General features: G+C 42.8%; 5 protein-coding genes and 5 long non-coding RNA genes across 31 annotated transcripts in view; 3 read left to right on the top strand and 7 right to left on the bottom strand.

Annotated features, from left to right (window-relative positions):
- LOC113006456 (uncharacterized) overlaps window positions 1–6,055 on the bottom strand; it is an 87,410-nt gene extending 81,355 nt beyond the window's left edge. For all 3 annotated transcript variants that reach the window (XM_080296759.1, XM_080296762.1, XM_080296761.1), the window contains exon 1: window positions 5,348–6,055. The gene's annotated coding sequence lies outside the window, so the exon portion shown is untranslated. The remainder of the gene's footprint in view (window positions 1–5,347) is intronic.
- LOC113017310 (protein NLRC3-like) overlaps window positions 1–9,194 on the bottom strand; it is a 38,916-nt gene extending 29,722 nt beyond the window's left edge. The window contains exon 1 of the mRNA XM_080294500.1: window positions 9,045–9,194. Coding sequence (XP_080150626.1) covers window positions 9,045–9,194 — 150 coding nt within the window. The remainder of the gene's footprint in view (window positions 1–9,044) is intronic.
- A 1,331-nt stretch (window positions 9,195–10,525) lies between these two features.
- Window positions 10,526–13,587, top strand: LOC145424089 (uncharacterized). Its single transcript, XR_013905045.1, has 2 exons — window positions 10,526–13,114; window positions 13,255–13,587. It is a non-coding gene; the product is annotated as an uncharacterized LOC145424089 (long non-coding RNA).
- Window positions 13,588–18,488: 4,901 nt separating this feature from the next.
- Window positions 18,489–97,529, bottom strand: LOC145423735 (NACHT, LRR and PYD domains-containing protein 12-like). Of its 2 annotated transcripts, XM_080296492.1 has the most exons (11): window positions 95,421–97,529; window positions 92,401–92,574; window positions 88,461–88,637; window positions 39,180–39,356; window positions 36,323–36,499; window positions 34,168–34,344; window positions 31,668–31,844; window positions 29,393–29,566; window positions 25,207–25,380; window positions 19,473–19,519; window positions 18,489–19,324 (listed from the first exon to the last, which is right to left on the bottom strand). In XM_080296492.1, the coding sequence occupies exons 1-11, from the start codon at window positions 96,512–96,514 to the stop codon at window positions 18,789–18,791; spliced, it is 3,084 nt and encodes a 1,027-aa protein (XP_080152618.1). In that variant the 5' UTR covers window positions 96,515–97,529; the 3' UTR covers window positions 18,489–18,788. The 2 variants fall into 2 exon arrangements, with proteins under 2 accessions (XP_080152618.1, XP_080152620.1); XM_080296494.1 differs by lacking the exons at window positions 88,461–88,637; window positions 92,401–92,574; window positions 95,421–97,529 and adding exons at window positions 40,287–40,460; window positions 43,399–45,500.
- Window positions 46,633–51,358, bottom strand: LOC145423836 (uncharacterized). Of its 4 annotated transcripts, none has more exons than XM_080296755.1 (6): window positions 51,257–51,325; window positions 48,300–48,420; window positions 48,114–48,215; window positions 47,707–47,805; window positions 47,538–47,636; window positions 46,633–46,848 (listed from the first exon to the last, which is right to left on the bottom strand). In XM_080296755.1, exons 2-6 carry the CDS (start codon window positions 48,386–48,388, stop codon window positions 46,656–46,658), a joined length of 582 nt encoding a protein of 193 aa, XP_080152881.1. In that variant the 5' UTR covers window positions 48,389–48,420; window positions 51,257–51,325; the 3' UTR covers window positions 46,633–46,655. The 4 variants fall into 4 exon arrangements, with proteins under 4 accessions (XP_080152881.1, XP_080152880.1, XP_080152884.1 ...); XM_080296754.1 differs by lacking the exon at window positions 51,257–51,325 and adding an exon at window positions 49,250–50,029; XM_080296758.1 differs by lacking the exon at window positions 48,114–48,215 and having other exon boundaries at window positions 51,257–51,358.
- Window positions 97,530–98,654: 1,125 nt separating the features above from the next.
- On the bottom strand, window positions 98,655–102,187 carry LOC145424049 (uncharacterized). The gene is made up of 2 exons (XR_013905002.1): window positions 100,924–102,187; window positions 98,655–99,255 (listed from the first exon to the last, which is right to left on the bottom strand). It is a non-coding gene; the product is annotated as an uncharacterized LOC145424049 (long non-coding RNA).
- Window positions 102,188–116,778: 14,591 nt separating this feature from the next.
- LOC145423722 (uncharacterized) lies at window positions 116,779–119,010 on the top strand. The gene is made up of 2 exons (XR_013904764.1): window positions 116,779–117,260; window positions 117,886–119,010. It is a non-coding gene; the product is annotated as an uncharacterized LOC145423722 (long non-coding RNA).
- Window positions 119,011–131,157: 12,147 nt separating this feature from the next.
- Window positions 131,158–287,408, top strand: ank2b (ankyrin 2b, neuronal). 16 transcript variants are annotated; one of them, XM_080296455.1, is made up of 51 exons: window positions 188,434–188,596; window positions 214,695–214,796; window positions 219,081–219,179; window positions 220,081–220,179; window positions 220,316–220,414; window positions 221,960–222,145; window positions 224,347–224,370; window positions 226,050–226,148; window positions 227,660–227,758; window positions 228,577–228,675; window positions 229,109–229,306; window positions 229,408–229,506; window positions 231,295–231,393; window positions 231,513–231,611; window positions 231,712–231,909; window positions 234,480–234,578; window positions 234,907–235,005; window positions 235,440–235,637; window positions 235,933–236,031; window positions 236,132–236,230; window positions 236,301–236,399; window positions 236,474–236,572; window positions 237,868–237,940; window positions 241,367–241,508; window positions 243,485–243,572; window positions 245,167–245,270; window positions 245,487–245,525; window positions 246,795–247,019; window positions 247,980–248,078; window positions 249,038–249,192; window positions 249,276–249,487; window positions 249,718–249,922; window positions 250,006–250,102; window positions 250,170–250,398; window positions 250,593–250,718; window positions 250,840–250,962; window positions 254,624–254,656; window positions 254,870–254,891; window positions 256,817–258,382; window positions 258,779–258,925; window positions 259,349–261,343; window positions 261,808–261,885; window positions 262,019–262,150; window positions 262,267–262,404; window positions 262,624–262,858; window positions 263,213–263,273; window positions 283,281–283,364; window positions 283,455–283,619; window positions 284,169–284,357; window positions 284,513–284,604; window positions 285,381–287,408. In XM_080296455.1, the coding sequence occupies exons 1-51, from the start codon at window positions 188,573–188,575 to the stop codon at window positions 285,574–285,576; spliced, it is 9,465 nt and encodes a 3,154-aa protein (XP_080152581.1). In that variant the 5' UTR covers window positions 188,434–188,572; the 3' UTR covers window positions 285,577–287,408. The 16 variants fall into 16 exon arrangements, with proteins under 16 accessions (XP_080152570.1, XP_080152566.1, XP_080152581.1 ...); XM_080296465.1 differs by lacking the exon at window positions 258,779–258,925 and having other exon boundaries at window positions 259,352–261,343; XM_080296461.1 differs by lacking the exon at window positions 258,779–258,925.
- LOC113016815 (uncharacterized) lies at window positions 154,939–156,235 on the bottom strand. Its single transcript, XR_003271311.2, has 2 exons — window positions 155,852–156,235; window positions 154,939–155,319 (listed from the first exon to the last, which is right to left on the bottom strand). It is a non-coding gene; the product is annotated as an uncharacterized LOC113016815 (long non-coding RNA).
- On the bottom strand, window positions 275,221–282,505 carry LOC145423718 (uncharacterized). Its single transcript, XR_013904763.1, has 2 exons — window positions 277,356–282,505; window positions 275,221–277,324 (listed from the first exon to the last, which is right to left on the bottom strand). It is a non-coding gene; the product is annotated as an uncharacterized LOC145423718 (long non-coding RNA).
- Window positions 287,409–288,358: the final 950 nt, after the last annotated feature.

Below are 288,358 nucleotides of genomic sequence, written 5' to 3'. Positions count from 1 at the left end.
ATTTTGATGCAACTATTCCATACCTTTGAATACTTATCAGGCTATAAAATTAATGTATCCAAAACACAAATTCTATCATTCAATTATATACCCTCCCAAAAGATCAGAGACGAATACAAATTAAATTGGCACTCGAACAACATGAAATATTTGGGCGTAACCTTGACAAAATCATTATCAGATATGGCGGACATAAACTATAATCAGGTGGAGGGCAACATTAGAAAAGATCTAGAACGGTGGTCGGCAACCCCTACAAACTTCTACTCAAGAATCCAAATAATAAAGATGAATGTTCTCCCAAGACTGTTATACATGTTTCAGTCACTCCCACTTCCTATATCTCAAAAAAAATTCAAAATATGGGACAAGATGATATCAAGGTTTATTTGGGGTGGGAAGAAGCCCAGAATAAGACTAACAACACTGCAACTCCCGAAGCGCAAGGGAGGGATGGCCTTGCCGAACCTAAGGGAATACTTCTATGCAGCCCAACTCAGACCACTTGCTGGTTGGTGTAGACCAGAATATGAGGCAAGATGGAAGGAAATTGAGAAAGAAATCGAGGGAAACAACATTCAGATTTTTATCTCTGACAAACATTTAATGACAAAGAATAAAAGTGGAATGAATCAAATTGTGAAATTTACATTAGACATATGGCACACAGTAATAGAAAAATGTCAGTTAAAAGAACAATTATTTATACTCAGATGGTTTAGACATGATAAAAATTTCAAGGCAGGACAACTGGACCAAACATTCAAACAGTGGGAACTAAAAGGGATTACAGCAGTTTGTACCCTTATGAAAAACGGAGGACTAATGAGTTTCCAACAACTAAAAAACAAATACAAATTGGAAAATAGAGATTTCTTTAGATATTTGCAAGTTAGGGACTACTACGCAAAACAAATAAAATCTGACTGGCTTGGGAAACCACTGGGGGTTGTCGGAAAAGTAAAAGATTGCTATGAACATAAACAATTTAAAACTATTTCCACCTTCTATAGGTCATTAGAAGAAAATAGACAAGATTCAACACTCTATATTAAAAAGAAATGGGAAGTTGAACTGACCATAAAAATAACAGAGAAAGAATGGCTCAATATGTGTGAATTGCAACACAGTACAACTAATTCGCTGTTGTGGAGGGAATTTTGTTGGAAAAATTTGACACGTTTTTTCATTACACCCAAAATAAAAAGCAAACTGACCTCAAGTTTACAAAATTGTTGGAGATTGTGTGGAGAAATGGAAGCGGATCATTCTCATGTATTCTGGAAATGCATTAAAATTAAAAAGTATTGGGAAGACTTAAAAATGAATATGGATAATATTTTGAGTTATACATTCCCAAATACTTGCCAAGTGATGTATCTAGGAAACATAAAAGAATACATACAAAAAGAGGACGTGTATTTAGTCAAAATAATTCTGGCCGCAACAAAAAAAGCAATTACAAAGAAGTGGTTACATCCAGATCCTCCCACCCAGCGGGATTGGATCAGTATTGTAGAGGATATCTCAGAGATGGAAAAAATAACACTCAACATTAGACTGATGGGAGGTAAATACGACAGACTATGGAGGAAGTGGAAAACATTCAGAAGTGACACAAATGAAATAACATAATAGGTTTTCTTTTTTTTTCTGCAATGTGATAAATGGAGAAAGATATGTAAACTCCAGACTCTATGTTTGTTTATATGTATGTCTGTTTGTTATTTTCTTTACTGTATGTCCACAATGATAAAATAACCTAATAAAAATCAAAGTAAAAAAAAAAAAAAAGATTTTGGTCGATCCGGTGGGTTTTCCAGCTTTGTGTTCTGGCTGTTTGCTTTTGTTTTGTGCGTGTTTATTATATCTGAAAACGGGAAAAAGATAAAATGTCAAAAATCTGCTTCCATAATATAAATATCATTAAATAACTTTAGAAAAACTTCCACTTGACTCTTTACATGTAATGTTGTAAAAATATATATTTTATTGTTTAATTAATCTGAAAATGTTAGTCTGCCAAATGTGCAGCATCTGAATTTCTTTATTCTCTTTAGCTGATAGTTGGTGGGGCCCAGGTAGACTGTACAACTGCATCTCTACCAGTTTCTCTGCACTCCAGCCTCCTCTGTTCCATGTGAAGGGATTTCTCTTAAGGCAGGAGAAATTATCTCCACGAAAAGGAACAGGTTCGGCCATCGCACACTAGAACAAATTCTCTTTTTAAATAAAAATGGAAAAGGGTTACCGTCAATGCATCATGTTTTTCATTTGCAAGTTCATAAGCATTTTCCATTTCACAATCAATTCTACCCCCCAGGTCAAAAATATGTCTGGGAAAATTTCCCTAATATAATATTATTTATAAATACACCTGTCTAGCGATTAATTGCATACCTGCATGGAGGCAAGACCTCACAGCAGAAGCATACTCCATAATGTGTTATTATATGTATATATTATATGTAACGTGGTATTTTTCAATTATTGTATTTACCAACATCAAGAAGTCACAAGCAAAGAAAGACCACACCATGGTGCATGTTTAAACAAGGAGAGTTTACTGGTCAAAACTATTTATTAAACAAATAAAAAACATTTTTTTAACCACCAAAAAATACACGTTCAAAGCAACACAGCGGCGGCCCAATATCAGACAGAACTCCACTCTGTAGAGTGAGCAGTCATTATGAAGCAGTTGGTTTTCTTTTGAGGATTCAAGCTGCTCTTCATATTTTTGGCCACCAGATGTCACCAGAGAGGACTGTGTTGAAAAGCTTCGAGTAATGAACCGTTTTTAAATACAAGCTTCAGAAAGCTTCATTTAGCCATCACTACAAGAAGGCAAAGGGGTTAAATTAAAGAGTTTTATTAAAGTAGCTCAACTAAAAGAGACGGACAAGCCGCTATCACCATTTAAGAAAACAAACAAAACTCAGGCGTTGGTCAATAAAGTAAAATGTAAGCCAGAAAGAAAGAGAGCAGCTCACTAGCTGTAACCACTCACATGGCACTCTGGCCCAGAGCTCACCTTTCCCTGGGATTAAATACTTTTGATTACATTAGAGTCAGCTGTGTAAAAGGGAGAGCTGGCACCTCAGGCAGAAGCCATTGAAGGACACTCCCACACCTTCAGGAGGAGGGCCTGCTAGGGCCGTAACACATTTCTGTTTTTCCACTGAGCAGGTTCAGCTTTTATTAAAAGAAATATGTTTGTGTCTTTCTCTAAATTCTTAATTATCAGTAATGTTCCCTGAGAAATCAACATTTCTTGGTTCTGATACAAGAATGTCGTTTTCATGGCCGCCATTCACGTGACCCAAAGTGTTTGTAATCTCTGGAGAACCGAGGTTTTACTGGTGCTCCTGAATGCAGCATAAGAAGGAATTTTCCACTAAGTTTCATGTGACATGAACACAGACGGATGACGTGTCTGTGTCAGTCTTTTTCTTTTGAAACAAACTTTATTGAGACCTATGAACAGTCCAACACCCATGAATGAAATTTAGAGGATTCAAAGAAATATTGATAAAAGTTCTCGGAGCTGCTGTGCAAATATTTTTAACTCACTATGGAAACTACTGGTTTCAAACTTTAAGCTTTTTTGCTCAAGCAGTTGTACAGAAATAATATTAAACTATAACAGTACTGATATACAGTGATCCCCTCAAAAATAAACACAGAGATATAAAACTTCTGTCCATTCTGCCATTAAAACGGTAAAATAGATCCACTGATCTGATTTTTTTACTGTTTATGAAGAATAAGCAAATATATTATAAGATGATGAGAGGTGAGAAAAAAATGCTCAGAATCACTCGTTTGTATTCAAATGTCAAAGTTCGTGTTCATCTGTTCCTCTCCTACACGTCACTATAAAGTTTAATCTTCTAAAAGTCAGAGTTTGAGTTCATATTCACTGCAGTTTAGTACAATATCTACATGTTAACGTTTGTTTGTGCTAAACTGTTCATTTGTTCCGTTTCATAATAAAATATAGATATAAACATCTGTAACATCTGCACTTTAATATCTGGTATTTTGTACAGACAGAAGACAAAAGGTTTACTTTAGTATTAAAATATGAGTCCCGTACAAATCAAATATGTATATAAAACTTAAAACTGATTTTTTTCAAACTTTTTTCCTCACCAGGAAAAAAGAAAAACTTTTTTCACGTCAAAGCTCAACATCTGACTTACTATTAATATAAAAACCGTGACTGAAGCATCTTTAAATGTTCCGATTTATTAACAGTGTTTTAAACTTAATACAGTAACGTTTGTTCAGTCTGAGAAATGTAAAACATGTTTTATCCTCCATCTTTGTTTCAGTGTGAACAGTCTGAGCGGACAGTTCGTGATGTTTTTAACAGAGGCCGACCTGCTGAATCAAATTTGTTTTAAAAAGTCCTCTGCTGTCCCTCCACCTGCTGCCTCTGAACACAAAGGGTGGGAACTTTAAATTAACACTGTGGCAGATATGTAACCATCTTTAAATGATCTCACTGACTTACAGACAAATGAAGGAAGACGTCTGTGGTGGCTGAAACCTCCACCCAAAACATATCCACAGACAGCAAGGTTGTTGTAGTTTTGTAATTTTTAATTAGTTTTTATTTCCATTTCTTTTTCACTTTGTGTTTTTAATTCTGTTTAGTTTCAGTTAGTTTCCACGGTGAGTTTGCTTGTTTCAGTTTATATTTGATTTTTTATTTATTATATATTTACGGGGTCAGAGGCTGGACTGACGTAGATTAATGTAGATTTTATGATAAAAACTGAACTTTTTGCAAGCAGTGACTCAGTCTTTTTTTTTTAGCCAAACTAACAACACTAACACGCCATTTCCTGTAAAATGTTAATCAGTTTTCCAAAATCATTTCATTGATCATTCTCAACAATTTAGTTAATTTAGTTCAGTTTCGTGTGTTTTGTAACACTTCTTCCTGTTGGAGAGGAGCCAACAGTTTGTGACGCAGTATTTTTAAGACCGACATGTTGAACCTGTATCTAACACACATCTATAGGAAGTATTCATTTACAAAGTGCGCTCTCTGTCTCCTGCTGTGCGTGTAAATAAAAACCTCCGGAGCTCAGCGGCTCTCCGGTTGAGCTCAGGTCACATTCAGTGTGTTTAGTCTGATTCCCGGACTCTGATCACACAAGGCCAGAAAATGGCAGAGACACTCGGCCTTGTTGGAAAACGTTACACACTGACTTTAATGGAGAGACCGGAAATACAAACACACACAGTTTGTTGTGTGAAGAAATCAAACACGAGCTGAACAAACAGTAAAGTTCCTAAAGACAAACTGTTAAAGGAGGAAACAAAGCAAACTTACAGTTTCTTCACACACCAACAACAAGCTCCACTCCACACCTGGACACTAAACACGGACACACAGGTGAGCTGCTTCCTGGAAGGAGGCGGGACTTCACCTGAAACTCAGCACAGGTGGGAGGGGCTCAGCTCTGTGTGTGCTGATGTGTTAACTTTAAAAATATGCCGTCTGACTGCTCAGACTGAGTCAGAGTAAAGTTCACATGCTGACGTGTGGAGACATGAAACCTTGTTGTAGCTGCAGGTGTGAACACACTGATCCCAGATCAGCTCTGCTGTATTTGTAACATGAACATTTCTGCTGCAAAGCTTCAAATGTTCAGCATGTTTCTCTGTTTCCAGTCTATAGATCCAGTCACACTTTCTACCTTCACCTGTGCAGTAAAGACTGAGAGCAGAGCTGAAACCAAGCGTCCAATCAGTGAGCAGCATCAACACCTGAGCTTCATTCAGACTCTGTTATTGAAGATGTTGTTGGTACAAAGTTCATCTGCTGCTCACATGAATCCATGAAAGATTTATTTCACTGAATGTTTCTTCAAAGCTCATTTCAACCTGTTGAAGTCATGAATGAAAGTGCAGACTGAGAGTGGATCACATGATGTTTGAGGTGTGTCATGTGACATGTTCAGTATTGTCACACATGTCTAGATTGTCCCTGATATCATAACTGCTCAAACACTGATGATTATATTTGAAGAATTATTCCTGATGGCTAGTGATGTGCGGATCGATCCTGAAATATCGATTCCTCCGATACCAATCATTTATGTTCTAGAATCGATTCTCACATTAAAATATCGATATTTTAGTAATTTAGAGTAAATTTGTAGTTTATCATTAACAGGAACACAGTGGAAAGAAACTATAACATTCGGATTGCCTACATTCAAAGGAACTACTTCCTCTTCCACCTTTCATAGTCATGTGCGAAATACGGCTGTATAAATGTCTCGCAGCCCCTTGGCGTGCGCACTCACAACAATGGCTGAGCGTAATTGTGCGGATGTATTTTACCTCCACAAACAGCTGAGCCGTGGTTTGCAATAAATGTGGCAAAAAAAGTGAGGTGTTGTGGCCATACTTGCCAACCTTGAGACCTCAGAATTAGGGAGACATTCAAAAGGGCTGTTTGGGCGGATAAATATATTTTACAGTGTTTATTTATCGGATAAAATACGTTAAATGTCACCGTTATTATTGGCCGGCCCGGAAACAGCGGGGGTGTCCAAATTCAGAGGCTGCTTCCACCTGAGGACCGGCCTTCGCGGTCTAAAGAAAGCCGGGTAGTACGTCACGAGCTCCCTCGGTGGAGTGAAACTCTGCCGTCTGCTCCTTGCTGTCTAAAATATAACCGGACACTGACGTAAACTCTTCTGTTTAATCAGTTTTCTGTTTGACGTTTATTCAGCTGTGTGAAAACCCCGGAGGAACCCTCCCGAGGGAATAATAAAGTTTAATTTAATCTAATCTAATAACTTTAATCTCAGCCAAACCGATTTACTCACGAACAAATAAAACACTGAAAAAGCCAAACAAGAACATTTTTAAGTTATCAAAGTGACTTGTACATCATGTTTAACCCGAGTGGTGAAAGACCGCGGGGGTTTGAAGACGATGTGTCGGTCGGCTCAGATATTTGAAGTTTACACAGCTACATTCTCACCTGAAAATATGTTAAAAGTTTTTTTGCGACCCAGAAAGAGAAATAAGAGTGATATTAAAACTAAGTTGCTGCCGTCATTGTTGGAAACTGGAATTGGCTGGGCCGCGCTATGAATTCTGCGATATGGTTTTTCAACTTTGTTGTCCGGGTGGAAAATCTGGAGAAAGGTGGGATTCTCCCGGAAAAATCGGGAGGGTTGGCATGTATGGTTGTGGCAACATCACTAACCTTGTCAAACACCTCAGAGTAAATCATATCACAAAATATGACGAGCGTATGTTGAGGCGAACTGAAGAGGAGGAGAGGGACAGGTGCTGCTAGGGTGAGAGTCTCTCACGGAGTCCTTTAGTCCTCCAGGCAGGCAAGGTGTTCAAATAGCACACAACTTTAGTTTTTTTATTTCTATATGATGAACTCTGCATTATTAAGTGATAAGAAGAAGGTATTCTGATGTCCTGTAATCATTATGACGCTATAATTTGAGATACAATAAATAAAATCCGTTTTGTACAAAGTATCGGTATCGGATCAGTATCGTCGATACCACCCTGAATATTACTTGGTATCGGATCGGAAAGGAAATCAGTGGTATCGCACATCACTAGTGAACACACTGATCCCAGATCAGCTCTGCTGTATTTGTAACATGAACATTTCTGCTGCAAAGCTTCAAATGTTCAGCATGTTTCTCTGTTTCCAGTCTATAGATCCAGTCACACTTTCTACCTTCACCTGTGCAGTAAAGACTGAGAGCAGAGCTGAAACCAAGCGTCCAATCAGGGAGCAGCATCAACACCTGAGCTTCATTCAGACTCTGTTATTGAAGATGTTGTTGGTACAAAGTTCATCTGCTGCTCACATGAATCCATGAAAGATTTATTTCACTGAATGTTTCTTCAAAGCTCATTTCAACCTGTTGAAGTCATGAATGAAAGTGCAGACTGAGAGTGGATCACATGATGTTTGAGGTGTGTCATGTGACATGTTCAGTATTGTCACACATGTCTAGATTGTCCCTGATATCATAACTGCTCAAACACTGATGATTATATTTGAAGAATTATTCCTGATGGCAGCAAAGTTTGAATGGAGCTCTCTGTCTGTGCTGATTTGTCGCCCTCTGGAGGTCAAAGCACAAACTGCATGATGTCACTGTAACCACCACAGAGACAGGAAGTGTTTTTATGACTGAAACACTGAAATGATGCTAACGGCTGTCGTTAGGCTCACTGACAGCAGTGCTGATGTGTTCATGTCAAACACTGGCTCAGGTCAGACTCCTTCATCCTTCTCCAGCGTGAGGCCGCCCTCAGACCCACAGGAGCTCTGACCTTTGACCTCCTGACCCTAACCATTTTAGTCTTCTTGCATCTTTAAATGCAAATCCATCCAAACTGTAGCCGAGCAAAAGAAGCTGGAAGCTGTTCTATGAATGATGTTGTTGAAGGAGCTTGGAAAGAAAAGCGTCTGGACTTCTTTAAGTTGCTTGAAGAGGGACATGGACGTCTTAACGCCCACTCACATCCTGGGACATTTGATCACAGGAAATCACATGATAGCGTGGGGCTAGATCTCACAATGGGTTCACCCAAAACCTTGGCTGATTGAGACCCACACCCGTTCTCACACCGTGGCTCGTGTGATTAGGTAGAGGATCAACAGGGGCTCCGTGTCCCTGAATTTAAACTGAATCTAAACACACCGTGCACAATGCCAAGTTAGATAATGGTTAAAAGAACAAGATAAGAATAAATAAAAAGATAAAATAAGGATAAAAAAATAACTTAAAAAAATAAAATAAAAAGATAAATAACTGCAAATAAGTACAAATAAGTAAGTGAAGACACGTGTGGTCTGCAGATGTCGATGTACATGGATGTACATGGAGTTTAATGTGCAAAATGAACTTAGTGTGCAAAGTGACCTGATGTGCAAACTGCAGTTTGAGGTCGGTCAGCTGTTCAGGAGTCTGATAGCAGTGGGGAAGATGGAGTTGTTGAGTCTGGATGTTCTACATTTCACACTTCTGAACCTTCGTCTCGAGGGCAGAGGTGTGTCTCTCCTCTGGACTCTGTGATGGTAGCTGCTCTGCAGAGAGGGCAGCGGGGTCCTGATGATCTTCTCCACAGTTGTTATCACTCTCTGCAGGCGTTTGCGGTTTGCAGTAGTGCTGCCGTACCATGCAGTGATGCAGCTGTCAGGCTGCTCTCCACAGTGCAGCTGTAGAACCTGCTGAGGATCTTGGCCAACATACCAAATTTCCTCAGCCTCCTCAGGAAATACAGCAGCTGCTGAGCCTTCTTGACCAGCTGTGTGAGTTTGAGTCCCTCACTGACTCAAACTCCTTCAGTGACACTTGCAGCCTTGCAGATTAGTTTGCTGATCCTGATGCATCTCTGGAGCTGATGCTGTCCCCCAGCAGACAACAACAACATAGATGCTCTCACTAGTCCACTTTACCCTCTAATCACATCTCTGACATCTGCAGGTTGCTCCATAGAGACTCTTGTGCAATGCCAGGTGTTTGTGTTTGTCTGTAGGTACACATTAGATATGACCATAGACGCGCACACACAAGTGAACACAGCAGCACAGATGGTTTCCACCTGCTTCCCTCTTTCTTCACACAACTGTGAGGATGATGAAGAGGTTTCAGGACGAGGTGGTCAGCAAGCACAGGATAAAGCAGGGCCATGAAACTCTCTGGTGCAGCAGATGTTTAATCAGACTCAGCTTTAGGCTTCTTTTCCCACCTGGCAGCAAAGTAACAGCTTCACTAATGTGAACAGTCACAATGTTAAACGTTTCTATATCTTCATATATTTTTATCTGTTGATGCTGCAGAATAAAGTCTGTTAACAGAGTGCAGGATGTGTAGAGCAGGTCCAGCTCTGCCTTTACTGTGTCCACTTTCATCAGCCCCTGTGAAGTGACACAGAGTGCATGTGTGTCTGTCAGCTGTTGTTTGTTGTGAAGGATGGAACAAATGAACACACACTTTTAGAGAAATCTGAAAAAGCAACACGTGCTTGGGCTCCTTCTGTGCTCGTCTTCATTAATGCTGATCTTTCTTTCCTGTTTGTTCTTTGGCACAAGCTTCAGTCTTTTCTCCCAGGGCTCCTTCACACTTAGAAACACACCTACATTCATTTATACACAAACATCATGAAACAAAGGCTTTGTAAAAGAGGACATGAGATCCTCTCTGAACAGCACATTCATATCAAACACAGGACTGAACAGGATATACTGAGTCTGTGCTGTTTTCATTGTTACTTGCTGAGTATTTTTCCAGTGTTTGAAATGTGACTCAAGTCTGATTCTTCTACTGTGTGTGAACTCTAAGCAGCTGCATTAAACAGCTGCTTTTCAAACCAGGCTCAATCCTATGACTCTGTGAATGTAAACTTTTGTCACCTGCATGAATAACAATCCTTGATCTAGTCAGGACTGCAGTGCTCCTGTGATCCCAGCTTATAGATGGAGGCTAGCATGAGAGGCCCAGCAGCTAAAGCAGCACACCTGGGTCTCCCAGCCTATTAAAAGCAGCCCTTTGCTTCACCTGCTTCACTAAACATTATTATTATTATTTAAGCAGAGTGGTGTGATTGATGTAGGCATTGCTGTGTGACAGGAGGACTTTTCTTGAAACAGCTCGTGTGACGTGAGCTGACGTAAAAACAGTGATGTTAGCTTGATTCTCTTGGCTAAAACTATTTTAAAAAGAGGGTCAATCATGCAAATCTGCCAATAGAAGCCAAAGTTACAGCCCCTCAGAGTTTAAAGAGAAAAGGCCCGTTTCCAACACTCGGTTGTGCAAAGGGAAACAGGCCCACAGTGCCTGAGTGTGTGGGTAATTCTTCAAATAATATTCAAAAGCAAACATTTTTAAGCATGTAAATAAAATTCAATCATTTCTGCTCTTCAATACCTAAGAAATGAAAACTGGCAGATGGTCCCAAAATGTGAAACGCCTGGCTATCTGTGCATTTAGTGCTGCAAGTTTTCACTGTTTACCTTCAGAAGCATAAATCTCTGCACAGATAATGTTCATATGTGGATTCCTGGTTTTCTGCAGTTAATTGTGACCCAAAGCGTATTTTTAAAGTGGTTCCAGGCAATAAAGTCTAAAAATAAATACATCTACTTCCTTTTTCTGTGTTCCAGCCTCAGTGACTCTGACACAGTGCTGTAATATTTACACCTCTGATGAAAACAGAGTTTGTAGTTGCAGAAATACTCGACTCATTTTGGGCATTTACGAGCAGGAACCTCAGAAAGCCCCTCGCTGCTTCACTGGTTAAGAAGCAAAGCAAACATTAGTTCACAGTGATGTTAATTAAGGCCCAAAGTTTAGGAACGAACGTCAGCACTTCACTAATGAATGTAATGCTGATTCATGTGCTTGTTTTGTAATGTGCATGTTGTGCGTTGCTATTTCCCATATTCTTTGGCACTGATAGATGAAGAGTCTCAGGCAGGACCGAGGCTGCCAGCTGCTGACAGTGAGCAGGGAGAGAGCAGCAGAAGCTGGGCAAGAGCAGGGCACCTTCAGCCCCCTTCATCAGTCAGAAATCATTTGGGTGTCTGTGTGAAATGTCTGATTTTTAAAATCTTTTTGTAGACATATTTATTAAATGTTTAACAATTATATAGAAGAAAGACAATGTAAAGAACAAAACATGACAAAACAAAAATGAGTTGAAGTTATGAACTGTTTCTGAGAGACAAATAACACCAGGATCCTTTTTGTGTAGCTGACAGCTGGTAACTGTGCAGGGGCGGGTCTAGCAAAGTGTTGCCAGGGGGGCAGGTAGGGCATTAACAGGGAGAGGGGGGCACAAAGAAATACTTTTCTTTCTTGTTCTCATTTAAAATGTCTCACTTTTAATAAATAATTATCTGAATCTTACAACAAACGTTTCCATCTGATGTAAAATGTATAGAAATCCATTATTGTACATAGTCATTTTTTAGGGTCCCATCATAATTTCTTCAGAAGTAAGTACTGCATATGATGCCAGTGTTTCCCACATTTTCTAGATTCTGCACCAGTACTGTGTGTAAAATGCATCAAAAAGTCCGTTTGATTCTTTCTCACCTGTCTTTCTGTCTCCTTTCACTTTTTAAAGGTTGCCATGTTAGAAAACATATTTTGCCCTGCCGTGCTGTTTATTGATGTGGCAAATGAAAGGTTTATGAAAACATATCTAAATCTGTCATCAGTAATCAGCAATGATCATGTCTCACCTCTAGTCTCTGTCTTAATGTCAGGTTTCCACCGTGTGTTGTAGATGTTCAGGAGGTTAACTCGACCAACAGTCTACTTCCTGTTTAGAATACCAGGACAGGGAGGATGGTGCAGGTTTAAGTTTATTAGACTGATGCATGTATACCAACAAGACAGCGTCCATCACTGTGACAACAGCGTTTGTTTTCATTCAAAGGCTTTATGGCTTTTCCTTTAATACCTGGGGGGCCGGTCTCCAGTCAAAATGCCCGGGACCATTTTTTGTCCCAGTCCAGCCCTGGTGTCAGATCTGCATGCAGTGTCAATGAGACGATCAACAACAGATCAGACAAAACACTCAGGCGGACACTCCTCTGTAGAAGGAAACATGGAAAGTGTGAGGTAATCAGTGCACAACATCACTTTGTATTTCAGGCTGTTTTTATATAGAACTTCAGCACCAATGTAAAAGTTCTGGTTTTAGGAAGATGAAGAACATTTTCAGGAAGGATGCCGTCTGCAAGCAGAGCTGCTTGAACCTCAGCGCTGAGGTCCAGACTACTTCCTGTGAAGCCACGTGATGTAAATCTGCTGCTGTAACTTCACAGTTTACTGAAGCTAAATGCAACGTTACCATATAATCTGTTTTCAACAAAGGTTTCACTCCGTCCGGTGTTGATGGAATGATTCAGGCCGTACTCGTCAGGCTTCCCGTCGACCACACGCATTTCAGTCACAAACCCCGTGACTGACAACAAGGGAAACAGCAGAAGAAAAGATGTGAAAAATACTGGATGATGATGATGGAGGATTAACCGCGGTGGCTAAACTGTTTCCTGTCTTTGTGGGCGTACTCACAGGGAAGTTTCCAGGCACGTCAGTCTTGGTGGCTAAAGTCTCCATTTTCCAACATGTATCGCTACAGGTGCAAAGACACAACATTAATCATCAGTGTAAATATTTTAATGCTGTCCAAACGGTGTTTGCTTTGTCTGTCCTCTCGCGCTCACAGAGGAAACGAGGACGCCACCTTCAACCCATCTTCAGTTGGCTCAACCATGGCCGGACTTCCTGTTGGCTTTGTGACAGCAAACCACTTGAAATGAGAGCAAACTGCAGTCAAGCACCACTTACAGCAACCTGTGGACACGCAAATGGAAAGCACTGAGAATCATACAGAAGCATAAGAGCTGTTTATTGTAACACGTGTGTGTGTGTGTGTGTGTGTGTGTGTGTGTGTGTGTGTGTGTGTGTGTGTGTGTGTGTGCACATTAATAACACACTGATGTATGTTAGTTTGATTTATGCTATATCTGAGAAAACAATTGCAGAATTTTACATCAAAGTTTCCAAAGCTGATGTTTTGTTGTTCACACTGTTTTATATTCATATAGTTTGTTGTTTTTAAATCAGTGGACAAAATAAATATTATCACACAAAATCCAGGGTGAAACATAACCAAATAACCTAAATGGTGAAGTCATTATAGAAGTACATGTTGCAAAGGTCAGCCTCCTGTATAGACTGCTAAACTGTCTGGGGGGGCCCTGCCTGTCCTCGTTGGATAAGCTCCACCCCTTTTCCATAAGACGGAGACATTTGTATGAAAATAGATGGGCAGTAAAATAAAAAATAAAAAATATTATGGATGACTCTGTAAATCAAAGTCGGCCTGAGGCAGAAGCAGAAACCATGAGGAGCACAGCACCACTCCCAGAAGGGCACGAAGTGAAGCCATAGCTGCTGAAGAGTGAAGACGTGATGATGGAGGAGATCACAGATGAAGATCTGCTGCCTGCTGACTCTTTATATAGAAGAGTGAGACTATCTCCCCACCAGCAGCTGCACTTATACAAACCCCAGGTGCTGGGATGGCTTTGAACATGTGACATTTTCTGCAAACACACAGTTTCATAACCACAAAGATTATTCCTGCAGCGGCAGAATCGTATCCACTGTGTGAGAGGTGAACGTCAGACAGTTCTTAGAAAATGTAGTTTCTCTTTAAGCTTTTAACGTCTCTTTTACCCCCATTTGTCTAAAACTACTTGACAGCCCTTCATGTCAGAGGTTTATTATCTGTGCAGGATGGAGCACATGGTCTCAGTCAGGCTGGACACGATCACTCCTACAGGAAGTAAATGTGATTTTATTTCACCTGTGAAATGATGAAAAACAGCAGAATAGCTCACGCTAACAAACGGGTGTTGAAATGTTTCATTTTCTGCTGTTTCACAGGTCAAAAAGGGCGTCGAAGCAAACTGAAGCTGAGCTGCTGCTGCTGTTGTAGTCAATAGTTGTGTTTGTAACAGCTCATGAACATGAATCGTTCCACATTACTTTGAAATCATTGTAAACTAAACTGGAATAAATGAGTGTTTATATATAGTTTTGTCTCAGCTGTTCATACACAGTGTTTCAGTTCTTATCAGAGTCCCACCGTCTCACTGTGGTGAACCTTTAGCTCTGTTGGAAGCGTGTTGTTAGACCAGGTTTCCCTCATTTAAAAATAATCTCTCATTAGAAATGGACATGATGTCTAAGACATAGAAATGCTTATTATGGGTTCACTTGATGTCACTGAAAAGATGCACATGGGTAATGTGCAGGCCGTCCAGCTCCGAGGTTTATCTCCTCACCTCGAGTCTGCGACACTCTCTCCGTGTCCTCTCAGATAAGGGCGCGCACATTTCTGCACGATCTTCTAAATTACAAAGAGCGATTCACAAAACAGAAGCTCACAAAACACTCATCACAAACCAAAAATGGCTCCACTGAGCGTCAAACTGTCACCAGAATTACTGATAATCTAAAGACTCACAGAACTCATTTTGTCTCATTGTGTCTTAGTTTGAGACATAAGTGCATGATCATAATACTGTGTAGTTAGATGAGACAGAGCTGATGCTTGCTCTTAATTATCCTCTTCATGTTTCCCGAGCCTCAGCAGTGGAAGCTACCATGGATAGAAAGACTATGACTCATCTTAAATCTCAAATCTTTGTCTCCAAAGAGCTGCTGATGTGTCCGATATGATCCACAAGCTTAAACTAGGATTATAAGTGTGTGCAGTGATGTGTGTGAAACCTCTGAGGACTCACACGTGTGTGCTTCAGCCCACACACACATATGAAGCACTGCGACCTCACACAGAAGTGTTTTACACATCCAGCCTGAATCCTGATCATTTCTACAGTTTATTAAGTTCAGCTTCACCTGAACATCAGTGATGAAGCTGCTCTGACTCCATCACAGCTCACAGCTGTTGGAATGAGTCAAACAATGAAGAAGGTTCAGAAACAGCTGATGATTTTACAGAAACATGATGCAAACATGAAAATGGACACATGATTTTTTTATTAACAGACACTGTTTATGTTTCACTGTGCATGACGTCATCAACACTGACACCAGGGGGCGCTCATCACCAGCCTGAGGAAGTGTGATAATGGAGGGAGACGCAGTGTTGTGTGTACTGCAGTCGGACAGAAGGAAAAACTTCCTCCTGAAAACATTTTCATCCTTCCCAAAATATAATACAATAAAACACAGGGTCTTACATAAAATTAGTGATGCAGTTGTGCACTGAGCACCTTTCCAATGTTCCTTCCTCAGATGAGTCCAGCTGCTGAACACATTAACATCTGTATGTAAATGTAGCCGAGAACCAACCTGAGCACTGCTGGGAAAATACAAAGGCAACCATCAAAGTGCTGTATTATCTTATTTATTCTGAATGTTGACTTAGATCCACACCACGATTTATGAAACTATAGAACTAAAATAACAACAATCGTCTGCTTCTTTAAAATTTCTTTCATTACATCAAACCAGTGAAAACTGAAAAAAACAAAGAGCTGTTAGCATGTTTAGACCAACTTTGAGACAGAGACTGTAAAGTTCTGCACTTTAAATCCTGCCTGTGTTCCTGCAAATGATTCACACTGAAAGTATCTTAGTTTAGTATTGAGTGAGCCACAAAGCAGCCTGATAGCTTTAAAACAGGAAAAGTAAATGAAATTGACAGTTTCAGTGTAGCTGGATCTATTATTGGGGGGTCATGACCCCCGTAACCCCGCCTGGTCCTGAGGTCAAATCCACCATCTTTGTTTCAGAGCTTCATGTTCTCCCGTGTTTGTGTGCGTCCTCTCCGGTACTCCGGCTTCCTCCCACAGTCCAAACACATGCAGTTAGTGGGGTCAGGTTAGCTGTGAGTGGTTGTGTCTCTGTGTTATTCCACCTTAATCAATGACTTCCTGTTAGCATGAAGTGCTTCTGTAGGACTGATGTCATTTTCATGGTTGGATCATTTAAATGAAGCTGGACTCAGATGCAGTAAATAAGCTGATTGATCATTAATGAATAAAGCTGGTCAAACACATCACGTTCATGTGATTGTGTGTTGTAGTATTGATCCCAATGCTGGTATCAGTCCTGGATCAATAACACTGGATGGATGCGTTCAGCATGGAGCCCTGAGCTGTGTTACAGACAAACATGGAAACTGACAGGTCTGTGTCATTCACAGTCTGTAACACTTCTAAACAACAGAGGCTGACCCAAGTGCCTCAGAGCCAGGCACGCTCACATCACAGCTCTCTAAATAAGCCAGTTTCAAAATAAGAGCTGAAAGCTGTGTTTGCTTGTGTTAGCTTATTATTGTGGAGACTAACATTCAGTGATCATGTGTTCAGACTCATAATGATTACTCTCAGAAATCCTGATCTTTGTATTTACTGTGTGTTGGATCAATAACTGAGATTCATGGTATCACACAGCTGTGCTGCTGCTGATGTCAGCACATCTGGAACAATACGAGGTATCTGCTACCAGACTGAGCAGGACGTGAGACCTGTGGACTGTTTAAAGCTGTCCCTCCACAGCTCACTCAGACCTGATCCACACCTCAGTGATATTCTCTGACTTCCTCAGTAGAGACAGAAACCATTCAGATCTGGGACCATCAGCTGACTGATGATGTCACACAGACTGTGTTTTTCAGGAACAGTGATTCTGATGTGAGCCTGCTAGCTGACAGCAGACCTGATGAAAGCACATGTTCACATCTGTCAGGACAGACTGGACTCTTTGACTGCACCTTGGTTCTCCTCAGAGGTCTGTACAGGAGCATGTCCACCCCCACTGAAGATCTCAGTCACTGTGAAACATAGAAAGCTGCTTGTGTGGCCTCTGCCTCACATGTAGATACAGCTACAGGTTTCTCTGTCAGTCAGACTGAAACAGTGTCCTGATGCTGCATCATTCAGCTCTGTGCCCCAGTCAGCATCACTGGGAGCTACCAGTGTTTCTGCCCTTTTCCTGTAACACTACACTCAGCACAGGCTCAGCTGGTATCCAGTGTTGGACTTTGGCTTCAGCTGCTGTGATAGATCCTCTAACATAGATCAGCTCTGCTACATGTTGTTAGATAAGTGCAGCTGCTGTCATGTCCTGATGTTTCTCTGGCTCAGCAGCTTCTCCATCAGAGGTTCACATGGAGCTGATCCAGTATCTCCAGTAACTGTGTTCTGTGCCTCACTGGTTCATCCTTCTGTCTGTGTGACGTCAGTCAGATGGTGAAGTTAAACTCTGTAATCTTCACTGTGTCACAGAGTTCAGTGAGTCCCGTTATTCACAGTATCAATCAGATCATCAGAGAACAGCTGATCAGCAATCAGTGGTGCCAACAGCGCCTCCTGTGGTGAGAGGATGCAATAATGCAATGTAGCATTTTTCCACTCAACACTTGCAGTCATGGAAACTGTCTGTTGGATCTGTGTGACGTTGCTTTCTTGGTCAGAGTTCCTCACAAATGTCCAGATGATTCTTCTAATGAGGCGTCGACCATGTTTGCAGCTCTTTGGAAGAAAACGTCGCCCTTTGCCATCCTTACTTTTCTTTGACTTCTTCAAATGCAGCTGAACTCCAGCTGGTATTTTCTTGGACTTTGCAGCTGTTTCTGGTCATCAGTTCATTCCTGCAAACCTCTGAAGCTGAACAACAATGATGCTGCATTGCTGGCTGATCCCAAAAGGTTGATTCTGTTCATCTGGACGTTTTCAGAAACGTTTGCTCACTGATCAGGTGACTTCTTCAGTCTCAGCTGACTGCAGCTTTACAAGCTTACAAACAGCACATTTGCACAATGACTGAAAGCAGCAGCACCTGATATATATGATACTAATATAATACATATACATATATAATCCATACTAATGATGAAGGAACTGAGCTCACAGTCCATTGTTCATTCAGTGAACTACTCAGTTTATTTTGGGCCTCAGAAATGCTCACTCTGTTTGTACATCACTGTCAGCAATAGACTCATTCTGCTGTGTGGACAGGAACACATGTGACATCACTTCCTGTTTGTTTGTGACTGAAGAAGTTTACAAGGAATCATTTAGAAGAGTTTCAAACATCAACTGATTGAATCCATGAATCTGAAAACGTGTTTGTGAGTGAAAGAGACAGACATGTACAGACTGAACTATCTGTTCAACAGTCAGAGTGTTTCTGTAACAGGAGACACTCTTTACACTCCACTCAGCACAGGGACACTGAGGAACCAGGAGACCAGACATAAAACCCAGGATAAAGAGTTTGAGTGAATGTGGTGTTGAAGGTGTGGAGGTGGATCAGAGTGTCAGAGGAGACTCTGTAGAAGGACAGAGTGCCAGCAGGACAGTCCACATACACTGCTGCTCTGTTAGAGACAGAGGAGGAGGAGGAGGAGGAGGAGATGAGTGTTTTTATTCTATTGTGCCAGACAGACTGAGGACCATCATCATAGCAGAACAGACTCCAGGACTGATCATTCCATCCAAACAAACAGTCACTGCCTCCTTTCCTTCTGATGCTTCTGTAACTCACTGATATACAAACGCTTCCTCTCCACTCGACCTCCCAGTAACAGCGACCAGTCAGACCATTTCTACACAGCAGCTGAAGATAATAATCAAATCTGTCTGGATGATCAGGATATGACTGAACCTCCTCCACACGTGTCACCTTCCTGTTGTTGTCAGACAGTTGGAGCTTTGTGTGCACTGTGTTTGTGTCGATTGTGAGTTGACAGGAATCTGATGGAGAGAACAAACACAATCCAGCTGCAGTTATTGATCCATCATCTGTTCATTGATTGACACTTTGATGATGACTCCTGACATGATGAAGATGGTTGAATGTGTGCTGCTTTGTTTTCATGAATCCCATTAAAAACACACTTACACTTCCTCAGACCTGGTCTCAACCATCGGACTCCAGCAGGCTCCACCCTGAAAGGAGGAGGGGGGTCAGAGCAGCACAGTCAGCATGCACACATGGACATTACATGGCTCTCACACACACACTGTTACACACTGAGCTCAAAGCTCGGCTCCACTGTTTTATTCAAAGAAATCTACATTTATTTATCAGCACATTTAAAAACAGCTTGAGCCAAAGTGCTGCACAGAGTAGAGAGAAAATAGGAAACATACACAGTAATGACTATAAAGACTGGTCAGGATTGAAAGCTACAGAGTACAAATGTGTTTCCAACCGGCTTTTAAAAATGTCCAGTGTTGGTGACGACCTGATGTGAAGGGCGACTGTTCCAGAGTTTGGCTGCAGCCATCGATAAAGCTCACCTCTGTTTTTACGTCTAGTTCTGGTCAGAAGCTGCTTATCTGCAGACCTGAGGGCTCCACTTGGATTCTTTTGTTAAAGAGAGATAAGATGGAGCCAATCCATTCACAGATTTAAAGACAACCAGATCTGGAAGTGGATTCTACCACGTACTGGTAACCAGTGGAAAAAGCTGGTGATGGGTCGTCTAGCACAGACCCACCGCTGGAACCAGACAATTGATGAGGGAGAGAACTGTGACAGCGCCGTTCCTTCACTTGACCTCAGTCGCTCTCGTCTGCTCCCTCGTAACACTGCTCTTTATTGAGCTTACATGAATATGCACAAGTTCATTATGACGTCTTACACAGGTATGAACAAAGAGTACCAGTCTGTGCATAGTGTGTGTGTGTGTGTGTGTGTGTGTGTGTCTGTGCGTGTGTGTGTGTGTGTGTGTGTGTCTGTGTGTGTGCGTGTGTGTCTGTGTGTGTCTGTGTTCCAGATGTGACCCTGTGACCCCAAAGCTGGTGCTAAGAGTCCAGCGGTCCCCCTAACAAAGGGCTCTTATACTTAACCAGACACAGAGCAGGTGTCCTCCTACACCAGGGGTCTCAAACTCGCGGCCCGCGGGCCAATTGCGGCCCGCAGGACGATAGTTTTTGGCCCCACCTTAATATGAAAATGTAATGTTAGTTTGATAATGTATGACACTTCACAGTGTTGTGGGCGGAGCTGAATTAACCCACCAATCAGGGTGGGATATGGATCTCAGGGGACACCAGCCGGGCTTGATGCAAGCAGGGAAACATTTCTCAATGAGTCAAAGTTCCAGCAGCGTTGCCCTGGAGTGTTTCTTTCTTTCCTGTGCCTGGCTGGCTTCCTCCTTTCTATTGGGCAAACGCCGACATTCGCCCCAGCGCGCTGCGTTCACAACACTTCAAAAAAAGTTGTTTTTTTAAGTTGCTGCCCAGCGGGACATTATACGTATATAGATTTATACACACGTCAGTGGGATTTAAAGTTATTTTTCCACAGAGAGAGATCTCATATTAACTCTCACAGTGATGCGTAGGCGGCGGGATAAAAGAAAAGTCATGAACTCAATGCAGCCCAATTTAGTCTGCAGTCACATAGCGACACCTGTTCATCGGCAACAACAGTCCCCGGTAACCCGGACTAATTATAGGGTCGCACCGTAATTTGTGGCTCCATGTTTTTATTTGCATCACTGCGTTTGCATTGCAGCAAACATGAACATTACATATATTTCAATATAATGTAAAAGCAGTCAAAACAACTAACACCAGAAACAGCTGATGTTATTTGTTATATGTCACGGTGTCATTTCCGCTTCTTTCTCCTGTAACAACAGCCCGGCGCCGTGAGCAGTCGCCTTTTTTGCGCTCGCTATCCCTGCACTTTCTACCATCTGCAAACGCCACGGTGTTCGTGTCGTCATGAAAGACATGAACATCGAGCGTAAAAACAAAGGAGACTGCTACCGGCTTTTTATCTGCCGATCGCCGTGCTACGGTTGCAAGAAAAAGAAGCAGAAATGACGTTCTCTACGCGTTGAGACGTTCCCCGTCCGTCGGCTAAACGCTTGATTGAAACTTCAATGCGACAGTGACACCAAGTAGAATTATAAATGTCACATAGCCCCAAACATGTCTTTTTCAAAGCCTGCGGTGAAGAGAAAGGTTGGTGATGAGCACCGACAATTTCAGGAAAAGTGGGAAATGCAATATTTCTTTGTTGAGCACAGGGGCACCCCGACCTGTCTTATTTGCACAGAGAAAGTTGCGCTGCACAAGGAATACAATTTGAAACGTCATTACACAACTAGACATGCTGAGCTGGATGCAAAATACCAGGGAGACGAGAGAGCGAACCGGGTTGCCAGTCTTAAAACAGATCTACTGAGGCAGCAAGATTTCTCCAAGAAAGCAACCAAAGAGAATAATGCAGCAGTCGGAGCCACGTGGTTAGTGAGATGATTGCTAAAGCAGGGAAGCCATTCACAGAAGGTGCATTTGTCTAAAAGTGCATATTGCAGGCTGCAAATATAGTCTGTCCGGGAAAGAAAGGTCAGTTTAGCAACATCAGCCTTTCTGCCAACACCGCAGCAGATCGCATTTCTGACCTGTCAAGTGACATTTATGACCAACTGTGTGAGAAAGCCAAATGTTTCAGTGTATACTCAGTCGCTCTTGATGAGACCACAGACATCACCGACACTGCCCACCTCCCAATGTATGTCCGTGGTGTTGATGACAGCTTTGAAGTGATGGAGGAGCTGCTCACAGTAATTCCAATGCATGGCCAGACCACCGCTCAGCAGATATTTACAAGCTGTGTGATGCCATTGAGAATGTTGGTTTGCCATGGAAGAGGTTTGTTGGAATAACAACAGATGGAGCGCCATCAATGACAGGGAGGAAACATGGACTGGTGGCACAAAACAAACTGGAAGAGGAAGGCGTGGAGGAGGCCATTGCTCTGCACTGCATCATCCATCAGCAGGTCCTTTGCAGCAAATGCCTGAAGTTTGACAATGTGATGTCTATTGTTGTGAAATGCATCAACCAAATCAGATCCAGGGGCTTAAAGCACCGAAGGTTCTGTGCTTTTTTAGAGGAAATGGAGTCAGAATATGGGGATGTGCTCGACTTCACTGAGGTACGTTGGCTCAGCAGGGGAAATGTATTAAAGAGACTTTTTGAGTTGAGAGCAGAAGTGAAGCCTTCATGGAGAAGGATGGAGTTAGTGTTCCTGTGCTAACTGATCCCAAATGGCTCATGGACTCAGCTTTTCTTGTTGATATGACACATGAGCTTAATGTACTGAACAAGACGTTACAAGGCCAGGGGCAACTTGTCAGTGCTGCCTATGACAACGTGAGAGCATTCTCCACAAAACTGGCGCTCTGGAAAGCTCAGCTCTCTCAGACAAACCTTTGCCATTTCCCAGCATGCAAGGCACTCGTGGATGCAGGCACACCATTCAGTGCTGACGAGTATGTTGATGTCATTTTGAGGCTACAGGAGGAATTTGATCACAGATTTGCTGACTTCAAGACACACAGAGCCACCTTTCACATTTTTGCGGACCCCTTCTCCTTTGATGTGCAAGATGCCCCTTCTGTGCTTCAAATGGAGCTCATTGAGCTGCAGTGCAACTCTGAACTCAAAGCAAAGTTCAGGGAGGTGAGTGGAAAAGCAGACAAGCTTGGACAATTTTTGAGAGACTTGAGCCCTAGTTTCCCTCGGCTTTCCCGAATGTTCAAGCGGACCATGTGCCTTTTTGGTAGCACATACTTGTGCCAAAAGCTCTTCTCCACTTTGAACTTCAATAAGTCCAAGTACAGGTCCAGACTTACGGATGATCATCTTCAAGACATACTGAGGGTCGCAACTGCTTCCTCCCTCAGGCCAAATCTGGCTCGGCTATGCGAGAGGAAACGCTGCCAGGTCTCTAGCAGCAAGGAGTAGGCAAGAGAAGCCATGTTCAGAAGAACAGTTCATTTTCTCCAGTGTTCCATTCATGTTCAGAAGAAGGTTATAGAACTGTTAATACAGACATTTCAATCTAAATACAGCAGATATAGAAGACTGAAAGAAACACACAAGTTCACTGACTAAAAATATCTTATTATTGTTTTATTTATGTATTACAGATTGATTTATTTTCTTATTAATTCTTAATTTGTTTATTTTTCATATTTTGTGTTAAAAAAAATAAATAAAGAGATTTGAGAAGATTGGAATTTTTTAACCATGCCTTTCTTGTGGAAAACCTAATGCGGCCCAGCCTCACCCAGACTCTGCCTGCAGCGGCCCCCAGCTAAATTGAGTTTGAGACCCCTGTCCTACACCATAAATCAGTAAGAGAGGGTATGACCTCTCTCATGGCCCCAAGTGGTGTGTGCATGCCAGAGCACTCTGGAAGGCACACAGAGTCTTTACAGACTACTAAGGATCAAACCTCTATCATCATGCAACCGATTATAAAACTCTAAGCATATATGAGTAAATATTTCTAAGCATAAATGACAATCAACAATATAAACCTTACAGCTGGTTTTAATAACAGAATTCATTTGTTTCTCAAATGAGAAAGAGCTATCGAGAAACACTCCTAAATCTTTAGTTCTGAACTTTTCCAGTGGGCCAAGGTCAACATTATTAGATAATGCTAATTCTTTTCCCTTACATTATAACAATGTGAGGAGTTAATGCTAAGTATACTGCCATTAGCGGCTAATTCAAATTAGGGGTGAATAATTATTAGTAGCTAATGCTAATATCGTTTTCTCTTCCCTTTTAACAATGTGAACAACTAGTGCTAGGTAGGCTGATGCTAGCAGCTAATGCTAATTTGACGTGAATTAGCATTATATTAGTGAGGAGTTAATGCTAAGTAGGCTGCCATTAGTGGCTAATGCTAATTTTAGATGAAAAAGCATTAGCAGCTAATGCTCATATTGTTTTCCTTTGCTTTGTAAGAATGACAGCAGCTAATGATACGAAGTCTACCATTATTAACTATTGTTAATTTGATGTAAATTAGCATTATCTGATAATGGTAACCCTTTTCCCCTGCATTATAACGATGTCAGGAGTTAATGCTAACTAGGCTGCCATTAGGGGCTAACTCTAATTAGGTGAATAATTATTAGCAGCTAATGCTAATATTGTTTTCCCTTCCCTTTTAACAATGTGAGCAGCTAATTCTAATTTGATGTGAATTAGCATTATATTAGTGAGCAGTTAATGCTAAGTAGGCTGCCATTATTAACTAATGCTACTTTGACGTGAATTAGCATTATGTGCTAATGCTAATACTGTTTTCCCTTTCTTTATACAACTTGAGCAGCTATTGCTAAGTAGGCCACTTTGCTCTGCTAAGGATTTGTGTGACCATGATGGAAACTCTAATGCTGCTAAGCTAATGCTGTTTATGGGCCCTGTTAGAATCAATATTTCATTCTGATTCTGTTGTTTGAGAACAATAACAGAAAATGTGCACTTGAGAACAAATTTATTGTGAATTCAGCTGTGAATGTACAGTTTGTCATTATTTAAGCTTCCATTTCCAAATGTTAGCTGACACTTTATTAGGTACACTGGTATCTATATCAGGTACACCTGTGACCTAAATGTTCCTGCAAACAGACTCCTTGGAGACCCCTACATAAATATCCATGAACTATCCAGCTAGACTAGTGTGTCTGTCCCTGAAAATATTCCTGCATGTGTGATTGTTCATGTGTCATCTGCAGGAAACAAACAGGAAGTGAGTGAAAGACACAGGAAATGTTTCCAGCTCTTCCTCCTCTATCAGACATTGTTCATACCTGAGAGTGTCCAGTCTCCAGCCTGGATTCTTCAGTCCAGCCGAGAGCAGCTTCATTCCTGAGTAACCTGGATGATTGTAGCTCAGGTCCAGCTCTCTCAGATGGGAGGGGTTGGAGCTCAGAGCTGAGGCCAGAGAAGTACAGCCTTCCTCTGTGATCAGACAGCCTGACAGACTGCAGACACACAAAACAACAATCAATCTGTCAACAATCGTTTTCTCTTTGTCACAATAACATCTATCCATCCATACATCCATTCAGTGTAACTTTATTTATAAGTGACAATACCCAACAGACAACAACAGTCATCTGAAGCTGTTTAACAGTGTAAGGTAACCGCCTCCACTGTGAGCAGCACTTGGTGATGGTGGGAAGAAGAACTCCCTTTGACACAAAGATCCTCCCAGTGAAAACAGGCTCCAGCATCAGGAGTGAAAAGAGGGGAGAAGAAAGCAGAGCATCATGGGAAGTCCACCAACAGCCTGAGCCTATAGCAGCATAACTAAGGGATGGTTCAGGGTCACCTGATCCAGCTCGAACTATAAGTTTTATCAAAAAGGAAAGTTTGAAGCTGATCTTCAAAGTAGAGAGGGTGTCTGTCTCCTGAACTCAAACTGGGAGCTGCTGCCACACCCAGTCCAACATAGCCAGGCTTTCTTTGCTGCTTTGATAAAACCTCAAATCCCAGTCAGAGATGATGAGCATCATCACAGTGATGATCATTTCTCTGTAACCCAGGCTTCCTGCTTCAGGATCTGTGCACGCTCACAGAACAAGGAGACCTTTAAACATCATTTCACTAACTGGATGGACTGAGCTCAGCCTACAGATGAACTGGTGCCAGAGATCATAAAGAACATCAAACAGTCAAATTCAACACTTTAATGGAAATATGAGATTAATGCTGCAGACAATCATGAAGCTGCTGAATTCATGAACATCAAGAATGCAGCGAGTGGTAAAATAAAGATTTGACCTCAGTGTGCTCAGTGTTCCTGTCTATTCCTAACATATTCCTAACATGATAGCTGCACTTTAGAGCTCTAAAACTGGAACTGACACATATTTAAACTCCACATGTTACTCAGTACATTCAGTTCTGACACTCGCCCACAGTCCAACAAAGGAAACATGGAGATCACATCAGTTTGTCACCAAAGTCTAATTATTAGGGCAACTTAACCTGTTATTATCTCGTTAACTCATTAACTGATTAACGTCAGCAATTATTTTAATCACAGTTTTTAAAATCATGATTATTGTGAAAGTGCTCACTGGCTCTGAATATAAAAGCCATGGGTCACAGGAGGGATGTTGATCAGTGCTGGCTTGAAATGGGCGTCATTATGCATCTCAGCCAATGGGAGCATTGAGGGTGGGCCTAATACTACTGCAGCGCTCACATGACCCAGGACAGAAAGAAAGGGGCGGGGACAGAAACATGGAGACAGGTACAGATCTTTGACATGTTCATTTTAAACTGTTCCAGGAGGCAGTGTTGATACAACTAAAGTTATCTGTTGTTGAAGAAGTCGGTCTGAGGAACGTTCTTAGGATCAACAAATGACGGCATGTATGAGCCTCAAGACGCAGCATCACAAGAAGAACACATGAGCTGTAGAAAAAGGAGAGACTACGAAAGCCACGGCGTTACAACGTGAACATGCTTGATCAGAGTGTGATTGTGAACAGGAGGAAGACTCAGCTGAGAACAGTGTGGTGGATACAGAGCAGAGCCCACCATCAGTACAGAGGCCTGTCCATTAGAGTGCTGCTCCAACATGCAGCACATGTACTTGGCCACAGCTGCAACATCTGTACCTGTGAAAGCTTCTTCTCTGTTGCTGCTCATATTGTGCAGAAGAAGAGAGTTTCTTTATCATCAGAAAATGTCAATGAGCTTGTGAGTCTTAGCAGCTGGCTCGGTGCAGAGGAGGAAGAACATGTCAGTCAGAGGAAGATAAATGCAGTTCATGTTGTCAACTCAACCTGGACTGTTGAAAGAGTTTTTCTTTGTCTGGTTTCTGACTGAGATTCTCCAAAGGAAATCCAGCACAAACACACACTTCACACACTCAAAGTCCTGCACAGTAAATGAGCTGATGAGCGTTTGTGCTGCTGCCTGATAACAGAACAATAGTTCTGCTGCTTCCTGTTCTGGAAACACACATTTATAAATGTTCACTTGCTGTTGATCAAAGGTATGTTGGTGGCTCTGGACGCTGAGGGAACTTTGTAAAAAACTAGATTAAAGTCTGACTCCATCCTCCATTTAAATAACTCACAGCAACAACTGAATAGCTTTGCCTTTGTGTAGCTGACACTTCATTTTAATGTCCTTCTATTCTGGTTCATCTGGTCTCAGTTTCTATAAGCACACAGGTTTCATCAGGGACTCTATGACCTCAGTGATCTTTGCTGGGCCTTAATGCTCTGAACAAAGCTGCACATCACAAGACTAAATAGAAATGAATCAGTCTTTCATTCTCGCTGCTGTTTGACTTCAGCTCTCAATGTCCCACCATAACCCATGGAAAGAATTACTGTCCATCCAGGCTGCTGAACATGAAGCTGAAGAAGGTGGAGTATTGTGAGGGCTGATGGAGATGATGATGAGGAATCCAGGAGCAGTGGGTGGATGGCAGCATCAGCATGAAGGATCAGCGTGAGAACACATCATCATCCACAAAGGAAACCAGTCTGAGTGTCTGACGCTCTTGTTAGAAAGACGCAGTCCCAGCAGTTAGCTTGTCTGCTAGTTAGCTGAGAGCTAGCTCACTTGTACATTGAATACCAAACTGTGTAAACCAGGGGTGTCAAACATATGGCCCGTGGGCCAAATCCAGGCCTTGAGATAATTTCATATGTCAAATATTGATGAATTTTCAGGCTTGCTGATAATCAATGTGAGCACGGCTGAGGTTTTATTCTGATGAGCAAACCATGTGGCCAATCACTTTAAGAGACAGACTGGGATCATACCATTATGTGAAAGAGGACATGTCCCATAGACAGCAAGGGTAGTGGTAGAGACCAGTACACAGAGAAATGGGAGCTGTACTGAAATGCAAGCGTGTCAGGAAAGAGTGAAAAGGCAAAATGAGCAGCATCTGGCTGCATTTCAGTGATATTGGAGACCACAAAGCTGAGTGCAACATTTATACAGGAGATATACAGGAGACGCTGAGAGTAGAACTGATAAAATTAGGAGCTGGCTAAAGTGAGACCCATTTTTATTTCCACCCATTTTCCATTGTGGAGGACAAAAGGTTTCAAACTGGTCCAGGTCTTAAACCTCACGTGTTCTTCCTAATAGCAGTAAATGGATAAAAATAAGGCTTTTATGAAAACACTGAATACAACTTGCTGCCTTTAAAAAGACTAAATGTACAGTTCAGTATTGAATACTACATAAAATAAACTATATATAAAGTGTGTCTGAATGGCAGAGATGCAGAAATATGTGCATGTAGCACAGAGCCACGGCTCAGTGTCTGAATGAGTCTCACAGACCTGAATGTGCTGTTGAAGCCATTTATAATTATAACGTAATTCTTTACTCGTTTGATCTGCTCCTTACCACAAGCCACCAGACGTGGAAGGTTTTGGACTTTTAACTATATTTTCTGAAGTTTTACAACTTTTCTTACTGTTAAAAACCTCGTTATGGCCATTCATGCTGTACAAAGTAATTAGACATGTGTGGTATCTACAGAAACGTCAGAATCTCAGCTAAAAGTTCACAAAACCATCTCAACAACCACCAAACAGCTGAAACAGCAGGTGAACAGATTACACAAAAAAGATGTAAACACAAATCCCCCTGATCATCTGTTTTTTAAACATGAAGCGTAGTTTTGGACGTTCATTTACTGCTGGTTCAGTGAATTTTGGTTGGACAGTGATGAAACCTGCAGCCTCAGAATCTGTGAGAAGTCTGCTTTCAGCACGCAACAGCATTGTTGTGTTGTGTGCTGTGGATCCACCTCTGCAAACTCATCACTGTTTCACCATCATGTTTCCACTTAGACAATAACAAAGGAAGCAGTTCCCAGGAACTACTTCTTGTCTTGTTAACATATGAGTATGTTGCCCTTCAAAACACCTCCACTTCTCCTCTTATTAGAGGACTGCCTTATTATTAATCTGCTAATTCTGTCAGTTGATGAAAGAAAAATGATCTCACCTGAGAGTTTCCAGTGTACAGCGTGGACTCTTCAGTCCTTCAGACAGAAGCTTCACGCCTGAATCCTTCAGGTTAATGTTACTCAGGTCCAGCTGTCTCAGATTAGAGGTCTGAGAGCTGAGACCTGAGGCCAGAGCTTCACAGCTTCTCTCTGACAGGTCACAGTGACTCAGTCTGAAAAATAACAGATAAACAATTACAAAAATAAAACACTTATGTTGAAGTGTAATGAGATACTATTATATTTAGCAATATTTCATCTTGTTTTGTCAGGAAACTGAGCACTGATGCAGAGCAACATGTGGAGAGAATCAGAGGAGAAGAAGTGAAGAGAGAACAGCAGTAAAACAACACTGAATTGTTCAGTGTGCTTTTGATATCAACAGAATGTGTCAAACTTCTTTATTTTGTATTTGTTTTAGTAGAATTGATGATTATCACTTAGATAACAACCACAGGCCAGGTCTAAATTGCACTTTGGTGACAGTTACACCCAGAAATATTTCAGAAACGTGGACAATTTGTGCTCCATTGTATTCAGTATTGAACAAACTAAGTACCGATGACCACTTAATATTTTTGATATTTTATTTGAGTTGTTCCACCTGATCTGTGTTAACTAGAATAAACATTTAAAAGCTAAAGCTATGATCACATATTTACTTACAGAGCTTTGTTGGAGGCTTTGACCACTGGCAGCAGCCTCAGAAGAGCCTTTTTAAAGGCTCATGTTCTCACTTAGATCATCGATTTCTACTTACACTTCTTTCTGGGAAAAATGGAGATTACTTTGAAAACAGGAACTATTTTCCCCAAAAATCAGCCCTGGATAAGTAAATCACTCAAACATGTTCTCAGGCAGAAGAAGCTGTCTTGTTATGAGGGAGAGAAGAAAAAGTTCGAGGCACAGAAACTTGTTGAAAGAGAGATAAAGCAGCTAAAATCAGGTCTAAAAGTAAAGCAGAGCATAGGTTGAATAAAGGACACTCAAGGCTGACTCGGAAAGGAATGAAGTCCATGTTGGGGATGCAGAACAAGGAGCAAAGATGAATGTGATGCTGAATCAGCAGAAGACTTGGACTCATTTGATTCCAGCTTTGATATCATTGATTTCAATGAAGAGCTTTGTGATTGTAGCAAAGGGCTGGTAGCTCTGAGAGTCCCACTGATGAGGCGTTTGTGAAGGTTCGCAGTCATCTAAAGAGCTTAGAAAAAAAGGCATCTGGACTTCTTTAAGTTTTTGAAGACGTTTCACCTTTCACCTCTCATCCAAGAAGCTTCTTTATTTCTAGGGTCAAATGGTGGAGAGTCCCAGATTAGCCTGTGTACAAACAGACTTCAGCCATATGAGAGTGAGTGTGAGTGAATGAGAGCACACACAGGACACTCTGATCTCTGAATGTGTGTGACGCAGTGAAAAAGAGGATTGTACTGGATATACTGTGACTGACAAACAGAGTTTAAAGAGAAAGGTGTTTGGATTAAAATGGATTATGCTAAAGTGAACGTGCTAATGAAATCTGAACTGACTGAAATGTGAAGTGAAGATAATTCAGATGTAAAAGAGAGAGAAACTGATAATAAGGTGGGGCTGGAGATCAGTGAACGGGATGTAAACACCTGATTGGTTGAGTAGATATCAGATCAACAGTTTCACAGTTTTCCCTGTGGATTATAACTTTAAGAAGATGTGACATTCATCAAGGAATCCTGCTCTCTGGATTATTTCCATCAACACTGAGCTGGAACACATCTACAGTGCTGGAAGTGCCCGTCTCACCACCAACCTCTCTGTGCACATTCACTTTTCAACCCTTTGTGAGACACTAAAGGTGTAAATCTGAGTATTTATCTATGTTAGTGTGAACACCTCTAATAGGTTGGTTTAGTCTTTCCAAGTCATATCTTCCCTTAGATCTGCGGTCCAGGCTCCTAAAATCATCCTAGTTTAACAAGCACTACAATCTAGAGGAGAGCTGCACTAACAGGTGTGACTGATGAGATCTGACCTGCAAGGATACTCATGTTTATGTATATCAGGACAAGCAGGGAAGACCTGGACATCAACTCTGTCAGGCTGCCTGAGTCCTCTCACCCACATCAGCTCAGAACTCTGCATTATCTACTGAGTCAGACTCAGAGGATCAGGGATCAGAAGTTCTACAAAGAGTAGAACCAGACTTCCTGTATAGAGGTGTGTGGGCCTACTGATCCACAGTGTCAGCACAACTTTCACATCATATTCATCTCAGCACTAGTAAAACATGTGACTGACCTCAGAGTTTCAAGTCCACATCCTGGACTCTCCAGGAAACCACACAGATGCTTCACTCCTGGATCCTGCAGGTTGTTGTTGTTACTCAGGTCCAGCTCTCTCAGATGGGAGGGGTTGGACTTCAGTGCTGCTGGCAGATAATCACAGCTGATCTCTGACAAACCACAGCACCACAATCTGTATAAAGAATGAAAGATGTAAGTTTATTAGGCAAAGTGCTTGAAATCATTCAGTGTTTCATCATCTGTTCAGAGCTGAAGAAGGTTCAGAATGTAGAAGTTTAGAAAATGGAAACTCCAAACAGCTGAAGCCAACAGGAAGCAGCTTCAAACAAACAAGAGAAAAAAATGAATTTTTCACATTGAAGTTGTACATTTATCATAAAGTTGTCAAGTTTTGCCGTGTGAAATAAAAAAAAACTGAACAGGAATCCTCAGAGTTGAACCCTCTGCATAGAGGTTCAGGTTCCTCTTCAGGTCCCAAAGTGCAGAACAACAAGGTTTCAAACAGCTTCGTTCCAGCAGCATCAGCCACAGAAATGCAGAGATAATTCTTTGGATCTCTTGGTTGTGTTGTATGATGCTGTGTTTGCATATCTGGTGTCTGTGTTGCTTTGTGAGGACGGATCATTTACTGCAGCTCCAGATAAACAGAGCTGGACCTGAACCTGGTAGCTTCACTTAGAAGACACTTGTGACGGGAACGTGTGAGAAGTTTTGAGCAGACAAGTGTTGATTTTGAGTCTGGGACGAGCTCTCCACAGTCTTTGTGGAGATCCACATTCTGCGTACTGCCTGTGAGAAGCTGCAGACATTTCTCCTCCAAATCCACTGAGCAGCTGCTCATGGTGGTATTAGCTTCATGTGTGCGTGTTAGCATTAAGCCTCGGTGACACTCTGCTGTGGACACGGTCACAGCTGGACGCGTGATGGACGAGTCGTCCTTCCTGTTAAACTTCTTTGAGGTGAGCTTGAAGCTGCTGCTTGGGGCGCATGCACAGCTGGTTATTGTACTGGAAATGTTCTGCAGACGAGTCCATGAGCTAACAACAAAGCTCAGTGTGGACGACGCTGTGCACGCTCCAATGCTGATTGGTTAGAAAGTGGGCGGGAACAGGGAAGAGAGCGACAGCAGTGTTCAGCACAAACACGAAGGATCAAAGAAGAAGAACATGACAAGCTCAGATGGAGGCTGCAGTGGACACTTTTCATTGTTTTAACATTCGCTTTCACTTCAGCTTCACCAACAGCAGCACAAGCAGAGCAGCCCACTGACTGCGTGGCCGGGACGGCGCCCCCTGGTGCATGTAAACCACTACAACATGTAGACGGCCGTCTGCTGCTCATTTCTTTGCCACCATCACAGGAGCTCTTTATCATGTTCTACACTCTCATTGGTTCTTTGTGTGCTTGTTTTTTACAACAGTAGTCATTGTGATTGTTCAAAGAAGACAGTCAGCTGTGACTAAATGTAGCTCCTACAGCAGTGATTGGAATAACTACTGAAGCTAATCCAGTATCAAAGCTCAGGAATCAGCAGCTCCCACCTCGTTTTCTTTGAACAACTATTTTTAGCTGCTGTGTTTTTGTGTTTCTGCGGACCTCAGACATCCTGCTGCTCTGGAGAACTGAAGCTCTAAAGGCTTCAGCCTTTATCTCCAAGAAACAAAGCTGATCATGGAGACCCAGCAGGTCAGCTGATCTGTGGACAGCACCAGCATCTTTAAGTAAGTCTGAGAGGTGAGCAGTCTTTGGAAGCCTTTACTGTCTGATAGTCTCAGAGCAGGATTTGGATCATTATTTGGCTTTTCTTCTATTATTATGTTTAGTTTCTGCTTCACAGATATTCTCTGAGATGTTCTCTGAAATGTTTCCCACTGTTGGACAAACTTTCACAGTTTCTTCATAAAGGAGATCTCCTGTGCAGTCCATCTGTGATAATAAGTTAAACACTGAATTATGATTCATATCTGAATGTACTGACTGTTAATTATTGATGAGAACATAATCAGTAAATATAAATATGTTTGAGTTTGGCTTTGATGAATCAGAATAAAAGTAATAAAATAATGATTTTAGAGACAGGCCTAACTCAGGCCAGCTGACAGCCTGTGTACAAACAGACTTCAGCCATGTGAGAGTGAGTGTGAGTGAATGAGAGCACACACAGGACACTCTGATCTCTGAATGTGTGTGACGCAGTGAAAAAGAGGATTGTACTGGATATACTGTGACTGACAAACAGAGTTTAAAGAGAAAGGTGTTTGGATTAAAATGGATTATGCTAAAGTGAACGTGCTAATGAAATCTGAACTGACTGAAATGTGAAGTGAAGATTATTCATTATTTACTGAGTCAGATTCAGAGGATCAGGGATCAGAAGTTCTACAAAGAGTAGAACCAGACTTCCTGTATAGAGGTGTGTGGGCCTACTGATCCACAGTGTCAGCACAACTTTCACATCATATTCATCTCGGCACAACTAAAACATGCTGACTGACCTCAGAGTTTCAAGTCCACATCCTGGACTCTCCAGGAAACCACACAGATGCTTCACTCCAGAATCCTGCAGGTTGTTATTGTGACTCAGGTCCAGCTCTCTCAGATGGGAGGGGTTGGACTTCAGTGCTGCTGCCAGATAATCACAGCTGATCTCTGACAAACCACAGCCAAACAATCTGTATAAAGAATGAAAGATGTAAGTTTATTAGACAAAGTGTGAGCTTGAAATCATTCAGTGTTTCATCATCTGTTCAGAGCTGAAGAAGGTTCAGAATGTAGAAGTTTAGAAAATGGAAACTCCAAACAGCTGAAGCCAACAGGAAGCAGCTTCAAACAAACACAACAAGAGAAAAAACTCTGAATGTTTCACATTAAAGTCGTACATTTCTCATAAAAACAGGAAAAAGACTTGAAAAAGTCGTGTTTTTCCTTCCAAGAACAACAAGGCTTCACTTTTAAAGGTGAAGTGTGAAAGAAATGGACATATTTGAAGTCCAACACCTTTTTCCAGTCACATTATTAAAGCAGACAAACTACAAGCTCATTTTCATTCCAACAAGTCATCTTCTGACCTGGACTAACAACACTGGTCTCTATGTGCAGCTGGCTGTGAGACCAGTGCTCAGGGAGCGTCTACAAAGTGCAACACTGAAAGAACATCACACACTCATTTGAGGAAATATGATGAAATGTTGTGTATTAGCAGCAAGTTATTGAATCATTTTCCCCAGAAACCAAACAAAATGATTGACAAACATGTTTTTACAAACTCAGTGTTGGACTTGGATCAGCAGGATAAGCTGATGTTTAAAGGCATTTGAGTTTCGCTGTATGAGAGTCCAGTTATTACTCAATATTTATGGATGATGTTCTTTCAGTGTTGCACTTTGTAGACGCTCCCTGAGCCTCACAGCCAGCTGCACATGGACCAGCTGACATTACCCAGCATTAGAGGCGGCTGTAAAAAAAAGGATTTTCCTATTTAAATGGTTTTAATTTGAATAAAGCTCCCAAAAGTATTTTAACAAGCAGCAAACAGATAAAACAGTAAATGAGAGCAGCTAAACACACAAAGATGGAAACACAGAGCGTGGATCGTTCACTCGACGGCACGTACACGGACACGCCGTCGGGGCTGAAAGTGGACAGCTCACAGATCCTGAAGCTGCAGGTTTCATCTGTCTCCAACCAAAACTGAGTGAAGCAGCAGCAGAAGAAGATCCAATCTACGCTTTACGTTTGATGAACATCGTCATGAATTCTCTCTGACTTTGACGTTTACTTCCTGCACAGCTCTCTCTCTCTCTCTCAGTGTACTTCAAGAACAGTTTACCTTCAAAAATCTGTTTCCTGCATTACTCACTGCTTATTACGCACCAGTCTGCTGTTGTGTTCACTGCTGTCGGCCTCCGAAAACAAAGCCTCATTTCTGCTTCAATACTGAAGAAATGTAAACCTTTTAAAATGATGACAGATTTCAAACTCTCAGCTGTGTCTGTAATCAAACCTCTGTAACTTTGCTTCACTTCAGCAGCATCAGGTCATGTTCACATGTTGATTCATGGTTTGCTTCAGTTTTTGATCGACTGCAGAAGATTTTGAAGGTTATCTGCTATAAAAAGCCAGAACAGGAAAATCTGCTTCATGTGTTTCTGTTTGATCCTCAGTGACTTTGACACTAAGGCCTCTGCTGTGATGATCACACCTCTGATCAAGTCTCACAGTGTCAGCTTTGTTTTTATACATATGGATATGTGCTGATAAATGATCAGAATTATAATATTTCCCACTGTCTGCTGTGTGCCGTGACCTTTGACCTGCTAAAGACAGTCAGCTGTGGATTATTCATTGTTGTGTCTGATACTTAGAACTGTGAGGAAGAAGCTACACAGTTAATCAGGGTCCCCTCTCTCTGAATCAGGAAAGGTGGGCAGGCCGCGTGTGGGCCGCGGGCCATACGTTGAGTCTCACTGTTTGAAATGTGAACATTGTTCTGCTGCAGTCAATGGACTAAACCAGAGAAGAAGAAAACAGACTTTACCATGAAGATCCTCAGTGTGGATCAGTATAATATCAGCCTGATGTCTGCAGTTTAGTGTCAGCACAACTTTCACATCATATTCATCTCAGCACAACTAAAACATGCTGACTGACCCCAGAGTTTCAAGTCCACATCCTGGACTCTCCAGGAAACCACACAGATGCTTCACTCCTGAATCCTGCAGCTTGTTGTTGTTACTCAGGTCCAGCACTCTGGGATGGGAGGGGTTGGACTTCAGTGCTGCTGGCAGATAATCACAGCTGATCTCTGACAAACCACAGCTCTCCAATCTGTATAAAGAATGAAAGATGTAAGTTTATTAGACAAAGTGTGAGCTTGAAATCATTCAGTGTTTCATCATCTGTTCAGAGCTGAAGAAGGTTCTGTGAGATTATTCTGAATCATATGTTATCTTATATCTGTAGTTAAAGTAGTTGAATTATGTTAACTGCTGTAGGTCATATAATATCCTTTAGTCTAGATTGTGTGCTGTGTATGTAGCTTAGTTTCCATTATATTTTTGGGTTAAACGAATGTGACCACTTTTGGATTTGTTAGACAGGCGTGCATTACCCTGTACCCTTGATCTGCTGTGAATGTGTTACACTGTTTCTTGACATTTCATACTGCTGAATCATGAAGAGACTGTTGTGTGCAGAGGACCTTGTGCTGATAATAGAAGAGACAGACCACATTCCATACCCCCACCTTTACAGAGAGCAGAAAGACAGGGAGCCGAGTTCATAACTTAGGCGCCGTAACAGAGAAAGAATGTGAATGTTTAGGCTTTTACAACTAGGTGGGGGCCACTAGAGGCTATAAGAAGCTGAGTAACCCGTCACCATTTTGAGATTTGCTGTGACCCTCTTCATGCATGTCCCCCCATCCGGATGGCTTATGCTCATAAGTGTTGGATTGTATGGAAATAAAGGATTGTTGATTGAGCATTTATACACCGAGTATTGTCCTTCCTTCAGCACAAAATTTCAAAGAATTGGGAGATCTTAACAGTTCAGAATGTAGAAGTTTAGAAAATGGAAACTCCAAACAGCTGAAGCCAACAGGAAGCAGCTTCAAACAAACACAACAAGAGAAAAAACTCTGAATGTTTCACATTAAAGTCGTACATTTCTCATAAAAACAGGACAAAGACTTGAAAAAGTCGTGTTTTTCCTTCCAAGAACAACAAGGCTTCACTTTTAAAGGTGAAGTGTGAAAGAAATGGACATATTTGAAGTCCAACACCTTTTTCCAGTCACATTATTAAAGCAGACAAACTACAAGCTCATTTTCATTCCAACAAGTCATCTTCTGACCTGGACTAACAACACTGGTCTCTATGTGCAGCTGGCTGTGAGACCAGTGCTCAGGGAGCGTCTACAAAGTGCAACACTGAAAGAACATCACACACTCATTTGAGGAAATATGATGAAATGTTGTGTATTAGCAGCAAGTTATTGAATCATTTTCCCCAGAAACCAAACAAAATGATTGACAAACATGTTTTTACAAACTCAGCGTTGGACTTGGATCAGCAGGATAAGCTGATGTTTAAAGGCATTTGAGTCTCGCTGTATGAGAGTCCAGTTATTACTCAATATTTATGGATGATGTTCTTTCAGTGTTGCACTTTGTAGACGCTCCCTGAGCCTCACAGCCAGCTGCACATGGACCAGCTGACATTACCCAGCATTAGAGGCGGCTGTAAAAAAAAGGATTTTCCTATTTAAATGGTTTTAATTTGAATAAAGCGATGTTGATTCATTCAATCCTGAATCGATTTTTCATATAAATGTATTTTGCCAGAATCTCAGGTTAAAGCTCCCAAAAGTATTTTAACAAGCAGCAAACAGATAAAACAGTAAATGAGAGCAGCTAAACACACAAAGATGGAAACACAGAGCGTGGATCGTTCACTCGACGGCACGTACACGGACACGCCGCCGGGGCTGAAAGTGGACAGCTCACAGATCCTGAAGCTGCAGGTTTCATCTGTCTCCAACCAAAACTGAGTGAAGCAGCAGCAGAAGAAGATCCAAACTCTGCTTTACGTTTGATGAACATCGTCATGAATTCTCTCTGACTTTGACGTTTACTTCCTGCACAGCTCTCTCTCTCTCTCTCAGTGTACTTCAAGAACAGTTTACCTTCAAAAATCTGTTTCCTGCATTACTCACTGCTTATTACGCACCAGTCTGCTGTTGTGTTCACTGCTGTCGGCCTCTGAAAACAAAGCCTCATTTCTGCTGTTCAATACTGAAGAAATTTAAACCTTTTAAAATGATGACAGATTTCAAACTCTCAGCTGTGTCTGTAATCAAACCTCTGTAACTTTGCTTCACTTCAGCAGCATCAGCTCATGTTCACATGTTGATTCATGGTTTGCTTCAGTTTTTGATCGACTGCAGAAGATTTTGAAGGTTATCTGCTATAAAAAGCCAGAAGAGGAAAATCTGCTTCATGTGTTTCTGTTTGATCCTCAGTGACTTTGACACAAAGGCCTCTGCTGTGATGATCACACCTCTGATCAAGTCTCACAGTGTCAGCTTTGTTTTTATACATATGGATATGTGCTGATAAATGATCAGAATTATAATATTTCCCACTGTCTGCTGTGTGCCGTGACCTTTGACCTGCTAAAGACAGTCAGCTGTGGATTATTCATTGTTGTGTCTGATACTTAGAACTGTGAGGAAGAAGCTACACAGTTAATCAGGGTCCCCTCTCTCTGAATCAGGAAAGGTGGGCAGGCCGCGTGTGGGCCGCGGGCCATACGTTGAGTCTCACTGTTTGAAATGTGAACATTGTTCTGCTGCAGTCAATGGACTAAACCAGAGAAGAAGAAAACAGACTTTACCATGAAGATCCTCAGTGTGGATCAGTATAATATCAGCCTGATGTCTGCAGTTTAGTGTCAGCACAACTTTCACATCATATTCATCTCAGCACAACTAAAACATGCTGACTGACCTCAGAGTTTCAAGTCCACATCCTGGACTCTCCAGGAAACCACACAGATGCTTCACTCCTGGATCCTGCAGCTTGTTATTGTGACTCAGGTCCAGCTCTCTCAGATGGGAGGGGTTGGACTTCAGTGCTGCTGGCAGATAATCACAGCTGATCTCTGACAAACCACAGCTCTCCAATCTGTATAAAGAATGAAAGATGTAAGTTTATTAGACAAAGTGTGAGCTTAAAATCATTCAGTGTTTCATCATCTGTTCAGAGCTGAAGAAGGTTCAGAATGTAGAAGTTTAGAAAATGGAAACTCCAAACAGCTGAAGCCAACAGGAAGCAGCTTCAAACAAACACAACAAGAGAAAAAACTCTGAATGTTCCACGTTAAAGTCGTACATTTATCATAAAAACAGGACAAAGACTTGAAAAAGTCGTGTTTTTCCTTCCAGGAACCACAAGGCTTCACTTTTAAAGGTGAAGTGTGAAAGAAATGGACATATTTGAAGTCCAACACCTTTTTCCAGTCACATTATTAAAGCAGACAAACTACAAGCTCATTTTCATTCCAACAAGTCATCTTCTGACCCTTTATTATTATTGTTATTATTCAATATTTATGGAGGATGTTTTTAAATTGGGCTCAAATATGTGACAGACATTTCATCCCATGTCAGTTTGGCCTCATCCTGGGCCGGATTATCCAGCACACACTCTGACCACAGGCCCAGGGGCCACGCACAGCTGGGCTCCATCCAAGAGACAGGAAACAAACCAACACAATAATAAAAAGCACCATGTGATCTTCTTACATCTTCAAGACAAACATGAGCATATTTGTTTCCTGATAAAATGATGTGACAGGTAGAAGTGGTGGTGTTACAGCCTTTCTCCCCTCTGCTGCCGAGGCTGTTAGTCTCTCCCAAACTCAGCTACAGGACTTCCAAATGAATGAAAGCAGCAGAAGTGGCTTTACAAATGAAACCACAGTGACAGACAGCAATTAAGAATCTCCTAAACAATCCAAAGATAAGAAAAGTTCACCTGCCAATTCTATAAAGCTTGGTTGTTTATACAATAATATCATTTAATGATCAGCAGTGGGGATGTTTGGATCCTGACCTGAGAGTTTCCAGTGTACAATGTGGACTCTGCAGTGCAGCAGACAGAAGCTTCACCCCTGAATCCCGCAGGTCATTGTTACTCAGGTCCAGCTCTTTCAGACTAGAGGACTGGGAGTTGAGAACTGAGGACAGAGCATCACAGCTTCTCTCTGAGAGGTTACAGCCACTCAGTCTGGAAGAAAACAAACAAACAATTAAATCAGTCAAATGAAACATTTTTAACGCCAGCATGCAATACAATTATTGGTTAACTAAATAGCTTCATTAAAACACAACTCTTCTTCTATAGCAGCACTTACTCCTTGTAAGCTCCACCTGCTCCACCTTCTGAGTCAGTTGTTCACACCAAAGAAAGCCACCATCATCTCATGCGGCTAACATACCGGCGCCAGCTGTGGTCTCAAGGCTGGAGCTGAACATAACAAATCTCACCCTGATAACAGACGGTGTTTAGACTGTTCCTTCCCATCCTAAGCATGCTTATCCCCTCCCGGTGCAGACGGTGGGTCGAGGGGACCAGCGCAAATGCTGCAGGCCCGGGTGCGCTGTCTACACCGGGCCTGCAGCATTTGCGCTGGTCCCCTCGACCCACCGTTTCTGTTCTCAAACTGATCTCCCTGTTGGAGCTCAGTCTGGGAGGAATTATTTTTTCTCCTCCTCTTTCCTGATGTTGTGCATTTTCCGCTGTTCAGTTCCGGGTCGCTGCACCTGACCTGTCTCCCCAATGTGATGTTTGTGTATTGTATGTACGGTTGGAAAGCTCAGTATCCTAATTGCCCCTTGAAAATAAATACAGTGTTCTGAATCTGAATCTGAAAAGATTACAGAAGACGAATCAGGGCCCTGTTTCAGGAAGCCGGTTTAGTGGAAAAACTGAGTAAGTATACCCTGAGTTAACGAAAACTCTGGGTTTTCGGTTTCACAAAGCGAGTTTAGATTAATCCTGAGTGAGTTACTATGACGACACACTCCGTGAAGCTAACCTGCCCCCTAGCAGGTTTACTACAACTAACCCTGACTGTCTCCGCCCCTTTGTCGGAAACCTGACAGTAGGAAGTGTCGGACATGGCGTGCCACTTCCTTGAAGAGCCAGTAGATCGTGAAGCCCAAATTCTCCGCAGAGCTCTCCGCCGGGAGAGAGTGATTAGAGCGCGTTTGGAAATTTTATCATTTCCTGATGATTTTCTGTGTGAACGTTACCGTTTCTCAGCACAGTCTATAATTTATTTGAATAACATCCTCAGGCCTAATATTGCTCATGTGACACATCGCGGACATCCTCTCAGTTCTGTACATATTATTTGTATTGCACTTTGGTTTTTTGCAAACGGGAGCTTTCTGTATAATATTGATGACGCTGAGCACGTTTCCAAGGCTACCGTCTGTCGGGCAGTCAGGAATGTTACAGTTGCACTGAAACGTCTCCTGTACTCGTCTGTGGTGTTCCCCGGTCACAGACCCACAAGATTTATCAAAGAGGGATGCCACAAAATTGCAGGTATCAGGATGAACAAAACTTAATTCATGATGTGGTGATACTTGAACTACTACTTAAATTGTACATTTATTTTCAGGGTTCCCAGGCGTGATTGGCTGTATAGATGGCACTCACATTCCAATCATTGCTCCTTCAGTAAATGAAGGAGACTATGTGAACAGGAAGTCTTTCCACAGCATTAATGTACAGGTACATAGTTCCCTGTAGCATTTCAAACTAACAAATTATTTCATTATAGTAATGGATGCTAATTTGTGTTCTCTGCACTGTGAAGATCATATGTGATGCTGCCAACGTTATCACAAATGTGGAAGCCAAGTGGCCAGGCTCTGTGAGTGGTGGTGGTGGAGGACCCCCACCTGTTTTTCGGGCCTCCGCTTTTTTTCTGTTGGCTATAACAGGTCACATTTGAGCATACAGAGTAAGCAGATATGTACTTGTAATGTGCTCAGATAATTTCAATAAGTGCTTACAGAAAGAAAATTAATGTAGCCTCTAACTGCAATTGATTTACATAGGACAAACAGACCAAGCACTATGGCTCATAATACAATTACACCTTACCTGTTTGGACTATATTTTTATATTTCATTTTTACTTGCTGCCAGGAACGTTTGGGGCCTGTTGGGTTGCACCTGCGCTCACATCACATCACAAAATAAAATGTATAAAATAAAAAATGAAATATAATAAATAACGTGTTAAATGGGTGGAAATCCCTAGATCAATGTTTAAATTAACACTCACGCATTGACTCTGTCGGCTATGTTTTGGCATGCTCCCTTTCTTTTGCAGCTGAGGCTGTGTTACTTTTTTCCCGCAAAATTTGCATGTTATCGGCATATGCTGCCATCAGAATTTCGGCGTCAAGCGCTGTAAAATACATTGACCGCGCCTTCTTTCCCTTCGTCTCCATGGTGACTCGCTTAATCTGTGCTCCACTAATCAGGGCTTTATGTATCCTCGTGCGCGCGCTTAACTTGGGGTTAAAGCAACTCCGCGTTGACTGAACTAATTGTTATCAGCCTTTCTGAAACCGAATATTCCGAGTTGGACAGTTCGGGGTTACTCAACCCTGAGTATCGTTTTTCACTCTGAGTTTTCTAAACCGGCTTCCTGAAATAGGTCCCCGGCCAACAACAACAAAGAAACAACAAACACACTGTGGAAGACCGAAGCAGAGTTTAGTTTAAAGTGGAACTAAGGATGTTTCTCTGGCTGCCAGGATTCACTGAGTAATTCAAATGCTTTCTTTAATGCAGGACCCACCATACATGTAAAAGCAAGTGTTTCACCAACATTTGTGACTAAAAATAGACCTGCAGTAGAAATGTATCTAGGAGCATGCATGTGAATATAAAGTATCACAACATCAGGCACATGCAGCCTAAGTGTTTAAACAAAGACTGATAACATAACAGCAGCAGTGATGATCAGAGTTTATGGTGAATCCAGCGTCTCGAGTTCTGGAGGCATCGAAGAGGTCACAGTTGTATTGGAGAAATCCCAAAACTTTAGGATACAAATTCATACAAAGACAGAAAGCCTGGTGAAATAAATTACTGACACAGTTGGATGTTAAAAGTAAAGACATGAGTACAAATGTACTCACAGAGCTTTGTTGGAGGCTTTGACCACTGGCAGCAGCCTCAGAAGAGCCTCCTCTGAAGCAGAGTATTTCTTCAGGTCAAACACATCCAGATCTTCTTCTGATGACAGTAAGATGAAGACCAGAGCTGACCACTGAGCAGGAGACAGTTCATCTGTGGAGAGACTTCCTGATCTCAGGGACTGTTGGATCTCCTCCACTAGAGAACGATCATTCAGTTCATTCAGACAGTGGATCAGATTGATGCTTTTCTCTGCAGACAGATTCTCACTGAGCTTCTTCTTGATGTACTGGACTGTTTCCTGATTGGTCTGTGAGCTACTTCCTGTTTGTGTCATCAGACCTCGTAGGAGAGTCTGATTGGTCTGCAGTGAAAGACCCAGGAGGAAGCGGAGGAACAAGTCCAGGTGTCCATTTGGACTCTGCAAGGCCTTGTTCACAGCACTCTGGTGGAGAGATTGAAGTTTTGGTTTGTTAAATAATTTAGATTTCTTGGAGGTTGTTTGTTGTTGTTCCAGCAGATTGAGTCCAGAGTTGCTGAAGGTCAGATGGACATGAAGAGCAGCCAGAAACTCCTGAACACTCAGATGGATGAAGCAGAACACCTTGTCCTGGTACAGTCCTCTCTCCTCTTTAAAGATCTGTGTGAACACTCCTGAGTACACTGAGGCTGCTCTGATATCGATGCCACACTCTGTCAGGTCTGATTCATAGAAGATCAGGTTTCCTTTCTGCAGCTGATCAAAAGCCAGTTTTCCCAGAGATTTAATCATCTTCCTGTTCTTTTTATTCCAGTGTGGATCTGTCTCAGCTCCTCCATCATACTTGACCTTCTTCACTTTGGCCTGAACCACCAGGAAGTGGATGTACATCTCAGTCAGGGTCTTGGGCAGCTGTCCTCTCTCTCTGGTTTCCAGCACATCCTCCAGAACTGTAGCAGTGATCCAGCAGAAGACTGGGATGTGGCACATGATGTGGAGGCTTCGTGATGTCTTGATGTGGGAGATGATCCTGCTGGCCTGCTCCTCATCTCTGAATCTCTTCCTGAAGTACTCCTCCTTCTGTGGGTCAGTGAACCCTCTGACCTCTGTCACCATGCCAACACAGTCAGGAGGGATCTGATTGGCTGCGGCAGGTCGTGTGGTTATCCAGAGGCGAGCAGAGGGAAGCAGTTTCCCCCTGATGAGGTTTATCAGCAGCACATCCACTGAGGTGGACTTTCTAGGGTCAGTTAGGATTGTAGTTTTGTGGAAGTCCAGAGGAAGTCGACACTCATCCAGACCATCAAAGATGAACACAACCTGGAAGTCTTCAAAGCTGCAGATTCCTGCTTCTTTGGTTTCAGTAAAGAAGTGATGAACAAGTCCCACCAAGCTGAACTTTTCCTCTTTCAGCACATTCAGCTCTCTGAAAGTGAATGGAAATATGAACTGGATGTCCTGGTTGGCTTTGTCTTCAGCCCAGTCCAGGCTGTATTTCTGTGTTAAGACTGTTTTCCCAATGCCAGCCACTCCCTTTGTCAGCACTGTTCTGATTGGTTCATCTCTTCCAGGTGAGGCTTTAAAGATGTCTTCTTGTCTGATGGTTGTTTCTGGTCTGTGTGGTTTCCTGGATGCTGTTTCAATCTGTCTGACCTCATGTTCATCATTGACCTCTGCAGTCCCTCCCTCTGTGATGTAGAGCTCTGTGTAGATCTGATTCAGGAGGGTTGGGTTTCCTGCTTTAGCGATGCCCTCAAACACACACTGGAACTTCTTCTTCAGGGTGGATTTAAGGTTACGATGACAAACTGGAGCTTGAAGCTCTGAATGAGAAGAAAAATAAACACTCAATTCCAAAAAGAACTAATCTTTAAAACATGTTGCTCCATCTTCCATCTCTGGAAAATGTTCATTTATCCAGCAGCTTAAATCTTTAGATAAATCCTCTTACTGCTCTGCAGACGGTCAGCCAGCTCCTCCTGCTTCATTCTCCTCAGGAAGTCCACTGTGATCTTCACAAACGCCTCTCTGCTGCTGCTCCTCTGACTCTCTAAGCATTCTGGGTAATCTGGACTCAGAACCTTCTGGATCTTCTTCAGCTCGTTCTTCACAAAAGTGATGATGTTGTCCTCCAGCAGCTGGAACAGAATATTTATGAATGAGCCAATCAGACTGAAATCATGGAGCCAAACATCAGATCCATGTTGGACACACTGACGATCCACTGGTCTACAAAGAGCAGCATGGAGATGACTGTGAACAGAACAGATGTAACAGTAGTTGTTGTACATGTACAGACCATAAATATGGAGTCCAGCTGTGTTTGATGCTGCTGGGCAGACTGACCACTGGGAACCTCTGAGCTCTGCTGGTCCACTCTGTGGAGGAACCATGAAGGATTAGATCAACACAGGATAAAGATCCAGGAGTTTCTGCTCAAATAACTTCATCTGAATCAAGTCTGTCAAGTTTTAAACTCTCAGATTGTGAACATATCAGTAATTTTCAGTCTGTTTTCATGGACGTCCTTTCAGTGGTGATGTCAGGGATGATTTTGAAGAAGCTCATCAAACTGAACCATCAGCAGATCACTGCTCCAAAACCAGAACATGATCCGAGTCTCCCTCCACCACCAGAACACCAGCTTTACTAACGTGGTAGATCAGTGTAGTACAGATCAATAACTGATGAGTCATTTGATCAAAATCACTGAGTGCTTCACGTCTGACCCTCTGATGCTTCTGTAGACATTTTGCATATTTAATGAATGTCTGACAGTTTTACATTCATTCTATGAACACAGTGGAAATGTTGTGTTATAGTCTCCATGTTGTTTCCAGCATCATAAATTCTTAAGTTCAGAAAATTAGATTCTTTCTTCACAGCTGAAAAACAACAACATTTATTCTCTATTGAAATCTGCATCGTCCACTCCAAAGGTCACAATCTGAAGGTAACATCTGGTTTTGTTCCCTGTGGTTAACTCTGAGCATCAGTATGGTGGGATTTATCCACTACATCCACACCACTGTGGTTCAGTGTTGTCCTGATGGAGTAACAGCAGCCAGTATGATCCAGGCTTTAGCTGCTGGGTCTCTGTGTGACCTCTCAGACTGTTTAACAGATCAGACACAAAGAGAATCAGAGCAGCTCTGTTCTTTAAAGACAAACATGAACCCACTCAGGTCACACTTTCCCCACAGATATGAGCATCACTGTCCTCAAACAGCAAATGACCAAGTCGAACATTTGGATCTTTTCTCTTTCATTGTTTTCTTTTTAATGAATCTTTGTAACAATCTGAGGATGTTTCAGGTCATATTTATCCAGGAAACACAAACATGTAAAGGAGTCATCACAGCTCTCTGACCTCGTTGCTCCAGGTTCACCACTGAAGTTTAGAGGGAAATCTTTGGACTGGTCACTCCTCACAGACGGACAGCTGGACCCTGCAGACTGTGACCTCTGACCTCTGCAGACACAAACATGATTGAAGCAGCTGTGATCACACAGACTGCAGATAATGCAGCTGTTTCCTGTCAGTAACATCCTCTTAGATTAGAGTTCAGCTTTTTACAGGAAAACAAATGTCCCTGAATGCAACAGTGAGACACAGTCTGCCTGTGTGGCTGTGATAGCTGCCGTTAGGAGCGCTCATGTGTTTGCAGTTAGACGAGGAGATGTTACCATCATGGACATGTTAACAAATCCTGCAGCATCACGTGGCACAAACACTTTGTGTTCCTGTCTCACACGACGAGCCTTTGTCTAATGCTCTCTGAACACTTTTCTGAAGAGGAGCTGCACAAACCTTTGTTTGCTTTCTAGAGCAGCGTCTCATCCTCACAGAGCACAGCTGGCACGCTTGTTACCGTTAGCTTAGCCACCAGGCTAAAGTCAAACTACCCACTGCTAGCAGCTGTTTCTATCATAGTTTAGGATCGAGATGTGTGAGGTCGAAATTTACACCTGTGATTAAAATAAATAGTTAAAAACAGCCAATTGTGTGTCTATAATAATAATGTGTCTTAAACCAGATAAAATGACAGTTATAGCTGAGCCTGTGTGTCCTTGGAGACACTACTGCTACAGAGATGCATTTTAGAAACCAGGAAACATCAAATCATTTAAATCAGAGAGTTCATCTTACTAGCAGCTCACCTCTCTGCAGCAGAGACTTTAAAATCAATGCAGCCATCTTTAGACCAGTCACTCTTTAAGGACACAGAGCTGGGTCCAGGTTTGAGTCTCTGATGGATCCTGAAAAAAGTTGTAAATCTTCAGTTAAATTCTCATCACATATCAGCTGATATTATTGGTGTTAGCTTACCTTTTCTCAGCTGACTGTCTTTGCTCAAATCTCTTAAGGGCATCTTTGACTCGGTTACTTTCATTGGACACAGAACTGGGTGGAGGTCCAGGCTGGTTCCTGTGAAAAACCATCATGGACATTTAAACAATTCATGCAGCATCACGTGGCACAAACACTTTGTGTTCCTGTCATCTGCAAGCAACAGGAAGTTCATTAATAAAAGCGGGATGGAGACGCGACTGTGTGTCCAAATGTGTCTTAAACCAGATGAAATGACAGTTACAGCTGAGCCTGTGTGTCTTTTGTGTCCATCTCTGTAGGAGAGCAGTGTCCTTTGAGACACTGCTCTCCTACAGAGATGCATTTTAGAAACCAGGAAACATCAAATCATTTAAATCAGAGAGTTCATGTTACTAACAGCTCACCTCTCTGCAGCAGACACAGGCTGGACTTTAAAATGAATGGGAAGATCTTTAGACCCGTCACTCTGTAAGGACACAGAGCTGGGTGGAGGTCCAGGCTGGTTCCTGTGAATAATGATGGAGCAGTGATGTGAGTGCTGAGCTGTGACATGGAGAAGAGTCATGGACAGTTAGAGATGGTCATCTCACCTCTGAGCTTTGGTCTGGCTCTCATGTTCCCCACACAGAGTGCTTTTAGAGGGAGGGGCTCCCTCCTCTCTGTCCTCACACTGATCCATGCTGCTCAATTCAGCTCACACACACTTTCTACCTGCAGAGGAAACACAAATCATTCATGTGCACATCAGCTGAAATCCTCCTTTCATCATGTGTGCTGTCCAAATATCAGCTGCTTCTTTCCTGCTTCATCTCAGTGTCAGCTGGATGCAGTCAGACAGCAGTGTGAGGCAGAGGAAGCTGCCATCAGCTGCTCTGCTATCAGTCCACTAGATGGAGCCTGAAGCACACACGATGCATTCACTGACACACACTGATTCACTGCTAATGAGAAGCTTCTTCCATCCAGTAATTCATCATCCATCAGCTCTGCTGCTGCTCTCAGTCCTGGACTCTGATCACAAACTAAAAGCAGCTTTTTAACTCGTGTCTGTAAGAACTCTTAGTGTTAGCTTAGTGTTAGCTTAGTGTTAGCTTAGCGTTAGCTTAGTGTTAGCATGCTGTGTGCTAGCTTAGCGTCAGAGCTCTGCAGGTGTCTCCTGTGTAAATATTAATCACAGTGACAGTAAAGGAGGTAAAGGGCTGTGACGTCATCACGTACGCTGCGTCCTCTGTGGGCTCTGAGTGAACTCAAAGTACAAACTACAAGTACACAAACACGAACGTAGCTCAGAGTGGCGGACACACTCGGCCTCGTTGGTCCAGCTGTGAGTCCGTTACCGTGAACTATGGAGCGGCAGATTTGTGCTGAACTAAGCTGCACACAGCTGATGTTAGCCAGGAAACATTACACACTGACTTTAATGGAGAGACCGGAAATACAAACACACACAGTTTGTTGTGTGAAGAAATCAAACACGAGCTGAACAAACAGTAAAGTTCCTAAAGACAAACTGTTAAAGGAGGAAACAAAGCAAACTTACAGTTTCTTCACACACCAACAACAAGCTCCACTCCACACCTGGACACTAAACACGGACACACAGGTGAGCTGCTTCCTGGAAGGAGGCGGGGCTCCACCTGAAACTCAGCACAGGTGGGAGGGGCTCAGCTCTGTGTGTGCTGATGTGTTAACTTTAAAAATATGCCGTCTGACTGCTCAGACTGAGTCAGAGTAAAGTTCACATGCTGACGTGTGGAGACATGAAACCTTGTTGTAGCTGCAGGTGTGAACACACTGATCCCAGATCAGCTCTGCTGTATTTGTAACATGAACATTTCTGCTGCAAAGCTTCAAATGTTCAGCATGTTTCTCTGTTTCCAGTCTATAGATCCAGTCACACTTTCTACCTTCACCTGTGCAGTAAAGACTGAGAGCAGAGCTGAAACCAAGCGTCCAATCAGTGAGCAGCATCAACACCTGAGCTTCATTCAGACTCTGTTATTGAAGATGTTGTTGGTACAAAGTTCATCTGCTGCTCACATGAATCCATGAAAGATTTATTTCACTGAATGTTTCTTCAAAGCTCATTTCAACCTGTTGAAGTCATGAATGAAAGTGCAGACTGAGAGTGGATCACATGATGTTTGAGGTGTGTCATGTGACATGTTCAGTATTGTCACACATGTCTAGATTGTCCCTGATATCATAACTGCTCAAACACTGATGATTATATTTGAAGAATTATTCCTGATGGCAGCAAAGTTTGAATGGAGCTCTCTGTCTGTGCTGATTTGTCGCCCTCTGGAGGTCAAAGCACAAACTGCATGATGTCACTGTAACCACCACAGTGACAGGAAGTGTTTTTATGACTGAAACACTGAAATGATGCTAACGGCTGTCGTTAGGCTCAATGACAGCAGTGCTGATGTGTTCATGTCAAACACTGGCTCAGGTCAGACTCCTTCATCCTTCTCCAGCGTGACTGTATCCTTCTGCAGGCGTTTGCGGTTTGCAGTAGTGCTGCCGTACCATGCAGTGATGCAGCTGGTCAGGGTGCTCTCCAAAGTGCAGCTGTAGAACCTGCTGAGGATCTTGGCCAACATACCAAATTTCCTCAGCCTCCTCAGGAAATACAGCAGCTGCTGAGCCTTCTTGACCAGCTGTGTGGTGTTCAGTGTCCAGGTGAGGTCCTCACTGATGTGGACGCCCAGGTACTGCTGCTCACCCTCTCCACTTCACGCTCCCGGGTAAACAGCGGCTGGTGAGGCCTCTTCTTCTTCCTCGTGTCCACTATCATCTCCTTTGTCTTATCAGTGTTGAGGGTGAGGTTGTTGTCCTCACACCGTGACACCAGACCAGCCTCCTCTCTCCTATAAGCCACGTCGTCCTCTCCAGTGATGCGACCGATCGCTGCAGTGTCATCCGTGAACTTCAAAATGATGTTGTCTTTGTTGGAGGTGACACAGTAATGAGTGACCAGGGTGTAGAGGATGGGGCTGAGGACGCAACCCTGTGGGACGCCAGTGTTTGTCTGCCAGTCAAACAGTCCTGTAGCCAGTCACAGAGGGTGGAGGGTGCAGGACGAGTGTTGCCAGTCACAGAGGGTGGAGGGTGCAGGACGAGTGTAGCCAGTCACAGAGGGTGGAGGGTGCAGGTCGAGTGTAGCCAGTCACAGAGGGTGGTGTACAGGTCGGGTGTAGCCAGTCACAGAGGGTGGAGGGTGCAGGTCGAGCGTTGCCAGTCACAGAGGGTGTGTATTTGTGTATTTGAGTTTGACACCCCTGGTGTAATGTATGTATGGTCCGAAGGGTAAGATGGCGCTGGCATGGCATCAATCAATCAATTAGCTTTGGTAAATTATGAACAGGCATCAGCGCGGTCACCTATACTGTCCTTTAGTGCTGGAGCAGCAGGAACACCAGTTAATCTGAAACCTGTTTTTCTCTCTAAACCAAAGTGACAGCAGACTGAGTCAAAGACAGAAACCTTATTTAAACACCAAATATTCACTTCCTGATCCAGGATTCAAAGAGGATGTTGAACTTACTCAGCTTCTTCCAATGAACGTCTTCACTCTGCAGCTCTCTGCTGTCTGGACCAGGTCTGTGTAGAAACATCCTCTGCTTCTTCTCCGTCATCAGTCCTCTGTGTCTGCAGGCTGAAGTCACACTAAACACTTCACACCAGCAAAGACTCTGAAGCTCACAGGTCAAAGGTCAGCTGCTGCACCTTATGTGATATTAATTTGATCAATAATTAACCTGCAGCAGGTTTCTGCTCCAACACTCTAAACAACCCTGAGAACGAATAAGATAATGTGGGTGTGTCTGCAAGCTTCAATAGATAAGCATTAAACACTTCACACCAGCAATGAGTCTGAAGCTCTCAGGTCAACGGTCAGCTGCTGCACTGTATATAACAATTCAACAGTAGACAGTGTATTGGAATTTCTTTTATTTATGTATTAATCACATTATTTTATTGTATGATGCCTTGGTGCCACTGGATTTTAACATGTCTCACACTCATACAGTTAGACAGATGGTGGGGGTCTAGTAAGGAAGTTGGGGGAAGCAGACGACTCCACAGGAAGAGTCTTTTGTCTCTTCGAGGACTCTGGGAGGTAGCAAGAGAGTGTGAAGCTTAAGGTGTGAAACAGCTGTGTACTGCCTTTTGTTTCTGAAGGAGGTGTTTAAGTGACAGCCATGCTAGGCTGGTGAGACTCTGCTGCCTGTCTGCCCTGCGATCATGCAGGCTCTTCACAAGCTGGGTTTTTCTTTGTGTTTGATTAAAGAATGTTAGCTACCGCTCACCGCTCATCTTCAGGCTTTGTTTAATGGAAAACTTCCACAACAACAGCCTGACTGTGGGCGTCTCTGCAGCCATAAACAGTTTAAACATTAAACACTGAACCACAAAAGAGGCTTAACTGAGTGGCTGAGCTGAGCTTCAGTCAATGCTGGGTTGTTGGGGGACACAGTCAGTAACTGCAGCACTCCAAGGCGAATCTGTTCTCAAAGTGTTGGTCACCAAGGACCACAGGAAGGATTCAGTGCATGGGAGCTCTGGGAAATCGACAAGGAAGAAATAAGACACCGTGGACTGTTTGCACTGCTTGTTCTTTATTTGACTGTAAATAAACTCATTGTTGCCAACTCAGAAGGTCCTGCAATTGGGTCCTGCTTTCCAAAACATGACAACATGACAACAGTCATGACAAAGAGGTATGGTTGTGGTCTGAAATTTAAACTCATCGGCATGAATGGGCATGAATATCGTAGTAATTTGGAGTTTTTAATGATTTCTTTACATTTTTCTTTTTCCAGGGTGGAATGATTATACCCCATCTTTAATGAATTTAAAAAGAAGAAACAAAATTAAGCAGCTGAAGGTTGTAGAAATGGAAAGTTACAATGGTCCAAAATAACTACAATATTAGGCTAGAAAATGACAGTGTGAAGTTTCTGTAACACTAAATTAAATAAGTTTGTGAAATGAAACAAATCTACATACTAAAGTTACACAAAAGTCTTCCAGCCTAAATGACCACATACATGTCATTTGGCCTTACTCTCTGAATATTTAGGACCTTCACTGGGACAAACATTAATCTAGTTTTAATACTGAAGACATGGTTAATATTATGTAACAGCAGTGTTAGAAAAACGTTGACTACGTTTCCTCATCTCTGCTTCTGTCATAACTAACCTGACCACTTAGTAGTAATTAGCATTAGGTGTCTCTGTAGTTTACCAGTGTTGGCTACCATGCAGTAGCACATTTAGGAAAATGACTCAAAGAAGGTAGGTTATTAAATCTGTACAAGCGGGTTTAGTTGTACGAGAAAGTTACCTAACAGATCACTTTTAGTGTCAACTTCCCATTATGTACTTTTTTTGTCCTTGGGGTTTTCCACAGTTTCAACAGCTTCATTCACAACCAAATTTACAAGTTAGTGATCTTCTTCAGCCCTTGGTTACACAATGGTGCACATTTAAATGCCTTACAGACACCAATAATCTCTGGTATACAGTCATGTGAAACTATTTCTATTACTGGACATCATGTCACCTTCGTGTGCATGTGTGCATGCCTATGTTCCTCCTACACTGATAAAAATGAAATTGCCGTCTATAAAAACAAAGGTGCTCTGTACTCCACTGCTCTGCTGGGGCCTTACTCTGTGAAGCAGCCATGTTTTCTCTTGATACGCTGGCTTCTTCTTCTTCCCTCTGTCCAAAAACACATGTGATAAGTTAACTGGCTATTCTAAGTTGCCTGTGGTTGTGAATGTGAGTACGAATGGTTATCTCTGTGTTTGCCCTGTGATAGACTGGTGACCTGTCCATGGTTTTCCCAAACTTTTCCCCTGGATGGAGAAATATTAACACTTTATATTAAGAATGCAAATCATATAGTCAAGTCATGCTGAAGTCATGCATGACTGCTTATGACTGCATGAATTAATGGCAAACATATCAAGAATTCCTATTGGTATTCTTAACAAAATGTCCGGTCACTGCTGGGATAAGGAGGTTGTCTGTTGAAAGTGACCTGGGTGAACTGAAATGTTCAGTCCTTTGGAATCTTTGGACTCCAAGATTCTTTCAATCAAAGCTATTGTGTTTTTCTGAAAGCTGCAGACTGTAAAACAATGGAGTCTTGGCACACCCGATTCATAAGAGCGATTTTTTCTAATCTGTTTGTGCACTTTATTCAGACTCAGAGTTAACATAAGTGCTATTGCTGCGGAAAACGTGTGAAGGGATTTTCCTTTCCAAACACATTCTGTCAATAAAGATCTAACAGAATCAATCATGGCATCGTTAATGATAAAATGTTCTCAAATATTTGCAGTGATTTAAGTTAAAAATAAATACATTATGGAGGCATCCTTGTCAGATGCCCTGGGGCGCACTTACATAAGCGAGGCTGCCATATCGTGCCATCGGCCCTTCTGGCCAACACCGGTAGGTGAAGTGTCTCGCCCAAGGACACAACAACCGAGACTGTCCGAGCCGGGCTCGAACCGGCAACCTTCCGATTACAAGACGAACTGCCAACTCTTGAGCCACGATCGCCTCGTGTTTAATTTGGCCACCAGAGGGGAGTAAAACATAATTACAAGATATTCTGCTACTGGGCATATATCTATATTGGTCATTTCATCAAGTCCCATCTAGTATATAATGTTAAAAACTGTAAATAAGATGGAATTCACAGCTGGAAATTGTAAATTATTTCTGAGCAGTAGAATATTAAAATTATCGATATAAATTAAGAAGCTGTAATTTGAAAATGCTGAGAATTTTGACTTAGACTTTTTGACCACATGAGAACTAAAATGAACAAGAAATATATAATTATTACAACTAAAACGTAAAAATGATTCATGATGTATCAGGATTTTGCCTCTATATGATCTTATGACCTGTACACTAAATTTGGATTTGACCTAGCTAGTAACAGGAAATTTGCAACACTGAAAGCATGGTTACATGTTTTAAGCTGCAGCTCACAAAGCTCAGCTGCTGCCCCCAGTTATGAGTTTAAATAAATCGTTAATCATGATCTTTTCCCTCTCAGCACTTTCACTTGGCCTTGGGCTGTTTTGACTGAGCTACACAGTATGTTTCAAATGCTGTAAATAACCAAAGTCTTGAACTGGGAGTGATTTGGTTGTATTATTGGTGATATATTTCCATGTAGATGAATGAAGACAGATTCATTCTTACCTTTTCCAAATGACTGTGAGGTCCAGCACGTCTGTGCTTTTCTGCCTCTTCCTGCGATCACCCCAGTGATTTTCCCTCGGTCTGAAATCTCACCTGATCTTTTGTAATTGTGAGTCATCTGGCAGCGAACCACTCTTACTAGACTGTATCACATCATCTCAACAAGAACTGAGACGTGTTAAGTAGTTAAGTTTCATGCAGATCGTATACAGGGAGTGAAGAATTATTAGGCAAATGAGTATTTTGTCCACATCATCCTCTTCATGCATGTTGTCTTACTCCAAGCTGTATAGGCTCGAAAGCCTACTACCAATTAAGCATATTAGGTGATGTGCATCTCTGTAATGAGAAGGGGTGTGGTCTAATGACATCAACACCCTATATCAGGTGTGCATAATTATTAGGCAACGTCCTTTCCTTTGGCAAAATGGGTCAAAAGAAGGACTTGACAGGCTCAGAAAAGTCAAAAATAGTGAGATATCTTGCAGAGGGATGCAGCAGTCTCAAAATTGCAAAGCTTCTGAAGCGTGATCATCGAACAATCAAGCGTTTCATTCAAAATAGTCAACAGGGTCGCAAGAAGCGTGTGGAAAAACCAAGGCGCAAAATAACTGCCCATGAACTGAGAAAAGTCAAGCGTGCAGCTGCCAAGATGCCACTTGCCACCAGTTTGGCCATATTTCAGAGCTGCAACATCACTGGAGTGCCCAAAAGCACAAGGTGTGCAATACTCAGAGACATGGCCAAGGTAAGAAAGGCTGAAAGACGACCACCACTGAACAAGACACACAAGCTGAAACGTCAAGACTGGGCCAAGAAATATCCCAAGACTGGTTTTTCTAAGGTTTTATGGACTGATGAAATGAGAGTGAGTCTTGATGGGCCAGATGGATGGGCCCGTGGCTGGATTGGTAAAGGGCAGAGAGCTCCAGTCCGACTCAGACGCCAGCAAGGTGGAGGTGGAGTACTGGTTTGGGCTGGTATCATCAAAGATGAGCTTGTGGGGCCTTTTCGGGTTGAGGATGGAGTCAAGCTCAACTCCCAGTCCTACTGCCAGTTTCTGGAAGACACCTTCTTCAAGCAGTGGTACAGGAAGAAGTCTGCATCCTTCAAGAAAAACATGATTTCCATGCAGGACAATGCTCCATCACACGCATCCAAGTACTCCACAGCATGGCTGCAAGAAAGGGTATAAAAGAAGAAAAACTAATGACATGGCCTCCTTGTTCACCTGATCTGAACCCCATTGAGAACCTGTGGTCCATCATCAAATGTGAGATTTACAAGGAGGGAAAACAGTACACCTCTCTGAACAGTGTCTGGGAGGCTGTGGTTGCTGCTGCACGCAATGTTGATGGTGAACAGATCAAAACACTGACAGAATCCATGGATGGCAGGCTTTTGAGTGTCCTTGCAAAGAAAGGTGGCTATATTGGTCGCTGATTTGTTTTTGTTTTGTTTTTGAATGTCAGAAATGTATATTTGTGAATGTGGAGATGTTATATTGGTGTCACTGGTAAAAATAAATCATTGAAATGGGTATATATTTGTTTTTTGTTAAGTTGCCTAATAATTCTGCACAGTAATAGTCACCTGCACACACAGATATCCCCCTAAAATAGCTAAAACTAAAAACAAACTAAAAACTACTTCCACAAACATTCAGCTTTGATATTAATGAGTTTTTTGGGTTCATTGAGAACATGGTTGTTGTTCAATAATAAAATTATTCCTGAAAAATACAACTTGCCTAATAATTCTGCACTCCCTGTATGATTTAATTATGTTCATTTCAGAAACATGTTTTCTTCAAACTCCTGTAAATGTAACAGGCATCCAGTTTCTCTTTTTTGAGTGAGTGATTAAGAACAAACAGATGTTTCTATATGGAAACACTCTGATTGTTCTTCAGTCCATCGTCTGATTAACCTGACGTTCATATTTCTGAGTGGAACTAAATGATTCCTCCATCATTTCTGTTCTCTCTGTATTCAAGTGCAACATTTGGACTTCTGTTGCTTCTGTTTGATAACTTTAAGTATTAAAAAACAAACCCAGTCTTCCACATGTCACTTTACACCTGATCCCAGTGATATTTCATTCATTTCTGATAAAGTCCAATGGTGTTCATTTATCTGTGCTTAGAGAATCAAAGGCAAACAGTGTTCTGTAAACTTCATTTATAACTTTAATTCTGTGCCAGTAGCTCCTTAATATGACTTTAGTTTGATCAACCTGCAGCAGGTTTCTGCTCAGACTCTGCCACACACACATGTTCTGACCCTGCTGATTCCTGCAGGTCATTTAAAGGAGAGCAGCCTGTGAGTTTAAAGAAAAAAGAACATTTCGGGTCAGATTTACTAACGTCTGCAGCAGCGCAAAGACTTCTTTAGATGGTAAAAAGCTGATGGATTTACTGACGAGGCTCAGAGTCAGTTTGGGACTTAAAGCTGTGGACACGAGGATTTTTGTGTCCTTATGTGTTTGTAAGAGTTTCACTTTCAGGAGGAGAAGATTTAAACGAGTCACACAAATGTGAACTACAATGTCTGTGACACACAATTTATGCAAACTGCATGAAATCTGACCTGAAGAAATCCAGTCTTCTGCCTGTTGTGGTTGTGACAGCTGCTCGTAGGAGAGTTTGTTTGTAGGAGGTGGAGATGTTCTCAGATCAAGTGCTTAATCGTCTCTTTGTGTAGACGCTAAAAGCTGTGAGCCAAAACTCTCTGCTCTGAAACTCTTCACTCAGTCCTCACGCTGAGAGTTTAGAGGCTGAACTTCTTGTTCCTCCATAACACTTTTCATGAAACAGCAGAAATGAGCTTGTGTTTCTCAGCAGTGCGCACACAGAGAACCGATCCTCTCTGCTCAGTCTGAACAAATCAAAGTGAAACGTCAGTGAAAACACAGCTGCTGATCAAACTGTGTCAGATTAATGCCTCAATGTTTCACTGTGAGGTTAAAAAATACATAAAAACGATTTAAAGAAGTAGGAGGCAGATTTTCACAATAAGAGCACTTTGTTTTTAATTCAGTTAATGTCAAACTGTCATCAACACCTCTGTGTTGTCTCCGTCTCTGAGCAGATTCAGGCATTACTCAAATAATAAAGGCTTTCTTTCACTATTATACTTTTCATTAGTCTCCAGGTTGATGATTATAAACAGAATTATTAAAGTTTTTATCATTTCAGGCTGAAAATCAACATGAATTTGGTTTTAATCAAAGAAGCTCCTTTAATGTGTGTCATTAAAATCCTCACACAGACTTAAAAAGGCGACATTAACATTAAAATAAATGAAAGAAGCTTCAGCTGAGAGCTTCATGCAGTCATCATCAGCAGCTCATAGCAGTCACAGCTCTTTATTACGCAGCTTTGCAGGAATTAAAGTGGCTGAAGTGTCAGAGTTTGTGTGAGAAGCTGCTTCATGGACAGCTGTACACACGTCTTTATTATTTCTTCATAAATCAAACACACAGGTTTGTCTGCAGATGATTTAAAGTGTGTCGTTGTGCAGTTAAACCTGTTTGTGTGACGCCCTGACCTCCTGTGAATGAAACAGCCAATCAGATCCATCAGAGAGAGAGCAGGAAGTGTTGTGTGTTTGTGACAGAACAAGGAAACAGTGATGATGATGAACATAAAGATCCTCTGATGTTTCCTGTTACAGTAACGCTTGTTCATCTGTTGCTCTCCTACACTTTCCTATAAATAAAGGAGAAAAAGTCCGTTTAGTTTCATTTCCTACAGCTCAGAGTTACACTTCACATTCCTGCTGTCACATCAAAAAGCTTCACTTTGGTCCAACATCTACATGTTAACATGAAACACAGACAGACTCAGAACATCTGGAACATCTGCACTTTGACCCAAACTGTTATAGCAGGATATTTTCTGCATATTTCTTATGTTGGACCTGTTTGAACTGTAAACGACCTGTAATCATCTGTAAATGGTGTGAGACACACTGAGGCCACCTACAGGGCAGCTGGGGAACAGCAGGGATCTGAAATCATACGAGACGTTAGTGAGTGAGAAGAACAAACGGACTTAAGATGGCTCGAAGTGATCAAAGTTGGTCTAAAACAGAAGATAAATCCACTGATTCTTTGTAAAGTTCATCTGCTGCTCACATGAATCCATGAAAGATTTATTTCACTGAATGTTTCTTCAAAGCTCATTTCAACCTGTTGAAGTCATGAATGAAAGTGCAGACTGAGAGTGGATCACATGATGTTTGAGGTGTGTCATGTGACATGTTCAGTATTGTCACACATGTCTAGATTGTCCCTGATATCATAACTGCTCAAACACTGATGATTATATTTGAAGAATTATTCCTGATGGCAGCAAAGTTTGAATGGAGCTCTCTGTCTGTGCTGATTTGTCGCCCTCTGGAGGTCAAAGCACAAACCTACAGGGCAGCTGGGGAACAGCAGGGATCTGAAATCATACGAGACGTTAGTGAGTGAGAAGAACAAACGGACTTAAGATGGCTCGAAGTGATCAAAGTTGATCTAAAACAGAAGATAAATTCAAAGCAGCATCTATTCCTATTGTGTTTAGGCCAGAGATGCTCTTCAAACAGCTGACAGACATGACCACATTACAAGAACATGGTGTGAGTCCGATTTGATATTCCAGTCAACGCTGAGAGACCTTAACCAGGAAGTCAGAGGTCAGCTGATGCTGCGAGCAGGAAGTGAACCAAGGGAAAGGTCCACTCTACTCAATCTCAAAGAAAATATGCTGGTATTTGTTGATGTTGATGGTACAATAAAAATATATAATATAATAAATAATAAAATATCATGTGATGATGAGATGTGTTGTTGGTGTTTGTATTTTCTGTAAATGTCTTTTTTAATGTAAATGCTTTGTTCCAGACGGACAGGGAATCAGTTGCTGTACGATGACATCATCTTGATGTTGACGAGGAGGGCGAGAAAAACTAGTTTAGTCCTGCAGATGGCGATCTTGCACCGTGTTCAGAGAGCCGACACTTTGATGGTGCTGCTCTACTCAGCTTACTTTAGCCTGGGTTGGACTCTATATGAGCAGCTTCCACTCTGGTTTCACTCTTAAACACACTTGTTTGATTTCACTTGTAAAAGTTGAAGAATAAATATTTTATTACAAAATTATTTGTTGATGCATTTTTTTAGGGTCAAATATCTTGTTTGATTTGAGGAATGAACTGTTAGGGTGGAAAAAGTGAATCAGGTTAAAATAGTGGTGCTTTATATCAGTGAAGATGTATAATGTAATTTAAAATGTTGATGATGGGTTGTAGTGGGCTTGTACTTACAAAACTGCCTCATTTTATTGGAACGATCCACAGTTGCATCCATTCACGGATGACATCTGACATCATTTGACATCTGGTCTGAACACGTTTGTACACAAGATGCCTCAGTTCTGGATGTTTCCACAGACTCCTCTGTGCACCTAAAGAAAAGGTCAAGGGTCAGCAGCACATGTAGTTGGGACAATTCTTCAGTCGCACAAACTACACAATGATTTTCCTCCAATGACGACTTTTCACTTGCAGAAATGGTCCTGTGTGATTTCCAGGCTGTGATATAAAAACTAGTTCCTAATGGCAGCGACTCACTCAGTAAACATGTGTTTCCTTCACCAACCTCACACACAGATCCAATAAGATCAGGAAGTGGGCAGTATAGTACAATATGTGTTATTCTGTGCTGCACTGCCCAAACTAAAGATCTGCTGAAGTGTTGGAAATGATCCAGATGTTTATTTTGGACGATACAGCAGAAGATCAGACATGAAAGTGGAGATAACACAGAAGACCTGCAGCAAAGGTCAGAGGTCAGACTGGGCCCTGGATTCAACAATGAGCCAATGATCATCAAGCAGTGACTAAAGCAGAGCCCTGACGTTCTGACATTCATCACACAGTCAGAACAAATGTCTGCTGATGACTTCATCTCATGAAACGACTGATAGATGTCAGTTCATTGATCAGCTGAGCTGCTGATCTTCATCGTCACAGAAACATTCAGCTTGTTTCAATCAGTAAATAACTCCCACTACTCCCAGTTTGAACTGTTCCCACTCAAAATGCTGTGAGAACAATGATCATTGTAGAACTTCACAAACATCACGTGTTGTTTTCCACATGTAAGATCAGCAAACACACAGAAACTTCCTGTTGCCACACACGGCCTCTAAAATCTCTTCCACGCTTTCTGTCTGAAGTCCACTCTCTGTGTCGGATCCACAGGAAACAACAAGATCTTATTAACATGGTTTTCAATGTGTCTCCTTCCAAAAAGTCCAACCAATGAACAAATGTGTGTATTTGTGGAGGCCGAACAAAAGCATGACACATTCCTCTGTTTCTATAAACTGGAGTCAAACACAAACATGAAGAGTTTCACTGACAGACTCCAAAATGCCCCCACAGTGGATCAAAGGGAAATCCTACAGTGTGGCCAGAGACTCTTAATGGCTCCAACATCAACACATCCACAATGTTGGATCCAGTTCTGCCTCACAGAGTTACTAAGACACACCCTCTGCAGCATCACAACAGCTCCACCTGCTTCACCTGCCTCCTCAGCATCTGTACACCTGAAGAGAAAAGAAAGGCTCCAACAGCTCAAATCTACAAAGGATTCATGAAGTTTCATCCAACAATAACATGTTTGCCTTCCACAGTGTGCTGTTAGACACCACTGTACCTCTGCCATTTCAAAAAGAGCAGCTTGGGAACATTTTGGCTCCAAACACTTTGTGTTTAAGTTCTTTGTTTTCTTTGTGAAGCCGACAACATCTGGAGCTTTGTGACTCATAGAAACATCATTTTGTTCTTTAGATGACAGCAGATTGGGACTGAATAATCAATCACTATCAAACCAATAAAGACAAACATGCTGATTTTACAGGAACTTTGTTGGAGAAGCTGCAAAGACATGAAACTGGTGGAGATCCCAAACCAGTTGATAGTGCTGGTTATTCCAAATAAAGCTGTTTCCCTTTGAGATGAAATGACTTTGTGTCCTGATATATAATAAAGATGTTGTTGTTTTTGAGCCCCTGTATTAAAAGTAGTTTAAAGTCAGCTTGAGTTTGATGTCTTTATGTCAAAGCTGCTCATGATGTTGAGCTGCTGATGGAATAAAAACAATATAAAAGCATGTAGTCCAGACTTAAATGCAGCCTGTTGTTAGCTGAGGTCCACACACAGTGTTTGACAGTGTAAAGTGTGTGAAAGGGCTGCTGGTGGAGCTCACTAGGATGAGCAGGTGACCACGAGGTGGAGAGCAGCTGGCCTGGCTTTGACCCGGGCCACGCCCCCTTTCTCTCTGCTTTGCTGTCACTTATCTTCACTGCTCTGTCCAATAAAGCTGAAAAAGGCCCCGAATCAAAGAAATCTGCTGCAGCCTCTGAAACGTCTTCTGTTTCCTTCCCGACGGCTTTTTCACCGTCAGCCCATCAGACAGTCCAGCAGCATTTATGATGATGTCATGATGTTGAAGAGGCTGCTACGGTGGCCTCCCATGACCCCCAGCCTCATCACAGCTGAGATGCAGACATTTGAAAACATTCAGCAGACAACTGAATAACAGTCCAACACAACAGTCTGTGTGCAGACACACACTGACCTTTCATATAGTCAAACACAGCTGGTTGAGTCATTTCTCTGTGAGTCTAAAGTGAATCTAGTATTTGAAAGTCCACTTCCTGTATTTGTTGTTGAAGACTTCTTCAGCTTCTTCTCAAGGACATCAGCTGCTTGTTTGGCAGCAGAGGCAGTTAAGAAGCTTCCTGAAAAACACTGAACAGTGAGTTCACTGTGGCATATGACAGATTCAGCTTTCTGTGTGCAAATGTGTCTGTGTCGACCTTTCAAATGCTGTTGAATCCAAAACATCAGCGGCTCCTCGGCTGCTCACTTCATGCACTTCTGTCTGTGTGACAGTCCAATGACATCACAGCTGTTTCCAGCCCCAGTGTCTCAGGACTGGACACCTTTAAACATGTCGAGGATCAAACAGCGTCCAGCTAAACACACATGAAACTATCAGAGCTGACAATCATTCCAATAACATCTAATGGTTCATGTATGTAGACACAGGACTACAAGGAAATGGCTCTCAGCATCTGGCTGTGGGAACACATGAGTCCCTGTTTGTGTTCAGATTGTGTGCATGTTTTAGACGTGTGTCACATGTAGAAACACAACAATCCCACAATGACACACAGATGTGTTTGACACAGCTGTGCAGCTGTAAGTTGTTTCTAATGATTCATTGAAGCTCTTCTAACATTCTGGAGACGATCAGTACATGAATCTGTTCAACACGACAACAATTTGACTTCAGTGTGAACGTTTGCATTAAATAACCTTCTTCATCCAGCTGACAGCATCTTCATCCTATGATGTGAACAGTTCCTCCTGTTGATGACAAACCTCTGACAGGATCTGCTTGAGGAGCTTTTTCATGTGCAGCTCTCTGAGCTCAGGGCTGAGCTGCTGTTTCATCTTTAAGAGCTGCTGCCTCCTCGCCGGACTTGTTCTCCTCTTCTTCTCCTAATGACACCATTTCTGCTTCATATAAAATTCAATAAAGATGTTGACATGTATCTGTAGCAACAACATCATTGAATCTAGAACAACTGGAGCCAAACCAGTGGCTCTGCTGGGATCACTGGTGAGCCAACACTTCCTTGTTGATGCAGATTTCAGGGCTTCCTTTTGCTCCTCCGTTATAACTGTTCTCTCTTCTCAACACATGATGACACAAAGGAATCAGCAGTGACAAAGATGATGCTGAAGAGAAGCACACACTTCACACATATAACAGAGCAGTGCAGTTACACACACCTCTGCTCGACATCAGGCCTCAAACAAAGACACAAAACACTAACTTGACTCTAAACAGAAGAAACGAGCAGCTGTTTCTGTTCTGTGCTTATTTATATTTGACACACATGCTTCTCTTTGTGCAAACACACATCGCACTATAAGGGTAACCTCGCACACAATGATTGGACAGCACAGTGATGATGCTGGGAGATCCTATACGCAGCAACACAGAAACACTGAGAACTTTAAACAATGATGGAAAGTGTTATAAATGACTTGTTGGCCTCTGATCTGTCACAAACAGCTGAAACGTGTCTCTCATGAGTCACATGAAGGTTTTTGACAGAAAGGACAAAAAGTAGCTGCAGTCAGTTTGTGTCATTTTTATATTTATTCATCTGGGAGAAAAATCTGAGGGACATTAAAATGTGTTTTCAACAGAGACAAGAACATGAATATAACAGAACAGGTAAATGAACATGTTTCAAGTAAACAGCTGGACTGATCAGGTCCAAACACAGAGTGATAAACTTGTCAAACAGCTGTCATATCTTTATATAGAAGCTCTTTATAAATGCTGCTCACTGCAGTCTGTTTACTAATAATGTCAAAGTGTTAGAAACACAGAAACATCAGAATGGTCTTTGTTCACAGAAACCTGTCTGGGATCCTTTGTTGTTCTTTTGATGCAGAGTTACATTATAAATATAAAGAGTTATTTCAGAGTCTCATCAGTTTTCCTGCATGTCTTTATTTAACACATCAGCAGGGCTGAAGCTCTCATGTTAAACACACACTGATCTATGGACACGTTCATGTGTTTCTAACAGAACCAGGCTGTTATCAGCCTGCACTAACATTATGTCACACACACTGAATGTAACAGTGACAGTTTACATCATCACACAATCAGCTGTGATTGTTTCACTGTCATCAAACGAGTCAACAGGAAGTAGAATCAATAGAAACCAATCATTTACTGACAGCATGTCTGATGGAAATAAGTGCAGATTATGTATGAAGTCTAACTGCACACAGTAACTGTGTTACAATAAGGACTTAACAGCGCCCTCTGCTGGAGTGTTTCAGTACTGCGTTAACTAGAATACACCACCTCCTCCTCACACCACCTGCTACAGCTCTACTCTTCTATGACTACAGTCATCCACAGCACTGATGTGAGGTCACATGGTTCATATGTAAGGAGCACAGCTGACCTCAGGTCAGTTTAATGACTGTGAGCAGCAGCTGTGTTATTGTCACTGTGACAGGGAGACACTCTCAGACACAGCGCTCATGTCAGCTTGTTCTCATGCAGGAGGATCAGGAGCTCCATGTTTGTCTTTCTGTTTGAATCATGATGTGTTTGTGCCATCAGAGTCTGTCATGAGTACTCAGGGTTTCACAGCAGCTCTTCTGGATGCTGACGAGGACTCCAACCTCATGTTTCACCTCTCTGAGCTTCTGATGTCTGTGAACACTCGTGTTTCTTCTCTGGGCTCATCTGGACAAAAACACCTTTCTGTGTTTGGCTGCAGCCTCATTCTGACTGACAGGAAGTGTGTTATCCATGAGCTGCACTTCTGTGAGGAAGTTTCCTGCTGTGTTTCCTGTCTGTGGACAAACACGAGTGTTCCAGCTGAGGACTTGGTTCCTTCCACCTGTCCATACAGGACATCACGCTGTCTGCAGCTCTGTAAATGCAGCTCCAGGTCCTTCCACGTGCTGCTCTGTATTTGTGCAGTTTGTAGTGTGTCCTGGGAAACGTAGCACACATGGTGTTCTTCTGCTGTTTCCTCCTTTCACTGAGTGTGAAACACTGACGCTGTGCTGTTGTTCACAGAGGGGAGCTGATTCTAGCTGCAGCTGGACTCTGTCATCTAACTGAATGTGTTGGTGCTGATCACGGGGCTCTGAGGGGGGAGCAGCAGGAGGACTCTGGATGCTGACGTCAGTGTATCTGTGGAAGCTCCCACAGCGTGTCTGTCATTCAATATTGTGCTGTATATTGTATCTATGCAAAGATGAACAGACTGTGTGTTCACTGGTCTCTGTGCTGCAGCTCTGATGTCATCATCACTCCCTCCTCCACCCTCAGCAGTCCCAGCATGCTGCTGTGGTGCACCCCACCCTCACTCTACACCTGAGCCACAGACCACACCCTCCACCTCAATATACACCACAGTTTTCTCTGCTGTGGAAATGAGATCAGGAGGAAATCATCATTATTATTATTTAATAAACGCTCACATTAATGTGGGCTTATTTGTTTCATATTAGAAACATTAGTTGAGTGTTTTTAGTATAAAATGGTCAAAGTCCCTCTTTTTGCTCCTCCCCTCACCTGTGGATGGGCGGTGCTGTTACCGTGGTGACAGCTTGGATGTGTTTCAGTCCTGCCTGGTTATCACTGCAGGAATCTTTCACATTTATTACAGGTAATAACTCTGATTTTTCTGTGTATTATGAACCAAATGTATCCTGATACACACAGAGATGGATGAGCAGAGGTCACATGATGAAAGAACAAACATGGAGTCTGATTTATTTAGATATTTATTGATGAATGCAAACAAACCTGACACTGAACCATCGTCCAGCAGAACAAACCTGATCACATGACCTGCTGACCCAAACAGTGCAAAGCTCCATGGCAACAACAACAAACAGCCTCACATATGTTAACAGAGGCTGTTAGAAGCACAGAGTCTTTACAGTCTTTCTCCTGTTTGGACACAGATCTCTGCACATCTTCATCACAGTTACTCACAGACGTGCAGAGTGTGTGGATATCAAAGCTAAGTTTCCACCATGTTTGTAGTCTGTACTGGGACTCATGGAGCATCTCTCTATGAGCACTCAGTGCTTTAAACAGTGAGTCCCAGTATAACCAGCAGCCTTCACACCACACATCACACAGACATGGAAACTTCAAACCTCAGACTGAAGACACCATCAGAAATAAACAGATTGTGATGAAGATGAAGAACTGCAACAGTTTGCTGTGGTTTCTTCTGTTCCTGTCAGAAATAAGAGTCTGGCAGCACTTTGCTCTCCTTCCACATGTTTAAGGAGGAAGTGAAGAAGAGCGAGTGAGTCGTCTTCCTCTGTGGGCCCAACATCAGGCAGCAGCCACGTATTTTTAAAAACCCAGCACACTGCTTCAGAAACACTGAGTCAGGTGACCAGAGTCATGTGATCAGTGAGGTCTTCACTCAGGACGTCACTGCTTCAGGACCTGATTCAGAGGTTTATAAGGACGTGGATCATTGGTGCTGATGTTGTGTGAGAGCTGGTGAACCATGGGGAACATAAATAACAACCAGGCCATCAGCAGTTCTACCCCCAGCTCTAACACCTACATAACACACTATACATATAGTTATTGTTAAGGTTCAAATATTGAGGAAGGAGAGTACAAACAACCAGGTCCAGAAGAGCTTGGTCAAACAATTGATTTTAATGAACACAGGCGTGGGGGGACCAGCGCCGTACGCAGACAGCGCTGATCTCCGACTAATCAAAGCATGAACAGATATTTTATACCATCGGGGTTTGAATTTAATGACGCCCCTTCAACGTCACACAGATACATACATACATACGTCAAATCAAAACCACAATGACTTTTAACACAGTTTGAAAAGAACATTATCTCTATCTTCATGGCAGATGTTTCCTGTCAACCTTTTGACTGCCGCTTCTCCAAAACCACAGACCATGCTCTGCAGTAAGATACCACTTCTGCACGCTCGCAGTTGCAAGCAAACATGATTAACCTCTCACCTATAACTGAATGTATCTACTATGTGTGTGTGTGTGTGTCACGACCTCACTTGGCACTCTGTGTCACCTCTCACCTACTAACGCTCGCAGTCAAACAGAGGCCACTCTCACATGTGTCAGCAGTTTACTAAAACTATATATGTAGTATATTGAATAAATGTTTTAATCAAGAACCTCTACTAGAAGCTTAATAAAAGAATATAAAAGTATAAAAGATAATAATGAACAACCTGGTTATTCAAATAGCATCATCCAAACAGCTCCTCAGAATCAGCTGCACTTACACTCTGCTTTTAGTTTCACTTTTGCAAAAGCACGCTCTGCAAACCTGCAGTTTCCTGTCAAGACTTTGCACAGAGTGGACTCAGAATCAACAGAATCAGCCCATACACACTTAAGATTATAACAAGCATTCAAAAGCATTTAAGATCATAGATTCAACTCAACAGTTTAAAGTGGTTATAACTGCACCTGTAGTAAAGGCTAATTGGGTACCAAAATGTTTCAACATCTGAATGCAATATCAATGCTGTAGATTATATTATTAATGCAATGGTAATGATGATGATTATTAACAGTAGCAACAAAATAATTTCCCTGATCTCCACATTATATAGGTTATAGTATGTTATATATAAACGTAGCTGAAGCAGTTTCATTTGTAGCTTCACGCTGCACTTCACATGTTTGTCCACCAGATGGCAGCACAGAGGCCTGTGTTGGAAAGCTTTGAGTAATGAAGCGTTTTCAATCCAAGCTTCAGAAAGCTTCATGTGGTCATCAAGGAAGCAACCAGGAAATATCTGCTGTGTGTAAAAACAGCAACACAAGAATCCAGGATGAAGACAAGAAACTCGAAGCTCACAAAACAGGTGGAGCTAATTTTGTGACGTGTTTCTGTAAAAACACCACAGAAGTGAATCATCAAAGTTTCCATGTGAGCTGATGATGCTGCTGCAGAGTTTCTGTGAACCTCCTGTGACCCCGCCTCCTCATACAGAGACATCTGATTGCTCTTCAAACTGCATCACGTGGACACATGTGATTGTGTGTTGTAGTATTGATCCCAATGCTGGTATCAGTCCTGGATCAATAACACTGGATGGATGCGTTCAGCATGGAGCCCCTGAGCTGTGTTACAGACAAACATGGAAACTGACAGGTCTGTGTCATTCACAGTCTGTAACACTTCTAAACAACAGAGGCTGACCCAAGTGCCTCAGAGCCAGGCACGCTCACATCACAGCTCTCTAAATAAGCCAGTTTCAAAATAAGAGCTGAAAGCTGTGTTTGCTTGTGTTAGCTTATTATTGTGGAGACTAACATTCAGTGATCATGTGTTCAGACTCATAATGATTACTCTCAGAAATCCTCATCTTTGTATTTACTGTGTGTTGGATCAATAACTGAGATTCATGGTATCACACAGCTGTGCTGCTGCTGATGTCAGCACATCTGGAACAATACGAGGTATCTGCTACCAGACTGAGCAGGACGTGAGACCTGTGGACTGTTTAAAGCTGTCCCTCCACAGCTCACTCAGACCTGATCCACACCTCAGTGATATTCTCTGACTTCCTCAGTAGAGACAGAAACCATTCAGATCTGGGACCATCAGCTGACTGATGATGTCACACAGACTGTGTTTTTCAGGAACAGTGATTCTGATGTCAGCCTGCTAGCTGACAGCAGACCTGATGAAAGCACATGTTCACATCTGTGAGGACAGACTGGACTCTTTGACTGCACCTTGGTTCTCCTCAGAGGTCTGTACAGGAGCATGTCCACCCCCACTGAAGATCTCAGTCACTGTGAAACATAGAAAGCTGCTTGTGTGGCCTCTGCCTCACATGTAGATACAGCTACAGGTTTCTCTGTCAGTCAGACTGAAACAGTGTCCTGATGCTGCATCATTCAGCTCTGTGCCCCAGTCAGCATCACTGGGAGCTACCAGTGTTTCTGCCCTTTTCCTGTAACACTACACTCAGCACAGGCTCAGCTGGTATCCAGTGTTGGACTTTGGCTTCAGCTGCTGTGATAGATCCTCTAACATAGATCAGCTCTGCTACATGTTGTTAGATAAGTGCAGCTGCTGTCATGTCCTGATGTTTCTCTGGCTCAGCAGCTTCTCCATCAGAGGTTCACATGGAGCTGATCCAGTATCTCCAGTAACTGTGTTCTGTGCCTCACTGGTTCATCCTTCTGTCTGTGTGACGTCAGTCAGATGGTGAAGTTAAACTCTGTAATCTTCACTGTGTCACAGAGTTCAGTGAGTCCCGTTATTCACAGTATCAATCAGAGCATCAGAGAACAGCTGATCAGCAATCAGTGGTGCCAACAGCGCCTCCTGTGGTGAGAGGATGCAATAATGCAATGTAGCATTTTTCCACTCAACACTTGCAGTCATGGAAACTGTCTGTTGGATCTGTGTGACGTTGCTTTCTTGGTCAGAGTTCCTCACAAATGTCCAGATGATTCTTCTAATGAGGCGTCGACCATGTTTGCAGCTCTTTGGAAGAAAACGTCGCCCTTTGCCATCCTTACTTTTCTTTGACTTCTTCAAATGCAGCTGAACTCCAGCTGGTATTTTCTTGGACTTTGCAGCTGTTTCTGGTCATCAGTTCATTCCTGCAAACCTCTGAAGCTGAACAACAATGATGCTGCATTGCTGGCTGATCCCAAAAGGTTGATTCTGTTCATCTGGACGTTTTCAGAAACGTTTGCTCACTGATCAGGTGACTTCTTCAGTCTCAGCTGACTGCAGCTTTACAACCTTACAAACAGCACATTTGCACAATGACTGAAAGCAGCAGCACCTGATATATATGATACTAATATAATACATATACATATATAATCCATACTAATGATGAAGGAACTGAGCTCACAGTCCATTGTTCATTCAGTGAACTACTCAGTTTATTTTGGGCCTCAGAAATGCTCACTCTGTTTGTACATCACTGTCAGCAATAGACTCATTCTGCTGTGTGGACAGGAACACATGTGACATCACTTCCTGTTTGTTTGTGACTGAAGAAGTTTACAAGGAATCATTTAGAAGAGTTTCAAACATCAACTGATTGAATCCATGAATCTGAAAACGTGTTTGTGAGTGAAAGAGACAGACATGTACAGACTGAACTATCTGTTCAACAGTCAGAGTGTTTCTGTAACAGGAGACACTCTTTACACTCCACTCAGCACAGGGACACTGAGGCACAAGGAGACCAGACATAAAACCCAGGATAAAGAGTTTGAGTGAATGTGGTGTTGAAGGTGTGGAGGTGGATCAGAGTGTCAGAGGAGACTCTGTAGAAGGACAGAGTGCCAGCAGGACAGTCCACATACACTGCTGCTCTGTTAGAGACAGAGGAGGAGGAGGAGGAGGAGGAGGAGATGGATGTTACTCTGTTATTGTGACAGACATAACGAGGACCATCATCAGAGCAGACCAGACTCCAGGACTGATCATTGTTTCCAAACAAACAGTCACTGCCTCCTTTCCTTCTGATGCTTCTGTAACTCACTGATATAAAAACGCTTCCTCTCCACTCGACCTCCCAGTAACAGCGACCAGTCAGACCATTTCTACACAGCAGCTGAGGATAAACATCAAATCTGTCTGGATGATCAGGATATGACTGAACCTCCTCCACACGTGTCACCTTCCTGTTGTTGTCAGACAGTTGGAGCTTTGTGTGCACTGTGTTTGTGTCGATTGTGAGTTGACAGGAATCTGATGGAGAGAACAAACACAATCCAGCTGCAGTTATTGATCCATCATCTGTTCATTGATTGACACTTTGATGATGACTCCTGACATGATGAAGATGGTTGAATGTGTGCTGCTTTGTTTTCATGAATCCCATTAAAAACACACTTACACTTCCTCAGACCTGGTCTCAACCATCGGACTCCAGCAGGCTCCACCCTGAAAGGAGGAGGGGGGTCAGAGCAGCACAGTCAGCATGCACACATGGACATTACATGGCTCTCACACACACACTGTTACACACTGAGCTCAAAGCTCGGCTCCACTGTTTTATTCAAAGAAATCTACATTTATTTATCAGCACATTTAAAAACAGCTTGAGCCAAAGTGCTGCACAGAGTAGAGAGAAAATAGGAAACATACACAGTAATGACTATAAAGACTGGTCAGGATTGAAAGCTACAGAGTACAAATGTGTTTCCAACCGGCTTTTAAAAATGTCCAGTGTTGGTGACGACCTGATGTGAAGGGCGACTGTTCCAGAGTTTGGCTGCAGCCATCGATAAAGCTCACCTCTGTTTTTACGTCTAGTTCTGGTCAGAAGCTGCTTATCTGCAGACCTGAGGGCTCCACTTGGATTCTTTTGTTAAAGAGAGATAAGATGGAGCCAATCCATTCACAGATTTAAAGACAACCAGATCTGGAAGTGGATTCTACCACGTACTGGTAACCAGTGGAAAAAGCTGGTGATGGGTCGTCTAGCACAGACCCACCGCTGGAACCAGACAATTGATGAGGGAGAGAACTGTGACAGCGCCGTTCCTTCACTTGACCTCAGTCGCTCTCGTCTGCTCCCTCGTAACACTGCTCTTTATTGAGCTTACATGAATATGCACAAGTTCATTATGACGTCTTACACAGGTATGAACAAAGAGTACCAGTCTGTGCATAGTGTGTGTGTGTGTGTGTGTGTCTGTGTCTGTGTGTCTGTGTGTCTGTGTGTCTGTCTGTGTGTGTGTGCGCGTGTCTGTGTGTGTCTGTGCGCGTGTGTGTGTGTGCGCGTGTGCGTGTGTGTGTCTGTGTGCGTGTGTGTGTCTGTGTGTGCGTGTGTCTGTGTGTGCGTGTGTCTGTGTGTGTGCGTGTGTCTGTGTGTGTGCGTGTGTCTGTCTGTCTGTCTGTCTGTCTGTGCGTGTGTGTGTGTGTGTGTGTGTGTGTGTGTGTGTGTGTTCCAGATGTGACCCTGTGACCCCAAAGCTGGTGCTAAGAGTCCAGCGGTCCCCCTAACAAAGGGCTCTTATACTTAACCAGACACAGAGCAGGTGTCCTCCTACACCAGGGGTCTCAAACTCGCGGCCCGAGGGCCAATTGCGGCCTGCCGGACGATAGTTTTTGGCCCCACCTTAATATGAAAATGTAATGTTAGTTTGATAATGTATGACACTTTACAGTGTTGTGGGCGGAGCTGAATTAACCCACCAATCAGGGTGGGATATGGATCTCAGGGGACACCAGCCGGGCTTGATGCAAGCAGGGAAACATTTCTCAATGAGTCAAAGTTCCAGCAGCGTTGCCCTGGAGTGTTTCTTTCTTTCCTGTGCCTGGCTGGCTTCCTCCTTTCTATTGGGCAAACGCCGACATTCGCCCCAGCGCGCTGCGTTCACAACACTTCAAAAAAAGTTGTTTTTTTAAGTTGCTGCCCAGCGGGACATTATACGTATATAGATTTATACACACGTCAGTGGGATTTAAAGTTATTTTTCCACAGAGAGAGATCTCATATTAACTCTCACAGTGATGCGTAGGCGGCGGGATAAAAGAAAAGTCATGAACTCAATGCAGCCCAATTTAGTCTGCAGTCACATAGCGACACCTGTTCATCGGCAACAACAGTCCCCGGTAACCCGGACTAATTATAGGGTCGCACCGTAATTTGTGGCTCCATGTTTTTATTTGCATCACTGCGTTTGCATTGCAGCAAACATGAACATTACATATATTTCAATATAATGTAAAAGCAGTCAAAACAACTAACATCAGAAACAGCTGATGTTATTTGTTATATGTCACGGTGTCATTTCCGCTTCTTTCTCCTGTAACAACAGCCCGGCGCCGTGAGCAGTCGCCTTTTTTGCGCTCGCTATCCCTGCACTTTCTACCATCTGCAAACGCCACGGTGTTCGTGTCGTCATGAAAGACATGAACATCGAGCGTAAAAACAAAGGAGACTGCTACCGGCTTTTTATCTGCCGATCGCCGTGCTACGGTTGCAAGAAAAAGAAGCAGAAATGACGTTCTCTACGCGTTGAGACGTTCCCCGTCCGTCGGCTAAACGCTTGATTGAAACTTCAATGCGACAGTGACACCAAGTAGAATTATAAATGTCACATAGCCCCAAACATGTCTTTTTCAAAGCCTGCGGTGAAGAGAAAGGTTGGTGATGAGCACCGACAATTTCAGGAAAAGTGGGAAATGCAATATTTCTTTGTTGAGCACAGGGGCACCCCGACCTGTCTTATTTGCACAGAGAAAGTTGCGCTGCACAAGGAATACAATTTGAAACGTCATTACACAACTAGACATGCTGAGCTGGATGCAAAATACCAGGGAGACGAGAGAGCGAACCGGGTTGCCAGTCTTAAAACAGATCTACTGAGGCAGCAAGATTTCTCCAAGAAAGCAACCAAAGAGAATAATGCAGCAGTCGGAGCCACGTGGTTAGTGAGATGATTGCTAAAGCAGGGAAGCCATTCACAGAAGGTGCATTTGTCTAAAAGTGCATATTGAAGGCTGCAAATATAGTCTGTCCGGGAAAGAAAGGTCAGTTTAGCAACATCAGCCTTTCTGCCAACACCGCAGCAGATCGCATTTCTGACCTGTCAAGTGACATTTATGACCAACTGTGTGAGAAAGCCAAATGTTTCAGTGTATACTCAGTCGCTCTTGATGAGACCACAGACATCACCGACACTGCCCAGCTCCCAATGTATGTCCGTGGTGTTGATGACAGTTTTGAAGTGATGGAGGAGCTGCTCACAGTAATTCCAATGCATGGCCAGACCACCGCTCAGCAGATATTTACAAGCTGTGTGATGCCATTGAGAATGTTGGTTTGCCATGGAAGAGGTTTGTTGGAATAACAACAGATGGAGCGCCATCAATGACAGGGAGGAAACATGGACTGGTGGCACAAAACAAACTGGAAGAGGAAGGCGTGGAGGAGGCCATTGCTCTGCACTGCATCATCCATCAGCAGGTCCTTTGCAGCAAATGCCTGAAGTTTGACAATGTGATGTCTATTGTTGTGAAATGCATCAACCAAATCAGATCCAGGGGCTTAAAGCACCGAAGGTTCTGTGCTTTTTTAGAGGAAATGGAGTCAGAATATGGGGATGTGCTCGACTTCACTGAGGTACGTTGGCTCAGCAGGGGAAATGTATTAAAGAGACTTTTTGAGTTGAGAGCAGAAGTGAAGCCTTCATGGAGAAGGATGGAGTTAGTGTTCCTGTGCTAACTGATCCCAAATGGCTCATGGACTCAGCTTTTCTTGTTGATATGACACATGAGCTTAATGTACTGAACAAGACGTTACAAGGCCAGGGGCAACTTGTCAGTGCTGCCTATGACAACGTGAGAGCATTCTCCACAAAACTGGCGCTCTGGAAAGCTCAGCTCTCTCAGACAAACCTTTGCCATTTCCCAGCATGCAAGGCACTCGTGGATGCAGGCACACCATTCAGTGCTGACGAGTATGTTGATGTCATTTTGAGGCTACAGGAGGAATTTGATCACAGATTTGCTGACTTCAAGACACACAGAGCCACCTTTCACATTTTTGCGGACCCCTTCTCCTTTGATGTGCAAGATGCCCCTTCTGTGCTTCAAATGGAGCTCATTGAGCTGCAGTGCAACTCTGAACTCAAAGCAAAGTTCAGGGAGGTGAGTGGAAAAGCAGACAAGCTTGGACAATTTTTGAGAGGATTGAGCCCTAGTTTCCCTCGGCTTTCCCGAATGTTCAAGCGGACCATGTGCCTTTTTGGTAGCACATACTTGTGCCAAAAGCTCTTCTCCACTTTGAACTTCAATAAGTCCAAGTACAGGTCCAGACTTACGGATGATCATCTTCAAGACATACTGAGGGTCGCAACTGCTTCCTCCCTCAGGCCAAATCTGGCTCGGCTATGCGAGAGGAAACGCTGCCAGGTCTCTAGCAGCAAGGAGTAGGCAAGAGAAGCCATGTTCAGAAGAACAGTTCATTTTCTACAGTGTTCCATTCATGTTCAGAAGAAGGTTATAGAACTGTTAATACAGACATTTCAATCTAAACACAGCAGATATAGAAGACTGAAAAAAACACACAAGTTCACTGACTAAAAATATCTTATTATTGTTTTATTTATGTATTACAGATTGATTTATTTTCTTATTAATTCTTAATTTGTTTATTTATTTTTCATATTTTGTGTTAAAAAATAAAAATAAAGAGATTTGAGAAGATTGGAATTTTTTAACCATGCCTTTCTTGTGGAAAACCTAATGCGGCCCAGCCTCACCCAGACTCTGCCTGCAGCGGCCCCCAGCTAAATTGAGTTTGAGACCCCTGTCCTACACCATAAATCAGTAAGAGAGGGTACGACCTCTCTCATGGCCCCAAGTGGTGTGTGCATGCCAGAGCACTCTGGAAGGCACACAGAGTCTTTACAGACTACTCAGGATCAAACCTCTATCATTATGCAATCGATTATACAACTCTAAGCATATATGAGTAAATATTTCTAAGTATAAATGACAATCAACAATATAAACCTTACAGCTGGTTTTAATAACAGAATTCATTTGTTTCTCAAATGAGAAAGAGCTATCGAGAAACACTCCTAAATCTTTAGTTCTGAACTTTTCCAGTGGGCCAAGGTCAACATTATTAGATAATGCTAATTCTTTTCCCTTACATTATAACAATGTGAGGAGTTAATGCTAAGTATACTGCCATTAGCGGCTAATTCTAATTAGGGGTGAATAATTATTAGTAGCTAATGCTAATATCGTTTTTTCTTCCCTTTTAACAATGTGAACAGCTAGTGCTAGGTAGGCTGATGCTAGCAGCTAATGCTAATTTGACGTGAATTAGCATTATATTAGTGAGGAGTTAATGCTAAGTAGGCTGCCATTAGTGGCTAATGCTAATTTTAGATGAAAAAGCATTAGCAGCTAATGCTCATATTGTTTTCCTTTGCTTTGTAAGAATGACAGCAGCTAATGATACGAAGTCTACCATTATTAACTATTGTTAATTTGATGTAAATTAGCATTATCCGATAATGGTAACCCTTTTCCCCTGCATTATAACGATGTCAGGAGTTAATGCTAACTAGGCTGCCATTAGGGGCTAACTCTAATTAGGTGAATAATTATTAGCAGCTAATGCTCATATATTTTTCCCTTCCCTTTTAACAATGTGAGCAGCTAATGCTAATTTGATGTGAATTAGCATTATATTAGTGAGCAGTTACTGCTAAGTAGGCTGCCATTATTAACTAATGCTACTTTGACGTGAATTAGCATTATGTGCTAATACTAATACTGTTTTCCCTTACTTTTTAACAATGTGAGCGGCTAATTCTAAGTACGCTCTTGTAAATAGCTAATTCTAATTCAGTGTGAATTAGCATTATTCAATAATGCTAAGACTGTTTTCTCTTACTTATTAAAAATGATAGTAGCTAATACTAATCCTCTTTTCCGTTGGGTAACAACGATGTGAGGAGTTAATGCTAAGTAGGCTGCTTTTAGAGGCTTATTCTAATTAGGGCTGAATAATTATTAGTAGCTAATGCTAATACCGTTTTCTCTTTCCTTATAACAATATGAGCAGCTAATGCTAATTTGATGTGAATTAGCATTATATTAGTGAGCAGTTACTGCTAAGTAGGCTGCCATTATTAACTAATGCTACTTTGACGTGAATTAGCATTATGTGCTAATACTAATACTGTTTTCCCTTACTTTTTAACAATGTGAGCGGCTAATTCTAAGTACGCTCTTGTAAATAGCTAATTCTAATTCAGTGTGAATTAGCATTATTCAATAATGCTAAGACTGTTTTCTCTTACTTATTAAAAATGATAGTAGCTAATACTAATACTCTTTTCCGTTGGGTAACAACGATGTGAGGAGTTAATGCTAAGTAGGCTGCTTTTAGAGGCTTATTCTAATTAGGGCTGAATAATTATTAGTAGCTAATGCTAATACCGTTTTCTCTTTCCTTATAACAATATGAGCAGCTAATTCTAATTTGATGTGAATTAGCATTATATTAGTGAGGAGTTAATGCTAAGTAGGCTGCTTTTAGAGGCTTATTCTAATTAGGGCTGAATAATTATTAGTAGCTAATGCTAATACCGTTTTCTCTTTCCTTATAACAATATGAGCAGCTAATGCTAATTTGATGTGAATTAGCATTATATTAGTGAGGAGTTAATGCTAAGTAGGCTACCATTAGCAGCTAAAGCTAATTTGAGGTAAATAAGCATTAGTAGCTTATGGTAATACCCTTTTCTCTTGTGTTATAATGATGTGAGACGTTAATGCTAAATAGGCTTCCATGAGTGACTCCTTTCCCTTGCATTATAAAGATGTGAAGAGTTTATGCTAAGTAAGCTGCCATTAGCAGCTAATGCTAATACTGTTTTCCCTTTCTTTATACAACTTGAGCAGCTATTGCTAAGTAGGCCACTTTTCTCTGCTAAGGATTTGTGTGACCATGATGGAAACTCTGATAAGCTAATGCTGCTAAGCTAATGCTGTTTATGGGCCCTGTTAGAATCAATATTTCATTCTCATTCTGTTGTTTGAGAACAATAACAGAAAAATGTGCACTTGAGAACAAATTTATTGTGAATTCAGCTGTGAATGTAGAGCTTGTCATTATTTTAGCTTCCATTTCCAAATGTTAGCTGACACTTTATTAGGTACACTGGTATCTATATCAGGTACACCTGTGACCTAAATGTTCCTGCAAACAGACTCCTTGGAGACCCCTACATAAATATCCATGAACTATCCAGCTAGACTAGTGTGTCTGTCCCTGAAAATATTCCTGCATGTGTGATTGTTCATGTGTCATCTGCAGGAAACAAACAGGAAGTGAAGGAAAGACACAGGAAATGTTTCCAGCTCTTCCTCCTCTATCAGATTTTCTCTCCATACCTGAGAGTGTCCAGTCTCCAGCCTGGATCCTTCAGTCCAGCCGAAAGCAGCTTAATTCCTGAGGGACCTGGATGATTGTAGCTCAGGTCCAGCTCTCTCAGATGGGAGGGGTTGGAGCTCAGAGCTGAGGCCAGAGAAGTACAGCCTTCCTCTGTGATCAGACAGCCTGACAGACTGCAGACACACAAAACAACAATCTATCTGTCAACAGTTGTTTTCTCTTTGTCACAATAACATCTATCCATCCATTGTAACTTTATTTATAAGTGACAATACCCAACAGACAACAACAGTCATCTGAAGCTGTTTAACAGTGTAAGGTAACCGCCACCAGTGTGAGCAGCACTTGGTGATGGTGGGAAGAAGAACTCCCTTTGACACAAAGATCCTCCCAGTGAAAACAGGCTCCAGGAGGAGCATCTACCATGACTGGTTGCAGGGTGAGGGGAAAGGGAAGAGATGAGCTCAGAGAGACAAGAACAAAACAGAGAGACAAAAGTTAAGGACATGCAGTAGTGACATATAAAAGCATCAGGAGTGAAAAGTGGGGAGAAGAAAGCAGAGCATCATGGGAAGTCCACCAACAGCCTGAGCCTATAGCATCATAACTAAGGGATGGTTTAGGGTCACCTGATCCAGCTCGAACTATAAGCTTTATCAAAAAGGAAAGTTTGAAGCTGATCTTCAAAGTAGAGAGGGTGTCTGTCTCCTGAACTCAAACTGGGAGCTGCTTCCACACCCAGTCCAACATAGCCAGGCTTTCTTTGCTGCTTTGACAAAACCTCAAATCCCAGTCAGAGATGATGAGCATCATCACAGTGATGATCATTTCTCTGTAACCCAGGCTTTCTGCTTCAGGATCTGTGCACGCTCACAGAACAAGGAGACCTTTAAACATCATTTCACTAACTGGATGGACTGAGCTCAGCCTACAGATGAACTGGTGCCAGAGATCATAAAGAACATCAAACAGTCAAATTCAACACTTTAATGGAAATATGAGATTAATGCTGCAGACAATCATGAAGCTGCTGAATTCATGAACATCAAGAATGCAGCGAGTGGTAAAATAAAGATTTGACCTCAGTGTGCTCAGTGTTCCTGTCTATTCCTAACATATTCCTAACATGATAGCTGCACTTTAGAGCTCTAAAACTGGAACTGACACATATTTAAACTCCACATGTTACTCAGTACATTCAGTTCTGACACTCGCCCACAGTCCAACAAAGGAAACATGGAGATCACATCAGTTTGTCACCAAAGTCTAATTATTAGGGCAACTTAACCTGTTATTATCTCGTTAACTCATTAACTGATTAACGTCAGCAATTATTTTAATCACAGTTTTTAAAATCATGATTATTGTGAAAGTGCTCACTGGCTCTGAATATAAAAGCCATGGGTCACAGGAGGGATGTTGATCAGTGCTGGCTTGAAATGGGCGTCATTATGCATCTCAGCCAATGGGAGCATTGAGGGTGGGCCTAATACTACTGCAGCGCTCACATGACCCAGGACAGAAAGAAAGGGGCGGGGACAGAAACATGGAGACAGGTACAGATCTTTGACATGTTCATTTTAAACTGTTCCAGGAGGCAGTGTTGATACAACTAAAGTTATCTGTTGTTGAAGAAGTCGGTCTGAGGAACGTTCTTAGGATCAACAAATGACGGCATGTATGAGCCTCAAGACGCAGCATCACAAGAAGAACACATGAGCTGTAGAAAAAGGAGAGACTATGAAAGCCACGGCGTTACAACATGAACCAGCTGTTGGTCTCTCTGGAGACTACTGGGCGTGGCTGGGTAACCATGGTTACCTGGGAGTTACAGAAACGTGCAGAACATGTGATTCATGTTGCACAGCAGTGGGACATTTGAAATACAGTCAGCACACTCAGTACAGATAGTGCATCAAATATGATGCTGCTGCCAGACGTCTGCCTTTGAACACGTCCCTGCATCGCGCACAACACCAAGGTTGCCATGGCAATCACAGCTGACAGGGACAAAGTGCACAGCTGGAAGCCTGCAGGTATATTTAACATGATGTATTTCTCAGTGTCCTGTCGGTGTGTGAGAGACAAACAGCCTCTGTATGTGTGTGTAAATACAGCATGAATATGTAGAGGACATGTTTGTGGATATAAGTAAATGAAAGCTCTGCGTCATTTGAATCTTCTTGTTTCTGTTGCAGGTCTGTGACTGAACTTCTGGGAGGAGAAACGTTGGTTTCATGCTCTGTGATTCTGTGTTTTGTCATCTCTCTCAGGTGATGGACAGCTCAGATGATGACCCCGCCTACGTGGTCAAATTCAAGTCTACATTCAGAACAGACCTGGAGACACGCAAGCAAAATGCCAACATTGTATATGTGAAAACTGCTGCTGGAGCCAGATTCAAGGAGCTCAAGTGTTTACCCAGATCTTACTGAACTCACTGCAGGAACAGAGGGTTGTTGGAGGGAAACCTGTGGAAGCAACAACATCCGAGCCACCAGAGAAGAAGTTGGCCCTGTTGGTGCTTCATCAGAGTGTGAACAGGAGGAAGACTCAGCTGAGAACAGTGTGGTGGATACAGAGCAGAGCCCACCATCAGTACAGAGGCCTGTCCATTAGAGTGCTGCTCCAACATGCAGCACATGTACTTGGCCACAGCTGCAACATCTGTACCTGTGAAAGCTTCTTCTCTGTTGCTGCTCATATTGTGCAGAAGAAGAGAGTTTCTTTATCATCAGAAAATGTCAATGAGCTTGTGAGTCTTAGCAGCTGGCTCGGTGCAGAGGAGGAAGAACATGTCAGTCAGAGGAAGATAAATGCAGTTCATGTTGTCAACTCAACCTGGACTGTTGAAAGAGTTTTTCTTTGTCTTGTTTCTGACTGAGATTCTCCAAAGGAAATCCAGCACAAACACACACTTCACACACTCAAAGTCCTGCACAGTAAATGAGCTGATGAGCGTTTGTGCTGCTGCCTGATAACAGAACAATAGTTCTGCTGCTTCCTGTTCTGGAAACACACATTTATAAATGTTCACTTGCTGTTGATCAAAGGTATGTTGGTGGCTCTGGACGCTGAGGGAACTTTGTAAAAAACTAGATCAAATGTTAACGTCCTGGCAGAGGCAAAGAACTTTGATTTGATCTTTGATTAGATTCATGTTTCAGCTCAGACTGACAGAAATATTTGAACTGCTGCTGTGTTAAAGGGAACACTGCTGTTAGAAAGCACCTGATCTGTTTCTGCACACTGAATGTTGCACTTCTCATACTGCAGTACTATTAAAATAAGTACACAATGCACTACTGATGAGCAAACCATGTGGCCAAACACTTTAAGAGACAGACTGGGATCATACCATTATGTGAAAGAGGACATGTCCCATAGACAGCAAGGGTAGTGGTAGAGACCAGTACACAGAGAAATGGGAGCTGTACTGAAATGCAAGCGTGTCAGGAAAGAGTGAAAAGGCAAAATGAGCAGCATCTGGCTGCATTTCAGTGATATTGGAGACCACAAAGCTGAGTGCAACATTTATACAGGAGATATACAGGAGATGCTGAGAGCAGAACTGATAAAATTAGGAGCTGGCTAAAGTCAGACCCATTTTTATTTCCACCCATTTTCCATTGTGGAGGACAAAAGGTTTCAAACTGGTCCAGGTCTTAAACCTCACGTGTTCTTCCTAATAGCAGTAAATGGATAAAAATAAGGCTTTTATGAAAACACTGAATAAAACTTGCTGCCTTTAAAGAGACTAAATGTACAGTTCAGTATTGAATACTACATAAAATAAACTATATATAAAGTGTGTCTGAATGGCAGAGATGCAGAAATATGTGCATGTAGCACAGAGCCACGGCTCAGTGTCTGAATGAGTCTCACAGACCTGAATGTGCTGTTGAAGCCATTTATAATTATAACGTAATTCTTTACTCGTTTGATCTGCTCCTTACCACAAGCCACCAGACGTAGAAGGTTTTGGACTTTTAACTATATTTTCTGAAGTTTTACAACTTTTCTTACTGTTAAAAACCTCGTTATGGCCATTCATGCTGTACAAAGTAATTAGACATGTGTGGTATCTACAGAAATGTCAGAATCTCAGCTAAAAGTTCACAAAACCATCTCAACAACCACCAAACAGCTGAAACAGCAGGTGAACAGATCACACAAAAAAGATGTAAACACAAATCCCCCTGATCATCTGTTTTTTAAACATGAAGTGTAGTTTTGGACGTTCATTTACTGCTGGTTCAGTGAATTTTGGTTGGACAGTGATGAAACCTGCAGCCTCAGAATCTGTGAGAAGTCTGCTTTCAGCTCGCAACAGCATTGTTGTGTTGTGTGGATTCACCTCTGCAAACTCATCACTGTTTCACCATCATGTTTCTACTTAGACAACAACAAAGGAAGCAGTTCCCAGGAACTACTTCCTGTCTTGTTAACATAAGAGTATGTTGCCCTTCAAAACACCTCCACTTCTCCTCTTATTAGAGGACTGCCTTATTATTAATCTGCTAAGTCTGTCAGTTGATGAAAGAAAAATGCTTGATCTCACCTGAGAGTTTCCAGTGTACAGCGTGGACTCTTCAGTCCTTCAGACAGAAGCTTCACGCCTGAATCCTTCAGGTTGATGTTACTCAGGTCCAGCTGTCTCAGATTAGAGGTCTGAGAGCTGAGACCTGAGGCCAGAGCTTCACAGCTTCTCTCTGACAGGTCACAGTGACTCAGTCTGAAAAATAACAGATAAACAATTACAAAAATAAAACACTTATGTTGAAGTGTAATGAGATACTATTATATTTAGCAATATTTCATCTTGTTTTGTCAGGAAACTGAGCACTGATGCAGAGCAACATGTGGAGAGAATCAGAGGAGAAGAAGTGAAGAGAGAACAGCAGTAAAACAACACTGAATTGTTCAGTGTGCTTTTGATATCAACAGAATGTGTCAAATTTCTTTATTTTGTATTTGTTTTAGTAGAATTGATGATTATCACTTAGATAACAACCACAGGCCAGGTCTAAATTGCACTTTGGTGACAGTTACACCCAGAAATATTTCAGAAACGTGGACAATTTGTGCTCCATTGTATTCAGTATTGAACAAACTGAGTACCGATGACCACTTAATATTTTTGATATTTTATTTGAGTTGTTCCACCTGATCTGTGTTAACTAGAATAAACATTTAAAAACTAAAGCTATGATCACATATGTACTTACAGAGCTTTGTTGGAGGCTTTGACCACTGGCAGCAGCCTCAGAAGAGCCTTTTTAAAGGCTCATGTTCTCACTTAGATCATTTATTTCTACTTACATTTCATTCTGGGAAAAATGGGGATTACTTTGGAAACAGGAAGTATTTTCCCCAATAAGCAGCCCTGGATTAGTAAATCACTCCAACATGTTCTCAGGCAGAAGAAGCTGTCTTGTTATGAGGGAGAGAAGAAAAGCAGCTAAAATCAGGTGTAAAAGTAAAACAGAGGATGAGCTGAATAAAGGACACTCAAGGCTGGCTTGGAAAGGAATGAAGTCCATGTTGGGGATGCAGAACAAGGAGCAAAGATGAATGTGATGCTGAATCAGCAGAAGACTTGGACTCATATAATTCCAGCTTTGATATCATTGATTTCAATGACGAGCTTTGTGATTGTAGCAAAGGGCTGGTAGCTCTGAGAGTCCCACTGATGAGGTGTTTGTGAAGATTCGCAGTCATCTAAAGATCTTAGAAAAAAAGGCATCTGGACTTCCTTAAGTTTTTTGAAGACGTTTCGCCTTTCACCTCTCATCCAAGAAGCTTCTTTATTTCTAGTGTCAAATGGTGGAGAGTCCCAGATTAGCCTGTGTACAAACAGACTTCAGCCATATGAGAGTGAATGTGAGTGAATGAGAGCACACACAGGACACTCTGATCTCTGAATGTGTGTGACGCAGTGAAAAAGAGGATTGTACTGGATATACTGTGACTGACAAACAGAGTTTAAAGAGAAAGGTGTTTGGATTAAAATGGATTATGCTAAAGTGAACGTGCTAATGAAATCTGAACTGACTGAAATGTGAAGTGAAGATAATTCAGATGTAAAAGAGAGAAACTGATAATAAGGTGGGGCTGGAGATCAGTGAAGGGCATGTAAACACCTGATTGGTTGAGTAGATATCAGATCGACAGTTTCACAGTTTTCCCTGTGGATTATAACTTTAAGAAGATGTGACATTCATCAAGGAATCCTGCTCTCCGGATTATTTCCATGAACACTGAGCTGGATCACATCTACAGTGCTGGAAGTGCCCGTCTCACCACCAACCTCTCTGTGCACATTCACTTTTCAACCCTTTGTGAGACACTAAAGGTGTAAATCTGAGTATTTATCTATGTTAGTGCGAACACCTCTAATAGGTTGGTTTAGTCTTTCCAAGTCATATCTTCCCTTAGATCTGCGGTCCAGGCTCCTAAAATCATCCTAGTTTTACAAGCACTACAATCTAGAGGAGAGCTGCACTAACAGGTGTGACTGATGAGATCTGACCTGCAAGGATACTCATGTTTATGTATATCAGGACAAGCAGGGAAGACCTGGACATCAACTCTGTCAGGCTGCCCGAGTCCTCTCACCCACATCAGCTCAGAACTCTGCATTATCTACTGAGTCAGACTCAGAGGATCATGGATCAGAAGTTCTACAAAGAGTAGAACCAGACTTCCTGTATAGAGGTGTGTGGGCCTACTGATCCACAGTGTCAGCACAACTTTCACATCATATTCATCTCAGCACAACTAAAACATGTGACTGACCTCAGAGTTTTAAATCGGCATCGTGGATTCTCCAGAAGAACACACAGCTGCTTCACTCCTGAATCCTGCAGGTTGTTGCAGTCTACACTCAGGTCCAGCACTCTGGGATACGAGGGGTTGGACTTCAGTGCTGCTGCCAGATAATCACAGCTGATCTCTGACAAACCACAGTCCTTCAATCTGAATAAAAAATGAAAGATGTAAGTTTATTAGACAAAGTGTGAGCTTGAAATCATTCAGTGTTTCATCATCTGTTCAGAGCTGAAGAAGGTTCAGAATGTAGAAGTTTAGAAAATGGAAACTCCAAACAGCTGAAGCCAACAGGAAGCAGCTTCAAACAAACACAACAAGAGAAAAAACTCTGAATGTTTCACATTAAAGTCGTACATTTCTCATAAAAACAGGAAAAAGACTTGAAAAAGTCGTGTTTTTCCTTCCAGGAACAACAAGGCTTCACTTTTAAAGGTGAAGTGTGACAGAAATGGACATATTTGAAGTCCAACACCTTTTTCCAGTCACATTATTAAAGCAGACAAACTACAAGCTCATTTTCATTCCAACAAGTCATCTTCTGACCTGGACTAACAACACTGGTCTCTATGTGCAGCTGGCTGTGAGACCAGTGCTCAGGGAGCGTCTACAAAGTGCAACACTGAAAGAACATCACACACTAATTTGCTTCCAGCACTTTCACACAAACATCTACTGTCATTATTGTCACCAAAATCTGTGGATCCTTTATTGCAAATTCAAATGGGATCAAATAGTCAGACAGAAGAGGATTATGAGGAAATATGATGAAATGTTGTGTATTAGCAGCAAGTTATTGAATCATTTTCCTCAGAAACCAAACAAAATGATTGACAAACATGTTTTTACAAACTCAGTGTTGGACTTGGATCAGCAGGATAAGCTGATGTTTAAAGGCATTTGAGTCTCGCTGTATGAGAGTCCAGTTATTACTCAATATTTATGGATGATGTTCTTTCAGTGTTGCACTTTGTAGATGCTCCCTGAGCCTCACAGCCAGCTGCACATGGACCAGCTGACATTACCCAGCATTAGAGGCGGGTGTAAAAAAATGGATTTTCCTATTTAAATGGTTTTAATTTGAATAAAGCGATGTTGATTCATTCAATCCTGAATCGATTTTTCATATAAATGTATTTTGCCAGAATCTCAGGTTAAAGCTCCCAAAAGTATTTCAACAACAAACAGATAAAACAGTAAATGAGAGCAGCTAAACACACAAAGATGGAAAGTTTGCTGACGACACCGTCGTGGTGGGCCTGATCTCTGATAACAACGAGACGGCCTACCTGAAGGAGATTAGGAATCTGGAGAACTGGTGCCAGAGGAACAACCTCCTTCTAAACGTCAGTAAGACAAAGGAGCTGATAGTGGACTTCAGCACTAAGCAGGAGAGGAACTACCAGACCCCTGTCATCAACGAGTGCCCAGTGGAGAGAGTGGACAGCTTCAAATACCTCGGAGTTCACATCACGCAGGACCTGTCATGGTCCTGTCACATCAACTCCGTGGTGAAAAAGGCCCGTCAGCGTCTCTACCACCTCAGACGCTTGAGAGACTTCCAACTGCCCTCCAAGGTGCTCAGGAACTTTTACTCCTGCACCATAGAGAGCATCCTGACGGGAAACATCTTAACCTGGTTCGGGAACAGCACCATGCAGGACAGACGAGCTCTACAGAGGGTTGTGCGGTCAGCTGAGCGCACCATCCGCTCCGAGCTCCCTGACCTGCACTCAATCTACAGCAGGCGGTGCTGGACCAAGGCCAGGAAGATGGTGAAGGACCTCAGCCATCCCAACAACAGACTGTTCTCTCTGCTGAGGTCAGGAAAGCGATTCCGCTCCCTGAAGACCAACACAGAGAGACTGAGGAGGAGCTTCTTCCCGCAGGCGATACGGTCTCTCAATCACACCACCACACAGTACTGACCCACACATATGGTTCTTACACACACACTGGACTTTCTGGACATTGTTTTCACTTCATCACTTAAATCACTGCTGCTGTTATTGTGTATATATTTATTTATACTTCTTGTGTATTTTGTTCATACATTCTTATATAGTTCTATATTGTGTATTTTGTTGTACAGTTATTTCATTTTTAACCTTAATTTATATTTTATTCCTTCCTAGTTAAATTTACCCTTTTTAATTTTTCATATTTATTTCCTATCTTATTCATAGCCTTTTCCTTTTTTGTTCTCTTTAGGTCACGAGCAGTTGTCCAAGCATTTCACTACATATCGTACTGTGTATGACTGTGTACGTAACAAATAAAAATTTGAATTGAATTTGAAACACAGAGCGTGGATCGTTCACTCGACGGCACGTACACGGACACGCCGTCGGGGCTGAAAGTGGACAGCTCACAGATCCTGAAGCTGCAGGTTTCATCTGTCTCCAACCAAAACTGACTGAACCAGCAGCAGAAGAAGATCCAAACTCTGCTTTACGTTTGATGAACATCGTCATGAATTCTCTCTGACTTTGACGTTTACTTCCTGCACAGCTCTCTCTCTCTCAGTGTACTTCAAGAACAGTTTACCTTCAAAAATCTGTTTCCTGCATTATTCACTGCTTATTACGCACCAGTCTGCTGTTGTGTCCACTGCTGTCGGCCTCCGAAAACAAAGCCTCATTTCTGCTGTTCAATACTGAAGAAATTTAAACCTTTTAAAATGATGACAGATTACAAACTCTCAGCTGTGTCTGTAATCAAACCTCTGTAACTTTGCTTCACTTCAGCAGCATCAGCTCATGTTCACATGTTGATTCATGGTTTGCTTCAGTTTTTGATTGACTGCAGAAGATTTTGAAGGTTATCTGCTATAAAAAGCCAGAAGAGGAAAATCTGCTTCATGTGTTTCTGTTTGATCCTCAGTGACTTTGACACGAAGGCCTCTGCTGTGATGATCACACCTCTGATCAAGTCTCACAGTGTCAGCTTTGTTTTTATACATATGGATATGTGCTGATAAATGATCAGAATTATAATATTTCCCACTGTCTGCTGTGTGCCGTGACCTTTGACCTGCTAAAGACAGTCAGCTGTGGATTATTCATTGTTGTGTCTGATACTTAGAACTGTGAGGAAGAAGCTACACATCCTATTCATCTCAGCACAACTAAAACATGCTGACTGACCTCAGAGTTTCAAGTCCACATCCTGGACTCTCCAGGAAACCACACAGATGCTTCACTCCTGGATCCTGCAGGTTGTTATTGTTACTCAGGTCCAGCTCTCTCAGATGGGAGGGGTTGGACTTCAGTGCTGCTGCCAGATAATCACAGCTGATCTCTGACAAATCACAGTCCTTCAATCTGAATAAAAAATGAAAGATGTAAGTTTATTAGACAAAGTATGAGCTTGAAATCATTCAGTGTTTCATCATCTGTTCAGAGCTGAAGAAGGTTCAGAATGTAGAAGTTTAGAAAATGGAAACTCCAAACAGCTGAAGCCAACAGGAAGCAGCTTCAAACAAACAAGAGAAAAAAATGAATTTTTCACATTGAAGTCGTACATTTATCATAAAGTTGTCAAGTTTTGCCGTGTGAAATAAAAAAAACTGAACAGGAATCCTCAGAGTTGAACCCTCTGCACAGAGGTTCAGGTTCCTCTTCAGGTCCCAAAGTGCAGAACAACAAGGTTTCAAACAGCTTCGTTCCAGCAGCATCAGCCACAGAAATGCAGAGATAATTCTTTGGATCTCTTGGTTGTGTTGTATGATGCTGTGTTTGCATATCTGGTGTCTGTGTTGCTTTGTGAGGACGGATCATTTACTGCAGCTCCAGATAAACAGAGCTGGACCTGAACCTGGTAGCTTCACTTAGAAGACACTTGTGACGGGAACGTCAGGTCAAAAAAGTGCCCCTCCGACAGCCAAACCCATCTGTTCTCTGATTGGATAGTTACATTTGTGATTGACATGACATTGACCAATCAGATGAAAGGAAGAAAAATAGGGTCAAAATTCGTACTTGTAATTGACATGACATTGACCAATCAGATGAAAGGAAGAAAAATAGGGTCAAAATTCGTACTTGTAACTTGCAGGTTTCCTTGCAGAAACCTTGCAGAGTTCTCCTTTTTAACCCTTTAGAGCCGATCGGAGCGGGAACGCTCTGTTATGCATAACTATTTTTAAATCCCGGTAGCACTGCAACCACGTAAGCTAGCGCAAAAAATTTTTTTGCATATGAAACCGGAGGAGTTGTACTTACATATTGTGCCATCAGCTTGTCCTAGGTCACGGTTTCCTTCCACATAAAGCTTTGCAAAAACTGCATAAAAAGCGCTTGCAGGAACAAAAACATAATATTCCAGAAACACGCTTTGCCGGTCCGATCAGCTGTTCAAAACACTTCCTACGTTGGAATAGACGTCAGCGCGAACTTTTGCATTTCCGCCATTACCTGGCCGAAACCGGAAGTGACGTCATTTTCGCGGAAATGTAGTCTTTTTTGCGATCAGGGCCTCAGGGCCTATACTGCTCTTTTTAAAAGTTATCTTTGACTTTATGACTTTCTGTGTCGTTTCTGGGATGCTTAGGACTCATATTGCACTGCTGGAAATAGTTTATTTTGATGCATATGCTGCTTTTTTGCAAATTTGCAGTATAATATTTATTTTCGTTTTTCCTGCAGTGTATAAAAATTGGTGTATTTCAAAAATAAAACTATGAAGACACTCAAAATAAATTTCCTGTGGTGGGAAACTATTTTGTGCAACTTTTTTGTATTTACAGTTTTGAGGGATAAGCCTCTTAAATTTCTCTAACTACAAATATATGTTAAAAAATCAAAAACGATTTTCAATTTTTTTGTAGTTTATTGCACTTTTTTGCAATTTATGTAATTACTATGCACTTAATGAATACATATTATTAAAATCTGGGCTATAATGGTTGTATTGATGTATAGCAACTTGAAATGCTCCCAAAAATGGCTCCACAGCATGTAAAAATATAATATAAGCTCTGGCGGACTTGGTTCTATGGTAGGTCTTAAAGGGTTAAAAAGAATCTGGATCACATCTACAGTGCTGGAAGTGCCCGTCTCACCACCAACCTCTCTGTGCACATTCACTTTTCAACCCTTTGTGAGACACTAAAGGTGTAAATCTGAGTATTTATCTATGTTAGTGCGAACACCTCTAATAGGTTGGTTTAGTCTTTCCAAGTCATATCTTCCCTTAGATCTGCGGTCCAGGCTCCTAAAATCATCCTAGTTTAACAAGCACTACAATCTAGAGGAGAGCTGCACTAACAGGTGTGACAGATGAGATCTGACCTGCAAGGATACTCATGTTTATGTATATCAGGACAAGCAGGGAAGACCTGGACATGAACTCTGTCAGGCTGCCTGAGTCCTCTCACCCACATCAGCTCATCAACTCTAAACAGGAATGAGCAGCTCATTTCAAAATAAAAGGTTGGAATTGTAAAGAAAACAAACAGAGCTCATAAACTGAAACTGATTTCATTTTTTCAGCTGGAACATTTTAGTTGTTCCTTTTTCAATACATACATACATACATAATTATATTTACAGTAAGTCTTATCATTCCCCTTTTCCCTGCCAGTCACCGCCAATGTTCCCTCTAAAGTTTCATGAGTCTCAGCGAACACAAACTCCCTGAGCGTCCCTTGGACCACTGTGAGCAACAGCAGACGTGTGCACTGTGGTCACGCCAGCATCTTATCCATCCAAGTTACATGGTTTATTAAAGTAATCAAATTACGGCATTTACATTTATGTTAGACTACTTTTAATTAACTGCTTTAGCCCACTTACAATGAAAATTAAAAACAACCTTGTTCATGACCTGTAGCATGTTAACACTATATGAAGTAAAAATAACTTGAACTCCAATTTTGAAAACACAACTTTATTTTTTCTATTCTTATAAAGCTCTGACTTGTATTATGAGTCTGTGGTCTGGGAGAGAGTCTGTAACTCTGTCTGCAAAATACAGGATATAATGACCAATGTTGGGCAATTAATTATATAGTTACTTCTTCAAAAAAGTAACTGAGTTTTGCAAACAACAAAGTTTGTTGCAATAAATACTGAATACTATCGTTGTTATAAAAAACGATAGTATTCAGGAAGAAAACCAAACATTGCAGATATTTTATCATAACTCTGGTTTTACGTGGCCGATCAACACAATTTAAAAACTTGTATAAAGTCCACACTTTGTCCGTCAACATGCAGCTACCAACCCAAATGGTGAGGTGGTGGTTAGTTCTTACTGTTGTTTATGATCCCCTACATTATCCTACATTCAAATATATTCTCCAGCTACAATAGTGTTTGTGTTCCTAAAAGGATTTCATGAATGTGTTATTGTTCATGTCACATCTGTATGAAACAAAGAGGAAGTGAGGTTTATCCTTCATGTTCCAGCATGTAAACCTGAGATCTGTGTGGAGCAGCTGACCTGTACGATGTGCTCAACACAAACATTATTTACCATCAGTTACTGTGTGACTGAACCACGTGGGTGTATGAAACATCGCTTTCAGTTTTAATAGCACATGGCAACATTCAGACGTGAATCTATACAGTAACACTTTGATTTGTTACAGTGAGGAGACTGTTGAAGGAACGATGAGGGGAAACTGTAACAGCAGCAACAGAAACCAGGAGACAAAGCTGAGGTCTGGGTTCCTCTATGCTACACACAGCCTCCTGCTCCTGGACTTTAGTAAACACATAAATATCTCCAAGTACACTTACTTTAGAAACTCTATTAAACTCATTACAAGTTTACTTCAGCTTTAAATTACTCACAACATCAGCACACATGAGTAAACAAAGTAACTCACAGCTACTGTTCAAGTTTAGTCATCTTTAATACAAATATACCTCATTATTATGAATCTCACAGCTACCTGCTCATTGAACTGAACTATAATTCTGTTTGACCATTAAAACAAAATATGTGACTGTAAAAAAATGTTCAGACAGTAATTAAGAATCTCCTAAGCAATCCAAAGACAAAGAAAAGTTCACCTGCCAATTCTATAAAGCTTGGTTGTTTATACAATAATATCATTTAATGATATGTTTGGATCCTGACCTGAGAGTTTCCAGTGTACAATGTGGACTCTGCAGTGCAGCAGACAGAAGCTTTACTCCTGAATCCCGCAGGTCATTGTTACTCAGGTCCAGCTCTTTCAGACTAGAGGACTGGGAGTTGAGAACTGAGGACAGAGCATCACAGCTTCTCTCTGAGAGGTTACAGCCACTCAGTCTGGAAGAAAACAAACAAACAATTAAATCAGTAAAATGAAACATTTTTAATGCCAGTATGCAATACAATTATTGGTTAACTAAATAGCTTCATTAAAACACAACTCTTCTTCTATAGCAGCACTTACTCCTTGCAAGCTCCACCTGCTCCACCATCTGAGTCAGAAGACATGAAAACAAACTGTAAATCTAGTAGAAACATGATTGGAAATCTTCTCAGATCCATTTGTACATTTAGAGCCTGATCCTGAAATATAGCAGCATGGACATTCACAGCAGCAAAGGGTTCTTGCTGATCTGAGCTGGCTTGGCCCTGGCTTACTGAAGATTAAAGAAAGCGGAATCAGCTGATCAAAACCCCACAAGGCTGCCCGCTGTGACTGAAACAATGAGACGGGTCGTGAGTTCTCAAAATGGGCTCATTGAACGCAGAACGGATAAGATCTTGAAGAAGCTCATGGTGGTCATGAGTTCTCAGACTTTGCTCTTTGAGCGCAAAACCAATAACCTCTCGGAGAAGCTCGTGGCTCTCCAACGGGAGATTGAGAGACGAGTGACGGACTGTTAGATCAGCTGTGAAATTGACATGCAGTTGTTCACACCAAAGAAAGCCACCATCAGCTCATGCGGGTAACATACCGGTGCCAGTTGTGGTCTCAAGGCTGGAGCTGAACATAACAAATCTCACCCTGATAACAGACGGTGTTTAGACTGTTCCTTCCCATCCTAAGCATGCTTATCCCCTCCCGGTGCAGACGGTGGGTCGAGGGGACCAGCGCAAATGCTGCAGGCCCGGGTGCGCTGTCTACACCGGCTGTCTCTCACCTTTTACCCATCCCTGTTGCTTGTCATGTGTTTCTATGGTGCATTAAGAGTTTTCATGTGTTCTGCGCTAAGGTCATTTTTTTTGTCTGTTCTCAAACTGATCTCCCTGTTGGAGCTCAGTCTGGGAGGAGTTCTTTTTTCTCCTCATCTTTCCTGATGTTGTGCATTTTCTGCTGTTCGGTTCCGGGTCGCTGCTCTAGCGGCTGACCGGCCAGCTACCTAGCCTGACCTGTCTCCCCAATGTGATGTTTGTGTATTGTATGTACGGTTGGAATGCTCAGTATCCTAATTGCCCCTTGAAAATAAATACAGTGTTCTGAATCTGAATCTGAAAAGATTACAGAAGACGACTCTGTTCAGTAAATATTACGCTCATGCTGTCAAGAAATACCAAAGGTAGGTAAAACTCTGGTTGTTGCAGCCATCCAGTATGACATGCTTTGTACTGTTCTGCTGAAGTTTGTGACACCTGGTTGATGAGTTGTGAAGGATGATGAAACAAACACTTCACTCAATGTTTGTCTTCTAAACTGGATGTAATTTGGGCAGCCGATAGTTTTTCTTAATCTATCCCAGCTGCAAATAGGAACACAACAAATAAATAACTTTACCCACTTGGATCCTTATCATTCAAGATTGTGAAAAGATTCTCTACTCAGAGAATACTGGAGATTTTAGATGAGAGAGATGGAAGATGATGAAGGGGAAGAGTTTTCACAACTTGAGGCCTTTTGTCTTCACTGTATAGGACAAAGAAGACAGGAAGGGAGGGAGAAGTGAGGAGAATAACACACAGGAAATGGTCATGGGCAGACTCAAACCAGGCCCTGGAGTCACGACTCTAACCTTCAGTGCATGGGTCACCTGCTCAGCCAGGTAAGCTACAGCAGTCAGCAGTGTGTGAGTTAATTTGGAGACAATGATGACTATAAGTCAAAAAAAAAAAATACTATCATCAACCAACAAGGGGAAAACAGTGAGCTTGAATGACCAAGCTTTGACCAAGGGTGGCTCACTCCTCGGTCTTCTTGCCCAAGTAGTGAACCACCCTGCATGGCCATCAATGTGGTGCAACCAAGGCCATCATACAGTACAGGCCATCCAAGCTGATTTTAACTTTTCCTCCCAGATACCACCTTAGAAATCATCTAGATTAGGATATGTTGGCTGTTCTAGATCCAATCACAACAAACAGAGAGCTGTTGTGTGTCCAAGGTGAACAGGAAGAATATATACATGCATAAAGTCAATAAAGTCAGAAGGTTTGCTTTAGACTGTGCTGCAGTTTATCATCAAAGACAAACAGGCACCATGCTGCCAACAAATGGCATCAAGTCTGACTTGAGGTTTTTTTGTTCTTTTTTTTAAATCAAGATTAAATTTTATAGCAACCACAGCAGAGATGACCAGGGAAGGTGTGCTTGAGGGGATATAGCTACAACAGCTGGTTTCAGACTGAAGATGAACTGAGGTGCTGCACCCAAGTCTGCAGGTTCAGGGAGGGACAAACATCTGCTGCAACCAGATTGGAGTGAGAGGAGAGAGCAGGCCAACAACAACAAAGAAACAACAAACACACTGTGGAAGACCGAAGCAGAGTTTAGTTTAAAGTGGAACTAAGGATGTTTCTCTGGCTGCCAGGATTCACTGAGTAATTCAAATGCTTTCTTTAATGCAGGACCCACCATGCATGTAAAAGCAAGTGTTTCACCAACATTTGTGACTAAAATAGACCTGCAGTAGAAATGTATCTAGGAGCATGCATGTGAATATAAAGTATCACAACATCAGGCACATGCAGCCTAAGTTTTTAAACAAAGACTGATAACATAACAGCAGCAGTGATGATCAGAGTTTATGGTAAATCCAGCGTCTCGAGTTCTGGAGGCATTAAAGAGGTCACAGTTGTATTGGAGAAATCCCAAAACTTTACAAATTCATACAAAGACAGAAAACCTGGTGAAATAAATTACTGACACAGTTGGATGTTAAAAGTAAAGACATGAGTACAAATGTACTCACAGAGCTTTGTTGGAGGCTTTGACCACTGGCAGCAGCCTCAGAAGAGCCTCCTCTGAAGCAGAGTATTTCTTCAGGTCAAACACATCCAGATCTTCTTCTGATGACAGTAAGATGAAGACCAGAGCTGACCACTGAGCAGGAGACAGTTTATCTGTGGAGAGACTTCCTGATCTCAGGGACTGTTGGATCTCCTCCACTAGAGAACAATCATTCAGTTCATTCAGACAGTGGAACAGATTGATGCTTTTCTCTGCAGACAGATTCTCACTGAGCTTCTTCTTGATATACTGGACTGTTTCCTGATTGGTCTGTGAGCCACTTCCTGTCTGTGTCAGCAGACCTCGTAGGAGAGTCTGATTGGCCTGCAGTGAAAGACCCAGGAGGAAGCGGAGGAACAAGTCCAGGTGTCCATTTGGACTCTGTAAGGCCTTGTTCACAGCACTCTGGTGGAGAGATTGAAGTTTTAGTTTGTTAAATAGTTTAGACCATGTAGAGGTTGTTTGTTGTTGTTCCAGCAGATTGAGTCCAGAGTTGATGAAGGTCAGATGGACATGAAGAGCAGCCAGAAACTCCTGAACACTCAGATGGATGAAGCAGAACACCTTGTCCTGGTACAGTCCTCTCTCCTCTTTAAAGATCTGTGTGAACACTCCTGAGTACACTGAGGCTGCTCTGATATCGATGCCACACTCTGTCAGGTCTGATTCATAGAAGATCAGGTTTCCTTTCTGCAGCTGATCAAAAGCCAGTTTTCCCAGAGACTCCATCATCTTCCTGTTCTTTTTATTCCAGTGTGGATCTGTCTCAGCTCCTCCATCATACTTGACCTTCTTCACTTTGGCCTGAACCACCAGGAAGTGGATGTACATCTCAGTCAGGGTGTTGGGCAGCTGTCCTCCCTCTCTGGTTTCCAGCACATCCTCCAGAACTGTAGCAGTGATCCAGCAGAAGACTGGGATGTGACACATGATGTGGAGGCTTCGAGATGTCTTGATGTGGGAGATGATCCTGCTGGCCTGCTCCTCATCTCTGAATCTCTTCCTGAAGTACTCTTCCTTCTGTGGGTCAGTGAACCCTCTGACCTCTGTCACCATGCCGACACAGTTAGGAGGGATCTGATTGGCTGCTGCAGGTCGTGTGGTTATCCAGAGGCGAGCAGAGGGAAGCAGTTTCCCCCTGATGAGGTTTATCAGCAGCACATCCACTGAGGTGGACTTTCTAGGGTCAGTTAGGATTGTAGTTTTGTGGAAGTCCAGAGGAAGTCGACACTCATCCAGACCATCAAAGATGAACACAACCTGGAAGTCTTCAAAGCTGCAGATTCCTGCTTCTTTGGTTTCAGTAAAGAAGTGATGAACAAGTCCCACCAAGCTGAACTTTTCCTCTTTCAGCACATTCAGCTCTCTGAAAGTGAATGGAAATATGAACTGGATGTCCTGGTTGGCTTTGTCTTCAGCCCAGTCCAGGCTGTGTTTCTGTGTTAAGACTGTTTTCCCAATGCCAGCCACTCCCTTTGTCAGCACTGTTCTGATTGGTTCATCTCTTCCAGGTGAGGCTTTAAAGATGTCTTCTTGTCTGATGGTTGTTTCTGGTCTGTCTGGTTTCCTGGATGCTGTTTCAATCTGTCTGACCTCATGTTCATCATTGACCTCTGCAGTCCCTCCCTCTGTGATGTAGAGCTCTGTGTAGATCTGATTCAGGAGGGTTGGGTTTCCTGCTTTAGCGATGCCCTCAAACACACACTGGAACTTCTTCTTCAGGGTGGATTTAAGGTTACGGTGACAAACTGCAGCTTGAAGCTCTGAATGAGAAGAAAAATAAACACTCAATTCCAAAAAGAACTAATCTTTAAAACATGTTGCTCCATCTTCCATCTCTGGAAAATGTTCATTTATCCAGCAGCTTAAATCTTTAGATAAATCCTCTTACTGCTCTGCAGACGGTCAGCCAGCTCCTCCTGCTTCATTCTCCTCAGGAAGTCCACTGTGATCTTCACAAACGCCTCTCTGCTGCTGCTCCTCTGACTCTCTAAGCATTCTGGGTAATCTGGACTCAGAACCTTCTGGATCTTCTTCAGCTCGTTCTTCACAAAAGTGATGATGTTGTCCTCCAGCAGCTGGAACAGAATATTTATGAATGAGCCAATCAGACTGAAATCATGGAGCCAAACATCAGATCCATGTTGGACACACTGACGATCCACTGGTCTACAAAGAGCAGCATGGAGATGACTGTGAACAGAACAGATGTAACAGTAGTTGTTGTACATGTACAGACCATAAATATGGAGTCCAGCTGTGTTTGATGCTGCTGGGCAGACTGACCACTGGGAACCTCTGAGCTCTGCTGCTCCACTCTGTGGAGGAACCATGAAGGATTAGATCAACACAGGATGAAGATCCAGGAGTTTCTGCTCAAATAACTTCATCTGAATCAAGTCTGTCAAGTTTTAAACTCTCAGATTGTGAACATATCAGTAATTTTCAGTCTGTTTTCATGGACGTCCTTTCAGTGGTGATGTCAGGGATGATTTTGAAGAAGCTCATCAAACTGAACCATCAGCAGATCACTGCTCCAAAACCAGAACATGATCCGAGTCTCCCTCCACCACCAGAACACCAGCTTTACTAACGTGGTAGATCAGTGTAGTACAGATCAATAACTGATGAGTCATTTGATCAAAATCACTGAGTGCTTCACGTCTGACCCTCTGATGCTTCTGTAGACATTTTGCATATTTAATGAATGTCTGACAGTTTTACATTCATTCTATGAACACAGTGGAAATGTTGTGTTATAGTCTCCATGTTGTTTCCAGCATCATAAATTCTTAAGTTCAGAAAATTAGATTCTTTCTTCACAGCTGAAAAACAACAACATTTATTCTCTATTGAAATCTGCATCGTCCACTCCAAAGGTCACAATCTGAAGGTAACATCTGGTTTTGTTCCCTGTGGTTAACTCTGAGCATCAGTATGGTGGGATTTATCCACTACATCCACACCACTGTGGTTCAGTGTTGTCCTGATGGAGTAACAGCAGCCAGTATGATCCAGGCTTTAGCTGCTGGGTCTCTGTGTGACCTCTCAGACTGTTTAACAGATCAGACACAAAGAGAATCAGAGCAGCTCTGTTCTTTAAAGACAAACATGAACCCACTCAGGTCACACTTTCCCCACAGATATGAGCATCACTGTCCTCAAACAGCAAATGACCAAGTCGAACATTTGGATCTTTTCTCTTTCATTGTTTTCTTTTTAATGAATCTTTGTAACAATCTGAGGATGTTTCAGGTCATATTTATCCAGGAAACACAAACATGTAAAGGAGTCATCACAGCTCTCTGACCTCGTTGCTCCAGGTTCACCACTGAAGTCTGGAGGTCGACCTTTGGACCGGTCACTCCTCACAGACGGACAGCTGGACCCTGCAGACTGTGACCTCTGACCTCTGCAGACACAAACATGATTGAAGCAGCTGTGATCACACAGACTGCAGATAATGCAGCTGTTTCCTGTCAGTAACATCCTCTTAGATTAGAGTTCAGCTTTTTACAGGAAAACTGGACAAAACTGATTTTTGTTACAAACTCATTTTCATTTCCTCTCAGCTCACAAACACAGTCAGACAATCAACCAGAGTCAACACTGATTATAATGTCAGTGCAGAATTATTTCTGTTACTCAGTGAGTTCAGCTCTCTGACCTCGTTGCTCCAGGTTCACCACTGAAGTTTGGATTATGACCTTTGGACCGGTCACTCCTCACAGACGGACAGCTGGACCCTGCAGACTCTGCTCTGTCCTCCTCTTCCTCCATCATCATCTTCAGTCAGTCTGAGAGGTAAACCACAAACACTCAGTGAGTTCACATTAACAGGAGGAACTGAGTTACAGTCGCTGACCTCTGACCTGTCATGTGACCATGAAACCAGGTCAATATGTCTGTAGGTTCAGTCATCCAGGTCATGTGATCTAAGGAGCTTGGAGAGAAAAGAGACGTCTTTAAGTTTCTGGAAGACGTTTCATCTGAGAAGCTTCTTCAGCTGTAAAACCAAACGGTGGAGAGTCCCAGATATTTAAACCTGAGAGGGAAAGAAAGCATGTCGCTGACCCACCACTGATGTTATTTCAAGGAGGAAACTGAGAGCCTTTGCACCAGGAGCACAAACATCAGCTCCAGCAATGATCCACTGATGTGTTTTTATTCCATGTATGAATGTTGTTATTGACAGAGATGACGTTTGTGTGTCAGTGATGCAGTGACTGTTGTTGTTACCTGTACAGGCTGGTTAGACTCTATGAAACAGATCATACAGATCTCTGCATGTTAGAAGAGACTATTAAAGGTCATGAATGAGACAAAGGCAGGGAGGCGTCCTTTACAGCTAAACAGCAGAGTGAGAGAACAGCCAGCACCTCTACATTTATCACATTATACAGCACATGTATGATACTGACAGGGATGAGAAGAATTTAGTGATTCTGATCCCATCATTGATATTACTTATTGATTCTCAGTAGCTCTGCTCTGACAGTCACCACCATCACTGAGCAGCATATCAAAGACATTTGTGCACATTAACTGCATGTTGTGGCTCAAATGTTTGTGCATGTTGGAGGCATTTCCTCTTTGTTGTGATCAGTGTTGGTCATTACTCAAAACAGTCATTATTACACATATTACACAGAACACTTTGATTAAAAGTAATGGAGTACGTTACTTCATTACTCCTCATAACATTACTTTGATGTTAAAATGAACAAATGAGCATGTAACAACATAAAGCTGAGGTACAGCCCCACACACCAACACAGATCCTGATGAGGTCACGTGATGTTTCTCTGAGTGTTTATGAACACAAATCAAAGATGAAACAGCACAAAGACACTTCAAAGTGATTCTACTGTAGAAACATGAACAGGTAGAAACCTGCAGCCTGACTGCTCATCACTTTGTTACCTGTTCAAGTTCAGCAGCAGCAGCTCACTTTATCACGGTGCTGGTCTGGGGTCAGTGTTTACTCAGCTTTAACTCACTCTGGGTTCTAGGTTAGCTTAGCTTTAGCTTAGTGTTAGCAGCTGTGTGCTAGCTTAGCGTCAGAGCTCTGCAGGTGTCTCGTGTGTAAATATTAATCACAGTGACAGTAAAGGAGGTAAAGGGCTGTGACGTCATCACGTACGCTGCGTCCTCTGTGGGCTCTGAGTGAACTCAAAGTACAAACTACAAGTACACAAACACGAACGTAGCTCAGAGTGGCGGACACACTCGGCCTCGTTGGTCCAGCTGTGAGTCCGTTACCGTGAACTATGGAGCGGCAGATTTGTGCTGAACTAAGCTGCACACAGCTGATGTTAGCCAGGAAACATTACACACTGACTTTAATGGAGAGACCGGAAATACAAACACACACAGTTTGTTGTGTGAAGAAATCAAACACGAGCTGAACAAACAGTAAAGTTCCTAAAGACAAACTGTTAAAGGAGGAAACAAAGCAAACTTACAGTTTCTTCACACACCAACAACAAGCTCCACTGCACGAAGTTCAGGAAGTGAAAGTAAACTTTGAGCAGGAAGGAAACACCCAAAGAGACGTTTGAGGACAATAAGGAGCATTGGGACACTGTGCTGCGTTCAGTTGCACCTGGGAAACTCCAAACCTCTGGCAGGCTGTGATTTATTTCTGCTGGTTTTCCTGTTTGAAGCACAAACATCCGTCATCACTTTGTTGTTGTTCTTCCTGCAGCGTTTAAATGTTTCAGCACTGAACTGATGTTTCTTCAAAGCTCATTTCAACCTGTTGAAGTCATGAATGAAAGTGCAGACTGAGAGTGGATCACATGATGTTTGAGGTGTGTCATGTGACATGTTCAGTATTGTCACACATGTCTAGATTGTCCCTGATATCATAACTGCTCAAACACTGATGATTATATTTGAAGAATTATTCCTGATGGCAGCAAAGTTTGAATGGAGCTCTCTGTCTGTGCTGATTTGTCGCCCTCTGGAGGTCAAAGCACAAACTGCATGATGTCACTGTAACCACCACAGAGACAGGAAGTGTTTTTATGACTGAAACACTGAAATGATGCTAACGGCTGTCGTTAGGCTCACTGACAGCAGTGCTGATGTGTTCATGTCAAACACTGGCTCAGGTCAGACTCCTTCATCCTTCTCCAGCGTGAGGCCGCCCTCAGACCCACAGGAGCTCTGACCTTTGACCTCCTGACCCTAACCATTTTAGTCTTGTTGCATCTGCAAATCCATCCAAACTGTAGCCGAGCAAAAGAAGCTGGAAGCTGTTCTATGAATGATGTTGTTGAAGGAGCTTGGAAAGAAAAGCGTCTGGACTTCTTTAAGTTGCTTGAAGAGGGACATGGACGTCTTAACGCCCACTCACATCCTGGGACATTTGATCACAGGAAATCACATGATAGCGTGGGGCTAGATCTCACAATGGGTTCACCCAAAACCTTGGCTGATTGTGACCCACACCCGTTTTCACGGAGGAGGAGTTTCACATCCTGAACATGTGACAGCCTGGTTTAAAGGGACCAAAAGTAACTGGACACCTGATTCAGTTCAGGTTTATTCATCCACTCCAAACCACAGCAGCAGTCACCTCCAGGGAACCAGCTGATCCATGTAACTGGGGACAGACCACAGCCCAGAGCACTGGTTCATGATGTGTTTGTGGACTGTAGGTTGTTTGGATAGAGATGAGATGTACTCAGCAGTCTGTCTCTAATGTTTAATGAAATGTTCTGAAGATGATAATAACTTGTGATTTTCTTTTGAATGAATCTTTAATCGTGTTGTAGGGCCTCTGACTCTCATGAAGATTTTCACATCAATGTGCTTTTCACAAAGATATTAACAATGAAAATGACGTGCAGCCCTGAACTACTCATGCGTTAACTCAGCGGTTCCCAACCCCCGGGTCACGGACCGGTCCGTGAGTCATTTGGTACCGGGCCGTGAGAGTCGAGGCTCGGTGTGAAATTGATGGTTGATAGGTTTGTAGCATAAACCTGTTCGCTGGATCGTTCAATCCAGCTACACAGCAAAGCAAGACACGAGTAGTTCTTTATGTTTCTCGTGCACGGGAGAGACCTGGACCAATGCCGTTCCTTCGCTTGACCACAGTCGCTCTCGTCCGTTCCCTCGTAACACTGCTCTTTATTGAGGTTACATGAATATACATAGGTTCATTAACATACACGTGAACAAAGGTACCAGTCTGTATGTTATGTGGGTGTGTGTGTGTGTGTGTGTGTGTGTGTGTGTGTGTGTGTGTGTGTGTGTGGAGTCAGAGTGTGACCCCATAAACGACTTCCCTAAACCTGCTGGTCTGGAAGTCCAGCAGTTCATCTAAACAAAAGGCACTTAGACTAAAACAGACATCCTACCACAAAACAATAAGAAGGTAGCACCTCTCCCATGATCCCAGGACGTGGGTGTGAATGCCAGAACACTCTGGAGTCACACAAAGTCTTTAAAGACTACTATCATTACACAATTGGTTCTACACCTCTAAGCATATATGGTTAGATATTCCCCAATAACAATGACAATGATAAAATATAAATCCAACAATGGTTTTCAGGGTTTTTATCGTTAACTTCGTTTCCCTGGGTCTTTTCCCGTGTTGTAGTCGTGTGTCTTATTTTGAAAGAAATGTTTACGCGTTACCATAGCGACCAGAGAGCATTAAGGCTGCAGACAGGTGCATCCAACAACATTTTATTTTCCCTTATTTGATTTATGGACCTAACTGTATGAACTGGACTTTGGCTTTAATGCTGCTCCTCTTCATCATTGCTGTGTTGCATTTCCATCATTCTGCTGCTGGATTCACTGCAGGCTTTAACAAACACTCCTTTGGGTCCAGGCCCAGCCACGTGTTTGTAAGCTGCTGTGCTCCTCACAAATAAAGCCTGAAGCAGCTCAGACTGTTAGAAGCAGCACTGAGCCCTGTTACAGTTATAGTGTTAGAGCAACGGCTGCAGCCTACAGCATTTAAACTAGCTGACAGTAAACACATCACTCAGGGTTCAACACTCAGGAAAGTGTGTGACCTTCCACACTGACAGAAGATGCTAAACATGACTTTAAACTGTTGTTTGTTAAAGCCACACAGATCTGAGAGCAGGGCTCAGTGGGTACATGAGCCTTTATACATGAAGGCTTTCTGTTTCCAGGAGAGGAAACATGTGATCCAGCTGTGTTTGGTCACATGGATCTGCTCTGCATGGATCACCTGACTAAACATGTTGTTATTATTGTTCTTACAGTCTTAAATCGGTACATCAGGTGGGTCACATGACACCCGGGGGTGACAGCAGCATCTTTCCTCTTTAGAAAGCTGCTCTCTGTCCCAGGAGCTGTTGTCACAGTAACAGCAGGAACAGGAAGTCACACGCTCTCTGCTCTGTGATTGGCTGCTTCTTATCTCAGCTTCCTGCAGAGGGTGGAGGTCTGCTGATGACGCACAACAACAGAAGTGTGACTTTCACTTCCTGTTTATTGCTGTTGTTCTTAAAGCTCTCAGGCGATGCTGCAGCGCCCCCTGCTGACACAAACTCCTCCCTCTGTCTCAGAGGTCACAGGTCAGCCTGCTGCAGAGGGTCTGCCTGTTCATGGTATTCCTGAGACAGAGCCGAGGCTCAGCGTCAACGCTGGTTTCTGATTGGGTCAGCATGTGCAGGCTGCCATGGTGTTGGTGTCACCACTACAGACAGCTCAGGTTCAACTGGTTCTTCTTTGATTTGCTTCTATAGCACAAAGGTTGACACCAGTCTGGTCCAGTTAGCATCTGAATCCATAAACGTGTGAGCTCGTCCCACCAGAGGACGTCAGCATCATGGGGATAATGTCTACAGCAGGAAAACACAGGGACAGTTGGGTTTGCTGCACATCTGGAACACACAGTTAGCTCAGATATGTTCATGTCGCTAACACCAATACAGTGACTGAGTGCTCTATAGCAGCTAATGCTAACAACTGTAACACTGCTGTTTGTCATGGTTTTCAGACCAAATGATAACAAACGTTGGGAAAAGTGAAATATTGGAACATGAAATCATAAATTATTACATTTAAACAACAATAATACAGCTAAATTTCCCCTGTTGGCTCATAAGCTGCTCACCTGGATGCTACATCAGTGCAGTCCTCTCTGAACATTAGATAATCAACACACACACACTTATTGTTGAGAGGCTGACTTCACTAAACTCACAGAAACTCTTAAGAAGCTCCTCAAATGATGACTTTGGAGTTTTGTGTTACTGTCAGTGTATAAAAGCTAGAAAAGGAAGAAAAGCAGGAGAAATGATCAAAGTGCTGCTGTGTGCAGGAAGAACTACAACATGTTAGTGAGAAACACAAACAGGGTGTGAAACACACTCCAGAGGAAACGCTGTGTGCAGGCTGTCTGTGACTTCCTGTGTCTCTGCCACAGACTGGGACAGACACCAGTGAAACCAGTCACTGTGGTCATGTGCTTGTAGCCAGCAGCCTGTGATGTGAGGCTGCTTGAGTCAGTCGTCTGCTTCCACCATGTAAACCTTGGTGTCTCCTACATGCACAGATGTTTCCTGCAGACTGTGCTCCTCCAGCTGTCACACAGATGTTGAATCAGCAACATCTGTGTCACGTCCTCCCTGGTCCCACAGATAACAGGCTGCATACAAGAGGCTCACCTCTGCTACCTGCTGCTCCACTCCCCATCGCTGTTTTGGCCACGCCTCCCGTTGGTCAGCAGGTAAAGGTGAAGCCTGGGACATGGAAGCCTTTACAGCAGAGCTTCATGGGCCTGTCCAGCAGCAGGCTGAGGAGAGAAAGGTGACAGAGTTCGCTGTTACAAACAGTTTCTCAGCTTTGATCTAAAAGAGCTTCTTTCCTGTTAAAGCAGCTGAGAGTGAGCACATGTTCTCCCCCTGAGGTTCTCATGACAGAGGAAGAACTCACAGCTGAGGAGGACCAGGATCTCCATCCACTCACAGTCCCTGCAAACAAAACCACCATTTGAACTTTAACATTTGTTGTCAGTTCTTGTGTCACTCAGCACATCTCAGCTGTTCCTCTGAGTTTCTTCTGAAAGTCTTCCTGTGATTGGCTGTTCACAGACACATGACTACATGAATCAGCTCCACATGTTCTCAGCAGCAACATCTGGGCAGCTGTGACAGGTTAAAGACAACATGTTTCTAAGTGCAATTAGAAGAAGAAGCCAGTAAAGACGCGTCTGTGATGCAAAGCAACAGAAGAGCAACGTGAGCCACAGTAAGTGATGGAGGATGAACTGGTCCTGTCTCTGTTGGTGGGCTCGTATACTGGCAGGAAGGAAGCTTCTCTGGGATTTCTCCCTCAGCACCAGTGAAGCCTCTGTTTCTGTCACTATTGTCTCTTTGAACTGTGATTATTTTGTGCTTTCACAGCATTTTCCTGTTTCATGGTGTTTTAGAAGCAGCAGTGTGTGTGATCTCTCAGGCCCACCGTCCATCCTGTATACTTGTTGTTTGTAGTGTCACCAGTGCAGTGATGACCACAGGGTGGCGCTGTGCTGCATCACAGGCAGCCTGAGCTGGGCCTGTTCCATATAACATATATATCAGATGATGATATGAAAGAGTTTGTTTCATGGTGTAAAATATGTTACATGGTTGTGATGCTCACTGTAGTGTCTGTATTAAAGTTCTCTCTTTCTCTTATATTTAATATAACCACACTACGGACGCTCGTTAGCAACAACGCCGGTAAAACCATCGCGTGGCTCCGCCGTCCGCTTCTTTATTTTCCACATAAACCTTTCACAATAAAGCTCAAGATCCTATTGAGACTTTTCAAAATAAAAGGAATCACATGAAAGAGCATGCAGAGAGTTTAGGGATGAAAAGCCAAAAAGAGCCGTCAGGGGCTAAAACATGAATGTTACAACAGGCTTTTCCCCGCAGCACGCCGTGTGATAAATACTCACAAAGACTCACAAACGTGTCGTTTCATGCGTCGGTCAAACACTCGACGCCCAGCTGGAAACACTTCAGGGAAGTTCATCTGCCCGAGATTCAGAAAATCGCCATAAACGCTCCATATTCACCTTTACATGGAATATAAAGGGAAAAGAAGAAACACAGTGCTGTGTCAGCGTTAGACATATAGATATATCCTTGCTTTTAATACATTTGAAGGTGGGTGGGAGAGGTGCTTCTCCGCGTAGTCTACGGTCTCTTTGGGATCGGTAAAGCTTTTCCTCACATCACCATGGGTCACTAACAGCTTTGCAGGGTATAGCAGTCTGTACCTGACGCCGGTCATCCCACGTAGTCTTCCTCTCATATTTGCAAATGCGGCTCTGCGTTTCCAACAGAGGGAGGGAAATCTGGGAGGATGTTTATTTTAAAAACCCTTATACATCAGGTTCTTGTTCTCTGCAGCTTTCAGCAGAATTTCCTCACCAATGTGGTAGTAGTGCAATCTCAAGATGATGGGCCGAGGAAGATGACTTTGTTTGGGACGCTGGCGATTCACTCTATGTGCTCGATCGATGAGTGGCTTCTCCTCGAGAGATAGCGCCTCCGCCAACAGGTGTGAACCAACTCAGTCATCTTGGGTCCCTCTGTGCCTTCTGGTATTCCTGCAGTTCTTAAATTATTCCTCCTGGAGTGCCTCAAGAGCTCCACATCTCTCATCTAACTTCTTTACCTCCGCAGACAAACGCTCCACAGTGGCCTGGAGAGTGGCGATGGTGTCAGAGTGGTTCGAGGCACAGTCCTGCAGTTCAGTCAAAGTGTTATCATGCCTGGCCACGTCGCTTTTTATGTCCGAAATTGAGGGCTGGATGCTCTGGTTCAAGGATGATATCTCGCCTCCTATGGTGGTAGAAATCTCTAATATGCAAGTGTCCAGTGCTAGTTAGTTAGTTCTAGTTCTAGTGGTTAGTGGGGCTTTATTTGATGATTCTAGTGTGTGTTACATTGTTGTCATATTGTTGAGTCGCAGAGCTGTACAGTGTTACAGTTTCTGTAGAGTCTGGTATAAGGAACTCAGATCCCTCTGTGAATAATGTTCACTGAAACTGATCTGTAGTTAATGAACTAGTCAGGATTTACACTAGAGAACGTTTCTGCCATTACATGGCCTGTATTTGTAGAGCGCTTTACTCGTCCCTAAGGACCCCAAAGTGCTTTACACATCCAGTCATCCACCCATCACACACTCACACAAGTTCAGTTTTTCATTGATTATGGTCCCAAGATATTTATATGATTGTACTTGCTCTATTTTCTGACCTTTAATTAAAGTGACTCCGTGCCCATTTTGTTGTTTCCTAAAATCAACAACCATGTCTTTTGTTTTAGATATGTTCAGCTGGAGATAAGACTCCTCCCACCACTGAACAAAGTCATCAATGACTGGGCCGTGGTTAGTTTCACCCTCTTTCAGTAAGCTGACAATAACAGAGTCATCTGCATATTTAATAATGACCCTGTTTTCATGTCTGCCCTGACACATGTTTGTATAGAGAGTGAATAATAAGGGCGATAGGACGCAGCCTTGAGGAGAACCTGTGGAGGAGAACACTGGGTCAGACAGAACCCCATTTATTCTCACTCTTTGTGACCTGTCAGTTAGAAAATCTAAAATCCAGCCCAGCAGGTTTTTCCTGATTTCAAACTGTTCTAAAAGTCTTTTAATTAAAATATGGGGCTGTGTTGTATTAAAAGCCGAAGAAAAATCAATGAAAAGAAGTCTTGCAAAAGTCCCTTTACTCTCTACATGTTTAAGAATCAGATTTAGTAAAGTCAAAAGTGCGTCCTCCACTCCTCTGTTGGGCCTGTATGCAAACTGCATTGGATCCAGCTGACCTTCAGTCTCTTCATAATCACATTTCTGATGATTTTTTCAAAGACTTTCATGACAACTGAAGTGAGGCAACAGGCCTGAAGTCGTTTAGATTTAGGGACAGGAACCACGACTGCTTCTTTGCAAAGAGAGGGCACATGTTGTGTTTGCAAGGATTTGTTAAAAATAACCTGAAATATAGGCCTGAGTTCATCAGCACAAGATTTAATTAGGCGGCCACTAATATTATCAGGACCTGGCTCTTGTTCACATTGACTGTATGAAAGGCCTTTTTAACATCGCTGAGTTCAATGATAAAGTGCTGAGTATCTCTCAGTTTCTGTTTCAGTTCCCAAATATCCTCGCTGAAATCAGAAGAACTAAAACGAGCATAAAACATGTTTAAAGCATTTGAAAATCTCTGTCTGAATTAAACCATCTAAAATGACCTGACTGCTGCTCTGGGGATTTTGAAACCCTGCTATGGTTTTCATACAAGTCCAGGCAGACCCAAAAGTTTTTGCAGCAAATTTGCTTTCAAGAAGGTTTTTGTCTGTTTTGCTTTCAACATCTCGATTTTCATTTCCTTGGTGGCTGTCTGAAAATCGGTAACAGCCCCTCTTTAAAGGCCTGTCTCTTTTTCCTTAAACAGGATTTGACACTTTTAGTGACCCATGGCTTATTGTTAGCGTAAATTTTAACGCGCTTACAGGGTATAATCATGTCTTTACAAAATACTGCACAGGAGCTAGTAACATCCACCAAAGCATCGAGATCATCTCCACAAGACTGAAGACGGGGCTGTACGAAGTCACTTTATCTCTACAGGACTGTAAGCTGTCGTCTGTGAGGCGTGAGCGTGTTTGTTTGAACACAGTTCACGGTGGAGAACAGCTGCTGACATAATGTGGATCCCAAGATCCATAACTGGCCTACCTGGGGCTGAAAGTCTCCATAAATGCAGGCGTTTCGGCGGCTACACCGGCTTCCACGAGTGTGACGCTTATTTTGAGAAAATAATAGAATATAAATGTATTTTTATATTTCAATATCACAATAATCTTCCAATGTAGAACTACAAGTTAAAAAAGAAGTAACATAAATCAAATCCACTTCAGCTAAATACTTCTCATTTATTTCCATCTTACATGCTGTGACTGCAGCCATTCCCACATCTCTGTGAATGGGACTCATGGACATGGATCAGTGGTTGTTGATCAATGGTCCTGAGAATCTGCATAATTAAGATGAAGGAACGGAGCTCCCAGCCCATCGTTCCTGCAGCTGCTTTCAGTCTTTATGCAAATGTCCTGTTTGTAAGACTGAAACCTGCAGCTGAGACTGAAGACGTCACCTGATGATGACGACACGTTTCTCCCACAAAACGCTGCGTCCAGATGAACAGAAGCAACAGACTCACTTTCCTGGATGATTGAGATGCATCAAGACTTCATTGTGTGTTACTTCTCATTCAGCACAGACACATTATTCCTGTTAGGTCATGTCAGCTGTCACTCAGTACAAGCACAACTGTGAACAACACAAACTTCTCTTCAATGTGTCACAGAAACACTAAGTGTGAGAGCCTGTATGACACACAGGACAGACTGTAAGCTCTGCTGGCTGCACAGCACTTTGTAGCAGTTTTCCAACATGTCCTCCACCCGTGATGTCAGTGGTGGGACCCCAGTCACAGCACTCAGCACCACCTCCTTTAAATGGATTTTATAGCAGTTCCTCCCGTTACTCAGTGCAACGCTTCTTAAATGTGTTTTTGCAGGATAAAACACAGCAGGTGGTGTAGAGAGGACGTCAGCTGACGGAGCAGAGGGAGGCAGACTGTGGATAAATGACAGAGTGAGAGGAGAGCAACCATGACAGAAGCACAGGTGTGGCAGATAGAAGTGGCTTTATAGACACTTATTGTCAGTCCTCGTGCATGCTGTGGAAATAAGTGTCTGTGTCATGAGGTGACATGTGAGCTTATCTTTGGTCAATAAAGCTGAACGACCAGTTTTCACTTTGCTTGTTACGCTTGTTTAGTGACGTCTGGGTTTCTGTGGAGCCCGAATTTTGATGAGTTCTGGTGAAATCATCTGAGATCATCTGAGCATCGGTGAAGAGTCAGCAGAGAAAGTGTGGGACAGAAGTTTGCTTTGGACACATGGACTGAAATCAAAAAGTAACAAACAGGATTTCCAATGGACAGTATGGAGAAGTGAAAGTACACAAAGGCTGTGCTGGAACACGTGTGTTACACTTTTTGACAGCTGAGAACAAAACACAATATTTTGCATCATCTCTGCAGTGTCTCTTCTTTCCTCTGCTGTTGTGCTTTTAGCTCCAAACTGTTTCAAATGGTTTGTCAGCAAGCTGACCTCTGACCTCTGCAGTACTAACTCCTGACCCGTACGAAGAGCGGGCGTTTCTGACCTTTGACCTGCAGCTGTATGTCTCTCAGTCTCAGTTCTTCTCTCCGTCACTGATGGAGCAGGTGTAGTTGCTGCTGACAGTCAGTCGTTTGTTTTCTCAGAGTGAGGCTGAAGTCTGAACTGTTCAGAGCATCAGGTCTCATCAACGTGCGCTGCTGTAACGCCGCTTTGTCCTCTGAGATCACCAGGTATGAAACCCGAGTGCTGACAGAGCAGCATGTTCCCCCTCATTCACCTCCACCACCACAGCCAAGGCATGCTGGGAAACTGAGGACACACAGACGGAGAACTGAAGTGTCTGCTGTGTGTTCATCTCAGAGTCCTCACAGGTGACACATTAGCTCCAGAACACCAAGCCAGGTGTTTGAAGCCTGACAGGGATTCTTCCCATCCAGAGGGAGGATTTAGCTGCACAACAATGAACATTAGTGTGTAGTTTAGAAACACAGACTGTGCCTGCACTGCATCTAGTGAAGAAAAGTGTTACTGCCAGAGAACGAGGCTCCTTTAAAGCAGCTGATATTAAGGTTGAAAAATCAACAATAAGCTGATGTAATCAACGTTTCACAAAATGGTCAGCAGCTAAAATCTGGAGCCGTTCTTTGGTGGTAATTAACAGTTTGTTCTTGTTAGCTAATTATGTCATTAAAGGTAGCAGCAGAAGCCTTGTGTTGAAAGCCCATTCACTCACACATTCACACAGTATGTGTGTGTCTGTGTTACACTGTGGACATCCCTTCTGTTGGAGCGCCATCTTGTGGCAGGTTTAAGAAATGTTCTTCTTGTAAATCCAAACTGATGCACCTCCATAGCAGACTGTGGAGGCTTTCAGTGACATGAAGACTTGATTTATACTGTCATATTCTCCTGTTACACAAAGCACAGCACGCTGAACATGGATGAACTGAAACTCCCAGCATCTGACTGAGGAAAAGCACAAATCATTCTCACACTGACTCCTGCTTGATTTTAGATTTGCTTTCAAATCCTCACACTTTCATATGAAGCACTAAATGGGCTCCAGACTGTTTATCTCAGCTTCCTGTCAAACACACTGCTGCTCACACCGAGGCTCAGTTTACTCCTCCAGCCTGGCTTAACCTGCTGTCTGTTAAAAACAGTCCCACACTCCTCTGTTTAATCCTTCTGATCAGACTCTTTGATTTTGTATTGTTTTTACCTGAAGTTGTGTTTTTGACATGGTTCTGTCTGTGAAATAAAGCTCACACACACACTGCTACAGTCCTTCATACACTTAGAAACGAAGCTGCTCCTTTCCTCAGTGCTGACACATAAAGAAGAGTTGGTTTTATATCCAACACGTCTCTGTTCCAGAAAACAGCTTCAGCAGCCTCTGAGTCTGAACTTGGAGTTGGTTATAAGCCACAGGCCTGTGTGCACAGCAATGAGGAAATATAATGCAGTAAGTGAAACATGGATGTGTGGAACAGATTATCCCAAAGGTTGATTCTGTTCATCTGGACGTTCTCAGTGAAACATTTGGTCTCTCGGTCAGGTGACTCCTTTAGTCTCAGCTGACTGCAGGTTTCCAAACCTTTGTCACTGGATCACTCACTTCATCTCCAACGTGTCCCTGACACAGACAGCTGGAGCCGTTACAGCAAAATCATTGATCATCGTTTTTAGAACATTAGCTGGTGTTGGTGGGCAGGCTAGCAGTGCTAATTGTTAGCACTAGTTCTGCTGCTCTCCCTTTGTCTCTGTTATTGTTGGTCTTTAGTGAACAATAGAAAGTGTCTTCATGAGACTGTTGCCTAATGTTCAAATGTAGATAACACCACCTGCACCAACCTGTTACACAGCACAACCCTCTGGTGTAGCTTTGCCCATACGGTAAAAAAATATATTTTAAAATACATTTTAAAATATATTTATATATTTAAAATGTATTTTAGCACATATATTTTTTGGCCATTTTTTGTATATTTTGAAATATATTAATAAAATATATTTCAAAATACAATTTAAATGTATTTAAAATCATTCAAAAAAATATAAATTTAACCCTTCATATATTTCTAAGAAAACACATTCACATGTAACATCTGAAAGAAATTTTTATTTGATGTTTAAAACATACATATAGCATATCAATCAAGCAAGGAATATTCATTTTATAAGTTTATTCTCATTACATACTTAAACATTCTAAAAGAAACACACACACACATATACATATATGTGTGTATATATATATATATATATATATATATATATATATATACACACACACACAGTCTCAGTTCCCCCAGCTTTCACTGCAATCCTCAAAGCCCTTCTGGACACGCTGGGAAACCCCTTCCTTACCCCCACTGTAACAAAAAAAAGTCACAGTTCTATTACTTTTATCAGAGTTAAAATAAAAATGTGATTTATGTTAGCTGGCTTCATTTAGCAAACAGATATTTCTGTTTATACAGATACAGATATTAATACAGATATATTTTACGCATAATTTACCTCCTTTTTTTTTCCTAGATGGGAAGTCTGTCCAGTTCACATTACAGTAATGCTAACACCCCTTTTGGTCGTCTCTCCTTACCTTCCAGCATTCATAAATCTGTTGACCTTCTTTGTCTGAGACCAACCACTACAATGCATCATCACCTATTTGTATTGGTAACTTACTTTACAACCTATTTTAATGGTTGCAAAGTAAGTTACTTGTGCTGTATGCAATTTTAGATACACAGAAAGTCTTCACTTACTATATATGGCTGTCATAGTGTCCTTATCAAGGGCAGTTCTTCACTCTGCGCCGATGTCCGTTTTGCTCTGTCCTCCTATAAAAAGCATGAACATTTGAGTGTTTGACTAGTTTTAGATTTCCAAAAATTTGATATTTGTACAACTAAACATTTGAACTACAATATATGCTATTGAGCGATACTTTTATGGGTAATTTTTGGTAAAGAAACTGGTGACAGAGTTGTAGGCTTTTTAAAGTACTATTAGCTAACCATTTGAACTGACTTTCAAAGCTGATTACCTTTTAAATTGCTGTGGATCAAAACCTCCAGTGGGAAGGCGGCCATTAGAAGAACACGCACCATTGAACCTGAAAATAACAAAAACAAACAAAAAACAGAACAATATATAAGAGTCCGGTAGGGTAATAAATCTCTTCTGAAGCAATATAGTTATTTTGGGTGAAAAACAAAACATTCCTCTAAAATATATATACTGACATCAGCAATCAACATCATGATTGTAATTATTTCCTTTTTAGTACATCTACTGCTGTTTGCATGTGTCAAGCACTACGACTGTATCTATGCATATAAATTCACCATATATATCCAGCAAAAATGTTTTGTTATAGGAAAACAAACAAAGGCATTCAATCAGAGGTGAGAAATTAATTGGGAATATGAATTATAGGTGAACTATTCTTTACCTACTAGCAATCAAGCTTCTTTAACCAAGAAGCTTGAAATATTTGAATGTAAAATAAAATAAATAAATAAATAATAATAAAAATAACATGATGTAATTAAAATGCACAGCTTACATTAAGGAAATCTGCATTTGTATCCACAGGCTAAAAGTAAAACAGTAAATGTGTTAGTGATAGTACAGGTATTTGTAAAAAAAAAAAAGAGGCAGTAACTGTGACGCTTCTAGTGGGATGCTAAATGCAGAGATTTATATTTACAGTATAATACTGCATGTACGGGTAGCTGTGTTGTGAACTGTAACTGAATATTAGAGAATCTCAGAGAAATTAAATGTATTTATTTTTTAATTTATCAATCATAAAACTGTGTGTTTTGAAGGCCTGTTACGATAACGACTTTTTGTTGGTCGGTATATTGCCCCATAAACAATTGCGACAAGTTATGTCATTGTCATTTTAAGACCATTTTATGTCTTTGAATGTATAATCATAATATAACACCATAATAATGCAAGATCTACACACTTTCAATTGACAAACCAACATCTAATTCTTAAAGCATTTAGATCATTGAAATTAGGAATCAAAATATTAGATACCTTAAAAACTTGAATAAATAGTAAGTTTTCTAACAAATAGAAAACAATGATATTTAATGTTATTGTTTTGTTATCATTATATTTTATTTTTGTAAATATAATGGCACATAAATTACATCATCAACAATTATTGAGGTCATGTACATGTACTGTGTGTTAAGTCGATATATCGATTATTGTGATAGGCCTACTGTTTTGGTATCATAACGAGCTTGTCAAACATGCATGACCACTAAACAATGTCTAAGCAGTAGTACTGGTCTGAATGACAACAAACATAACTAGTGTTTTGGAAAATCTGTTAGAAAACAGTTATTTCAATAATTATGATTAGCATGTGACACAGACACCGCATAAAAAACCACAACAACAAATACTTACTTTAGGAGGATGGGGGAGGGCAGCATGAGGTTGAGACTTTGACATCTGTAAGAAACAAATTCATGTATTACAAACAAGTCACTTAAAAATACATTAATGTGGCAGACTGTTCCCTGTTCAGATGCAGTGTATAAGTACAATCAGGGCTGTCACAACAATGGGGTGGGGCCAAGTGGCTGCAACCCTAGGTACAATGTGCAGGTATATATAATTACATATAATATATGTGAATAAAGCAAGAATCTGTTTAGGTTAGTCACTGTGCTGACTGATGCTTGCTAGGTTTATATGATTGCAAACTGCACAAAAACAACAACAGCAACAACATTAATGACAATGACAAACAAAATTACTTACATTTATGTAAATCTCACATTAGGAAGATCTGCATTCGATTTCATGGGCTGAAATAAATAGGCAGAAACATTACTGCTAAAAAAATAAAAAACAAAAACTCTAAAAAGCCTAAAAATGACTTAAAAAGCAAGGAAATGTGGAACATTGTAATTAGCGAACATTAATAAAGCATAACTGTTCTTTGTTTCTAACCTTGGTAAGTACTCTGTAGCCAGAAGGAGAGGTAGGATTTCTGTGAAAGCCAAATTAAATGTGAATAGGCTTTGATAGTTATTGAGAAGGCAGAATAATAAGAAAAGGCAAAAGTACGTCACAATATAATTAATTAAGTTACATATTTTGATTACCAAATTATGGAAGCGTGGAGCTGCCACCCAGGCAAAAGAAAAATAGAGCTGTATCATGTTATGACGTGAAATGTTTATTGTTCTAACATTATGCTTTTCATGTTTGTATAATACAGTGGTTCTTAACCTTGTTGGAGGTACCGAACCCCACCAGTTTCATATGCGCATTCATTGAACCCCTCTTTAGTGAAAAATAAAGTGTGTTTTTTTTTTTTCAAATTAGACGTAGATATGTTTTTTACTGGTGCACAAAATGAGCCGTGCACGTCACAGCGGAGGCTCTGCCGAACCCCTGAGACCAACTCACCGAACCCCTAGGGTTCGATCGAACCCAGGTTAAGAACCACTGGTATAATATAATATCACGTTATTATAATATACATAATTGTCACGTTCGCACAATATTGTACGGACGTGATAATTATGTACATTTTTCGTACAATGTTGTTCAAACATGTTGTTCAAACATGATAGTATATTGTTAGAACGATAAACTTTTCACGTTATAACGTGATATACTTATATTTCTCTTTTGCCTGGGTGGCAGCTCTACGCTTCCGTTCCAAATACACGAGAATAAAGTAATATTATATGGGAAAAGGCACCTGCTAGCTTGATGATGGAGGCTTCTTAGACTGGCCACCCGCCTTGGCTTCTTGTCGCCACTCCACGAAATAAAGGTCCGTTTCCTCCATGCCGGCTAATTATTCATCCTCATTAAAATCTCGTATATGTTCAGTTGGCAGAATTGAGAATTTTACATCTTCCAACCACTTAATTAACGCGAACATAATCGGCTTGTTTCTTCCCGTCTCCTGTATCCGGCCGTTCCTCTCGCTGTCAGATTTCGCGCCTCAGAGACGTCGTTATTTTTCAAAAAAAAAAAGAAAGAAAGAAAGAAAGAAACAGCAACAACTACTAAAGAGAGTTTTTGCACGTTCATTGCACATTTGTGGGAATGTTTAAATATTAAATTTTTATTAATTACTTTTCATTATATCTTTATTTTTTAAACCACCGTGGCAATGCGCATGCGCATACACTCCTGCACGCAAAGGGCTTTGGAGTTGACGTAATGTCGCAATGCATTGTGGGAGCGCAGCACCATCTTGGCAGGTCACGAATCAAAACAAGTTTGCTACGAACCATTCTGAAACGTAGCTCAAAAGAAAATGACGGTATAGAGACAGATTCTGTCCAGATGCAAAGAGACGGTACTTGATTGTTGAAATGTGGACCCGTATGAAATATAGCCGTGGAGTAGAAACCCTGAAGACCAAACCGCTATTGACTTAGCATGATCTACTCTCATACCTTGTCTGTGGAGTCAGAGCATACATGGCGCACCAATTTCGCAATTATAAATCTCTGGAGGCGCACATCCAATTCACCAAGGACTGGGTACAAGATTTGGCTATTTTTAAGCCTCCACGTTGTGAGTACGCCGTCATTCAAGCAAAGGTAAGTCAGCTTGAGTACTGCGAGTAAAATGCGTTTGATTCCCCCCAACATTCAAATTAGTGCTAGCAAAAATTCATTCGTGAGGGGGAAATTACAGTGAGAACATGTAGAGGCTGTTAGAGGGATAACATAGTGAGTTCAGTGCATTGATGTGACATTGTCCTGAAGGATTTAGTTATTCTTTATGGTTAAAGAAATTGCCCTAATTAATTCATATTTATTATAAATAATCCTAATTACACATCTTGCTTCCTTGTTTGTGTCCTGTGTCACTAAAAATACATTCTGTTTTAGTTTTATACATTGATTAATGACCTGCAGAATCTCCTTGTCATATTAGGTGTCCATAATTGTCACTTAAAGTTGAACTTTATGTTTTCTCCCTCTTGAAAGTGATTACATCCTTGCATTACATACTTTAGGTTCATTTTTTGCTGATAGGTTTCTAAAAAGAAACATGCAGATTTAGAATATAACATGCAGCGTTCTATAGATGGATACATAAAAACACTTTATTTGTTACATTTATGATAAATGGATTTGAAAGTAAATAAAACACATTTGTGTCGGCCTTGGCTTATTAAAGTTCTTGTCTTTAAATGAACTTTGTCTGTGTGTGTTTCAGGTCCTGCACTCTTAAAGACTGAATTGCAGCATTGCAGCCACAGGTCATTGTGAGCATCACAGGGAAGGTTGAAGCCGCCCACTGCAGCTGTATGGCTAGAGTCGTGGAGACTTGCAGCCATGTCACTGCTCTTCTGTTTAATGTAGAAGCAACAGTGAGGATCTGTGGCACAAGGACTGTTACAGATGAACCTGCATACTGGGTTTTGCTGGGTAATATGACCAAGATACAGCCAGAGGTTGGCCATAAGATAGACTTCTCCTCTTCAGCTGCCCAAAAAAAAGGTTCTTGATCAAAACATAGACAGACCATCTGTAGTGACAGGTAAAAGAAGCCATCCTCAAAAAAGAAAAGTTCCACCTGCTACTGTGGAGGAGTTGGATCAACTGATGGGACAATATTTTTCCAAGCATAGTTCTGTTCTGAATAACCCATAATGTTTTAATTTAGGGGGCCATGTAAATACTTTGCATTTACTGAATATGTACTTACTAAATACCACTGTTCAAAAGTTGAATAAAGAAACAAAGAAATGTTTGCCTATTTTTAATTAAAAGCACTTTGTCGAACATCACATCAGTTACAATGTAGAAAAAATGTTATGTATAGTTTACAAATGACAAAATGTTCACATAAAATCATGACAGCATTTGTATAATATCACCCACTACTAGCATTCTGTAATTTACTGTCTCTTTTGAAAACTTATCACTTATCACATGGAGAAACCTTTGGAATGCAAGCATGCTGATCCACACAGGTATGCACACAGGTGTACACATGGGTATTCACAGACGCGGACTACAGCTTTCTTGGCTGCTGCCTCAAAGCACACTGTGCGCTGTCTATCCTGCGTGCTGCACAATATCGTTTATTATTTAGTAACTATTGATATCTATGGCTAGCTAGTTTATTGTGATGGTGCTTTTTTTTCTATTATTATGTTGCTCTTTGTTGTTTGCTGTCTCCTCTGTTTTTTTTTTTCTCCATACAGGTGACCCAGGAGTTTTTTTTTTTGTTGTTTGTTTTTTTTTCTCTCTTCCCCCCCTTCTCACCGTCTCTTCCCCCCTTTGGTTTTCTTTCTTTCTCTCCCTCTCTTTCTTTCATTCTTTCCCCCTGTCCTATCCCCCAGTCATGTCTGTCCCGTTTGCAACTGAAAATAAAATAAATTCATAATTATAATAAAGGTCAATCAAATGGACCAATATGGCAAGGCCATGATGATCCACTTGGTAAAATAAATCCGCTTGGCATCTTTCTTGGCCTTAAGACAACAATTCTGATGGCTATAGATCCAAACGGGACAAAAAAAAACAAAAAAAAAATCAACACACTGCTTCAGAAGCTCTGTGTCGAAGCTTGATTCGCCCTATGACAGCTGGGATAGGCTCCAGCGCCCCCCGCGACCCTGAAAAGGATAAGCGGAAGCGAATGGATGGATGGATAATATTATTTATAAATATACCCCTCCGGCGATTAAATGCATACCTGCATGGAGGCAGGACCTCACAGCAGAAGCATACTCCATAATGTGTTGTACATTATTACATGTATATATATGTAACGTGGTATTTTTCAATTATTGTATTTACCAACATCAAGAAGTCACAAGCAAAGAAAGACCACACCATGGTGCATGTTTAAACAAGGAGAGTTTACCGGTCAAAACTATTTATTAAACAAATAAAACACATTTTTTAACCACCAAAAAATACACGTTCAAAGCAACACAGCGGCGGCCCAATATCAGACAGAACTCCACTCTGTAGAGTGAGCAGTCATTATGAAGCAGTTGGTTTTCTTTTGTGGATTCAAGCTGCTCTTCATATTTTTGGCCACCAGATGTCACCAGAGAGGACTGTGTTGAAAAGCTTCGAGTAATGAACCGTTTTTCAATACAAGCTTCAGAAAGCTTCATTTAGCCATCACTACCTGTAACGTTATTGTGACACATTTTATGAGTGAACTTGGCTCTAAGTGACTCACAGGTTTCTTTGAAAAACACTTTCTTACATCCAGCTTCTTCCTCTTTGCTGCCGTCCTCCTCTCCTCCTCGCAGCGCAGGCTTGCCGCTGCTGAAACTAAACAGAGCTCCCTGACAGGCTCAGCCAATCACATTGGCCATACTTGTCACATGACCAGGACTCCAGTAGAAGTAATTTAACTCTTTGGGCACCGCTGGGTGATACGTATGGAGTGCCAGGACTGCCATAATGCATTAATTAAATACACCATTAAATAATTAATTAAATGTGGCAATAATTAATTAAAATTGGAATTAATTAATTAAATAAATAGTTATGACACATGTAATTAATTAATTATTGACACATTTCAAGTCAAAGTCAAAGTCAAAGTCAGCTTTATTGTCAATTCTGCCACATGTACAGGACATACAGAGAATAGAAACTACGTTACTCTCAATCCCTAGATAAAATAGCAAATGAACATTTAAATATAAGAGTGATTAAAAATGCAAGTAAAATAATTAAAAAGTAAAATTTAAATAAATAAATACAATACAATTTTTACATATAACAAGAAAGCTATACAATATACAATATAATGAGTAAATGACATTGAGTGCAAACCAGGCAGAGTAGTGCAAATGGGCAAATAGTGCAAATGGAGATTTGGTAATGTACGGTAAGAGATAGTGTAACAACAAAGTCTTATGAGGACAAAGTCTTATGAGGACAAAGTCTTATGAGGACACATTTAATTAATTATTTATGTATTTCACATTTTAATTAATTATTGACACATTTAATTAATTAATTATTGACACATTTAATTAATTATTGACACATTTAATTAATTAATTATTGACACATTTAATTAATTAATTATTGACACATTTAATTAATTATTGACACATTTAATTAATTAATTATTGACACATTTAATTAATTATTGACACATTTAATTAATTATTGACACATTTAATTAATTAATTATTGACACATTTAATTAATTATTGACACATTTAATTAATTAATTATTGACACATTTAATTAATTATTGACACATTTAATTAATTATTGACACATTTAATTAATTAATTATTGACACATTTAATTAATTACTGACACATTTAATTAATTATTGACACATTTAATTAATTAATTATTGACACATTTAATTAATTATTGACACATTTAATTAATTATTGACACATTTAATTAATTAATTATTGACACATTTAATTAATTAATTATTGACACATTTAATTAATTATTGACACATTTAATTAATTAATTATTGACACATTTAATTAATTAATTATTGACACATTTAATTAATTATTGACACATTTAATTAATTAATTATTGACACATTTAATTAATTATTGACACATTTAATTAATTATTGACACATTTAATTAATTATTGACACATTTAATTAATTAATTATTGACACATGTAATTAATTATTTAATGATATATTTATTTATTTCATTTTGGCAGTCTTGGCGCCTGGCTCTCATCATGAAATAATTTTATCTGTCAGCATCACCCATCAAACTCAGGGGGCGGGGTTAACGCTGATCGAGTCAAAACCATTGCTTTGGCCTGGTGGCCATTGTTTCTAGCACACAACAACCGGCATGTGGAAGCTAACAGAACTGAGCTTTGAAAAACCCTGTTTGTGTGTTACCAAATACCGTTTTAATATTTTTTTTAGCCGAGAATGTAGCGGTTTAATCTTCATGTGTCTGGTCGGTTTGTCAAGATACAGCCTCTTTGCAAAAGTGCTTCGATGATTTCGGAGATGTCTGCCCAGTCTCACGGCAAAGCGTGGGATAGACCCGCTCGCCTCGCAAGCAATCGAGCTGTTATTACCACCGACAAAGCGCAGGCCCCGGTACACAGCTGTAGTAACCCCCGCTGACTTCTTTTACTGAGGTTATATTTATCGGTGTTTTATTTCCTGATGTTCTTATGTGTCCTACGTGTTTCAGTCTGAATTATAACTAACATTAAAAACATGTTTAAGGAGGAGAGAGAGCAAATAAATCTGTTTAACATCTGATCTTTGGGTTTTTGTTCAGTAATCAGCGTGACCTGTGTATAAACACATAAAAGAGATAACGTTGGTGTTTCCGTCATGTAGTAACTGCTGGCTTTAACTGTACAAAGGTTGTTCGACACTATGAAACACATACAGACTTCATGATGTTCGGCTAATATTTTTATTGTGAATATTAATCATGCTGACCTCGCTCTGTACACCACGCAGCGAGGTCAGCATGTCCACGATATCCTCAGCTCCATGAGTTAACACAAAGTTTCCCAGCTGACTATCTAACTGCCAACTATTCCAGAGACGTGAAAATATACAGCATAAAGAAAAGTGTAAGAGACTCAGCAGCAGATTAGAATAACAGTTATACATTTAATAAATCACCAAATGAATCCAAGAAACGAGCAAACCTGAGTTTGTGTTCCCTCAGCTGCAGACTCGCTGCTGTTTAAATGTTTGAAAAGGAAGATTAGATATAAAAAACGTCAAACATAGACTCAGTCTGCCTTCACATTTGATATGAGGCCAGCACGTATAGTGGCCTCAGCAGGCTATTACTGAAATACACGTGCTATATCATAAACTTGGACATCAGCCGCTGATGAAGCTGTTTGCCTATAAAGTGCTCTGTAAGGAAACAAGCTCCAGCAGCTCTGCGCTCGGGGAAAACACTATATTTACTTATCTTGTGCAGAAAAATGCGCTGACATTGCTTTATATCGAGCACCGGCTCCCCAGTTAAACTGTGACTATCACCAGGTAACGTAGGCGTGTTTCTTGAATTAGCAGCAGGTGTTAAACAGCTGACAGATGCATGCAGGTAAACTGAGGGTCTGTTGAGCTGATCGCTGGTTTCGTGAGAAAAATGTCAGCTCGTTCTTTATGTTACAGAAGCACAGAGACACAAGACCAGGCGGAAAGAGACGATCGTTCGGTGAAAATGAGAATCTGCGAATGCAACATGTGGAACACGGAGAGTGGAATATGTAAACAAACCGGTTAACGTAACCCCCTCGGTGCACTCTGCATGCTAATTGTTAGCAGAGCTAGTGAAATCTCTGAAAACATCTGAGCACTTTTGCAAACATGTTCTATGTTGACAACCTGACCAGACATACGGCGCGACACTCGCGGCTAAAACACTGTTAAAAGTGTAGCTGGTGACAGAAAAACGGGGTATTTTAAAACTACACCACCACCATTGCTGCCTGTGATTTGATCTGCATTCTGGGATACCTGGCTGCCCCAAGTCTACACAAGCAATCGATTATCTAGGATCGACCTGTTTTGACTTACTTTGCACGGTAACCAATCAAATGTTAGAGAAGCTGCATGGGCAGCGTTAACCCCGCCCCCTGAGTTTGATGGGTGAGGCTGACAGATAAAATTATTTCATGATGAGAGCCAGGCGCCAGGACTGCCAAAATGAAATAAATAAATATATCATTAAATAATTAATTAAATGTGTCAATAATTAATTAAAATGTGAAATACATAAATAATTAATTACATGTGTCATAACTATTTAATTAATTAATTCCAATTTTAATTAATTATTGCCACATTTAATTAATTATTTAATGGTGTATTTAATTAATGCATTATGGCAGTCCTGGCACTCCATAGAGACGCTGACAGATCGGTTTTCTTTCTTTCTATCGGGTTTGATTTTCTTTACTGGAAGAGATCAAATTATTGGTGGGGACACGTCACTTCCGTCCGTGACAATCTACGCCCTTGGTAAAAAACTTTGAAGTCCGAACTTTCAATGTGGCTGAAACAGACTCAGCGTTGCTGCAGCTTGTTGCTGTGTCAGCTCACATCAGTCATGTGATCTGGAGGTGCAGCGTGTCCGTGGACCACAGAGGGTTAATAACACTCACCTTCCTTCATTTCCACAGTGTAACATCCACCCACCTGTGTAAAATCAGAAATTCCCATGGTGTTGTTCAAAATGTGCTCTGGCACAATCATAAGCATCGCTTGCTGCTGAAAACAAGAAAAAAGCCGTCCTGCTATGGGCTGAACCATTTGTTAATGTGGAGGGGGGGACACTATGGAATATATCCAGTTCTAGCATTTATATTCACTGCTGACTGTAACTACGCTCAAACTGTTAAACTTATTTTAATAAACAACACTGTCATATGCAAAACTGGGGTGGCACTTGGGGTGGCAAGGGATCATTTTAGGGTGGCACTTGCCACCCCATGCCACCCTTCTAGATCCGCCCCTGCTGATGAAGCCAACAGGTTCGCTTCATTTGCAAAAAGCAGATATGAGTTTCTGAGGCCACAGTCTTCTGTGGCAGAAGGGGAATCAGGGGAAGCCCTGGAGGAGTCCACCACCCACCAGAAACAGGTCTGAGCTCTCACTGAGTGGTAAAGGGGCTACACAGCCCACATGAGGCTGAGGGATGCAGCCTTCTGTCAGACTGTCACTAACACAGAGAAACACCCGTGTACACTCATACTCATGGGCACATACACCAATCAACCTAACCCCACTAACTGCTCGTCTTTGGGAGCCAGAGAACCCAGAGATGACCCAGACATGGGGAGAGCATGCAAACAGCTTAGATGTTGGATTTGAACCCAGAACCTTCTTGCTGTCAGGAAACAGTGCCAACCACTTTTCCACTGTGCTGCCTGTTTGACTCTGATACACCCATTTTTGAGCTCTTAAAAACAGCCCTCCACACAACAGAGACAAACCATAAAGGACTTTGTGGCTTGTAGCAACCAAAGAAAGTTTAAGGTGCAAAATCAATAGGTTGAAAGGAAAGTAATAAAGGAAACATGTAATTATAACAGTAATGTTGGCTGTGTATCACATGTGGCATGTCATTGTGGGGCTGGCCTCTGCTGGGATTGAGAATATGTGATGGCGGGGGCAGGGTTGGTTACTGGGGTTTATCCTGATCTCCTGTTTAGTGGAACTGTGCTCCTTTGAATCCACAGCACTAACCTGGCACACACACATAAAATGCATCATTGCTACAGAGCACAGCAGGACTCATTATGAGTGGTGGGGCAGGCTGGATGGTGTTGAGGAGTCGTATCGCAGTGACATTGGCTCCCCTGCTTCACTCTCTCCTGCCCCACTAATGCAACTCACTAATCCCTCTGTCCCCTTTAGGTGGGGCTCACGCTGACAAGATAAAATAAGCTGCAGGACTGGTGGGTGGGGGCTGTGCTGTCAGCCCCCCTGGGTCTGCTCCTCTGTGATCCTCAGTGGGCCAGTATGCCTCTCCTGGTAGCTCCATGGGGGATGGTGTGGTGGGTTGGTGGGTGCCATGGCGACTATGTGCGGACTTCACATTTTTGTCTGCTGTGACAGCTCCTTGATCTGGGCGGGGCCAGTGGGGTGTGGGTAGGTCCTTTGTGGGGCTTTGGACGTTGCCTGAATATTGTCAGGCAGCTGGGTGCTGTGCCTCGACCCTTTCTTCCTTTGCATTTGTGGTTTGGTGCCATAAATGCACAACATAGAAGAGCCACCTCGACGGGACAACACTCAGCGGTTCATCTGTCTCTCTTCCACAGCATGTCTTTATCCTGTCTTCCTTCTCTCACCCAAACCAATCACAGCAGATGGCCCCGCCCCTCCCTGAGCCTGGTTCTGCTGGAGGTTTCTTCCTGTTAAAAGGGAGTTTTTCCGGTGGCGGACTCCCTCAGGTGTCGGTGTGTTGGTGGTTCTTTGTGTCTGGGGGTGGGCGTCCGGGTACACACCGGCTCACTCCTTGGCGGCCGCTTGTCGGGGCCTGGGGCCTGGGGCTCGCTCGGGCCCCTTTGGAGGTGGGGTGCCCCCGGCCTCTCGGCCTAGGGCTCGGTCACTCAGGCGCAGCTGGGGGCCGGCGGAGCTCACGGGCGCGTCACTGCAACTCCCCCTGACTTCTGCTCCGCGGCTGCTGGGCGAGCCCTCATCTGGGACTCTCCTCAGCTCTTACTGGGACAGTGGCGCGGCTGCCCCTCTGTTGGTCTTCCATGGTCTCTTGTGTTCTGGGGGCCTCTGGATGTCTGGAGTTTTGATCTCCTCCATACCCGCTTCACACCCTGGAGGACGGGGCTGTGGCCCCCCCACACTCCCTAGCAGATCATTACATGGAGAAACCTTTGAAATGCAAGCATGCTGATCCACACAGGTATGCACACATGGGTATTCACAGACACGGACTAAAGATTTCTTGGCTGCTGCCTCAAAGCACACTGTGCGCTGTCTATCTTGCGTGCTGCACAATATCGTTTATTATTTAGTAAATATTGATATCTATGACTAGCTAGTTTATTGTGATGGTGCTTTGTTTTCTCTATTATTATGTTGCTCTTTGTTGTTTGCTGTCTCCTCTGTTTGTTTTTTTTGTTTGTTTGTTTGTTTGTTTTTTTTCCATACAGGTGACCCAGGAGTTCTTTTTTTTTTTTTCTCTCTCTTCCCCCCCCTTCTCACCGTCTCTTCTCCTCTTTGGTTTTCTTTCTTTCTCTCCCCCTCTCTCTCTCATTCATTCCCCCTGTCCTATTTATTATAAAAAAAAAAAAAAAAAAAAAAAAAAATGACAAAGGATGAACTGAAGCTCTGCCATCACGTAATGTCGCATACTGCTGTTTCTGATGTCATTTAGAAAAAAAAAAAAAAAAAAAAAAAAAAAAAAGGGAGTTTTTCCTTCCCACTGTCGCCAAAGTGCTGCTCATAGGGGGTCATATGATTGTTGGGTTTTTCTCTGTATGTATTATTGTACGAGCTACCTTACAGTATAAAGCACCTTGAGACGACTGCTGTTGTGATTTGGTGCTGTGTAAATAAAACTGAATTGAATTAAGAAACAACTCTTAGATTCCTCACATGATTCTCCTGTATTCCTACTGGACGCCAAGGTAATATAACATGGAAGTGTGTCGCAGTGCCTGGTGGCCACATGTTACCCATAAACTGTCAACCTGACCGTACTGTAGCTACGTCCAAAGACTAGTTAAAGATTAAAGCTTTTTGGGGGGTTAAATCTGACATAAAGAAAGAAAGAATAACATTAAAGTCGATTCTTTTGATCACTGTAGTTCTACTTTGAGGATATGATGTGTAAAAACCCTCAGTCGTGGCTGGTGGATCTCACATTCCTGGTCTTTGTAATTCCAGTTCAATGAAGCCTCATTTTCACCTTTTTCCAGGTAAATTTTCCCAACTGTTCTAATGTCCATGCTGTGGCATTGTCCCATCATTTGTATTTCCTGTTAATGGATTTTTAATATGGTCTGGGAAATTACTATATATGAGTAACTTCCTGTTGTATTGCAGCTTAAGGCCATTGTCACTGAAATAAAGCCCAAGTTGTAATAGTTTGCATCCAGAACGAGGAAAAGGAAGAAACCCAAACACTGCTCAGTGGATGAGTCCGTCCTGGAATAAATACCAGCACAAAACTAAAAAGAAGAGCTTGTTTCCTCGAAGCAACAACAGAAAGCTCTTTGTCTCTACAGATGTTTCTGGGAAACACGTTAACAATATTTAAACATTTGTTCTTAATAAACGTTTTTACTTAATGATGCTTTATGATATTTCTATCTGACCTAATGCAGCAGCGTATCCACATGAACTCTGCAGTGTTTCTACCCAGAGGCCACCGTGGTCCTTCTTTACTAATGCTGAGGGTTTTCTCCCAGCCGTGATAGCCTTTGACAGGTAAACTGAGTCATTCCAGCCCAGTGCAAAAATAACCTCCCTGTCTGCTCTTAACTTCACGCATCGATGCTAAAACGTTGCATAACTGAACCTGCAGACTGTGATCCTGTAGCTGTCGAGGAGAGGGCTTGATGCCGTCCATCTTCTGCTCAATTAACAACGCCTGCAACCTTTTGAGCCTTGGTCCTGCTACAGTCACAAATATAACATCATCACTCTTTATTTGATCCACTACACTGCTGTCATTTCTCTGTTATGGCCCCACAAGGTCACTGAATTCTGTCATTCTTCTCCAATCCATGGTTTTCAGTCACTGGTGGGCAACATTACTCTACCACGACTGCAAACAGTGGACAGTTGGTAGGTAGTCCTGCAGGACGCCTGTCTCGAGCCAAGGCTACTTGGAACATCTCTCCATGGAGGAACAATGAAGACATGAAGAGAAACTATAAATCTTTGGGACTTGTGCTCCAACAGCTTTGTTTAAAGGCCTGAAAGTGGCGACGTCTCTCCCAGAGCTCCAGCTCAGTGACATCTATGTGTGCCTTGTATGCTTCAGCTGACGCTGCTGCCAGGATGAAAGCTGTCAAACCGAGCACAGCTACATGTTCCACCTGGATGGGTAAATAATGTGTTTGAGGTGAGAACAATCAGGAAAGCTCGCCAGCGGCTTTACTTCCTGAGGAGGCTGAGGAAGTTTGGCATGAACGCCAACATCACCTCAAATTTCTACAGGTGTGCAGTCGAGAGCTTGCTGACGAGCTGCATCACAGTTTGGTACGAAGCTGCTCTGCCAGCAGCCGTAAATCACTACAGAGGGTGAAGGCAGCAGAGCACATCACTGGCACGAGGCTTCCTGCCATTCAGGACATTTATCTCCAGCGGTGCCTCCATAAAGCACACAGCATCATCAAGGACCACAGCCACCCAGCACATCAGCTGTTCTCCTTGTTACCATCGTTACAGGAGTCTGTCTGCTCGGACTACAAGACTCAAAAACTGTTTCTACCACCAAGCCATACGACACCTCAACCACAACACTTAAACACACACAACACAGCACTCAGAAGCTACCTGCAGCTTCACAAGTACTCTGTTTAATCTGCACTGGTCACTCCACTTTATTGTCATTGATATTTATATTTAAAAGTGCAATACTGTGATTTTCTGCTGCTCATTCCTGTGCAATGTCCCATCTGCCCTCCCGTCATATTTCTCTTCAAGATTTTCTTATTTAATCACTAGTGTACATATATTTATAGATACAAATATATTTAGTCATCTTTTCTCTTTTACCATGTCTCTCTAATATTTGCTCCTTACTATTTTTCTATTTTCTTTATTATTTTATTTTATTATATTTTCTCCTACTGTATCAAGCTGCCGAGTGACTGCTGCTCGTCAAACACATTTCATTGCAATGTTGACCCTGTGCTAACTTGCATATGACAAATAAAACTGAAAACTGAAAAGAAGAAACTGGTCGTTGTTAAAGGAAAGGTAATCTCCACATAAGCAGCTTAGATGACCTTCCACGTGTAAATCTTACAATGTGTTGACTTGGACATGAACAGTGTAGGACCAGAAAAGTCCCAGCAGTGTTCATTTGTCACATTAATGTAAAATGAAGTATTTTTCTGATGTTGGGTTAATCGTTCCTACAGTTTAAATGAGCCGTCACTGATGTTCACATGTGGCAGCCATACTCTACGGCTTCTGTAAATAAACACTGATTACTGAATCCAGTTTTGGCTACATTAAACTCAAAGACGTTCAAAGGATGGCTGGAAAGCTACAGACTGCAGTACTGTTTGGCACCAGTAGCAAAGTATGTCTGTTGTGGAGTTGTAGACATGTAACTTGAACATGTTTGTAACTTTTTACTAGCATTTTGTTTACTATGTTTCAGATCTATGGCACTAAATGGGGGACTGACCACGTTTTTGACCTTGACTGGACTTACTGGGTCCAGTAAAGATATCATAGCCAAAGGTGGCTCTGCTTCCAGTTCTGGCTTATAGGAAGATCTCTGAAGGTTGGGTGTAATCCTCTCCTGACTTTGGATCACTCTCTTAGATCTAAACCTCCAGCTCTGGACTCGCCATCCTCAAAGACTGCTCCATAAGAACACAGGCATGTGTGAACAGCCCACTCCTCCTTTGGTCAATGGCACACACTTTTAGACGATGTGTATTCAGCATCTGGCAAGACTGGAATCAACTGGGGCTCTTTCTAAATTGGCGTCACCATTGATTGTGGTGGTGGCAGCAGCTCATTCTGCTGGCTCTGTGTAACAGGGTCATAAATCACATTGTTATAATGTGTTCTAAACCCCCAAACTGCTCCTTTTATACCTGACTTTTAGGACCTCCAAGCCTGTAGTTGTGTTCATTATCAGTTAGAGCCCCTCCTCGTTCTTTTCTTCTTCTTCGGTGCAATCCTATAAATACAGTGTACCCCTTTTGCCTCTCCCCTTTTCTACAATCCCCCTGTGGGAGAGGTGGGTGTCATTTCTTTCCAACACTTTAAAACACACATATAATGCATATTTAGCCACCTGGATGTTTCTGGTTGCAATTTTAGTTCGATTATTGTCATTATTAAGCCTGTTTTTGTTAGATGTTATAAGTGTGTCGTATGTGTGTATCATAAATGTGTTTTAGGCGCCATAAATGCTAGCATGAATATATACTCCTTGCTAGCTTGGGAGCTGTGGTGGGTTGAACTAACCCTCTTCCCCACTGTTTGTATTTGGTCGTAGGAGCTGGAGTGGGCAAATTATTTACTGGGAGGTCTTTCTTTCTTTTACCTTTTTTATCAGACACAACGCAGAATCACACCGGTTACATCTGCAGCTCATCCATCACCTGTTCTTCCCATCACTTAATGTTTTTGCTGCAAGACGTTGGAGTGAGTGCCATCTATTTTGCTGTTGTTTGGAGGCATTTTAGTTCAGTGAGAGACAGGAGGTCACGCAACAAACTGCTCAAACGAGTGGAAGCCGCTGCCCTCTGCTCGTCAGCTGGGAAACCTGGATCTCCCTTGTTGTGTTAACAGACCTCTCTGCATTGAATCATACCTGTTATTAACCTCTGTCTCTCTTCCACAGCATGTCTTTATCCTGTTTTTCTTCTCTCACCCCAACCAATCACAGCAGATGGCCCCGCCCCTCCCTGAGCCTGGTTCTGTCGGAGGTTTCTTCCTGTTAAAAGGGAGTTTTTCCTTCCCACTGTCGCCAAAGTGCTGCTCATAGGGGGTCATATGATTGTTGGGTTTGTCTCTGTATCTATGAAGCGCCTTGAGGCGACTTTTGTTGTGATTTGGCGCTATATAAATAAAATTGAATTGTCAGGGTCAAAGTTCAGAGGTAAGTTTGTTTAGCAAATGAATGACAATAAATCATACATGTTTGCTGATTCACAGATTGACAGCCCGGAGGAACAGGGCTGTGTCGTTCCTGTGATGTGATTCAGCTTTATTTTAGTATTAATTTATTTTATTAGCTTTATTTCAGCCACTCAAACAAAACAACATTATATTAAAACAGAGTGCAGGTCTCATCCAACCATAGTTAAATATGTGCCAACTGATTCAGTACGTTTCATGTAGAAATATCTGTGGCAACTTTTTGTTGCAGCAATGATCTCAAAACACAAAGGGGGGGGCTAAGATGAATGTCTGCTGTGAGGACAGGGGGTGTGCATGTGCTCAAGTCACGTGACACGTCATTTACGCAACATTTGGTCGATTTCAAAGTTACAGTGAGATAAAATCATGTTATGGATTGCACTCAGTATATTGTGCCGACATGGTGAGATTGTGTCTGTCGAGCCGAGGAGAGCGTCGCAGTGCCAAAAGCTGTAAAATGAACTATCAGGCTGGAGTGTGCTGCCACAGCACAGAGCAGTCACAGAGTCCTGCAGGCAGAAGAGGAGTGATCGTGTTAGCCACCTTACAAAACAAAAAGACATGAAGTGAAAAGCAGAGCGCAGAGTGAGGCAGAAGAAGACAGACTGGGCCAAGTCCTGCATGTGCGAGAGCGAGCGAGACCCGGGACAACGTCATCCGCCTCGCCTGGACTAGTCCGCCGGCCGGAGGAGGGACAGTGGCTGCACTGTGCAGCCGAAGACTCACTTTGATCGCGCAGGAAACGAGCGACGCAACCGGTCCACCGTCCGTGCAAACTGCGCCAGGCAGCGTATTGCACGCTGGAGGACACCGAGGAAAGTCACAGTAGGAGCGGCGCTTAGTGAGAGGTGATGTCGGGGGGACATGGCTTCTTCTCCGGTCACCCCAGCATCGCTTGAAGGAGAAACACCTTCACCCACCGGGAACGAGGAGCCCGCGACCACCCGACAGGTACGACACGCCTCCGAGACCCTCTGCGCGCCCGGTAACGTTGTAACGTTTTACCGAAGTTCATTCGCAAACACACCAGTTTAAGATGGACCCGAGAATCAGCACACGGGAGCACTGGTGTCTGACTCAGCAGAAACGGCGCGACGTGCGTGTAATGCTTCGTATTTGATAACGATGGAATAATTCTTTAAAATAAGCACACAGATAAACACTGGTGGGTGGAAAAGTTCGTGTTTTGGTGAAATGAGTCCCGCCTAGTCCGGTCTACACCTCATTCAGCAAACATCTGAGTCACCCTGAGACGCCAGTGCGCGTCCTTGTGATGCAAAAAGCCGTAAGTGACACGCTGTTTACACGCAGGAGCAGTTTAACACATGCAGGTTGTGCCAGTAGGCGTTTCCTTCAATGTGACACCAAACGTGTAAATCAGTGCTGGGAGCGGATGTTGGACCTGATCAGTCTTAATCTGACAAACTGTAGTTCCTGCTCTGTTTCTAATTCAGCCCCATGACAGACAACCAGCATGTTCTCCTGTCACGTGTTATTGACACGCACATATTTAGTCCGTGTGTGGGATGTTAAAGGTGAGTTTGTTCAGGGCACGATCAGACTGAGGCCATTTCAACAGGTGCAAGGAAGTGTTAGTGTGGTTACTACGGCAGCACTGATGCCCTGATGAGTGCACATGGCTGGAATGAAAAGTCAATGCTATGTATAGCATGAACTACTTGTTGTCTAAGGCGGTGCAGAGAGTGAGCAGGAAATATCTGAGGTTGGATATTTCAGTACATACAGAGCTGTGCAGAGACATTAGGATCTTAAACTATTGTCTGTATCTGGCAAAGCGAGAATCTGAGCCTTGTGTACAAACTGTCTGGTGTTTGTTCTGGCAGGAATATGAAACTACTGTGCACAGCATGCTTATTAAGATGGCCCAGGACCAGGTCATCTTGCAGGATGGTAGTGTTACATCGAGAAGGTTCCTCTTTAATTGTTGGATTTCTGTGTGAGTTTTCTCCCTGTGCCTCTGTGGCCTCTCCCCACAGTATCTGTGTTTGTGTTTAAAGTGTTTAAAGTACAGCACTAGATGATCGTATGGGTGAATGTGACTTGTTGTAAAGCACTTTGAGTTGTTGTCTATATAAAGTCTAAATGGAAATCCACTTATGTGCAGAGGACCAGAAGATCCAGCGCATCGAAATAAAAAGTTCTTTGCTTAAACAATGAATTGTGCGATAAAATATTAATTTACAAATTCATTTTTAAGTTATTTTATTTATTCAATACAAAAGTAATTTATTATCTAGTAATTTAATTGAAAATAAAAAAATTTATAAATCAGTATTTGAAAATAAATAATTATTCCATTAATAAATACTTCAAATCAGAAAAAAAAGAAATAAAATCTCAATAAAAACCTCACATCAAAAATCCTTTTCCTGTGTCGTCTCATGTCCAACATCTGTGTAGGCAGAGTGTAAACACAGAGGCTGAATGGCCTTTGGTATAGGTGCAAAGCTAAGACTGTCTAACCAATGACAGAGCTCCTTACCTCGCACCGGCTAATTTGCATTGCTCCGGGATTTTGGAAATTTATCCATTTATTCATTATGATGCTGAACCACAGAAACACACACACACACACACACACACACACACACACACACACACACACACACACACACATATATATATATATATATACACATATACTAGGGGTGCAACGATACTGGTATCGATATTGAACCGTTCGATACAGTGCTTTCGGTTCGGTACACATATGTATCGAACAATACAACATTTTTAATTTATTTCATCAACTTTCCTTCTGACGATGCTGTCTGTGTTGAGCGCTCAGTGGATCTGCGTTCGACTACTCCGCCTAGGCTGCACTGTCGAGCACAGATCCACTGAGCGCAGCGCAAGCTAGCGAGACAGAAGTTAAGCTCCTTGCAACATGGCAAACTGAACCTCCCCCACCCTCATTCAGATCTGGCCTTTGGAACTATTTTGGTCTTCATGTGACATATGACCCTGAAGGTAAGCGAGTCATGGACTAAAGTAAAACAGTATGTTGGATGTGCCACGCAATGCTCAATTACATGGTGGGAACTAGTGTGTTAGTGCAGTTAGCTCGTTAACGTGTTGACGCCGTCCAGCCCCACGCACGGGGCGATCCGCGGTCGCTCGTTAACGGAGATTTGCCGTGTTGTGGCGTTAAGGTCATTTCAGATTAACGCTGACAGCACTAGTGGGAACACAACGAATATGACTGCACATTTACTCCGACATCATCCTAGTGCAAAGACAAGTGGAAGCAGACAAAACAACAAGCAGCATGCTACAAACTTTACCCGAGTCATTTAGACAGCTGTTAGCACAGGATTCTCCTTATGGGGACCTGATATGTTTAATATGCTGCTGAGAATATAGCCCAGAAGAAGCGTATAGTAGAGCTTTTATTTTGAAAGAGACATTTCTCTGTAATAAACTCTCTTTTCCAAAGATGGGTGATTCCTCCATCAGATAGATTTTTTTATTTTTTATTACTTTGTTGTTTCAGCAACATTAAATTTAAAAACTGTACTTTTGAGTTAAAATATATATTTATAATTTTAATAACTGACAAATTAAAAAGGCATGAACATTTTTTTGTATCGAACCGTGACACCAAAGTATCGAACCGAACCGTGAATTTTGTGTATCGTTGCACCCCTAATATATTTGTATATATGTGTGTGTGTATTTATACATCAATCCATTTTCTTGCTTATGGAGTTCAGGGCCTGGGACCTACTCCATGTCAGCTTTCAGTGTTTATGAACATGAACATTATGAACTCATGACTCCCTTGGGAAGCCTATGGTTTTTCATAGGCAGGGGATATTTGTTTTATCACAGTTCATTACCAAACAGAGCAGGGTTCTAATTGATTTGTGGCTTTTAGGATATTATGTATAGGTGTGTAAAAGTGGAGTGAATATAATTACAAACAGCAATGCTAGTGGAGTGATGACAGACAGGGCGGTTGGGGGGTGGTGAACAGTTTGCCAACAGTTCTGCCCCTGTAGAGAAGGACATCTGCCATTTCTTTTTCCTTTTAGTCAAACAATTCAGGTAGTGATGAAAGAAAATCAGACTGTGGCAGTGCTTGCAGCAGGTAACGGAGTGATAATGCAGAGTTTTTACTGCAGTGGACAGTCCCTAGTGTGACCATCGCTGGAACCAACCAGCTGATTTACACCATGGCAGCAGTTATCAGTGAAGTTCTTGGCTGCAACATGAACGATCTCAAGTAGCAATGCTACTAAACTTGCTGGAGAACTTTTAGTTCAGGCCACTTGATGAGTTTCACACAGTACTGCATATTATTTTATTAGGTTGGCACAAATGTAGGATTGTGTTTGTGATATCACGATGTATCTGTTTCCTTTTCATATTACACTAAAGAGATCATCGCCTACAAGCCTCCGTAAACGAACAGCATGTCTATAAAAGCCCATTCATCATCCGGCCCTCCTGCTCAAACACAACCATGTAGCGCTCATCCCTCCACCCGTCTCATTCAGCATCCACACACATGTTGCAGGGAACGGGAAATAGAGTAGAGCAGCAAAGCTTGATTTTCTTTAGGATTGGTTAAACTAAAAGACGTTGACAAGGAATTTTAAGGGTTTTAGGAAGCATAAAACCGAAATCAGTTGTATTGGATACGAGTATAAATGAGTGCTTAGGCTCATGCAAGAAAAAACATCTTAGACAGGATATGACAAAACGTACTGTGATACAATTCTTCATTACTACAGCTCATTGAGTGCTTTTGTAAAAAGTCAAATCTGTGTGCTCCATTAAACCCTGTAGAAGTTGTTTCGAATGCTGACAGTGGACAAACAAAGTTGTCATTTAGCTTAAACATTAACAGTAGAAAAGGCCCGATAGGAATCTAACATCCTTGGAATCAAGCTGTGGGAGTGAGTTTTGAAACCTTTCTGTAGGACTGCTTTAAACTTGCCTTCTTGGTGATGTGTTGTCTGATGTCTTGTTTGACTTGAGCAGATTCTTTACGTGCTTTAAGTTTCTAACACATTTGCTTTAACCAGTAATTGAAACTGCTGAGTAGGAAGTACTAAAGTGGGTGTTGAGCATGTTGGGTGTGTCCTTATTACCTGTTTCGATGTTTTCTTTTAATTGAAAGCGTTTCATGAATATGAAATGCTTCTGCGTAATGTTAAACGTTATAAAATATTCTTATGATTTAAACTCTGTATTCATGGCTTATTCTTTCCTGGCCTTTCCTGTAAGCACTTTTATGCTCGGTGGTAAAATATCACAGAACTAGCAGTTTGGCGAGTGTCATACCGCCTGGATTAGTGGCTCAGCTGGTAATTCAGAGATTTATGTAGCTGAGTTTGCTGTGTCATGCTGATTTGGGGAGACTGGACACAGACCTGAGTCATTCTCTTCTGGGTGATCACAGTGGTTACTCTCCTCCCTTCCTCATCTCACCCTGCAAAGAAATCTTTGTTGTTCTGCCTTGACCTCTTCCTCTGTGTTAGTTTGCTGTCCTTTCATTAGCTAGCTTTAGGACTTCTCCTCTCCTCCATGAATGTATCCCCACTAATCCCATTACATGCTTGTCCTTGTCCCACATTTATCAAACATACTTTTTAAAATCAAACAGTTAGAAATGACATTCATTACTTCATTATGTAACATGTCCCTGTGATCTAAACAGCCTGTTAGCCCTCGGAGCACATTTAAGTAAATTGAAATAATTGTGCCAATAAATTAGATTTGAAAGCTCTTATTCTAATTTTCTGTTTTGATGATATTTGGGATATGCTGTTTATGTAGAACAGCTAAAACTAGTTCTTTATATTCCCATATAAATGATAAACACACATTATTTACAAAACACTGCCCGGTGGACGCCAAAGGACGGCCTGTTTTGATTACGCTGGGATCTTTTTGGACTGCACATTTTTGGTCTACGATCAAAGCTGCCACACCACGCTGGATTAATCTCCCAGTAGCTGAGTTTATGAAGTCATAAGAAAGGAATGTCCCACACGTTCCTGCTGTTACACCATATTTGGACTGGGACACCTTTGCTAACCTCTGTTGCTCAATGACACACTGATTTGAATCTGAAGGTGCTGGCGACATATTTGCAGCAGTGTGGGTTCACAGAGGCTGTTTGGACTCTGAGCATGTGACACACCAGTAGCGTGCCACACTGGGCCTCTCGGGGTGGAGTACAGTGTCACTGTGTGTGTCTATTTAAGTGTTTGTCGTGTAAATGAGGACAACCAAGATATGTGAAGTATAGAGTGGTGTACCACAGTGACAGGTTAATGTCAGTGTGAGTGTGTGTAGCAGTTTGTGTGGCCAGAGAAGGTCAGCAGCCTCCAGAGGACAAAGCGCTTGTGTTCTTCCACAATCGCCCGTTTGATCAGACAGATCATTTGGCATCTGTCAGGCTAAAAACAACAACACAACATGAAACCAAGCATACGCTCTGCAGTCCTGCAGCTAACTGCTGACAGTCTGTCTGCTGTAGGCTGAAGAAATCAGGGGCTCATTCATCTGCACCTGTCAGCATCTTTATGCTAACAATAGATCAAACAGTATGTGTCCACAGGATGTGTAATGTTGAAGGTTACCGTACATCCTTATCTCCAGCACTGAGAATCAGTTATCACTGATCGCTGTCTCTGCTTTGTTTTGACATGTTTCATATTTATATATTTCATATTTATAAGGTAAATACCCTACAACATTACAGAGAAGAAGAAGTAACCCCAGGCTCGGTGAGGGGCAGCCATCTGCCGTCACCAGCTGGAGGTGATGAGTGGAAGACTCGATAGGCCACTCTTATTTTCATCCACTGCTTTGTTACCTCGACACGATGTTTTGGATCATCGTCATGCTTGAACATCCATCTTCATGGGACGAAGGTTCCTCGTCACAGTACGATACGCGCTCCTGTCTATTGGCCCTCCATGCAGGGAGGTCATGTTGTGCTCTTAGCAGAAAAGTGACCCATGTTTCCACCGCTTTACTGTGGGGGTGGTGTTCTTTGGTTTTTAGTGATTGTGAGGACGTTTTCACAGACAAACCGTCACAAAAAACCCATTAAGTGCCAACATAACATAAACCTGTAGTTTTAAAAATAAATAACTACGAATTTTCAAAAACTTCTTAACAGAAAATCTGTTTAAACAAAAAGGTTTTGACCTGCTTTTTAAAAGAATGGACAGAGTCAGCTGTAGACTGGTGCAGAGCCTTGGTGGTTTCTCTAATCCAGCACAGAGGCCAGTACATTAATCTAAATGCAATGACACAAACACATTGATAATTTCTTCCAGTGCAGCAGAGGAGACCATGTTTAGAAATGTTAGGAGTGAGATAAAGATTTTACACAGTTGAAACTCAGAGAAGACTCAAACATTACACCAAGATTTTGAATGCTGAACTTAGCATGTGAACAAAAACAGAATAGAATGCGTTTTATTGTCACTACACACATGCACAATAAGCTTCAGAGCATCTCCTATTCAGTGCAGACGTGGGAAAGAAAGGGGGTGAGTTGCACAGTTCTGCAGCACTATCTACAAATATAGAAACAAAACATAGTGCTATATATTACAGTGTGGGTTACTGCACGTAAATTAAGTGTTGCACAGTGGTGATGATAGTTGTGTAGTCTGTGTGTAGAGGTCCTAGATTGGGGGGTGGAACTGTGTTTATCATGTGTGAGTTCAGGCTGGTTATGGGTCTGTGGGTCTCCTTGCTGATGCACCTGTAGCGCCTCCCTGAGGGAAGCAGGCTGAACACGTTGAAACCAGAGTGGGAGCTGTCCTTGATGATGTTTGCTGCTCTGCTGAGGCAGCGGGAGGAATAAATGTCCTTCAGGGAGGGGAGAGGGCAGCCGATGATCTTCTGTGCTGTCTTGACCACACTCTGAAGCCTCACTCTATCCGCCTTGGTGCAGCTGCCGTACCATACTGTGATGCAGTAGGTTAGCAGGCTCTCAATGGACGAGCGGTAGAAGGTCAGCAGCAGGTTGGAGTTCAGCTTGTACTTCCTGAGGACTCTCAGGAAGTGCAGCCGCTGTTGGGCCTTCTTGACGACCGCTGAGATGTTGTCTGTCCAGGAGATGTCAGCAGAGATGAGGACACCAAGGAACCGGGAGGTGTGGACCCTCTCCACACACTCCCCGTTGATGTAGAGGGGGGCCAAGTCAGTGCCTCCTGACATTGACAATGACCTCCCAGTCCCAGGCTGTTTTCTGAACACCATGCTGCCAGCTTCAGGACTCTGTATGCTGAATCTTTCATCCGGGCTGGACTTCTTATTCTTGACTGAACTTGGCTTTGCCCTGGTGAGTTCTTTTCTTTCTCAGAACCAACCCGATTCACCTTTCTGAGCTCACCCCGGTCCACTGACAGAGGTGGAGGGCCAGCTTCAGTTTTTAAAAACAAATTTCGATGTCGGCCGCTGTCATCATGTACCCCAGCTTCGAGGTGCAGTTATTGGAACTGAACTGAACCTCATTTCTTTGCGCTGTGGTGTATCGCCCCCCGAAATTTGTTACGGATTTTATTTCTGAATTTGCTGACTTACTGGGGAGTGTCGTCTTACGCTATGATCGTATTTTAATTCTTTGTGATTTTAACTTCCACGTTTGTTGCGAGGACGGCTCACTAGTCAAAGACTTCCTTGCTCTTATGAATTCGTTTAATCTCACCCAGTTCGTAAGTGATCCAACTCACACAAAAGGTCACACACTCGACTTGGTACTGTCCCGTGGTTTGGATATCTGCATCACGGACATTAAGGACTTCGGGATTTCGGACCATTTTCCGGTTTTGTTTAATACTGTTATTAACAATGTTGATTTGTATAGTGATGGTTCTCTACGGCAAACGCGCTCGATGAGCTCTCAGTCACTTGCTCATTTCACTGCTGCTTTTCTTGATTCTCCTCTTTCTGATGTTAATGGTATTGCAGATTTATCAGCGGAGGAACTTGCCAACCTTCTTAATACTACATGCGCCGACATTCTTAATTCGGTGGCACCTCTGAGGACAAAAAGTGCCAAATTGTTACGCCAACCCTGGCGTAATGACCCTACCGGCGCCCTTAGGCGTGGATGTCGGCGCGCTGAGCGAAAATGGAAAAAAGATAAACTCCATGTCTCTCTGGACATGCTTCGTAAATGTCTATCTAGGTATCAAAAGTCTGTTAAAGCTGCTAAATCTGCCTCCTTCTCTGGTATTATTTGGTCTAACTGCCATAATCCCCGAGCCCTTTTTAGTATTTGTAATTCCTCGATAAACCCTTGCCCCTTTACTTGTAGGGATGCCTCTCCTGTACTTCGTGATAATTTTTTTAAATATTTCACTGACAAAATTTAAGTTCTGAGGGCGTCTCTCTCATCTTGAGTCGTTGTTAGTTTCTGACTCTGTTCCAGTCCCTGAATGCTTGACTGTCCTTCAACAGTTCAATCCACTGTCTTATTCTCATTTAACAGCTATAAGTGATCATCTCTAACTCCCCCCGTGATATCGTTCCCTCTCGTTTTCTTAAGGAAGCTTTGCACACTATCGGTCCCTGTATCCAACTTTTACTAATTGTATCCCTGTCATCAGGTTGTGCACCGTCAGTATTTAAGCGCGCTGTCGTGCAACCCATTATAAAGAAAAAGGATCTTGACCCTAGTGCTCTAACTACAGACCGATCTCCAAACTCCCTCTTATATCCAAAATTCTGGAAAACGTGGTTCTAAAACAACTTCAGTCCTTCCTTGATACTAACGGTATCAGTGAAAGTCAGTCTGGCTTTAAACCTCGCCATCGCACTGAGACAGCGTTAGTTAGGCTTTTTAATGATCTTCTTCTTCCTGTGGGCCATTGTTTTAGTTTTACTAGATCTGACTGCTGCCTTTGACACAGTCGACCACAAGATTCTCATCTCTAGAACATGTCGTTGGTCTTAAAGTTATAGCTTTATCTTGGTTCATCTGTCAGAGAGGTCGTTTTCCGTAGCCATGGGGCAACACTCCTCGGCCTCTGCCCCATTGTGGTGTGCCTGAAGGATCTGTGCTCGGCCCAGTTCTCTTTTTCCTTGTACATGCTGCCTTTGGGAGTAATACTTAAAAAATATAACATTTCCTTTCACTGCTACGCCGACGACATACAAATTTATTTCCCTTTGACATCAGATGTCTCTACGTCTCTGGAACCCCTATTTGACTGTCTAAATGAGGTCCAAACGTGGTCACGTCTCTCACACTGAACGAGGATAAGACAGAAGTTTTAGTTTTTGATAGTCACACCCCGCTGGAACAACTGCCTTAGGGTCCCTTGGTAGCCATCTCTCACTCACTGTTAGAAACCTTGGTGTTTTCCTGCTCTTTCAAACTCGAGAAACAGATCTCCTCTGTGGTAAAAAACTGTTTCTACCAGCTGCGTCAGATATCTAAAGCAAAGCCATACCTCCCTTTGAAGGACCTTAAAAAACTCGTTCATGGTCTTATCACTTCCAGATTAGACTACTGTGATTCCCTCTACTCGGGCCTCCCACCTTCCTCTATTCACCGGCTCCAGTTAGTTTGAAATGCAGCTGCGCGTCTCTTAACTGGAACTAGAAATTATGCCCACATCACACCAGTTTTAGCCAACCTACGTTGGCTCCCTGTTGATTATCGTGCCAATATTCAAAATTCTTTTGCTTACCTTTAAAACTTTAAACAATTTAGCTCCCAGCTATCTATGCGAGCGCCTCCATTTGTAAATCCCTAATAAGGCACTTAGATCTTCCAATCAAATGCTCCTGACGCAGCCGAGGTCTCGTCTGAAGTCCAGAGGGGATCGGGCCTTTGCTGTCGTAGCTCCCAGACTCTGGAGTAACCTCCCTCTTTATATTCGTCTCTCCGAGTCCATGCAGTCTTTTAAATTGCGTCTTAAAACTTATTATTTTAGTCTGGCTTTTGATCCAAACTACTATGTTATTTCTATTTTATTTATTTATTTATTTTGATAACACTTCTGAAGCGTCAGAGCTGTCCTTGCCTGTGATAGAGCTGACCTGCCATAGGACACTGGGAAGAGTGTAAATCCAGGCTGAATTCCTTGTGTTGGACAGTATTTGTGTGCAGCAGCAGAGCGCACAAATCAAACTGTATGTTTTGGTAAGCCTGGCCTTCTTGTACTGGATGTCAGTGAGCCAGTAGCTGGTGAGTTTATCACATTAACATCTTTACAAGCAATTTCACTAGCTGGGACCACATCCTCAGTTACGATGAACGATGATGGATGAGGGAGCGTGTACTGGTGCTGCAGTGTGGGGAAGGCCTCAAAGAGGACCGGCAGCGGCTCCTGGGCTCCAGGTGGGCATGAAAATGAGAACAGAGGGTATTGGTGAAGGGGGCATATATAAACTGAGGCGGCGAGAATGAGGTGTGGTCCCACTCCTGAAATTCAGATAATATCTCCACTTAGAATAAACTGGGTCAAAGAAAAAGTGCCTCTGATTGGGCTGCTTTCTACAGTTGGCTGTGAGTCCATTGCAGGGCATCAAACATGGATAAGGGGTTGTTTCAACAGTAATTCTATGATGAAAAATTAACGAGGCATTTATCAGGATCTGTATTTAATTTAATATCTATTTAACATATTTAATCAATATAAAGCTCAGTGTCTATTTCTTAGCTTGTAAAGTTGTGAAATTCATGGCAGATTCACTTCTTGGCTGTTTTGCGTTTTATTAGATAGTTGATAATAAAGAGTGTCTTTGCCTGTGGCTTTGTTAAGACTGCAGGTTTTTGTCCGCCTGACCTTTGGTGACCTTGGCGAGCTCAGGATGAACAGGCTGTCTGCTCTGTTTGGGTGTGATGCTGCCTGCAGAGACAGTCTACTCTCATGCAGACACAACATCTTTACTGATATAACGTGGTCATGGACTCTTCTCTGTTCTTCCTTATTAAATAATAGTAAAATGACTCTGCAGTTTTGATTCAAAATGCACCAGGTCTGCTCAGTCTGAATCACACCGTTAGAGCCAGACCAAATGATTGGAGCACCAATGTTAGCACTCAAAGAGTCTAAGCAGTACCACTACCAGCTTTGGCCAGTGCAGGAGTGAACATGTAGATCCATGTTCTACTGAGCAGACACTGAGCAGAGGCAACATGCAGTAAATGAATTAGTGGTCTCCACATGTTTGCACCCAAAGTTTCCCTGCTTTTGTGAGCTGAGCTGTTTTAATATTTTCCATGTATTAGATGATACTGTCCAATGCTTCCAGGACTGTGAAGATGGAAAAAATGATGTTGCAGTCGTTGCTGAAGTGTTGGTACCATTTGAAGGAAGTCATTAAAGCGCCAGAGCGAGCAGACAAGGCAAGCACTCAAAGAATGTGGAAGGCAGTCGGGGAAAGTTGCCATGGACGGACTTGATTCCTCCCAGCCCCAAACAGCTTTTATACTGTGGACAAAAATACATGAAAGTGTGTGTGTGTACCTGTTTAGATGTCTCTGTGGGGACCAAGAATTGGAATGTTACTATACTTGTGGGGACCAACAGTCATTTATGAGGACAAAAGTGCCTCACGGGTTTGAGACTCACAATGTGGTTCTAGTGTCAGGGTTACAGTTAGGTTATGGTTAGGTTTAGGTTGAGCGTTAACCATCCATTATTGATGGTTACAGTGAGCGGCTAGGAAAAGGATCATGTCAACTAGGTGTCCTCACTAAGATATCAAAACTAGAATGTGTGTGTGTGTGTTAGTGAAAGGAACTGTAACTGGTCCCAGTAGCAGCAGGATACAAACGCCATAATGACACAGCTGCCTCTCGTCTGCCTTCCTCCCCTGAGTGAAATAAGACGTTTGGGACCTTTGAATAGTTTTTTGAAAATATCTTTTTGTTTAAAGAAAGGAAAGAGAAGTTTAATCCTTTAACTATTTAACTGTTAGGTGTCAATCCCTGGGAGGGTTTCCCCCTTTTATTTGGCGTGGAGTCAGAATTATGGCTTCTCCACACTGTGGAAGTAGCTCTTTGACACAGTCGAGCAGTCATTGGTCATAACAGGATCATTTAAGACTGGATGATGAATAAGACTGTTGAAGTGCATGAGAAGGATCTCATATAAAACAGTCTGTGTCTGCTCCTCAATTCAATTTAATTCAGAAGACCCCTATGAGTGCAAGATCAAGGAAACAGTTCACCCTGCCTGGGATAGTGTTACCAGGGACAAATGTTTGCTGCTGTTAGCATGAATGCATCCCTCCCTGATGGCTAATATAAGCCCCCATGGTGGTATTGTCAATCCTCACAAGAACAGTAGGAAGCGCCTGAAGAAACCACCCAGCGCTGAAACCCTCTTAAACAGCCAAGCCAGACCACCAGGATGGCTGAGCCATCATACCCAGTAGCCAAAGGCATAATCTAAAGGGGACTGTTTTGTGCAGGCGAAAAAGAGTCAGGAATGCTGTGAGCATGGCGGGACTGGGACAAAAAATTGGCATTTTGACTAGAGACCGGCCCACCAGGTATTATAGGAAGAGCCATAAAGCCTTTGAATGAAAACAAACGCTGTGGTGACAGTGATGTACAGTCTTGTTGGTATATGTATGATTTCTATACATTTTACATCAGATAAAAACTTTGGTCATAAGATTCAGATAATTACTTATTAAAAGCGAGACATTTTAAATGAGAATAAGAAAGTATTTCTTTGTGCCCCCCTCTCCCTGTTAATGCCCTACCTGCCCCCTGGCAACACTTTGCTAGACCCGCCCCTGCACAGTTACCAGCTGTCAGCTACATAAAAAAGGATCCTGGTGTTATTTGTCTCTCAGAAACAGTTCATAACTTCAACTCATTCATGTCACCTAAAAGGTAAACCTGTTTCTCCATCACCTGTTCAGCTCTGATGATTCAGTAAGGACATCTCCTGGTTTCATCTTCATGTTTCCCTCTCACCACATATCCAAACTGACATCATGACCAGCAGCTTTACAGCTGTGGCTCCAGCAAACATCAGCTGATACTAGAAAGTAATATTAAATAAATTCTAACAACAGCTGATCAAACGTGCTGCTGTTGTTTAGCGCGACATCCGCTGGTTTCCTCTTTCTGGCGCAAAGTGGGCGATAAACAAACAAGAGAGCCGATCAGCTGATCATTGATCAGTTTCATGATTGAAGTAGAAACAGGAGAGGGAGGGGAGAGAATGAGAGAAGAGGCAGCTGTGCAGCGTAATGACAGAATAAATCCAGCTTTGTGTCTTTTTCATTGTAGCTGAAGTCCGGGACAAACTGTTCCTTTTCACCTCAATACGAAACCCGTAATATTTTCTCTGAATACGAGATGATTCTGTTTTTTACGGGACGGTTGGCAACTCTACTAACTAACCTTATGAACAAAATAAAGTTCACTATCAGTAACATCATAGCACCCACCCAGTCATGCTAGCTAGCACGCAGTACGAGTTATTGGAACTGACAGTAAAAAGTCAGCACAACGAAAATAGCTACAACTAAGCTTGGTCTATATCTGACCCAGATAGACTGCAGGTCATAACTTCTTACTGTGGAAGCTCCGCCATAGCCACCACCAAACAACAGAGTTATTTTTACACATCGTCCAGCATCTGGCCAATCCGCCACCTTCCATTGCTCATGCCGTTACAAAACAAACAAACAAAACAAAACCCATCGACCCATAAAAACGAAGAATCACCGTCGGCCCACCGGGCAAATGCCCAGTATGCCCGATTGAATCTCTCCTCTGACAGAGTGATGTAAAAGAGATGGAGTCCAGAGATAAACCCAGAATTGTTATGTGTTGTACTAGAGACAACACACTCGTTTTGCAGGATCCACCTGTGTTATCGCACAGGGAGAATTGATGTGGCCATTCTTCAGTCCTTCTCTATCACTCCTCCTGAGTAAGTCTGCTCAGCTGCACTGACTTCTCACATTGTTCTTGATGAGGAAGCTGATCGTGACTTGTAGTTTCTTTCAGTATTCAGTTATGGCAGTGGTGTCCAAACCCAGGCCACGAGTGTCCTGCAGGTTTTAGACGTGTCCAGCTGATTTAAATGGCTCAACATGCCTTGAAGTTCTCCAGACGCCTGGTAATGAACTAATCATTTGATTCAGGTGAGTAGACCCAGGGTGAGATCTAAAACCTGCAGGACACCGGCCCTCGAGGCCTGGAGCTGGCCAAGTTATGAAACTATTCTCAAGGCTAATGTAAAGTTCTTCAAATGATTTCGTTTCATCCGTAGATACCAACTCATCTCTCAGGTACTTACAGCATGATAGAAGGTGCTTCAGAAGAGTCCAAAATGTTGCTGATTTAGATGTTCTGTCATGGCATAGGAGGATTCTGGATTCAGGAGCAGATGGTGCAGTGAAAATGTTTATTTACAAACTACAGAGAAATACATATGGGCTTGGATTAAATGGGCTGCTTAGAGCAGGGCGATATGGCCAAAAATATTTATCACGACATATATTTGAAAATTTGCAATAACAATATAACTGACAATATAATTGATGCGAGACAAAATACAACTCCACAACTTTACTAGTGCAAAAAACCCATCCATTTATTTTCACTTAAACAAGCAGCTGTTTTTCATGTGCATTAAAGCTATGTAAAGATTTAACAGTGCAAATGCAAATTCCTTGCTGAAAGTTTAACCAAAAGGCATTTCCAGTAGAAATGTGCTGACATATCCTGAGCATAACCATGTATAATATCCACTGAAGTTAAAAAGAGGTGCTTTGCAACATTAAACTGCAGTGTGCCAAATAAAAAAGTCAAATGTGTATTTCTCGGACCATAAGCTGCACGGGATTATAAGGCACAAGAAACAAAGCAGTCAGATAAATCAAACTATTCAACTCATTCTTCTTGCTTCCTCCACTTCTGTACCATTGATTCATTAATGCTGTATTCTATCACAGCAGCTCTATTCCTGTGTTGTTGCAGTATATTAATGATTAACCTCGTATTGTGGATGGATTATCTCAGTTGTTCTCCTGACTAAAGTGACAGCAGAGCTGTACGTTTGAACTTTTTCAGAAATCTCTGTCAGAACATGCTATATCATGTTTAGGTAACTAGCAAAACTAGCGAGCTAACTTGCACTAGTTCCTGCTAACTTCTAACTCCATTAAATATAATAAATTCTGTTTTCATGGATGCCTGGATGTTAAACTTAATTGTTACATCTGGTAAAGCAGCAACACTGATCATTTTATTAAAGTTGAAAGAATTTAGTTTTTAACTCTCAATGTGCTGCAGTGTGCGTTTGACTTTGGGGCCTGAAGCGGACGGAGTTTAGGACCCAGATTACTCCCAGATTTCCGAGCACCTTAGTCCAACAAATACGGCAATAACGACGGCCCGCTAGCATGTTCTACAAAAAAATAGTGCTTTGTTGTGTATCTGACGGACAAACACCAAACCAGTTACGTTGCAGCATTTTTACAAACCAGTTCTGGTTCATCCGTTTCACTCAACGATCCACTTTCCCCCTTCCCTGTCGCCACCATGCTTTTTCGGCCATGCGTGCATGAAAACAAAGGCATATTGTATCGCGATATTTCATTTTTTTATCGTTGCCCAACATTATACCGGTATTACCGTGAACAGTATGATGTGGCACAGCCATAGGTGGGCTGGTAGGAATGCTGCGGAGGGAGGAGAGAATGGGTTAGCCAGAGTCTAGAGTGAGATGTACACTTACAGAGAGAGTCGAAACCATCCTACCGGGCGATGTGGTGACAAGAAGCAGGTAGTAAGCGACGTAACAGGCATGTCTTTTCCTCTGTAGAGCTAACACTCCTGCTGTTTTACTTCTGTACTCCTGTGCATACGTCAAGGATGTTACAGCATCCATGTTATATGTGAGATACTTTAGTCCCATCAAAGTAGTGTACTGTTGTTGTTTGCTCCATTGCAACAAAACATGCAATGATATTATACTGAATTGCACCAGTTTTTAGGACGTCTATCTTTTACTTTCTGTGGGTTTTTCACTGCTTCTCTGCGATCAGATGAATTGTGCACACTATTTGCTCTTCCACAGCTTTATTTTTAGTCTTTGAATGTTCCCATCACTTCTGTGATGACAAAAGTCATGATTATGCCATAGTCAGTCTATTTATATAGACCAAAGGCTCATCAGCAGATCCAAACCGACAGAAAGGCCACGGTTTCCTAAGAATAGAGCACTTACATTCACATTGAAATGTCCTGTAACGTAGACGCCGTTATCATGGTTTTGTTAACCTTAAAGAACAAAACTATGTGCCTGTTTAAATATTTATGGTCTGTAAATACATTAATAATATTTACCATTAAAGGCAGTTTACTTTATACCCAGATCATTTTGTGTTAAAGTACACAGTGCTTTACTTCCTCATTGATGACTGAGATGCTGCAATTTAGTCCTCCAAAATATTAAGTAGGGTGCACGCCATCCCATCAGTTTCCATACTCCTGATATAGAGTGAGATTTCCTGAAGCCTTGCTATTTATAGCTGCAGGAGGCAGCTTCTAGCTTCTCCCTGGAGGAAGCTGTCCTTGTTTTTGTCTTCATCAAAAAACCTTAAAATCTAAAAATACAGACACCAGGTTCTTTGTTGGGCTTCTCTTTGTGGTTTGCTGTGGCTTTGCATCTGCTCTGCATCCCTGACCATCAATGTCATCAACATGTGTTCAATGATCCAAAAACACACCAGCTAGTTCACCTCTGAGGGGCTGTTGAGTGGTCTATTCAAGCTGGTGCTGTGACTTAAAAAGGCGGTTCAGACTTGAAAACCCTCCGATGGGCTGAATTATAACTCTAATAAGAATAAATAGCTACATTTACAACCTGCATGTTGTGTTTACTTGTGTTGTCTTTGTCTAATATTAACATTTTGTTGATGATCTGAAACATTCAAATGTAACATTTTTGGATTCATTCCTGTGGAGCTCAGGTCGGCACTCCCAGTCAGCGAGCCATGGCATGCATGTGTATGTGGAGACATGTCTCTATGTACGCATGCATACATGTATTTATACATACATGTATGTGTGTGCGTGTATGTTTGTATGGGTGTATCCTAGGGCTGCTCGATTATGGCACAAATGATAATCACGATTATTTTCACTGACATTGAGATCTCGATTATTTGACGATATTTATTTAACAATAACAATGTGTTGAATAATGACTTTAAAGATTGTCAAAAAAAATAATATAAAATAGTGCAAATACTGATAACAGTGCAAATGTTTGCAGTATAAGAAATAAATGAAAAATGTAAACATCTATGTTTAGTGAACTTTGCAGTGTTGCTCTGTGGTGCAGCTACGACACCGTAGCAAAGTTTCCACACCACTGAAGTTTTTTATACCTCTCTGTTCAACCAACGGCAGTCACTGTCCTCTCCAAATAACTTCTGCTTAGCTTTCCGAGCTTCCCTCGGGTCCTCTTAATCAGCGGTCCCCAACCCCCGGGCCTCGGACCGGTACCGGTCCGTGAGTCGTTTGGTACCGGGCCGCGAGAGTTGAGGCTCAGGTGTGAAATATATGGTTTTCAGGGTTTTTATCGGTTTTCAGTGTTATTTTGTTATCGTTTTTATCGTTTACTCGGTTTTCCTGGGTCTTTTCACGTGTGTTATGAATAACTCTTCTTTTTTTCGGTACCGGTACTGGTTTTATTTTGTTGTATTTATCCAACACCTTAAAGGCCGGTCCGTGAAAATATTGTTGGGCATAAACCGGTCCGTGGCGCAAAAAAGGTTGGAGACCGCTGCTCTTAATTGTTGTGACACGTGTTCGAAAGAGGTGCGCTTGATTTGCCACACGGAGCAGCGCGAGAGTGAAGCACGAGGGAGGGGCTAATAATCAGCTCAGTCATTTTTAATGATCGTTGAAAGCTCAGATCGTAATCGAGATTAAAATCCGATTGAGCAGCCCTAGTGTATCCGTATGTTTGCAGGTAATAATAATAATAATAATAATACATTTTATTTAAATAGCGCCTTTCAAAGCACCCAAGGACACTGTACAACAGATAAAAACTGGAAATATACACAATGGTAAAAATAGAAGATAAAAGTTAAAACATACAGAAATTTAAGAATAGGCAATTTTAAACAGATGAGTTTTGAGGGTGGACTTAAAAAGAGAGAATGAACTAATATTTCTGAGGTCCGGGGGTAGGGAATTCCAAAGTCGAGGGGCAGAGCAACTAAAGGCCCTCCCTCCCATTGTGATCAGACGAGCAGAGGGAACAGAGAGAGAAAGAGAAGATGAAGATCTGAGGCAGCGGGATGGGAGCTTCATCTGTAATAAGTCAGAGAGGTACGGTGGAGAGAGAGAGTGAATAGCCTTGAATGTATACAGAATTATTTTAAAATCGATGCGAAATTTGACCGGGAGCCAGTGAAGTTGCTTCAGGATTGGGGAGATGTGGTGGGTAGAAGAAGTCCTAGTAATAATACGGGCAGCAGAGTTCTGGACACGTTGGAGCTTGTTGATAGATTTTTGTGTGAGGCCAAATAATAATGAGTTGCAGTAGTCAATTCTAGAGATAACAAGATTATGGATGAGAATGGCAGTGGCGTGAGGTGTGAGGAAGGGGCGGAGGCGATTAATGTTACGGAGTTGGAAATATGCTGCACGTGTAATATTATTGATATGTGAGTTAAAGGATAATGTGCTATCGAGAATGACACCCAAGCTTTTCACAGAGGGAGAGATAGGGACCAGCGAGTTATTGATGGTGAGAGAGAAATTGTTAATTCTGGATAGCAGTCGTTTAGTGCCAACCAGAAGAAGTTCCGATTTATTGCTGTTGAGTTTAAGAAAGTTGGAGGAGAACCAAGAATTAAGTTCAGCTAGACAGAGGATGAGGGAGGGTGGAGGAAGAGTAGAGTCAGGTTTGGTAGAGAGATAGAGCTGGGTGTCATCGGCGTAGCAGTGGAACTGAATATTATATTTACGAAAAATATGTCCGAGTGGAAGAAGGTAGATGATGAAAAGAAGGGGCCCGAGGACAGATCCCTGGGGCACCCCAGTGGATAAAGGAGAAAGCTGAGAAGTGAAGGATTTTAATTGAATGAACTGAGTGCGGTCAGATAGGTATGATTTAAACCAGGCTAGTGGAGTGTGAGAGAGACCAATAGAAGCTAATCTGCTAAGGAGAATGGGATGAGAGATGGTGTCAAAAGCTGCACTCAGATCAAGAAGGATAAGGATGGAGAGGAGACCAGAATCAGCTGCTATAAGAAGGTCGTTTGTTATTTTTATAAGAGCAGTTTCAGTGCTATGTAGAGGACGAAAGCCAGACTGGAACTGTTCGTAAAGGTTATTATCAGTTAGGTGAAGATGGACTTGTGAAGCAACTATTTTTTCAAGGATTTTTGAGAGAAATGGTAGATTGGAGATAGGACGAAAATTATTAAAGTTGTTGGGATCTAGACCAGTTTTTTTCAGAATTGGGGTAATAGCAGCAACTTTGAAGGAAGCAGGAACAGTTCCAGTGGTGAGTGAAGAGTGAATAATAGCAGATATGAGGGGAAGGAGAGGGAGTAAGCAGGCTTTGACGAGGACAGTGGGGATAGGATCGAGCTGGCAGGTAGAAGGCTTTGATTTATGGATGAGATCAGCAATATCAGCTAAGGATGGAAGTTGAAAAACAGAGAGGAAGTGAGAAGGGGGAGAAGTTAGGACAGAGAAGCTACATTGAGCATTAGGGTCCAGGTCTAAGTGTATTTTATGAATTTTATCAATAAAGAATAGCATTAGAGCATCACAGAAGTTAGATGAATAGAGATGAGCAGGGAGAGAATCAGGTGGCCTGTTAAAAGAGTTGAATAGTGAGAAAAGGGTCTTGGTAGAGTTCTCACTTGAGCAGACAATAGCAGAGTAATAAGCAGATTTGGTTTGACTAATACATTCCTGGTAAAACAGAACGTGGTTATTAAACATATCCTTATGAATAGTAAGGCCAGTTTTCTTATAGAGACGTTCAAGCTGTCGGCCTTTAGCTTTCAGTAGCCGGAGTTCAGGGGTGTACCAGGGTGCAGAGCGAGAAAAAAGTACAGTTCTGGTTTTTTGTGGAGCCAGGGAATTTAAAATACTACTAAGGCTATGATTATAAAAAAGTACCAGGTCCTCTTGAATAGCTAAGTTGTTAGAAGACAAGCAGCTAGAAAAAGCAGAGGAAAGGATATCAAGATTTATATTCTTGATATTCTGGAAAGAGATAATACGGGGATTGTTAATTACAGAGAGGGTCATGTGAACATTAAAGGAGAGAAGTAGATGATCCGAAATTAGCAGTTCGTCAGCTGTACAGATGGAGGGGGTAAGTCCAGAACAGCAGACTAGGTCCAAAGTGTGGCCCTTAATGTGGGTAGGGAAGTTTATGTATTGTTTAAGGCTGAAGCTATCAAGGCAGGATAGAAGGTCCTTGGTAAGAGGATGGTCGCAGTTATCCACGTGAACGTTAAAGTCACCCAGCAATATTATATTAGGGGAGACAGTAGCTAGATTGGTCAGCAGATCGGCACAGTCACTGATAAAAACAGAATTAAATTTTGGGGGGCGGTAGATGACAGCTATTACAGTTGGGGTAGGTCCTGAAAGTTGACAAACAGCAGATTCAAAGGAGCTGTACGTAGGGGCGGACAGCGGCGAGACTTTCCAGTTCTCGCGATAGATTATCGCGAGGCCACCACCACGGCCGGACTCGCGAGGTTGGCAGGTGTAAACAAACCCCGGGGGGGTGGAGTCGTTGAGTTGCGAAAAGTCATTGGGCTGTTGCCATGTCTCAGTCAAGCAGAAAAAGTCAAACTTACGGTCTGTTAGGAGATCCTGGATGAGATGTCCTTTGTTCATAAGCGAACGGATATTAAGCAGGCCGAAGTTGACAGAAATACTGTCGGACTGGATGAGAGTGTTAGCCGACCTAGGCAGACCAGTCAGAACATTGTGGTCAATAGACCTGCAGGGGTTCCGTTGAGAGCGACCAGAGGTGGACCAGAAGGACTGAATTGGTTTGGAATTATCCTAATGGAAATACCGACGGGAGCCTCGATGTACGTACTTTCGACGAGGGAGGAAGGCAATGTCCGTGTGGAAATGAAGAGCAGCCAGCGGCGGAGCAGCTAAAGAGAAGCGGAGCCGGAGGAGCTCATCAGCTGTATATTGATGAAGTCCAGTGCCGAGTCGGTAGATCGATGACATAAGGATCCAGACCCACACTGAGAGTACATAGATCCTGAAAGGCCACATCATGGACAGGAACAGCTGGGTAGGGACACCGGTGGGCCTTAGAAACAGGAGTAGGACAGAAGTCCAGAGTCCAGTAGCGTTAACGTTTAGCGATAGTGGTGAGTGGCGGCCGGTGAGTAGCGGCAGCCAGTCGCACCACTTCTGCACTCACTTCCGGTTGAGTGAACGCTGGCGCATGTATAACTTGTACATAGCTTTCTTGTGTAAATGTAAATTTGTCTGTGATTGTGTAAATACTTCACACACATGGAGAGATGTCAAACAGCCTTTCATTGTTCTTGTAACAGTGACAATAAAAGCTATTCTATTCCTCTGTCATGCATTCTTGCATCTCTTGCCCTGCAAACACACTTTGCAGAGTGCACTCTGTAGTTTATTTTACATAATAGTTAATACAGTACTTGTATTTAAGTGTATTTCGGTTTATTTTTTTACATCTCATAGCACTGCAAACACTTATAAAGCATAAAGTTTACTTAGCTCTTATTACTAATCGGTTCTATCTTGTAGTTGTACTAAACACAATCACACTGTCACATTTCATAAGCTGGTTTGGTATCTCAGTGCAGTCCCCTACTTACAGAATAGTCTGAGGCCAGGGGCCTTTATAAAGGGGGCCAGGGCCCATGTCCTTGAGTGATTTCTCTGTCTTAGACAGATGTAGTGAAGCTTCCAGGATCGGTCACACTGCAGGGAGTTCTTAAAATTGAATCAAGTGAGTCTCCGTTTAGGGAGCGAGCGTGTGACTGCATTAAGGTAAAATGTCATGTGGAAGCTTGTCTGTTCAGAGCATTTTATGGCGTTTGATGTTTGTATATCTTCTTTTCTTTTTATCATTTTTTTAAAATGGGATTAGATTTTTTGTATGTTTGGGGGAACATATCAAGAACACTGCAGTTTATGGCTTTTCCTTTAGTGCAGAGCCTAAGAATAGGACTTCCATTCACATGTTGCTGTTATTTATAGCTGCCAGTGACACAAACAACACGCCTATGGGTGCTGCTGCCTGTGCTGGGATTGGTTTTTGTCGTAACAAACAGAACTAAAGTGAATCCAAGTGTTACAAACAATTAAAAATGTACATCGCAGCCACTGTCTGTGCACTTGTTTTTGATGATCTGTGATGGTAGCAGGTACTTAGTTCACCAGTTACTATTATAAGAAATAATTTTGTTTTTTTAAGCAACTACTTAATTTGTCTTTTCTCTTCCAGGTAAGTGGACATGGAGCTGTACAGTCCAAAGCCTGACTGAAACCTGACTCCTGCTGACGGTCGTTCTGTATGTGTTTGCTGTGGGGCTGGTGACAGTGAGGTAAATATGCCTCAAATAGTTGTTGACCTTTCTGTGTGGAGACACGAGGCAGAAGCAGCAGCCACTCTGGTTATGGGACATCCGTCTTTGACAGTGGACAGTGATAGAAAGGCCAGCGCCGTCTTTACTGAGCATCTTAGCTTCGTTGTTTTGTGATTTCATGAAGAAATAATTATAGATAAATGATACATAATTAGCTATTTGTTAGTAGATGTGTGGTTATTATAACAGAGGGCAGAGATCCTCTAAGGCCGTGGTTTATGTAACGCGGTTACAGGACCAGGGCGCCTGACTGCAGCTTCATAGACAATGAGCTATCAGAAGTAGTTTCCACTATGGAGCCTGAGTGTGTGAATCAAACACAGGAAACCAAAGTAGAGCTCAAAATATATATATTATGTTTGTTATGAGAAATGTAAAGACGGATGTACAAAAAAGTAAAGAAAAATATGCAAATATATCACAAACAAAAATAATGTTGACAATACAAAACAGCTTCTTAGGTTCCAAAAGGAGGTGGGATGAGGTGTGGTCCAGTATGTGATTTAGTTCAGTTCCATGGACCTGTGATAGGTCATGTGTCAACAGTTTGATTCAGTCCATAGGTTCACGATTCCTACCGCAACGTAGCGGTGGTCGGGTGGCTCGCCATCCCGCGCTGATCAGGGCTGATCGCGGGAGAAAAAAAAAACCTGACCTAAACAAGGTCAAAAACAAATTATCCTTCAGCGAAGAAAATGAAACCGCATCCTACTGCTGTGACAAAATAAATACATAAATAACAAAGACAATTAATGCCATGTTTCATACAACAATCAACAAACCATCATCTCTTATAATGAATTTCATTCAACATACTATTATAGAAAAACATTCTCATGGGTCCCATCAAAGTATATCAGCCATAAAGCTAATAAATATCATCCAAAGTTAATCGAATATATTTACAAAACTCATTCAATCACAGGTGTTGCGCAACAGATTCAATAATTTAAATGGAATTTAACTCAATGCAAAATCTCATAGGCCGTTTTGGCATTTCATCAGAAAAGTAACAAAAAACATCCAAAACGGACAAATCTACAAAATTCAAATCACTCGTCCAACTCTAGATACGTTAAGTCAACATTCGGCCATAATGGAATAAACAAAAACAACAATATTCAATAAATAAAACTAGTAATTGCACTTACTGTCGCTAGCCTAGCATTAGCTTACCGGCGTTTTAGGATGTGCGATCGCGGCTCCGCATTTTCATTAATTGTGACGAAACAAACAAATAACTCACCGTTGAGTCGATTGTGAGGTAGTGTAAAGATGAATGAATCGGCCGGGTTATTGCACGCTGTCAACTGTAAAATGTGTCGATAGCTGACAAGTACGCCAACCACAGGGACAGCAGCAGCCAGAGGAGCAGGGACATGCAGCTGAATGACCCGGAACTTATGCAGGGTTCATTCCCGCCACAATAAAGGGACTGGCGGAAGTGGGGTCAGAAGCTACCGTGGTTACATTTAGGTGTTCAGCAGCGTCCTGTGTGCAGCAGATTAATCACATCATGTTCGGTTTGGTGGCTTTTTGATGTTATTGTTCGGAGAAAGCTGCCAGGAAACAACTAATAACCGATCAATGACAGCTCAGACAGTCCAGCTGGCTTTCCTCACAAAGTGATTCATTTGTTACCGTCTGTGGTCTCTGAGCAGGCGCAGTGTTACACTGATTTCATCTCCACAAAGCTTCTGTTGAATGTGAGCGAAGCAAGATCACTCCAACCTGTCCTGACACAGCTGAGCTCAGACCAGTATGTCATCACTGTTTGGGTTTGTGCTGAACTGGGCTACTGTTACATGACTGGTAATGAACTGGTAACACCCCAGAGTTCTGTGCGCAATAAGATCTGAATTAATCTAATCCATAAATAAATCATGAACAGCCAACATGCACACATGCTTAACAGTGTGTGTGTGTGTGTGTGTGTGTGTGTGTGTGTGTGTGTGTGTCTGCTTCCTTTGAGTACAGCTGTTTAGCACATGCATTAATATTTCAGGAAGATGCCCTCAGAGAGACATTATATATGTTTGCATGCTGCATAATTAATATAATAATAAATACCTTTCTAGCGTGATAACAGCAGGGGGCGCTGTGACTGCAGAGTCCTTTTGATGTGCTGTTTTTACGTGACAAATTGCTGCTGACAGATCTATGTGATCACTTATATTAAGAGAGGATTCCTGATTCTCTGTTTAACTTTGTACTGTGACGCTAACGGAGTTCATAAATAAGTCTTTTAATCGTATTAGTTGTAATTAGAAAGACGAACTCCTCTCTCCTGATTGTTTATTGGCTTTTTATGAATTAGGGTGAAAACTTCAAACCCACAAATACCCAAAGAAACCTGAAACGATGATTTAGCCATGAAGTGAAATCACACAGGGAAGCTGAGATTGTTTGTTGACCTGTGCTTCAGCATGTCTAACTGGGACCTTTACAGCAGTATTTCTGTGTTAGTGTGTTACTGTTCGACACCCTGTGTAACCACGATCAGTCGTCTGCACGTGTCCAGCCTCGCCCCTGTGTTCTACCTAAACGTTTCCATTCTGGTCATTCCCAATGAAGAGTCGACCATCTTTAACCGCTCCAGCTCCGCCTCCTGGGTTTGTCAGTGCCACCGTCTCCGACACACAACAGCTCGCCATCACGAGCTACCGTCTCCTAAATTTTCCCTGTCAGGTTTTTGTGTTTCTTCTTTCACAGACCCCCCTGACCCTCACCTCCACCCACCCCACCCCACCTCCTCTGCACCTGCCCTGTGCACTGTGTTGTTCTGGACCAGCTTCACTCAGGCACCTTTCTCCTTCACACACATGTATTCAGTCTTACTGGCTCCACCTCTCCACCTGCTCCCTGTTCTCACTATAGTTCCCAGTGTTGTCTGCACCATCGCACACATGAAGGGCCTCAGAGTCGAGTCCTGATGTCATCGCGCCCCCGCTCTAAATCCATCTGTCCCTCCTACAGCTCACCTGTGCCTTGCTGTCTCCTGCACAGCCTCAGTATGTGCTCAGTATGTGCAGTACCACAGTACGTCTCTTGGTGTCCCGTCGTGTGCTTTTTCCACATCCACACAGATATGATACAACTTCTAACCTTCTCTGCACTTCCTCATCTACATGTAGAACCTCACTTCAGTAGCTCTTTCTCACGGTGTGGCTCATCAGCTCCATCCCCCTGTGGCTGCTGCAGCTCTGCACCCTGATTCTTCAGTACCAGGACACAAGCATCTGTCCCAACACTGTGTTAAACAATCTAGTTAAAAAGTCCCCTTCATACCTCCAGATGTTTATCAGGACCATCATTCTCCTTCATAGCTGCCCTCATGTCCTCCTTACTCTTACTGCACATCCTTCCAACCTCAGCCAAGTCTTCTTCTGCTTCCTCAGCATGTGCTCTCTCACACAGGTCACTGTAAACCTGCAGCCACTGCCCAGTTCTCCCGTCTACTTTCATTATCCTGAACGTCCTCGTTCACATTTCCTTGTCTTCTTTTCTTCTGTTCAGAGGATGCACTGAACACCACCATGACTCTTTCCCTCATACTTCAAACCATGTTTCAGAGGTTTGAAGTTACACACTAACCTGCTCACCTTATTATTGTGTTTTTGAGCGTTTTCTTCTGCTAGTACCCCCTCACAGTCTCCACCTTCACCATACGTCACCTGCAAGGTCACTGTCTTCAAAGGTGAAGCCTGAAGTAGCCCCTCCCCTCCATTATCTGATTTCACTGCAGCTTTTACGAGTCAGCCGTGCTATTTCTGACAGGCTCCCCTCTTCTCTCTGTGGGTGTCGCTCATAGAAAACTTGGACACATTAGCCGGTCATGTGAGCTGCTGCTGGAAATAAGTTGAAGAGGGGGTGAGGCCCTGTTAGTGCACACGCCGCTGCCGCCTCGCAGCAGCCTGGGATTCCTGATTTACTGCTAATTCACTGAGCAGAAGAACAGCGTTTAATGGGGCTCTTTCCTAAAAGTCGTGGCCTGTGTGAGGGATCGTGGCGTGTAGTGTATGTGTTGTTGGCAAGCCGTCACAAGGGGGCGCCCTTCAACAACTTACCTTTGATTTGTGACTCATGAGCATGAAAAGCATAATGTCAGATTATTAAATGTAATTCATCTTCATAATAAAGGAAACACGGATGTTTCTCAGTGACTCGTGTTTGTTTTCAGTCAGTTTGAGACAAGAAGAAAAGAAATGAGCAGGAAGCAGAACACATCACTGTTTGCTCCTCCTTTTATATAATAGGACTAATACAGCAGTGTTACATATGTAAATGGCTCCAGCTGTCATAAACTAAGATTCAGGAAGTTCTCTGATTGAAATGCTGGCAGGTGATGGGTAACCCTCCCCAGCATGTTCCCAAGCGTTGCATACAAGCCACTGAAAAGTAGATGACGACAGGCTGACTGTCTGTGTGGAGAATCAGTAGGAATACGATGGATGAGCACATGAATCTGACATATTTGGAACAACCAGGTCTCGTGAATGACGCCATTTTTACTCCACGTGAAGAGAAAAACATGTAAACAGATCGTGAGCATCAGATCTGTTTATGCTTCACAGTTTCCTGCTATCCAAAGACGTCAGCTGACGGCCCCGCCTGCCTTTGTTGTCTCTGCCCAGCCTTCCTGTCGTTATCCGTGTTTTTGCTCCCCATCCCCTCTGCCCTGTTGCCCTGACAACAGACAGACACCTAGGTTTCCTTGGCGACGGGGCAGTTTCCTGCCTCCCTACGCTGTGACTGTAGCACAGAGTGTAAGATGTGATGTCAAAGCCAAACCTGGGGATGTGAGCGGTCCAGCCTCACAGGACACGTCGAGCTTTGTCTGGGTTTGGATTTAAGGAGCTACAGGTTAGAGGAGCAGGGACAGAAATCGTCTGTCAGTGTCCCCGTGAAGCCATCGCTGATGTGATTACTGCTGTTTCACATCAAACACTGCAGTTTTCCAGCAGTGGAAAGAAGCTGCTTTTGCTGGCATCCTTATTGAAGTTTAAAGTTTTCCATTTCTTAGAAAATGTTGCTTATTTTTCATCCTTTTAGGTGCAAATTATTCGTTTTACATATAAGTCATGCAGACCGTCAGTGATGCAGGCGTGCGGCTGTGATTAACATTTCCCACCAAAGACCAGAACTGTGCTTTTCACAGATGAGAGCCGCTGCATGCTGAGCACATGTGGAAGAGGCTGCAGAGCATCGTGCTGCTGGAACCTCGTCAGCACGGCTGCTCTGGTGTTTCAGTGATGGTCTGGGGGACATCCCAACCACTCAGCACCCTTTGAGTCGCTCTAATAACAGCTACTTATTAATAACATTTGTGCACGAAGCTGCCACATAACACCTGGATTCTTGGGGTGTCTCTGCACCTACACAGAATTGTTTCAGTGATGGATGGAAGAACCCTCAGACGATGCCTTGCGTTGGGTTCTGCGTCGACTGGACGCCTTGTGTCGGAGGTGAACCGTTTTGATTTAAAGGTTGATCGTAGCGCTCCCTCTGTGACTCCCAACATTAACTAGCTCACTCGTGAGCGAGAGAAGATCAGCTGTGATCCTGTCTGCTTCATGTCTGTCGTGCGTGCTCAGCACATATCGCAGGAACGTGAAATATTTTGTAGGTTGAGCACAACCAGTGTTCCCCAGTTTCATTACTGGGAGTTTGAAACCAGTGATTAGGCTGACCTGTACTGGCCTGATAAAGCACCGCTACTTGAAACACGTGTAAAAAGCTCGGTGTCTACATTGATGGTTCTTTTAAAGTGAAGAAGCAGGTGAGTGCAGTGTTCAGTCCTGCTTCTTTCAGTTAAGACAGCTGGCCAAGGTAAAGCCAGACCTCCTAACGTCTTTGAGCGTGTTATTCACCTTTCCCTTACTTGCAGATGAGACTACTGCAATTCATTGTGTTATGGTCTAGATCAGGCCTCCATCCATCGTCTTCAGATGGTTCAAAATGCAGCTGCTCGCCTGCTAACTGGTACCAAACGGAGAGAGCATATAACCCCAGTTTTAGCTTCTCTACACTGGCTTCCTGTCTCCTACAGGACCCAATTTAAACTTCTACTTTTTGTTTTTAAGTCATTAATGCCCGAGCCCCTCCTCACCTGTCTGAGCTCCTCTCTGCCTATGCTCCAGGACAAACCACGAGGTCCAGCCCAAAACTAATGCTGTCCATCCCACGGACTGACCTCACATCCCGTGGTGATAGATCCGTCTCTGTGGCAGGTCCCAGACTCTGGAATAGTCTCCCCTTAAATATTAGATCTGCACAAACACTTGAGCAGTTTAAATCTTTACTAAAGACACATTTCTATGCCCTGGCTTTTAACACACTATGACCCAAGCATTCTGGTCTTATTTGAATTAGTTTAGTTATTGTTTTAATTCTTTTACTGTCCTATTATTGTTTTTACTGTTATTATTGTGTTACATTGTTGCTTTTTAATACCATTTTTATATTGTTAAGCACTTTGTGCAGCATCGGCTGTTTGAAATGTGCTATAGAAATAAATTTGACCTTGAAACCAAATCTCCTTAGGAAGCGATTTTATTTCATTTATTTATTTAGGACCGTGCATGTTAGTGAACATAAATGTAAAAAGAAAAATTACATGAATGTAAACATGCCAGATTATAGCCAAAGGCTAATTTCCATCTTTAATGAGGCCGTGTATTAAGTTTCACACAGCATGGGTGGAACAGCTACTAACCATCACTGCAAGCTCGACAGCAGGAGCCGTCTTCCTGTCGCAGTATACCCCAAACAGCTAATTATTGGACTGCAGGGAAATGGGACGGGTGTTGGTGCCATGAGGGAAAACCGTCGTTCTCCTCGCTCCTCCCTTTGCCTCCTGCTTGCTCCTGCCGACCCCGCTGGTCTCCGTTTTCCCCGACGCTGATTAAACCCCTCCTCTTCCCTAACAACGTTAGGCCCCTTTGATCTCCAGCACTTAAAACCAGCAGCTACCATTGTGCCATCCAAAACATCTCTGTGGTTGCTATGGTTATTCACTTAGATACAATTACTATAGCAACAGTGTTTCTGAGGGCTGGGGAGGAAGTGGCTCAGCAGGGATCCAGGTGGAGACACATGAAAGACACAGGCTGCATATAAACGGTGGATCGGTGAGGGCCGGCCCTCCTCGCCAGCCTCGCCATCGATACGATTTCTCTTTATGTAAATACGTGACACAGATATGTATGTTGAAGAAAGACAGAACATCCTTCCACATGATCCTCTGACACACTTGTCTCTACAATTGGATGTGAAACAGACTTGAAAGGAAAGAAGTCGTGTCAGGTATTAACAGATATATCAAACACATTATCTTCATATTCAGGGGTTAAGACTCTGTCATCAAACACCTTTACAGAGAAAAGTAGCCAAGTGTGTGAGACGATAGCTACAGTGAGTGACAGCTTAGCAAAAATCCTGAAAGTTGGACACTTAATGTCAGCTTTGTCAGCCACACTGCAGAGCTCACAGAAGGCCCACAGCTCTGATGACTCAGTGGATGGAATAAAGCCCTCCAATGTGAACTGCACAGTAGGGCTGCCACGATTAGTCGACTAGTCACGATTATGTCGACTATTAAAATCGTCGACGACTAATTTAATAGTCGACGCATCGTTTGAAGCTTTGTAAGATCACAAAGGACGCAGGAATGAGTAGTAGGATTTAAGAGTGTAATAACGGACTGAAACAGAAGATGGCAGCACTGCATGTACAAGGATGCCAGCTGCCGTTAAACCCCGAAGAAGAAGAAGTAGCTGTGTCCCAGAATTCATAGCGCAGCTGTCAACAATGGCGGCAGCTAGTTAGTTTTAACTTTACTCTTATTATTCTTTCTGGGTCACAAAATAAACGTTTAACATATTTTCAGGGAGAATGTAGCTGTGTAAACCTCAAATATCTGCTCAGTTTATCAAGACACCACATATTTTCAAAAGCGCTCCGACGTTTTCGGAGACGTCTGTTACCCACTAGCTCGTTAGCTAGCCGGGGGCAAGGCTAACTAGAGCCGTGAGAACACCGGACTCCCGGCAAATTGTTTTCAAACCCACCGCCGTCTTTCACTACTCAGGTTAAACATATATATGAGTCACTTAGATAACTTAAAATGTTATTGTTTGGCTTTCTTTAGTATTTTATTTGTTCCTGAGTAAATCGGTTTGGCTGAGATTAAAGTTATAGTTTTTTGCACAGCTAAAACTGTCAAGCAGACAACTGATTATCAGAAGTGTGAGACGCTGGAGAATATACTCCGGTGTCCTGTTATATTTTAGATAGCAAGGAGTTTATTAAACTTCACCAAAACAATCTGCAAATTTCATTAAAAATTAATAAACTATCATCTTGTCTTTATTTTTAGTTAGCACAAACACTTAAAGCTGTAAGCTAATGATAGTTATATAAGACCAGATGCTGCTGGTGCAATAAGCTGTACGTCCAATGGATGATGATCTGATTAGTCGACTATCAAAATAATCGTTTGTGGCAGCCCTACTGCACAGTGGTGTCATCATCACGTGTCCTTCATCTTCTCTGGGATGGATCAATAGATGGCTGATCCAGCCCCGTGTCATGAGGCAGCGCTGCCTGGTTGGCAGAATCTGACCCCAGACCAGCTATATACCATGTACAGTGTTCAATCAACCTTTCACTGGGCATGTGTGTAAGGTCACAGCTGTCAGTGTGCTGGATATTTGCAGTGTTTTCAAATGTATTCCACTACAGACTACAGATTACATGCCCCAAAATGTATTCTGTAACGTTACTCAATGAGAGTAATGTATTCTGAATACTTTGGATTACTTAATATATTATCATGCTGTTTACAATTACATGAATGTACTGTTGCTGTGATTTATTACTGAAGGTCAGCGGCTCCGAACCGTAGTAAAGGGACCTCTGGCTAACACGTCGGGTTCGTGTCGGGCTCGTAGCTGAAAACGAGCTTTACTTTGTTGTCTGGGTCAACTTTGCTAGCAGAGACAGAGAGGCGTTGAAAGGCTGCTCCAACAGAACTTATTGTCAAAGGAGCAGAACAGAGTCAAACCTTCTGTTCTTAGAACTGAAGAAGCTTCTCGGATGACAGGTGAAACGTCTTCAAGCAACTTAAAGAAGTCCAGACGCTTTTCTTTGCAAGCTCCTCAGACTACGATGACCTGGATGACTGAGAACCTCCACAGACAACAGAACTTATTGTTTCGGAGGAAAACAGGAACACGGTGTACGGTCGAGTCTTAACAGCTTACTTACAGCTGGGCTCGTCAGGCTCTCTTCTTGCAGTGGTTATTATTATATTTACATGCTTCCAGCTCCCGTTTCTGCTCGGTTACAGCTCGTGCTTTTCCTTTCTCTCCCTCCTCGCTCACAGACACATCACGGGTACAGCAGTCCATTCTTCCTGCAGCACGGACTACACTGCCCATGATGCTACATTCTGCCTGTTAGCTTAGCACAACAACAACAAGGCCTCTCTCACCCAGGAAACACGCAGCGTGTCACCCTGTAACCATGGCAACCACAACGCTGCCGCCTGGAACAACAGAACATGTCAAACAAACCCAAACAGTCCTGACCCGCCACAATATGAACAGGAAAGTACCGCCGTGTAATCCATTTATTTCAACAAAGTAACTGTATTCTGAATACCACCTGTTTAAACGGTAACTGTAACAGAATACAGTTACTCGTACATGTATTCCGTTACTCCCCAACATGCCGTGTAATCCATTTATTTCAACAAAGTAACTGTATTCTGAATACCACCTGTTTAAACGGTAACTGTAACAGAATACAGTTACTCGTACGTGTATTCCGTTACTCCCCAACATGCAGTGTAATCCATTTATTTCAACAAAGTAACTGTATTCTAAATACCAACTGTTTAAACGGTAACTGTAACAGAATACAGTTACTCGTACGTGTATTCCGTTACTCCCCAACATGCCGTGTAATCCATTTATTTCAACAAAGTAACTGTATTCTAAATACCACCTGTTTAAACAGTAACTGTAACAGAATACAGTTACTCGTACGTGTACTCTGTTACTCCCCAACACTGGATATTTGTCATATAATTGAAATATCATTAAACTCACTACTCGTACTCATAAATATGGTCCGTGCACAAAGCAGCGTCGTCTCTTTCTAACCATCCCTGCTCCAACAAACACGAGGTTGTTTCCATCGCTGCTGCTGTTCCATGTTGTTCAGCTCTTATTGTTACTGTAAGTCTCGTAGTTCTTATTTGTGTGAGGCTTTGCTCCTGCCCGTCACTCTGCTGCTGTTCCATGTTGTTCAGCTCTTATTGTTACTGTAAGTCTCGTGTTTCTTATTTGTGTGAGGCTTTGCTCCTGCCCGTCACTCTGCTGCTGTTACATGTTGTTCAGCTCTTATTGTTACTGTAAGTCTCGTGTTCCTCCTCCCTCCCCTCCTTCTCATAAAATATTGAGAGAGCCTGGCACTAGGCCAGACGCCCCCCTCCCTCTCTGCCAGGCAGACGGCCAGCTGACGGAGCATGTGGCTGTGGGAGGGGCACGAAGGGCGGCTCGGCTGAGGAGATATTTGTGGTGGCTGTTACAGAACTGCGCTACAACGCTGACATATTTGTCTCCGTGTTGTGGGTGCAGGCAGAGTTATGGCTGGATGGTGTTTATAGTGAACAGGCTCCCCTGTTGTTAAAGCGTGTTTCTCATTTAAAGTGGCACATTTCTGAAATGTACAGTAACCATGAACATATTCGTTCTCTAAATGAACGCCACGAGTTGTTGCTGCTCTACTCTGAACTCATTCACACGAGCACTTTCTGCTCGAGTGCTTCCTCTGTTCACAGCCACACTCACGGATGCGCTGGAGAACAGCTCGGGTAAGAAGTGTGAACAACATGCTGGCATTTCATTCTACCTGCAGTGGTCAAATCAAGGCAGTGGTCAAATCTAGCTTCTTTCAGCTCAGGCAGCTGCAAAAACAAAGCCAATTCTTTCACGGCAGCACTTTGATCCACGCCTTTGTCAGCACTCGGCTGCATTACTGTGATGACCTTCATGTTGGAGCTGTGGGCGTCTCCACAGTGGGCCTGGGAAACTTTGAAAAGATGTTTTCTTCTTTCGGCCATAAAATCCAGATCTTGGTTTCCTCTTTGTGAGCACAACAGAGACTCCCCTTGTTTCTTACACAGCCCCCCTTTGGCTTTCATGCACACACACCCACTCAGGGAATAAAGTCACTGCAGCCATTTAGCTGCTTCTCAGCACTCGCTGCATAACCTGAGGTTGGTCAGCCGGTCGACTCGTCGTGCATAGTGACAAATGAGGGATTTCAAATATTTCCAAAGCGATGCATCAGGTTTCTTTGCAGATGAAGTGAGACGTGGATGTTTCACAGCACCAATGAAGATTGTGTTTAAGTGCAGCCGGGCGCACGCTCCCCCAGCGACGCCAGCTTCTTCTCACCGTGCAAACACTTTGATTTGAAATAGATTACAGCCGTGAGTGTTTGACTGTGATGGACTGGTGATGTGATCAGGGTCGCAGGTTTCCACCCGCCTCGTCTCTTTGCATGCAGTGAAGGAAACTATGCAAACTATGCAAGGTGTGCAGTAACAGGTCTGAACAAACCAGCAGCAAATAACTTCCAGTCTCCACAGGTTCAGTGCAGCTGGTGTAACAAACGTTTGGTTACAACATATTAATGTTCGCACACTGCTGTAAAAACAGTTTTATTAAAATGAACGTGCACTTTTGTAGAAGCTCGTGGTGAACGCTCCACTGCCTTTGTTTTATTGTTACTATTATGTTGTGATGGGTTGAACAGGATGACTTGAGACGTGTGCGATGTGACAGAATAGACAGATGGAAGCCTTCATGTTGGATCAGAACGACGTCGGGCTTGTTGGTCTGCTGTGGTTTGATCAGAAGACTTCCTCAGATCAGCACCGTGGCCCTCCTCTTCCTCTCCCCCATCTGCTTCTTCTAGCAGCTTCCAACACACTGAGGTCTCTGACAGTGAGAGTGACTCCAGTGTTCCTGTAACTTTGAAGCAGAGGTTCAAGACAGATTTGATCTTTCCTTTCCTTCTGTTTGGGATTGAAGTGATGTAATATCAGGGGGGGCAGGGGGGGCTATGATGTCCTGTCATTCTCATGTAAATCTGTGTTGGGAACATTAATGTTTAGTAAATGTGAAGTTAGCAGAGCAGTTTTGGTCTGAATCACTGACGTCTTTCTTAAATACTGCAGGAACAGTTAGGAGTGTAACTGTAATCTGTAACTGTAGTTTGGCTGAGCTGGAGTCTTTGGGTTCATCATGTCGTTGGATGCTCACCTCCTGCAGCTGCTGGCTGCTCTCCCAGATGAGAGATGATATCTGAATGTCCTTTATAATAACCTTAATTCACCTCGCACACACACAATGAGCTGTCTAATCAGCTGACCGGAGCAGGTGCTGTGTGTGAGAGCGATGTTGGGGTTGTGAGGGCCCAAAGAGCTGGATCTCAGCCCCTGTGGAGGACAGAGGGGGTATGGACGTCGCGTGCGTGGACACCACTCCTCAGCTACTAGCTGCAGATGTGCAGTGCACATGTGGAACATGCAGCACCTTAAACCAACTTTTCCTCTGGAGTTAAACACTCTCCCTATCTGTTCACATACAGGTCTGTGTCCTCTATACAAACCGCTGGTGACCGTAGCAAACTGGCAACCAGAGTAATGGTAAATGGTAAATGCACTGGTTCTTATATAGCACTCTTCTACCCTCCCTAAGCACTAAACCAGTTCCAGAGCATCTAATAAAAGCACTGGCAGCAACAGGGGCCAGTATCCCGCCCAAGGTGACTTTGGCACGCAGACTGGAGCAGCCGGGGATCGAACTACCGACTGACGTCCTGAGCCACAGTCGCCTCTTTTCCAGTAGAACATAACTGCCTCAGCTCTACTCGACTCTGTCTCTCAGTTACAGTTGAGCACCACCTCAGTGTGGGTGGGGCTGTTACAGCAACACAACCTGAAAGTCCCGTGACGCAAACACAACAAGCGATGACATCCCGGTGATGGAACATCTGCACCCCGTCACTGGACTTCCTGTGTAGCCGTTTCCCTCGTTGCCAGGCAGGTTTGAGTCTTGAAGGGTTCGCTCTCATAACTGATCCAGTGATGTCACTTCCTGGCCATCGGCGGCATGTATCTGGGACACAAACTGGGCTTGGAACTGGGTGAGAGATGAAACTCTGAGGACCTGCACAGACTTGCTGCCTCGCTCTTTGTGAGGAACGTCCTTCAGGAGTATGAAAGGGAAACTAGCAGTTTATTGAAACCAGCTCCGCTTCAACCTCAGATGCACACAAAGTAGACTCGTTCCCCAAGAGTTTGCACTTTGGATCCCAGGTATCGAACCAGCAACCCTCTGATTAGCAGATGAGCCAGTCGGGCTACAGCTACCCTACGTGTGTGTGTGTGTTGCCTTTTCATTCACATAATCCATCTTATCTCTAATGAAAAAGCCAAATGAAATCCTCAGATTTGCCCCTCAGGTTCCCACAGTGTTCAGGTCACACCAGGCCACAGTCCCACATTTGAGCCACGACTGTGGGTCACACAGAGGACAGAGCATGTCCTTTAGCCTTCTTTGTTTTTGGATTGTGTGCCACAGAGTCTCACTGAAGATGATTTTGGCACGTTTGCTGAGATTGTTTGAAAAACAAGCTAAAGAACACGTCCACGATGTCACAGCAGCTGTGGGCCTCGATGGAGCCCACGCTTGTCCTGGAGGCGTCCTCTGTGGAGTGAGGCCGGCTCACATGGTTCAGTCTGAACAGGGTGAAGCTCCAGCTTTGACCTGATTAACTTCCAGTAGTGGAAAAGCAGCTGTAGCTGCATTTTTCATCACTATTAATGAGATGCTGCTATGACCTGCTGTTAGTGGGAGCTCAAAGCCTGAGGCCATCATTAAGATCTGTGTGGGTCTGTGTGGGTCTGTGTGTGTGTGGGACACTCACTGAGTAGTAGTCGACTGACCGACCAAAACACGGTGACTTCATATCACAGGAAATATTCAGCTCAGGCTTCTGTCTGACGCTTTGCTGTCTCACATTTAAATCACAAAGGTTGTTTCTACAAACACCCACTCATCTATCGTCCTCTTACACACCGGTCACAGACCCACTGCTGAACTCACAATATCATTTATTTTCCTTGTGTTTGATTGGTGGTACAGTTGTTTTATTTTGTGTGTTTGTTACACAGGAAAGCTGTTATTGATCAGTTTGAGAGTAAAACAGAAACTGTGAGTGTAAATGTGGAGATTACAGTCGTTTCATGCTGTAACCTACAAAATGCTTTGTGCAGACGAGTCAGTGAAATCAATCAATCATCCTGATTTCTTTAGCTCATGAACACAGTGTGGGGTCAGTGTTAACAACATGGTGCAGAAAGGAAACACAAGCGTGGAGTCGGTGGGATTGTGCAAACGGTGGCTCGTGCATCAATCAGCTCCAGCTGTGATGCATCTCTTTGATTAGTGGGAGCAGCAAACTCCATCCAGACAGCTTCCTTTGTTTTTTTCACTTGACTGATCGATCAGCGCACAGCTCCGTTTAGCACACACGCCATCTTTAACGACGGCGTGGAGTCTGTGCCCTGTTCCTCCCACACACGAGTGTTCGTTCATGTTCGGCCTTGTGTCTGAGCGTTTCCTCTCGGTGTGTCTGTAACGAGGAAGCCACGGGCAGGTCGCACACAAACGTGTGGCTGCCGAGTGTGCGAGTGAGGCAACGTGTGGCAACTATTCTGGTTTCCAGATAAACACTGGTGGCAGCTGCTGCCATGGCAACACCATTGTGCTCCCTCCCTCCCTCGCTCGTCTCCCCTCCCTCTCCCCAACCACTCCTCTCTCTCATGCTCCGCCGGCTCAGAGAGCGAGCACCAGAGAGGAGAGAGGTCAGCTCGATTCAGAGGACAGAAAGAAGAAAGGAATAACCCGGAGTGGACGGGGACAGGATGAGCGAGGACAGCCACTCCCACTACAGGCTGGACCCCAGCGATCGCCTCAACGGGCTGGGACAGAGGAGGAAGAGACCCAAGAAGGTAAACGAATAGATGGAGCGCCACGTGGTGCAAAGTGTGTAAGGATGGAGCACCCCACCCTGCAAAAAGAGAAAGGAGGTGGGGTTAGGTGAGGTTTGTTTATGTGCAGACGAGCGTCCACATGATGTTAGGAGCACCGAACCATCTCTCACCCCGTCGTCTCCTGTGGAGTGTGTGGCTGCTCCCCCACAGCAGTTGTATCCTCTCTCATATCCTCTGTCTCCTGGTGTTGTGTTGCTCCACAGTGAGTCGTAGTAGGAGGCTCACATGCTGTCAGGGTGGGTCCCTGCTCGCTCTTTGTGTGCCTGTCGTTGGGGGTTTTGCTGTTTGCAGCTATCAGGAGGTTTGTGTTGTAGCCTGATGTGAGAAGTGTTGTTATTATCATCATTTTTAACATTTCTGCACCGCTACAATAAACAGACACACACCCATCAGCCTGTTTACAAATCTATACGCCCATAAAGACGTGAAATACACATTGCACAAATCTACTATAACGTGTTCATATGTGTTATAAAATAAAGAGGTAAAGTATTAGCTGTTCAGGTTGATTCATAAATATGACCTCAGCACGTGAAATCCTTCTGCTGACATCCCTAAAAGCTCGTCAGACCAACGAAGCCGTACAACACAAATAACCAGACCAAACCAGGGTTGTGCGTCTGTTGTTGAGAACATTGTCAGTAAACCACAGATCAGTGTTTATGTACCAGTGACGTCCTGTCAGTCTCGATGTAATGATTCCTGACAGCGCGTCTTTGTGTGCCACCTGCTCGCTCAGCAGCTACACAACCCAGGAGCTCCGTTTTGAAACAAACCTTAGCACAGTGTTTGTGTGTCCGCCGGGAGCGATGTCTCACTCTGTTTCCATCCTTTTCTCGTGAACAGCGATCTGGTGTTTCTGAGGACACAGAAGCATCCAGCGTCATTATTTTTGTGTATGTCGTGTGAGCTGAGAGCTGTAACCAAAGGTAGTGAGCGCGTCAGCCTTTAATGTCGCGGCTGGTTGTGCGATCGCGTCGCCGCTGAACTCGTGAGAGTTTGTCTCAGGGATCTTTACATTTGAAGTCAGGTAAACAGGAGCAATCATCCAGTGAACTAACAGAACATTCAGGAGCAGTTTACTCTCATGAATGTCAGACAAACTGAGGTTTGTGTGTCAGTTAGATTCTTTAAGTCATTAAAGTGTCTCTGTTAGGAAAAGCATCTGTTTCCTCCACTTCTGCAGAACTGCGTGACCTGTAGCATCATTGCAGGAAGTATCCTGTGACAATGAGTGACTGCACATCATCATTATCAACACATAAACCTGTGGTCTGGACCTGCAGTTCTTATTTTTACTGTCTGGTTTTGTGTAAAGCAGCACTTCAGTAAGCACCTGTGAAGCACACAGTCATAGTCGAGTAATGAAGCGATCCATATGTGAAACATATTCCACGTCTACAGGATAGTGGAGGTTACATGGGTCAACCTGGCAAACTGTACCAGCACATGTGATCACACTGATAGCAGAACACAGGTATGTGAGTCTCTACGACGAGGTCAGAAACCAGTAACAAATGTTTCATGTGATTCGTTTTTCTCCAGTTTGTCTGCAGTGAACCTTAAATACTCACTGAACCAGCTGTTTCCTGATGTGGTGACGTGTGTCGGTGATGAAGCCAACACTCTGTCCAGTGTTGGGCAAGTTACTTGAAAACAGTAATCAGTAACTAATTACTGATTACTTCCCCCAAAAAGTAATCCCGTTACTTTACTGATTACTTATTTTCAAAAGTAATTAATTACTTAGTTACTTTTTAAAAACACGATTTACAACCTGAGTAGGTGATAAAGTGATAGATCTTTCAGCCCAATTCTACTTTTTCTGCATAATCCATCATACAAAATGTAATCAAATGGAAAAGTCTCTTTTTAAAACTTGTTTTATTAGATTTAATCTTTTAACTTTATGCATCAAGCAAACATTTAATTCTATGCAACATTCTCTGACTGGAAGAAATTAGTTTAACATTTAAACCTATTTTCTGCACATTCCAGCTCATAAAATAAAATATTTGTTGTGTTTACACTCAGTCTTTCAAATAGATGCAAGTAAAACACAGCAGAAAATAAATAAAGTCAAAGACTCAGCGGTCCTGTTGCTCTATTTTCACCTGTAAAGCAGGAGTGGGGTAGGCGGAGGTTTACCCTGGTGCAGGTGTGCCGCGGTCAGTGGAAGAATCCGCGAGTTTCTCTGTGAGTTTCCCATTACGTCGTAGCTACTCGGTGCTTGTTGGAAGTTTAGGGGTTTTTTTCGCTGTAAAAAGAAGTTTTCTTCCCACGCACGATGGACACTAATGTTTTTGTCACTTTTTATGGAATCAAACTCAAAGTAAGGTCAGTACTTCCACGCTTTAAACGCTGCACGCTCATACTCTCTCTGCACTCGATATATTATCCATTGTTGATCTGCACACAGCTGTTGTCACCAACGTCACACTCGCTTACGTCACTGTCGTGAGACATTCTCGCAAAAAAATCACGGTTTTAGTAACGCAGTAACGCAGCGTTCCTACGGGAAAGTAACGGTAATCTAATTACCGTTTTTGCAATAGTAATCCCTTACTTTACTCGTTATTTGAAAAAAGTAATCGGATTACGCGTTACTGGAGCGTTGTTCTCCTCTGTAACAAAGCAGTGATAAAGGAATAGATGCTGATTTTATTCATTCCAACTTGTGTCTTTGTGTCTTTGTGTCTTTGTGCTGCTGGATTCAGTCTGAACGAGGCAGCAGTGCTGAACCTGCCAGTGTAAATGTGATGCTGGAAGCAGAGGCCAGCACTTGGCAGTGGGGGGTCATTTAGAATCAATGGATGAATTATTGATATGCTCCCTCCCCCATGCTAGCACGGGCCCACTGCAACACACACACACACACACACACACACACACACACACACACAGACACACCCTTATGGAGACCTATGGGAGCTGAGATTTGTGCTGTGCAGGGTAACTGAAGCGCTGTGTTTTGCTGCTGCACTCCATCATTTTTCCAGCTGACTGTAGAAGCTGCTGGTTGTCACAGTTTGTTCTTTTATGAAAGCCTAAACATGTCAGTGTGAAACACAGAGCTGCTGTAACCGTGCACGTGACTGTTGAAGGAAATCTTGTAAACAATGTGTTTGTAACCGAAACCCAATATTTATTTGACAGCGACACAAAAACACTGTGACTAATGCTGACATGTGTAATTCAAACACAATGAAAACACAAAGATCTTTAAAAAAACAGCTGTGAGAAGAAGGTGACATCGTGTTGTTTTTTCATTCGTGTCTATAACATGATGTCAAAACGCGGCGACGTGTAACCCTCTGAGTCACCGTGCGCGATGATGATCAGACCCTGAAGCTCAGGGTTTGAATCACTGATTAAAGAGTTAACGACAGTTAATAATTAACAAGTCAATAAATCGTATTAATTAAATTAATGTTTTCTCTTGGAGTCGCTTCAGATTGGTCTGGCTCTCAGATGCAGGGCTATAAATGGCATCCGTGACTCATCGCTGATCAGTTAAAGCCAACTTCCTGGGCTTCTTCTAGACGATCTACCCACCAGGGTGGAGCGCACAAATGCTCCTTCCACTGTAAGTCACAGTGTTCGGTGGTTTGGTGCCCTGACCTCGTCAGGCTAAAGCATCTAAACACATAAAGATCTGTTTCGTACGTCGTTTCCAGACTGTGAGGAAAGAGTCTGCATTAGGATGTTGTTTTCCTGAACTCGATGAGCTAAACTTTATTTAAGCAAAGACTTGTTTTGTGTTTCCACACTCATGAATAAACTTTCTTATGTTTTTTTAATAGTATTATTTATTTCTTTGTGTTTGAGAAAGTTTGCAGTGTAAACAGCAAACACAGGGCCAATAATTAGTTTCATTCATTAATGAAAACAGTCAAGTGTTTGTTACAGTCAGAGTTCAAAGCAGCTGCTGAACCAAGGCTTTGGACTGTGTAACATTTTTACTCTTCTCTGGTTGGACAAAGGTGGCGTCTGATTACATCACCACACATTCACAGTGTTGTGATGTTGCCAACATCCTGTCCCCCATTAATCACCGATTATTCTTATTGTTTCATAGTCGAGTTAACTGTTCAGTTTAAGTTATCTCTAAACGTTTGGGCTCCTGACTTGTGTGTGATGTTTTAGTCCATGATGAGCACAGTCAGTACCTGAGTGTCAGCATGAAGGTCAGGCGCCCAGACTCCTCCCTGTTAGTCTTTACAGCACAAACACAGTCACACGTTGGACTATTGTTCAGTGTTCAGGTGACGTCCATGTAACCGATGATATTCTTTCAGACTGACTTTTACATCCAACACTTTCAGACTAACAGGACGCTGGGCTGTGGTGGGTGTGGTTAGTGGTGATATTGGAGTAATAATTCTGAGTGGTCGCGGTCACTGCTGGGGAAGTTCCACTCTAACAGGCGCTGCTGTGGACCAGCTCGACACACTGAGTTAATTCTCTCCTGTCTGCTCTGATTTGTCTGGAAATAACTCGGAGGATGCAGAGGAAGAGCCCACTACCCCCAGCTGATCCGGGGACCCCCCCACTGTCTCAGTGGGATGCAAACGCATCAGAAACTTTTCTACTCTTCATTTAGATTCTGAGCCTTGCATAATTGCTGAGCCAAGGGTTGAGGGGAGAATTAGGATTAGTTTTAGGCTACAGCCAGGATTGAGATTAAGCTCGTGTGTTTGTGCAAAAATGCCCGACAGACTCCACAGGATCAGCTGTTTCAGTCAACGAAGCATGCTGTCAGCGTCTGTCACAAAGAAAGGTTGGTGAGCTGCACGTACTGTGTGCTAAGGCAGTTATTTTAACTCCCGGCTGATGCTTTGTTTAATCATCTGTTTCCTTTGGATGAGGAAGAAGCCGCAGATGGTCTCAGTGGACTTCATGCACACTTTTCACTCTCAGGCAAATAATATCGAGAACTTAAATCATGCTCCAATGAGTGTGTGCGATTATGGGTTTGATCCGTCCGTGCCGCCTCTTCTTTTGGATGGCAGACAACAACAACACAGATGGTCTTTGAGGTTGACACCCAGGCATCACCATGGCAACCGAGAGCCTCGCTGCCCAAAAGAAAACATCTGAAACGACATCTCAGGCCGGGCAGCGTCGTCTCTTCCTGCCAGCGCTGGTCTGCAAGCTGATCATTTCATTAACAGTGACATGAGCTAAAAGCCTTTATTGAACAATGAGTGTAGAATTCAAAGTGTATTGAGACTCTTTGTACGGATTTAACTTCAACATGTCTTCCTCTAAACTGTTAGTGTGCCCGTTAGACCAGATGTCTACAAAACACCATCAGTCAGTGTTAAATGAGATTATTATGTCTTAATTAACAGACCACAGGGTTAATGTAATGGTAACAAAGCAGAACTAAAACCCTGAGCTGTTTCAGCTGATTACAAGTTGATTTGTAGCCTTCATTTGATTTAAGATAATTCTTGTTGTCCAATAATTATCTGATTGACAGACATTCCTGCATGTAAACAGGAAGTCTTATTAAGGTTAGTCTGGAGTTCTGTGCTGAGACAAACACATTATAATGAAAGCAACAAATCTTTATTTATGAATGAAGTCAGGTGATACAACTCAGCAGGTCTGTATTACATACAGGCATGTCTTGAAGACACAAGCTTTTAAATGGCTTTTTCTGACAAAACTCGACCCTACAAAGGTCAGAAACGTGGAAGCAGGTATGTCTTTCATGGCGAGCCGCGTCATTGGTTGCTGCATTAGCACATCAGCTGTAGTGTGTGTGAAGCTCACGTCACAACACACTTGTTGCCATTTGTTGACTTCGTCTCGGTGTCCATGTTTTTAATGGCACCTGACCAACGCTTGGTGCAGCAACAGAAGCTCTTAGCTGAGTACGGATGCTCATGTAACAGCTCCAGCTACCAATCCCAAGGATTACAGAGCCTATCGATGAGAGGATTGATCCGTTAATGACGCACTTTGAGGGAGCACCTGGATCAATGGGCGTCTCTGGGTCAGAGGATAGAAGACGTTGGGTACTGGGGGCAGTGATACTGAAGAATGCCAGAATTAAACAGCCTGGTTTGTGTTGTTTCATGGTCCATGGAACATACACTGAACAAAAATATAAACGCAACACTTTTGTTACTGCTCCCATTCCCCATGGGATGGACGTAGAGACCTAAAATTCATTCCAGATACACAATATAACCATCCCTCCCAAACAGTGGTCACAAATCAGTCCAAATGTGTGGTAGTGGGCACATCTGCTATATTGAGATAATCCATCCCACCTCACAGGTGTGCCACATCAGGATGCTGATCTGACATCATGAGTAGTGCACAGGTGTACCTCAGACTGCCCACAACAAAAGGCCACCCTGGAATGTGCAGTTTTTTGCGCTATTGGGGGTCTGGGGACCCAGAACCGGTCAGTATCTGGTGTGACCACCATTTGCCTCATGCAGTGCAACACATCGTCGCATGGAGTCTATCAGATTGTCAATTGTGGCCTGTGGAATGTTGGTCCACTCCACTTCAATGGCTGTGCGAGGTTGTTGGATATTCGTGGGAACTGGTACACGCTGTCGTATACGCCGGTCAAGCACATCCCGAACATGCTCAATGGGTGACATGTCCGGTGAGTATGCTGGCCATGCAAGAACTGGGACATTCTCAGCTGCCATCTGCCCTGAACAATGTGAACCATGATTCATCCGTGAAGCGCACACCTCTCCAACGTGCCAGACGCCATCGAATGTGAGCATTTGCCCACACAAGTCTGTTACGGCGACGAGCTGGAGTCAGGTCAAGACCCCGATGAGGACGACGGGCATGCAGTTGAGCGTCCCTGAGACGGTTTCTGACAGTTTGTGCAGAAATTGTTTGGTTGTGCAAACCAATTGTTCCAGCAGCTGTCTGGGTGGCTGGTCTCAGACGATCTTGGAGGTGAACCTGCTGGATGTGGAGGTCCTGGGCTGGTGTGGTTACACGAGGTCTGCGGTTGTGAGGCCGGTTGGATGTGCTGCCATATTCTCTGAAACGCCTGTGGAGACGGCTTATGGTTGAGAAATGAACATTCAATGCACGGGCGACAGATCTGGTTGACATTCCTGCTGTCAGCATGCCAATTGCACGCTCCCTCATTGCTTGTGGCATCTGTGGCATTTTGCTGTGAGACAAAACTGCACATTCCAGGGTGGCCTTTTGTTGTGGGCAGTCTGAGGTACACCTGTGCACTACTCATGATGTCAGATCAGCATCCTGATGTGGCACACCTGTGAGGTGGGATGGATTATCTCAATATGGCAGATGTGCCCACTACCACACATTTGGACTGATTTGTGACCACTGTTTGGGAGGGATGGTTATATTGTGTATCTGGAATGAATTTTAGGTCTCTACGTCCATCCCATGGGGAATGGGAGCAGTAACAAAGGTGTTGCGTTTATATTTTTGTTGAGTGTATATGTTGTGCTTTTATTTCAACCATAAAAAGCCACATTGCATTTGACCCCCGAACCCACCCCTTTCCCAGCGCTCCTTATTCTTCCCTCTGGCTTGTTTCCATGGTGCTGTGGTCTCCTCGGCTTCAGACACACTTCAGAATCAGTTGTCTCGTGTATCCACAGAGATGAAGATGCAGGAGGCACTACGTTATCTACCAACGACATTTACCAATGTCCTACAAACAACTCTCCAGCGTTGTGCACCTTTACAGGATTCGCCTGGTTAGAGTTGTTTGCTGCTGCTGCTGATGGTGGATATAAGATGATAGATTGTTGTTTCTCTGATATTGAATCTAACGCTCACCAACTGGATGAACTCTTTAATGAAAGATGCTCCCCTGTTGTTCCCCGTTGTTCTCCTCCATCACCCTTAGCAGCAGTAAATTAAACCCGGTGTGCCGTGAGACCTCGATTAGCTGTGGTCACGGTACTTTCAAGCACAAACACAGAACTTTGTAACAAAAAATGCAGTTTTATACATTTTGTGTGAATCTGCATCAGGGTTAGGCGAGTGTTTCATGTTGATCCACATTACGAGTTTAGGCTTAATACTGACTGAAGTCTAGAATTCATTGGATTGAACTGTGTGGAAGCTGACATAGCCAATGGGGAAACCACATCAGAACAATGCAATATTATACATTACACTGTATATATTTAATGAGAGTATTTATATTACTCTCATTCAACTTTTCATTTCTAAGAAGATAACGGTCTTTCTTTGTTTACTTAACCCTTTAAAGCCGGTCGGAGCGGACACGCTCCGTTTTGTGTAACTATTTTTAAATCCCGGTAGCTCTGCAACCGCGTAAGCTAGCGCAATAATTTGTTTTGCATATGAAACCGGAGGAGTTGTACTTACATCTTATGCCATCAGCTTGTCCTCGGTCACAGTTTCCTTCCACATAAAGCTTTGCAAAAACTGCATAAAAAGCGCTTGCAGGAACAAAAACATGATATTCCAGAAACACGCTTTGCCGATCCGATCAGCTGTTCATAACACTTCCTACGTCCATCAGCGCGAACTATCGCATGTCCGCCATCACCTGCCTGAAACCGGAAGTGGCGTCATTTTGCGGAAATGTAGTATTTTACCATCAGGGCCTCATGAGCTTATACTGGTGTTTTTAAAAGTTATGTTTGACTTTATGACTTTGTGTCGTTTCTGGGATGCTTAGGACTCATATTGCACTGCTGGAAATAGTTTATTTTGATGCATGTGGTGCTTTTTTGCAAATTTGCATTAATAAAATAAATAAATTAAATTAAACTATGAAGACACTTAAAATAAATTTCCTGTGGTGGGAAACTATTTTGTGCAACTTTTTTGTATTTACAGTTTTGAGGGATAAGTCTCTTAAATTCCTCTAACTAGAAATATATGTTAAAAAAACAAAAACGATTTTCAATTTTTTTGTAGTTTATTGCACCTTTTTGCAATTTATGTAATTACTATGCACTTAATACATACATATTATTAAAATTTAGGCTATAATGGTTGTGTTGATGTATAGCAACTTGAAATGCTCCCAAAAATGGCTCCACAGCAGGTAAAAAAATAAAGTAAGCTCTGGCAGACTTGGTTCTATGGTAGGTCTTAAAGGGGTAAGAAGGCCGTTGAAGGTGCTGGTTAGAATCATATCAGTACTGTGATATATGATCATTCTTCACTGATAAACTTGCTTGTTCATATTGTAATATCTGTATTCATGTAGGTTTCCTGCGTAAAGTGAAATTTGAAAAAGTAAGAAAGGAAAAACCCCCAGAAATGAAAACATAAGAAAATAAAAAAATGTTGGGAGATGGCAAATTTATCCTAAACATATCAACGGTGTAAACATCTAAAGTTGGAATATTATTACATTTTCTTATATTTTTATTGTGAGTCTAAAAGATTTTTGACTTGAAAATGAAATTTGTTTCTGGTTTGGACTGACCCCTCATAAGGCTGTGAGGTAACTGTATTTGAAAGGACTAAGTGGATTTTATATTTGTTCTCACAGACGTGAGGCTTAAAATTGACATGAATTATTTCTGAGGACTGGGATACATCTTTGGCATCCCAGGTGCTGGTTGATCTGTTTCATCCTGTCAGTTCTGGCAACACTGTCACATTTTTAAACAAAGATAGATTCATTGCCCCGACAACACTTGGCCTTGTCAGGACAAAGATTCATTGGACATGTCAAAGACAGCATGACTGCAGCTAGATAACACTGTTATGTCCCAGAGAAACGTTTCAAAAATGACACACTGAAGAACGTCTGGCTTAAAATCTCTCGAGCTAGCTTGTTTTTCTGACAGCTGTCCAGTGTCAGTAAGTTGTTCTGCAGCTAAAAGAGACTTTTCTCAGTTTACTTGACACAAAGATGAGCTTGATGCCAGCGACTGTCTTTGCTGCTGTTCAGCAGATTTCAGCAGTATGACTTAGAAATCTGATTCAGTAAGAGGACCAGATGTTACAGTCCCTGATAGTGCATTGCTGTAAATGGAGAGACTCTTGAGGGACGGCTGTTATGAGGAAAGCCCAGACACTTTACCAGCAGCGCGCATCGTTGTGCCTCAACTTTGGGTCTTTTATCGACACTAATCTGCCATTTTCCTTGGTTAGGTTTGGGGATTACAGGTCTGATCTAGATTATCATTTTAAATTTGGGACACATCGTCAGTAGTGGACCTTGGATTCATTGGGTGTTTCGGCCATTATCACTAGACACCCTCATCCAAGGAGGCCCTGCCAGGGTTGATCCGGCCCTGGAGTCACTGGTTTGTGTTAAATTGTTATTTCTCTTCTTTCTTCTGTTTAGTTTTCTACAAAAGGGACACGATAGGCAGTGGCGTGTCTAGAAAATCTTTGTTGGGGGGGGCAGGTAGGGGCACAGATTTGAAGAAGGGTGGCAGATGAGTTCACCATAATTCAATAACCCTATAAACCTAATAACCGAATGTGCTTTTAACTGTTATTAGAATGAGATTTTAACCACTACGGTGCAAAGTTTTTAGATACTGCGTTGATAAAGTACAAGAGATACAATCAGTCAGTGTTTACTCAGCATTCAAGGACATCAATATTTGCATAGTATTTTTACTGACATATAGTGCACATATGTTTTGGGCAAAAACATTTTTGAATATTAAAATACGAACATTTTTAACAAACAATTGACAAATTAGCCAATGTAAAACTTTCTCTGCCTGTTAAAAAAAGAAGATAATCTTCTCACAAACTGGTGTTTGATTTTGAAACAGGGAAAAAGTGGGGAAACAAATGAAAAGACTAACATTTGAATAAAACCTGAAAGCAAGTAAATACTTTCTATGCTGCCTTATGGTAAACTTTGGTAATATTGATAAAGAACAACACTGGCTGATGATGAAATCCAGTCAGCTGGCATGGTGACACTGCCAGTATAACCTGCAGGGCTGGACTGGGATTTTCACTACAGACCGGCCCACCAGGTATTAAAGCCATAAAGCCTTTGAATGAAAACAGACGCTGTGGTGACAGTGATGTACAGTCTTGTTGGTATATTGATGATTTCTATACATTTTACGTCAGATAAAAACTTTTTTTGCAAGATTCAGATAATTATTTAATAAAAGCTAGATATTTTAAATGAGAATAAGAAAGAAAAGTATTTCTTTGTGCCCCCCTCTCCCTGTTAATGCCCTACCTGGCCCCCTGGCAACACTTTGCTAGACCCGCCCCTGCACAGTTACCAGCTGTCAGCTACATAAAAAAGGATCCTGGTTTCAATCCAGATTTATTGGGGAAGGTAGCACATCGTACGTTGCTCGGATGATGAAACTTAGTCTGTTAGACTCCATGCCCCAGTTTTCACTCCATGAGAGTTGCCTCTTTTCCACACTCTCCCAATTCACCCAGCAACCCTGCTTGGCCAGCGCTACGGCTCTGGCATGTCTGGCTGTTTCCTCCTGTCGACGCACCTCCTCCACGTTCGGTCACAGATGCCTGTTGCCACTACATTTGACTTTCCTGATATTGCAGTTTTGAGCACTTGCTTGAGAAGTATTTACTGGAGTGCTTTTTGATGCATAAATGTGAACATCATCAATATTAAATCTATTTTAATTTGCAATTGCAGGTCCCTTGTGTTGGCTCTCACTTCCTGTTCCTGCTGCTACTTATAGCGGTGTTTCTTTAGCTCTCTCTCTACTTAATCAACCCCATACAGATGAAGTACAAACTTTTATATAGCAGCTTATTTCATACTGTAACCTACGTGTGATTGGTCACTTCCTGTTGAGTCAGCCACAAAACATTTTCAAAGGATTAGCTAGTGTAGCTCTTAGCCCAGTCACTAGCATCTGGTACTTTTAATAAAAAGCTGCTGGGGGCTTCCTGTGATGCATTGAATGTTCTTCTTCACTCGTCTCTTTTAACTCTGTGCTCACTAATCCTTAGTAATTAAACTCGGGCTCTCTGTCCTGTAGCTTGCCTTTGTCCTGTCTCTCTGCTCCCAGCTCTGGCGTCCCTGAACCTGGTTATTCTGAAGTTTTGTCCTGCAACAGTGTTTTACCATCACATTGTTGCCAAGTGCTTGCTCAATGGGGGGCTGTATGATTTTGTAGGGTTACAATATAAAGCACCTAGAGACATGTGTTTGTGTGAACGGATCTGGGACCGCTTGTTGTACTGTTGGAGGCGTGGCCTCAGGTCGATGTGACTTGTTACTCTCCTCTCACAGTGCGTCTCTGGCCAAAAGATAATGTCAAAGAATAAACACAAAAAGCTTATTTACATGAGTGTACTTTACTTGTGTTTAATCATACATGATATAAGTTTCCATAATAATGTGGGCTTAATACGCTACGAATGCACAAATCCCTCAGTGCTCTGTAGTAAGTTATGTAACCACTGAAGCTAAATCGGCCTCTGGCCGTGTCTGGGGATATGAGTGTTTGACCTCAGCCTCAGCAAGCATGAAGACCACACACAACCCACACCCGACTTCAAAAGACTTTCATTTTGTGGGTCTGACCTCTGCAGCAGATTGCCTCCCCCCTGACTTTCTGATTGAAGTATGACCTTTGGGTTCTCTGGGGATTTGTTAAGATGTGTAGTTTGAGGTGCTTTGCTTTAACTTAAGGTCTAAGTATAAGGGTCAGCAGCCTTTAAAGAGATGTTCTGCTTAGTCATGTTTTGATTTCATTGCAGTCACATATATTTCTATTTTCTACTGTTACTTCGTTGCATTTAGTTGATTCACACATCCCTGACTGTACCTTTCAGTTGTGTGTGTTGACGGGTTTGTACTTGTGGGTCTCTTTCCTACTAAAGCCGTAGGTGCTCTGTTCAAAGGCCTCATCTTGTTGGCTTGAGACTGAGGTGCAGAGGTGAGAATGTAAGTGTGCTTCCCCCACAATTTTACTTCAAAAAATAAAAGGTAGAGTACGTGCAAGCTGTACATGACTTTTTTATCTATAGTGTTGAAGACGGCATATTAAATAGGCAGGTTAATTAGTGATTCTAAAATGGCCATGGACACGAGGTAGACAAAGTGTCTAAAATCCACATCAAGTGTAGTTTATAGTTCAAAGGGTTCGAAGGGAGCAGTCACTGAAAAAGTGCGACATACATGTCAGTCACTTTTTCAGTTTTCTTGGTAGACTGGGTAAAGCAACAAGATAAAAAAAAAAGGCTTGGGAAGAATTTACCACCTAAACCCACCCCCCAGATGACTCTCAACATTAATAAAAGCCGAGGGAGGTCAACAGTGATCACTGACTGTTTTAGGAGCTTTTTGAGATCAAATAGAAGAAAATACAAAACATTAAACATGTTAACAACACAAAAGCCATATTAAACGCAGACTACTTTAGACCCGGAAGTAGGATTTGTCGCGTCATCACTGAACGACCGGATAGGCCTACAGAGGACCCATATGTGCAGCGTCATCCCTGAACTGCTGTGTTGTAAGTGGTTGTTCCGCGCTGACAGACGGGACAGAGCGTGGAGCGGTGCGCTAAAAAGATGCCAAAGCGCATCTTTTTAGAAAAACTGCAAAAGAAATTTCCCTCGTACCATCCCGGTCGGAATAAATGGGAGGCGCAGTGCTCTGTGTGCAGAGCTGGCACATAACGTAACGTTTGTGTGTCTAACAAAGGTGCCGGAGATCTTGTTGCTTACATGGACACAGAAAAACATAAGCAGCATTTCTAGACTTTAACACAGCTGAAAACTTCAGCAGTGCACCAAGACTGAAGCTGTTGTCACTCTTGAAGCTAATGAAATCCAGCACTGTGGCATTTCTCAGACTTCAGTAACCATGGAACAGGGAAAATATTCCCAATCATACTGTGACTGGAAGAAGCAGAAGCAGAAACCATTGCACAATAACTCACTGGTACCTCACTGGTACCTCACTGGTACCTCACTGGTCATTGTTCTTATACAGATGAGGCATTATTTCTGTAACATTATTTAATTCCAGAGGTTTTTAAGTTGTTGTTTTATTTTGCACTTGTTGACTTGTAAAAGCCTATATGACATTTGTTATTTCACCATTCATTAACCGCACAGAGGAGGCATCTTTTAAATATGTTAACATTTTCTTTAAACAAACAGTATTATTGAAACTCCATGACTGGGCCAAGTGTCCTGTTTTATGGAAATCAAAATATGGTCACCCTACTGTTACTCCCCAACACTGTACGACCTGGCTGACGCCCCATCAGCTGACAGCGATCGCTGTAGGAGACGGTGCTACCACTGTGCTGACCAAGTCACTCATTGCATTTAAAAACACAATGAAATTTGAGTTGCATCACCATCAACCAGTAATGAACATGAAAACATGACAGTTTGTCACCACTGTGATACTTTGACTGCATTTCTAGACTCACTGCGCAGTCAAAGCCCTTTAGACTACAGCTTTCAGCCTGCTTCACTGAGCTGATCGGTAACATTTTTACTTCCCTGCAAACAAAATCCCTTAGAAACAGGTGTGTGTGTGTGTGTGTGTGTGTGTGTGTGTGTGTGTGTGTGTGTTCACTCGTGTTGCTGGGTGTTGACTTTCTAGACTCTGTGTGTGTCGTTGGGTTACACTGAGGACGTGGCTGGTAGGATGAACTGGAATGACAAGGCCCATCATACATAAGGAAGCAGCATTGCAGACATGCCAGCTCACTGAAACCAGGACGGCAGAAAGGCCGGTCCATTCATCGCCACAGAAAGATCTCCTTGTTACGCCAGTCCTTCCACTGCACCTCGTGTTCTTCCTCCACTCGCTTCCCAGAAGTGACAGATGGGAACACAATACAAGGCAATGCTCTATCTTGGAGATGTTTGTTGATGCTTTGGTCTCTGTTCGAGTTCAGATGAAGGCATGACATTATAATTTAATCAGTTACACTCGAGAGGTCGAAGGGTAACGGCTCTGGTTTGGTATTGACAGTGTAATTGGTTAGACTGAGACCGTCGACTGAAGACGTTTTTCCACATTAACCTTTTGATTTATATTCTGGGCTGTGCTCTTCTTTCTTTTACTCTGTATAACCCTGACTGGATTCACAGTTCATTCATGTTTGATAGAATTTTCATTGTTTGATTTTACTTTATTGTGTTTATTTGCTTTTTGCAGAGACTGTCTAACATTTTTAACCATCTAAGAATTAGACAGCTACTTATATAGATCCTTTCTACTCTAACAGGGTTCAGTGTTTGCCCAAAGATCAAGGATCAGCATGCAAAGTGGAGGAGCTCCGGATCTGATCTATAAACAGCCCGTTCAGTTCATTTGTCTCTTAACTTTGTCCATCTTAAAAGTCTGTACTAATATTTGTACAAGAAAGAATTTCAGCATACTCGTACATACGTACCCTAAAGCAAAGTGAGTCGGCATGCAGCAAAAACACTTGTTATTATAATGCAGTGTAAAGGACGGTATATACGTTCATGTTTAAATGTCACTTCCTCAGATCCAAATATAAATCCTGCATTTTGACAGCAGACTGGTTTGCACACTGTTGTTACTGGTTCCTAAAACCGAGGAGAAGATTTCTGACCCAGCTGAAATAATCAATGCATTCTTCTTGTCTTCTCCAGTGCAATCATTCAAAACCGCTGCAGGTAACACCCAGCAGGAAGTGTGTTCTGAAGTAACTGCATTGGTTATTGCCCGTCCACTCCTTTCCTCATCTCTGAATCTCTGTCAGGACACCGTTCATCTCCAAACATGTCAAAGGCATCGACCTCGGTCTGAGACACACATCACCAGTACCTGTCTTAATGTGAAGCAGTTAGTTTGACCCCTGTGTGCTGACACACCACAGTATGTTGGGCAAAATGAAGGTTGTCACAACAAAATCCTAATAAGTTGTGTTATCGTGTAGTGAAATGACCTCATGTGTCATTGCTCAGTCTGTATTCCCAGTTCACCAGCTGACCCCCCCAGTTTAGGTCACGCCCCTCCATCCCCAGCCACCCCTCCACCAGCGGCACCACCACGTGTATAACATGCTGTTTGCTGCACGTTATGATATGCATGTGTTATTTGAGCACTGATGCACGCTGTGAGCCACAGTGCAGCTCCTGTGTTGACTGTTTGATATACACTGAAGGATTCTGCAGGCTTGTGTGGTTGCTTTGCCTGTTTTGTGTTGTTGCAGTCCTCCAGCACAGTGACACGCTGGACTGTGGTGTGACGCTGCTTTAGTTTTGTCGACACCTAGTGACTAAGATGTGTTCTTACATTCATCTGCCAGCAGCACACACCGGGGCAGTCAAGCATTCATGGCTTTAGGTATTATCGTTAAACATGTTTTGGAATATTAAAAAAATTGTGCACATTAATATTAATATTTGCATTTTTAAGGAATTTGTCTGTGGAGAAAGTGATTCGATATCAAGGACGTTTCTTTTCTATTTCATCGTCATGCATTGCGAATGAGGCACTTTTGGCACATCTCGTTTATCCTGGGATCTAAATGCTGACTGTGCATCGTTACTATAACAGAAAGGCGAAGCGTGTCAGAGCAGAAAGCAGAACATCACACCTGTCCAGCAGGAAGTTGCTGGATCCTGTGGAACAGCAACTTCCTGTCTGTAACAGCCAGATAGACTCTTTGATTACAGATGTTTTAGTCTGCTCTGATCAGAGAGACAGATTCAGTGTGAAACCTGGTAAAAGTATCTGTGTAAAACACTCAAACTGTACCCGTCGTTTTAAACGTTATCGCTGAACATTCGGCTGCAGTGCATCAGTAACGTCCCAGATGCACAGAATGATGCAACAAACCTCATAAAGCCAGTAAATCCTCTGGTTTTGATTAACTGGCGGCCTCAACACTAATCTGTTATATCTGAGATATGGGAGACAATTTAGTTTAACTTCCTGTGAGCGTTTTACTAGGTGATAACTGGCCAGACAAAATATTTAATATAAAAATCTGAAGCACACTAACAACAACACATCATGTAATCAGTCTTATTAGTTGTAAAGCAAAAGCAGCAAAGTTCACCAGTGTCTTTGTATGTAAACGCAGGATGTTTCTTCTTCTTCTTATCTGTTGCTCTCAGTTTGCTTGTGTTTATTTGCTGTATGAACAAGCTAATGTAGGCTGACTGAAGCAGGCTTCAGCCCTCACATTGACACTGAGACCTGGAGGGAGGATGCTGGACAGACGTGGCACACCCAAACATATTTTAAGGCCCCGGACCACAACATATTCAGTTCCTGCCTCCAGGAGAACTTTGACACATGGGGTCAGAACGGACAATATTGTAAACCTGCATCGTTGAAGCACGGAGCTGGAAGGTGGTTGGTACCTGTGATGGTGGTAGTGGTTGAAGTTGGTGGACACCAGGAGGTGAAGGGAAGCAGCTGACATTTAGCAGAGTTTGACTCTGGGAGTAGCTGAACCAAGTAACCAGGCGAGGGCGTGGAACAGGGTGTGCTGCTAAGGATATTACTGTTCTGCTAAATAGAAGGAAGGAGGATCTCCTCAGTCTGGGGTCGAGGGGAACGAGTGACCCCACCCCACCGCTAGGCCCTGGAATACATGCATGTTGTAGGTTTGTCTTGGTTGCTAGGCCTCTGCAGTGGCTCGTGGAGATCTGGGCGGTGCCTGTGGATCGGCTGACGGGGATGTTGGTTCCCATCGTTAAGAAGAGCAGCACAGTATGCTCCACCCACATTATTCAGCCTTCCTGGATTAGAGTGAAGAGTGTGGTTTATGTTGTGATTGTGAAATATCTGGACCAGGATCTTTGTGTGTGCAGGGAAGGTTGCTCAAACACGGTACCAGTCTGCTGTGGTGAAGAGAGAGCTAAGTGCAGACCAATGGGTCTCTGTCCCTACCCTAACCTATGGCCACAAGCTTTGGGTAGTGACAGAAAGCAAGCAGCAGAGAGTGACTGGTCTCGCAGAGGTAGGGTGAGGAGTTCAGTCACTTGGGAGAACTCGGAGCAGTGGAGCAGCAGAACCAGAGCCAGCTCAGGTACCCGGGGCACCACAATCCAGATCTTGGGCACCTAGTGAGTAAGGTGTTCTGGCATGTTTCACCACGAGCAGGTCCTGTGGTAGGGTCAGGACATGCTGGAGAAATGACATCTCTCAGCTGGCCTAAGAACGCCTGTCTTCACCTGGATGAGCTGGAGGAGGTGGCTGTCAGAGCAAGGTCTCTGCTCCTCCACACCATGGCCCCAGACGTGGATGGATGGTGGTGGATGGTGTCGTGTCTTTCTTGATTTTCAACACGCAGTGCAGCTACATCTGTTGTCTGTATGTTGGCGGTTTTATTCTCATGAATATCATGGTAAGTGATGGTTTTTTAAAACCTTTGCGGCCCATAGGTGGCTCTGCTGTGTCTGTAGCCACGCCCTGCAGTGACCTTCAGTGCCAAAGAAGATTTGCAGGTTTGCTTTTCAGGCACATGATTAGAAAATAGTTGTGAACGAACTAAATAACAGTTCTCTGTCTGCAAGGGATACTGCAACAAGTTGTGTTTACACAGTGTGTGTGTGGTGGGAGTGGGCGTGGCTAGTCTCTTCTCCATTGTGTCTTCATCACAACATTGTGATTCTAGGTCAGCAGAGAAGTCGCCTCTATTTTTGTCCCCGTAATCCCCTGTAAGAATGCACACGCCCTGCAGTGTGCGTGCATGCGTTTGTGTCTGCGTGCATGTCAGCTGCAGTGTGTTAATACCTCTAGCGTGTTACACACTAATCCACTCACAGAGTCGCAGGACCGCTCTGCCTCCCCCCCTCGTCTCCCCTTCTGTCTTGGCTCGGACACCCCGAGTGGCCGGGACACAGTGGATATATTTGACCCCGGCGTGCTGTGGCCTCTCTGGAGCACCCACGAGTGCAGGCATGGTGGTAGGAGCAGCAGGCCAGGTAAGCGCTGAGGGTGGACTGGGACAGTGACACTGAGCTTTATGACAGGTACTAAACTGGAACTGAATTCTTCTTTAATCAGTGCAAAGACCTGCAGTCTTCCATCTAATGCTGTGGATTCTTCACCTGTGACACTGACTGTTGGTTCAAATAGCACGGACTAGCTTAGAGTTGGGCATAAAACAACTTAAATCAGAGTCAATTTCTAGTAAAACTTTGTGTATTTACCCTTAAAAACAATGTAAACTAATGCTGATAAAGGTAATGCAGAACGTTTTGTGGTTTTCATTCAAAGACGGAGCTCCAGGGTTCGGCCTACAGCTGCTTATTGTTGGAATAAAAATTAAATTCATCGTTTTCCTGTCCAGCTAAACTATATGCTTTGCTTTGCCTGTGTAAGCATGCACATAATTATGTTACCAGACTTTGTTATAAAGCTGAGGTTGGCAGAGTTGTAGCAGTCGTGGCTTCCTAATGAACCCTGCGAGTGTGGTGGTTCCCAGAGTGAAAGCAGACTGGAGACGACGTACACAGAAGGCTTAACTGCTCGTGTGTCGTCAGCTCTCGATGTGTAAACTGGACTTCGGTTCTTTGAGGCGCGTTTGTGTTCAGGGCCGTCGATCGAGTGGAACATGTTGAGGCTCTGATGTTGGACGGGGTTGTTCTCCAGCTAGGTTTTCTTACTCGCACAGCTCTCTAATGCCACGTTAGAGCAGAAAGTGGGACACGGTAAAGATGAAGTATATGTGAAGCAGGGAGGGTGATGTCATCACCGCCTCAGGGGAATTGTGGGACGGCTCATTTGGCTCAATGGGACCGATGAATCGAGCGCCCTCGGCGCACCCGCTCGCTCTCTTTATTCGTGATTGTCCTTTTGTGTCCGCTGTGCGGTGAGACGAGGACTCCTGATTGTTCTGATTATCTTCCACACAGACAAAGGAACCAGGAAACTCTCCGTGTTAACCACACACACAGCTTCTCATTATGCTCGTGTGAGCTCAGGAGAGTCTGTTAATGAAACTCAAGGGATGTGCTTATCCCAGACCCCCCCATGGTGAGCCTACCTTCCCCTTCTTCACTGTCACCATGACGATGCCCCACACCCTTGTTGCTAGGCAATAACTGATGGAAAGCAGCCGCTGCATTGCTATTGTGAAACCGAGGCTCAGTTTGAAATAAATCTTGTTGTAAACGAAGGCTTGAAGGTACTCGGTGGTGAGATTGTTCCTAAGCAGCCTCCATTAAGCACTGACACAGACGACACTGAGGTGATATCTAAAGATGATGAACACTGGATTTCTTCTTGAAAGCTTTCAGTGAGACAGCTCTGTGCTGTGTGCTAGCTGAGGAAGCTTGGACTTGAGAAAAGGTTGTTTCAACCTAAATGTAATCTCTCTTTTCCTCAATCTAAGTCAAACTTAGATATGAAGAAATGACAGCATGCTGGAGTCAGCTCTGTCCTGGATGAAGGCCTGGTGGGTGTGGACTGGACCCCTAACCCTAATCCGGCCTCTTCACTCCTGTGTCCTCCTCTTTTCCACTGTTGTTTGGAATAATCTGGTTTTCTGAGTGTTTCTGATGTGAAAAATGATAAGTTAACGTATTTCCTCTGACTCACGTGACTCCAACGTGGTTGTCAGCCACACGAGGAAAATGATGGAGCTAAAATCCTCCACGTTACACTTCATTTACTGCACTCATAGGTCACCTTTCATGCACACGGGAGCGTCTCAGTTCAGCTCTGTGCTCTACTTTGTAAATTGCAAACAACACCCTGAACTTGTGACTGGCCAGGGGCGGGACCGTTAATGAGTTTGTGTCTACAGATAGGGCTGCTCGATTATGGCACAAATGATAATCACGATTATTTTCACTGAAATTGAGATCTCGATTATTTGACGATATTTATTTAACCCTTTAAGACCGACCATAGAACCAAGTCCACCAGAGCTTATAGTATATGTTTACATGCTGTGGAGCCATTTGTAGGAGCATTTCAAGTTGCTATACATCAATACAACTGTTATAGCCCATATTTTAATAATATGTATGCATTAAGTGCATAGTAACTACATAAACTGCAAAAAAAGTGCAATAAACTACAAAAAAAATTTAAAATCGTTTTTGGGTTTTTTACATATTTTTTACATATATTTCTACCTGGAGAAATTTAAGAGTTTTATCCCTCAAAACTTTAAATACAAAAAAGTTGCAAAAAAAAAAGTTTACAACAACAGGAAATTTATTTTGAGTGTCTTCATAGTTTTATTTTGGAGATACAGCAATTTTTATATACTGCAGAAAAACCGAAAAACAATCTTATGATGCAAATTTGCAAAGAAAGCAGCAGGTGCATCAAAATAAACTATTTCCAGCAGTGCAATTAGAGTTCTAAGCATCACAGAAACTATTCAAAAAAGTCAAACATGACTTATAAAAACACCAGTATAGGCTTTTAAGGCTTACAAGTGAAAAAACGACATTTTCCGCAAAAATGACGTCACTTCCTGTTTCGGGCAGGAAATGGCGGACATGCGATAGTTCGCGCTGACGTCTGTTTCACTGTGGGAAGTGTTACGAACAGCTGATCAGATCGGCAAAGCGTGTTTCTGGAATATTATGTTTTTGTTCCTGCAAGAGCTTTTTATGCAGGTTTTGCAAAACTGTACGTGGAAGGAAACCGTGACCGAGGACAAGCTGATGGCACAAGACGTAAGTTCCATACGCAAAACAGATTATTGCTCTAGCTTACACGGTTCAGGTTCTACAGGGATTTAAAAATAGTTACGCAAAACAGAGCGTGCTGCTCTGACCGGCTTTAAAGGGTTAACAATGACTTTAAAAAAATAATATAAAATAGTGCAAATACTGATAACAGTGCAAATGTTTGCAATATAAGAAATTAATGACAAATGTAAACATCTATGTTTAGTGAACTTTGCAGTGTTGCTCTGTGGTGCAGCTATGACACCGTAGCAAAGTTTACACACTGTGTCTACTTGATCCACGTCTGACTGAACCCATAATGTTTCCAACCACTGAAGGTTTTTTACCTCTCTGTTCAACCAACAGCAGTCACTCTCCTCTCCAAATAACTTCTGCTTAGCTTTCCAAGCTTCCCTCGGGTCCTCTTAATCAGCGGTCCCCAACCCCCGGGCCTCGGACCGGTCCCGGTCGGTGAGTCGTTTGGTACCGGGCCGCGAGAGTTGAGGCTCAGGTGTGAAATGTCTGTTTTTCAGGGTTTTTATCGGTTTTCCACGTTATTTTGTTATTGTTTTTATCGTTGACTTGGTTTTCCTGGGTCTTTTCACGTGTGTTATGAATAAATCTTCTTTTTTTCGGTACCGGTACTGGTTTTATTTTGTTGTATTTATCTGCGACACCTTAAAGGCCGGTCCCTGAAAATATTGTCGGGCATAAACCGGTCCGTGGAGCAAAAAAGGTTGGAGACCGCTGCTCTTAATTGTTGTGACACGTGTTCGAAATGCAGAGAAGTGCGCTCGATTTGCCACACGGAGCAGCGCGAGAGTGAAGCACGAGGGAGGGGCTAATAATCGGCTCAGTCATTTTTAATGATCGTTGAAAGCCCAGATCGTAATCGAGATTAAAATTCGATTAATTGAGCAGCCCTATCTACAGATCAGACTGAAATCATCTGTGTGAAAATCAGATGTCTTTCTATTCAAGCACAAGAACGTGCACTTTAATGTGTAGAAAATTAGGACGCTGTTCTTCCAATTTTGGTGTTTTTCACGTTCTTCTTTTGTCCGTTCTTTCTGCCTGTATGATGCCAACAGCTCAGCATATCTCGTTCCAGAACGGCATAGTTGTTAATAATAATTCTTGCCCACGTGAAGGCAACGCCACGAAAATGTGACGTTCAAACTAAGAACATTAGCTTCAAATATGTCAATAATGGCAACAGTATATAAAGGAATGAAATTAATAACATGGAAACCAATGAAAATGAATATTTCATGAAGTGACTGCTGTTGAACTCAGAGCTGTAACTGGACCTGCTCAGTCTGATTTATCAGAGTCTTTTAGCTTCAGCTGGAACATTTACTGCTCACACAGCACAGCAGCAGCACATTTCTTTATTCATATACACATTTCATTACCACAAAGTGCTGTTTACAAAACAACTAATACTATAACTTTGTTACCAAACAACTCTCAGTGAATACAGGCGTGTTTAAAGATGAGATTTCAAAAGTCATTCCTCTGTTTTAGCAGCGGTGATGAATTAAAGCCCCAGAGCCTCTGAGCAAGGCAGCAACAAATGCACAAATGCACACATGTGAACACACAGTAGATAACAAGCTCCAACTGAACCACTGTAAGATGCACATGTTGGTGTTCATAATCACACATGGCTGTGGCACAGCTTCAAAGCCTGGGCTTCTCGGAAGCAGTCACCGACCTGCCGCCTCCTGACACTCACAGAGGTCAGAGGTCACAGCTCTGTCGGGGTCAGAGTCTGACGAGCTCCCACAGTCCATCGAGGAATGTGTGTTTTTGTGTATTTGACGATGAGGATTCTCAGCATGGAGAGGCAGCTCCAGTATGAGACCCTCAGCAGATTATCCTCCGCTCTGTTGGGGGAGATTTGGAGAAGATTAGTAACCAGGCAGATTTACTCCAGGTTTCCTGCTGCTATGAATCTCCACACTGCTGGATGCCCACTGCTAATACAATTATTGTGAGTAACATGCTGATCAGGTTAGGAGCCACTCTTTTCACAGGGGGCAGGAGATCGTGTGTTTCACGTCGTCTCTAATTCTAACTTTAATATACGTTTGACTGTCTGTGGAGTATCATACTGTCACTTTTCACTGCAGTGTTAGGACAGAACATGAGGGGGCGCCATTGTGTTAAAAAGCAAAAAGGGTGAGGTCGCGGTGGAAACGGAGGCGATGCTTCGTGTTAATGAGGATTATTTACGTTTAAACATGAAAAGTGTGCGTACTGCAACATTAATTATTATTATTACTGCCTCACATGAGTCAGTGGTGCTAATACTCTGCATTGCATCACATGTATAAAAGGATGCATTGCATTTTTATCATTTGTTTTTCTGTGTGTTTGCTCAAGCAGACTATACCATTTGCTGACAGGGGCAGGTCCCCCCCTCTGCTGAAATGGTACCTCCCTTGCTCTTTCTCCAAAGGACACACACTGACTTCCGTGTTCTGTATCTCCTCCCATTTCTTGTTACCAGCTCCTCCCCCTGCGTTTACCTCCCCTTCTGGTTTACTGGGAGGGGGGGTCGTATAATGAGAGAATCTGCTGCTCCCTCTGCAGCCCGAGTGGTGGAGGGAGGGGCAGCCTCTTCCCGGCTTCTCTATTGGTCTTCCAGCTTACCTCTTGGTGGCGTGTGCCAGGCAGCCCCTCCTCTCTCTCCATCCTGGGCTCAGATGCAGTTATCCAGGCAGCAGGGAGGCAGGCTTGCTAGTGCCACTCACAGTGTTTGCAGAGAGACAGTGGAGGATTCTTCCCGTTTTTGTCACCTGGAGAGGGGGGTGTTTCGTCGGGCTCTTCTGTTAATGAGGCTAGCGTTCTGAGAGGACCACTGAGTGATCTAAGAGCTGTAGATTTCTGCGTGTGCAAACAGTGAGAGGACAGTCATGGCTCACGCTGCTGCTCACATTAAGAAGGCCAGGTCTGAAATGGACCAACCTCCGGATCTGAAGGCTCTGGAGAAAGCCAGAGAGAAGAGAAGGCGCTCCCGGGAACGGGCTGAACGCAAGCGCAAGGTACCAGGCTAGACCCATTTATCGCTCTCGCGTGACCAGTCGGTAACCAGTTAACTCCATCCCCTCTGCTTCATTGTCATCGTCTGGTGTCATCTCAGCTTGTTGCCCTGAAGAAGACTGTATCTTTACACGAACTGCAGAAGTTCCCCATTGAAACTGTCATTTTCACCTTCATCATCATCATCAACTTGTCTTTAGTGCTGCCACCAAGGACACGTGTTTCTTAAAAAGATGCATTTTCTTTACGACACATGGAGCCCGTGCTGCACCCTCACACGTAAATCACACGAAGCACAAGCCAGCTTTCAGAGGAAAATTGATCCTCGCTGCTGTCACTCGCCTCGGCTTAAACCCAGCTGAGGGATCCTCCTCAATCCATCCTTGACTCCGCTGATAATCTGCCGTCAGTAATGTGACCACTGATTGTACGCAGTCAGCACTGATGCGTCCTTATACCTCCCCTCCTTGTGTGGTTACACACACACATAAATAGCCCTGCTGTGTGTAGATGTACCTACGCAGTGTCGGCTGCATTCCTGTGCAGTGTGTTTGCTCAGGGATGCTGTCTGCAGTCTCTCAGGCAGAGACAAAATGCTCCTACGTTGGTGTTATTCCAATAGGTGTACCTTTTAACAAAGCAGGACACGACATGCAAGCACACAGTGGACCGCTGTGCACTGGTGCAAACAAAGAGTCTTAATAGTGAAATCCTTCGTAATGGTAACCTGTGATATTTAATGTTTGAAACACAATGAACCACTGATGTGTTGTAGCTTGAAAGGCTGCTGCAAACATGTCTGTACTGAATATTGATTAAGAGATAGGTGTCAGTTTGGATCGCTCGATGCTACCGTTGTGTAACATGGAAGCAGTGGAGAACATAAGAACACTGAACGGACACTAAGTAACCATGTGGGTTTTTGTTACTACTGCTGCGTCACTTCTAATAAGTCTCAAAGTTACTGACATCTGGCAATGATACATTTAACACACTGCACTAAGTAGATGCCTGAGCCCAGAAAGCAACGGTTTAGTTCCACCTCTCACACGGTCGAGCAGGTAAAAAAGAAAGTAGATAATCGTTGTATTTGATTATCTGGTTGTTGATCATCTTTATTACATTTAACAACAACCGATTGTGATTATTACTGCTGGAGTGCAGTGGCTAGCACTCACAGCAGAATGCTACTGGGTCCAAATGCACCCTGCCTCATACCCAGTGTCAGCCCACCAGCAACCCTAGCCTGTGTACACAGGAGATGGATGGGACACAGGTCAGTTTGACTGCACATGTTGATTTTAGGTTGATTCATATAGTAAATATAAGGGACGTTTGCATAGTTATGTGGATACAATTTCAATGACTTACCACTAGGGATGGGTATCGTTTAGGTTTTATCTGATACCGGTGCCAAACCGGTGCTTTTGAAACGGTGCCGGTGCTTAAACGGTGCTCAAACCGGTGCTTAAAGAATGGAGAACACAAAACTGGTCCAAAAACCTCATGTTCAGCTGTTTTTTGTAAAAAGATAACAATGTTAACCTTTTCTGCAGCTATGGGGCATATATGGTATCACTCTTGGCTGGAAGCAGTGCTTAAACAATGGAAAAAACACAAACTTTGTCCAAAAACCTCTCATGTTCAGCTGTTTTTTGTAAAAAGATAACAATGTTAACCTTTTCTGCAGCTATGGGGCATATATGGTATCACTCTTGTCAGGAAGCAGTGCTTAAACAATGGAAAAAACACAAACTTTGTCCAAAAACCTCTCATGTTCAGCTGTTTTTTGTAAAAAGATAACAATGTTAGCCTTTTCTGCAGCTATGGGGCATATATGGTATCACTCTTGTCAGGAAGCAGTGCTTAAACAATGGAAAAAACACAAACTTTGTCCAAAAACCTCTCATGTTTCCCACTTTTCCTTTGGTCATTTTAGCCTTTTTGGCCAGGGTGAAGGGAGCATCTGCCATCAAACAAGAGGACAGCCGCATGTAGCTATGATGATGTTTGCTAGTTCACCTTACATGCATTAATGTAATAACGTGGTTAGCCTACTCAACGTAAATTACACACGAACAACATGAAGCTACTCACGCAGAGAAGAACTGCTGCTGCTGCATCATCATCCTCATCATTCCTGCTACACTGGCAGGGCTAGGGCCCAGGACTCTATTCTTCGGGTTCTTGGGGATGTTGCTAACTCCGGGTCCGACAACAGGCACCACACCGCAGTAGATGTGCTCGGTGTGAGGTCTCGCAGCAAGCTATCAAATACGGCGCATTTTTCGGCTTTAAAAAAAACCGCTATGCGTCGCCAGGTGTTTCATCGGATTTGAGGTGTTACCTCCTTTGACAGTATCACAGTATCAGCTTAAAGCACTTGTTGCTGCTGAGTTTGCATCTTTTGCTGTGGAGTACAGCCAGACTTTTGACCGCTTCGCCTTGGGCATTTTTAATCTGTAGCTCTGCTCTAAAAGAACGTACGTACCTGGACCCGCCTACTATCCTCAGAAACGTAAAATGATTGGCTAGAATCCAAAGTGTATGATATCTCAGGGAAAAAAAAGCACCGAAACAAAGCACCGAAATGTGCGCTGCTTTTCGGTCTGGTTACTACCGTTTATACCGGTACCCATCCCTACTTACCAAAGAAAAGACGCTGCACTCATATTCCTCCGAGTGACGGCTAATGCTTCTGGAGCAGGTTATCACTTGGCATCAAAATAACAACTTCCAAAGCTAGAGCCGTGTTGTTTAGTGTTTCTATCCCCTCCACCCTTCACTGCTGTCATTATTGACCCAAGTTCAAGGGAGATTATCACATGGGATTACTGACAGGCCCTGTCTTTCATTCCCAGCACACACACGGACACACACCTAAAAGTGATTAGTAGATTCAGTTTGGTGGATTGTTCAGCAGACGCCGAAGGACATTTACATCACAGCCACGTGCATGCTGCTGTAAAATTGGCTTTAACAGTTAACGGTGGTCAGTAGCTCTCAGAAGCACAACGAGCTCACAAAATTAGATATTTTTCCCCTTAACCGTCCCCTGTCCATACGGGACGGTTAAAGCGCTGTTCTCTTTGCCTTTGTCGCAGTTTTCTTTCTTGCAAAGTTTTTAAAAAATTACCAGCGGGTCACACGAAGTCCCGAAAAAAAGTGCACTTCACAGTGGACTTTGAAACAGTAAAAAGCAAAGACAACTCAAAAAAAAGAAAGAAAAAAAAAAGATATTTTTCCCCTGAATACATCGTTGTATTTGTGCATAGAAACAGCCTGTTTGCATTTACCATTTGTGCTAGCATCCTAGTTACATAACAAAGCTATGTGCAAAGTGCAGTAAAAGCGACTTTATATCCATAGCATGCTGCTTACACACACTTCAAACATCTTTCTGTCAATAGTAAAGACTGTCCCGCGGGTCAAGATGAACTTGGCGGCCTCACAGCGTGTTTGTGATTGTTTCATGTGGTGCACTGGAGGTCAGCGAGATATAGCAGATGTTGCAGAGCTGTCATTAATATGCATAATAAATGCCTCCCAGTCTGTCATGTCTACATGTTCCATCGTCAAACTCGTATTGTCATGTCTACGTCTCTCCATGTTTCCTCCTTATTTTGTAAGGTCTTTGAGTCTTTGTTTAGTTTCATTTCCCCTCTAGCGTCATGTTAATTTGTGTCAGCTGTGTTTCCCAGGTGTTTTCACTTTGCTCATTCCCTTCTGTGTATTTAAGTCCTCTTTCTTCCTCTGTGTCACGTCAGATTTCAGATATCTCATGATTGTGTTCAGGTCACGTTCATGTCCATGTCTTGTTTGTCAGTTTTCCCAGTTTAGGTGTTAGTTTTAGTTTTCACCCCTGTTCGCTTTTGGTTTCACCTAAATTCTGTGTCTGCGCTTAGCTTTGCACCACAAACACGCCAGCTGTGACATGTATGTGTATTTGTGTGTTAAGTGGATTTCAATTATCCAGCAAACATTTAGCAGTAAACAGCAAAAAGTCCTCATCCAAGAATTGGAGGTATGGTGGAGCACAACTTCTTCCATATATATTCACAGTAATCCACTAATTTTAGATTGCAAATAATAATGTTTTCAAGTCCTGAAAAACCACCCGGCAGGCCGAGACTTATGCCTCCTCTTTTCCATATATATGGATGTCTTACAATGTTTTTATAATGTTTTTCATCTTATCTATTTTAATTCTTTTATTTGATTATATTGTCCCTCTGTTCAGCACTTTGGCCAACACTTGATGTCCTTTAAATGAGACATTATTCTTTACAGACCTAAACGTCCTCATTTGTAGCCAGCCTAGGTTATTGTTGAATTTCGTGAATCTTGAACTTCAGCATCGTTAGACGTCTGCAATGACTTCTAATGAATATTTATGACAGTGAGAGGTCAACATCATTATACCTCACTGAGTTTTGAACCGTGTTCTAGTCATTCAGACTAGAAGCAATGAATAGATTGTGCAGCCATCTTTCATCCAAAGCTGTGCAGCTTAGCTTAACGACCAACAGAGTGGTGACTACAGTGCAGCTCTGTGATTGAAACCTCATCAACAAACTTGTTTGGCTCTCACATTTATAACTTCATGACTTGATCGACTTGTCCAGCCGAGTTATTAAGAATCTCCTGCCAGAGACTAACTGAAATGAATTTGAACAATGACATAAGTCCCCCCTAAATCTTCCCCCTCGGTCTTTCTGCCTCTGTCTCTAAAACATTGCAGGATATTGATGGTGTAATCCACAGTAGGGCCCTGTTTGCAGCAGTAATCCATTCGCCCTTTTCGTCATGGTTATTTTTATGGCCATTTGGTTTTGAGCATTTCAGTCTTAGCGTTTTCAAGGTATTAGTTGTTAAGTAAAAGCAATTCAGCTGGAACGTCATTTAGAGCTTTCATGTCATGAGGTTTGAAATATGGTTGATAAATCAGACATAAATATAAGCGTGATACACAGAGAGGATTTATTATCAGGGATGTTTTAGAGAGACAAACACTGGCCGGTGAGCTTGAGCTTTGTACTGCATGTATAACCTGGACTTTATAGATGTCTGACTCATAAGGACACCTGTGATTGTCCAAGTAGCTGCTCTGTCTCAATGCACTTTTCTAGGTTTTTCCTTAGTATGTGGGCAGCACTAACTGTCAGGAGCATTCATGTGAAATGTTCACTGGCAGGGCTATTTCATGCAGTGAACTGTGCTTGTTTTCATTGGTTTAACAATTCCTAATAGCCCGCACTCAAATATACACGTATATATGTCTTAAAACACTTGAAATAAATATAATCTCCAACTAAGTTTGATAAATGACTGATGCTTTTTCAAGCACCCTTGACTCCACTTAACCCATAGACATGTACTGTTAACACATATGGATCAAATGGACAGATAAGCTTTGGCTCATACAGCAGCGTCAGTCTAGAGCGTTCAGTTCAGTGTTATTTATATAGTGCCAAATCACAACAACAGTTTATATTGTAAGGCAAAGACCCTACAATAATGGAGACCCTGCAATAACTGAGACCCTACAATAACGGAGTACCTGCAATAACGGAGACCCTACAAAAACGGAGACCCTGCAATAATGGAGACCCTACAATAACTGAGACCCTACAATAACGGAGACCCTGCAGTAACGGAGACCCTGCAATAACTGAGACCCTGCAATAACTGAGACCCTACAATAACGGAGTACCTGCAATAACTGAGACCCTACAATAACGGAGACCCTGCAGTAACGGAGACCCTGCAATAACTGAGACCCTGCAATAACTGAGACCCTGCAATAACGGAGACCCTGCAATAACGGAGACCCTACAATAACAGAGACCCTACAAAAATGGAGACCCTGCAATAACTGAGACCCTACAATAACGGAGTACCTGCAATAACGGAGACCCTACAAAAACGGAGACCCTGCAATAACAGAGACCCTACAATAACGGAGACCCTGCAATAACGGAGACCCTACAATAACTGAGACCCTACAATAACGGAGGCCCTGCAATAACGGAGACCCTACAATAACTGAGACCCTACAATAACGGAGACCCTGCAATAATGGAGACCCTACAATAACAGAGACCCTACAATAACTGAGACCCTGCAATAACGGAGTCCCTGCAATAACGGAGTCCCTGCAATAACGGAGGCCCTGCAATAACTGAGACCCTACAATAACTGAGACCCTACAATAACTGAGACCCTGCAATAACTGAGACCCTGCAATAACGGAGTCCCTGCAATAACGGAGGCCCTGCAATAACTGAGACCCTACAATAACAGAGACCCTACAATAACTGAGACCCTGCAATAACGGAGTCCCTGCAATAACGGAGTCCCTGCAATAACGGAGACCCTGCAATAACTGAGACCCTACAATAACTGAGACCCTACAATAACGGAGACCCTACAATAACTGAGACCCTACAATAACGGAGACCCTGCAATAATGGAGACCCTACAATAACAGAGACCCTACAATAACTGAGACCCTGCAATAACGGAGTCCCTGCAATAACGGAGTCCCTGCAATAACGGAGTCCCTGCAATAACGGAGGCCCTGCAATAACAGAGACCCTACAATAACTGAGACCCTGCAGTAACGGAGACCCTGCAATAACTGAGATCCTACAATAACTGAGACCCTACAATAACGGAGACCCTGCAATAACTGAGACCCTACAATAACTGAGACCCTACAATAACGGAGTCCCTGCAATAACGGAGACCCTACACATAACGGAGACCCTACATTAACGGAGACCCTACAATAACGGAGGCCCTGCAATAACGGAGACCCTACAATAACTGAGACCCTACAATAACGGAGACCTTACAATAACTGACACCCTACAATAACGGAGACCCTACAATAACTGACACCCTACAATAACTGAGAACCTACAATAACGGAGACTCCACAGTAACGGAGACCCTACAATAACTGAGACCCTACAATAACAGAGACCCTACAATAACGGAGGCCCTGCAATAACGGAGACCCTACAATAACGGAGACCCTGCAATAACGGAGGCCCTGCAATAACGGAGACCCTACAATAACGGAGACCGTACAATAACTGAGACCCTACAATAACGGAGGCCCTGCAATAACGGAGACCCTACAATAACGGAGACCCTACAATAACTGAGACCCTACAATAACTGAGACCCTGCAATAACGGAGACCCTACAATAATGGAGACCCTACAATAACTGAGACCCTGCAATAACGGAGGCCCTGCAATAACGGAGACCGTACAATAACTGAGACCCTACAATAACGGAGGCCCTGCAATAACGGAGACCGTACAATAACTGAGACCCTACAATAACGGAGGCCCTGCAATAACGGAGACCGTACAATAACTGAGACCCTACAATAACGGAGACCCTACAATAACTGAGACCCTACAATAACTGAGACCCTGCAATAACAGAGACCCTACAATAACGGAGACCCTGCAATAACGGAGGCCCTGCAATAACGGAGACCCTACAATAACTGAGACCCTACAATAACTGAGACCCTACAATAACGGAGACCCTGCACTAACGGAGACCCTACAATAACGGAGACCCTACAATAACTGAGACCCTACAATAACGGAGACCCTACAATAACTGAGACCCTGCAATAACGGAGACCCTACAATAACTGAGACCCTACAATAACTGAGACCCTACAATAACAGAGACCCTACAATAACGGAGACCCTACAATAACTGAGACCCTACAATAACGGAGACCCTGCAATAACTGAGACCCTACAATAACTGAGACCCTACAATAACAGAGACCCTACAATAACGGAGACCCTACAATAACGGAGGCCCTGCAATAACGGAGACCCTACAATAACTGAGACCCTACAATAACGGAGACCCTGCAATAACGGAGACCCTACAATAACTGAGACCCTGCAATAACGGAGACCCTACAATAACGGAGACCCTACAATAACTGAGACCCTACAATAACGGAGACCCTGCAATAACGGAGACCCTACAATAACTGAGACCCTACAATAACGGAGACCCTACAATAACGGAGACCCTACAATAACTGAGACCCTGCAATAACGGAGACCCTGCAATAACGGAGACCCTGCAATAACGGAGACCCTACAATAACGGAGACCCTACAATAACTGAGACCCTACAATAACGGAGACCCTACAATAACTGAGACCCTACAATAACGGAGACCCTACAATAGTACACAGTGGTGCAAGGATGTCATGGAGTCAAACGGACAAAAGAACTATTTGTGTTGATCAACAAACAAAATCATTCTTAGAGATCAGATCCTGACTAATAGAGGGTTTTTAGGAGTACTCATTTTGATGGTTGGTGATTTAAAAATCAGTGTTTTTTCCTTTAAGCCGGGGAGTATAAATAGACTTTCCCAACATTTGTGATGTGTAGGTGTCTACTCGGCTCCGTCTTGTTCCAACCACGTTTCGCCAACATTAACACCCAAAACATGGCTGACAGGTGCTTCTCTTTTCTCTTCTTTACTTTTAAATTTGAATTTATCAGGCATTATAAATTCTAATACCAGAAGATTGCCAAAAAGCTAATATTGGCTGATACTCAATGGCTCTCTTGGAAATTGATTTGGCACTCAGCAGCGTGCTGGCAGGCTTTGAATAGATGCTTCAAATGTCTTTCATGAGTCTGTAAACTTAGTTAATCTTCCTGAATGTTAAACATGACCAAATTAACCGATTATTATGCAGTTAAACACATAATGATAAAACACATAATGTTCCTGATTACAGCCCAGATGACATCCCAAATAAAACAACGTTAGAGAGACTTCATTGCTTTTCATATACTTCTCATTTGCAGTAAATCCACAGCACAGTCTGGCTGTACTGGTTTGGATGTTCCTCCGACTCTCTCACCTCCATCAGAGAGTTGCATTGTTTGAAGCCACTCTCCTATTCCTATGCTTAATCTCAATCCACAGCTGCCCAACTGATGGGGTTTAGGGAGAGCTGTTTGATGTTAATCTGTCCCCCCTCCAGCCAGCTCTACATCTATATGCATCACTCTGTGTTCATGCTGACTGTATGCTGCTGCATTTCTGATATTTTACTGTAATCATCTTCACAGCCGGTCTTTTAATAATCAGTTGGTTTGATATTATTCTTTTCCCAGCTGATCTCTTTAGTAAAGGTTACATTTGATTGGTTGTCCCAGTCAAGTGTCTGTAATCGATATAGTAAAATGTTTGGTGTTTTGGTGCTTTGGTAAACAGAACAAGAAAATGCAGCTTTATTACCACTCGCTCCAGTATAGACGCTCCAGTACTGACCCAGTGTACATTGATGTTGAGTAAGCACTGCTGTTTGATGCTGAACTGGGACTACTAATATCCTAGATTAGAGCATTATAATCTGGTTGCTGTGGTATTATGGGGTGCTCATGAAAGATGCCAATCCTGTCACCATGGTAACCAGGAGAATCCACTGTAGGAATCAGTGGCAGGGTCTCCTCTGGACGTGCAGTGACACACAGTGGTTAGTAACACAGTAGAAATAGACACAGGACACATTAAAAGCAGTTTGTACTCATGAGTAAATCTGATTGTCCTGACCTGGGCAAATAATCATGAAAGGGTCAACCTGACATCAGGCTGTGTTGTCACAGTGATGTGGTCCAAAGTCGGAAGCTTGCCAGAGTACAGCAGATGTTAGTTTGCTTTAGTTATGCAAGGAGGAAAGATCCCCCAAAGAAGCTCAGCCCTGAGACCGAAGCTGTCTGCCACCATATCGTCTCACGGGAGTCAACAGGAAGTCCTTAATGATGCAGTCGCACTTCTCAGAATCTGCTCAGTGATGTTTACATCATCTTTGGCTGTACCCACCACCACAGACCACAACCACAGACCACCACAGACCACCACAGTCCACAGACCACCACAGACCACCACAAACCACCACAGACCACAGTCCACCACAGACCACCACAGGAGGAAGTGGGTTAGAAGCACAAATGTGTTTGTATGATATACAATCATTATAGATGTGAAGTGTGGCAGTGATCAGGGGATGGTTGTTTGCACATTTACCATGAAGTTTGTGCTGTTTCATTGTATTTTGAGAGTCTGTGTTTAACATCGGGGAGGAGACGTAGAAGTCAGCCCTCTGATGCTCTGTCGAGCCAGATGATGAGAAAGCTGATCTGTAGAACTCAGAGTACTTTACAGACGTAAGAAATAACCATGTTTTCTTTACTGCTGAACCACTTGTCTTGGTGCAAACTGGTCCCCTTTTGTACTCATAAGATTTATCGTATTAATGTTAATCATCTGAGAAATCTACCAGACAGCTGCGAGACTGAGTGAGCCAACCAACGGAGACACAAACTGCTGCAGTAGCATGAACTTTACTATCACCATCATATGCCTTACCATGTTTGGCTTATATTAATATTTTCAAATATATCTCCAGGTCTGCATTTTTGCTGATTTTGAAGAGTGAGCTTAATAAATTTTTCTTGAAAGTTTTCAGTCTCCATTAGGTCTGTTTGTTTTGGATGCTAGCTGAACATTACTCTGTGTTCAACATTAGCACCTTTTTCTGCAGTGCAGTGGGAGTTTTTCTGTCACGGCTGAGCTGAGCGATAATTTGAATTCACTGTCAGGACTAAGAAGTAAAAACTAGAGGACGTGGACCCCAGACAAAGCAATGAGGTGCCAATAGATGTTATATTAGTGTTACTAGCTGGAGGCTGGGTGTTGTCTTTGCATCTCCATCAGATTCTTTCCCTCACCAAACACATTTCCTTCTCATCTCTTAAACAGCGCTGTGGGCGTTTGGCCTGTTATTTTAGGCAAGCTCACCTTCCCTCCGATAACATTTTCCTCTCTGTTTTGCTTTTTTTGAGATGCCTGGCTGAAATGAAATTGTACTCACACATATTTAAGTAAACAGAGCTAGGGTCAAAACCCACTGAGGTAATCCTCCCCCCGTCTGGATCCAGGCCAGGCGGCAGCACTGACAAATACAAGTGGATATATATTAGTGTGAGTGCGGGTGTCTCTGCTTTCTGATTGTGCAGCACTTTATCATCATACATAATGTGTTTCTATTCTCTTTTGCATTGTGAACATACATTGTACTGGACTGGACTACAAGTGAACTCTAATGTTATTGTGTCAGAACTGCCACTTACTTAAAGCAGAGGTACTCTTACACTGCAGCGTGCATGTGGATCATGTTCAGCTGAGCTGCTGAGAGGAAGGAGAGTCGGGAAGGAGACGGATCGCAGCCTGACACACGCTGTGGCACATTTGGAAAAGCAACCATCCAATCAGGGGCTGGTTGCTGTGGATGCAAAGAGTAGAGGCACCACTCAGATACTGGGTGGGTTGAGGTTCAGGTCGCACAGAGAGAAGAAACCACTATGTCCTCACAGATATACAGTATTGCACCCAGAGATGTACAGCCTGCCAGACCAGTAGACACCAAGACCATTGTAAACACATGGAGGGGATGTTTAACAGGCTGGGAGCGCCAGAGGTGATCCACAGGAACCAGGGCGAGACGTTTGAATCCTGTGTGTTTGTATGTGAGAAAGTGGGCATCCATTAGACGACAGCTGTGACGACATCTGTGTTTAGTTTGAGGTGCTGTAGTTGTCGATTTTTTACACATCTTTGAAATATTTATATTTGAAATATTAGGAGACGTACTTGTGCAAAGGTAATATTAAAAGGTTGTAGCAGAACGTAAGATATAAGACAGAAGTCAGAGTACAGTGTTATATGAAAATAGTAATAATACAAGAGCGTGTATACTTATTACTGGCTAAATGTGACATATGGCACGTACAGTAACATTAACAGTCTGAGCTGCTTTTTTGAGTCCTCTTGTTACCCAGCGGGAATTCCCCAACACTGACTCCTGATTGGACAGACGGGCTTTACAGATGTTGCAGGAATATGCCCAGTGCTTAATACTACAACATCTGGCCATAAAACCACCTCGTTGTGACCAGACAGTGACAGCAGCACCTCCAGGACCAAGGCCTCGATCTACTTTAGGTTCAGGGTCACTGGTGTTTTCTTCCAGCGTATCATAAAACAACACTTGTTTGTTTTGTTCATGTTGTCACTGCATGTCAGTTTATACTGACTTTCCTATTAACTCTAAAAGGCTGCTTACGCTGGAGGAAATTTGGTCCTCGCTTTGCTTTGTACTTGCAGTTGCCAAGGAAACCAGTATCATCCACACTGTCAAAAGTCATTCAACGGTGTCCTCTCACAGGAACTCACTTTATATTTGAATCAGCAGTGGCCCACTTCTTCAACTGAAATAAATCTCACATTTGTCACACACTACAAACCATCTGGAGGTAAACACATTTCCCATCAGCATTATTTTGATAGATGATGGGAATTAGTAGGTAAACCAAGCTGGCTTCCATCGGCTGTGACACCTGTGTTTCATTCAGATGTCGGTCCAGCCTGTCAGACTCGTCTTTGGTAAAGGAGACATCCATATCTGTCAGTGTTACTAAGGTCTGACACTGCAGAAGACTTTCTGCAGGTTTCTCATTTTGAAGCAAAATCTAAGCATAAACCTTATCTACATCTTTGTTTCCATAGCAACACAACCCTCCTGTGTCTATAGTTCATAGTTTATTTCGAAAGCAGTTGTGTAGCTTGTTTTTATGGACACACAATGTCGTCCACACCTCTAACTGAGATCTGTTTATCACTGATGGAAACAAGCTGAATATGTTCAATATTTAATCCCAGATCTGTGCTTCAGTACCTGTCTGCACCCTATACTGCATCACGTTCGTCTGTTAGACTGTATGGGCTTTTGCACGGCAGTTCATTTATGAGCTAACATTAAGCTGCTGGGTCTCTTGTGTTGGTTTTCATTTGTCAACGGACTGATGATACCTGATGCTGGTTCTACCTGAGACCAGTTTGGTGGTTTCCACTGTTATCATAGAGGCAGCCCTGGTTGTAAATCCACCTCTTGCCCGGACGTTGCATCTCTCCCTGGTTGGATGGATGTATGGATGTATGGATGGTTGGATGGATGGATGGATGGATGGGTGAATGGATGGATAGATGGATGGTTGGGTGTATGGATGGATGGATGGGTGAATGGATGGATAGATGGATGGTTGGATGGATGGATGGATGGTTGGGTGGATGGATGAATGGTTGGATGGATGGATGGATGGACGGATGGTTGAATGGATGAATGGATGGATGGATGGATGGATGGATGGATGGTTGGATGGATGGATGGATGGATGGATGGTTGGATGAATAGTTGGGTGGATGGATGAATAGATGGTTGGATGAATGGATGGATGAATGAATGAATGAATGAATGAATGAATGAATGAATGGATGGTTGGATGGATGGATGGATGGATGGTTGGATGAATAGTTGGGTGGATGGATGAATGGATGGTTGGATGTATGGTTGGGTGGATGGATGAATGGTTGGATGGATGGATGGATGAATGAATGGATGGTTGGATGGATGTATGCATGGATGAATGGTTGGATGGATGGATGGATGGATGGATGGATGAATGGTTGAATGGATGTTTGGATGGTTGAATGGTTGGATGGATGGATGGTTGAATGGATGGTTGGATGGATGTATGGATGGATGGATGGTTGAATGGATGAATGGTTGAATGGTTGGATGGATGGATGGTTGAATGGATGGTTGAATGGTTGGATGGATGGATGGTTGGATGGTTGAATGGATGGATGGATGGATGGATGGTTGGATGGTTGAATGGATGGTTGGATGTATGGATGGATTAAAGAGGGGTGTGTGGGGATTTTTACTGGCTACACTTTGTGCAGACCAAGTGTTCCTTCAGCTACTTGCTGTGTTTCACGTACACACAGAAGCATCTAGATTACATCTTTCCCCACTGCAGTAACATAAAGTAGTACAAGTGGCTTTACTCCCTGTCCCCCTCCCTCCCACAGATAGTGAGCCATATGGCGGATGGCAGATTAAAAATGTTTGTGCCTGCCCTGCCCATTGGATTACCAGCCCACTAATGGGGTATGAGTGTGTGTGAGACTGGGGGTGGGGGATTCTGCAGTCCTTAGAGATAAAGAAAAGTAGTGACTTTCCTGCTTGGCCTGTTTAAGTGTGCTTGAACAGGTAGCTGTAACTCTGGCTTTGTTTCTTTGTAACATATTTACCCACGTAGTCATTTTTTGTCCTCCTAAACGAATAAATGACAGTAAAACAAAAAATACCCTCATTAAGTAAGTTACAAGTAGGAGAAGTGAAACTGAGAAGTGTTTTGGATCTAACTGCAGATGTTTCAATAAGGCCAGGATTCATTTTCCACTTCCACGAGTGTGCTCAGGTCCACAGATGGTTTCTGACTTACTCTTTGTTACTCCGGTAATTAAAGGCCTTGTGCTGATAAATATCACAGTTCTTCCATTGCCCAGGTGTAGCTAATAATATATAGCTTCGTCAGTTTTTTATGAACTTAACTCTTCAAAGGCCGCTCATCGAAATACTTGGTGACGAGTGTGAAGCAGCAGGAAAATATGTTTGTCCCTCATAGTACTGGATTTCCTGGATATGCTCCAAATTGCTCAGATTGGACTGGTTTTCACTTTTTGAAGGATCCACTTCACTGACCGTGTTCCTCACCATTCATTTAAATGATTTCTTTCTAGTCACTTTCTAATCGTTCATTCATAGAAAACCCCAGAGCTCCTTCTCATGGGCTTGCACTGGCTCTCCACAATGAGAGGTCTTTCTCCCTACGCTAACATATTCCACCAAATGGTTTAGCTGATCTGTTTAACAGTGAGATTATTGTGTGAGTCGTGACTTAGAGGAGTGCAAAGAGAATGAGACATTTACCTCCCTGATGTCCCACACAAGGACACACATATGCACACGGAGAACACAACACGGCCACGTCTGAAGCTTCTGTTAGACAGCACACCGTTAATTGTGCTGCCATGAAAAGGTCTGTGTGGCTTTTAATTTGCATTCAGTCCATCAGGATCAATACGTCCCTGCTCTGGGCTACAGGCTGACATAGACCTGTATTAGGACAATACTGCGTCTGCTTCCATTAAACAGTGATTGAAGTAAAGGTTGGAGACCACGGTGCCACAGAAAAGTCGCCGAGAGGGAGGGACGAGTGTAAAAATCCCTCGTGTGAGCTTTAGCTTCTGTTTGTGTGGGTTTAATCTGACTACAGTGTTCTGGGCCGACGATCTGAGCAGTGACAAACGGTCAGTGTGCTGCCCTCAACAGTTTTTGATCCAGGACAGCACTTTAGCGCATGTCCACCCAGCATGCACCGGAAAAGTTTCATTTGCACTATGATGGTGGTATGTAGGAGAAGGTCACATCAGGCTGTGCTGCAACACAACCAGTCTAACTATGGCCTTGAAACTGATTGTGCGCTGTTATGTAGTGATAGAGAATAGTGGGTGGAGCTTCTTTGATGCCTCACAATGTCCAAAGAAGAATCTGTGTATGACAGCAGGAGTGACACTGGCTCACAGGAGCAGTTAATATGAACACCTGATAAACACCTGTAGCTCTCGTGGAGCACACCGGAGCTCGGACGCTCTCGTGACGCCACGTTAACATGTTGTTGTTGTTTTAGGCTCTTTCCAAACACAGTCAAGTGGAAGCTGCAGACGTTTTCATCACTTTTAGAGGAAAACAAATGTATATATTAACAGAAATTAGGCCCATGTTTGCCTCACAATGCTTGCTGTGTCTGCGGTGGTCCTGCCTTGTTTAGCATGCCACCCAATCACCACCACCCTCTCCTCCCTCGTCATGCATAGCTGGGCTGGTGGGTGTAAAAATAGCCGGGTTGGAGGGGGTGGAGTACGAGGGGTTGTTAGTCAATGCTCATTGAGTTGGATGCTTTAATGAGGAAACAGTAGCTCTCTGCTGCCTGCACTTACAGGCGTCCAGTCAAGTGGTGCAACCAGGACAGGACCTCGTCCCTGCTGTATGGTAGCCTGTAAGCTTTTAGGGGAGGGGGAGGAGGGACGGGGAGGGGATTATCAAAGTGATTAACTCACTTAGAGTCCTTTACATTCTGATGAAAGACACTTATATAAGTTGAACCATGGGCAACACAGCCGTGTGTAAGGTGTGCGGCTCAGACAAGGGCCTGAGGACGGCTGGGAGCCCGGCTCACCTGGACCTGAATGCTTTGCCAGACTTCTACTGCATGGAGCATTTTCCTGTGCAGCGTCCTCTGATCCTGGTAAGAGCTCACATTCAAAGCACACTCTGTGTTTGCCTTTGAGTTGGATGTAAACAGATATGGACAGATATGTGTCTCTGTTGGTGTGCACATGGTTTGTGCTCTCTTCAAAGGCCAGTGTGACATTTGTGTTCATAAAGTGTCCCGGCACAGCAGCATGTGGGCTCATGTATCTCATTTGAAAAGCAATGTAATCACTTCAGCAGCTGTTGGGAACACAAGACCAGAAAATATCACTTCTTCAGTCTGGGGTCACTTTTAGTGCGTGAACGTTTGCTGTGTCAGTGAAACAGTTTGTTTGTGTCTTCATTGAGTGACTCGTGCAGTAAGTGCGTCTCAAAGGGCTTTGCAGCGCTCTAACACAGAAGTGGAAACATGGATGCGCTCTGGTTCCTAATGTGTTTGCTGACAGTGGAAGTTTGGATCGAATCATCAAAGGCTCAGCTGTGAGTAGGTGACTACACAAGTCCTCGGAGCTCTTTGTTTGAAAGCTAAACCCTCAGACTGAGATCAGCTGAGTTGCTATAAACACACGGTTCCTAATATTTTCACCCCTGTCGATCCTCCTGCTGTTCTCAGCATCAGGTTTCATGTTATGATTCAGGTCATCACTCCGGTATGACCTTACACTGACCCTTTCCTCCAGGAGCACAAGTGGAACATTCCCACTGGTCCTGCTCAGTGTGGGTCGAGGGTTCGGTTTTCCTCAGGTTTGTCGCAGAGCAAAGGAATATTTGTCTGACAGAACTACAGCAGCAACTTTATGCTCGCGTGGAACCATTTTGGTCATTTTTATATTTATTTGGCAAATTCTGGTCAGTTTCTCAAACAGCTGCAGGCGCCAACTCAACTGAACACCACTCAGCTGTTCGTCCACACCTGAAGGAGACGGACACTCTTTCCACCATGGAAATCATAATGAATCTATCCAGTCAACACCTCCACTCTGCAGGCTTTTAGCATCTTTGAGGGCCTTGTTTTGGTTTGTTTGGCTTCGACGCTGCTCTCTACTTTCTGTTTGTCTCATAAATGTGTTTTCCTGTGTCTGTGACACATGTCCTTTTTTTAGACGTGGACAGCTCGGTGTCTCGACCTGTGAACTTTGGCCTCCTCTTACTCTGCCATGTTGCAGTCCAGTGCTTGAAAGGTCCTACCACGTCCTCCTGCTGCTTTAACAGAGAGCGGTTTATGCTCCAGGTCCTGCATTGGTGATCCGGATGTTAACACGTGTAGGCAAAGATTTGATTGGCTGGAAACAGTCGTGTTCAGTTCAGCCACCATTAATCATGATACTGATGAAACATCAGACTGATGACTGTGTCAGGATGTAATGCCGGTCCGTTCGTGCCAACTCGACCACCACCAGGTGTTGTTGTGTCAGCGGCACAAACAGAGCGGCACCAGGGTGAGGTGCAGTTGCTAATAAACACAGATACTGTTGTTCCATCCAGCTAGAAATAGAATTTGTTCCTTCATTCAATGTCAAGCTAATGTTTGTGTTTATTTATAAGCCTTGTTTTTAATCCAGGCTAAATGTGCTCGTTAATAAAATCACAATCTGGAGGTTAGTTGGGTCAGTTTAGGTTAAATAGCTGCTTAGTAGGAGATGACTCCACCTCTTTATAACTGTTTGTGTCAGGGTCCTGGGTCTCCTGACCCAGCGTTTTTAGTTCCTTGTGATGTTTGTATTTTTGTACTTGTGTGAGTTATTCTATGGTTTCTAGTTTCGATCCCTTGCCCTTCATGTTGCTCTGTGTCCCCTCTGTTCTGTGTAGTCTGTGTCTGCATGTTTGAGTTTCCCTCTGTGTCTCTCGGTTCTTAGAGTCCTCTGCCTTATGGTTTATGTCTGTGTTTCTTAGTTGCTGTCTCCACTGTGTCAAGTTCGCGTCTCTGTGTCATACTTCCTGTTTTACTTTGAAGGTCCGTGTCTTATGTGAATGTGTCCTGCTTTGCTTGTCTCGTCAGTCCTGATTTCTCCCAGCTGTGCCCTCCTTCTGTGTCTCATTCCCCTCGTTACTCCCCAGTGTATTTAAACCCTGTGTTTCTCTGAGTCAGTGTCGTGTTGTCCCTCTTGCTGTGTGTGATTCTCCCCGTGTCTTCTGGTATGTGTTATAATTAGCTTTTCCCAGTTTAGTTTTGTATTGCTTGTGTTCTGTTTTCCAGCAATAAAGCTGTGCTTTTGAGTTCAAGTTCTGTCCCCGTGAGTTTGCGTTTGGGTCCAATCCCTGCCTGCCACACAGCGTTTCATGACAGTTTTATTTGTCAGTGCCTAACTTTAGTGTTAACATAATCAGTTCTCACACATGAAGGCCAAACTCGTTATTGGATTTTTAAAGAGTAGTAAAAACGTCTAGTTTTCAGCTGCCATTTAGTTAGTTTGAGGGTCCAAAGTGAATCAGCAGGGCTTGGAAAACGAGCTGTGCAGCCACAGTTTGAAGGAATCACCACAAATAACGTTTCTAAGAGAACAGGATGAGTTAGCGAGCGTCGTGTAATGTTCAACATTTAGAAATCGTTCAAAAGGAAGCAAGTGTTTTTGGCTTCATCTGAAACAGCCTCGTCACTATGGTTACCACGTCACTATGCTTGTCTCCATGGTAACTGGAAGGGGTATGGATGCTCCCAGCCTTAGCACGAGCAGCTCACAGTATTCGTGTCGGGGACAGTTTGCATTGTTGAGCTCCTGGCACTCTGCAGGTGCTGGTGCACGAGCACGAACAGCCTCATGATGTCATGAAGACACGAGCGTCAGTGAGAACAGACACGGTGTCGGTGATGTTGTCACAGACAGCAGCTTCATGCAGCTGCAGCTTGTGTCTGTGCTCCTACCACGAGTTCAGTTTTCGAAGGACGACGGCTGCTGCAGTTCCCACCTTTCTCCAGCGTTTCTCATTCAAAGCCTCGCTCGTCTGAAGGTCCTGTTGGTCTTCATGTCGCCATAGCAACCAGCCAGCGGCAGAGATGATTAGGGCATGATGTGTGTCGGCAGCCCGACATGAGGATGCTATCAGGCTTCACTGTGCGAACATGAAGACGCGTATCTAAGCTTCTCTTTACTGTGCTTTTATTCAGAAAATTAAACTGGGAAAGAAATCTGCGATATTACAGCAACACAGATTTAAGTGTTAACAATATATTTTACAGTGATATATCATTTTATTAGTGATAGATAGTAAGTTGCTTTAATTTCCCTGTGGTAGAGAGAAGCTCTGGGTCGTATATACTAATGAATATTTGATTTGATGAAATCGGGACTAGTTCTAGATCGGACGCCAGCACGGCGTGGGGAGAAAAAGTGATGCAGTGCAGTTCCCTGCAGTAGCCAGGTGGTAGTTGACTGCAGGTGAGCTGGAAACATCAAGGCTGTGTCTGAAGCGGGTCTCACTGCTGCAGTGCTCTCTGTGCTTCACTTGTCTATGCACATGAACGGCTGTCATTCAAATTCTTCGGCAAACTTTGATGGCTAACAATAGATCCTCCTCCTGAAAACAAGCAGTGTTAGAGAAACAGCAGTGTTGGTGCTGCATTTGACCCCTGAACTCCTCTAACACAATCTGAGTGCAGCACACATCAGCAGTGTTTTTCTGCAGCGGGAGCAGAGAGCTTGATTTAACTTTGGTGGAGGAAAATGCTGAATCACTCCTCACAGTGCTGGTCTGTTTCCAACTGCATCAGCATCCAAGAACAGGGAATGTCCTTCACAGCAGGGACGTTTCTGCGCACTGAGGGAGATCAGGGGTGCAAATGCACCGATGATACTTTGTGCAGTGTGATTTTTGGCACTAATAATTTAGACTTCTTATGGAAAACGTGAAAATAGATCATTGCTATTGATGAAGGCACAAAAGCCTTTTGCAGACTAGGTGTGTTTCTTTAAATGCAAACATAATTACTGAAGGATGGCGTTCAAGGATGGCGTTCAAGGATGGCGTTCAAGGATGGCGTTCCAGGGGCCTCGTGTCGTCATTAGACATGAACAGGAGTCTGTGTGCGATGTTCTCAGGCAGCCAATCAAGTATGTGCTTTGTAAAGTGTGCTTCTTCTCTGTTTCTTCCAGTCGGACAGTAACACAAGTTTCCTGCGAGCAGCCAGAGCGGGGAACGTTGACAAGGTTTTGGAATACCTGAAAGGGGGCGTGGACATCAGTACCTGCAATCAGGTAGGAAAACGCAGACACATCCACACAAGCAGATCTGCTGTCTATCTACACCAATGGCTGCACAGTGTGGACAAAAAAGAACATCCATCAGGCTTTTGCCTTGGTGCATGCTGGGTAGTTTTTACTTTTTGTCCAACTGCCAATATATTAGGGATGCACCGATATCGGGTATCGGTGCATCCCTAATATATTGATTGTTTCTTCTGAATTGGTGTTTCTGATCGATTTGGCTTCTCTGTAAGAATTAAAAATGGCAAGAGTCTGTAAGCTTAAGCACAAAACTTCACCAAGTAGCTTCTGTGGGCTCTAAACACAATCAGAATTTCAGCAGCGCTGACGTCAGAGAGCAGGAGACAGTTTCATAGTTGTTGTGGTACCAATCAGGCAGACAGAGCTCTTTGTTTCTGTCAGGTGAGACCGCTTTGACTGCTCTGCCGCGGCTCGTAGGTCACACATATTTACCTGTTTACCAAATAAACAATGTAAATTTGGCCCACTGTCACAGGAAACCGTGTCAGTGGTGACTCACAACCACTGCCCCGCCCCACAACAGTGATCCTGAAACTGTTGTTATGTAAGCTTGGAGCGAGTTAGCATGTTGTCACATATCTTTGCATTTCAAAATCCACTGGCCACGCCCCTTTCTATACATAGTCTGGTTCCAGGTGTTACCTGCCATGTGCAGCTCATTAGGTTGGAAAGGTGACCCGTATGTTTTAAAGGTGTTTGCTGCCTTTCTCTCCCACATACGAGGCTCCCTGCTCGCCTGTGTCGTCTCAGCACTGTTGGTGATGCGTTGAACAAACAAGCAAAAATAATGAGCCCAGTGCTTTTTGTTATTGTTTACTACACATGAATCCTTCTTGGGTTGTTCCAAAGCAGGTTGTGATAATCCTTCTTCTGTTATTGTATAATCAAATAATGTCCCTTCAATCCTGCGAGGGAGAAGTTTGATCCGAGGGAAGTGCTTTATTTAGGTGCAGTCATTATCTGCTCTCATGTATCAGGATTCCAGCCGTGGATGAGACACTGAAAGCTGATAGGACGTAAACGGTCCTGCCCTGGCAACGGTCATAATGAGCAACACAGTAAACAGAAGTCACACGAAATGGAAGATTGGCTGGTGTCCATGTTGTGTGAAGATGTTTGGCGTGACGTTGGCGTGGATCACTTTGACATTTGACATTACACTGTGTCTCTCTCGTAGCGCGTGCTGCTGCTGCTGTCAAGAACTTAACTGAGTGGCAAAGGCCAAACGCAGCTTCAATGTTCTGAAGTAAACACACAAAACTAAACATCAGTCAAATGTGAACATCTCTGTATCCATGTCAAGAGACATGCAGCAAATGCTCATCTCTTGCTTTCTACAAACGAGTCATTGATCCAGCATCAAACACTGAACCGTGCTGCTGAATCACTGTCTGCTCCTCACACTGTGGATGTGTCACTGTGTAAAACCTTGTAGATTGTGTGATTTTTGGCGTCACAAACCTTGGATTTGATGAACTGAAAGGTTCTGGGCGCTCGCTGCTGTGACTAGCCGACTATGAGCAGAAGCTCAGGGTTGGACCTCGATAAAGTTTACGGCTGATTTTTGCCAATTCTGCAGTCAAATGTGAACATTCAGAGGATTTGGCACAGTTTCATTTTCCAACAAACCCTCCAGGAAGTATCACCCAACATAAAGTTATAAAAGTTTTTGCATATTTCAGTTGCTGTGGACAAAACGAGGCGAGAGATGTTAGTGATGGAGAAGTGGGTGGAGCGGTCATGGAGCAGGACAAAGGGTGGGTGGGTGCAACAGGAAGAAAGGGCTCTCTGAGGTCATGGGCTGTTGTAACATCAGCAGATGCTCAACATAAGTGCAAAAAGAAGCGAGCAGATGCAATTAAATGTTTGTACACAGGAGATTATTAACTCAGAGAACTGTTTTCTATTTGATATCCTTTACTTTGTTATTGTCCTTTGGGCAAAAGTAACCGAAAACCCTTCATCTCTGCGATCTGATTGGCCACGCGTCTTAAAAAAGGAAAAGCTGTTGGCTGTCTACCTGCATACGTTCGTATTTGTTTGAGACAAGTGATTCAAAAACAGCAGGACTAAAGCTGAAATGCATATTCCTCTCTGCGACTTAACCAGCTGTGGAAAACCTATATAACCGTGTATAGGGGGTCCCAGATGGCCATTAGCTTCAGGGGGCTATCTGATGATAGGGGTGGGGGTGAAAATGGAGTGGTTATTGTTAGACTTTCAGAAAAAATGTTTACAAAGTTTACAGTGGGGTTTTTACCTGGTGGACTAGAGCAGCGGTCCCCAACTCCCGGGCCTCGGACCGGTACCGGTCCGTGAGTTGTTTGGTACCGGGCAACGAGAGTTGAGGCTCAGGTGTGAAATGTCTGGTTTTCAGGGGTTTTTTCAGCGTTATTTTGTTATCGTTTTTATCGTTAACTCGGTTTTCCTGGGTCTTTTCACATGTGTTATGAATAAATCTTCTTTTTTTCAGTACCGGTACTAGTTTTATTTTGTTGTATTTATCCGTGACACCTTAAAGGCCGGTCTCTGAAAATATTGTCGGGCATAAACCGGTCCATGGCGCAAAAAAGGTTGGAGACCGCTGGACTAGAGAGTTGGTCCCTGTGCCTTTGGGTCAGGGAGAGTACCCGGCCTTCATAGCCTCTGGTTGGGATGCTCAAGGGAGGATGATCCATCTTACTGAGAGCCTTCAGTCCTCACATGGGCAGCAACACCGGAGGAGCTGGTGACCTGGAGGGTGTGATTGGGAGGAATGGCCTGCTTGTTCAGAGCCCGGGTGGGTCCCAGCCGGCAAAGCGAAAGCAGCTCGAGCAGAAGTTGAAGCAGGAGGTCAGTGAGGCCACTGAAAAAGACTTTCAGACTTCCTCACAATGGAAACTGTCAGGCTGATCAGGAGGGAAAGCACTGGTCACATGCTGTGTAACGGGGTGCTGCTGACTTCAGGTGGATATCGTCTGGTGGTGGAAGGAATACTTAGGAATACGTTTTTCATCTGTGTCTGTGGACACCTTTAACAAAGGGGGAGCGGAGGTTGGGGGGGTCTCACGCCTCAGCCTCCTTGGGAAGGTCTGACCCAGCGCTTTGGACAGGGGAGTTAGCTCATTGGTCAAAGCGTCAGGAGGAACATGGAGGTTTTGGTCCTGGAACCGTGGACCAGCTCTTTACTCTGTGGAGGATATTCAAGCGTGCTGAGGAATGACGTGTGCGTTTGTTTTGTAGAGTTAGAGCATTGGACCATGTCCCACGGTGTGGTGGGTGCTTTGGGAGTATGAGCTGTTTGGTCCCTGTAACCATCGTCAACACACTGAAGGGACACAACCTCATTACATTTCAGTGCCCTCCAAAGGTGTGTTTAGTCTGCTCTGGTGCTCCTCAAACCAGCTTTCCTTTACCTGTAAGTCCCTCAAGAGAATTTGGATTCAGCTCTGAGCACCTCCCTGTGTTAACACTTAGTGGTGGCAAACATTTTGAATAGCAGACACCAGGATCACTGATGCTCGGGTTATTGGCTCTCACATAGGCCAACGTAACTGCAGAAACTGTATCCATGTATTCATGTTCACATTAGACACGTATGGCTCAGCTCAGGTCTGGACTCGAACTATGAAGTGCTGCAGGTTGTTTGGTCCATCGATGCGATGCAGTCGGAGCTTTATGTTTATAGAAAGCTCTGGTGTTTAAGACACTGTGGAAGTTTCCTCAGCAAGAGTCAGAGTGTGTAACATGCTGTGTTTATATCATGAGCATTTCTGTAAGTGAACATGATGATGAACACAATGAACCTTGTGTCACTTTCTAATCCTTAGTTTCGATGGTCTCCCACGTTTGTCCCACTAGTTTTGTTGAGTCATTGCACAGCTGCTCCACTCGTGCACTCCAGATATTAACAGAAGTGATTTACAAGGTGAAACATAATCTAAGAATATATATCTACAGTTTCCATCACAAACCAGTATTAATACAGTAACACCTACAACTTAAAAACACGCACACACAACTATTTTTAACTTTGTACCCAGAGCTGGACCTGATCCACATCAGCATAACATGGCTCAACATCTAATCCAACTGTATGAGTCAGCCAGTCCATGTGAGGCTGAAGCCTTTCACACTTTCAAACGATGGACGCAGAGACAGAAAGGCAGGCACCCTCAGTGGGGGACCTAGACGAGGAGGTAGTACCTTCTGTTTCCCTTTGGAAGCGTGTCTCTTTGTTGTCCTCGGTCTTCACGTCTGACGTCTTTTTTCCAGAATGGTCTTAATGCGTTGCACCTGGCAGCCAAGGAGGGGCACATAGATCTGGTCCAGGAGTTGCTGGACAGGGGTGCGGCGGTGGACTCAGCCACAAAGGTAAGCTCATTTCACACATACAGAGAGTCTCAGTGGAGTTTGTATTGTTGGCTGGAGGGTTTTTAGCAGCGTGTGTATGTAAAGCTAACATCTTAACACATTACTTGGAGAAGGTCATATAATAAATAATCAGTAGGTTGACTCGAGTAAACAAAGAAGTAAACACAAAGTTAACTTTACATAACCAATGAAAGTGTGAGTCATGTGGGTCCTGGGCTAGACCCACGTGTGTTAAAGTGTTGTGAACACCACATGCAGGATTTACAGCGCCTCAACCATCCTCGACCTACAGCTTCGTGACCTTTGAACTTTTCTCTGGGGTCTGACACCCTGCACTGAAACTTTAAGCCTGGAAGGCATTGAGCCCACAGACCCCCCACTGAACAGGCTTTCAGTCTTTGTACACAGCTGTAACGTCTCTGCTCCACAGTGAGTGTGTGAGCGTGTGTGTTTGAGGGTAAAATAAGGAGAATCTGTGTTTTTGAAATGAGAAATGTTTTAAAGAAAAATGAATGTAAAGTTGTGATTCGTGAACATGTGATTGATTGGACAGCAGAGAAAGTGCAAACATGGTTTCTGAACTCTGTCAGTGCTACAGTGTAGCTGATGATCACATGATGTGAGGTCATCATTCACCGTGGTCCATGCTGTGTTATCAGGATCAGATTACTCTCAGATATATTCATAGATTTTTACCTGCTTATATTTATTCATGAAGTAATCAGATCTGAAGCAGCAGTGAATTAAATACTGTGCTTATTTGTATCTCAGTGCACATGACAGACTAGACATAACTGTAAAGGACACAACAGCATTCAGTCAGGAGCACTCTGAGCTTATTTTTACAAAGACATGCAGATATTTGTCTAATAATCTTGTTATGGTTTGTGTTTGATTCCAGAAAGGAAACACAGCGCTCCACATATCCTCTCTGGCTGGCCAGGCTGACGTGGTGAAGATCCTGAGCAAACGTGGTGCTGATATCAACGCACAGTCTCAGGTGAGCCTCGACGCTGAGGCCGTGTAATCCTCCTGAAAGTTACTCTGCCGCTCATCACTGTTAGATAGTCAGCTGTGGTGTAACTGTTCCTTGTGTTTACCCGTTTTGTCATATGCTTGGTTCTTTGTGTTAACAGAATGGATTCACTCCTTTGTACATGGCTGCCCAAGAAAATCACCTGGATGTGGTGAGATACCTGCTTGAGAATGGAGGCAACCAGAGCATTGCTACAGAGGTAAGACGAGTGTGTTTAGATTATGCAGTAATCTAAACAACATTAATGTGATGTTTCCACTGATTTGATCACTTTTTAACTTTCTGCTGTTCCACATGAAGAAAGAAACCTCAAGTCTCTCAGTGAGAATCATACGTCTCCTCTTAGGCTTTCAAAGTGTTCGTGGAACCAAGCGTTGATACATGATAAATACATTTAAGGAAGATGAATTTGAATGCAGGTCATATCATTTCAAATAATTTTATTTATACAGCACCAAATCACAACAACAGTTGCCTCAAGGTGCTTTATACTGTAAGGTCGACCCTACAATAATACATACAGAGAAAACCCAACAATCATATGACCCCCTATGAGCAGCACTTTGGTGACAGTGGGAAGGAAAAACTCCCTTTTAACAGGAAGAACCAGGCTCAGGGAGGGGCGGGGCCATCTGCTGTGATTGGTTGGGGTGAACCCCGGCCAAAATAATAAACAAAACCAACGAAGTCCCGCCACAGAAAACTAGCTAAACCCTAAGAAAGAAACAATGACAATAGCTACCCCTCGCGTCGTAGCCCAGAAACAGGAGCAAACAGTTCAAAAGAAAAGGCGGCTCACCGCTTCAGCCTGTGCACGCACAGGCACTGGACTGCACACGTTTGGCGGCTCTCAAGCAGCACGCCTACACATACACAACACAAAGAATTTGGAGGCCAGGTCCAGGTCTGAGTCTCTCTCCTGGCAGCTGTCAGAGCAGCTTTTTGAACCCAGTCACGTGCTCCATGGTCCAATCAGCAGCCCACTGCTCTTCATTAGAGGAAGGACCTGCAGAGATTCTTAAAACACAGGAAAGAGACACAGCACAGCAGCTAATACAGATTTGCTATGGCCACGGGCCGTAACAGATTCCAGTGTTAATGCCACCTCTCCTGGATTTATGAGAATCATAACTCTTAATCAGCACATCACTGCATCCAGCTAGTTTAAAACACTGTGTGTGAATTTTACCTGAAAACACAAGAACTGGCAGGTGGGCTGCTGGTGTCCCATCGTCTTCAAAGATGAGACCAGGTTCACACTAACACGAGCGAGTCTGGTGACAGCAAATGTTATCGTGCTTCAACATCACCCATCAAGACAGTTTGCCAGTGATGGCTGAGGAGGCGTATCTTTGCCAGCTGGTGCATAGTGCTGGAGACATATGCATCAGTTCATTTTTGAGGAACATGTCCCATCTCAGGATATTTCTTAATTCCAACTGCCGGGAGTCACGCCGTCCAGGAGGAGCTGGTCCACCTGTGCAGCTGAAATTTGATTCAGGTGTAATGTCAGTGTTCCTGTGCCTGGATGAGGACATTAGCGAAATGGTCACCACCTGCACAACCCTCACTTTTGTAGGACTGACTTGTCATTTACACCGGAGCAGGTGAAACGGACTCATAATCACTTCTGCTTCCTAACTGGACAGACTGAAGTTTAAATGCCTTTAATTTTCTTGAGCAGTGTATTTTAAACTTTTATTTTAAATGAGATGTAACCGGTCGTCCGTCTGCCTTCTTCTAGGATGGCTTCACCCCTTTGGCCATCGCGCTCCAGCAGGGCCACAACCAGGTTGTGTCTGTCTTATTAGAAAATGATACGAAAGGCAAGGTGCGCCTGCCTGCCTTGCACATTGCAGCTCGTAAAGACGACACCAAATCAGCAGCCCTGCTCCTCCAGAACGACCACAACGCCGATGTCCAGTCGAAGGTATGGCCATGCAGTATTTTGGCTAAGTGTTGGCATGTGCAGAAGTCCAGTGAGTGTGGTGATCTGTGTTTGTGCAGATCTGTGGTTATTTGTAGCTCCATGAAGGTGACAGTGTAACAGTGGTTCTAGCTTTCCAACACGAGGTTTGAACCTGTTCTTCAGTTATCCTGCTGAGACGCCTCATTATATCCTCTCTGTATAATCACAGGGGCCTGTTTCTTCTGTCATAGTCCCAAATAGATGAGTAGGTGGGAATGTGGCAGATTCATCAAGGCGAGTGGAATAATGCAGATGTGTGATGTGTGGGATCGACGGGCATTTCTGCAGAGAATAACTGAAGAGAGGCTTGAACCCACGGCAGTGATGCTCCTACCTACCTGGGGTCCTGATGATGACCCACAGCGTGCTTCTTGTTCCCAACAGCAATGATAATTCTTCCCATAACAGTGAAATGTTTCTGCTTGTTAGTGCGATGGTGCTCACCTCCAGTACGAGGCCTGGTGTGTAAACAGGATCCACGCTGAAGTTAAACAGTGATTATTAAAGTTAATATTACCAGTGGATCAGATCAAGGCTGAAGGTGGGAAATGTTTTTGACCACCGAGACGTTAGTGACCAGATTGTGTCCTCAGTGACTCTGAGTCGTGTAACAGAGCCGTCTTCACCTAGATTCAAAGGTCAGGAAAGCCCAGAGAAACAATATCTGCACATTATCACACTGATCACTCTAGGACAGATATCTATTCCACCATTGACAGACAGCGTCTTTGTCGTGATATTTGCAGTAAAGCTGCATAAATATGTCTCAGATGTTTGTGTTTGCATCAGTGTGTCTCTCTGTCCTCTGTCTCATTCAGTGTCTCTGTGCTTCACACGTCACTAACTGGCTCTCTCCCTTTTTCCCCTCTCTCTGTTTAAATACCGCCTCTCGCACTCTTCCTCTCGTCACCCTCCTCCTCGCTGCACCGGTGTCTAAGCGTAGCACTGTCCACTGCATGGAGTGTGCCACTGTCTGCAGGTTGTACGGTGGTCGTATCTAAGATTGCATGCACACGGTGGTCTGACCATCAGCGAGAGATTGGAAGGGTTAAAGTGTCCGTTTAATATTGATGGGAATCACTGTTGTGGCTGGATCTCGAGTTCATAGTTACGACTGTTCCTCTGATGCCGGCTGGCAGCTTGAAGTGACGTGGCTGGAGTGAAAATGATCTTTCCATATATCAGCGAAACATCAGTGATTTTCTTATGTAACAACACTATAGAGTCTATTTAGGCTCCACGCACACATCTACTAAACTGTGCTTCTGCTGCTGGGATGCAGCCATGTTGAACATGAGTCATAAAGAAGAGAGTAGCTCGAGTAGTTACAGTTACTCGGATACTGAAAAACACAACACGATGATCATGTATGTAGTTATTACTAAATATGCTATGAAAACGAAGTGAAATGTTCTCAATAACAGAAAGCGGTGCATTATTTTTATACAGTAACGCCTTTTACTGTGATCTCAGCACAACTGTATGATCTGGGCAGCAATTCCACAATGTGATCTTATATAGAATATTATATGTCTTATATATATAACATTGTAATGGGGTTAGGTGTAAAAAATGCTAATGCTAAGCTAGCCCAATGCTAAACTACCACCACAGGAAACAGTAGGAAGTCACTTCCCTTTACTTCAGGAAGCACGTCAGAAAAGTTAGCAAAAATGCTAATGCTAAGCTAGCCCAATGCTAAGCTAGCTCAATGCTAGCGATGAGAGTAATATTGTAATATAATACGAGCTGAAAGCAAACTTGTTAGTTCAGAGGCAACAACAGGCTGAAGATTGACTTACTGACCCAGAACGCTTCCCGAAACTTTGTCCGGGGTCGGACTGGGCGACCCGATAGGGGGCAGCACGGTGCCTTTCCTGTCTCCCAACCCTTTCCTCAGTCATTAAAGTCTTTAAACTATGAAAACATCGTATTAATTCCAGGTGGTTCACAGAATTTGTGCTTTATTAAAGAAGTAGTCAAAGAAGAAACGGATCATTTAGCTATTTGACGCTACAGTGAGCCACGACACAAACGAGAGCGCTGTCAGTTCTGACAGGACTGAGCAGCTCCAGCCACGTCCTCTGTAGTCTGCACAGCTGAGCTAATGTCTGTGACGCAGCCTAACTGAACTGATCTTTCCCTCCCCCATCCTGCTACAGATGATGGTCAATAGGACTACTGAGGTATACACACACTCCTTAACTCTCCACAGGCTCACACAGTCCCATCCTTTTGTCATTTCCTTTGTTATCACTGCCTTTATTTCTCTCACTTCCACAGCTGGTGTACATGATATCATTTGGTCCATTCTGTGTGTTTCAGTTGATTTGATATTAATAATAAGAGGCCACCGTGCATGGCTGAGAGGAATGGCCAACCACTGCTGCTTATCTCTGAGGTTTTAGTTTGATTTTTCACCCGAGTCTGTTTGATTTCTTTGATCATCAGCTCAGGATCACCCTTCGGTTTTCCTCCCCCGTGTGGCCCTAATACATTCAGACTGACTCTAAAAACTGAACTGTTGTTTTTTAATGACTGTGTTTACTTTCTGTAAGCTTCGATTATGAATGTGTGTGATGTGCACCGTCTCTTAGTCTGTAATTCTGCCTCTTTTTGTGTTGCATGTTTTAGAAATGCACTCTGAGCAGCAGCTTAAAGTATTGTTTACAAACTGATAATATTACAAAGCCCGTCCATATAAGATAACACACTGCACTACAAGAAGTAAGACAAGCTATAATACATCGCTGCTTAAGTATGGAAGGCCAGTGAAGACGAGCAACGCTGACATCTTTTCATGTCTTTAACATCCGGGACATACGAGTAATGGTTGAAACAGACGATTCAACATCAGTAGCTTTCCATGTTAAACTGGGCGGACGATGCATCACCACGATCACAAGAACAAACTGTGTCACATCAGAAACTCGAGAAAGATTCAGACACTGATGTTATGATAAATGTCACGTTCAGCTTTAAAAATGCAGCTTGCAGGAGGAACAAACAAACAAATAAAAAACAATAATTCCTCTTATTGGACACACGATGAGCACTCAAAGGCAAACATGCACTGTGTTTCTTCCACCCATGGTCTTCCACACTTTGCAGCTTCTATAACATTTCTTTTAGAGTGCATGCGTTTCTTTAAAGAACCTTCCAGTCGATGCAAAAATAATCTGTAAACAGTGCAGCTCAGCAACAGCATGGGAAGCTTGTGAAGCTCATAACATAACTGTATAAAGCTAATATGTTAGCACAGACGAGCATGTTGCATCCATGCTTCCTTAATTTGCAGCTAAGCTTCTGACTGTAAACTTTTGAACCATCTCGTTAGTCACTGTGTTCTTCACGCTTCTGTAAACACCTTTTTCACATTAAATCGGACCAACACTAACAGAATGGAAAGGTAAGGCAAGAACTCCTCCAACCTACTCTGAAATCCTTTTTGCTAACAACAGCTAACATAGTGCACTTTGGTGTTGATGGGGACCTGTGTGGTTTACTGACAGTGTTGTCTGTGTCCGTCTGGATGACAGTCTGCGTCTGCTCTGTGCTGATTTCTTTGATCTTTTTTCATTTCACTCGTGTTAAAAGCATTTGTTGGTCTCTTTACACAGTTTGCATGGACGTGATGTGTGTTTGGGGTTGTGTGTAGATGCTCTGACTTTCATATTAGTACCAGTGAATATACATGATTATTTTTAAGTCAGATTTTCATCGTCCTTGATTTTAATTTACTTCTTTTACTCTTGATGCAACTTTTGCATGCTGGGAAGACTAAAGGTCAAAGTTGACATGACCGTGGAGCTAATGTGTGTGCTCTGTCCTGCTGTGTGTGTGTCTGCATCTTTCTGTCCTGCAGAGTGGATTCACCCCCCTGCACATTGCTGCCCACTATGGGAACGTGAATGTGGCCACGCTCCTGCTGAACCGAGGGGCAGCGGTTGACTTCACAGCGAGGGTACGAAACAACCCTAATAACTTATTTGGGTCTGAACTGTATGAGTGTAAGCTGGAGACTGTAAACAAGCTTTAGTGGACAGGATGAAAACATGTCAGTGGGTAACTCTACAGCCACAACAGAGTTCAGTCAGTGATGACTGTCCACGACTGACTCAGCTCAGTGTTGTGTTGGTTCTGTATCCACATATATACATATATATTAGGGGTGCAACGATACACAAAATTCACGGTTCGGTTCGATACTTTGGTGTCACGGTTCGATACAAAAAAATGTTCATGCCTTTTTAATTTGTCATTTATTAAAATTATAAATATATATTTTAACTCAAAAGTACAGTTTTTAAATTTAATGTTGCTGAAACAACAAAGTAATAAAAAATAAATAAATCTATCTGATGGAGGAATCCCTCATCTTTGGAAAAGAGAGTTTATTACAGAGAAATGGCTCTTTCAAAATAAAAGCTCTACTATACGCTTCTTCTGGGCTATATTCTCAGCAGCATATTAAACATATCAGGTCCCCATAAGGAGAATCCTGTGCTAACGGCTGTCTAAATGACTCGGCTAAAGTTTGTAGCATGGTGCTTGTTGTTTTGTCTGCTTCCACTTGTCTTTGCACTAGGATGCTGTCGGAGTAAATGTGCAGTCATATTCGTTGTGTTCCCACTAGTGCTGTCAGCGTTAATCTGAAATGACCTTAACGCCACAACACGGCAAATCTCCGTTAACGAGCGACCGCGGATCGCCCCGTGCGTGGGGCTGGACGGCCAACACGTTAACGAGCTAACTGCGCTAACACACTAGTTCCCACCCATGTAATTGAGCATTGCGTGGCACATCCAACATACTGTTTTACTTTAGTCCATGACTCGCTTACCTTCAGGGTCATACGTCACATGAAAACCAAAATAATTCCAAACGCCAGATCTGAATGAGGGTGGGGGAGGTTCAGTTTGCCATGTTGCAACGAGCTTAGCTTCTGTCTGCTAGCTTGCACTGCGCTCAGTGGATCTGCGTTCGACTACTCCGCCTAGGCTGCACTGTCGAGCGCAGATCCACTGAGCGCTCAACACAGACAGCATCGTAAGAAGGAAAGTTGATCAAATAAATTAAAAATGTTGTATTGTTCGTACCGAACCGAAAGCACTGCATCGAACGGTTCAATATCGATACGAGTATCGTTGCACCCCTAATATATAACTGACCAAAACACAGAGTTTGGTTCTTTTTAATCAATGTTCCTGCTAATGTAGTCTTACAAACCAACGTCAGTCGTCCTGGATCCTGACACGAGCCTATAAAAGCTACGACTGCACTGGGTACCACAACAACCCTCCCTCACCGTCAGGCAACAAACGCCTGTTTAAACGACGCCTTCCACAAAACACAGTCACATTTCCTGTTTTAATCACCAAAGCAGCGTGGTTGCTCACACACACATATACCAACATTTGGATTCTGAGCCGACGTGTTTAACGAGTTGTTGTTTTTGTGCGTCTTTGTCTGCAGAATGGGATCACTCCACTGCATGTGGCCTCTAAGCGTGGCAACACAAACATGGTTCGCCTGTTGTTAGACCGTGGCTCTCAGATTGATGCTAAAACGAGGGTGAGTACCTCAAACGCACACATCTAATGTAACCTGAGCTTTGGAGCTAGTTATCTTTAAACCACACTCGCACACTCCCACAGTGGTGCAACTGTTACATCCACGTAGTAACTAATGGTCGCGTGCATTGCTAACAACAGATATGATGGGGGGTTGTTTTTAGTTCATTCTGACCTGTAGGTCTGCCACTGGCATCATGATCTGTTATTTAATAAACTGCTGCTCTGTAAAGTGCAAATTAAATTTTATGATATTCTTAATGCTTTAAATTGTGTATTTACTCCAATACAGATATTCAAACCAATAAAATGATGGAACTGAGGACTTTATTTTAGTAATGTGATGCCATTTTTCAGAGAAAAATGTTAGCACTGTGTTAGTCCACTTCAGTTTTTGACTTGTTGTACATTAATGTAATGATATTACATTAATAGCTCATGGATAATGGATCCTGACATTGTCCCTCACATACAGAGATATCTCTGTTTTATCTAAATGATTTGATGATGAATATGATAAGCACTGAAACTAATCTGTTACTGTTGTTGTTGCCCATCAGTCACCCCGTGTGTCCTTAGAGAAAAACATCTGCTTGACTTGTTTTTGTCTGTGTTTCTTGCATCCTTTGTAGCCTGTGTTCATACATGACTCAAAATGTAAAATGAATAGATCCTTAGTTTGAATGTTCTAATATCTGGTATGTTTTTTAAATAAACATCAGGATGAATTGATCAGGACTGTTTCTGTTATGAAAAGTTAAGCCATCGTTGTCCTGCAGCATCCAGAGTCGATACACATTTACTGTCTTGGTTTCGTAGGACGGCCTGACTCCGCTTCACTGTGCTGCTCGGAGCGGACACGATACGGCTGTAGAGCTGCTGCTGGAGAGAGGAGCACCTTTACTGGCCAGGACCAAGGTCTCACATTCACCATCTAAAGTCATGGTTGTGTCCTGTGTAACGTGTCACTGTGGAGCTAAGGGCTCGTGATGTCTGCTGGTGACCAGCAGGAGCTTTTTCTGCGAGGTGGGAGGAAGGAGAGGTCAAAGGATAAACAAGCCCACGTGTTGTAGGGTTTTGGCACTTTCTGCATATAAAATGATGAGTTTGAGGGATTATTTTGTATAAAACACGATGAGCATGTTCAACAGATTCTCTGTCAAATACTCTGAATGCTCAACAGTAGATCTACAGATCAGTGTTTGTTACAGAAACAGCAGTGAGTGAAACTGCTGTGTTATCAATCAGAGATAAAAAGAAACGCTGCAGCTGTTTATTTACACTTCCAGCAAACCAACAATGCATTTCACCTGCAGCTCTCCTCTGCTGAACCAACTGTCCCCTCCCACAGAACGGGCTGTCCCCTCTGCACATGGCAGCACAAGGTGACCACATTGAATGCGTCAAACACCTTCTACAGCACAAGGCTCCTGTTGATGATGTCACATTGGACTACCTGACAGCACTGCATGTGGCGGCTCACTGCGGTCACTACAGAGTCACCAAACTGCTGCTGGACAAACGGGCCAACCCTAACGCCAGGGCACTGGTAGGTCACGAAGAAAACATGGATCCACGAATGGAAAAAGGATCACAATCTGTCCACATGCACCTGGAATTCTTCTGAGGTTCACTGTGTTTGCTCCACAGAATGGCTTCACACCGCTGCACATCGCCTGTAAGAAGAACCGCGTGAAGGTGATGGAGCTGCTGGTTAAATATGGAGCTTCCATCCAGGCCATTACAGAGGTGCTTTACACATCGGAGTAATCCGACTGCAGAAATGCCTTTATTATTGCTCTCTATACGTTTAAAATATTACTATTGAAACAAATCTGTGACATTGCATACATGATACTTGAATTTGGTTACATGTAGCAAAGGTAGCAATCTAAAGTTACATCATGCTAACAGCAGCATGCTAACAGCAACATCCCACGGGTATAACTGGAGTCATAAAGTGACAAACTGACTCAGTAGTACTCATAGTAATGTAATAACATCAGGCCGAGTAGATCCTCTTGGTGTAGTGAATAGAATTAAAGGAGGCTTATTGTTATTGAACAATTTCAAATATGAACATCTCTATAGACCAGGATGGGGGAGCTGCAGGTTTAGACGTGTCCAGCTGATTTACATGACCTCCTCAACATGTGTTGAAGTTCTCCAGAGGCCTGGTAATGACCTCATCATGTGATTCAGGACTGTTGACCAGAGATGGGCAGTAACGCGTTACTGTAATCCGATTACTTTTTTCAAGTAACAAGTAAAGTAAGGGATTACTATTGCAAAAACGGTAATTAGATTACCGTTACTTTCCCGTAGGAACGCTGCGTTACTGCGTTACTAAAACCGTGATTTTTTTGCGAGAATGTCTCACGACAGTGACGTAAGCGAGTGCGACGTTCGTGACAACAGCTGTGTGCAGATCAACAATGGATCATATATCGAGTGCAGAGAGAGTATGAGCGTGCAGCGTTTAAAGCGTGGAAGTACTGACCTTACTTTGAGTTTGATTCCATAAAAAGTGACAAAAACATTAGTGTCCGCTGTGCGTGGGAAGAAAACTTCTTTTTACAGCGAAAAAACCCCTAAACTTCCAACAAGCACCGAGTAGCTACGACATAATGGGAAACTCACAGAGAAACTCGCGGATTCTTCCACTGACCGCGGCACACCTGCACCAGGGTAAACCTCCGCCTACCCCACTCCTGCTTTACAGGTGAAAATAGAGCAACAGGACCGCTGAGTCTTTGACTTTATTTATTTTCTGCTGTGTTTTACTTGCATCTATTTGAAAGACTGAGTGTAAACACAAAAAATATTTTATTTTATGTGCTGGAATGTGCAGAAAATAGGTTTAAATGTTAAACTAATTTCTTCCAGTCAGAGAATGTTGCAGATAATTAAATGTTTGCTTGATGCATAAAGTTAAAAGATTAAATCTAATAAAACAAGTTAGAAAAAGAGACTTTTCCATTTGATTACATTTTGTATGATGGATTATGCAGAAAAAGTAGAATTGGGCTGAAAGATCTATCGCTTTATTACCTACTCAGGTTGGAAATCGTGTTTTTAAAAAGTAACTAAGTAACTAAGTAATTAATTACTTTTGAAAATAAGTAATCAGTAAAGTAACGGGATTACTTTTTTGGGGAAGTAATCAGTAATTAGTTACTGATTACTTTTTTCAAGTAACTTGACCAACACTGCTGTTGACCCACGGTGAGATCTAAAACGCCTGCTATAGACAGTACTGCTGGACATAATTACAAATAGAGCAATAAGCTGATTTCTAATTGAAAAATATTGATGGTAAATTAGTCATAAAGACCAGAATTAAAGGTTTTGTTGTATCAGTTTTCCTCTTCTTTTCTAATGAAAGATAAGAATGTATTGTCCATTATGACCACCTGCAGTTGTAGCATTTAATGGCTGCATACCACACAGACATAACGCACTATATTAATCACTGATTCATCTGATGTGCGTTTCATTCTGTCCAATCATCTCTGTTGTGCTTTCTCCCGTGTTCAGTCGGGTCTGACGCCCATCCACGTAGCAGCCTTCATGGGTCACCTGAACATCGTCCTGCTCCTGCTGCAGAACGGGGCCTCGGCTGACGTCAGCAATATTGTGAGTGATGTGAAACGGGGCAAATGCAGCAATTTGTTAAGTCAGATGAACACAGCGTGACAGTGAGGTTTTCAGAATGTGCGCTGACTCGTCTGAGCCATATGTTGTCGTTTGCACAGCGTGGAGAAACGGCCTTACACATGGCAGCCCGGGCAGGTCAGGTGGAGGTTGTCAGATGTCTCCTGAGGAATGGAGCAATGGTAGATGCTCGGGCACGTGTAAGACTGCTGCAATCACATTTGCACACGTGATAAAGAATCTTTAACGTTTTCATTCTGATGGTCACTGAGCTCTTTTTCTACTGCGTGTCCTGTTTAGGAGGAGCAGACGCCCCTTCACATTGCATCCCGCCTGGGGAAAACTGAGATTGTGCAGCTGCTGTTGCAGCACATGGCCCATCCTGATGCTGCCACAACCAATGGCTACACCCCCCTCCACATTTCTGCCAGGGAGGGGCAGGTGGAGACTGCCTCGGTGCTGCTAGAGGCAGGGGCTTCACACTCACTAGCCACCAAGGTGAGTGTGGGAGAAGACTTTGGATCTCCATGGTGTGATTTAGTGCACAGAGCAGTGGAACGAACAGTTTTCAGTTCATGTAAAGCTCTAATTTCTAATTTTCAACATGGCAGCTGCAAAAAGTGAAAACATGAAAACATTCAGGGTTCCTGTCCCGCAGAAATCACCTGAAGTTCACTTTGTTCCTTCTGTAAGCTGTTTGTGTGACGCCTGTCGATGCATAAGATTCACTTTACTGTGAATCACTCATTCATATATAGAAATACAGAGAACCATGAGCTGTGTGAGTCTACTGGAAGGAGCTGTGTATGTGACAGCTATATAATGTAATAAATCAAATGCAGCGCTTTAAAATATCAACTCAGGCTCTCGGAAGTCAACAAAAAGAATAAATGAAATAATGGAAACAAATATATCACTGAAAAATCCCCAAGAACAAAACAATGAAACAATCAGACAAACAAATACAGCTTTTTTATTGCACTTATAATAAAGAGCTGAATCAAAAGAGATGTAGTTTGGCACCAAGTCGTGACAATTTGGTTCATAATTGTCTGTCTCCACACCACATATGTTAGCTGACATTAATGTTTCAAACCATTGCATCTAGCCTTTAAAAATCAGCAGGTACATGCACACATCAGCTATCAGTGTGTAGCCTGTAAACACGACCTGCCTACATTTCTGAACGTTGACTCTTATGTCTCGACCCCATGTAGTCCTCTGCTGAAGGCTGGGATAGAGAGGTGACTATAATACTGCATCTCCTGGTCTGTCTGTGGGATTCTTCTGATCAATGATTGATGAGGCAGTAAAGCTGCTACGTCCCTCTGAATTGTTCATGGAGTCTGAACACAGCTGAGTGATTTATCACCATGACTGTTTAACAGGCTGTGCAGTCAGGATCTTTACTTTGTACCCCATCCCAGACAGACCAACCTCTTAATCTATTCATATAATGAGAAGAGACAAAGCATTGTGTGAGGCTGCATTTGTCAGGCCTCAGTGCTTTTGCTCTCTCCTAGACTTCTCTCTGGGGAGCGAGGGGTGTGGCTGTCGCTGTTACAGTGTAACACAATTATAGCGCCATCCTTATAAACATCAAATTGTGCATAATTGTCCATATTTTCTCATAATATCAGTATTTTCCACAATGCAATGTAAGTAAACAAGTTAAATTTTTTGTGTACCTATTAAATTGAATTCTGCTTTTAAGAGACAAAAGGCTGTTCTCTCCATGAACAGGCCTGCATCATAAACAAGCTGGTTCAGTGTGTCCTTACAGCTAAAGTGCCCCCTCTGCTGGCCTTTAAATAAAATGGACGTTCCCTGTGGGTTACCTGCAGTTGCATCAGCTTGCTACTATGAACTGTTTATAGCAGTACACAGATTTTGGCAGTAACTGAAGGTCTTTTCCTCTTATATTTTATACTGTACTTAAAAAAAAAATGGTAAAATGGCCTGTATTTATATAGCGCTTTACTAGTCCCTAAGGACCCCAAAGCGCTTTACACATCCAGTCATCCACCCATTCACACACACATTCACACACTGGTGATGGCAGCTACATTGTAGCCACAGCCACCCTGGGGCGCACTGACAGAGGCGAGGCTGCCGGACACTGGCGCCACCGGGCCCTCTGACCACCACCAGTAGGCAACGGGTGAAGTGTCTTGCCCAAGGACACAACGACCGAGACTGTCCAAGCCGGGGCTCGAACCGGCAACCTTCCGATTACAAGGCGAACTCCCAACTCTTGAGCCACGATCGCCCCATACTTAAATACAAAGCTTAAATAATACTACGACAATAGTAGTACTAGTATGACAAAGTAAATAAAAAAGAAATAATACAAAAAGTAAGAACATTTCTGTTGACTCACAATACTTAATATGTTCTAACAATATTTACAGTAATACTTTACATCTGGCAAGGTTTTAATTCGTGCAACCCACAAACTCAACTCTGCTGCTCAACATACAAACTCAACTCTGCTGCTCAACACACAAACTCAACTCTGCTGCTCAACACAAACTCAACTCTGCTGCTCAACATACAAACTCAACTCTGCTGCTCAACACACAAACTCAACTCTGCTGCTCAACATACAAACTCAACTCTGCTGCTCAACACACAAACTCAACTCTGCTGCTCAACACACAAACTCAACTCTGCTGCTCAACACACAAACTCAACTCTGCTGCTCAACACACAAACTCAACTCTGCTGCTCAACACAAACTCAACTCTGCTGCTCAACATACAAACTCAACTCTGCTGCTCAACATACAAACTCAACTCTGCTGCTCAACATACAAACTCAACTCTGCTGCTCAACCCACAAATGCACTCTGTTTATGAATGTGGCACGATTTTAGGGGAAAATAAAAGTAAGATGTGTTGCTAACACTGTAGCAACAAAGAAATCCTCCACCAAACACAAATGTCCTTACTTTCTGTGCAAAGTTTGTAATTAAAGCCTATCCTGTGATTTCTGAATACGGAGTTCCTGCACTTGGTGTCTTATAACAGAGTTCTTAGTGTCACTTTTTGGGTTGTCTCCTAATACAGAAAGGTTTTACTCCGCTGCATGTGGCCGCAAAGTATGGAAGCCTGGATGTAGCCAAACTTCTGCTACAGCGTCGCGCCCCTCCTGACTCTGCTGGGAAGGTATGGATCCAAACAGAAACTTGCAATCCTTAAAATTCATAGCAAGTATTGTAAAACAATGAGATGTGATTATTTTATTGAATTTCCTGTTAACTACAAGTTCACTGCAGGAATGCTGGTACGGTTTAAAAAATAACATCAGCTGTCCCTTCATTTAGACTAACCCTGACTCAAAAAGCTAACAGGTGCCTGTTCACATCAATGATCTTGTTTTTGCTCCTTCATGCACATTTTTGTGTTCATAATAAGAGCCTGGTGATGCTGTCTAATATTACTTTAACTCATCTCACCTTCTAAAGCTTCTGTCTAATCCTTCCATACCTTACAGAATGGCCTCACCTCGCTCCACGTCGCAGCACATTATGATAACCAGAATGTGGCGCTCCTGCTCTTGGACAAAGGAGCGTCACCACACACAATGGCAAAGGTGATTCAACAGAGCACAGATGTAGTATATAATAGGATTGTTCTTAGCCAGCTAGTTACAAGCTAGAGCCAGAGGGACGTCACAGCCGACGGCTCTGTCCTGTTTTTTAAAGACTGCTTTCAAAAACGTCTCTGAAGCCTCAATGATATCTGAAATTCCCTCAGGAGGAGAAAGAGTGTTTGCTGCTTCAGCTGCTGATGAATCCATTACATTTGAAGCAGCAGGATAGTCTATGTGTTATTGAGCCACAATAGAGCACAGCCTGTGCATTCACACTAATGAAAGCGTGTGTGACTGACTCATATGTGAGGAGTGAGTGACAGCATCAGCATACATTCACTGCCAAACTCTCTGATAAACAGTCGTCTTAAAAGTAAAAATGATATTCAACATTTGCTGACCAGCAACTCTCGCGTGTGTCCTGCACCAATCAGAACGGCTACACTCCTCTGCATATTGCGGCTAAAAAGAACCAGATGGAGATCGCCACAGTGCTGCTGCGTTACGGAGCAGAGACTAACATCCTGACCAAGCAGGGGGTCACTCCACTCCATCTGGCCTCCCAGGAGGGTCATGCGGACATGGCCGCTCTGCTAATAACCAAAGGAGCTCAAATCAACGTTCCCACCAAGGTACTGTGGAAACTCACCCAGAGCATGTGATGCATCTTTGCCCTGTTTAGAGATGCTGTTGTTAATAAAGCTACTAATGTGTCCACAATTAGAAATGTCAACAGTAAAAAAGAAAAGGTTCAGACAACAAATGGAATGAAATAAATTTGAATAATGATAATAAACTGTGCACAGTTCCTGTCCTCTGCTTCTGTATCCTGCAGAGTAATGGCTAAAGCTAGATAGTTTGGTATAGGGCACTATCATGCATTGTAAGCTAACAGCGTTAATGCGTGTCTGTGTGTTGCTCCTGCAGAGCGGCCTGACTGCCCTTCATTTGGCAGCTCAGGAGGACAAAGTGGCCGTTGCTGAGATTTTGGCCAGAAACGGTGCCAACCTGGACCAGCAGACCAAGGTCTGAAAAAAGGGTTTTCTTCCCTTTAATAACAGTAACAGCTTCTGGTGTTGTTATTCATGGCTTAAAGAAATGTAACTGATCTGTTTTTGCTTCACAGTTGGGCTACACACCGCTGATTGTAGCATGTCACTATGGAAACGCAAAGATGGTCAACTTCCTCCTTCAGAATGGCGCAAGTGTCAATGCCAAGACTAAGGTACTGAAAAGCAGCTGTAGTGTTTTAATGAGAGCTGAACAAACAGGACTCACCTCTGCTGTGCTTTCAGAACGGATACACTCCCCTGCATCAGGCAGCGCAGCAAGGAAACACACACATCATTAATGTGCTGCTGCAGTACGGTGCCAAACCCAACGCTACCACTGTGGTACGCAAGCACACACACACTAACACGCACGCGCACACATGCACACACGTATAATGCTTTGCTTTCCTGTGCAGAATGGCAACACAGCTCTGGGAATTGCTCGGAGGCTGGGTTATATTTCTGTGGTGGACACACTGAGGGTTGTGACTGAAGAGATCATCACCACCACCACGGTACGTCACACACACCTGCACACTTCTTAGAGCCTGTCCGAGCTGCGATAGGCCGGCTACACCTTGGACAGCTGGCAGAGAGATAAAACTCTCAGGTTTGGCTTTGACCTGCTGGAGGAAAACAGAGCAGCCAGAGTGAAATTCATGCAGAAAACCTGAAACCTCCACAGACCTGCAGGGTCAGGACCCTTCTGTCCTTTATGAGCCTATCCGGTTGTTCAGTGATGACGTGACGAATCCTACTTCCGGGTCTAAAGTGGTCTGCGTTTAATATGGCTTTTGTGTTGTTAACATGTTTAATGTTATGTATTTTCTTCTATTTGATCTCAAAAAGCTCCTAAAACAGTCAGTGATCCCTGTTGACCTCCCTCGGCTTTTATTACCGCTAATCATTTATTTAAGCTCAGTTTTTAAAACCTTAGGATGTAACTACAGCCCAGCCCATGCAGCAGTATATGAATGACTAACCTCGTATTGTGGATGGATTATCTCAGTTGTTCTCCTGGCTGAAGTTTGGTCCTTTTACAGCATCCTGCCATGCGATTACATTTGTTCCTGACCACCGAGAACACTCACGTTAACTTTTATCCAGTGGAAAAAAAGTTAGCTTGTTTAAATTATGCTAACATAGCTGTGTCGCTAGCGGTCACGTAGCACATCATTATATACCAGCTAGCCCAACTTCAGTAACCCTACAAACGTCACTGCTGTTTAGTTTTCTGTCTTCATTTATGCTGGAAGTGATAACAGAGCTGTACGTTTGAATTTGTTTCCAAAACCCCGCAGTCAGGACATGCTATATTGTATTTAGATAGAAGCTAGCGAGCTAACTTCCTGCTACCTCCGTTAAATGTCATAAATTCCGTTTTCATGGATGCCTGGATGTTAAACTCAATTGTTACACCTGTTAGAGCGGAGTTTAGGCCCAGACACGGCTAGTGACGTCAGACTTAACAACCGGATCAAGCTACCCACGACACACACCTCCCTACATCTTTTACATTTAGAAATTCACATAACTTTGTAGTCTTCATAAAAACAATGCATTTCTTTATCTGTCCACTATAACGCATCACTTTGGCGTAATAATACAACACTGGCTGAGATATATGAGAGCACACAGTAAAAATGATACCTGCCATTACATCAGTACAAATCTCTGTTTTTTCAAAATGACCACACGGTTGAATTAAGACAACAAAGCTAACTGCTCTGCATCAAACTGTACTATCTGGCTTTGCCTAATAAACTTACTGTCGTGTTTTTAACGGGCTCTGTTTGCTCTGATCTGGCAGACGGTGACGGAGAAACACAAGCTGAATGTGCCAGAGACCATGACCGAAGTACTCGATGTGTCAGATGAAGAGGGTAAGTTGCAGCTACAGCGTGAGCCTGCAGCCCACTCCCCAATGAAGAGAGCCACCTCTGGTCCTGCAGCCATGAGTTCATTTATCATACATTTAAGTTGGAAAACCTCCATCAGTTAATCCATTTCCATTTAATCTTTATAGCCTGCACACATTTGCTGTACTGGTTGTAACATGTAGCAGATAAAGTGATGATACTGAGATCAGACGAGAACGTTGGACCTTTCTGTTCGTCCCTCTTTGTGGCTTCAAATGATTTTTACCAATCAGCCTGTGACTGTGCTGTTTACCTACAGCATGGGAAACCACTGATGATGATGTCATGTCAGACGACTCCATGGATGAGGAAGGTAGTCAGCATGAGGGTGTGTGTGCAGGTTTGCTGTAGGAGTGAAGGCATGGTGAATACGCCTGGACTGTACTAACTCTTCCAGAGGTCCAATCAAGTCGTTCAAGAGTAACAAGTGTTCACTGTGTGTTGGCTACAGACTTCAACTAATTATGTACTTTATAACATCATGAATGAATAATTTCTTCTTCACGGCACCTGTTAGCGGGTGAGATTTACCAGGGAGCATGTGAACGTGAACCTCAGAGGCAATGTGTTACGAGCAGGAATGAGCATCTCCAAACTGCCGTTTGTTTGGGGTGTTCCCGGGCTGTAGTGATCAGTATCCATCAAAACTGGTCCGTGGAAGTGACAGTGGTGAACCAGCAGGGTCATGGACGGCTCACTGGTGCATGATACTGCAGCTCAGGCTGCTAAGAAGGTTGTTGCTGGTTATGTCAGAATACACAGTGCATCAGTTTGTCGTGTACAGGGGTGCACAGAGCAGTCAGGGTGCCCACTGACCTCAGTGCACCACCGAAACAAAGCAAAAAGGCTTCAGCAATGAGTTTGAGGTGTGGATCTGTTGCTAACAGCACAGAGAGTCCATGGCTGAATGCAACAGGAGGATGTTAGGAAGTTCTAATGTTATGGCACATCAGTATAGGAATTTGCATGGAGGAAATCGCGCTAAGCTTAGATACTCCCGAGGTCTCCACTAAGCTTTGGGCTCCACGACTCCAACCATCAGGCCTATGATGTTGTTTTAAATGATGTCATATTGTCATGGACCAGTATATAAAACAAGGGAACACTCTTGTATCATGTTCAGTTGTAAACATGAGGAGCACAGCAATGACTCCAGCTCGGCTCGTTTCCATTCAGCTGTAGCTACGAACACAGTGTACACATGTAGGTGGGATCAGCATCAGTACAGCTGAGTCCCGTTCAAAGCTTTAACTGTCCTTTAAGCCCTTAATTCATTCTCCTGCTGCTGTGCCTGCTTGTGTCACCGTTCTGGCTCAGCCTGACCCAGGATTTTGAGTTATGTTTTGGTGTGTTTTTGCATTTTGGATTCTTTCCTTATTATGATGCTGATGATTATGAATCTATGTTTCAGTTCTTCTTGTTCAGGGATTCGTTCGTAGGTTTTGTGTTCTCGTGTTTATTGCAGGTTTAGTTCTGTCTCTGTGTCGTGTCTGCGTCTTTGTTTAGTGCTGTCTTGTTTCCTGTTTTACTCTGAAGGTTCATGTTCCTGTCTTATGTCAGTGTTTCTCGCTGTGTCCCCTTCTGTTTCTAATTCCTTGATGACTTCCTCGGTGTATTTTAGCCCAGTGTGTCTTCGTGTCAGTGTCGCGTCGTCTGTTCATGCGCCCTGTTATTTCTAGCTGCACGTCATGATTCTAGTCTGCAAGAGTCGGTATTGGACATGTTCATAGTCACTTTCTCCAGTCATGTTTGCCTGCACCTTCATGTGCCAGTACCGAGATCTCGTTCACAGTTTCTCATGTCGTGTTCACAGTCTGTCCGCAGTACTTCGTCATAGTTCAGTCCTGGTCTTCGTTCATAGCCTTAGTTACTCCCAGTTTAGGTTTTTACTTTTGTCATTCCCATAGTTTATGGTTTGTTGTTTTGCCTTCTGTATCAGCCCTGATTAAAGGTTCGTTTTGAGCTTAGCACAAGTTTTGCCTCCTGCGTCTGTGTCCGCACCTGGGTCCACCAAACACACTCTCCACACGGTCTGCCCGATATTGAGTACTTAATATAAACGCGATTTAAATTTACAGGTAACAGCTTTAGTCCTACAATTTAACAAAAAACAAACAAACAAGGGACTAGTTTGGAATTAAGAACATTTATTTAAAATGAAAAGCATGTTGTATGCAACATATTACAGAATAAGTAATTATAAAAAAACAAAATTAAATTTTAAATTTGTTCGTCTGTGCCTCGGTATCAGGGGACTTTTAACGAGTACGAGTACTTTAGAAAATGTGGTATCGATATCGGTATCGGTGCATCCCTAGCTGACACTGCTCTGGCAGTTGTGACTATACAAAGGGAACGTGGAGAGAGTGAGAGACTGTTGTTAGCACCCATCCCATGCCAACATGTCAGCAAAAAAGATTGTTTTACACTTGGATAATGTTAGCCAGTGGCTTGCATGAATTTGGAAAGATGTTGCATATTAAAAAATAATAATATTATTGATTTGTCTTTTTAAAATTGCAAACCAGAGTTATTCTAAATGTAAAGTATGACTTAAAACCTGTTTGCATGACAGTAACGCTGCACAGCTGTAGCTCATTACTAACAGGAACATCAGCGGTTCGATTCCCGGCTCCTCCAGCTGTTATCGTGTTATCACCAAGGCTTCAGCATTTCAGTGAGCCTGGCAGCTCAGAGACAGCGAAACGTAAAAATAAAGCGCTTTGTGAATGTGCACATGGGTGAAATATGCTCAGTATAAATATACTTATAAGTGCCAATCCATCTGTATGTCTGTTATAATACATGAACACAGTCAGAGGGTTGACTCCACTAATCGCCTGCACACAGTCATGCTGAACATCTGCGTCCTGCAGCCAACAGCGATGCTGAGCCCTGCTGTGCAGTAGTGGAACAGTAATAGTGCTAAATCACTGTTATGCAGTTAGCATAAGCCTTACAGTTGCTTTGCACAGTCCTCAATCGAAGCATGAGAATACAGTAGAATATAGAGATGCTGTAGCGAGAAGCTGTGAAGTGCACGTCAGTGCAGCCACTAAACTGTGAAAGGTTTTCTTAACTAGAGACACAAAAGTGACGACGCGTTGAGATTTCCTGTACAGCAGCCCTGTGTTTCTTGTTCATGAGCCACATCAATGTCTGTTTTCCACTTTCAGCCAGATGTTCAAATGTCCTGTTTGTAGAGTAACTGGCTGTGATGTTTCCACCTGTGAACATCAAAACCAAAACAAGCACAATTACAGATTTGTTGACTTGTGTCCAAAATATTTCTAACAATATCCCAACATCAAGGTGCGTCACTGCGTTTTCTCATCAGTGGTTGGTTATAGTTGTGGTTTTTCATTGATAGTTTCATTTCTGCTTCTCAAGGTGACGACACGATGACAGGCGACGGAGGGGAGTATCTGAGGCCTGAGGATCTGCGGGAGCTGGGAGATGACTCCCTGCCAGGACAGTACCTGGATGGGATGAACTACCTGCGCTTCAGCCTGGAGGGAGGACGAACCGACAGGTGCATCAAACTCTGCAAAAGCTAAAGACAGAGACAAACTCGCTGTGAAACATATTCCTGGATGAAATGATTCATGCACAGTTGTTGCATATGTTCTCTATACCGCTTTACAAGCTGCAGCTCACACAGCTGTTTCAATAACACACTCTTTTCCCTTTTATGACATTTTATGTAACCTACTTGTGCATTTCTTCCCTTCCCACCCTCTTTACTCACATTGGCTCCGCCCCATTCAGTGTATGCACAAACAGCTAACAGCCTGTATGTTTTGTGTCTGTTTGCAACCTCTCCTCTTCACACTTCACGGTCTGCCTTTTCATACCTACATAATCGAATGCAAAGGTATGTGCTGACTCCATCCACGTATCTGGACTTCTAAGTCTTCAAGTTTATTCATTTATATAGCACTTTCAAAAACAACAGTTGTTGACCAAAGTACTGCACAATAACACAGTCATACCAGAGAAAACAGAATAGAGATTAAGAGAAAATAGAATCATGGAAAGAACAATAGAAACAGACTCATCTTGACTTAAAAGCCAGAGAGTAAAAGTGGTGTTTGGACGGGTTTGACAGTCTCCAGTGTTGGAGAGGTCCTGACATGCAGGAGCAATGAGCTCCATAACTTAGGAGCGGTCACGGCAAATGCCCGGTCTCTGTGTTTTAACCTCGACCTTGGGACTTGGGATCTTGGGGGAGAATATCGGGTTAGGAAATCAGGGAGATATATATGTAACGTCTTAAAAACAAGTGTTAAAATGAATTCAAAAGCTGACTGGCACGCAGTGTACTGATGCAAGTATGGCAGATGTGTGATCCCAGTTAGGAGCCGTGCTGCAGCGTTTTGGACTAGCTGCAGTCGGCCAATTGATGTAGAGGTAATACCAGAGTAGAGGCTATTACGGAAGTCGAGACGAGATGAAGGCAGGGATCACTTTCTCAAAATCTCTGAAACAGAGGAAAGGCTTTTGCAAGGAGGCGGAGATGAAAGAAGCCAGCCTTGATTATGTTATTTATATGTTTGTCCTAAATTTCTTGCAGAGGATTTTTTATAGATCTCGAGAGGGCCGAGGTGAAGAGGGTCACAAGCACCGAAAACAATGACCTCAGTTTTCTGCTCATTTAGGTTGAGAAAATGTAGCGCCATCCATGCCTTAATGTCTTCCAGACAATCAAACAGACCCTTCAGAGGATTCACCGATTTTCATCTCAGGGGAACGTAAATCTGAGAGTCATCTGTGTAGCAATGGAACGAGAGGCCATATTTATTTAAAACTGAGCCCATTGGAAGCATGTCGATTGAAAAAAGGACAGAGCCCTGGGGGACCCCACAGGAAAGCACGGTCTTTGGTGATAATGAGTCTCTGAGATTAACAGAGAAGGTTCGATTAGATAAGAAGGATTTAAACCATTCCACAACAATCCCTTTTATTCCAACGTGTTGTTCCAGTCTAGAGATGAAGGCTGGGATCTACTCTATCAAAAGCAGAACTGATAATAGAGAGTAACTCTGCTGCAGCTTTGGACCCACAGCTCAAACCCAGGTTGCTTTAAGCACATGAAGAGCTTTGTATTCCCGTTGGTGCTTTATAAAGCTGGGAGAGCACCGGTGACTACACTGGTAAACCACAATCTCATGTCCCTAACGACCACAGGAATCTTGGAGCGGTGGAAAGTTAGGAACGTGTTGACATGCACACATGGTGTTCGTGCTCCCTGAGCTTGGCTCGGCCTTCCAGCCGTATGTAATAAACAGATCAGATGCTTTGGCTGCTGCGTTCGTGTGTCCAGCAGCGCTGCTGTTAAACCAACACTTTAGGTACAGTTTTAGCTTTTGAACATGCTGTTCACCACGTAATTGCTGGACATTGATCCCGACCAGAACAGAACTTTAAAGATTATGAATTTCCTGCCGTGCTGGGTTGATATCATGGGCTTCACAGGTTTCATGCTTGTGTTTTTCCTGTGTGCTTCAGTTCAGACAGGTCCTTCACGCCCACTCACCACAGCTACTACTCTTCTAAACATGAAGGCATGATGGAGGAGATGCTCACCAGTCACCAGGTACGCCGCATCATCACACAGATCACTAATTCTGTGCATTTTTTAATGTTTATTGATAAGATTTTAAGTTCAAAGTTACATAACGTCAAACCAAACACACAACAACAAAAACACAAACAGGAAAGAAAAGGAAAAAAATAAAATGAAAAAATACACCAGTTAGCCAGTACAAATCAAAAGTTCAAAAGAAACACCAGTGTCCAAAGAAGATGATCTTCTGTGTGAGGTTAGACAGGGCAACAGAGAGTTCACCAAGTCCAGAAGATGTGGGAAACATGTCCAGGAAGGAATCAGGGTTTCACACAAACACAAAGTGCAGTCAAATGGGTTAAAGTTTATGTTAAATTCCCATTAATATGATTGAGAAAAGGGCCCCAGATTTCGACAAACTTAAAATGGGTGTCAGCCAAACGATAGCAAACCTCTTCAATCATCTCACGTAGCCAAACCCTGAACAATGGAGGAGATGGTGATTTCTAGGCTCTAAGAACAAGTCTTCTAGCTACAATCATGCCAAACATTAAGGCTTTCTGAAGAGGACGTCTGAGTGCCAATGAGGTTAGGGAGCCTAGCACTGCAAGTACACCATCCGGCTCTAATTTTAAATCATAAATATATATTAAATATCTCTGCCCAGAAACTCCCGAGTGTGGGGCAAGACCAGAAAAGGTGACCAAGGGTTCCCTCCATTGCTTTGCATCTGTCACACAAAGACCAAATAGACGGAAAACTGCTGCATAGATTTGTTTTAGAAAAATGCAGACGATGAAGGACCTTGAACTGTATAAGTTGTAGTCTGGCATTAACAGAGTGTTCTTTAATCTTTTTCAACCCATTGGCCCACAAAGCATCCGATATGTCCACTTCCAAGTCCTTAACCCAAGCGTCCTTGATGTGGTTAGTAGGTGGTATACGTGTAAAAAGTGTAGTAAATTATTCTGTGCATTCTTAAAACGCTGCCGTGGGACGATGTTAACCTAAAGGTTAGGAATTATGACGCTCAGGCTGTGGCTGTGGACTGTACTGTTAACCACTCTGAAGTGCTTTGATTCTCAGCTACTTCAGTCTGCACATCAATCTGTGAGTAAGATGTTGTGTGAGGATGTTTAGCACCTGGAGGAATTAGAGTTAGAGCAGAGGAGTTCTGTGTAAGCACCATTTATCCAGCCTGGAGGCGGTGTTGCCTTGCAGCAACCATCTGACCCTTTCTGTGTGGAGTTTGCATGCTCCTCTTGTGTCTTCCTGGGTTCTCTTGGGTACTCTGGCTTCCTCCCACACTCCAAAGACATGCAGTTAGTGGGGTTGGCTTCACTGGTGAATCTAAACTGTTTGTATGTGAGTACGATAAAGACGAGGATGGATCAATGAAAGAAGGGCTGAGCGAGCCTGATTTCTGTTTGTCAGACTTAACACATCTGAGCTCTCAGGATTCAGCCTTAGAAGGGCTGCAACCCCACCCGACCCACTCCTCCACCCACGGTCCTGCTGTTTTTATGGGGATTATGTTTCTGTCAAATTCAGGAGCAAGTATATCCCATGATCTTCTCAATGCCCTAGATGACTGGTCTCTGATAAGAGGTTTGTTTCGTTCCAGGTTTCATCCCTTGCCAGGGAGACTGAGAGGGATTCGTACCGGTTGAGCTGGGGCACAGAGAACCTGGACAACGTGGCTTTGTCCTCCAGCCCTGTCCATTCAGGGTAAGCACAGCAGCACTGAAGGAAAGTCGTAAACAGCATTTACACTGTCAGAGTTCTGTGAATAAACTGTTTTCTGTGGATCTTCGTAGATGGAAATCCTGCTGAGCCCTGTTCTTTTCCTTCTGCTCGTTTTTTACACTTGCTGGGATTTCTCCCTCTCTGATTTCTTCTGCCTGACTTGTGATTCCTCTCTGTCTGTTGTGGTTGTTGTTTTAGCCACTCCTCTCCGTGCCATGATCATGGAGACCACAGCAGGTGACCTTCTGCACCTTGGTTGCACCTCATTCCCCTTCATCACCGTCCTTCTCCGCTCAGTGTGCTCTCCCTATGGAGAGGTGTATGTGTTGCACCGTCCTCGACAGACAACATCTCGTGTATATTCCTGTATTCTCAGCCTGAACGTAAATTAAACATAAACTCTCTAAATGATTTTCCAAAGTTGGCATCATGACACTGCAAGTTCAGGAAAGTTTAGATAAGGTTGAAGGTTGAGGACATGTTTGTCGACTTCATTCAGTGTCTCGTGAACTGTGCATTTCTACTAACATGCCACGTGCTGTGGAGACTATTAGAATAAACTTACAGTTTACTCTAATCTCGTCTTCTAACATTACTTTAACAGCTGTTTCAAGTCTGTCGTTGGGTTTTCTAACCTGGTTGTTTGTTTGGCTGAAGCTGAGCCAAGAACCGTCTTTAGTGTCATATCATCATTTCATCACAGTCGGTCTTTACCCCGCTGGGATGTGTGATCCATACGCATACTTGTGACTGTGCATGGAGAGCGAAGGTCAAACCTGAATGCAGAGCAGCTCTCGTCCATTCAGTGTTGAGAAAACAGAAACCAAAGGTTGAGCGAACGTTAGCTACCATGCTACAATCATAGAGTTGTCCATCCCATGGTTATAGGTAGTCTATGTTAAAGTGCAGCTATCCTTTTTTTGTAACATCTCTATTTGAAGATTAAACATAATAAAGAAAATGCATTGTTCTGGTCTGCTGTTTCCACGAGCATAGATTGGCTAATGCTACGTGATGTGAGCTAGCTTAAGTTTACTATTACTGACCTCGCTGAATCAGTTCACTAAAGTTAAGACTATGCTATAGTTGTGCTGTTGTTGCTTCACGGTCTAAGATAGATAAGCTCACTTAGAAAAAACCATAAATACATATAGTTCATGAAGAAAGTGTGTTTGCTTCTTTAGAGAAGGAAAGTTTGATGAACAAAAGTGTCCCAGGCCAACACGCCGACAGGATCTTCCTTAGTCCTCATATCTCGTGCTTTCTTGAGTCTTAACGGGGCCTTCTTGATTTTGAGATACGTAGTTAACGACTTAACTGTTGCTTGTGTTCAAAAACTCGAGCAAGTAAACAGCGGTGGTCCTTCGTGTAAGTGTGCATCTTACAAACTGTTCAAACCAAACAAAGCTTTGCCGTCTGCTTTCTCACCACTTAATGGAGCTGAATTAGACTGAACCGGACAATATTGGCGTCTCATTCGTGCATGTATCTCCTGCTTCCTCTCAGCTTCCTGGTCAGCTTCATGGTAGACGCCAGGGGCGGAGCCATGCGCGGCTGTCGACACAACGGCCTCCGCATCATCATCCCGCCGAGGAAGTGCAGCGCCCCGACGAGAGTGACGTGCCGACTGGTGAAGAGGCACCGTCTGGCCACCATGCCCCCGATGGTTGAGGGGGAGGGTCTGGCCAGCAGGCTCATTGAGGTGGGACCCTCTGGAGCCCAGTTCCTTGGGTAAGACAGGACTAATGATTGTAGAAGCTTCTGGATGTGTGGAGGTTAACACTTAAAGTCTATTTATGGCACCAAATGCCAACAAATGCCTCAAGGCGCCTTACACATACACATGATATAATATTATTTGCTAGTAGCTTTGAATGTTTTATGGCAATAAGTTTCCAGGCAGGACGAAAAGTGCTTCTTTCCTTTGAACATCTATCCTGTTATTAATTTGTATCCCGTATAAATGCAAAGGTTACAAAGTGCTGCCCTTTTCTTTCAGATTAATTTGCCAGCCTCTGCCTGACTCAGACTGTCTCTGTATTTGCTCTCGCTTCCTCCCAGTGCCAGCGGTCTGCCAGCATGGCCTGTTTACTTTCATAACAGCTGCAGCGCGACTCTTTCTAACCTTTCTCCCTAACACTTGATGAAACAGCTTTTCTTATTAACTCCAGCTGCAGTGTCTCGCACCATGATTGGTTTGATATGTGGACTGAAACTCTGCCCTCTGCTGGTAACGTTTGAGATGGTCACAGTTACAGATTTGCTGCAGACGACAGAAGTTTTTGCTGTGATGTGAAATGTTTCTGCAGCTCTGCAGTGAAACTAGCCCCACACGGCCACAATGATGAGCTCATTTCAAATAAACAGATTTAATTTGAATAAAAATGCAGAATAATAGTCTAACAGATTCAAACTGGCTTTATCAGAGGACTTCTTCAGTGACCAACACAGTGTGTGTTATGGAAATGCAAAGAACTACAAAGTCAGTCTTCTTTATTATGAAAAGAAGGACTTGAGTATAAATATAAGCGCAGCTTTGGGGTAAATGTTGTATGTTTTTATTTGTCATTTCTTCGTGATGCTCTATTGGACGTCCTAACTGTGCAGCTAAGAGAAAATCGGCGCTCAACCCAAACATTGTGTGTGCTCTTTCTTCCTCACTGCTGCATACGGACGCTCGGTCAATCACAGTAAACTCCACCTCCCCAGTGCCCCCCCACCTCTAAATGAGGGAGAGAGTTTGGTTACCCGAATCCTCCAGCTTGGTCCACCGGGGACCAGATTTCTTGGGTAGGGTGGAAACCAGTCTGTGGTTTTGCATATGAAACAATCCATGGATGCCAGTTTCTTTGTTACTGTGCTGTCGTGTTTGTGCTAATGCTGCATAATCCACTTCATTTAGTGTCTGTGCTTCCAGCCACTGCTTGTCACTTCTCTCCTTCCTGCTTTGCCGTTTCCCTTTTCTTTCTTCTCATTCTCGGGGGAAGATTTGTCTCTCACTTATGTGTGAAATTTAAATGGTTGTGTGGCCTGTAAGTCGAAGGGAAGCAGGAGAATATGAGTGCACGCTTCAGCGATCGGCTCTGTATGGTTTTTATTTAGAGTTTATAAGAAATCACATGGTGTCACCAGGCAATATTTGGCCTTTTCACTATATTTTAAATTGATGTGTTTCTCCTGCCTGAGTGGTCAAAGTCATAAAATAACATCAACAGTATTTAGAGTGAAACATAAACAAATACTACAGGCCAGGTAACCATATAAATATCACATAGCAATATGTGTTTGTCCCGATGTTGGCCTGCAGGACGCTTCTTGTAGATACTCGTTGTAACTAGTTTGTGATTGTGCTCATCAGGTAAGTGTCAGAGTGACGTTTTCTAACTATTACAAATGGACGACACACTGATCATAAATCAACTTGAATGTTGTGATTCAAGTGAATCCACCTGAGATTTGCTGGTGCAGATGCTTTTATCCAGCACAGCTCTACATGTTTATCTGAGATGCTCTTTATCACCACGTGTCAACACATCAGCTGCAGAAAAAATAAACTGTAATTTACATAGCAGTGAAGCCAGAGCAAGAGGAGCGATGCTGTGTCTGAAGCACAGGTACAGTCGGGCTCGTATCCAGATACAAAGATGAACAGTCAAAGAACAGGAGACTTACCTCACTAACCTGTTATATTCCATCACACCACGCGCTTAGTTTTACTTGGACTTACCCAGCGTATCTTGTTCCTCCAGTCCTGTCATTGTGGAGATCCCTCACTTCGCTGCCCTCCGAGGGAAGGAGCGCGAGCTGGTGATTCTGAGGAGCGAAACAGGAGAGAGCTGGAAGGAGCATCACTGTGAACACACTCAAGAGGAGCTCAACCAGATACTCAACGGCATGGACGAGGGTCAGTCTCCGACACTGGCTGACGACACCGCGGCGTCAAACGATAAAGGCCTGATCACGTCTTTTCTGTCTCACCTTCTGCAGAACTGGAAACTCCCGAAGAGCTGGAGAGGAAACGCATTTGCCGTATCATCACTAGAGATTTCCCACAATACTTTGCTGTGGTGTCACGCATCAAGCAAGACAGCAATCTGATTGGTCCTGAAGGAGGCATCCTCAGCAGCACCGTTGTACCACAAGTTCAGGCAGTTTTTCCTGAGGGGGCGCTGACCAAGAGGATCAGGGTTGGACTGCAGGTAAACAGAGTGTGGTTAGCTTTTATATGTTCTCTGTTTTGCTGTCATTATGTTGTTCTTAATATTCAAAGCTTTAGTTTTAAACCATGGAAACAAAACAGACTCAACCTTCTTAAGTTGCTGTGATTCATGTCGATGTCTTTACTAAATGGACTAGAAAGAGGTGGATAAAGCACATGTGCTGTCTGCGTACAGTTGCCTCACAGCCAGGCTTTCCTCTTGTCTCGCAGGCCCAGCCAGTGAGCATAGATGTCGTGAGGAAGCTCCTGGGTAACAAGGCCAGCTTCAGTCCCATTGTCACTCTGGAGCCGCGCAGGAGGAAATTTCATAAACCCATCACCATGACAATCCCTGTCCCCAAGAGCAACTCCGACCCCGTCCTCAACGGCTTTGGAGGGGACGCACCCACCCTACGATTGCTTTGTAGCATCACAGGTTAGAGAAGCCGTAGAAAAGTTCAAATCTTAACGGGTGAAGCTGAGACGCGTCTCCACATTCTAACATTTCATGTCACGCAGGTGGAACAACGCCAGCCCAGTGGGAGGATATAACAGGAACTACTCCGTTAACTTTTATTAATGACTGCGTGTCCTTTACCACCAACGTGTCTGCCAGGTAAACCAGCTGAACCAAATATCAGCCACAGACACCAGCTCGCTCCTAACCCTCTTCTGATTTCTAGGTTCTGGCTCATAGACTGTCGGCAAGTCCAGGAATCGGTCAACTTCTCCACTCAGGTGTATCGGGAAATCATCTGTGTCCCTTACATGGCCAAGTTCGTCATCTTCGCCAAGACCCACGACCCGATTGAGGCCCGATTGCGCTGCTTTTGCATGACTGATGACAAGATTGATAAAACACTGGAACAGCAGGAGAACTTCGCCGAGGTGGCGCGCAGCCGAGATGTAGAGGTGAGAAAGGAGAGCGGAGGGAGTCTAACACCAAGTTATACAAGACAGAGTTCGGAAATGAAACCCCAATAAAATAAAAAACCTTTGAGCGGTCGACTCCAGTCTAAGAAGAAGAAATATCTAAAGAAGGGTGTAAACATGTAAGATGTCAGGCGTGATTATTCCATCATGTATGCATGTGTTACCTTTACTAGGTCCTGGAAGGCAAACCTATCTATGCAGACTGCTTTGGTAACCTTGTTCCCCTCACGAAAAGCGGCCAACATCACCTCTTCAGCTTTTACGCCTTCAAGGAGAACCGGTTAGCACTCTTCATCAAAGTGAGTCATCGTTTATTTCTTCTGAGCAAGTGCTGCAAGTGTCAGCCAATGTTCTTCGTATAACATGGAATCGGTTTAGCAATGAGCAGCTGGCTAACGTTGACCCGCTTGGCTTTGGCAGATCAGAGACAACACTCAGGAGCCGTGTGGCCGCTTGTCATTTATGAAAGAACCCAGGAACTACAGGTCACTTGCACAAAATGCTATATGCAATCTCAACATCACACTTCCATCATACTGCAAGGTAAGGATGGCGCGCCGATGCTGCTGGCGGTCGTGTGTCTTTATGAGTAAAAGCTGCGTGCTGGTTTCAGTAGTTTAACATGGAAAGTCCTCTGGTTGCTTTAACTCTAGACCGTGTTGCAATAAGACATATTATCAATGTTCCCTCTAATGTTTCATGTGTCTGAACACACAAACTCCCTGAGCGTCGCACTGTGAGCAACGGCAGACGTGTGCACTGTGGTCACGCCAGCATCCAAGTTACATGTTTATTAAAGTAATCAAATTACAGCATTTATGTTCGACTACTTTTAATTAACTGCTTTAGTCCACTTACAATGAAAATTTAAACAAATCTATTTCGTGACCTGTAGCATGTTAACACTAATGGAAGTAAAAATAACTTGAACTCCAATTTTAAAAACATTTTCTTTTTTATTTTTATTTATTTATTTTTTTGCTCTGACTGTATTATGAGTCTGTGGTCTGGGAGAGAGTCTGTAACTCTGTCTGCAACATACAGTAAATAATGACCAATGTTGGGCAGTTAATTATATAGTGACTTCTTCAAAAAAGTAACTGAGTTTTGCAAACAAAGTGTTTTGCAGCTGTTTACCTAAAAATGCAGCCAAGGCGTTTTTTTTAAATAAACATTTCAAACTATTTACAGAACAATCAGCTGTTCTGCATCAAATCTGATGCCACACAAATTATTTGCGCCGCTGCAAAAAATAATTCCTGTCCACTATGAGATGAAGGAGAACAACAGCCTGATACCTGCAGGCCTGACAGCAGCAGATGTATCACTGCTGTAACACCTGTAACACTCAGCAGGCGCCTCATTGTTCTGACACACACAACAACACTATTGACTACACTACACTCTAACTACACACTAACTACACACTAACTACACACTAACTACACTCTAACTACACACTAACTACACTCTAACTACACACTAACTACACACTAACTACACACTAACTACACTCTAACTACACACTAACTACACACTAACTACACACTAACTACACACTAACTACACACTAACTACACAAGATTTGTGCTAAACTTGGCAATCGCATCTCAAACACGCCGTCACTCCTAAAACTTCCCCCTCCCTAAACCACTAAATGTCATGTTGCCATATCATTTTTTGATTGGTCGACATGGTACATTTTTCGACCAATAGGAAAGGCTGAGGGAGGGGGTTTGTTTTTGCTCACAGGCTTTCGAGCGTTTTCCTTATAAAACGCCGTTTTCACCGTTTCTTCCCGCAGTAAATATAAACAACGACAGTATTCAGGAAGGAAAACAAACACTGCAGATATTTTATCATAACTCTGGTTTTACGTGGCCGATCAACACAATTTATAAACTGGTATAAAGTCCACACTTTGTCCGTCAGTTGTTCCGTCTGTCCTGCTCACGTCTCCAATGGTTGTACACGTTGTCATTAACGTGGCTTCACTCCACATCAGCCGCTTTGCTAAAACACCGGCACATAAGGACGCTGTCATAGCCTGTCAGCCACGTTGATTAGCTGCGTATATCTGCGTATATATTACAGCTGCGTATACTGTAATATACTCACATATCTATATTATTGCTAATATATATTGTAATATATCTATATCACTAAAGCACTTCTGGATGGATGCAAACTGCATTTCGTTGCCCTGTACCTGTGCATGTGCAATGACAATAAAGTTGAATTCTATTCTATTCTATTCTATATACGAATGTGAATCGCGTGATTGGCTGGACTATGGGATAAGGTGGCCTCGTTCTGATCCCATACGGGAGCAGCCGGTCACTGACTAACACTGCAGAACAGGATTGTTAAAGTTTTCATTTTAACTTAAGGTTCGATTGTTTTCTGTGTGCAGAGACCTGCCAGCAGTGCACAACTGCACACGCGCAGCTTAGAGGGAACGTTGCATATTATGTGCTAATGTCCCACTGATCAACTCCCTCAACTTAAATGAAATCCAAATTATTTTCATATTTGGTGTCCTAAATATAATTCTAAGCACTCAAAGATTAATAGTAACTGTCTTTAACACTGTGGATAGTGTGTGGTGTCATGTTAAAGCCCTGTGAAATATTTGTTTGTTTTTGCATAAACAGCTGTGGTCAGCAGTGTGCATGGACTTATCATGGGCGTGAATGTCACGGTCATTTTATGTTCTTGTTCCAAGGTGGATTCATGGCACAAAATACATGTTTAATGGCTTTAAATAAGAAGGTTCCTTTAGCTTTTCTTTAATCCACAGAGAGACTAAACTGTGCATACAGACTGAAATATATGAGTGTGCTGCTGAAGGCTCTGCAGTCAGAGTCATGTAGGCTCTAAGCCTAAAACAGATACTACATGTGAAGAAAGGTTTTAGTTATAATATCCCCTCACCCTTTAACAGAATTAAATCTAACTGAATAAAATGTGTGTAGTTGGTAAACGAACTAAAACAGCATGAAATTGTAAATATTCTGTGTTCATTTATGGTATGATTTGGTGCTGTACAACACAGGGTTTCTACAACCCCGTCGGGGAACTGGTTTAAAAAGGTTGTGTTTATATTGTAACCCCTATACTGATTTTCATACATCTTACTCTAGTGTTTGCCATAAATAAAATAATAAGTAATAAAGACTAACACGGAAACTAAATAAACAAAAAAGAAACATTTTCAAACAAAACAAAGGCACAAACCCGCCCTCCAAACTAACTCGCACTAAGCTAAATGACAAACTAAGACTAATAATAACTCTGGTAGTTATAATTCTCCACAACTGGTAGTTTCTTTTTCCAGCATGAAAAGGGTTTATCTGGCAGCTCTCACTGGACAGACCGATCCTCAGAGCAACGAGGAAGTCCAGGGAGAGTTTTGCATTAGCACGTTGGCGGTCTCTGCCAACATTTCTAACAGCTACAGTTCCCATAATCATCAGTTCAAACAACTGTATGTAAGCACAAGTTATTTCGATTTATCACCACTTTGTCCAGATCTGCTAGAAGACCCAAAGTGTGACACTATGACAGGAAATCTAATGATCAGGGACAATCTAGCACCAAAGTTCAGGCGTTCCAGTGTCCCTGTCCACAGTGACGGGAGGGCTCACCGTGGACTCACCAAGAACGAACCCCCTGCTCCAAAACTGACACCTGTAATCTTGACTGAAATTTGCAGCTGCACATGTTTTTTGGCCAAACAAGGCAAAGAGTTATATGGCCACAATGACAGAAGCTGGTGAGGTTCAAACCCCAGATCCCAGACAGCCGCTAAATGAACTCAATTTGGCCAAGGAGAGACAGAATTATGGCAGATGCTTTTGGTCAAAGATACGGGACAATAAACAATATAACTGTGAGCCTGTGTGGATTAGAAAGAATCCAAAATAAAGTAATTAAAGATTTATGTTGCAGAATTATTCCCCCAGTGAAAAAGCCCAACATGACCATAACATCCATGCCCAACGTCTGAGCACAGCTGTAGCACACGTGTAATATATTTACCTAGTCCGTCTCTGAAGACCACTTTGACTTTCACTGACATCCACACTGACCTCTTGTTTTTGTTGCTATGGTAACCGTTGGTTTGCCCTTTGTCTGACCTTAATACTGCTCTTGTTTCTATTTGTACATCGTTCTGCTTCTTGCTGCTTCTTGTTCCCCAAAGGAGTCTGATTCAGACCAAGAACAAGAGGAAGAGGTAAAAGCAGCCAGCGCTTCTCATTTCCCTCGTCTTCCCATTAGCTCCACTAATCTGTCTTTGCCTCTGTCTGTAGTTTAGACTGTGATTCAGCAGTGACTTAGCTTATCTGTGCTCTTTCCCTCAGTAATAGGTGTAGTGATAGTTAAAATAATTAGCACGTGCAGCGGTCAAAACATCCTAACTGTTGTATTTCCATGTGATCTTTTTCAGACCAACAGACTGCTCGAGAAATGTAAGACGTACTTTTACTTACATACTTTGCTCTGCAACTTGTACTAACGTGGTTGCTGCTCTTTGATAAAAATGCATATATTTATTAATCAAAATAATATTGGTGTAAATGGTGTGAATAAGTCTAACACTAGTAATGAGAATGCAGAGGAATAACCAGACTCATACACATTCACCCTGAAGTCCATCTTTTCAAAGTTATGTTTCTCTCTACTTTTCTTGTTTCGTAATGATTTACACCTCATTGTTTCAATTTAATCCAATTTCATTCTTTTACAATGCGAGATTGGAGATACGAAGAAAGAGTTAAACAATGCAACTTACGTATGTACATAAATATGATCTTCATTCATACTGTGGTGATGTTTATGTGACGGCCTATATATACATATATTTCTATCTATGTGCTAGCCTGAAAGCCAGCGTAGCGCTAACACTGTCATAATCGTGGTTGCTGATGTGGTTGCACTTGGCCCTGATTGGCCAGGTGGGTGGAGAGGTGCAGCTAGTGTTGTGTTGTGCATAATTTGGGCTTTTACTCTGCATTTCCACACTTCGTTCTGCACTGGTTAGATCAAAAAGAGACTCTCAACAGTAACATGATTCACAGCTGCTTGTGGGATGTGAGTTAAATGACTGTAGCCATTATACAGTAACAGAACAAATCACCTTTAAAAGGAGAAAGGACAAAATGTGATTCGCCATGAGTGAAGCACATCCAGACTCCACCTTCCTAATTCTGAACTTCCTTTTTCTTCCCAGTATTGTTTTTGTGGTGCAGTTTGTGCCATGTTGTGCTGGTATCATATGCTCTAAGTTCCTGAAGTTGGCTACTAGTGTAGTCAGGCTCCTCCCCCTCTCCCCTCCACCATGGCTTGTCTCGTGGTAATGTGAACATTCAGGAAAAAGTCACAAAACATGTTAATTAGATACATTTAACAAATCAACCCATATTTGTTAGCGTTACGTTTCTAAAGGACGTGTTATTGAGTAAAACTCTATGGACCGTCTGTATTTTCAACTTTCACACAGTATCAGTGTCACTGACATTTTAAAAACTGGAATTGCTAAATGAACGGGCCCAGAACTCACCACATTACTGAAAGAAGACAAGCAACTAAGTACCAACTTTCTCATCACTCTTCTCTATGACCTCTCCATCATCATTTCCCTTTACTTTGCATGGAAATAACTTGCCATACTTACAAATGAATGTGTGTGCTGTGTGTCTGTGTGATTATACGTACCGTCTTCTTAGTGAGAGTTCATCTTGTTTGCTCTGTATGTCACCGTTTTTTGCTTCTGTTTCTTTTTTTGTGAGTTTTCATTACGGTTGTCTTCCAAATGCTGATTTAGTCAAAAGCAGAATGGAGTGAAATAGAATTCCTTCATTCCTGCTTGAATTGAAATAAAATATATTAGTTTTGCAATAGAGCTAAACATGGCAAATCCTCATACGCCATTTACATTATCACTGGCTTTCTTTCATAGAGTTAGTGACATTTCCCATACATCTGAGCAATCTTGAGATGTTTTGATGTTGTTTCTGTTTCATATGTTTTGTTTTGGTTTTCATTGTTTTGTAGGTTTCTCTGTCACATGCTAGTTTTTTTATCAGTTCCAGTTTTGATCTGTATTTTTGTCTTGTGAGTGTGGATGCAAGTGGAAAAGCAAGTTATTTCCTGCTCATATCCTTTCCCATTGGTATGTGTTTAGCATTTGCTTTACCACAGCACAGACATATGAAACTACAAGCCTAATTCCTTTGATTCCCTGGTGTACAGTAGAAACCATTGTGAGTTTGTTGTCCTATGATCCCTGCGGTGTGCTCCAATCTTGTCCTGACCACATTCTCCAATGTCTGTCTCCTTTCATTTAAATTTTTAATTTTCTTTACTCCTTACTTGTTCTTCTTCCGTATGGAAGATGAAGAGACGGAGACGTCAGTCCTGAAATCAGAGCTGATTCGAGAACCAGATCTTCTATCCGACGTGTCAGAGATGAAACAAGATTTGATCAAAATGACTGTCATCTTGACTGCAGACTCCGCTGAGAAATCCCCTTCCTTAGGAGGGTGTGGTCTAGAGAAAGGGACCGAGGAAGTTTCTGGAGAAGCGTTAGAAACAATGGAAAAAGACTTAGAGAAAGTCAAAGAGGACCTAGAGAAAGTCAGTGAAATACTGAGGGGTGGAACGTATGAGGGTGAGGTGGCAGAGGAGGCAGCGAAAGCAGCTAGAATGGCTGAGGAATGGGTTCTCCTCTCAGACAGTGAGATAGAAGAAGCCAAAAAGATGGCAGCTTTAGAAAATCAAGAGCTCGTCTTACGGGAAAGTAGAGGTAACAGAGGGACTCCCAGACCTAAAGCCATCAAGGACAGTGGTGACCTTAAAGAATACCTGCTGGATGTACCAATAAGCTCTAAAGTTAAAGCCAAAAAAGAGACAAGTTTCCAGGAAAGATTCACTGATGTTGTGCTACGCAAAAGTACAAAACCAACCACTCCAACCAAAGTACATGACAAACCCACCACTGGTGATGTTAAAAAGCCAGTGAGACGGAAGGGAAAAGACCAGGGGAAGACAGAGGAATCGACAGAAACAGGGAGTCGTCTAAGCGTGCCCACAGCCAAGGCCCCAGCATCCCCTGTATCCCCAGTGATTGAAGAAACTCCCATCGGATCAATCAAGGACAAAGTCAAAGCCTTACAACAGAAAGTGGAGGCAGAGCAAAAGAGCAAAAAGGTCACTGGAAGCAAACCTACGCATTTGCCTGTTATGAGCAAATCCTCCCCAAAAGCCAAAGAAACCGCTAAGTCAAAGCAGGCCCCGCATAAATCCCCTAAAGCTGATTCTGAAAAACTTGAAGAGACCATGTCAGTTAAAGAGCTGATGCAAGCATTCCAAACGGGTCAAGACCCCTCAAAGAGAAAGTCGGGGTTATTTCAGCTCAAAACATCCTCTTCATCCAAATCAGAAAAAAGCACTAAATCTGAAACTATCCACACAAAATCCACGACAAAAGCAGCAGCTTCACACGTCCCTCAAGAGCGAGAAGTGTCATTGGATTCCAAACCCCAAAAGAAACTGATCAGTCAGCAAGACAAAGACACAAAACCCTCTGCTGATTCAGAGCTAACTGACACTGTAGACTTTGGAAACGGTGGCCTTGATGATAGCTCTGGCAGCTTTAAACATGAGGGTGTGGCAGACTCCCTAAGTTCTGGAAATGGATCCTCTCATTTGAGCTCTGAGGACAGTTACAAACATGAGGGTCTAGCCACTCCGGGCACAAGCCCTGAAAGTCTAGGGCTTTCTCCCAAAACTGTAAAGCAAACCTCTACAACTTTGGCACCAGCTGCCACAACAGTAAAGAAAGAGAGTAAAGACACAGAGAAGTGTGGGGATTCTGGTATAGGGACCACTGGTGACCAACTCTCTACAGAATTGACCCTCCTTGTCTCTTCCAGCAAGGCTACAGATGACCACACTACAAGTGAGTCTATATCTGTTAAGAGGAGTGAGTCAAAACCACAAAAGCTTACAAAAAGAATTTCAGAGACTATAGAAACTTTTCTTAGCGATGACGAAAGCCCCGATCATCAGCTAGTATTGTCTTTAGTTGGGTCGTCAGCTCCTAGATCCCCGTCTCAGCATCACGAAAGCTTAGACTTACTTTTAAAACAAGACCCAGATGCTCTCAGTCCGTTAGCTGATGACTCTTTAACAATAAGCCACAGAGACTCGTTAGAGGGTAGTCCTCTCATGGAAGAAAATTCCTCCCACAAATCCCCAGACTCTATTGAACCCAGCCCAACTAAGGAATCACCTCCTCATGACTCCTTAGAGAGCAGTCCTGTAGAGCTAAAAAGCTGCCCATTCTTCCCACTAGGTCCACCTAGCAAATCCTATAGCCATCCAGAGCCTCCCAAAGATGCAGAATTCCCCAAGGAAACTGTGCCCAGTAGGCTTCTTCGAGACCATGAGGCTAGTGCTGATGATGACAGTTGTGAGCAGACGTCTCAGATGACAAGTTCTGGTAAGAGCCCCCTCTCCCCTGACACCCCTAGTTCTGAAGAGGTAAGTTATGAGGTAAACCCCAAACCCCCTGATCATTCATTCCTCTTTGCTCTATCAAAACCGGCTGTCATCCCTGAAGACCCAGAAGAAGATAATGCATCAGACAGCCACGAAGCTAGGAGAAAGATCACTCCTGAGGAAGAGATGTTTAAGATGGCAGCCAAAATAAAAACATTTAATGAAATGGAACAAGACGTGAAGAGCAAAACGAAGTCTAGAAAAGATTTGTTTTCTCCAGCAGATGCCAAAATAGGGGATGACAGCTGTGAAAGTGAGAAGCTATCGCAAAGTGAATGTGGGTTCAGTACACCCACAGAGGATTCAAAATTAGCTCTTTTTGTTGATCCCCTTATTAAAGTACAACCTCCCTCTCCTTTTTCAGCAGGTTTGAATGATGGATGCCACAGCAAAGAGGCCAAGAGCACATCATCAACCAGTGTCACCTCAGAGGGACCTCACTCTGTCTCAGACCAGCATCATTCAAAATCCCAAATGAAAAAAGAAGAAAGTTGCCCATTATCTGGAAAAGCCAATAAAGCCAATAGCAACACAAAGGCATCAACATCAAATACTAAAAATAGGACTGATGAGCAAAAGGAAGAAAGCTTAAGGAAATCAAGGGAAAGTAGAGGAGATGATACGCATGGTGAAGAGTTAGAGATTAGTGAGCCACAGACAGGTGTGCTGAAAAGATGTAGTAATGTCACAGATGAAGTTAAAGGAGATCAGGCCGGACTCTGTGAAACTGTTATTACAAGTAAGACACAGGAAACGTTTAAACCAGAGGTCTGTATCTACGATGACACAGAGGAGGATGACGAGACACTGGAACCTCCCAGGACCGAGTCCAAAGGTGTCACTGCAAGGGTAGATACCGAGTCTTGGTCTGCAATGCGGGAGGATGATGCCACTTTTGAAGCTCGCGTAAAAGAGGAGGAACAGAAGATACTGAATCTGGTTGTTGACCGTCAGTCTCCAGACACCACACCTGGTAGGACACCAACAGAAGAGAGCACTCCCACCAGTGAGCCCAATCCTTTTCTTTTCCAAGAAGGGAAGCTCTTTGAGATGACCCGCAGTGGTGCTATTGACATGACAAAGAGAAGCTACGAGGAAGAGGCTGTTGGCTTTGCCTTTTTCCAGATAGGAGAACAGCCTTTAGAGGAGCCTATCTTAGAAGAGCCCAGACAAGAGAGTCAAAGATCTGCTACAGAACCGGAAGTTGGTCTCAATTTAACACTAGAGGTTAAGACTGATAACAGTGAGCAATCCGAAGAAACAGCTGATTCACAGCTTCGGTCCTCGCCTGAAGATGAACAGCCAAGCTGCAAAGCTGATGCCTCCAAATCTAAAATCCCCAAAATGGGCATTTCAGCTTCAGCTAAACCTACAAAGAAAGATCGGACATCCCCAGAACTTCTAGAGATGAAAGCAGAGATAACTGAAAGATCCTTAGATTTAGACACAAGTTCCCTTGGTCAAATGATAACAAATGTACAGACAGCAGATACTACTATCACTAGATCAGTTTACTCTGAGCAAGGGGAAGAGTCTTCTGACTCTTCTCCAGAGGAACCACAGTCAGTAATAGAAGCCCCCAAAACAACAGGAAAATCCAAACAAAGCGCTTCCAGTAGTGTTAAAAAGACTCCAGTCAAAGCACCAGCTAAGCCTACTTCTTCTCAAGGCCGCGGTAAATCAACAATTCATTCTCCATCTCATGCAGTTTCCCCTTCCAGCACTCCTAAAAAAGAGGCCATCTCTACTTCTGAATCTAAATCTAGAATTCCAGTTAAAGCTAGCACGATGAAGCCTGACTCTACTGTCAAACGTGCTGAAAATAACCAAGACAAAAAACTTAAGGTCCCTGTGAAAAAGGATACAAGGAGAAAATCTGAGACAGATGCAGGTCCCTCTGTGGATGTCAAAACCAAGACTCCATCTTCCAAAGCCAAGAGTTTCTGTGAGGGGGAGTCTCCCAGGTCATCTAAAAAAGAACAGGGTCGTCCTTTGAGTGCTGAGGCGGCAAAATCTAAGGGTTTTCAGTCCAGATTGCCAGTCCGAGGCAAAAGCGGTCAGTCGTCACATTCAACAACACCCACTAAAGAAAAAAGGGAGCCCTATAAAGAGCCCGTTGAGTTCTTTGAAGAGATAAGTGATGAAGCAGCAAAACTGGTGGCTAGGTTGGCAGAGGCAGACAGAGAGCAAGAGGTTGCGGCCACCATCTCAGATGACGAGAGCAGTCTCATTGATCCTTTAGTCATAGAAAGAGAACATTTCCCTCCCTCAGGAGACATCTTTCCCATTAGACCACTGTGGGACGAACCTGTTGAGACACAGATGCAGCGAATCCCAGACGATAAAGTCCAAAGTCAAGGTATCCCCCCAGTTTAAGGGGCTATTCTCTATCTCTTGTGCCTCATTAGTACGATAGCTAAAGGTGCTGCCTCTCTGTCTCTTGTGATTATGTCTTCTTGAAGTAAAAAGGAAAACATGTTGCTTGAGCTGTGTTTTTGTTTGTAATGATGTCTCACTTTCCTTGTATGTGTGCTGAAAATCTCAAGATTGACTTAAAGGCTTTATTGTGAAAATAACTTTAAAGATTAAAATGTGACTAATAATATCCAGAACAATTAAGTGTAATGGCAACAATTGATTGAAATGACACATCATGCTCTAGGGTATAGGTCTGGATCCTTAATTAATCCTATGTAAAGACATCGTTAGTAGAACACAAAAAAGAAAGCCAGTGAAGGTGTTTTATTTTTTAATATTTGTGAACATATCATTTGGAACACATTGCGGTTCTGACCGCTCATGGCTGTCTGGTGGTATTTGCAGTAGATCCACAGGATGAAGCAGAGAGAAAAGAGCAACGGTTGGCCATTATAGCTGACCACCTTGGCTTCAGCTGGACGGGTGAGTGACACCTCATCACGGCGATGAAGCGCTCAAGCTCAATGCATAGTTGGCAGGCCCTCAAGATACACCAGACATTCAAATGTATCTTCAAATATTCACGATTGTTACTGTATCATCTTCTCGCCAACAGAGTTAGCACAGGAGCTTGACTTCAGTGAGGAGAGGATCAATGAGATAAGAACTGGAAACCCCAACTCACTTCAAGACCAAAGCCATGCTCTTCTGAAAGTCTGGACAGAGAGGGAGGGAAATCTTGCCACAGGCCAGTGTTTAGTTCCTGTAGTTGGTACACATTTCTCAGAATTATTGCTTTTTACTTAATAAGTAAAGAAATCTTGTTGTCAGCTTTGAAGTGAAACTTTTATTCTGTTTCAACAGAAGCAACACTTATCAAAAGACTGACAAAGATCAATCGAATGGATATTGTTCACCTTATTGAAAGCAGGACGTCTGAAGAAGAAACCTCACATACGTATGCAGAAATCGAGTGGACCATAGCACAGGACCATAGTGAAGGTGCACAAGCTAACCAAATACTTTGAGTATACAATACTAAAACAGGAAAACTGTAAGATTCATGCACGAGATTAGGTGATGTCTTCTAGTTACTAGACGTTTACTAGAATCTAGTAAACTGGCTAAAATACATTTAACTTCTGTTCAATGTGATATGACCGTGAGCTGTTGGCTGTTGAGAGGTTAAAATTTCCCTTCCTGTCCTGTGTGCCCGATCAGGTTTCGCTGCTCTTCATGAAGACATTGACAGCCCCAGGATCAGCAAGCGTACAGAGGCTGCAAAAAAGAGTCCACGCTCAGGACAACAGGTTCCCATAGTGTCAGCAGAAGACCTTTCATCCAGTTTGTCATCACTTCACGAGACAACAGGACGACCGGTGACAGACTCCACAGCAGCAGGCCTTCTTAGAACTGTTCACAAAGACAAGCCACAAAAAGAGATGGAAACAACACAGTGAGTTACTCTGAATGCTTCGTTTAATGTCACCCCATCCACATTATCTAGTTGTTTATTGACAGCCGTGCACATGTTCTGCAACTGTTCTGCACATCAACAGAGAGAAACAAGGAACACATTGCTAAGGTTAAAAGCAGTTTGCTAAGATGCTTCCTTTATTACTTCTTTTTAGTGATCGTTTTGACACAGATTTGCAAACTTAATACGGTTTTTACTACTATGCATTAAATATTGTCGGTTTAATTTCCTTAAACTTGTGAAATATATTCTTTTACAGTAATATGAGCCGATGCTGGGTTATTTTGGTCATTTGTCTCAGCACTGCATTTCTACATTTTCTTTTCTTTGCAGCTTATCACAAAGAACATATGAGGAAATGACAGACTTGGTACAAACTGGCAGTTTTAAACAAGTAAGTCCTTTCTTCACATTGTACTGCACCTCTCCCTATAATCTCCGATCCCATGTGCTACACCCCATGTACAAAGGGGCACCCAAGTTATGTGCCCAAGTTACCCCAACGTCCACCTTCCCCACTTTTGAACGATGTGACCATGAAGGGGCTGCTGAAGATGAGGGGGCAGAGGGAGGAGAGGATTGGAGCTTAGAGTGTCTGCAAAGACCCCACTCTGGAGACAAAGCTCATCATTTGTCACCATTGCCTTGGGCAGAGACATCCGACAGTTCTCAGACAGGTGTATGCAAAAGTCGACCGTTGTCAATGACTGATTTTGGAGACAGTTTGATCGAGTGTGAGCAAGTGGAGCAAGACTTTCAGAAACTGTTGATGGAACTTACAGAAACTGATGAAGAACTACGCCTTACACAACAACATGCTGGTGAAAAAATGCTTCCCACTCAACCTACTACTGTACTCCCTTCTTATCCCCTCAATTTGATGACAGAAAGCACACAAGCAAAACAAATGGCCCCAAAACACATGGATGAAGTTTCATGCCGACTTTATAAGGTCCTGTATGGAGGCAATGTTGAGACTGTGGATTCAGATAGTGAGGATGTGTCTTTATTACCTACAGCTTACTCCCCTGATTACACAAAGCAAGAAGTCAGGAACAATGAGGTTCATGCAGGTGACAGGCAAACAAAGGCTGATAAAGACATTTCAGAGTTTGTGGTTCAGAGTGATGTGCACCACACTCCTTATACAGGCAGTCTTGATGTGAAATTCACGAGTAGCATGAATGAAACCCAAAATACAAATCAGACTGGTCATCTTGATGATGAGGATAATTTTGAAAACATGCTGTCACTCGGACAGAATGTACCTGAAAATGAGAACAAACCAGCAACACCAATGGAGTTAGTATCTGAATATGTTGGCAACTGGGTTATCATTTCACTTTCTGGTACTGAGGAAAGACCGCTTTCTCCAGAGTCACTAACCGAATACAGGCCAATGTCTCCAGACTCAGCAATGTTAGATATTAGATCGTACTCCCCTGAGTCTGTGACATTAAATGAAGACTTGTCCATAGACTCTCCCATACCACAATATGTATCATGTGTGAATCATCCTGTTACCATTCATTACCACTCATCATCATCATCATCATCAGAATCTATGCTGTCAGATACCGAGTATGAGGCTATGCCATTGCTTTTTGAGAAAAGAACAGTATCTCCTGATTCTCTTGGCTCTGTAAGTGATAATGAGCAGCTGTTGGTAATTCAAACAGCAGTTAGTGTAGAAGAGGGAAATGTTGAAATGCCTGAAACAGCAGCTTATGAAAGTGCTGATGTAGAGAACGAGTTTTTGGTATTTTCACCACGTCAGGACAAATCTTCATCTTTAACACAACATTCTATACCAGTCTGTGGTTTAGCTTTTGATGCAGACCACTGCAAGCTCATGTCTCAAATCTGTGACCCACAGTATGTAGGGGTGGCAAACTGCCACTCTTATAGAACCAGGCCGCAATCTTCTCTAGCTGATTCAGAAGACCCTGTTGAAGATAAAGCTGCTGATTTACCATCAGATTTTTGCAACATGTCCCTATCACGTCATTCTGAAACAAAATGTAGACCAGTAGCGCCAGAAGTGGTATTGCTTGAAGACATGTTTAGATCGGATTCCTCCCACTCACTGAGGATCTTTCAGGCTAGTTCTGTTACAGCTACAATGGAAAGGTCCTCATCACCTGATTCAATCTGCTCTGATCTAGAATACGGGTCTGTGTTTCTGGAATCATTATTCTCTGAAAACAGAGCTTCATCTCCAGATTCTGTTGATGACTACAAGCCACATTCACCTGAGTCACCCATCCCAGAGTTTAAACTAGCATTGCCAGAAGGTTATGTTACAGCTACAATGGAAAGATCCTCATCTCCTGATTCACTCTGCTCTGATCTAGAATACGGGTCTGTGTCTCTGAAACAATTTTTCTCTGAAAACAGAGCTTCATCTCCAGATTCTGTTGATGGTGACATGGCTCTTACATCTGAGTCACCCATCCCAGAGTTTAAACTAGCTTTGCCAGAAGGTTATGTTACAGCTACAATGGAAAGGTCCTCATCACCTGATTCACTCTGCTCTGATCTAGAATACGGGTCTGTGTCCCTGGAATCATTATTCTCTGAAAACAGAGCTTCATCTCCAGATTCTGTTGATGAAGACATGGCTCTTACATCTGAGTCACCTATCCCAGAGTTTAAAGTAGCTTTGCCAGAAGGTTATGTTACAGCTACAATGGAAAGGTCCTCATCACCTGATTCACTCTGCTCTGATCTAGAATACGGGTCTGTGTCCCTGGAATCATTACTCTCTGAAAACAGAGCTTCATCTCCAGATTCTGTTGATGGTGACAGGCCGCATTCACCTGAATCACCCATCCCAGAGTTTAAAGTAGCTTTGCCAGAAGGTTATGTTACGGCTACAATGGAAAGGTCCTCATCACCTGATTCACTCTGCTCTGATCTAGAATACGGGTCTGTGTCTCTGAAACAATTTTTCTCTGAAAACAGAGCTTCATCTCCAGATTCTGTTGATGGTGACATGGCTCTTACATCTGAGTCACCCATCCCAGAGTTTAAAGTAGCTTTGTCAGAAGGTTATGTTACGGCTACAATGGAAAGGTCCTCATCACCTGATTCACTCTGCTCTGATCTAGAATACGGGTCTGTGTCCCTGGAATCATTATTCTCTGAAAACAGAGCTTCATCTCCAGATTCTGTTGATGGTGACAGGCCGCATTCACCTGAATCACCCATCCCAGAGTTTAAAGTAGCTTTGTCAGAAGGTTATGTTACAGCTACAATGGAAAGGTCCTCATCACCTGATTCACTCTGCTCTGATCTAGAATACGGGTCTGTGTCCCTGGAATCATTACTCTCTGAAAACAGAGCTTCATCTCCAAATTCTGTTGATGAAGACATGGCTCTTACATCTGAGTCACCCATCCCAGAGTTTAAACTAGCTTTGTCAGAAGGTTATGTTACAGCTACAATGGAAAGGTCCTCATCACCTGATTCACTCTGCTCTGATCTAGAATACGGGTCTGTGTCCCTGGAATCATTATTCTCTGAAAACAGAGCTTCATCTCCAAATTCTGTTGATGAAGACATGGCTCTTACATCTGAGTCACCTATCCCAGAGTTTAAACTAGCTTTGTCAGAAGGTTATGTTACAGCTACAATGGAAAGGTCCTCATCACCTGATTCACTCTGCTCTGATCTAGAATACGGGTCTGTGTCCCTGGAATCATTATTCTCTGAAAACAGAGCTTCATCTCCAGATTCTGTTGATGAAGACATGGCTCTTACATCTGAGTCACCCATCCCAGAGTTTAAAGTAGCTTTGTCAGAAGGTTATGTTACGGCTACAATGGAAAGGTCCTCATCACCTGATTCTCTCTGCTCTGATCTAGAATACGGGTCTGTGTCCCTGGAATCATTATTCTCTGAAAACAGAGCTTCATCTCCAAATTCTGTTGATGAAGACATGGCTCTTACATCTGAGTCACCTATCCCAGAGTTTAAAGTAGCTTTGTCAGAAGGTTATGTTACGGCTACAATGGAAAGGTCCTCATCACCTGATTCACTCTGCTCTGATCTAGAATACGGGTCTGTGTCCCTGGAATCATTATTCTCTGAAAACAGAGCTTCATCTCCAGATTCTGTTGATGGTGACAGGCCGCATTCACCTGAGTCACCCATCCCAGAGTTTAAAGTAGCTTTGTCAGAAGGTTATGTTACGGCTACAATGGAAAGGTCCTCATCACCTGATTCTCTCTGCTCTGATCTAGAATACGGGTCTGTGTCCCTGGAATCATTATTCTCTGAAAACAGAGCTTCATCTCCAGATTCTGTTGATGAAGACATGGCTCTTACATCTGAGTCACCTATCCCAGAGTTTAAACTAGCTTTGTCAGAAGGTTATGTTACAGCTACAATGGAAAGGTCCTCATCACCTGATTCACTCTGCTCTGATCTAGAATACGGGTCTGTGTCCCTGGAATCATTATTCTCTGAAAACAGAGCTTCATCTCCAAATTCTGTTGATGAAGACATGGCTCTTACATCTGAGTCACCTATCCCAGAGTTTAAACTAGCTTTGTCAGAAGGTTATGTTACAGCTACAATGGAAAGGTCCTCATCACCTGATTCACTCTGCTCTGATCTAGAATACGGGTCTGTGTCCCTGGAATCATTATTCTCTGAAAACAGAGCTTCATCTCCAGATTCTGTTGATGATGACAGGCCGCATTCACCTGAGTCACCCATCCCAGAGTTTAAAGTAGCTTTGCCAGAAGGTTATGTTACAGCTACAATGGAAAGGTCCTCATCACCTGATTCACTCTGCTCTGATCTAGAGTATGGGTCTGATTCTCTGGAACCATTATTCTCTGAAAACAGAGCTTCATCTCCAGATTCTGTTGATGAAGACATGCCGCTATGTGCCATTACAGCTACTCCTGGAAAACCCTTATCACCCGTTTTGCTTTCGTCAAGGAATGAGTACTCAGCTCTATCATTTTGCTCTGCAGTTCGACCTTCATCTCTTTATTCTGAAATTTCTGGAGAAGACAGTGGTTACTTTCCAATGCCGACATTTGAAACAGGCCTTACTGAATCAATTTCAATTAGTGATCATAAATTACTACTTTCTAAGTCACTACTTCAACAATCAAGTGTAGACATAACTTGTACTGAACAGACACCCAAATCTCCTGAATCAGGAATCACAGAGTTTACAGAGACTGCTGGTAGTGGTAAGTCCTTAAAGAAGGTTAAAGTGCCCATCGATAAACTTGTTTATGGTGCTGAATTTTGGAAGCTAAGTTCTCAAATACATGATCATCACTATGTCGGAGAGACAAGTAAAACTGGGTTTTTTGAGTATGCTGGAACAAAAACTGAGTATGTTCTGGAGGATTCAGAGGACAGACCATTGTCACCTGATTCTAAGTCAGAAAACAGGTCTTTGTTGCTGGAGGAAATTACAGATTCTCCAGATTCTTTGAAAGGCATGTGCTCGGATTCCCCAGTTCCTCCGATTTTCCCTTACTTTTCTAACATTTCAGAGTGTCACTCATCTTTACCAGAATCAGCTGTGTCAACTGATGGATTAGACCACAACAAAAGGAGGCCTTTATCACATGTTTCTGTAATATCTGCAGATGGAAGCGTTCCATTTTTACCTGATTCCCCCTTACAAGACCTCAGACCTGTTGTACCTGAATTGCATACAGCTGCCTTTGGATATAGGTCCTCCAAACCAGAGTCATTGCTTTCACATACTGATTATGGCTTCTCAACTTCAGTGGTCTTTACAAATGAGAGAACAGACTCACCTCAATCAGCTTCCAATCTTGAAGACAAGATGTCAGCAGCTGATGAAACATTTAGGGCACACCAGATGATATGTCAGCTGTATGATCCTCATTATGTAGGAGAAAGTTTTGTAAACAGAGCTGAAATAGTTGATGATACTGGGACCAATGTAGAATGTATTCAACTCGATTCAGATGTGGAAGAGAAGGAATTTTCTGCTTTATTTTTTGAACCTTCAGTTTCATCAGAATTTAGTCCTGCTGAGTCCTGCATCCTTGGCAGTCCAGGGTCTTTCAATTCAGAAACTGAATTGCGGCCACTTTCACCAGAGTCAGTCATGGAATATAGGCCCATGTCACCTGAAGACTTAGTGACCGAAATAAGAAGATGGTCTCCTGACTCAAGGGCATCCATTAATGAGTTTAGGCCTCTATCTCCAGACTCTCCTCTACCACCACCATTTAACCCAGATATAGAAGAAGGTGTGTTAGTTTTTGGAAGTAGGTCATCATCACCTACATTTTTCATGCTGGACAATGACTTAGAAGTTTTGGACATGCAATTTTTTGAGGTGAAGGGGGGATCACTTACACCAGATTCTGAAAATGAATTTAGGACACTTTCCCCTGATTCACCTATACCTGAATTCAAACATTTTATATTTCAGCCCCCAAGTGTTTCGAATGCTGAATGCAGGTCCAGTTCAACTGAATCTGTTTGTTTTTCTGATTTAGAATTTGAAGAGGGTAGATTTTTATCAATGACAGATGAACGCCGACTTCCATCGCCTGATTCAGGCGTATCTAGAGACGAAAGTCAAACTCAATCACCAGATTCATCTGAACCTCAGGTGATGTCAGGAGTAGCTGAACGTTACCCATCGTTTGTTGAGTTTAGATCAACAGTTATGTCTGATGTTAAGTATTCATCTTTAGCTAACCGCTTACTTGATACTGAAGATAGGCCAGTTGTTGTAGAATCATTAGAATCAGAAACTGAAGAGAAACCTTTGACCTTTGACTCTATATCAGAGTATAGAATTTCCTCACCTGTATCACTAATGGCAAATGTCACATCATCTTCTCCTGAATCAAGTGGCTCTCTAAACAAATCAGGTCATTTACCAAATTCCACTCTTTCTTGTGTTGATGCCAGTGGTCACAGGTTGTCATCACCTGAATCGGTAACTTCAGAAATAGAATATGCTCCTTTGATTTCACAGATGTCTGATGTTAAGGACAGACCAGAGTCAGATGTGTCTGACCTCAGATGTTTGTCTCCTGACTCTCCACTACCCCAGTACACCACTATGTTAGAAGTCAAACACTGGCCCTTATCACCCATATCAGTATATTCAGATGAAGATTCAGAGAGAGATTTGTGTGCCACAGGGCTTTTTAAGGACAGAGCCGAATCTTCTGAATCAGCTGCATCAGAGTTTAAACTTTTACTAGACTCACCAATTCCTGAATTTAGACCAGATCTAGAATCATCAATATCATATACAGACTTCAGGTCTTGTTCACCTCAATCTGTGTTATCTGATTTTGAAACAGAGTTATATTCTCTTACGGTCCCAGAAGGCCAGCATTCATCTCCAGAATCCTTACCATCTGTGAGCAAATACACAAGTCTTTCTCCTGATTCCCCTGTACCTGACTTCAGACGGGGTTTGCCAGAAACTAATGTTGAGTTCAAAGCTCACGGGTCATCGTCACTTGAATCAGTGGCTTCAGAAACAGAATATGCTCCTCTGATTTTACAGATGTTTGAGGACAGGGCAGAATCTCCTGATTCAACTCAGTCAGAAGATCATTGTAAACCCCTTTCACCTGCCTCACCCATTCAGTTACCTCGTGAGTCTCACAGTGCTTTAAGGTCCATGTCCCCTGAGTCAGTGCTTTCAGACCTAAAAATAGACCTCCCAACACTTGGTAAACCACTTTCTCCTGAATCTCTATCATCAGATAAACTTTCACCTGATTCACCTGTACCTGACTTTGTGAAAACACTGTTTAGAGTACCCAAAAATGTCTTTGTACAAAGATCGGCATCTCATGAGTCAACATGTTCGGACGATGAATATATTTTTATAAGTTTAAGCTCACTAGTTCATGACATGAGATGCTCTTCACCTGGCTCGGTAGCATCTGGAGATGAGTACCAAGTGCAGTCACCAGACTCGCCAATACCCGATTACACACCAGGAATGCCAGAACACGTCATTGTAAATGTTGGGTATCGCTCATCCTCTCCTGAATCCATCGAATCAGATGTCGAGTACGCTGTGAGGGACTTTTTGATGTCCACAATTTTCTGTGTTGAGAACAGACCAGATTCTCCTGAATCAGTAGAATCAGAAACAGAAGAAAGGCCGCTCTCTGTTGAATCTATACCAGAATACAGGCCCATGTCTCCTGGGACATTAGTGCTACTTGGAAACATTAGATCAGCATCTCCAGAATCTACTCAGTCATTTGATGAACACAAGAAGCTTTCTCCAGACTCACCTCTCCCTTGGTTTGCACAAAATGTTTTTGAGGCTCCAGCAGCAGGAACACTTTATGGCAGCTCATCCTCTGAATCATTATCATCATTGTTTTCAGATCTGGACTGTGATCTGACATATTCTCCATTTAACGCAAGAGTCACTACCAAGAGAGCATTGTCAGCGCAGTCCGAAAGATCATATGACGAACTCCTGGGGTCTGAATCACCAGTGCCCGATTTCACAAAGAGTTTTGTGGAAACTTTCACGTGTGTGAGAAACATGTCACCATTAGACTTTTCAGATTCTGACAGTTTATCCCAGGCTTCAGCTCCATTCTGTACGGGAGAAAGAACAACATCACCTGAATCTTTAGTATTAGATATGGAGGAAATACTTGCATCCAGATCATCTTTAAATGAATCAAAAGACCCACCTGACCCTAAAGAATCACTAATTATGGTAACTGAGTATAATCTCGCTGATGATGCTGAGCGATGGAGTCCAAGTTCTCAAGCAAGTCATCTTCAGTGTGCCAGAGAAACTTTGCATAGTAAAAAAAGGTTTACACAGTTTGTTGACAGCACAATGGACTACGAGAGAAGTGAAACAGATGACGAAAATCGGACAGAAAAGGATAAAAATTCAGAGGAGGCAGAGTCACTTCCACCTATGACTGAACACATTTTCTCTTCACGAGCACTTCCATACAGACAGGGAAAGTCTATATTTGAATTGCCTGAGGCAGAAACACAGGATGAAGGTTCACCAGAATCCTCCATGTCCCCCAATGCAGTCATGGTGTTAGATGCAAGAGCACCATCACCAGGACCTGTGACATCAGTCAGTCAGTTCAGACCACTTTCACCAGATTCTCCAGTACCAGAATTTACAGTGGCATTGTCAGAATGTGTAATGTTTCCCAGATCATCATCGTCACCTTTAGCATTGGGTTCAGATCATATGCCACTGAATTTAGACTTTGACTTTGTAGAATGCAGACCATCATCTGTGGAAGTTCCACTGTTTGATGATCAAAACGAGACAGACAGGCCACTATCCTCCGAGTCCTCTGAATACATACCTGTGTCATTTGAATCTGCCGTACACATGGCTGACAAAAGAGCATCATCTCCAGAATCAATGCCAGAGTTCAATGAGAACAGGCCGCTGTCTCCAGACTCTCCCATCCCTCAGTTTACAGAGTCGTTGGAGGCTTACAGCACTATTTGTGAGTCATCGTCAACTGAATCACAGAGTTCAGACTCAGAGTACGAGTTGATTGTCAAATCATCAAAAGTTGCTGGTAGTGACAGACCATCCTCACCTGAATCTGTGTCGTCTCTCGGTGAGTTTGAACAACTGTTACCTGACTCACCGGTACCTGAATTTATGAGAATATTGTCATCTTATTTTATGAATGCTACTCCAGTAGATAGATCATCTTCTCCGGTTTCTTTTGCATCAGACTCTGAGTTTGTGGCCTTGCCTGTTGATTGTTGGATTAATGATATTTCGCGACCTTTGAGCCCTGAAACTGCAGAATCAGAGGAGGAATTAGACTCTGGTCCATCTTCATCGTTACTTATCAAAAGCCCAATAGCGATGTCACCGTTAGTAATTCAAATTGGGGATAAGTCTGGTGAAGAACATCCTAAGTGGCAAGAAATGAAAGAATTACAACCAGAATTTCAGTCATACAAAGAATGGATGGAGCCCGGATCCCAGGTTGGAAACTTCTCAACTTTACAAACCACCGTCTGTGAGGAAGACTCACATGTTAATGATGGTGAAGGAAAGCAGAAGAAGACCCAGCCTGTTAGTGTTGATGATCTAAAGACCAAGCTAGCCTCTCAAAGGGTAAGACTGAAAGCATGAAATCCAGCAGAGAGTAACTAGTTTTCATTAACGTAACCTTTTATGTCACTTGGACATAAAAAAGTGTAACTGTGTGACAAAAAAAGGAAAATACATTGCTGAACTAACAACAACATGGAGTGCATTAATGCTGGGGATGTGTCGTGAGCTACTAATTATTCCCTTCAGTTCATTTGTCTGACGACAGACGGTTGTTTATTGAGGGGCACTTTTTGCAGTCTGTTGCACATTTCTAAGCAGTAAACCTATTTCCCTAAACTCAGACTAAACTTGCTTTGTTTTTCTGGATTAAAAAAGGCTTTGTCTGCATGGTTAAAGCTCACCCTCTGGTATTCTTAGTTAGCTACTGAGATAATGTTGAAATTTCACTTCCAGGCTCCTGAGACACCAAAGGAAACACGGTTTCAAACAGACGATGACACACAGCTTCAGTCTGCTACAACAATAACACAGCAGAGCAGTAACATAGGTGTGCTCTTTGGTGAAGACAAGCTGATGGCATCAGTCCCTCTACAGCTACCTGAACACAGCACATACACAACTCACAGAGCTGTTACTCCAATTCTGCCTTCACGTGAGAAGGCTTCATTTGCATCCCACAGGTGCTCTGAGTGGGAGCTGTCCCTGAAGGAAGCACAATCTAGTGAGCACTTTTCACCCTCGCCAACTCCTGATCGAGATTACCAGGCAATGCTTCCAGAACATCTGAGAGCTCCTGACTGTAGCCAAGTGTCCTTGAATGACAGGAGCCTCCTGTTGTCAGTGTTCAGCGACTCTATGTCAGCTAAGCTTGAGAGCCAAGCTCTGACTAAGAAAGAGTCTGAAACCCTTGGAGACACCGAAGACTTTTCACCAGACTTTAAGAAGGTCCTCACAGGAACTAGAGAGAAACAAGCGTCCGAATCTGAATTAGGTAAACCGAATGTCCCAGTAAAGCAGCACTTCAAGGGCTCTGAATCTCCACAGCACTCTGATTCAGATATGGAGTTCTTTGACTGCAGACAAGCCTTCTCTGACTTTTCGGAACCAGAAGATGTGATTACCTATCATATCTCTGAACCCCCTTCACCAGTACCTGGGAGTAGTCTTGATACTGGCCTTCAGCGTGCTACTCAAGCAAACCAGCTCTTCTTGCGGGCAGAAGATAGAAATCTCTTCTCTACCAGCAGCGAAAGTCTTCCTGAATTTGCTTATGATGTAGAGGCGTATCAGACAGACAGTGGGCTCCCTGTACTGGAGGAGCTCCCTTCCAGAGATCAGGCAGAATACTATGACGATGATGACTTCCTGGGACGGGTAAGAGGTTGAGCATGAGCACAGTGCTGTGGATCTGCATTCCTAAATCAAGAGACAAACAAGCAGTCGGTACTTTGGAGACTAAAAGACACTGAAATGCTTTTGTGTGCATAAATATTAGAAATATTGCAAATGTCATAACACAAACACTTCTTCCTCACACCAGTGTGCTGTTTGGGGTTTGTTTGTTTGCAGTATCTCAAACTGTTGCTGAAATGCATGAGCTGCTGTAAGGAGTCTTTAACAGAGACATTTGCACCTGTTTGCTTTGATTTCTGCCTGTTGCAGTTCATCCCACTCACATGTACAGATAATCCCCCCCTTAAATATATGCAAAAAGAATTTCCTTTAGCTATGAAGGATACAGTCATATGGGGCAGTGCAGTTATGCTTTTGTTTATGCACAGCTCTCTTAAGGTAAAGAGTTGAGTTCTGGTCTTTGGACTACTACCCCAGCTCGAGTCTTTTATTTTTTAGCCGTTCTGTTGCAGATTTGTGGGAGTACTTCAGACCCCCCTTTGTTCTTCAGTAGTAGTAGCGTCTTCGGTACAGGTGGCCTTTCATTTGACTCTGGGATTCAGGACTTCCCTACACTGACTGCACGTACCCAGGCCAAGTGCAGCTCATCGCCTCTAACTCCTGCTAACAATGTTTCCACTTTGACTTGTTTGGACGTCAGATTGATGGACAGCAACAACTTCTGGCCAACAATCTGGGCAGTTCATTGCTGAGTTCATTGCTTGTGTTGATGCTCACCTGAATGCTGTAGACTTCTGCTCACATGCATTTGATTAGCAGAACCTGCTACTGCTACTTACCCTCTTGATTCCTGTGGAAGCTGTTAAGATTCAATATTGAGGAAGGGTACAAGAGGTGATCGAAGAATAACCACACCGATCCGGCCGGGTGAAGTCAAACGATGATTTTAATGAATACACGCGTGGGAAGACACTCTGTACGCAGACAGCCAGTAGTCTTCAACTTAATCAAAGCATGAACAGATATTTTATAGCATCAGGGTTTGTTTACTGACGCCCCTTCATACGTCACAGACACATTTTATACATAGATCAGATCAACATCATCATGACTTTTCACCCAGAAAATCATCTCCTATTTTCATGGCTTGGTACTTTCCGTTCTTATCTTAAAATGAATTGTTCCTCTTTCTTGTCGAGACAACAAGAAACGGTTCCTCTTTTACCGAGACAATTTTGTAGTTACAGCCAAACATAACTAACCTCTTCCTCTAAATAAATCTAATTTAAAGTGTGTGTGTGTGTGTGTGTTGACCTCACATGCTCTTTCTCAATTCACCTGTTGCACTTCTGACCTTTTACCAGACCAGAAGCTCACTGAGACTATGTGTATGTCTTCTACTAAATAAATGTTTTAATCAAGAACCTCTACTAAAACCTTAATATAAAATGATAAAGCTATCTGTTACATTGTTAAAGCCTCGTCTTAGCCTGCGGCTCAAAATAACTTCCTGCTTCTTTCTGCATACAACTTCCTGTCAGCCTGCAACTCAGTCTTTCTGAAAGAGACACTGTCTAAACCTTGGAATGCAATATCCATGCTGCAAATTATATTATTAATGCAATAACAATTATTTAACAATAGCAGTAAAATAATTTCCCTCCTCGACACTCCCCCTTTTGACCTCTGAAAACCAGAGGTCACAATACATTGTGTCCTCACGCAGACCCTTCTCTGGTGGTCTCGAACCTCGAGATCTCCAGGATCCTCGCCCCTCCTGTGGTCGCCGAGATCAGTCTTCTGCAAAGGAAACAAAACACCTTTTCTTGCATCTCCCTAACTTATCCTATCTGGGACTCTTTAATTAAAAGCATGATCCTAATTATGCTCTTAACTTATTGACTTGTATTTATGTATACTCTTCAACGTTACTCATCACTTTAAACTCTTTGAGCCCTGCTTTCACGTCCAGTTGCTCGCTCTATTTTCCCTTATCTGATCATCAACATCCTGTGCACAAATTGTCGCTGCTGCAAGTTAATCTACTCCAAAAGAAAACAACCACTTTAATCAATTAAGTTCAAGCATATAAGCAATTACTCCTGTATACATTTCATCATAGCTAAATGCTGCCTTGAAACAACTCCTATGTGTTAACACTAACTTCATTTTAAAACCTCACATTTCCTATGTTATCACCTGTTTCGGTATAGCCTTTTTATTTCATTTTGCTCCTTTTAATGTAACAATACCTCCTAATTCTAGTTTATCAGACTTAACCAAAATATATGCTTTCCTTCCTCTTTGGTCCTTCTTTAAGTTCAGTTAAAAGCTAAATGAATTTAAGGCCTTTTGCCTGGAATCAATACTGTCATGTGTGTTTCTTAACTCTGTGTCTGTAAGCGTGTGCAATCCTTCATGAACTCATATTATCCTCACAGTAGATTGGCTAATCATAGCGCTAGCCAAAGGCTCGTGACCCTCCAGAGACAAATTTGAGCCACAACTCCTTTAAAAGCACAAAATGCAATATGTATAAAAATCATTTCTATTTATAAGCTCCCCCTTTTATCCTAAAAATACCTCCTATGTAATATCTGTATGTGTAAGCCTACATTATAACCACTTCTTCTAAAGATCAAAAAATCAAACCTGTTCTACCCCTTCAACCCTCACTAATTTTCCCTCTAAGATTTATTCACAGCTTTGAAAAACTGGCATTGTATCTTCTAAACAGGATTCATGGTCCTGGGCCATGTTGGCCCAGCATTCTTGGTTCCTTGTATTTTCGCTCCTTATTTAGGCCAGGTTTTCTGAGGTGTCCTGTTGTGGTGTTCCCTAAGTGTTTTTTCCCTTTGTGACTCTTACCCCCTTGTGCCCCTCTGTCTATTTATGAGCTCTCGTCTCTCTTTGTGTTTATTCCATGTTTCCCCCAGCCTGTTATGTCTGTGTTCTCCCCGTGCTCTGGGTGTATTTAAGTTGTGTCTTCTGATATTGTAGTTCCTGGTTCGTCTATATTGTTTCCCCTCGGTCTCCCTGCGTCTCTTGTGTATTTCCCCGGACCTCCCTGCATCCTCGTTTCTGGTTTGTGTTATTAGCTTACCCAGTTTTCCGGTTTCTTGTTTTTCCACCAGTGCTGTTTTGTGCCCACCGTTGTAAATAAATATTCACCTGCACCAGAGCTGCCGCCTTTTGGGTCCTTTTCTACAACTCCACACGGCTTGCCTCGCAAACCGTGACAAGTTCACTTTTAATCCTTTAACCTTAACTTAAAAATACCAGTTTCAGTTTTACCATATCCAAATGATCAAAAACCCAAAAGGTCCTAAAATGATCCTAAATTATTAAGCAATTAAATTATTAAACCCTAAACCCCCCTTTATCTTGATACATTTCATGTGTCAAGATACTATACAAAACTTAAAAATGCTCAGTTTCCCCACTCATGATCCAATCTATGTCATAAAAATAAACTTAAAACAGAACAGTTATCAGTCATGTGTTTCTACAATTAATGGTAACTGAGTTACATCAAAAAATATTTCCCCTTTAGCATTTGGCATTCTCCCAACAATATACTATAATCTCATAATCTAACCCCACCTAATAAAACAAAACAGAAATTTTCTCTGGTAAAAACAAATTGTTTGTCCACATTTATTCACCCTCACATTCACTCACATGCAGTCACACCATATATTTGCTGATAGTGGAGCTTCCCGCACGATCAGATACTCCACCCTCAGCAAAATGAGCTCAGTCATTTTTATTTTCCATAGGGAAATATTTCTTTATGCTTTTGGACTGGATTGACTCGCATAAAATCCTTTTTACAGGGACTTACGACCTTGATCAGTCCCCACAGGTAGCTCTCCTCAGCCAATTGTAATCTGGAAAGCCCCCTTATATTTGCTCCTCCCGAGAACTTTCAGCGCCGTTATTCACTGTTGCAGGCCTGCTTAAAACAGAAATGAAAAAAAAATAGAGCTGATTGTTAGCTCATAAAAACAAAACAAAATCACCTGACAGGTTTTCTTTAAGTGCACTGTTACAAAATAATGGGCCCAATTTTAGACATGTCCATGTTTCCTAAAACTCCCTCTATTAAAAACAAAAATAACAACAACAACCTACCTGACAGAATCAACCCATCACCACAACAACCTTAAACACACAAATCTTGCCACCACATAATTTCACCTCCTCAATACACCAAAAGTCTCATTAAAACCACTCAATTTGCACACAAAAATCACCCCCTTATGCTCTATAACATACTTCAATTCAGCATAAAACCCCCTTACGACATCATATAATCACTAAACTATAAATTTCCTACCCCAATCTGCACTTCTCGTCTCTGCTATGCTTCCTCTTCCTGAAAGTCACAGTCACACACACACTCCAGCTAATTTGCATACTGAGTCATCTCTCAAGAAGCTGTAACAACAGAAACATATGTTTAAACATTCCCAACTCATTAAATCATTTTATTTCTTCCAACAGTGATCACTAGTGTTGATCACTCAGTACGAGAGCACTCCTAAGTCACTCTTTTTTAAAACTACTTTAATCCCTTTTTCGTTTTCATAACTCCCTTTGTCATATGGCTTATTCTATTCCTCAATTACAAACTCAAATGTATTTTATTAAACATTCACACCCTTGTATCATTCATACAAAATAGCAAGCTGTTCTTCATTGCCTATGTTTGTGTTCTTAGCTAGGTTTAATCAGTGTCTATGCATTAAACTCCATGAGCTTGTCTTGTCTTGTCTTTATAAGTTTAATGCATTTCCTGTTTGTGTGTGTGAATTTGCATATGGTGCTTTTACAGTGTGTCAGACTCCTTCATAATTTTGCCTTTAAACAGTCAATTTTCTCCTCCCCAACTTTACTAACCCAAATTCTGATTTCCTACCTTAAATAGCAGCATTCCTTGTCCTCAGCCAGAAGGTAGGGCTCCACTTGCCACTTTCCACCTCCACCCTAGCCCAGCGGTCTTACCCGTCAGGTCCGAGAGTATTCGTGACTGTGCCTGCCTTAGGTTGTCCCAGGGTTTCGAGGTGGGATCTTACCCGTCATGGGCTATCCAGCCTTCCATACTCGCCTGATACGGGGCCCAAGTGGGCAGGGGAGGGAACACACTGGCTCTGGGAATTAAAGGAATGTAAGCTGCTTCCTTCATTGCATCTTATGTTAAACTATCTCTATAATAAGCTATCTCAATTCTGACTCCTTCCTAGAATAATTTCACATATGGCACTTTGTGTATGTGTGTTTTCTATTCATTAATGTAATTGTCAGTTATTTTCTCTCTTCATTTTACTTTATTTATCTGTTTGTTTGTAACGTTCTACTTTAGTTCTACTAAACCTTGATGTAAAAAACAATACTCCCTTATTTCACGCACACACTCTGCATTTTGCCTACGCACACACTTCTCTCTCAGACTTCCTCTGTTCACACATCACCTTGCACTCACTCTACTATCAACTTTCATAGTGTTATTATTATTTAGTATTTTGTACACCTCACACAGAATCATTCAAATCGAGTACTCACAGCATTCACATCACAACCTTCAACTTTCACTTTCGATCCTGCAAGACGCAGAGATGGACATCTCCTTCACCTAACATAAAACTAAATTACCATATCAACATACAATTACTGAAATTCAAACTCAAATACACCATCTGTTTTAATAAAGTCAAAGAGTAAACAGGTGTACCAAGTGTATGTACTTATGTGTTTTAAACTGAAAGAAAAAGAAACTCAAACTCTCATAACATCACTCATGCATCTCTTAAATTAAAAACACTTTCAAACTTTAAAACCTCCTACTTTACATCACCAAAGAAATACCTCTCACACCTTCATTCATCATTCAAAACCTTCTAGTCACCGCATTCACACTTAAACTGTGACTAGAGTTGAAGAATATAACTCAAAACACAATTTCCTAAGAGTATTTTAGACATGCTTGTCATAATCAAAAAAGCAAGTAAAAAACAAACAAACAAAAAATTGAAACCTCCATTAATTCTCACCGCACACACAAGAAATTGAAAAAATAAAACCCACCAGCAGCTAATGCTGGAGAACAGTTACTACTGAAAGTCATGTGTTAGTCTTAAGTATATACAGTGCACTCAATATATTTATATATCTACATCCAAACTCAATCAATTACTATACATCCACTACGGCAACTCAAAACTTTATTTATAGTCCTTTGCTAAACATAAATGGCATTTTAAACACACACTCTACAATGTTTGCAGCAGTATTTGTAAAACCAACTGTGGCTTAAACAGTTCACTGCTTACTCATTTGCATTTTCACTCACACACACACCTCCAAAAATAGCAGCAGGCAGTCAGTGCATTACTGACTCGACACACAGAGATCTCTTATTACAAAGACGTCTTATATTTACAACTACTGTCAGATCTGTCAGCTTTAGCGCCTAACCAATTTAGACAAATTTAAAATAACCGCCCACCAATTAACCAGTATCAAGACTTTAACTGTTTCTGGCCTCATTTCTAAAATCCCTAACTCAATTTAAAAGCGTCAACCAACCCAAACTTTGCCTGAAGCTCTATTTTTGGCATTTCACAGCCAAGGCTTACCTCGAAGTGTTAAGTTAAAGTTACACGCCCGAAGACCAACTTCTCCTGTCCAAAAAAGCGCAGATACCGTTGCAAACGGTAAGGAGACTCTAACTCCTAGCTTAATTCCGGGATGCCCTGTACCCCACAGCTAAACCACACTGAACTAACCCTCTTCGCCGAGAGGTCAATGTCGCGCGTCCACGACAAGGAGGGAGCGTAACCTCCGGGCTCTGCGCTTCCTAGCAGACTCGAACTGCCGTTCTAGAATAATTTAGAATATTTTGAAACAACAATCAACACCCGAAACAAGTGTATAACTGAGGCAGGTGCAACCTAGTGGCCAATTTGACCGCTCAGGTCCACTCTTATGACCAAATTTGGACTCTAACCAACACAATAACCAATTCCCTACCAACTACTTGAGACTCTAACTCAATTTCTTTGGGACTTCAACCCATTATTTAAACTTTTCTTATCAGACTCTTAACTACTTTCATTTCTTCTTAGCAGAACTCTAACTGCTTCAACTCATGAGATTTTCATCAAAATCAAAACAGACATCCACCAGTAACTTCAGTGAGTAGACTTAAATTTTATCATGTCCAATTTGGCACACTTTGGAAATAATTCAACAGGTAGTGCCTTACCTTTTGGATAAGCCGGCTTATGCCCACTCACTTAGACCACTGGAATTCACGTCTGCCCGTCAGACCACCCAAGACCCCGGATTTCTCCGTCCAAACCTCCAACTCTCCTTCCCCAATAACCGGACGAAGCCCCCAAATGTTAAGATTCAATATTGAGGAAGGGTACAAGAGGTGATCGAAGAATAACCACACCGATCCGGCCGGGTGAAGTCAAACGATGATTTTAATGAATACACGCGTGGGAAGACACTCTGTACGCAGACAGCCAGTAGTCTTCAACTTAATCAAAGCATGAACAGATATTTTATAGCATCAGGGTTTGTTTACTGACGCCCCTTCATACGTCACAGACACATTTTATACATAGATCAGATCAACATCATCATGACTTTTCACCCAGAAAATCATCTCCTATTTTCATGGCTTGGTACTTTCCGTTCTTATCTTAAAATGAATTGTTCCTCTTTCTTGTCGAGACAACAAGAAACGGTTCCTCTTTTACCGAGACAATTTTGTAGTTACAACCAAACATAACTAACCTCTTCCTCTAAATAAATCTAATTTAAAGTGTGTGTGTGTGTGTGTGTTGACCTCACATGCTCTTTCTCAATTCACCTGTTGCACTTCTGACCTTTTACCAGACCAGAAGCTCACTGAGACTATGTGTATGTCTTCTACTAAATAAATGTTTTAATCAAGAACCTCTACTAAAACCTTAATATAAAATGATAAAGCTATCTGTTACATTGTTAAAGCCTCGTCTTAGCCTGCGGCTCAAAATAACTTCCTGCTTCTTTCTGCATACAACTTCCTGTCAGCCTGCAACTCAGTCTTTCTGAAAGAGACACTGTCTAAACCTTGGAATGCAATATCCATGCTGCAAATTATATTATTAATGCAATAACAATTATTTAACAATAGCAGTAAAATAATTTCCCTCCTCGACAAAGCAGTAACAGTGTACTCAGTTTTTCACAGCATTGCACAGAGACCTGTGGCTGCAGAAGTTAACTGTAGACACTGTTTAGACCCATGCTATGTTGACCCATGCTGGTTATGTGCAGGAGATAGCTGAGGAGCTAGGGATGCTGTCCTCTGATAGCTCAGAGGAGGATGTACTGACCACCAGGGTGGTCCGACGCAGAGTAATCATTCAGGTAAACGAGCATGACTGCGTGCAGTGCAGTGCGCCTGTGGCCTGTTGAAGGTTTAGTGGATAGTTTTGCTGCTCCTTTTTCAGCCTGAGCTTTTCAGATTAATCCTGTATAATACACTCGGCTCAAATTCATTTTCCTCTAATGCAGAACGTCATATTTCAGAGAGTCAGCTAGAAACTTTGGTCCTTTACAATTTCATTGACTTTAGATTCACATTTTTGTTTTTTTTGCTTGTTTTTTAAGATAAATTTGTATTTCTACACTTTGTTCTACACATGTTGTCGTGTCACCATTAGGGTTTTTTTTCTTTTGTTACTGGAAGTGATACTTGTGCATTGAAACAGGAAAGCTGCACTGTGTATAACCTGAATGGACCCATAATGACGCTGGTATTCAGCAATCGTCAACACTGTTTTCAGACGGACTTGAAATACAGAGATCTGTTGGAGCTGACTATTATTAATTACCGTTGGATTGATTGCAAAATGTTCTTTGACGTCTGTAGATTGTGCGTAATGTGAGTGAAGGTGTGAACCCACAGCAAGCGTTTTGTGTCTTTTGCAGGCCGATAACCTGCCAGACATCCCCCTGCAGACCCTGACAGAAGAGAAGTACATCGATGAAGATGGCAACATGGTGGTCAAGAAAGTGAGGAAGATTCAACACTGAAATCTGTATTACACTTAAAACCTGGTCCTTCATACAGAAAACCTTTACAGTGACTTGCCTCTCCAACAGGTCACGCGGAAGGTCATTCGTAAATATGTGTCTCCAGACGGCATGGAGACACAGGAAGTGACCATCGAAGGCTCTCACCAGGAGTCGGTCCAGATAGAGGAGGGAGATGCTGTTTCAAAGGTGGTGAAGAGAACTGTGCTTCATAGTGGAGGCGATCAGAAGGAGGTGAGAGCCTCTGACGTCTGCTAATCCTACTGTTGCTTTGTGTTTTATATCCGGTAATGAGGAGTTATTTTGCTGCAGTCGAGAGTCAATTTATTTTTTGCCTCAAAGTGCTGCAACCTGTTGCAGGTGAGGGGAAAGAGAAGCGAGCAGAGAGGTGAAGTGCAGGGAGAGAGTGCTGCTAATATTAAATACAGAAGTGCTGCATATACACACTGTGAGACTGAGCGAAGACAAACTGCTTAGTCTAACAAACTCAACCAAGGGATCATTCAGGGCCTCCTGATGCAGCTGTGACGGTTTTAAGCCTGAATCCAACTGGATGCTGGCTCCAGTGGAGGGTCTGGCTGCAGCTCAGGTAGATCAGTCTGCATGCCTGATGTCCTCGGGGAAGAAATTCACCCCAAGTTAACGTCTCTGATGGACTCGCTTTCTCTCCGATGTGTTTGGGTGAGCCAGTTAACTGTAAATCCAGTTAACTGCAGGCACGTCTTTGCTGTACTTCAGTCCACTGTTATTCAAAGTAACCGTGACATCGTATTTCCTTCCCAGCTGACCTTTTCAGAGTCCCCGGCTCTGAGCGCTGCCACAGCGTCAGAGTTTGAAGTGGAGCCAGTGCAGGGCAGAAAGGTCAGCAAGGTTGTCAAGACAACTGTGGTGAGAGGCGAGAGGATGGAGAAGCACACAGGAGACCCGTCGCTGGCTGCAGACCTGCCTTCAGCCAGAGAGGACTTTGAGAAGGTGAGTAAGATTTCAGCTCAGGAATAATATTTGTTTTTAGACGCCTCGAGGATGAAAGGACACTCGTGGTGTAATGCAGGCATTTTATCACTGCGCTGAGAAAACCTGAGAGCTTTCTAGCATTTGATCTGTCTTTCCTCATTCTTCCCCTCCAGGCAATGAGTTACGCTGGAGGATTTGGAAAAGTGCTAATGCCGCATATAGTAGAGAAAGAGATTGTACAGGATGACGGTTCTGTGGTTAAAAGGTTGGACTGCATGAGTGTGCTGTGTGACCACACTGTGACTGTCCTAACCTTTACTGTCTGTGAGGGAGAAAAGAGACACGTGCGCACATTATTTATACAACTTCTGTTGTTTTCATCAGATCCTGAGATGTGCAGTGTAGCAATAATAGATGCAGACACACATATTTCACATTACTGGCATTCCTGGTATGAAACAATGGTGCCATTACTGGTACAACCAGTGAGTAATAAAGCAAAGTGACAGCAGCATATGCTAATGTTTGCTTATGCTCTGCTGGTTTCTGATGCTTGTTTCAGCCACGTTTTGTTCCAGCGGGCTAGAGAGAGAACAGGCTGTGAACTTGTTTTTCATTTCAGTCCACATGATGTGTGACATCATTCTTTTAAAAGGGCGTCGCCACATTTGATTTGATCCAACAACAAAGCCTCCAGCTGGACTCAAACCAGCATCCTTTTAGATGTGACAACACCATGTAACCACACGAGTATAGATGCAATACAGTTACAATTATTAGGGATTTAGGAAACAACACAATGATTCTGAGTTTGTTTAGATGGTTCTAGAAATCTGAAATATCAGAAAAACATTTCAAATCCTGATGCAAATATTTAAACAACAGTTAAAGCATGATGCATCATGTGGTGCGATATGATTCATTAACATGGAAATGAAGGTGATGCATTTATTGTTCTTTATGAAACAAACGTGGAGCCTGGCAGTCTGCAGCCACTTACTGTGATCCTGGATGAACTACTACTGTTTCCTGTTCCTGCAGAAGCCAGATGCGTAATTCACGCAGCCAGAAGAGGACCGTGGTGAGGGATGCTCAGGGGAAGCATGTGCACCTAGAGCGCCTGGACAACACCGCAGATGCCCTGCAGCCTGATGCGCTGCAGCAGCACCTGCACCGACTGCTCCAGCGCTACTGTGAGGACACCGAGGATGAGGAGGAGGATGAAAACCTTAGCTGAGCAGCTGCTTCCACTGATCTACATTTTCCACTGAAGCTTTTGGTGACGTACACTTCCTCAGATCGAACCGCCCTCTGTCCCTGCTCATCACTGGAGTTTTTCTTTCTTCTTCTTTGGTTTGTCAGATATTGGAACCGTATTTTTGTGCTTTAACGATAGATGTTCGCTCTGATTGTGACCAAAGATAGCCACCCCTCACCGTCCTGATGATTTTTGTTCGTGTTTCGCTTCCTGCGGCTGCTTTGATGTGATGTAGGTACGATGCACCAAAGGCGGATTAGAAAGAAAAGGCGCGTCTCGGATGTTTCGCCTCACGCACCGGCCTCTTCTTGAAGAACTCGTGTAAACATTTGTACATAGGGGAGTTGATGACAAAAAGTCAAGCTGGGACTGGAAAGAAGCTGAAATAATTCAAAGCATTTACCACGTTAGCCCACCTGAACCTGCTGTACATGCACCAGCTGCAGAACGGCCACAGTACACATGAGATTAATGCCAGATAAAGTGTGAATGCGTATCATCAGAAACTCAGCCGACATCAACCCGCCCATCTGTTCACAAAGGCTGTGTGCTCACACCTTTTGTCATCTGCCCTTACTTTATCCACGTGTCTGTCCTTCCTGCACGTGTGGAGCATTGTTTCTGTCACCTGTGTGTGCCGTGTCTACGGAGAAAGAAAGTAGTGATGATGAATGTTTCGGTGCAGCACTCATGTCCTCGTGCTTCATGTTGGTGCTTTTCCTTACCTGCAGCTACTCGTAGCGTTTCCACACCTTTTAAAGCGCAGCTTTGACTGTTACTGTCAACAAATCTACAGGAAAACCCAACGCCAGCTCTGCTTTTGCTCCTCTGCTGCACACAGCTGTCATTGGCCATGCATGCAGCAACATTTCCTCCAGCCTGCAACACTGACTTTAATATAAAATGAAGTGTTGAGTCTGTGAGAAAATGGACAGTTTGCCTTTGATTTATTAGGAAAAATGGCATCACAGGTTTCATGGTCTCAGTGTTCTTCAAGCTCGTTTAGCAAATTATGGACGGAAAATAGACATTGGAGCAAAAACCATATGAGTTGGTAACAGTCGGAAGGAAGAACTATCAACAGGAAGAGACCTCTGGTAGCGATTAAAGAGAAAATGAACAGCCCACAGGCTCTAATTAGATCAACTGATCGCTCCAACAGAAACCAGTGGGTCCTTTTAGAGTCTGGTTATGGTCCCAGTAACACTCTGTTGGTTTTGGGCTTCTCGTCAGATTTGTAGACACGTAACAGCAGACTTGTCCTTTAGTTTTGTTTTTCAACACATAAATAATGTAGTCGTGGATTTGCTTGTTTCCTGTCATCACTGTTACCACGTTTGACTTTAAAGCCACTTTAAACCCAGGCCGAGGCTTTTACCCGCTTCATTTGTGACACCTGTGTTTCTTTATTTATTGCTGTGTGTGTGTGTGAGAGAGTTTGGATGTATTTTGAAGCTACAGGTAAACCTTTGTTTGTTCCTTTGCCATCGCAGACAAACAGTTGTGTTGCTATAAGGTGGCTGCGACGCATTCAGACATGATTACGTGTGTTTGCTGTTCATCTACATATTTTCCATGTAACAATGTTGCCATTTACTTTGATCCACTGGAAGAATAAAGGTCAAAAAGAGAAAACCAATCTCATAACGGAGCATCTTAATTCCATGGTGATGACAATATATACATATTAACAGTGCAAATATTTATGCGGGCATGTATGACTTTATCAGATGATCAAAATAAAAATGCTAATGAGGTAAAAGAGCTGCAGTGTGTTTGTGGCACAACAATAAAACTGTACATGTCTCGAATGATGCCCGTTGTCATTTTTTCACCACATATAACTTCAAAGAGTTTGTGGCAAAGACGAAGGATATTTCTGTCCACTGGGAGTTCTGGGAGAACACTGGTCAAAGCTGAACTGAGCCTGCAGCAGGTGAGTTTTCTGTAAATCGGTTAATGCTGAAGAAAGTGCCAACTGTACACACGGTTTTATGATTGTAGCTTTGGGAAGACTTACTCGTATTATCTTATGCTAATTTTAGTGTATCTGATAAAACCTGAATCTTTATACTACGAATGTTACAGAGATACACAGAGGAGGGTCAGATATGCTGCTTTGAATGCACATTTATCAGTCTCAGAGTTTGTGGAGGTATTTTGGTCCTCTGTTCTTTACAACATGAGGTCATAAATATGTGAAAAGCTCGATTACTGCTCACGTGTTTGGGATTTTGGCCAGGCTTAAGCTCGGGGGTGGGGAGGGCCTCGAGGGCCGGTGTCCTGCAGTCCTGCAACACACCAGTTCATTACCTCTGGAGAACCTCCAGACATGTAGAGGAGGTCCTTCAGCAGTCTGAATCAGCTGACACGTCTAAAACCTGCAGGACACTGGAGGCCTGGAGTTCCCCTTCCTGCTTTAGCTGTTGGACCTCAGCTAGCACAGAGGTTTTACATTAACAGCTTGGTTTATGAGGTATTGTATTACCTGACAATATAAAGCATTTTTAGACTGTTGTGATTCGGTGCTATGTAATAACATTGAACTCGAGGAGTTTGTGGTCAATTCGATGTCTACGAGGTTTTGTAGGTGCAAAACACAACGAGCAACAAACATAAGTAGGGACATAAACATAATTCTGTGTAATAATGTGAAATTATAGATACTCTAAGCAGTGCTTTTGCACATCGGTGAACCTCTAAGACGCTGCTTGCTGACCAACGTTGTTTGAGACATGTTGCTGCTGTTGCACACCTGATA

The sequence above is a fragment of the Astatotilapia calliptera genome, chromosome 3, assembly GCF_964374335.1.
Source record: "Astatotilapia calliptera chromosome 3, fAstCal68.1, whole genome shotgun sequence".
NCBI lineage: Eukaryota > Metazoa > Chordata > Actinopteri > Cichliformes > Cichlidae > Astatotilapia > Astatotilapia calliptera.
Note: the sequence above shows the minus strand (reverse complement) of the source record. Positions and strands in the feature narration are given on the sequence as shown.

Coding starts and splice junctions, on each gene's coding strand:
- LOC145423836 (XM_080296755.1), bottom strand. CDS start 48,388: ATGGATCAGTGTGAGGACAGAGAGGAGGGAGCCCCTCCCTCTAAAAGC. Junction 47,806..48,113: donor CCTGTGTCTGCTGCAGAGAG/GTGAGCTGTTAG, acceptor GGTTTTTCACAG/GAACCAGCCTGGACCTCCAC. Junction 46,849..47,537: donor AAAGTCTCTGCTGCAGAGAG/GTGAGCTGCTAG, acceptor TTGTGTCTGCAG/AGGTCAGAGGTCACAGTCTG.
- LOC145423735 (XM_080296492.1), bottom strand. CDS start 96,514: ATGGTGACAGAGGTCAGAGGGTTCACTGACCCACAGAAGGAAGAGTAC. Junction 88,638..92,400: donor TGTACACTGGAAACTCTCAG/GTCAGGATCCAA, acceptor TTTTTTATTCAG/ATTGAAGGACTGTGATTTGT. Junction 19,325..19,472: donor GAGACCAGGTCTGAGGAAGT/GTAAGTGTGTTT, acceptor TCTCTCCATCAG/ATTCCTGTCAACTCACAATC.
- ank2b (XM_080296427.1), top strand. CDS start 194,224: ATGGCTCACGCTGCTGCTCACATTAAGAAGGCCAGGTCTGAAATGGAC. Junction 250,103..250,169: donor ACCACCAACGTGTCTGCCAG/GTAAACCAGCTG, acceptor TCTGATTTCTAG/GTTCTGGCTCATAGACTGTC. Junction 283,365..283,454: donor GCAACATGGTGGTCAAGAAA/GTGAGGAAGATT, acceptor CCTCTCCAACAG/GTCACGCGGAAGGTCATTCG.